At 38.2% G+C, this 288,358-nt stretch overlaps 2 protein-coding genes across 3 annotated transcripts; both read right to left on the bottom strand.

Moving 5' to 3' along the window:
- Positions 1 to 41,388: 41,388 nt before the first annotated feature.
- BMP5 (bone morphogenetic protein 5) lies at positions 41,389 to 100,347 on the bottom strand. 2 transcript variants are annotated; one of them, XM_013953270.2, is made up of 7 exons: positions 99,155 to 100,345; positions 76,107 to 76,299; positions 70,412 to 70,560; positions 59,658 to 59,855; positions 49,658 to 49,734; positions 48,045 to 48,155; positions 41,389 to 43,770 (listed from the first exon to the last, which is right to left on the bottom strand). In XM_013953270.2, exons 1-7 carry the CDS (start codon positions 99,636 to 99,638, stop codon positions 43,621 to 43,623), a joined length of 1,362 nt encoding a protein of 453 aa, XP_013808724.1. In that variant the 5' UTR covers positions 99,639 to 100,345; the 3' UTR covers positions 41,389 to 43,620. The 2 variants fall into 2 exon arrangements, with proteins under 2 accessions (XP_013808724.1, XP_013808725.1); XM_013953271.2 differs by lacking the exon at positions 41,389 to 43,770 and adding an exon at positions 43,814 to 43,948 and having other exon boundaries at positions 99,155 to 100,347.
- A 66,597-nt stretch (positions 100,348 to 166,944) lies between these two features.
- On the bottom strand, positions 166,945 to 286,761 carry COL21A1 (collagen type XXI alpha 1 chain). Its single transcript, XM_067294166.1, has 31 exons — positions 286,662 to 286,761; positions 279,801 to 279,941; positions 256,834 to 256,953; positions 254,872 to 255,423; positions 246,170 to 246,338; positions 245,825 to 246,041; positions 243,307 to 243,480; positions 240,462 to 240,539; positions 238,019 to 238,027; positions 236,404 to 236,487; positions 233,989 to 234,051; positions 224,258 to 224,311; positions 223,296 to 223,349; positions 220,116 to 220,169; positions 219,231 to 219,284; positions 218,324 to 218,377; positions 218,192 to 218,245; positions 215,668 to 215,721; positions 194,730 to 194,774; positions 194,382 to 194,435; positions 186,485 to 186,538; positions 185,114 to 185,167; positions 184,735 to 184,806; positions 180,275 to 180,310; positions 179,510 to 179,554; positions 177,346 to 177,378; positions 171,477 to 171,623; positions 171,325 to 171,379; positions 170,810 to 171,010; positions 169,123 to 169,200; positions 166,945 to 168,351 (listed from the first exon to the last, which is right to left on the bottom strand). Exons 3-31 carry the CDS (start codon positions 256,919 to 256,921, stop codon positions 168,164 to 168,166), a joined length of 2,874 nt encoding a protein of 957 aa, XP_067150267.1. The 5' UTR covers positions 256,922 to 256,953; positions 279,801 to 279,941; positions 286,662 to 286,761; the 3' UTR covers positions 166,945 to 168,163.
- Positions 286,762 to 288,358: the final 1,597 nt, after the last annotated feature.

Here is a 288,358-nt window from a genome sequence, read left to right as displayed (position 1 = left end):
TACTTTGCAAAATCATGGTGTGCAAGAGCTATTCCAGGATCCTTCTGTGGCACAAATAACAAACAATAAAAACAAGAGAAAATTCCGTTAGGCAGAAAGATAGGTTACCTAAATATTTCATTATGACTATATTTTGGGAAACAGAAGTCTTAACTTCTTACTCTGTGTTTAATTAACACTAATTAAGAAAAATAAATAAGTAACATTACGGGTTTGGATTTCTGGCTATTTACAGCATTCGCTCCTGTGAAGAAATTGTTGACATTCTCTGTCACTTTTAGTTCTAGTGAATTCTTTTGGGGCTGTCTTGATGTGCTTTCAATGGCTGATTTCACTTTTGCTAGTTTACTTGACACATTCAAACAAATTCAGTTTTACAATTGTTTGAAGTTTGTTATTTTGTTTACATTTGGTTGTACAAGCTGTTTAAGACAGATTCTACTGCTATTTAGCATTCCTACTGTCTCCTAAATATTGAATGATTCTCAAGATGTGATTTTGTGAAATAGTTTTACCAAAAATAATTTTATTTTTAATATTAAATATATTGCTGCAATGCACACGAAGGACATAAAATATACAAAATCATTAGGACTAAGAATGTATTAGTGTTAAATATTATCATTTTATTTATAATTTTGCACCTTTTAATTCTTTAGTAGCTTTAGTATGCATTCTTACTCACTGACCCTTCCTTTTGTCTTTATTGAAAACAAACTAACACATTCCTTTCCCCAAATCTCCTATCTTTCTGACCTCTTGATACACTGAAACTTTTTAAACTTTAAGAAGTTTTACAATGTGTTATATGACAGTTCCCATATAAAATCGTCCATGCCTTATCTTAAAAAAGAGTTTAGAAAACTCTCTATACATATATCCAGATATCCAGATAAGACACAGATATCCAAAAAGAACCTACAGACATGGTAAGAAGAATAGATTTCTAACAGATTCCTTCAGGCTGTGATTTTCAGTAACACATCAGGATTTTAGTGCTCATGTATATTTATTAGATCAGTGGTGTTAGAAATAATCAATATGTTTTCAGGGACACAAGACTTTCTGATCATCTGCTGCAAACTTCAAGCTAAGTACAGACTGATTATAACTCTTCTGAATTAGTTAATTATGTGACTCAGACAATTTGAATAAAGGAGGATGTTGGCAACAGGAAAGGTGACAAAGTTCTTAGCCCTTTAAGACAGAGACACATTTTTAGAGAAACATGTTCCCCTGAAGATTGTTGTTCAGGGACAAATCTAAAACTGTTCATTTTTTTCACATTTCAACTCTCATGTTTATACTGGGAATGTCAATTTACAAGATAATTATCAAAACAGAGATGCCTTGGGTTTACACATTCTATTCTGCCTATTACTGTCAACCACTGCTGTTGTTAGAGCACCTCCTTATTTTGTGCCAGGCTACTAAAAACAGTCTGTTTAATCCACACTGAAAGCCAAAACCAAGCCAATGGTTATGACAGGCCGACAGTTAAAGAACCCTTTCTAATGTATTCAGGATATCAAAATATCAGGTATGAGAAAAAAATTAATTTGGAAAGCAATATAGGCACAGCGCAGGCCAAGACTGATCTCTAGTTATTCCTCTGCACCCACCAGCTTGTACAGTTCATACTCCAATACAGTTTAACATATGTGTATTTAGCCAGTGTGAGTGATACTCTCTTGTTTGGGCAAATTCTGAAAAGAGCACTTTGATGAGGCTTAACCGCATCTGACTTGTAGGTGCTACCTCTGGAGATGGATTTCATAACATTCAGTCAAGAATCTGCATTCCTATACAATAAATTTTGAAAGTTATCTGCCTTAGGAGGGTATGGATAACATCAGCCTACCTGAGAATGAGGGACGCAGCCAAAGAAACTGCCCAGACTTCTGACCCTCTCATATCCTTCAGCTACTCTGCAAGAGGGATTCAGGTGCTGAAACTACCTAAAGCATCACCTAAAGCATCATGCTTGCCTCATAGGGTACAAACAGTTGGCCTGTTATTCAGATAAGAAGTGGTGGTAGTACCACTACCGTTTGCATAATATCCTAGTGCCTAGGGCATGCACCCAAGAAATGAAAGACCAAGGTTAATTTTCCACCTTAACCCGGGGGATTCAAATACTTATCTTTCTTCTCCCAGAAGGTAAAACCATGTATTGGCTGTTCTATTGAAGGTGCATCACTGGGCAGTCAGGAATACAAATTTTGGAATCAGAAGGAGGTCTAGTAGTTAAGATCCTCTATACATAAAAGCAAAAAGGTTTGCATTATTGCACTGATATTCTTTATATTAGCTAGAGAGGATAAAGAGACATAATCTTGATAGCAAGGACTGAAACGGATAGTTTATTACTAGATTATGTTGATGGATTAGGCTAGAGAAATATTCCTTAAATCAGTGTTCTGTTGCTAGTTAGTTCTTCTGTGTGACTATGCAATGAACTTGACAAATACAATCAACATTTTCATCTAGCATCATGAAGAGCTGTAACAGGAATTGCTGAATATATTCCAGTTAATTCTATTGATATGACCAAACAGAAAGTGTGAGATCATGTCAGACAAAGTTCTTGTCACTTTCAAATTATTAATACCTTTTGGCTTGTGACTGTCTATGCTAATTCTGTGGGAAACACTTTTGTTTAATTAAAGTTTGTAAAGATTCAAATAAAAATGAGTAAGTACATCAATTTGTAATGCATTCGGATAAAAATATCTATAAAGTTCAGAAATGAATCTGGCAATAAAATATTATCCTTTGAGTAACAAATTTAGCTTTTGGCTTCATGATCTTCTCAACACTTCTCTCAACCAGGCTCCTACAAAGTCCTCAAAATATGTGGAATGATATATTGTGTTCTGTTTAATCACTGAGCATGTGAATAGATGCAAGTTTTTTAGATGGAAAAAAGTGCTTAGAACTCAATTTTTATGGTCTAAACTTCCTTTATTCATGTCTAAGCAAATACAGACAGCCCCAACAGTATATATTCTCTTAGTAAAAGAGACTATAACCAAACTGATATTCTTCCCATTTATATAAGCATGTTTTTTTTTTTCTTTCCTGTTTTGGAATCTTCTTAACTAACATAACCCATCTGTGACAGCTGCTCATGATAAAAGCTCTCTAAAAGCTGCTCTACTTGAAAATATCATGTGCTGTATTTTTCTCTTTCACAACACTAAAAATTATTAGAAACAATTGACTGGGTTTTCAGTCTCCTGTTACTTTCTATTATTTAATTTTGTTCTATTATTTAATTTTCTTCTTGTATTCAATTACATTTCTTTATAATTATGATTGAAGGAATTCTTGACTGACTGGATCAGAATTCAGGATTCTTATATAAAGAAAATGTCAAATAAAGCAGGAAAATACCTCAGCGATTAGATTCATTACTCATGAATGACAATTCTAGAAAGAACAAAGGATCAAACAGGATTTTTTTAGCAGTTGACTGGGAAATCTATTAAGTAAATATTAGAGAAGTTCAAGAAAACCTTGTAAAGTAGACACAGCGCTAAAATATTACATATTAGGAAATAGAGAATGATGTATATTGTGATTAAGACTTTTTTAAAAATATCTAGGTATATTTTAAACTGATGCAAACTATATAGTATTTCCTGCATTTGTTTATATTTTATAAAATTAAGTTAATATTATAAACACTCAGAAGTTAGCAATGCCTTTCATTCTGGAATTTCCTAAATTGTGACTATCTGAATATGCAATCTGATTACAATTCTTTAATGTATGAAGAGGGTCTTGGGCTTTTTTAATAAAGGAAATTGAAAAAAGAAAAACAAAGAGAACAGAAACTCTATGTAACTGTCCTTTGATCTCCCAATACACCAGACAAAAATTCTTCCACTTGAACAAATGAAGTAACTTGATAACACATGTAGAGTGGTCTTCCTCTTTATTCATTATCACTAGAAGAGGGTAATTCACTTTGTTAGTGTTTGCTGACATCTGAGTTGATAGCAGGTGAGGAATGTTGGGTTCTGGACTGAAGAGGAATAGCTGTTAGGAAGATAGGACTTTTCTGCCTGCTGTGACCCCTTCCAGTCCATCAACTCTAAAGTGCCTTGGTTTTGGCCTCTTTACCAGTCTGACTAAATATGTGGCTACCATATATCCCCCCCCCCCTTTTTTTTTCCACACAGAATCTTTGTCCTGGAAAAACCTGAGTACACTGCCATCTGCATGGCTATCCAGATTTCTGGCTGTCTGGTATTATCACAGTAGTAGCTCTGGTTGAGCTATTGAATGTCCAGAAATACTGAATGAGTGGCTACTGCACATGTGCAGACCAACACAGTAAGTGTAGTGAATTCATATTACAACAGAGAGCGCCATCTCAGTACAGTGATTTTGGTCTATCACAAGCATAGCCTTTTACATTATGCATACATATATATTACACTGGCATTAGGCATGGATCCCAAGACTCATGGTTGGCTACCCACTGGGCTGGTAGATTCACCTTCTGTCCTGCAAGTTCCCTAGAACATCCCGCTCTTGCTGTCACCCTCCTGTCAACATCCTAGTCACATTGCTCCTAATCCTAATCACAGTCACAGTGTCACGTTCCTAAACATGATTTTCCTTGGTAACTAGTGCTTCTCTCATCAATGCCATGGCACTGTTAGGCACACAGCACATGCCAGGAACCATTCTTAATCAACAGTATAGCTCATAAATGAACCAATCCGTTGTTCAGTCAGTACAAAATAGTCTAGTCAGTCTGGCCAGTTTGCCTTCCTCCACTCTACACAGTCCTTCACTATCCCAGTAGTTGTTGCGTCCAAAGGCATTCCCACGTGCTTTTATGCCGCACACCTAATTAAGGGCCATGCTACAAAAACACAGCTTTAATGGACTGCAACATAGCCCTCAGTACTTCAGACACTTTGAATTGATACTCCCTCACACACACACACACACACACACACACACACACAAAAATAGTGAGGCTAACAGAGCACTTCACAAGACTCACAGGCAATGCAGGGTCAACTCTTATGTGCTATGAATGCAGCAAGGCCATGTCACTTGGGCTCAGAGCTAAAGGACGGTACCTGGCCCTGCTGCAGTAACATCAGTTTAGATCACTGAGAAGTAGCCACAGGAATAATCTCTTATCTGCAGTTATTGGATATCTGGTGACTGTGTGATGCCTGGTAAGGCATATCCTAAGGACTTGTAGGATAGATGTCATATTTGAAGTGTAGCATGGACACACCTGAGTTTCGACGGCAGTGCAGTCTAGACACTTTCAGTCGAGAGACACTAATGAGCAGCCTACAACCAGTTCTTGTTCTTTGATGTGGCTGCAGCAACAGCAAACTAAGTTGCAATTACAAGGCAGGCTGCAATTTCTGATATGTATGCCTTCAAAGCTGGCTTAACTCTCAGTCAGACTTGGGCACATTATCACTGAAAGCCCCATAGACTAGAGGCCACTGATATGCCAGCTGAATTGGCAGTAAGTCATCCCTGCTAGTGTGAAGGCATGAGGGATTTTCAAAGAAAAACTCACCAGAGAACTGTTTTTTTGTTTTGTTTTGTTTTAATGTGGGAACAGAATTGTATTGCTTGTAAAGAATGCATTGGTCTCCCTAACTTTCAGGGGACCACTAAAGAGATTTAGCTGAAATCTTCAAGTAAATAAATATATGCCCCATATGATCATTTGAATGTGAGGTGAGCTATTGGCTTGGAACATTTCAGCCCAAATGGTTAAATTTCAGCAACTGAAAACAAGATTTTATAGTGGAAAGTGTCAAGCAACTTGAAATAAACTGAGCTGCCAACGCTGCCTGTAATAAAGCTTCTGCACACGCACATATGCACACACACGTGCACTTCCTCAAAAACCTCGTATGTGCCCTCATGTCTACTTCTGGACAGAGACAGCAGAACTGGCAGGACATGGATGGGAAGACTACAGAATTACAAGAGCGAGCCTGAACTCTCTGGAGTCAGCCAGAAAAGGGAGCTGCAGAGCCCTGGCTGCAGTTGTCCACTGCAGACAGTGGCTCATAGGTCACAGGCATGCTGTGTGTGTTGGTGATAAACTCTAGAGATAGGAGTAATTAGAGCAACTTGTAGGTCATGTGTATGCAGACGTGACCAAAGGGCGACAGCACTGGCTGGCAGCCAGGTCTGCTAATGATGATTTGGCAGGTGGCACTCTTCCTTTCTAGTCAGCACTAAATCAACTCCACTTTAGTGTTCCCTGCCTGTATGAATAGCTGTCTAACAGGAAAAGATTCTCCCTGAGACAGGAGTCAAGAGATGCGCATGGCATTTCATTGCACCCCCTGACATCATTCCTGTTCGGCTGGCTGCCATAAAGAGTGGATAGAAACGTGGAATCTCCTTGTTAGGAGAGTGAAAATTGTGGGTGGCCTATTTAATGCCTATAGGAGTATGTGGTTATTAATGTGCCCTCTCAAACCAGAGGCAAACCACTAAAGCTGCATGTTAAGGGCTTTTAGGGGAGCTCCCATAGACTGATAGCTTCAAGGAATGCTTTACAATAAACATAGAACCCTAAGAAATAAACCAAATAATGACATATTATTAAAATTAAAAACATATTATTAGAAAAAGGTCTTTATGATAGTGTTTTGAGTATTTTTCAGGTTTCTTGGCTGCCACTTTCCTCCCTGCTGTTCCAGACTTTCCAACAAGCATTGTCACAGCTCTAGGCTTCAACAGCCCGTCATCTACTCTTCAGGTTCTTACAGCTTTTTTCTCCCATTAATAACTATGCTTAGAGCTGTTTAGTAGTATCCATTCTGTTTGCTTTTAATATAAAAAAGTAAGTTAAACTGGGCAAGCTTCTTTCTTGAAATGAATGAGGAGTGACAGCAATGAACACTGACATAGAAAGAGAAAATACCAGATATGTTCCTTTATTTCTATTGTGCAGACATTTTTTTCAGGCTTCCACTAATATTGCCTATTGCGAGCTTTTCTCTTTATGCTTTTCCAACCTTTCTGGTGATCTCACCTTCCTCACCATGCTGATTTTCAATACCATCATTGGTAGCCATGTAATGGAGGTCTACCATGAAAAAACAAGAAAAACAACTCTGGACAGGAGTAAGGATCCATGACTGAAAAAACAATTGTGGTCTGCTTTGGGGAGTTAAGGAGTGGATAGGTACTTGCTTGGGCTGTCTGAGAAATGTGTAGGTTCTACATACCTGAAATTAGGGTGAATAAACTCTATTTACCAGTGTTCACATTTGACTAGACCACAGTTGCTCTCCAAATGTTAATAAGCTAAGCAATAAGTAGGGTGGAGATCTTATTTTAAATTTGTCCTTATAAGCCATAAATGGATCAGGAGACTGTTCTAGTACTCTGGCACCTTGATAAATGGATAAAGAAGGAAAAGGACCGTCATGATATAAAGAATTGGAAGCAATTGGTATTGCATTTTAATCATCAGTAGGCAAAGCTGAAAAGAATAAGTATTTTCACATATTGTGTCCTAATTATAAAACAGGATGTCTTTTTTTGCTTTGGGTCTTTATATTCTAGGATCGTGACATAGTTAATTTTTTGGTCTCTCTGTAAAAGAAACTACAAAGAATCTTGCACAAGGGTCCTGAAACCATTTAAAACAGCAGCAAACAGCTAATTGATACTTAAGACATTGTTCTCATGAGGCTAACAGCTGTTCTCAGCTCTTATCTTTCTAGAAAAGAATGAAGATATTGCATTCACAGTGAGCATGTTCAGACATTAAATTTAACCTTAAGCTTAAGTGTCTTAAGCATTAACTCTGTAATATAATCAAAAGTGCTAGAAAAACATCTTGACAACATTTTTCCAGCTGTAGGAAGGTCCTTTTTTTTTCCCCCTGAAAAGTTCAGTTTCAGTCACCCAAAAACTGTACATCAATTCCACTGAATTTGCACAACAGTTTCATTCATGGTTTTTTTTCCATGTTAAATTTTTCAAAAAAACATCTAGTCATGATGTGAAGATCCTTCCTCTGCTCTTTTCATCTGGTAGCTCAGGGGTTAAAGTACTAATGTAGACAGTAGCTAATGAATTTTCCGGGTAAAAGGATTTTAAGCCCCATCTTTAAAGAGAAACTTAAAAGTTAGAAAGCCTTCTGAGAGGAAATGGGTAGACCCAGCTGCTTCTGTGGAAGCTATTCTATTTTACGTAAACACATTCCCACTAGAACAGGCACTGAAACGCAGGTGCCCACCACTTGGTTAGTAACTTAACTAGACCAGAGTTACTGCCTATCTCTGTCTCAATATTTTTAAGGGTAGGACTGAAAAGCACTCACTTCAGAAGAGTAATGTTTCCCAGGATTTATATTGCTGAGAATCAGCTCAGAGAAAACTGGCCCTGTTCCATGCTTTAGTGGATGCAGCTCCTCACCCTCCTGCCTTCCCTAGCCCAGCCCCAAGACTGCTGCTGCTATTGCCCTGCAGGACCAGAGCTTGGCCTTGGCAACTCATTTTCATTGTGCTCACACCTTATTTTCTGATTTGGAAATCATGGGTCTAAACTGTAGAACATTCATCTACAGGCAGAGGACCAAATTGGAATCTGTCTGATTCAGGGCACACATGTTGAAAGATGGTCGGGACAGTGTTAACCCTAGGTGTTTTTGAGGTATGTCCCTCTTTATCCCTTCTATGAACTTTCAAAATTTCCATTTTACAGTGCGTATTTAATTATTTGCCAAACTGGAGAGAGAAAGATTCTCTGTTTCTTGGTTCTCACTAACACTCAGCTGAGAGTTAGCAAATCTAGACACGCTTCACTCACAGAGTATTCAGTCACTCCTACAAAGTAGAACAATGTTAACAGAAATTGTTAAGAGTTTGGCCCTCTAACATAGTATACCTGCTTGTCTTGTGGACAGGACACTTCTGAGAGGCTGAAGATTTGGAAACTGAGGCAGTTCCACCACTACTTAATAGCTCTAGGCTGCTGGATATTAGACATATTTCCAATTTTCTTAATACTGTAGTTAGACTTCCCTATTCATCACTTTTCTTAAAGGTACCCAAAATATTTTATCGCACATGATATGAGATATTTTGACATGAAACATCATGTTTTGGCCAACAAAACTGAAAAACGTAGTTTTGATCATTCCATTCTTTTTCTTTTCTTCATCTAATTAAAATAAATCAACCATTAGCAATGACCTTCTCAGGACTGCCTTCTGGGTGTGCTGCAAAGCCACTCTTTCTGTTGGTAAGGAGGGGACTAAGAGATGGAGTGGCTCAGTATGAAATTTCTCATTAATAGGAATGTGGGAACATGGTTTTATTTCATTGCCTAATCACTGGAAGGTTTTCCTGTTGTTAACTTCCACCTTCCATGCTGTAGTTTCAACCTATTACTTTTTGATCTCTCCTTCATTGACAGAGAGATCAGATTTTTTTCTTCTTTGTTTATTTCAAGGTTTCCCATTAGGTACACTTCTTTAAGCTTAACACTTACAATTCATTCATTCTTTCCTGGTAGACCATACCTTCAAGATCTCAGACTACTCCCTCTGCTGTCCTTTGGACCTTTTTTATTTGAACTACATTTTTCCTGAATGTGATGCCCAAAGCTGGACAAAGTCAGACTTGATCAGAATGGAAGGATTATTTCACATGCCTCAAAGTCTATGCTTTCACATTATAAAAGTTTTCCTCTTGACACTTCAGAAACTTCTGAAACCTACTTGTCACTCTATAGTGAATTGAGTCTGGCTTATATAGGCCTTAAAGCCTTCTCCCCACTCCTACCCCAGCTTGCTGCAAACCACGAGAGGATTAATGATTAATTGAACACAGATGCTTTGACTTTTTCCTACACTGGATAATTCACTCTGTCACAACAACCATGAAATTAAAACAAAATAAAACAGTCATTAAGAAACCAGGTTATAGTATGGAATGGTCACTTAGAAGCAAGCAGTCCTTAGGTCAGTGACTAATTCAGCCAGCTTTTTAGACTTCCCCTTACCTAAACCACAACATCAAATTTCTTTATTAATGCAACATAATGTATCCAGGAAATCATCATCCAAAAATTTAGCATGCGGGTAGTGGGCTGTGCAAATAATTGACTTTTCTATATGACCACAGAACCAAAATATATAATATGATACAATTTTTATTTCCCCTCTCACTAATCAAAATGATGTTAATTAATTATTTCTTACAAATATTAGGAGTTTAAACAGGAGTTCATGGGGAGAGAAAAAGTGGTAGAGAGAGTTACCACACAATATTCTGCAACAAAAGGTTGAAAACACTCCAAGGAAAAAGCAGGCAGAGAGCTTGAATAGGACATCTACTAAGCAAATATCCAAGCTACTGCATTGTGTCCTAACTATGGGAGTGCTGGCAGTGGCAAAACGGGGTTATGAAGGGCACCTTAGACTTGCTGTGAACTGAACCCCAGGATTTAAAGCATTTGGAAATTTCAAATGAAAATGTCTCATTTACAAAATTTGTCTTTATTTTTCACTCAGTAGGAACAATTAAACAAAATACAAGTCCAATTTGCAACTGTTTCTGAATGACTTCAAAATGTATTTTAGAAAAGGATAGGAAGGGGTAAAGAGTTCCCTTACTGGAAGAAAAAAAAAATCATCCAACTTTAGTAGTTAGACAGTGTAAGCAAAGTATACGTCTGAGTCTCTATTCAAAGCAAAAGACTGAAAACAGAACTGTAAATTTATCATGACAGTGTAATAAAAATTTAGACAATATAAATCACTTTAAACTACTATAAATAGTGGCTTTTATTTAAGCTTACATGCAGATCAATTTTTCTTAGTATGGAAGGCAGGAGATTAAATATGTTCTGCCAAAAAAACAGGATTAAAAGATATAGTTGCATTGCGGGAAAGATGAGGGATGGTAGTGATTATTTTAGAGCTCCACCAAGCACCTTTGTCCAATTAGCCAAATGCTTTCTTTCTTAGAGCAGCTTGGAGGAGTCCAGAGCTGCTGGCTGGCCTGTAAAAGAGACATAACTACTGCTGCTGAAGATGGTTAATCTTTATTTTGTCTTAAATCTGATATTCTTTAGAGTGAGAGATAAATACTCATTCCAAAAAGCAGGATGCAGGTACAAGAACTGCATAAGAACAAAGTGATTTCACTTCATAAGAATTTTGAAAATGTGTCCTTTTGTTTCATAATTTTTCCTTCTCCCAGGTAGACATTAAGCTTGAGTCCTCATTCAGACAAAGGCTGGGTCTTCTCCCTGAGTGGTCCATTGCCCTGATTACTTCAACAATCTTACCCTAGATGTATATTTTTATTAATTTCCTATAACTTCTTACACGAGAGTTTAAATGAACTTAAATATTTTGCATATTCTGAAGAGATCTTCAGAATAATTCTTTTAGGATTTTTTTTTTTAAGCTGAGCTTCTTCAAATCACAAAGCCAAAAATTAGAGGGCTTAAGAATGTTGCATCTGAAGGTTATGGCTACATTAAAAGGTTCTGACAGGAAAGCCTTAAATAGTTATTAAACATTTTTTTTAAATAGACTAAAACTGAAAAATGATGATGTTAATAATGGTTAAATTTTCCCTCTCTTTCTTATCATATATGAGTCAAACTCTAAAGTTAAAATGTGGGTAGGCCATTCTCTAACTTTTCTATTAACAGAAATGCATGGTTATTTGTATACCCGAGAACACTTAGATGATCCCAGAGTCTCGTTGCTTTTTTGATTACATTAACTTCAGAGTACAAAGCCCACTGCAGGGGATGTCTCTTTAGCACTGGAATAATTAACACAGTGACAGCTGGACTGGTAGAACTGTTAGTATCAACATAATGAATCGGCCCAGGTATTTGCCTTCAGGGTCCTTAAGAGTTATCCATGCTGTGGTGACCTTACGGATTTCATGAATATGAATCTACCCATAGGGAAAACAGCCGCAGAGCACTGCAGTGTTTACCACTGCATAGCATGCTAGTAGTAGGGGCTTCACAAAGCAGATTAATAGATTCACAGACGAGATAGGATCATGGGCTCATTCAGTGTCTTGTTCTATTTAGCACAAGGCATTGAATTTCACCTAGTTACCATTTCTGCTGAGCCCACTAACATGTGTTTGACTAATGTAAGTCTTTCAGGAAGACATCCAGTCTCAGTTAGAAAGATATAAAATCCAAAACTTCCCTTTATTGGTTTGTTCCAGTTAAAACATCCTCCTGATTAAGGTGTGCCATTTCATTTCTAATCTGACTGTGTTTTCTTTCAAAGTTCAGTTGTTAATTCTTGCTATGTCTGCCTCTGCTTGGTTTAAGAGTTTGTATTTGTATCTGAAAAAATAATGGATTTTCAGTTCAATGGCCAAACTGAAAAACAGAAAACAATTTTTATTCAGTTCAAAACAGATCAAATTTATTTTAAGTTTTGCCATGAAACTATCAAACAAAAGGTTTGGATCAATTTGAAATGTTTAGGTTGGCTCTTTTATTTGATCTTTTTTCACTTAGGTCGATTTTTAAATTAAAATCTTATTTTCAAACAATGGAATAAACTTTAGCTTTAAAAGACCCCAAATTAGAAGCTTTTCAGCTTTTGGCTGAAACTATCTGCATTTGCTAGTCATTTCAATCATCATGAAAGTCCTGTTGTAGGTGAGTTTACAATGTCAAAATATTTCACAAGAAGCATTTACACACTGCAGTCAAGTCACCTCTCAATCTTCTTTTTGATAACCTAAGCAGATTGAGGGGCTTTAGACATTTTCTCCAGCTCTCTAATCATGTTGCAACCTTTCCAATTTCTAGACATACTATGCAAAATGCAAACACCAAAGATTTCCCTGCAGTCTTTAGTAACCATCTAATGTTCTGAAGAAAAATCTAGTGTTCAGAAGGAAAATCAGCTCCCTAAGGTGGCAGGAGAAAAGAATAAAAAAAATATTTGATGAGAAATACAAGGGGGGGAAAGATATGATCACACTGGAATTACTCTTCCTTTTAAGCTTAAGATGAGTATAGGTGATAGGAAGACAATGGCTATGTCAATTTTTAAAGCTTAGACAACAAAGCAGCATTTCTGCAAATAAGTTCAGAGTATCCTACAGGTCTCGTTGGAAGTGGTATGGAGGCTTATAGAAATTTAACCACATCAGAAGCCATTTTTACAGCATTGATTTCAGAAGGGTGGTGCCTCAGTCACAGAGAGGAGCTTATACTGAGTAGGAATAAGCAGAGTTTCTCCCAGGACCAAACTAATCTGGATGACAGTGGTCTAATTGATGGAGGAAAGGAAAGATGCAGAAATGTGAAGTTGTCCGTTCTGTCTGTCTGATCGAGCAGATCTCCTCAGATCTCTGTCTCCCTGTGGATTCGATTCAACACAAAGCGCATGCTGCCCTGGGGGCTCCATGTGCACTCAGTGGGATTACTTAATGGAAATGAAGGAGATGACCAGGAAATCACAATAGGGTGAAGCTACTGGCAGAGGAAGGAGGAAGGGTTTATCCTTCAGGCATACACTCAGTCAAGAAGCCTGCCATCAATCCCATCTCCTGTGGCTCCTTCAGAAAGTAGTTGTGCCACAGGCATGAAAGCAAAACCAGAAGACTCTGCCAAGCAAGAGTTCCAGGCATTAACGTCTCAACTTTTCTACCACTATAACTCCTCTACGTTGATCTTGCAGACAAGCATCCTCTCTGCTTGCCCTGGCCAACTCGGTGGCCAAGTTTGCCACCTCTGTTGTCAAACTTGTCTTGGTAATTCTTGTTTTGCTTTGCTTGATTGGTTCTGGCTACCTACCTTTAAAGCCATCTCTACACCCCTTTCTGGTTATCTTCTCCAGCACTCTCTTCTGCTACAAATCCCCAGAAAACAGCATGAAGTACATCGAAAAACCAGTTTGCCTTTATTGAACTGGGATGCTCTGGCAAGTGAAAAAAAAAGGCCACTAGAGAAGAGAAAATAAAAACACATGATTTCTATAGTTTCACTCTTTTGGAGGCATAGTAGGAATTGCCTGTATATTAAGAATAGGGTACTTAGACCATGACCCCACTACTGTGTCAATCACACAAGTTCACACGACTCTGTTCACTGTAGCAGACCATCTACACCAGAAATTTGCACTGGAGCACTTCCATGCAAGGAGAGGGAAAAGTATATCTGAGGCAGGACTAAAAGGAGCAACTCCAAGAGCAGCAGTCATTGGAGTGGAAACCCAACCCCGTTAAAGTCCATTAACTACAGTGGGGTCAGGATTTCACCCCAGCCTCTTTTTTCCTGCTTTAAGTGTGTGATTTGGCAGGGGAAAAGTTCAATTGAAGGCACACAATTAGACTAGACATAAAACAAAGAGGCAAGGAGGAAAAAAAAGCAACACAAAGGATTACTTTAAAGTTAGACCTCAGCCCCTTTAGCTTTACACAATGAAGGAAAGCACATAGGTTTCAACAGGATAAAAGCAGACTTTATTTTGTAAAGAGATCTCAGGATGAAACAAAGGACTGTAATTGTACCTCCTATCTGCAAATCTGAGGTGGTGAAGGAAAAGAAAGTGGGTGGATGGTTAACAAGAATAGCCTGAAACCGTGCTTTGTTAACAGAGTAAAATTAGCTTGCTGAGAACCTTTATTTTCCACATAACTTTTAACAAGAGCATTATTTTACATATCTCCATGGTAGAGAGCCCATTTACAAATTTGCAACAAGTAACCACTGAGCTCGAACTAATTTTTCCCTCTGTGTTCTGTTTCAGCCGCTTAATTAATGGCAATACATTTGAGTTGGCTTACTGGCACATCTATAGCTAATGGTCTGTCAGCATTTCCCTTCTACACATCTTGTGCACTTTCACGTTGGCCTGTTAGCAGCTTCTAAAAACACATTCTAGCCTGATGAAACTGGAAAAATGTTTGTAGGTAAGAATATAGCTTGTTTTTCAAAAAATCATTCATATGGCTATATTTGAAATACAGGATGAATCAACTAAAATGAAAACAGAGGAGTACCAAATTCAGATGTCCTTGACATATATTGGATTTTTGAAAATATGAAAAGCCACATTTGGGTCAGACCAAAGGTCCATCTACCTCAGTACCTGCCTGCAGCAAGACTTAGTAGCAGATGCTTCAGGGAAAAGTGATACCTCTCCCAAACCCCGCCATACCTCCCAGCTACTGGCATAAGATCATCCCCCACAGTTGCCATAAAAATGAGCTGAGATCTGTAATTTGTGCCTGATTTTTTTACAGTCACATTTTAGCAAACATATACTGTACTTGGCATCATAAAACCTGCTTCTTAGTACAGATGTATTATTAAATGACAGTTCATTCTGCTATTTCTACAAACCATCTGTGGTGGAGCACTGCTGATTACACAGGAACGTATTTTTATTCTTGCATGTTTGTGTTTGCATGGTGCTTAACACCACGGAAATGGTGTGGCCCGTCAGTGCTGCCATCCAGAAACATGCTTGGAACTGACCAGTCTATTTTAAAAATCTGGCAATTGTTTCCAGTTTCTTTTCTAACCTTTTCCGTGATCTTCAAGTCTTTGGTATTCCAATGGAACAAATGCAAGATACAGACTGTCCCCATCATTTGTTTCAAAACCTCATCAGTTTTTGGCTGAAAGTGTCCTCTACAACTCCACTCCTGAAATACAGATTTTCCGCTCATTTCTTAGGGCTTTTCTACCTTGCAGAGTGAATTTCATTATGACTTATGTCATGGCAGGTGTTCATCTCCCCTCACCTTCTTAATGCAGGAAGCATATGGGACATTACCCACAATAATAACCCCATGAATGTCTCTACCAGCAAAGATGACAGGAAAGCCAACTGGCCAGTTTGGAGTTCCCTTTCGTAAGAGAAATTCCATGAGAGTTCTGGGGCTCGTATAACAATAGCCTTATTCTGGAATATTTTCCTATATGAACTTCATGTTCAGGCTATGGGTTTGTGGAAAAGTTTTAAAAACTATAGGAAGAAGCTAATATTTCTGAATAACAACTGGAGAATGTGCAGGTTCAGACTGTGTTTCAAATTGTCTTGTTTCGGGGATTATTTTTTCAGACTCTTGATGTTATCTGAATGTATTTTTCTAGGGTTTCATTCTTCTTTTAATGTTTAAGTTCATTCAAATTTATTTAGCAGATCCATCTTTGGAGGAGGAAATCCCAACATTATTAAATTCAAAGACTCAAAGAAAGGAAGGTAGAAAAAATATATACTACCTGGAAAAATCAGTTGATTGATGCTGAAGGGCTCTCTAACCAATTTAAAATTAAGATTAATCTCAGTACATATAAAATATGGAAAATCATTTAAAAATTGCAACTTAAGAAAATATATTTTATTCTTGAAAAGTTTGATTTCTTCTGTTACAGCAAAGTGAATATATATTTGCACTCTGAAATATATATATATTTGACTCTTATTCTCCAAATAATTTCTTGCTAAAGTGTTCAGTAAACCTATAATAATACTTTTTAAACATTGTGTATCTAGCATTTTTTGTAATACAGGAGTTGCAATATACAAAGTACAAAATAAAACCAATCAAATAAACACTTAGCTACAGAATAGATATATTTTAAGGGTTTTATAGTGCTTCTTTTATCCCTGGAATATCTCCAGATAAATTTTTGCCCTTAATTTCCCTTTTTAATACAGCAGCTATTCTTTCTATTCCTTTTTTAGGGTTTTAGCCCAAACTGTGCTGCCCAGTTCAGACTGTGTGGTATTGTTTATAGTGTGCTCTCTGACTGGAATACAGCAATCGGTCTCCCATGTTAGTGGGAAATGCAGAATTTCTACCACTAAATGGAAATGCTGTTCTAAAGCATTCCTTGCTGGGCCAGATAATGCTATTGCATTGCATAGCACCAGATGAAATTTGGCCCACATGCATAGATTTTGCAAGGTTGGGATAAACTCCTATGGTAAAAACCAATCTATCTATTCCCTGAATCTCCTTCTAGCAAAGGTATAGTATTTGCCAGGCAAGCAATGAGCTAGCGCATGAGAACCAGAGTGTGAAAGCAACTATCTGTGTTCTCTTTTCTCCAGTGAAAGAGCAAAAATTAAAGACACAACATAAAAAGTAAATGATTAAGTTGAATATAAATGTAGATGTCTAAACAAAGGTGATAGCTGTTAACACAGCTGATAGTCAGAAACGAGGAGCTGGGGTAGACATATTGCAGCGGAAAGGGAGACCGTAAGACTCACTGCTAGGACCACGGTATCATGTGATGGGGAAGGCTGCACCACCAGGCAACACTCCACTTCAGCACTGAACTTACAGCCAATGAACTGGTGCAGAGGCTTACTTATATAAGGCTGCCTAAAACTCTTGCTAGTGCTAGATCCTGTGTTTTCAATTATATATAAGTTTTCCCTCTTAATAAATGTCCAGATTTTCTAAGAAAGATTTAAGTGCTCTCCTGGAGCAGGGCTCAAAATACATTTTTATTTCTGTGTTCGGAAAATTAATTTAAACCTCTGTGATCCAGTCTGATCATCTGGAGACAGAATCTTTTAAAAATCAGAGGTAAAAGGGCCTTTGTATATGGGTGAGGGAAACGGTAAACAAATGAAACATAGGGCTTCTTTAATTATACTTCTAAATAAGAAGCCCCAGCTTAGTGGTCAACCTCACAGCTCCAGTCCTCAACCCCTTCTTCCATCTCTGTTGGTACTTATTGTGAAGGTACTCAAGTAGCATATAAGCATATAAGCAGCATATAAATTCACCAGATGAATTCCACCATCTCTAATATTCAGTGGTCTTATTCCAGGCACACAAAACGCACAAAATCAGATTATCATCAAGATCTTCTGTAACAGTAAGGACTAAAACACTGATTGTTCACTTGAAGCTGGAAGCTACTATGATCTGCTAGTTAAATAGCATAACATTGAAACTAGTGTTAGGACTTGAATGGTGGGGACTTTTGATAAAGTCCTAAACATACCTCAAATTATAAGGGATTATCAAACCATCACACTGTCAGTGGTCTAACATGTTCTGTCACATAACTATTTCCCAGCCACTTACAAATACTGGTGAAACAAATACACAATATGTCAGAGGATTCTCCTCTAAGTCATTTATTAGGAGCTGGTTTATTTCCTGAAATGTGTGATGGTTTATGTCTCCCATCATTCTCATCTGTAATATTTAGGCTTTACTAGTCTAACTCTGGGGATTAGAAATATACTGGTAAATGTCCAGCCTTTTTTGGATCCTGTCTCAATGAGCTCTTGCAGCAATGAGTTTCACCAGCTAACCATGAATGGCATGAAGAAACATTTCCATATGTCACTTTTACTGCCAGGAAATCACTCTGTTTTTCATGCTCTCTTTCAGTCAGTTGATCTTTCTAATGAACAAGGTGATCCACCCAAATCTAGCAGCTGTGTCTTTCTGTGATTCACATGGTGATGAATGTGGTATTCCATGGAATTTTATACGGAGGCAGAAGCACACCCACCCTTTTAGCAGGCTGATACACAACACACATCATGGCTTTCTTTACAATCAAATTCTGCAACAACCTGTAGAACTAGTTTAAAGTTTGAAAGTGGATGAGTTAAGAGCCACAGGTATTTTAAAAGTAATTGTCCTTATTCCTTTGATGAACTTTGCCTGAAGGCTAATGACCATAAACATTCCTACATAATAGTAGTCTTCATTAACAGACCTTCCACAACTGTCTTTATGAAGGAAAAAAAATGTATGAGATCTGCCTGTGTTTGAATGGCTTGGAAGAAATACAAGATTTCTTCTTTTTTTCTTCTTTTTTCTTTCCTTCCTGTTTTTTGAGTGAAATGAATGTGATGATGCACTGGCTGCTAAGATTTTCTATTTAAAAACACCATGTGGTTAATACACTCTCCCCAGTGATATTATGAAACAATTACGTTTATGTGACACTAGGAAGTTACAAGGCTTGCAAAAAATATTAGGAACAAAAATTTTTTTTCAAAGTCTGTTGGATTCTAATGTTGCCACTGGCTTTTTTTTACTATCAAATTATTCGCTAAGGAGTTTATTCGCATTCTACAGATTTGCTGAAATTTACTGTGAAATCTGGCTTTGTCAGTAGTGTTGGCCATTTCAGTTGCTTTCCCCAGCTCTGGCCGGCTAATGTTATTAGTCTTTATTAAGTGACTTAAAATGTTTGGATTTTTATGAGCTTCTACCACAAGAAATATAACATAGGTAAAAACATAGAGTAAAGGTTCAGCTTGGAAAACATGACATACGTGGGAAGTGTCCATTTTGTACTTCAGAGGTGAACCATACATGAATTTATTCAACATGCTTTTGCATATACAGTGTTCACTGTGTGACCTTTTTGAAAGCTAAAGGTTAGATAAATTTTTCCAAAATACATCTTGAATGTTTTGTCCTTTTGTCATTACGGAACTTCTGAAGGAGAGAAATGGAGTGTCTTTTTTTTTCTTAGAAATAAATCTCTGTAGAATAGAAATTGATACAAAGCAATTATTGTTCAGATATTATTTATTTTTATTAAAAATAAATGCATTATAACATTCTGAAAATGGAAAAGGAAATGAAAAGGGACTGGAAAAGATTTGAACTCAATTTTAAACTTTCCACAGAAAAAGAGACATGAAGACAAAGTGCTACATTTACAGACTATACAAGACATATTAGAGGGATTTTTTAATGCATTGTGACAGTTATGCAGATTAACATTTTTTTTTAATTATTAATTAGTGGGAGTACAGACAACCGTTTCCCACTATTTATTACATTTGTAGTAGCTTTGCTACAGTGTCACAATTGTTGTCAGCAGAGGCAGAAAGCACATATGGCTGTTTCTCTCCCAGTGATACTACAGTACTTATTCTACCTGATATGACCTAGCGCTGCTGGATAGAAATTACCTCTGCATGCCTACAAACAACTTTTGATTTAACAATGATGCTTTCTTAGCAATTTGACGCTAAGGACTGCTGGCACCCAAATCTTTCAACACAGAAACTCTTTATCACTGAGGTAAATAAGCTAGCTATGGTTTCAGTAGCTGAAGCTCCTATCCAGTCAGCTTTTAATTATCTCAGTTCCATAATGATTGGTAATCTCGTCACTTTGAGCTTTATTATACCTGTTGCCCTTTCCTCCCTGAAAAAGAACCAGAGGTAGATCCTCCTCTTCCAAGCCTTTCTTACTACTACTTTCTTCACATTGTGGACCAATAGTTTTAACTATACATAAATGCTAAATGTATCTAAGTTCTGGAAGGATGCCTATATAATTATAAATAAATAAATAAATAAATAAGGCTTTATCACAGAATCACAGAATTGTTGATGTTGGAAGGGACCTCTGAAGATCATCTAGACCAACCTCCCTGCTCAAGAAGGACCAGCTAAAGTAGGTTGCCCAGGACCCTGTCCAGTCAGGTTTTGAATATCTCCAAGCACAGAGACTCCACAGACTCTCTGAGCAACCTGTTCCAGTGTTCAACCACCTTCACAGTGAAGAAGTGTTTTCTTACATTAAGACAGAATTTCCTGTGTTTCAGTTTGTGCCCATTGCCTCATGTCCTATCACTGTGTGCCACCAAGAAGGGCCTGGCTCCATCCTCTTTACACCTCCCTTTAGTATATATGCATTGAAAAGATCCCCTCTGAGCCTTTTCTTCTCCAGCCTAAACAATCCCAGCTCTCTCAGCCTTTCCTTATATGAGATGCTCCAGTCCCTTCATCATCTTTGTGACCCTTCTCTGGACTCACTCCAGTAGCTCAATATCTCTCCTGGACTGGGGAGCACAGCACTAGACCAGCACTCCAAGTGTGGCCTCACCAGGGCTGAATAGAGGGGAAGGAGCACCTCCCTCAGCCTTCTGAAAACCCTGTGCCTAATGCAGCCCAGGATGCCATTGGCCTTCTTGGCCACAGGGGCACATTCCTGGCTCATGGTCAACTTATTGTCCACCTGGACCTCCAGGTCCTCCACAGAGCTACTCTCCAGCAGGTCAGCTCCCAGCCTGTCCTGGTGCCTGGGGTTATTCTCCTCCCCAGGGGCAGGACTTGGCACTTGCCTACCCATTTCTCCAGCCTATCAAGGTCCCTCTGAATGGCAACACAACCGTCTATCAGCCACTCCTCACAGTTTTGTATCATCAGTGAACTTACTCAGGGTGCATTTGGTCCCATCCAGATCATTAACGAAGATGTTAAACAGTATTGGACCCATTATTGACCCTAGGGGACACTACTAGTTACTGGCCTCCAGCTGGGCTTCATGCCACTGAGCCCAGCAGTTCAGCCAGTAATGTTTGTATGTTAAATTAAGTGTAATCCATATAAAGACTTGGTAACCTGTACTTCATTGGCTGAAGTCGATTTTCCCTCAATGAATTCAAAGTTCACTTGCTATTTTAAGAGATTCGAGTAAGATTCTGTTCTGTGAGAGGGTGGTGATGTGTGGAAACAATGGGGTTTGGCTTACAACTGGAATTATCTGGAGAATTTCTGATTTTTGGCTGCACTTGCTTTTAGCAGATTAATCTATGCTGAGAGATTTACTGGAGCCTGCACAAAATTAGAAAACCAAATCAGCTTATGGTGGAAACTTCTCTACCATGTAGAAGCTTGCATTGTATTCTCTGGGCAATCCATCGCTACTTGCTTTCCTTGAACACCTGATGCTTGGATCATAGAATCAAAGCCATATGAGAAGAATGTATCTTTTGGTCCTTGGATGTTCTTTCCTGAAAATATGAAAGTTGAACAGTCAGACAAAGAAGGGAAAAGGTCTAGAACTTCTTTCTTTTCATTGTTTCTCCATAGCCTAACAATTATTCAAGAGATAGATGCCTTAATTTTAATATACATGGCAGTTATATGTTTCTGTTCTAAGAATAAGCCTGAATATTTGTGAATGAACTACTGTTATTAAAAGATTTTGCTACCTCTGTTTTTTTTTTGCTAAGCCTCCTCCAAACAGGCAACTGTCACTGGAATCTGTAATGAACATTTTCTATGTATTCAAAGCTCATTTATACTGATTTCACATCAATATAGCTCATTTTAGCTCATGAAGTTTTTCCATATTTAAACAGTACATATCTGAGCAGAATCAGACTAAGTAAAGAGAACTAAGGTCCTATTGATACTAGAATTCATAGTGTTTAAACAGAAGAGCTTTTATGCATATGTCAATATTACTGAAAAATATTTCATATCACAATGCTTAGTACATAAATCTTAGTTAAATCTTGGTTTGCTGTAAGGAATCTCAATGTTTCTTCCCATGTCAATTCTTCAGTTTCTTTCTCTCTGCTCACACAATTTGTATATTTGTGTTTTATACTGAAGAACTTATAACAGAGAAAAACTATTTGCATATGTTAGTCAAATTTAGGAACCAGAAACATGAGAAAGCTACTTCATGGATTTCTGGCCTGGTATCAGGAAACTGTGGAGAAGTAAACATTACATCTCATCTACCATGAGGTCATAGTACACTCAGCTATGAAAAGTCATTTTTAAACTACTACCTCCGTGGTTTTGGTGAAGGGGGTTCTCTTTAGTTCATACCTATGAATACCATAAACCCTAAGGATTCACTCTTATAGGAAGAAATCTGTGAGTTATTTTAGTCCAGGATTGGATGCTGTTGATAAATGCAGAGGTTTCTTTATTAAAAAGAAAGCTGTGCTGGGACAGGAGGAACAAGTTATTTGCACTGTAGCAAGAAATCCTCAGATCAAGCAGTTCTTTTCAAAGTGTGATTCTGGAATGTAACAGCTGCTCGAGATTCTGCTAACTTGCGGGAGATTCATGACTAGTAGATTAATTTGCTTTTCACCAATTATAATTTATCTTACATCAGGACTGCTTACATTTTCTCTGTCATCTGCATGCATTAGCACCAGGTTAATGTGCAAACCATGTACTAAATTATGTCCTGTATAAATCTTTCCTGCTAAATACCACAGTCCTTGTCCTTACTTCCTGAGAATAACCTTTGATCTTCACATCAACAACAAAAATAATTACCATCTTTGCCCAACCCAGGACAAGTCATTTCACTCCTAAATAGCTGCACAGCTGGAGACAGATGTGTACTTCTCCCCGGATAGACCCTAAAGGGTCTTCCATGAGGCTTTATATCATACTTGTCATTCGTTTATCAGTGTCCCAATGTTGTACACTGGAAATGTGTGTAAAACATTCTCAGAATTTCAAACAATAACAAATCAGAATGGGGGAGGGGAAAGAAAAGGCTGTAGGAAAAAATAGAAGTCTTCCAGCTGTGCAAACTTAAGTAGCTGTATTAGCAGAAAACGAATTCCAAAAGTTACATTATTACCATCTTCAGCAAAAGTTGGTTGAGGGAATGCATTAATGATTTACAAATCCAGTGCAATACTAATGAAAAAATGTTTAAAAACTTCCTTCAGCATGTACAAAGCCATCAAGACAGTGGTATTCTGTTCAGAGGAATAATGTAATTTTTTTCAGAAACCTGATTTTTTTTTACTATGTTGCAGAACACAAAGTACTTCTGTTTCCTTTTTTTCAGGAAAACAAGATTTTTTTCCTTTCAAGCATAAGTCTCAAAGTTTGATTCTATTTTTCCCTTAATTTTACTTTTATTTATATTTTAAGACAGAAGTATTTTCCCGTATTGGTTTCTTTTTTATTTCTTAATCATACGAGAAGAACTGGTTACGCTACATTAGAAAAGGGAATATTAAATGAGCAGTATGAATAAGGGAAATAAGGTATTTCCACTCATCTTTTTATGATATAATAAACAGAAAGAATTTAAAAGAGAACAACAATAGAAAAGTTAGATTAAAGAAATATGTTTTTACCATTAATCTGTGAAATTCAAGATTGCAAGCTTATCAGAATCAGGTATACAGCTACTGATAAACAACTTATTAGAGTTAAGTTTAATAAAGAAAGCAGTGTATTTTATATAAACCTTCAAAGTCAATGTAATGACCCAACTCATATTAGAGAGAATTTAAAAAACCCTGTGAGATTGGATATCATATTGATTTGATCCAATATGGTGAGTACAACTCAAAATGAAAAAGGAAGATGATGTGAGGCAGTCTGAATAATTAATCTCTTAAATACTTTTTTTTCTTTTAATTCAGAAATCAGTAGGGTTCAGTCAGAAAGTGTCAATCATCTCTAAATGAGATGGAGAGAAGAAAAAGAACTTAATTAGAGAACTCTTCCCTTTAGAGCTATTTACATTGTCATCAGTCTCCCTGGGTCTCTGCTGGAAGCATGGCCGGTCCTGAGCTGCTGCTCCTTTGTTCACCACAGCAATCTTTTTCACCGGAGAGCGGCACCTCTCTCAGCTCTCTTAATTTAAAATGTTAGGATGAAATTGAGTGGGGAGACAATCTGGAGGCCAAAAAGCAAAATGGCCTAATGTCAAACGGCCATGTTCACTTGAGTACTGTTGGTATATTCCACTGTTTGAGGCATCTGGCCAGACCTACAGCCTTCTCTGGCTGAAACAAAGATCTTATCTTTGCTGAATGCTCTTTTTAGTCCTGTAGGTATGTGTCTACCTCCTAGTGAATAAAATGAGCCAGGACTCACCCAGCTCCCTCTCTGGCTCTAAGGACAAATGGTTTGGCAAGGTACACATCCATGCAGCCCCATTTCCCCCAGGTAAGATGGCCTCATCCCTACTACCTATTGGGAACAGTCCCCCTAGCCAATATTATCCCCAGAAATGAGCCTAGACATGAAAGAGTGCCAGCTAGCATGAGCTAAAACTATGGCCAGAGAGAATATAATACAATACTAACAGTAACGGCAGTTTGGATATGGACAACAGGGCAGACATGGACAACAGGACAAGCGCATGCCCTGGCCTTGTTTAATTTATTAGTGTAGCCATAGCCAGAGTGGCTAGAATTGCCATCCTGATTCATGAGAAATGTTTCAAATATATAGATGAAGCAAACAGACAAACTTTTTGAGAGCACTTGCATGTCTGTTCTACATGGTCTTGCTATTTTATTGTTATAGACAGTTCTTGAGCACAGGAGTCACCAAAAAATTACTTTTCTTCAGTCTTGTGAAAACAATATTTCAACAGAGTAAAGCTAACATTACAAGACCAGGAGAAAAGTTATCGTACTTTTAAGCTATTTGCTGAAATACAGTTTTATAAGCAATTCCCTTTCTTTTTTTCAGTGAGATCTCCCAAAATAGTGAGCTGGGTCTGATGAAAATTAGATCAGCTACTATGTAAAGATCTCATATTACATTCGCCAGAGAAATGCAGTAAGCTCTCTTGGTCTACATCTTTTTAACATTTCTGTGAATGGGAGGCTTCACAGTGACCGCAGGGTTCAGAGTCCAGATTACATATCCTGAAGCAGCTGGGGAGTATCACATTCTATATTAAACATTTTTCAGCTAATATGGCAAGCAGTGATACTTTCAAAAGCTTCTAAGTGACTTAAAAGCGTAAGTCCCCTTTTCAGCTGGGCCTCTGGTCTGTGTATGGTATAGTCATCAAAAAGCAGAACACCACAACACCAATGGCTTATGCACCTCACTATCTCCAAGAATGCTCAGCCACAGTTGTCTGGTACTTAGGGAGAATTAGGTGCCATATCTGGCCCCCAGAAAGCTGAATGGAGGACTGAGTAAGCTAATGAGCACATGGTGATAAAGCAATTTTGGAAGATTTGCCAAAGTCTGTACTGCATGAAGAAGGCTCTGTATAGCTGGAATACGTTCCATGAATTCCTTTGCAAACTAATATTTTTGCAGTCTTAGGCACAAAACTTGGTATTGGCAATAAAAGCTAATGGCTAAAAGCATTCCCTTTAACCTGAAAAACTGAGTGTTACAGGCCAATATGTGGTAATTTGGCATTCAGAACGGCTTGAGGGGATTGGAGTGCATGTCTCCCACATGAGTTCTCCAGTAATTAAGGTATTGATCCTCATAATCATAAGTATATTTTCTTTTCTACAACAAGATTTAAGTACACCTCCAGAAGAAGAACAATTCTGTCAGGCAATACTAAGGCCACTTTATCCCAAAATAGCCTTTAGAATTGAAAGCTACCCTCTCTGACCCAAGAGACATCCCTGTAGATATCCACTTAATTCCTATATGGCTGAGAACAGGCTGCATGCCACGTACCTAGGAGAGCAGAAAGGAACCTCCAGGACTGTTTGTGCCTAGCTGTGTTGTCTTTCCAGCAGATATCGGGGTGGTTGAAGTCCCCCATGAGAACCAGGGCCTGGGATCGTGAGGCTACTTCCAGCTGTCTGTAGAAGGCCTCATCGACTTCCTCATCCTGATCAGGTGGCCTGTAGTAAACACCCACAACAGTGTCACCCATGCTAGCCTGCCCTTTAATCCTTACCCATAAGCTCTCGACTCGCTCTTCACCCACCCCTAGGCACAGCTCAATACATTCCAGTTGCTCTCTCACATAAAGAGCAACTCCACCACCTCGCTTTCCTGGCCTGTCTTTCCTAAAAAGCACATAGCCATCCATGACAGCACTCCAGTCATGCGAGCTATCCCACCATGTCTCTGTAATGGCAATGAGATCATGGCCCTGCGACCGCACACAGATCTCTAGTTCTTCCTGTTTGTTCCCCAAGCTGCGTGCATTGGTGTACAGGCATTTCAGGGAGGTGATCGAGCATGCAGGTTTCCCAGGAGGGGTAAAAGAGGGTCCTCCATAGCCACATCCCATGCGCACTTCCCTGGCTGCATTCACCTGCTGGAGGCATCCTGACTTGAGCAGTCTTTTGCCAACTACCCTGTCACTATAACTCTCCCCTTCCCCCATCTTTCCTAGTTTAAAGCCCTCCTTACCAGGTTGGCCAACCTGTTGGCAAAGACCCGCGTGCCCCGCCTCGTGAGGTGGATCCCATCTCTCGCCATCAGTTGTCGATCCACTACACTGACTTCAACATTTGGCCAGCATTGCTTTGAGCCCCGTCAGGGTGCTAAGAAAACAACTGCTTTTTTCTTTCGCGTTGATTTTCTTTTGGATTTGCATGCTGAAATGACTCATCACAAAGAGGGCCAAACAAACTCTGAAAGAGAGAGGTCAGGACTCTGGCATCCAACAGTTCAATGAGGTTATGCTTGCACACCAACCCTTTAAACCTGCCAATGAAACCGGTAGGATTGCCTGGGCTTTGCTTTAAGCATAAAGAGTTTAGCAATTTAGCAAGTGCTGCCAGTCCTTGAACTCCCAAGAGTAGGCATTTAAGCACTTTTAGGGAATTTCACTGGGAGAAATTAGACTTTAAGCAACTTCAGGATTAGATGATGCTTAAGTTCAGATTTTTTGGATCTACATTTGGACAAAGGTGATTTTTGTAGGAGTTAAACTGTGTGAATTCCTAAATCAGTTAAGTTTTCTAAGTCCGAGTATCACAGCTGCTTTTGAAAATGTGATGAAAGTTGCTAATTTGCCTAGATGTCTTTGAGAATTTTAGCCACTATGATTCTAAACCATTTAAAGATATACTGTAAATGCTTTAATAAAATTAGTGTTTTACAAGTGACTCCTGACTCCAGCTGCAGTATGGTACAAGATGATATTAACTAGTATCAGCTAGAGCTTCTTGGAAGATTGATTGTCATTATGGTTGTCATAATTTCTCTCAGAACAGTCTTTTTTGATAACTGTTATTAGTATACTGCTAGAAATATAGTCGTCACTTATAGTGGCTATTTTATTAGCTTATTTTCATACAACTTTGTTTCCAGTGTCTTAAGAGAGAAATTATAAAAACCTGGTCTGTAATGTTTTATTCCCTACAAGGCACTTTCATCCAAATCCTGGGTAGATTTCCCTCGCTTCCTCAGATCCTCCTGGAGCCCTGAGGAGTATTCAGCAGTCCCACCGGAGTCTGCCATTCTCATACTTTTGCCTACTTCTCCAAACCTTCATGGAAAAAGAGGTTTAAAGTGTAAGACAGCAGTTAAAGCACAAACACAGTAGCTGAAAAGATAGAAGCTCATCTTTATCTTATTTATCTACCATATCTTTGCGTGGACATCTGAGCCCTGAGAAGTGAGAAATACTCTAAATATCAGATAAAAAAAGAAAAAAGAAAAAAGAAAAAGAAAAAAAAAAAAGAAAAAGAAAAAAAAAAAAGTGATTCTACTTACTCTAAATCTATCTCAACAGCAGTAAAACAGAAAAAAACATAGGAGCCAGAGAGGGAACTATGCTAGGATGCTAATCACATTTCCATCATGTAATAAAATTGTTGTAAATGCTTTTTATCAAACAAGAAGAGTAAGTTTATAAATTATAGAAATTCAAGACTGTTTTCAGTTGCTAGTAGAACCCATGGGATTAAAATCTGAGCTTTTTTCTTCTCTCTATTATTTGTCATTGAGATGTATGCTGGCTGTTGGATAAATTCCATACCCAGGTTTCATTTCTGTGTGCACAGCACTGTCATTGTGTGCTGTGAGATGGGAAAGCTTCATTTTTCACTGCTGCAAATGAGAATGTCAACTCTTCAGGTGACGTCAATCAAATATAATAAAGCTACTTTAAAAAGCACCAGCTGCAGATCTAGTCCAAAGACTGAAATTTTAAGTTGTATGCAAGACACATCAGAGTAGAGTAACATATGATGATAACAAATAAACTGCCTAAGCACTATTGTTTTCATGCAAAGACACCACAGCCTCTTGACAATATGTGTTGTGACAGATATATGTGGACTGAACACCTGTGCTCAACAAACCCAAAATAAGAGCAAAATTTGTCTGAAGGAGGACATGAAAGCCCTAAACCACACGCTTCTTTCTGTACAGTCCTTTAGGGAGAAAGTTTATTGTACTCGGGAACACACTGTGCTGCATATAGTTTCTGGAAGAAGCCACAAATCAGGCAAGTACAGATTCACAGTCCACAGAGACCTATCTTTTTACAAGTGATTTTTACCTATCTTCCAGGAAATTCAGAAGGATAAATGCAAAATCTAGAGCTTCAGGCCATCACATTATGCTCTGGCCTTTCTAGTGGGATTCTGAGTCCGTAAACCAATTCATTGCACTCAACAATACTTTGCTCGTTTGAAATAGATTGAGTGAAAAAAAGGCTAAAAGGCATTTCAAAGAAAGCTGGTCTGTACCCCAACAGGAGGTTCTGTATATATACATGCAAATAAAGCACATGAACAATAAACATCACACTGAAAGGCACACAAATTTGCAAATAATCAGAAAATTGTGTACACTAACAAATGGATATCTAAAACCATTTTTCAACAATAGTGCGTGGAGAGGAGAATAAAAAGTAGTAGAGCAACTAGTGAGGCTGAGAAGGATAAAATTAGTAAAGGGAGAATTATCATGATTTAGAACTTGTAGCATATCATGGTTTAAAGTAATACAAATATAGAAGTAAATTTTCATTCTTGAACTGTGTACTGCCCAAAGAACACCTTAACTTTTTTTTACAAGGGTGAGCTTGAAGAGCAATTTGAAAGAAATGGGAGGGGAATTTGTGGATAAAATCATGGAGGACAGTGATTAGAAAAGGTACAGGGACATTAATATGAAAAGCAGGCAGACAGATAAGATTGCCTGCTGTTTGCCATCATAAGAGGTAGCATGAAGAGAGATGTGGTAATGAACAAGAAGAGACTGGCCAAAGAAAGAAATGTTCAAACAGGCCTTAGTGTGGAAGGGGACCATTTTTGATCATCAGGTCAACAAGGAAATGACCTGAGGGCAGCAGCCGGGGCAGATTTTGTGTTTGGAAGTGCTTAAATATCAAGGGGATAAGCATGATAGAATCACTAATGTAGATATACTGAATATACTCACTTGAATATACCAGTGTAATACACACACACACACACACACACATAAAAGATTTATATAAAATATATATATATATATATATATATATATATACACACACACACCAGTGTAAGCAGGGCTAGAGGATGGAAAGTTAAGGAGAAAGTTAAGAAGACAATGTTTCTGTGGGCATCTATGTTCTTCCTTAAGGGCATTTGGTCCCTCGGGGTGTTCTGAGTATACTAGTGGCTGTGCAAGAGAAGAAACAAGTATGTATAGCCAGAAATCAAAACAAGAACTAAACCCACCTGGGGATATCACCTCACCAGTATTTTAATTGAATGCACAGTCTTCTTGCTTCAAGCTATTTTAAGATAATTCTCTTTCTCATGACCCTTGTGATCTACAATTCCATCTACCTTTTTTTTTCATCTGAAAATAAATTCAGGGATGGGAACAATGAGTTTTTCTATCCAGCAAGTTCACCATAATTTTGGAGATCTGCTTCCAAAGTAAAAAATTGTAGATGGCACCAAGTGTGCTAAAATTGAAGCATAAAAAACAATCCTTTTGCTTCTAGTGATACTGAACAAATTTCCTAATGGAGGTATGCTGTAAAGAACATTACCATTACCACTTGTATTTCTCTCTGTGTTACAGAATCACAGAATGACAGAATGGTTGAGGTTGGAAGGGACCTCTGGAGATCATCTAGTCCAACCCCCCTGCTCAAGCAGGGTTATCTAGAGCACATTGCACAGGATCGCGTCCAGGCAGCTTTTGAATATCTCCAGAGAAGGAGACTCCACAACCTCTCTGGGCAACCTGTTCCAGTGCTTTGTCACCCTCAGAGTGAAGAAGTTTTTCCTCATGTTCAGATGGAACTGTCTGTGTTTCAGTTTGTGCCCGTTGCCTCGCATCCTGTTGCTGGTCACCACTGAAAAGAGTCTGGCTCCATCCTCCTGACACCCTCCCTTAAGATACTTGTACATGTTAATAAGATCTTGTATGGGAAAGTGCGGAAGAATGTCGAGGAGATAGGCGATGGAAGCTAGCCAGACTGTTCCATGGGAAAAGGAGCATCAACAGGACATGTTGACCCATAGCCATGTAGCTGGGCCTATGCCAGTGTGGTGTGCACCTGGGCTTTGACTCGAGACTAGCGACGAGCTCAGTGTGCCCACTGCGCATGTGTATAGTACACAAAAACCACGTACAGTGCCCCCCCGGCGTTCCTCACTGTGGACCGATGCTCAGCGGTGCCAGGGACTCTCCCGCTCCTTTATTGCCTCGATCGGGAAATCGCTGGGGAACCCCCGCTCAGACGCAGAGGTAATAAACGCTCAGCATCGACCTTAGTGTGCCTTGTGTTTGTGTATCTGTTCCTGCCGGGAGTCCAGGCATCGCCCCTGCCAGACCCTTACAGATCTCCTCTTAGCCTCCTCTTCTCTAGGCTAAACAGGCCAAGCTCTCTCAGCCTTGCCTCATAAGAGAGATGCTCCAGTCCCCTAATCATCTTTGTAGCCCTTCGCTGGACTTGCTCCAGTAGTGCCACATCCCTCTTGTACTGGGGAGCCCAGACCTGGACACAGTACTCCAGATATGGCCTCACCAGGGCTGAGTAGAGGGGGAGGATCACCTCCCTCCACCTGCTGGCAACACTCTTCCTGATGCAGCCCAGGATACCATTGACCTTCTTGGCCACAAGGGCACGTTGCTGGCTCATGGTCTACTTCTTGTCCACCAGGACCTCCAGGTCCTTCTCTGCAGAGCTGCTTTCCAGCAGGTCAACCCCCAACCTGTACTGGTGCATGGGGTTATTCCTCCCTAGGGGCAGGATCCTGCGCTTGCCTTTGTTGAACTTCATGAGGTTCCTCTCCACCCAGCTCTCCAGTCTGTTGGGGTCCCTCTGAATGGCAGCACAGCCCTCTGGTGTATCGGCCACTCCTCCCAGTTTTGTATCATCAGCAAACTTGCTGAGGGTGCACTCTGTCCCTTCATCCAGGTCTCTGATGAAGAAGTTGAACAAAACTGGACCCAGTACTGATCCCTGGGGGACACCGCTAGCTACAGGCCTCCAACTAGACTCTGCGCCACTGATCACAACCCTCTGAGCTCTGCCATTCAGCCAGTTCCCAATCCACCTCACTGTCCACTCATCTAGCCCACACTTCCTGAGCTTCCCTATGAGGATGTTATGGGAGACAGCTTCAAAAGCCTTGCTGAAGTCAAGGGAGACAACATCCACTGCTCTCCCCTCATCTACCCAGCCAGTCATTCCATCATAGAGGGCTATCAGATTGGTTAAGCATGATTTCCCCTTGGTGAATCCATGCTGACTACTCCTGATCTCCTTCTTTTCCTCCACATGCTTGGAGATGGCCTCCAGGATGAGCTGCTCCATCACCTTTCCAGGGATGCAGGTGAGGCTGACTGGTTTGTAGTTCCCTGGGTCCTCCTTCTTGCCCTTTTTGAAGACTGGAGTGACATTGGCTTTCTTCCAGTCTTCAGGCGCCTCTCCTGTTCTCCATGACCTTTCAAAGATGATGGAGAGTGGCCTAGCAATAACATCTGCCAGCTCCCTCAGCACTCATGTGTGCATCCCATCATGGCCCATGGATTTGTGGGTGTCAGGTTTGCTTAAATGATCTCTAACCCACTCCTCCTCCACCAAGGGAAAGTCTTCCTTTCTCCAGACTTTCTCTCTTGCCTCCAGGGTCTGGGGCTCCTGAGGGCTGGCCTGAGCAGTAAACACCGAAGCACAGAAGGCATTCAGTAACTCTGCCTTCTCTGCATCCTTCGTCACCAGGGCACCCACCCCATTCAGCAAAGGGCCCACATTTCCCCATGTCTTCCTTTTGCTACTGATGTATTTGAAGAAGCCCTTCTTGCTGTCCTTGACATCTCTTGCCAGATTTAATTCCAAACGGGCCTTAGCCTTCCTCGTCGCATCCCTGCATACTCTGACAACGTTCCTATATTCCTCCCAAGTGGCCTGTCCCCCTTTCCACTTTCTGTAGACTTCCTTCTTCTGGTTGAGTTTTGCCAGGAGCTCCTTGCTCATCCATGCAGGTCTCCTACCTCCTTTGTTTGACTTCCTACTCATAGGGATGCACCACTCTTGAGCCTGGAGGAAGTGATGTTTGAATATTAACCAGCTCTCTTGGACCCCCCTTCCTTCTAGGGCCCTAACCCATGGGATTCTTCCAAGTAGGTCCCTGAAGAGGCCAAAGTTTGCTCTCCTGAAGTCCAGGGTTGCAATCCTACTCAGTGCCCTGCTGCCTCCTCGCAGGATCCTGAACTCCACCATCTCGTGGTCACTGCAGCCAAGGTTGCCCCCGACCTTCACATCTTCCACCAGTCCTTCTTTGTTTGTTAGTACCAGGTCCAGCAGCACACCTCTCCTTGTTGGCTCCTCCACCACCTGTGTCAAGAAGTTGTCACCAATGCTCTGCAGGAACCTCCGGGACTGTTTGTGCCTAGCTGTGTTGTCTTTGTATTTGTCTTTGTTGTATTACAGATGAGAACTGAACAAGGTACCTAAGTCCTACTAAGCCAAACATATCTTTGAAAACTTTGACCTATCACAAAAAGAAGTATATAGTGGAGCAGAATTAGGAAACAAACTGGCAATATCTAATGCCAAGAACAGCTCTATTTCTGCTCTGCCTTACAGATTTGAATCTCTAAATGTGTCACAAATACTAGTTTATTTCAAAGTGCGTATTTTCACTTCTCTTTTATAATGCATGTAGACATGGAATTTGTTTTCCAAAGTTTCATATTGAATCAGTGACAGAAGCAAAGAGACAACCCAGAACTTCGGAGCCCTTCTCTCTCTCATAGAAGTGAAGCACAATATTCTGTTTATATGCCCTTGAAACTATACTTAAGTTGTAACAATAATTTATATAAAATGAACTGGATATTTGACTTCAAACAACAGTCCACAGACTTTCTAAAATTAATTGAGTAAATAGTTTTGATAGTCAGCAGCCAATCAGTACTGTTTTTTCTCTGCCATTCAGACAAAAATGAGAAGAAAGCAACCGTATATACTAGAACATATCCAAGAGTAAAAGTACATATGATATGAAAATTATACAAATGCAGAGACTGCTTTGCAAAAACAGCTCAGACCACTTTTATTGATCTAAAGGTTTACGTCTTTGTGCATACAAAGCAAAGATGAAATAAGGTCTCTTTATATTGTATTAAAACTTTACTAACTGGACTGTATTAATACTGTAATAGACTCTTGAAAATAGAAAATATCTGTAGAAAATCTTGACCTTGAGAGAGACTGAGAAGACAAGTGCTGTCAGTGGCTTCTATTCATACACAACTTAGCCAGCATCAAAAATATCAGTGGAACATTTTCTATTTTCATTTAATTCTCTCAGAGTTTTCATTGGAAATGTGTGTACATTTCAATATTAGGCTGCCAAAGTTGAGGAATTTTCAGCTCTGCACAAATGACTGTACTACTTAGTATCTGATTGAGTTAACCACTTCACCGCATCTTTGAAGCAATGCATGAAGCAGTGAAGCAGTCAACTTTTTGCAAAACTAGGATCCTCAGAGATGCAATGAACCAAAGATAAAAACAGTCAAAAGTACTCTTGACAGGAAGTTAGTCAGAAGATGGTGCTATTATAACAGAACTTCTAAGGCAGCAGAGACTATACATATACCAAAGCATACAAGACAGATGCAAGAGAAAGAAAAACCCAAGTGTTAATGAAAATTTGATTTCAGTGAGAATTGATGCTCAGCATCTTGTTGAACACAGCTTACAGAAATGGACTCACTGAAATGAAAGACTCTACGATTTTATGCCTTGGCTTGCTTACAATATTCACAGCAAAGAGGAAACACAGAAAAACATAAACTTAACAACATTGCCATTCACAGACCTTTGCAAACTCATATGGGTCTTATCAGCTCACCTCAGAGACCCACAGATGATCAAGAAGCAACATTTTATTGTATCTTACACCATTTAGTGTACTGCCATGTCAAAAGATAGGTTCCGATTGAAATGCTGCTGGTATTGCAAACAACTTGGAAATATGCAGTAACACGGTTGCATTGCCTCTGGGGCAGGATTAGCTCAAGTATCTACACAGAACTGGATTATGTCACATAGAATAACCTTAGAAACATTTTCTTGTCTCTTTCTAAGAGACAAAATGCAAGTTGCCCAACTTTCCATAAACAGAATACCAAATTTTCTGCAGGGTAAAAAGATTAAAGTATGACTGTGACTGAGAGAATTGGTGGGAAAATGAGCAAACAAGAATATAATTACCAAAACATCTGGGTGCATGTAAATGAGTGTGTTAATTACCTAGATATCAAAAGGGTGATTAAAAATACATGAAGTTGGAGTAATCCACAGGAAAGTTAATTGTAGTAATTGATATGATGAATGAGATGCCTTCTGCAAGCTTTGGGCAATCATGGAAACCAGAGAAAAAGGCAGAACTACTGAGCAAAGAACAACATAAGTGGGTTCTAATATGTGGCAGAGTTCTCAGCTGGTAGAAAAGCACAATATCATTTTTAATATCTAGAAAATAAAGAACATTTATCCAATGAAAATCAAACTGGGGACAGGTGTCTTTTTCATGATCCAGGTAAAGTAATGGAGGAGGTTACCACTCCTGTCTGTGCTTCAACACTCTCCCAAAGGAAGTTACCATATTTAGTAATCACCAATAGTGAAGCAATCTGTTTTAAAAAAATGCAAAGACCAACTTGATTAAGCAGCTTAATTAGCCTGATATTGCTTGAAGCACTCAAATTAACTGTTTTGCTTAAAGATTGAAAGTGTTAACCTGCTATAGTGCTTGGAGCAGGGCCAGGACAGAAGCCTTTTGTACTGCCATTGCTGCATGCAGAAGAGGACATCTGTCCTGATCTCAAATATACCCTCACTGTGTAAGACACAGTTACACCCAAGGCTTTCAGTGCATGTCAACACCTACAAACAGCTGCAAACTTATACAAAGCTGTTCTTCCTGCCCTGTGACTAAAGATTGAAAGGTAATAAATGTGTATTATATCATATATATAAATGTAATATATGGATCCAGTCTGATTCTTGCCTTGACCATTATTATTTGACTCATTTCTTATAGCCTTTTCAATAGCAGAGGTCAGTTAAGGGCAAAGATTCAGAAGAGTAAAGGTCTGGCAGAAAAACACTGTAGAAAGTATTTTGCAATACTACTCATTTATTTTAGAGTAAATCAGGACAAACACTATTGCTTCTAATGGAGTTTGTATTTACGTCATGGGAAAAACTAAGAGAATGGTAAAAGTCTGAGAGATGGTCAGCGGAAATGAGGTGTAACTTGACTGAAGATAGGGGTCAAATTCTTCCCTGCTAAAAATGAGCAAGCCTCTGTGAAAATGTCAGTAAGACTTCACTCAAAAGTCTCAGTAGAAATTTTAGCCAGCAATAGCATGGGAACTTCACAATGTCAAAAAAATGTCAATTTATTGAAACAAAGACATATCTTTAAGCACTTTTCTAATTAAATACAGGAATTTTCAGCAGAATCTACCATGCACCACTCTATTAGAAACTTCTCTTGTTTGTCAGCCTTGGATGCACTAAGATGCATGGTTCCTGGACAGCCCTGATGTCTGGACTGTGTCGGAGCAGGGAACCCTGCAGCTTCCAGGCTCCTTTCCCTGAATCTGGGAGCTTGCAGTCCCTGGGAGTGCTGGCTCCTTGTCAGAGTGAGGAGGCACCCTGCAGGCGCAGCTCCTGCCAGGCTGCCTGGCCTTGCCGCAAGGTATGGAAGCAGCCTCGCTTCCCTGCCCGAGGCAAATGCTTCCCCCGCCCTCGTTTGGACTCTGCAGATGAGTAATATTATATTAGATATATTTTTTTAACCTTTTAATGGAAGTTGTGGAATTTCCACTTTCAATTCCATTCTGAAATGTAAACATTTTTTTGCAGAATTTGAAGAATTTTAAGTCGTGACTTTCAGCTGATGCTTATTGTGGATAGGTGAGAGGAAAGAATAAAAGCATAGGATTTTTGTTATGAGGAGGATAAATCTGAAGATTAAGCAGTTAATTATTTTCTGGCATAAATAATGTTCTGATTACCTCACTGTCCAATATCGATAAACAGAAAGAATCAGAAATATGTTTATGAATATTTCAAGGCCACTGTTAATTATGGTGGATTTTGTATTGACATCAGTGTATCAGAGAATAAATATCTGGTCCTGGCATATAAATCCTGTGGTAAACAATGTAGATCCTGCTAATTAACAACTCATTAATTTTGACTAAATTAATAGATTTCAAAACATCAAATGTAAGCTAGCTCAGTATTTTGCTAAAAATTGTCTCCTTAATGGGCATCAAAGTTTTCTACCAGCTACATCCATCTTATTATTAAAGAAGAGACCAAATGTGATTTGTTTTGTTTCTTGCTAAATGAAACAAATACAATTCACAGGAAAGTTTCACTTTGCGCTTATCTACATATCTTTATCCACAAGACTTTATATTATGATAACAAACCAAGAAACTTCCCAAACACATGCGAAAATGAAATAAAAAGTGAGAAAAAAGATTTCTTTTAGCTTCACATCCCAATTAAACAAGTAACTGACTTGGCAGATCTTGTCTTTGTTCCATCCCTGCAGTACAGTCTAGGAAAGCACACTCCCTGTGGGAGTTGTTAGTCTTGAATAATAAAACAGATTACATGCCGAGAAGGCTGAAAAGAGTTGTTTCAGAGGTTAAGGGAGAAACACTAATTTTGAAAATGAATCCCAGTGGTGGATATATAATCGGCCCAAATAAAAGGGAACACACTTCCTTGTGGCAAGTTGATATATGATGGCTCAACAACCAAGAAAATAATCAGGCATGAAAAGCTTTGTTTTTCAATTAGAACTATTCAGGGAGTTTGTTGTATGTGCAATGTTTCTTCACCACGTCTTGTTTGACTTTTAGTCTCTATGCAATTGAGTAGCTCCAGGTTTGAGCCTGGATTTCTCCTTTGTGGGAGGACTTCTGAGAGACAGAGATGCCAGAAAAAGCCCCCTCAAAGTTTTCTCCTCAAAATTTCATCAAAGACCTTTCTCATTTTTACAAATGTTTCTGCTCACAAGTCTGTTGAAGACCCAGAGGAGACCAGGACAAGTTATACAGACATTCTGCTCCCATATCTCTGCTTCAATTTTATTCTCCAACAGAGCTGTTCCCTAGGAAATACGTTGCCGTCATATCTCCAGCCAACATCTGCCCTGAGATCTCCTGCTACAAAAATATTATCAGTCTTAACTCATTGCTAAACTTTCCACTGAGCAGGAAGAAAATGTGAGGAGAAAAAGTGAGGGATGTATCACTGACCTCAACTCTACTGGCGCAGATTGTTGAAAAGGTGCTCCGAGATCTGCTTCAAGGAGATCTTGGTTTGTTCCATAGGAGCAACATTAAAATATAACCACCCCCACATAGGAAAGGTGCAGTGTGCATCCTGGACATTTCCTGGTTTTATCAGCCACTGCTCAGATTTCAGCAAACAATCATGAAACTGCAAAACTACTTGGTAAATGCAAGGTATAGGTCCAGCTAAACCCCTAAGAATGCCTATAATCATTAAAAGACAAGAGCGACAGGAACGTGAAGTGTATATATCACTCCGCAAATGGTGTGAGGTAGTAGTTAGAGCACTGGGAGACAGGGGATCTGGTTGTCTCATGTATACTGCCTCTCTTCTGCTGTTATCTTAGGCAAGTCTCTCCACCTTTCTGTACCTGCAAAGTATCAATAATAATAATAACACTTATCTTTTTTATAAACCATTAACCTCCATTAATGCAATGACAATATCTTCATTCATATTAAAAATAATAATTGATGTACCCATCTGGAAGCAAAGAAGTGCAAGAACAGAGCACAAAGTTTTTAACTGGAAATACAGCAATCGTAAGAAGTATCTGTGCCATGTGTTGTAAATATGGAAAACAGAATACAAAAGGCTCACTTAAATCTTGTGAGATTCCTGATTCCTCATGTACCACGTTTGGTGCTGATTTATTGGAATTAAAATGGCAAGAAAACCTCTTGCTGTTTTTTCTTGGAGTTTTTAGTGTAGGTTTCTTTTGTTTTTAATCAGGCTCTTGCTCAAGCCATGTGAGTAAGAATTCAGTAACACATTGTAAATCACAGTTTGCAAGTCCTGTGACTGCAGATGAGATAGTAAAAGATAATGCTATATAATTCACATGTGGCTTATTTGTCATTCAAGCACCACATGTCAGATTCTCCCTGTGCACAATTGAATGTGTGAGCAGAAAAGTTAGTACAGATTGTAAAGAACATAATTTTAAAGTATTGGCTATTAGAATCCTTTTGTTTTTGCAAAAACAATTCAGAATCTTATACGAGTACAAACCTTGATTTCTTTTCTTAACCATCTTAAAAGTATATTGAGTCAAAGTCAATTTACCATCAAGCTGTTTCAAAAGAGGAGGTGGCAAAAAATGGAACAGAAGAAATTTCCAGTCAGCAATCCAGGCAATTTCTTCCAAATAAATAGTAGAGAAAATCATATGCCAAAATGGAAATGTCTAACATCAAGATAACAAATAGAACTTTTACAACAACATGACATTACTTTAAAGTTATCAGGGATTGTCATTTACTACGTGTGCTCAGACATGAAGGTCTATAGCACAGATGTTGTCCGGAGATCTCTTTATAGTCTTTGGAGAGAAATAGGTAAATTGCAGTCCAAAAGTGCAGTTTCTCTCTATTGACCCTAAAGGAAGTCTAAGTTCAGGTGTCTACAGTATAGATGTAATTCATAGCACTCTTGTATGTAGTGCTTAGTAAAATGAAGCCCCAAGTTGTCTGATACTTGAGTCCCATCATAAAAAAACCCTAAATACTGCATCATAGTTCTGTAGGTACTGGTATGAAAAATAAACAGCTGCAAAGTCCTGTGAAGCTACAAAGGGCATCAATTCTTATTTCTGAAGATATCTGAGCTCCTCATATGGCTCCATTATATAACCCACCTAGTCACTCAACACAAATGCAAATTTTTCTAAAAACCTAAACTAACCACTGAAGAAGGAAGGAATGATAGGGTTGGAAAGGATGTATTGTTCGGGATAAACTTTAAGTTATATATGAACAGAACATGGTGATCATCCTATTTGTCATCTATGCTAATGTTTGTCAGAGATATCTCTAGCTGAGTTTTGTAGTGATCAGATATACTCCTACATTGTCAGCTATCAGCAGTTTTATATGAATTTGATTTTTACCTTGATCTTGTATTAAAAAAAAAGGCTAACGCAATCGTAACAAGCAGGTTTTTGACTATCAGTGAGCCTCTCCCACGCCTATTCCCTAATTAATGACTTTTAAACCTTTGGCCAAATTCGGAAAAACTTGACAGAGGTCACAGTAAAACTTTGTGAAAATGGACATTCAGATAGAGGAGAGATGCATGTCAAGTAACCCAAGTGAACGAAAGGCTGCAATGTGGGTTCATAGTTTATCAATCACATCAGAGAACTTATAAATGTGCCAAGTTTCTGTCAGAGCTCACCTTCTCTTAAATATCAAAATTACACTCCGCAAACTATGTACTTTTAAAGGAAGACAAAATAATTGCTGCTGTAATACTATTCACTTTTGAACTCTGACTTCTGTTGAGTGTGTAGTCCAAAGCCATACAAGCGGTCACTGGTAGCATACTGTAATCATTGGATTTTGGCTGAGATTGTATAGCAATGGTGTTAACATTATCAGTAAGTTAAAGACTAAGAGGCTCTGACCCATAATGTGACACTAATTCTGTACAGAGCTTTTTCTTTTGTCTGTTTTTTGGATATTTAGACTTACCAGTGCCAGCACTCTTTCCAGTTGTTTAGGATGCAGGAAGCTTAAACAACTTTATAAAGAACAAAGTTCTGTCATATGTCCCAAATGATAATGTAGTGGAATGGTCCTAGTAATTAGCTATAAAAATATATAGTACAGCTTAATAGAATTTAATGTTATATAATTATATATTTACTTAATTCATACATATATATAAAAAATAACAGATTTGGGATAGAACCTAGCAAAAGAACAAAAAAGTACCTTACTAGGTACTATTGGAGAAGGGGACACCTGAACAAGTTTACATTAAAACACAATGGGAAATATATACACTTTTCTGGAGCATGCAGAGGGTGTGATGCCAACATCCTTCCTTTCAAACAAAGGAATGACCAGTTAGCAATTTAAGGAGAATTTTTTAAACTGTTTCTATTTTTCAGTGTGTTTTGACTGGAGTGTTAGTAGTTTGGAGACAGTAGATGGTACAACCAGCTGCAGCTTAAGAAGTAAAAAAATAAGTCATTTTGCAAAATGTCTGTATTAATAAACCGCAACAAAATCTATCCATAATTATTGGCAATCTCTTGCTTTTACCTTTAAAAGAATATATGAAGCTGGCATCATTTTATCATGTGGCTCAGAATCAAAATCACAGCAGAGCAAAATAGTATTACAGGTTTATTACGTCTTAAAATATAGAAATATATTCCAACAGCATATTTTAAAGAATAATGTAACAATAATCTTCAGTTTCTTATTCTTAAAATGGTACACCATTATTCAAAAATATATTACTTAATGTACCCAAAATTTAGTTTTCATCAAATTCTATTTAGAATAAATCGAGTTCGAAAAGCATATCCATCTACCTGATTTATACACAAACAAGTACATTTTTTGAAGACAGCCCTATGAAATTTAACTTTCATTATTTAAGTGTTTCAAAATGGTAATTCAATGGGAGACGTTATATTTTGAAACACACCATTGTACATGAACTGCAACTGCAACAGACATAGGTATGTAGGGAAAGTAAGCATAAAGTAGAAATGGAAGTATAAAATGGAACTGTAATATTAAGGAGAAAGAGCTCCAGAGACTGAAAGCAGAACTGTTAATTTTTCAAAAAACTGAGTGTATGAGTAGAAAAGATTTATGGTAGTACTCCAATAATAAGATAAAATAAATTAGTTTCGGCAAAAAAAACAGACATTTTCATACATACATGCATACACACACTCACACACGCACACACTTCCACTGATTTTATCAGTCTGTAATAATCTGAGTTTTTCTGAAATATACTTTAAATAGCCACTGAAATCAGAGTTTAAATGAATAGATTCTCTAAGATAGGAGAAATTGATATGGTCTATTCATTTTTTAACAACACTCTGAGAACTGTTTAAATATAACATTTTTAATCAAGCCAATTCATGATAAAAGCATATATTATAATTAATCACACAATAAAGAGGAAACGGAGTTTCTATTTTCCCATTTTCATAATACTAAAACAAGGGGTATCCAAAGATATTAAATGTGGTAAATTCAAAACAAGCATATGGGTTGTGGTGGTGAGAACGATTACTATCTGGAATTAAACTGTGCAATTCACAACCACAGGAGTTTATTGGAGGCCAAAAATTTAGGAGTATTTAAAAAATGATTATTTATATGGATTTGAGAATTTTCAAAGTGACAAAAGTTAATGCTAAGAGAAGAAAACATATTAAATCTTATGCTTCATGATTTTGGCCAATCTCTAAACGATAGAAAAGAATAGGGGGCCTAAAACAGGCTACAGATAATTACCCAACAGCTCCTTGGGAAAAGTGTTTTTCATTTTCCTCTGAGGACAGGCACCAGCAGAGACGAGATCCTGAGTCAGACAGGCCACAGGACTGTCCCTGTGCAGCAGCTGCTACATCCTTCTCCTTGCACAGTCAGAAAACATATTGGGAAGCAGGAGCTAAGCCTCTCCAAACACTGGTCTTCTGCATGATTTGGGTACATAGTCACTCACCTGTATAACGGGAGGGCTTGTGTGTTTGATTTTACCTTTTGCCGTTATTAAAAAATATTTGTCGCAGTAGTGCCATAGATAATAAACTGACCTGATTTGAGGTAAGAATGTTGTAGTTCAATTTTTAGTGTTAACATGGAAAGTTATAGATAGAGGCTGGAGTCTGTCTCCACAGAATTCCTGAAGCTTTGAGCCTTTTGCAAAGTCTACAACCCACAAGCCAAGAAATAACATACTCCTCCAGTTACACTGATCTTGTTAAAGAAAATAGTTAAAACAATTATGTGCAACCTTTTAACTTCTATTTTCTATCTACTATTTACTTAAACACTGTTAGACATTTCACTTTTTCTAATGGAGCAGAACTTCTAAAAGAAAAAATATGTTTAGCCAAGCAGTTTTGTATAGTTTTTTTTTTTTCTCCGTGCCTTTTTCTAAATAAATACCCCACCACAGTTTTCATTGGCACAATATGACCAAACATGTTTTAGCTCCTTTAACAATATAAAGCAGTTACAGAAGTTCTGGAGTTTCTCACTTCTTTAAAAAATCTATACAAAGGTTTTACTTTAAAATATCGAAATGAAATGAAGTAGGTTCCAGTATATTCAATTGAAAAATCATTTTTTGAAGTTCTACTGCATAGTAAGGTGACCCATAAAATAAATGGTTTTGAAATTTTGCTCATACAAAAGAAACTATATACTTTTAAATAAATAAAAGCTACTATATACATTATACTGTACATTTAAATGAGAGATGACATGAAATGGAATAAATTTAGGGTTGCCTTTTCATCAGCAACGCTCATAACTTGACTTTATTACAATTCTGAACAAAACCCTCTGCTTTAGATTATTATTTTTTTGTTCTAGTGGCAGCCACATGAACGCACCACCATATTCCTGTATTTTTTTAGAATAACATTGGAACTGTCATCAAAGTAGAGCACGGAGATTGCATTCAGTTTTGTTGGTGCACAGCATGGCTTTGGTACATGATCAGGGAACATCAAATGAACCTGAAAGACAGATAAATACATTGCTCATATATCAAACAGAGAGGTACAAGGATCAGGTCAGTGCAAAGCATGGCTATACAATTCAAAGAGTGCTGTGGTTACAGATTTTCTTTGGTTAGCAACTTTAAATCCCACCTTACCTCCAGAACTTTCCCCTGATTTCAGCCGAATGGGCAGACTTAAACAACAGCAGATGGAGAGATAAATTAGGTGGAACAGCCAAGATAGAAAGTTGGTTTTCAGATGAAATTTAGAAAAGCATCAGAATTGGGCTGCTCTTTAGGAAAACACTTAAACATATGGTTAGTACCATCTCTGTTCAGGACAACACTTAACATGAAGCCCACGCTGAAGTCCCTGGACTCAATAGGACTTCAGCATGTGCTAAATTGCCTTCCTGAGCAAGATTCTTCTCAGCATGGAGGAGCACACAAAGTTTGCTGTGGATAGCAAAGGCTTGTTCTGAAACACTAGTTTCAGCCTGTGAAACACTAAGATGTGGGTTTGCAGACAACATCAGTGTATTTTTCAGGTCTTATCTTGGGATCTCTGTATCCAATTCTACTTCCACTGAAGTCAAAATCAATTCATAAGGTGGGTGCCAGCTGGACAGAAGGTTTGGGGAAGGGGTTGAGACAGAGAAGGCTTTCTGTACACAAGGCTGGAATATATCAATGGAAGGTTAAAGAGAAAGAAAACAGTTTTGAACAGCATCCCAGAATGAACAAGATCTAGTGGAAATATCTGAAAATGGGGGAAATACAAGTTCTTTGTACTTTAAAGTTGGATGTAATAATATTCTACTCATGCTGAAGACTTGGAAACTGGGCAGGCCAGAAAGGAGGGAGTTGTAATAGACAGGGCAAGAGATTATTAAGGCATGGATGAAGACTTCAGCAGTAATAGCTTTCGTTTGTATGTTAAGTCTTTGTAAATCTGTTATAGCCATCTGTCTTGCAGTGATATAAACTCAGAGTCTTTGCCAGACAACAGAGAACAGTCTATCAGGAAACGATTTTTACATAAATGTTACCATGAGAAGGTCTTTTGAAATGAGCAATAATAAATCCTGAAGTAGCAGTTTAGTAAGGGTTTAGACACACATTTAAAAACAGTTTAACAAATGAATAGCAAAGCACTGAAGAATGATTGTGCCTTGCCTGAGCAGATGTTTGCCCTGCCATAACTTCTTGTCCCACCAGCCTCCGTCTCTCCAACTATGAGCTCCACAGCTCTGTGAATGTGCAGGCATCTCCGGTGTTAGACTTCCTAGCCTTTTTCACCGTACAGATAGCCAGGAATATCCTGGCCAGCCACAAGCTTTGGAAATGGGCTACTATGGTTCTCTCTCTCTCTCTCTGGGCTGCCTTTTCTCCACTAAGCTACGGTGAAGTCCACGCTTGAGAGCTCTGCTCTCTTTCAGGGGTCAGAGAGGCAAGACCCCCCCAGAGCAGTAGCTGAGCCAGGGCCAGGCTCTGCTGGCAGCACCAGCCCGAGGTGGCCACAGGGAGCCGTGGGAAGCAGTGCAGCGCTGTGCGTGGGTAGCATGGACCCTCCTGCTGGGGCACTCAGCCCAGGCACCAACCCTGGCGGGGGCCAAGCAGGAGGCACTTCATCATGGTGCTAACTGTCAGTGCTGAGACACTGGGATTAAACCTCTTTCATTAATTGTATTTCTAGTCCCTGTTGGTGCTGGGCGACTCAAGCCAGGGGGTGCTCTGAAAGGAGCATTCATGTGTTTAGTTACAAAGCCTCAGCAGAGGGAGCAGTAGCAAGAAGGAAGAGCTGGTGATGATCAGGTGTGGGGCAACAGCATCTCCAGTGACTACACTGCACAGTAAACACATCTGTTTCAGAAGAAAATGTGGCTTTGTCCTAACAATGGCAATACTGACAGGCAGGCCATGCTTTTAAATAGTATCTTTATTAAGGTGAGAATTTCAAAAGCCTGGAAGTCAGTGTGAGGCTGCCTGCTAATCCACAGACTGCAATCACCATGTGGTCGATTCCACTCCAATACTTTTCCAGAGGCTCACAGGAAGCAAGAGAGGAGAAGAAAATAATATCAACTCATTTAAACATGATCTATCTTGCATTTATATGCATCTATGTGTTCTATCTAAGTTCAGTATTATTTCTCCTGCAGAAAAAAAGGAGAGAGAGAGGTACTGGCCCAACATTTCTCCTATGCTTGTTACAAAAGAAAAAAAAAAATGAGTCAGTAAAGTTTGGAGGGGTACCAAGGAACAATCGCTTCCCAACCCAAAGAGTGGGCTTTTTTAGAATGGTGTAATCAGTATGGCTGGGAGATGATTACATTTGGGTTAGGGTGGGGTGTATGAATAATTGTTTCCCAAGCCATCCCCATGTGCACACCTTGTGTAAATCTGAATTTTATATAATTTAAACCAGAAAGCATTCAACTACTGTTATCTCATCTAATTTATGTGCAGTTAAAATTTAATTAGCCTCATGATTTTTTGGCTGCATAACTGAATGCATGTACAGTACATGCAGAGGGAGACACACAATTCCAAAAAGGCCATAAATAGGAGGGAAAATGTAAGTATCCAATTTAAAAAAAAAAGACATTCGACAGAAATTTGTTAACCATGGGAAATTAACAATTTTTGGAAAGGGTAGATGCACAAGTGAGAATAGCAGTGGACCACTTTTTATTTCACAGTCCATAACTGTAGGAGGGAACTCTAACCTAGGGATCTCACTGGTATTGGCAACTTTTCTGGGCAATGTTTACATAATGCTAAACTATTGCTTTGCTGACCTATTTCTTTTCATTTCATGGCTGCACATGTACTGTTCTTCATCATCTCATGGACACATTACTATATCCCTTGCTAACTAGCATTTGCTTTTTACCTGCACCTGAACCCCTTACTACAACTCTTCTGTTTATTCCCAACCTCTGACTTTTTCCCTTCTTTTTGTGAATCTTGCTGACTTGAACTCTGGGCTAGAGGAATAAAATGTTGCATCAGTGGCAGGACTTGTGGAAGGTGCATAAATGAGAAGCTGAATGGAAAGGAAAAGGTCTCAGGCCATGTGGTTTTTTAAAATATCCCTGTCATGTAGAAATACTTGGCAATTTTCACAGGCAAATTTTGTCTTCTGTTAGAAAGAATCAATGAAAACCAAGCTTTCTTTGTTTGGGTGAGTGGGAGGTGTTTATTTTTCCCCTGGGAGGGTAATAGCTGCACCCACTTCTGAAGCAGAACAGGTTTCTCAGGGTTTTTTGTCAAAAGCAAAGAAAAAGATCATCGTCAGAGACAGACTCATCAGCACGGTCTGGTGGTCAGGATACTTTCCTCATCACGAGCTTAAATCGGGGGGAGCCTTAAACCCATGTTTCTTTAGTCACAGTTGAGTGCCTTGACCTTTCTAGAAACTAATTAGGACTGGCAATCATTTCCGGTTCTGATTTCTTACTCCCACTCTCGTTCCTCTGTTTCTTAATTTGTCCTGTCTGTTCTTAATGATGTCCAGAGGCACTTCAGCTGGCATAGGTGGAAAATTATAACTAGATATCAGACTCAAAGCATTACACTTAGGCATATTCTAAGGGTCTTGGTTTCTGGAAGTGTGGTGCTTTCAGAACCATAACTGGACCTTTTGGGGGTAGAGGAGGCCTTGCCAGCTGATACAACTCAGCTCATCCTTTCGGCTGCCCCAGCTGATACAAAGACTAGCCTAAGAACTGGCAGAGGCAGAAAGCTGGCTGCAAATCTCCTCTTACATGTACCAGGCAGAGCAACAAATCCAAACACACTTGTTTATAAATTGCATTTGTTAGCCAGGCATGACTGAACACAGTGTCTCACATGCTAACACATCTGCTTGCAAGGCTTCACATTACATTACATTTTGAGCTTCTCTGCCAACAGCTGACAGCAAAGGTCTACAGAGTGGCCAAGTGTCAACATTTCTGGAAGGTATAGCACGTAGATGTTAACATGGAGCTGCAAAAAACTCTTGGAAATGGGGCCAGCGCCCTCCTTTGGTTCATGCCTACAAAATTCTTCAGTGGTATGACACAGTCTTTTCATGTATTATTGCATTTGAAATGAACAGGCCACTCTGGACAGTTCATCCACTATTCAGTGCAATCCTCAAAGCATGTCTTTGAAACGGGTTATCATTTACAGAAATATAATCAAAATCTAATAGTAGCAAACAGAGAGGAAGAGACAGACAGATCCTGTGCCAAGATGCTTGCAACTACAAAATAGACAACGATAACATAGGCAGAGGCATACCAGCGTCTGAACAATGGCATGGTTCGTTGCATTCATGTGGGCATTGAGTGGGAAAGAACACTCTCCATCGCAGTAAAACGCAGCATAGCCCTCCGGTGCAATAATCCAGTCCTAAAACAGAAAAACAAGTGAACGTACTCTTTTTTCTTTTTTTCTAGTTCAGAGAATTTAAAACTATATCAAACTAACTAAGACTTGTCCAAGGACAAAATGAACTCCATAATGTGGCATGTAAAGATACTTTTTTTGCCAAAAAAAGTATTTGATTTGTTCCTGCAAAACTCAAATGAAAATTAAGTTAAACTTACAAATCTGTGCTGAATGAGGCTGTAAGGGGAATTAAAGGTCCAAACATACTTTTCCTCTCTGATTGAAATTCCTGAGCACTTTTTGGTGCAACAAAAGTAATTAAAATGCATCCTCTTTCCTCAGCATATTCAATATCATTATTCCCATTATTGCATGAGACAAAAGGTTATAAGTAATTACCCATTGGAATTGTCACTGAAAGATGCATTTTGACTACTTCTAGCAATACAGACAGCATAGGAAAAAGATCACATGAGGGAAAATATTTTAAAATTTTAATGAAGGCTATATGTTTGGTTTGTTGAATTTCTTCTTTGCCAGGCAAAGGTAATGGAGCTGTGGTGGGAAGAAGGGGAAAGAACCAGGTACATATTCCATGGTTTCAGTTTCTTTTTATCTCACTTCATCCCAAATTTCACTAATCAAATATTGTACAAATACCTTTCGTTCTGCAACCAGAATTTTGAATTCTTCTATTATCTTGTGAAAAAAATCGATATTCTTTCCTCTATGGCCACCTTGAATTACCAAAGATCTGAGAGCCTTGCATCTCTAAGTTCTTACTGACATATGCAACATTTTAAGGTTACTGGTTGCTGATAGCCTTCTTGTTATTTCTTTGTAGACAAGTCCTTACTTTCTGGCAAAAAGAATCTCTTTTTTCTTTTCTTGATAATACACTACCTCTGTCCTTCTGATCTCTTACCACATATACCTTCTTTTTTGTTATTGTACAGCAGGATGAGTTTTTCCTACAACAGATTGATGCTAGGAATTATATGAGCTTAGCTATGGTTTTATCAAAATCACTGAACAGTAATCCAAGTGCTAGTTCCCTATAGACTCTAACCCAATGAAATCTTTCTGACCTGCTGTAGCTAGTGGTGAACCAGGGAAAATTCGGGTGCAAATTTCAAAAATTGTATTGCTTAGTATGAGGATTTTGGTTTCATTTACTTCAGATCTATTCAGATCTTGAGTAATGGTTTGGATTTATCTTAAGGTGAATGAATCCAGATCATAAACCCGTTAAAGCTGGGGAAAAGTTTGAGAGAGAAACAGCCAAAAAAATTAAACAGATATTGTTATCCCTGAGATCTGCAGACTGGAAAGGTGACTAGCTCTATAATTTGTCCTAAAGGATTGCGGAGTTTAACATGCCATTGCAAAACACACTTTAAGAATTTTTCTCTCATCAGTGAAATACCACATACCATGAGGAAATGTCCAACTATAACTGAGGGGAGAGTGTAAAATAAGTTTTCCTGATTAGAATTGATAGGAAACAGCATTTATAACCATACCTGCCATCCTAAGTCTCGGAAACTCACATAAAGTTCATGTTTCTTACATGCTTGCTTTTGCTCACTTGTATTATAATCTATAGGAAGAAAATAATAAAAAATTGTTTAGAAACATTGCTACAACTGACAGTATTTAGCTGTTTTTGAGCTCCTGACCAAACAGTACAACAGAAAGGAAGAAGCTTACTGTCATTTATATTCCTAGGGTTGTCATTCATATTCATAGGGTAGGTCTTAAATTCGGTGTAAACTTGGAAATTCAGAATCAGCGGTGTCAGCATGATATCATTTGTGTACACAGTGGAAATGATGCCTTCAGTATTAGGGGAAATAAGTCTGCATGACGTCCATTTTCTGGCTAGCTAAGTAACAACTTTGATAATATTGGCACAGGTAACCAAAGGAGGACGCTGAGAGCCCATCCCAAGGTATACTGAAGTCTTTTGTTTCTTGGCTCAGATTTAATTGCCAGGTAAAGAGAAGATAGCAGCCCAGTTCAAAAGATAAATTAAGAAATAAAATTGTCATGATACAACAAAACTTACAAAATTTGTTATTTAAACATCAGCACATTTTCATTTTCACCATATTTTCCTTCATTTTTTACCATATTTTCCAGAAATATTCATCAGCTAATGATTTTAATTGTTAATATTAATGTAAACGAGTAGAATAACAAATGCTTTTTAAAGGCCTAAATATTTCTGCACTGTCAGAGATTTGCCAGGATAGAAGGACACACAGAACCTTCCATACATGCTTGTCCAGGACAATCCTAATCCTTGAGAAAATGCAGTGCTCGTTCCTTACTACAACCTGCCCCAGAGTAATAGAAAGGGAAGGGAATGGGCTAATATCTTCATTGCATTAGCACCACCTGAGTTAGTTCAGGATGCTAGCTCTAATGATGCTGTCAGTGAGGCATGCGATGGAGCTAGGAGGACAGTCTGTCTCCTCTGGTTCCATTTAAAGAATGCTTAATGTGCCTTTTTTTGGACCAAAATATCCTTTCTGGCAAAAAAAACCCAACATTGGCTGAAATGTACAACAACAACAACAAGGACATACAAGAAAGACACCGAAAAAAATCAAATTTTCATTTTCAGGAATAGAAGGTTTTTTTAGAAATGTTTTTAACACAAAAAGACTGGAGCCTGGGAGGGAGGTGTCTTTTTAAAAATTCTTGGAATATTAAGAGAGAGGCTTTTTTGCATAAAATGAAAAAATAGTCATTTTCCAATATATCCTAGAATAATATGGAAAAGATTTCTGTTGACAGGAATAACTCCATGACATAGCTCCAGAACATAAGTTTCCTCCAGAACTTTTGCCTTTATCCTGCAAGGTTCCTTAGAGCTTGGTTCAATGAAATACTTATGTATATGTTTAGAAATACTAATGGTCCCATTAATTAAAGTTCATATTTAAGCACAATGAAATCATAGAAATGGAAGGCTGCAAAAGCTCTCAGTGCTAATTTAGTTCATCTTTCTGCTGTAAGATGGAATTGGTATATGTAGGCCATTGCTGACAGTTGCTTGCCTAATCTATATTTAAAAACCTCCAAGAAGGAAGTTTTACAGTGTCTGAGATAACCTGTTCTAGTGCTTCACTATCCCTGTAGAAAACCTTTCCAAATACCTAGCCTAAATGAGTTTTTCCACAAATTAGCCAATAACTTCTTGTCCTGCTTTCAGCAGGATAATTGATCTTTATTCTTTTCTAAAGCATTGTTTTTTGTCTTAAAAATATTGTTAGAATTTCCCACGATTCCCTAGCCTCCTGCTCCTTTGCCACTCTTACAACTTTTCTAAACTAAATAAGTTCCATTCTCTTGAGTGTCCTGATCTGTGATATCATCAGTTCCTTGGATTCTCTTTAGTTTGTTGACATCCTTTTGAAGTTGTGATGGCCAAGATTGAAGAGAGTACCAAGTAAAGTAAAATAATTATTTCCTATGGTTTAAGCAATATATCCCAGAATGGGAATTTTTCAGCAAAACCACACTGTCAAATAATCTACTACAAGCTTCAGATCTTTTTTTCAGGTACTGCTGTTAAGTTAACCTTAGCATTATGTTTTATTTACACATATCCATGAATAAAGAACTGGTTGGGGGTGTGAAGGTTGATGAGAGCTTTGGCTGCAGCAACCATGAGATGGTGGAGTTAAAGGTTCTGAGAGATGTGGGCAAGACCAACTACAGAATTACAGCCCCAGACTTCAGGAGAACATATTTCAGCTTGTTCAGAGATTTTCTTGATAGGGTTTCATGACAGGCTGGCCCCCAGGGCAAAGGAGGCCAGGAGAGCTGGCTGATCTTCCAGGAGAGCCTCCTTGAAGCACAAGATCAATCAATCCATTCTGATGTCCCAAGTTGTTGAACAGGTGTGGCACAAAGCCAGCACAGCTTTATAGAAAACTCCTGGCTGAGTTCAAATTCCAAAAGGAAGTACTCTAATGTGGAAGTGGGATGAGCTACACACAAGAAATATACAGGCATTGCCTGAGCATGCAGGGATGGAATGAGAAAAGCTAAAGCTCAGCTGGAGCTGAAACTGGTGAGGGATGAGAAGGGCAACAAGACAGGCTTCTACAGGTACATTGGCAGCAAAAGGGAAAGTAAGAAAAATGTGGGTCCATTGCTCAGCAGGGCTTGGGACCTCATAACAAATAACTCAGAAAAGGTTGAGGTACTCAGTGCCTTCTTTACCTTGTTTTTTACTGGCAAGATTTGCCCTCAGGACTCCCAAGTCCCTGGACCTAGAGACTGAAGCACTACCCCCAGTAAAGAAAATTGAGTTAGGAGCCATTTAAGCAAACTGAAGATACACAGGCCCATGAGAGCAGAAGGAATGCACCTGAGGGTGCGTAATGAGCTCACCAAAATGACTGTAAGGTCACTCCCTACCATTTTTAAATGTATGTGGTGCCTGGAGGTTGTTTCTGATGACTCAAAAATGGAAAATATCACACCCATCTTCAAGAGGGCAGTGAGTCTCACCTCAGTTTCTGGGAAGACTATGGAGCAAATCCTCCTGGAAGCCATATCCAGTCACATGAAGAACAAGAAGGTGTTTGGGAAGAGACAGCAGGGATTTATCAAGGAGCAACCGTGCCTAACTAACCTGAGTGTTTTCTGAGTTGAGATGACTAGCTCTGTGGATTTTGGGAGAGCAGTGGATGTTGTTCATTTTGCTTTTGATATGATTTCCCATAGTATTCTTATAGATAAATTGGTGAGATATGGTTTGGATATATAAACAATATAATGGGTGGGAAATTGGCTGGACTGTTGGTCTCAGAGGGTTGTGATCAATGGTACTAAGTCCAGCTGGCAGCCGGTTACTAGGGATGTCCCTCAGGAATCAGTACTGGAGCCAATACAGTTTAATGTCTTTGTTAACAACCTGTTCAGTGAAACAGGGTACACCCTCAATAAGTTCATAGAGGATGCCAGATCTAGGGAAGTGATCAGTCACCCAAATTACCAATAAAATGTTGGACTGAATCAGATCCAGAAGAGACTCAATGAGATACCATTCAAAACACCTGCCTAAATTTCACAATTATTGGCAAAATATTCTTTGAATATGACTTTTTTAACCAGCTGTGTACCCACTTTTTGATGAATGCACCTGGATCACAAAATATCTCTTGAGATTGCATCAAAAGCTGTACACAAGTCAAGATATACCATATGCATGTCTCCCTTGTGAGCTTAGCTACTCATTTGCAGTACTAAGTAATTTGTCCTAATATCACCATTGGTGCTGCAGTTAGGCTTACTAAGCTATAATACCCCTAATTCTCATTCCTTTTTAAAGATGGATACTACTTTCTTTCCTATGGTATCTTCCTGGTCCTTAATGAGCTGGCTCTCAATGACAGTTGTTAAGGGCTTGGTTCAGTTCTCCACATACAGTTACCTGTTGCCATCTCAGATACCGTCAGTTACCTCAGGACACGTAAGGCCAAAAGATATATCCAAACCCTATGCAAGTCCTGTGTCTTTCTGTAGTAGCCACTGGAAGCAAGTTAGGATACCCTAAGGATACCTAAATCACAGATTTTTCAAAAATCTGTATGCCTTTAATATAATCAAGAACTCAGTCATCCATTGTTCTGAATTGCCCATTAGAAGTAAGAAAGTAGAGGAGAGTAAAGGTCTTAGAAGCTAAAAAATTTCAACTGTTTCATCAATCACTTTCTACAAGCATCTGTATACTGATTTTGACTAATATGAATGCTCATAGGAGGTAAATATTGAGGTTTCCTGTTTCAGCTATTAACAGGAATTTTAAATTCAGTCACCCAGAATGCACATCATTTTGTAAATATCTTGCAAAATGTGACTGAAAAATGTGGGAAAGATGTGCATATGAGAAAGTAAGGAAAGTCACAGTCTTGTTTTAGATAGCACCCGAGCAGAAAAACAACTGAAAGCTGAAGATTGTTCTTTTTCAAGTTTTCCCTCAGTCATGATATTTTCAGAAGTTTTAACACCAGAAGTCCCTACAGCTAAAGGAGAAAGGCTGAATAATAAATATGTAAGTCATCACTTCAGATATATTCATTATCTTGATACTCTGAATTATCTGAATATAGATTAACCTGGGGTGGATGAGCAGTCACACCAGGATACCGGATACGATGGTCTGTGTTTTATGTGAAGACTTGTATCTGAACCATTTAACCCACACACCTACCTACGAAAAACATTAAATTCACACAAATCCATATTCCTTCCTTGAATTCTATCTTTCATATAGGACATATGTTGTGCGTAATGTAACATTAGATATAAGTATCAAGTGTGACATTTATAATAAGATCTGGTGCTGAGGATCCAATTTCACAAACTGCAGCTTCGAGGCCCATATGCTTATCCTATCAAGAATCAAAACCATAGGATATTGTGACTAACTAAATGTTCCTGAGCTATTCAGGGACTGCAATAAGGGTCCAAACCTTTATATAACAGAAAGAGCTATGGAAAGAGGGCAAGAAAATATATTTGTTCAGAAAATTTAACAAGGTATTTTGAGGGGAAGGGAAGTAAAGACATACGGACAGTTCTATATATACTATCTCAAAGTAGTGTTCTTAATTAATTAGTGTGACATCAACCAATAAAATGCAGGAAATACACAGTTAAGTATTGTTTTCTGTTCTTATCTCCCCACATTATGACCAAAAAATATGTAGCTTTGTTTTTGAGTTTCCTGGTATAAGTCACTATTCAGTATTTAAATGTGGATATCCTTTAGTGCCTAATTACATTGCAACTTTATCCAAAAGATAAAGTTCAAAATTAAAAAAAAAATGAAGCCAGCCTTTTTTTTTAAGGAAGAGTTATGTGGTGTACTTTGGGGAAGTACTTTTGTCAGTTTCTCCCCATGGAAGATCACAAGGACTGTGCCCATGTTCTGCGTGACTCTGGGGAAATAAGAAAGTGTCCTCTGCTTTGCCTCTTTTTGCACACTGGAGCATTTGGATAGAAACTGCACATTACCTTAGTAGTCATCAGTGTGTTCATCTGCAGATTTTAAAGAGTATTGTTGCAATAGTTATTAAAAGAAAAGCATCTTGAATCATTTACAGCATGAAAAGTCCCATTGTTGATCATTAATAGCACCCAAATAAAAGGAGTTTGTCTATTTGTGATGTGGGGACTGCTGGGGCAATGGCATGAAAGCCAAATTGTCACAGTGCAGGAGCTACTCCTCCAGGTAGTTTTGTTATGGAGGACATTGTTATGAGAGCCTGCAGTTACCTATCAGACTTCAGCTTTGCCATGAGAAATGGATACTGAGTCCAGTCTGCTGCTATCTTGCTGCCTCCATCAGACGTCACGTCCCTACTGTTGACATAACTGCACATGCAATTGCTTTTTAACCTAGTTTTGTTTTAACAGTAAGGTTCTCTTAAACCAGGATCTTTGTTGACAGAGATCTGGCATAGATCAATATATATAATTAAGTACCTCTGCAATTATGTAGATGGGGGGCAACCGTTACCTCCTGGAGGCAGTGGTGAAAAAGAGCGGAGAAGATTACTTCCTTACCTTGAATAGTGCCTCCTACCCCACAGCAACTCCCTCTCTTGCTCTCTTTCTCTTTCCCAACCCTAAGTGGCATGTCAAACTGAGTCCTAGGTATCAAAACTGAATGCTCTCCACTACATGGTTCCCCCTGAATACCTAAAGGCCAGATAAATGCAGTTAATAAATGGGAGCAAGTAGGAGTCCTTTCATGGACTCTCAAAGACAGAGCATTTAAAATTTAAATGGAAGTGAAGAAAAATAGAATAATACTTTAAATGGTAAAAGACATTAACATAGTTTATAATAGCAACATAAATTATCCCCATTTTAACTTTCAAGACAGAACATTATCAAACACTTATTCTTCAGGGTTCAGCTATTTGCCTGAAGAAGTCAGGAATAAATTTTGTTTCATAAAGCACTTTTCACTGGAGATGTTCTGATTTTGCCTGCTTTGCAACAGCTCTGGAGCAAGACTAGATACATAAATGAGGTTCACTAGTATTTTGAGATATACAGACAACTCTTCCCTAGGTAATTCCCATGCTAATGCAACTTTCTAGCATGTGCAGTTCACACCTGCCACCATAGTTAGGGCTAAGAAAGTTAAGGTTGGATTTTCCAAGGTTAAAGCAGCAGGGAGCTTGTATACAGCTTTCCTGCTATAATCATGTAGGCTTAACTAATTTGTTCAACTCTGATTTTCTTATGGGCTAGAAAGATGGGATTCAGTTTGAAATTAAGATATTTAAATTTAGGTATCTGCATGTAAGTGCTTACAGACATGCTAGAAGTCTAAACTCCCAATAGATTTGATGAAAATCAAGGCAATGCAGTCAAAGGAGACTGGGTAGCAATTCAGCTCAACCTAGTTAGCTGAACTGATCCCTAGACTTCATTGACATGTTTGACAAGATGCAGGATTCAGTTAACAGGGGATGTACATCTATCACCACTTCAGAAACTCTGGGATATTAGAAAATGTGTGGTTAGCAGATATGACACAGGAACTATGGTAGGCCTTTCTGAAATGACACTAGAACATCTCAAGTGAAACTAGACATCTGTGTGGGATCCCCTTAATTAAACCTTAGATCTTCACCGGCTGCCTACACAGCTAGACACCAGTACATACCCATTTTAATTTAGGTCTTCATGTCAGCCTAAAGCCTGTTTAATTGCCTCAGGTACTGCTGTCTCTTGGTTTGTTCTTGGTATGGCTTGTAGTTTGCTTTTCTAAATGCCTTTAATGAGCTTTATGTAAAGGAAGAGGGTGCCTAGACAAAATATAGTGAACTTTGAGATGCAATGAGGTAGGATATTTTTGCCTTAAACTTTTTAAATCACACTACTTCTAAAGGTGAAATGATATTCTTAATGAACAAAAATCTTAATTTTCACTTTATGTGTGATTCAGACAGAAACTACCCCATCACTGTGACCGTTAAGATCATTGACAAAGTGAAGACTTTATTAATAGGTTTAAAAACCATAGTGCAGCTCCTCATTCATCAAGATACAAGCTACTTTATCAGCTTTTAGATTAGCTTTCATAAAGAAAACAAAACAACAATCAAATAGTGGATATTGAAATAATTTGATGAAGTAGGCCATGAATTATTGACAAAAACCTTAATAAAATTGTGGAATTCTGTTATGGATGCAAAGAACATTTTTTAATTTTAAAATGTGCCTCTTAAAAAGTAGACACAGAAATAAAATACAGAGCTATTTGTATACTTAGTTTTTTTTTTCTATATTTCAGTTACATAATTCTCAAAATTAGTAGACGTTTTCTAGTAAATATGAAAAGTGTTTTTATGTTTTTTGTGCAGAGAGAATATTACTTACTCTGGAGGTAAGGGATTGTTTTTTGGAATTAAGGCAGTTGCACAGAGTACGACTGACTACATTTTAAGGAAAAAAAAAAAAAACACCACAAGAAAACCATCACAGTGTGTCATTCAGTCCAAAGCACTTTTATGAAAATAGGGAAGTGCATCTTATGATAGCAGTAAAATAGAAGAAACAATTTCTGCAGAACCAAAGCTGATCATACTGGAATTACACAAACAGCATATTCAATTCCTTTATCAAAATCAATGAATTTTAAGTCAATGTAAGCTAGAAAAGTTAACAGATATTAAGATATGAATTGCAAAATGCTCAGCCAATTTTTAACCTGTATTGTTTCCAAAAATCTGGATAAATTTAAACAGTTAATGAAGAGAGAATGCTTAGTCAATATCACTTTATAGATAATAAATCATAAAAAAATGCCTTTCTGCTATAAGGCATGTAATTTTTTTTATTTTACAAATACAAGTTTAAATTTTGCAGTTTGGGCCATCTTGTCTTATCTATTTATAATTGCTCACCTGTAATATTGATTTATGAGGGGTTAAAAGTTAATTGTGCAGATGAGGCATTTGTGGTACAGTCATACAGATTATCAGAGAACTTTACCCCAAAAATACAAGCAAAGGAACAGTTGTAAAAAAAGAATCCCAGTGCCTTAACAAACTTCAGGGGCTTTTCAAAAGCTGGAGTCCTCACAGGGAACACGTGCATCCCTCCAAGTCATCTACCTCAGAAATAACTCTAGTTTCAACAGAAACTAGAAAGATGAACTGTATTCTCCAAAGAGCACAGTATTTTTTCTACCTATATGTTGTATACACATAAAATTGAGCCCACTACTGAAGTGATAATAATCATTGCTGTGGATTAAAAACCTTTTTCTTTCTGTTAATATTTTAATACTCATTTTTAACTTAAAAGTGGTATTTTGTTCTAGTAGATCACCAAGTAAATCCTAAATAAATTTAGAAAGATAGGTTCAACCGATTTCTATGATTTCTTTAGCAACTCAAAAGCAGTTTGTACTTGTTATGGCTATAATTCATCCTTGTACAGAGGATCAGGGAAAAGCTTATGTATTACATTAGAGGGGTCTCTAATCTGCCATTTTTGAGGTTTTGAGTTGGATTTAAGCAATGCATAATGTTCATAATGGTACTCCACAAATAGATGAGTTCCACTCTGAGACCAAATTCTTTCTACAACAAGATACTAATTTCCTTGCTTATAAACATTCACTGAGCTTAAGAATAGTGTCTACACTGAGTTTTTGATACTCTGATACTAAATCTGCCATGCTTTTAGAAAGGTATATTTTCAGATCCTTGCATCCTATCCCCGAATAGTAGAAACATTTGTTCTAAAGTGAGAATATCTAGAAAGTGACAGTATCCCTCCAGCTGAAAGGAGCATTTCAGGAAAGAATTTGAGCAAAACATTCCAGGTTCCTAATGGAACTAGCATTTCCACATGCATTATTATAAGTACCTTTCTGGTCAATAAGGGATCAAATTCACTCCCATTCAGGGATACAGTGTGTATTTATACCAATGGGTGACAGCTGGTCTGTACTCATAAACTGTTTACACTTTCACAGACTGGTTAAGCTTCCTCATTTTCAATATTTTCTGTCTTATGTCTCAGCTTCTTTAGCTGGAAAACTGTTAAACAGAGTCCAAACACTGTCCCTTGCTAAGGGTTTCTAGTCAAGCAGTTGTCATGCAATTCTTCTGTCTACCTCCTTGTCACGCACAGCAGAGACCTCATGCCGTTGCCTACTCCAAAGGACTCACTTCAAACTCATATACAGTTTTTTCCAGAACTACATGGACATTTCACTGTCCAGGAGCCCACAACAGACGTAAGCTAACTGACTCACAGAGGTAGATGATGCTCAGGGCTCCAAACATAACGAACGAGGTCTAAGCTAGGCTTAGGGGCAGGTACAAATGGGGCAGGCTACCAGGAAGACCACAGTTTCTGACAATTAAGCTGATGAGCAGTGTCTTGTTAAGCAGTTGTGACTCCACCACAATTGAGCGGCTGCCTGTAACTCCTACAAACAGAAGCTAGTAAATCATGGCATCATCTTACCCCCAACACTTGGCATCCTAGAAGACTCCTGATGACTACTGGATTTGTTGCGGTTCTGATTTTTCCTTTTATTGCTGGCTGCCCGGACAGAACGGAAAAGCACTTCACTTGCCTTGAAGAATGCAACCATGAATGGTTGCTTTGACTGAGGCCCATGTCTTCCAACCAGGCCAGCAGATTTAACATTGATACTCCGACCTGTAAAGTAATGGAAACTGCAAGTTAAATTCATGAGATGAACTTCTGGTCTTCTTGAAGCCACAGTGGGAATTCTGCCACTGACTGAAGCCTGGCAAGGACTTTGCCCATAATCCTGAATTTATGTTATTAGGAATCTTAACCTAATTTTGTTGAACAGAACTTAGAAGACTGAAAATTCAACAATTTACAAAAGTTTCAACAGCCTTACAGGCAGTCTGCCATTGCATAAAATTGTGTCTCTGTACGCTGCATATCTTACTTGATACATGGATATTTTAATTCAATCTCATGTACGCATCTTTAGAACTGAAAAATAAATGAGACCCATTAAAGTCTATAGGCTATCAAAAGGATAATGCTATGTGGTCATCTAATCTTTGCATCACAAGAGTGTCAGGTGTGGAACCTTATATCCCCAAAGCAAATCGGTAGCAGAGAAGTGTAGATAATATACTTCTGCTTTAAAAAATAAATATTGTACAGTGTTATTCAAACACATGTTCATTCACTAGTAAAGGTATGAAGGCATTCAGTCGTTTGAGAGAAATCTATGACAGAGTTTGGAAAATTTACATTATTGACTCTGGTTCTGTTCCCAAGGGATGTGCATATTTCTTTAAAATATTTGTTCAGTCAGGCCTGTGTGGTAACCTCACTATATTATAGGATCTAAACCTTGCTAAAAGAAAAGAAAGCAAAACAAGTCACTGAAATGGCATCAGTGACATTTTAGCAAATAAACCCTTGCTCTTAACAGAATTTATTTTGGCAGCATAAACACTTTTGTGCGTACGTGTATTATGCAGAGCCCTTCAACTGTCAGAAAATGAGACAGTGTCATGTGAAACTGTGCAGCTGTGCTGGGTGGGGGACACAGAGGTCCTTTAACCAGGAAGGTATGGGCAGAGACACTGCGGGTGCACCACGAGCGCCGCGCAGCATCGCGCCGCTCGGGGAGTCTCCTGACCCAGGCTGGAAAAGTTTGTTACACAGACAACAAAGGAGCATCTGCCTCACAAATGTTTAATACCATTAACTCAATCCTCCTAAAAAAGAACTTGCAAATAATCATAGGAGTAAACCTTACAGAAATGAGCATATAGATTTCCTTTTCAAACACAAACCTACAGTGGCTGAATGCCAGAGCCTATATTTCTTAGAAAAACTCTATCACTGGCATAAATGAAAGAGGCAGTTTGATTTGTGGTTAAAGTAGTTTCCATTCTACTTCCACTGTAACAAATGTATTAATTCAGCTCAGACTTCCTCCTTCTGGCAGCCCTTTTGCAGTAAAAAGAGAAATTAGAAGTTCCAGCCAAATACCATACCTTGAACTGACCCACTTCAATACATAAACACTTTTACAACATGTTTATTCAGGTGTAGCACTTTAAATTGGTTTAAGATGTTTCCAGTGACAGAGAGCCCAGCAAAGGCAAGAGAAGAACTGAGAAAGTTAGCAGTTATGGAGCAAAGTAATTGGCAACATATTCTGAACAATTTTGATAATTACTTTTTTGACTGCAAGGGAAAAATATATTTGTTGAAGCTTCTGATTTCATTTTAAATGGCTTTTTAATCTTATGTTTCTTTAATTCTTCTTTTCATGTATTTATTTAAGTTTCTATTAAATAATTCAGTAACATTAATTTCTATATGTTCAAATTTCTATAGCAAGTCCGATATGAAAAACTGTACAGACTATTCTCTATTCATTGCGACATGGACAAACTAACCTCTTGCCACAAAGTTCCAAGTTTCCCCTCATTTCTAGAGGGAATATTTTTACTATTTTTCTTTATTTTTTGTTCCAATGACTTTCAGAATTTTAATTTTATCTGTAAAAGATCAATACCTTACCGGTGGACATTTTAAGAATACTATTAGATTTATATACTGAGGCTATAAAGATGTGTGCAGGTTCTCTGAATTTAAATCTAGGTTCTCTGAATTTACAATGGTAGATATTGTGTGCGAAGCAAAATATCCTTCAAACCAATGTGAACTCCCTTTAAAATAACTTTTAATATTATTAAGTTTCCTCTGGGTTTCCTTTAGACTTCAGCAATGAGATGACTATTAAGATTCCACAAGTTAAGGCTTACTTAGTTATTCAAGTTATAGAGATATACCATAAAAAATTAAGCCTGTAACCCACAGTCTCTTTATACACAGAATTAGTTTATGTGACTTTATTCCTTTATTTGCTTGATCTTTTAAACTGCCAACATAAGTTTTTAGGAACCTTTTTTTTTCAATTTCTGAATAGTCTAAGCACTGAAATCTGCTTCCAGTGAAGTCAACAGGAAAACTTTTATTGACTTCAGTGGGTTCATCATTAAACTTTTCTCTCACTCAGTTTATCATATACCTTAGATTAACTAACTTTCAGAAGATGAAGCAATCAAAATATACACTGCCCTTGAGACGCTATATTTCTTCTGAGGAGGATCTCTGAACTGTTTAGTTTGGAAATTCAAACCACATATGTTGTCTCCATTTTAGGTTGCTTCTGTGCAAAAGAAAGTTTGCATTTACAGAACTTCCATTATCCTTTACAACAAAAAAAGGGGGGAGGGGGCAGATTTCCTTCATACAAAGATCTCCAAGCTTTGCCCCTTGCTGAGCAGGAGGTATTGCAGTCTCCAGCCTTGGGGACGCCCCACACCTTTTGCCCCAGCTGCAGCTCCATCTGCGCACTATGGCCGTGGTGGGGAGCCCACAGCTCTCCTGCACTGCAGACTTCAGGCCACCCAAAGTAAGCGAAACCTCATCCTGACCTGGACTGGCCTTTGAAGCAGGAAGGGACCATGGGCCAAAGTCTAACATTTTCAGTAAGCATTTTGAAAACCTTTCTCTTGGCTTCAGTGAAAAGCGAAAATTCAAGTCTCTCCAGCATGCAGTTGTTCCACACTGAAGTGTTAGGGCAATATTTGCTAAAAGCAGCAGAGTGACTCAGGCTGACCTGCTTGACTGCACCATCCCTTCAGCGCTTCGCCCACGTGAAACGGGTGAAAACAAAACAGCAACGTGTAGCTCCCTGCCGCTCCTCAGCATCTCTGGACAAGAGCTGAATGTGGTCAAGCATTCAGAATAATTTGTTTGTTCTGATATTCCTATCACATCTTTAATCCTGAGGATTTCAAAGACCTTTCTTCAGACTGTAAACACGCACAGTATCAATACATTGCTCTCGGCACTAAAGTATAGTGCAAGCAACCAGCAGTCAGCTAGCACTCGCTTTGCTGAACCCAGCCACTGTAATCGCCCCCACACCTAACAAAAATAAATAAGCATAACAGATGGACTTACTCTGTACAGGGAGGATCCAGAGCCTTTGTATTCCTTGTATTCTGGCATGCACTTCTCAATCCCACTCAGATAATTTATTGTCTCTTCTCCATATTGACAGGTATATTTGGAGACTAAAGCCTGTATAAGGCATTGTGTTCCAAATCTGCTGAACTCCTTACTCTTTATTCATATAACTTTGAGTCTTTGGCAAGATGTATTTGTTTGACTTGGCATTTAAACTTATTTTTGGCTTTTATTCCATTTGATAGTAAAATGCCCTTAGCAGTTTGTACAAAAGGTTGTATGAAAGTGCTGGTTTGACTGTCTGAACTCAATGAATATTATCTGTCCTTTTACCTTCTCTCCCCTTATAATTAAGGAATGACTGCTTTGAAAATGACTATGCAGTTCAGCTCATAAAAAGGTACTGTCCCAAAAGTCCTGAAGATTTCATTCTTCTTTTATATTCACAGAATAGGATTAGCATTCAGGAACATAACTCTGGAGTTAGTCGCTATGTCACTACACCCAGTTTTCTGCTGTCACATGCAGCCATATCATACAATTACTTTCATGAACTGATCAAGTTCCATCTTAAAAATTCATTTTTCCCCCAGCTGCTCCGACTGGAAATGCAAGAGCATTTCAAGCATTGTATAACAACGTGTCTCAAAATCCTGACCTGGAGAGATCACTTCATTTTTCATGACATTCAGAATCATGTGATTTGTGACTTGGATCTTTCTCCCAGGCAGTATATATTTTATGTAAGGCACTGAGCAGACACTAATTTTGCAAGAGCTTTCAGCCACTATGCATCTTGGCCAGATGTACACTGGCAACGCAGGACAATGAATGATTCCAAGATCCATTATTTTGTCCTGAGTCATCGAACTGCAGCAAACCACTCATTTTGTTATGAAAAACAAGCACTTATTTACTTTCAGAAGTGTTCAACAAGCCACAAAACACATTTTACAGATTAACTAGTACTTTTGAGTCACAGTAGTTTTGTGGTAATAATTTTATATATTTGTAGAATTGAAAACTCTAGTGATGTTGAGAATTCATTTCTGGTTTGCTGAGAAAAACATTCTGATGCCACATCTATTGTTTCCTTCTTGTGGGGAATAATATCCTAAATGAGCATTGGGAAAGGCGTCTTGGAGAAAGACCCTGAGTGTGCAGGGTCCAATAACATCTAATTCTTGAGCAAAATTTCTCCTGAATCTCTGAGGCTAAAAGCTCGCAAGGTAACTTCAGAATTAGATAGAAACTTATGTGGTTTCTTATGCCTGAACAGTGCTCTTGAGAGCAATGGGACTTCACAGAAACAAAAGAATTGAGGTAGAGTTTGCCTATCAAAGACCAAAGGAAGATTTATTTAACAAAAAAGAAAAACTAATGACACAAATATGATGGATCCATCTATAAGGCGACCACAACACTCCAAGCTATATTCTCCTGTCTCTATTGCATAATTTACACAGACTGTTTTGCAAACTTTTCCTTTGTTGAACACATCTATCTATATGGATGTAATATATAGCTTCTGAAACAGCTTCACGTGTTTTGTTAACTCTTCTGCTCTCTGGAGACTTAAAGGAATTCTGAAAAAATGGGTGGTCTTGGATGGTCTATTCTACATTTCCTAGGCTTCACAGCTTTAGTCAAAACTAAAGATTCAGATTTTGTTTTTTAAATCGTTCCTTCTGTTGTTTTCATTCAGTTCAGTTGAATGAATTTGCATAGCTTTTTGTGCTGATTTTGATATTTATAAAGGTCTTGAAGGAAGCAAGTGGGATTATTTGTGAAAATGTTAGGAACCATGGTATGCTGTATAATGGGGCAGTACCATGCACGCTTAAACAAAAGTAAGATGTAATCATAAACAAATACAGCTTGTTAATTACTGGATTTATCCTTTGAGTTTAATATACTTAAACAGTGAATAGTTTGTGGGAGTCCTAGGCCTCTTCCACACAGTTAAAATGTGTTCAGCAAGACAATAAAACAGGGAGAGATTATATTAATTGGCCATCCATTGAAGAATAAAATGGATAAAAGCCTTCCAAATGAAACTAAGCACAAATGCCAATTATTGCTGCTAAAATACTGGTGCTTTGGAGCAGATGCATGTTTCATCTGCCTGGGGAGCAGGGCATGGAGTGAGAGCTGCACAGCCATACAGCCAGGACCAGTATGCACCAGCAGGCACTGGCAGCTGGAGGAGGTGCACGAGCCCATTGCACCTCCCTCACTCCTGTTAAGTGTGCCCTTACTAATGAAGGGTGTGTCCACATCACCTTTGACAAGCAGACACAGGAAAATGCTGACTCTGTTCTGACCCAGCTGGAAACAAGTGCTACACCTAGCTGAGTAAATTAAAGCATGCTCAGGAGTGTTCCCAGGCACTGGATCTGGATCATCATCACTGTTAGAGGAGAAGGAGGAGGCTCCCCGCATGCCTTTGGCCCTGGCTGGCTACCCGTTTCCCACAGTTCCCAGGCACCTCTCAGGACCTCGTGCTGCAGGATCTCTCCCAGTGGGCAGTTTGCATACAGTCACACTGTTTTGGAGACTGAGAGAGCCAGCTTTCTGGCTTGTTTCATACCAGTTGAGGTTAGTGCCCCACCATATTCCTGAGCATGCTTAATTTACTAGTATAACTTTGGCCAAAGTCAGCTCTGAACCAGAACTCATGTAGCTGTACTTAGACAGCGCCTGAGCCCAAGCTAATAAAACCTGCTGAGGGGCAGGATATATTAGCTCGGGTTCAGTGCTGTGCTAACATGGCTATATGGCTTCCAGATGGTGCAGAACTTAGGCAGAGCTATTGCCTGCCGAAGTCCATATATGTATATAAAATACATGCATACATATATATAATATGTATATATCCCAAATTCCCCCACTGTAAAGACACTAATCAAGGTAAAATCACTCCTGATATGTTATTTTGTAAATATGAGATCCACCAAGAGACTTAACTGAAAGAACTCAATGGCATCCTCCAGAGTACCTGAGAGCTACCTTGTTCTTATAACTTAGGTGCCAAGGTTGACTGGGGGCAACCTCAGAAGAAAACTGGTAACATTTAGTGCTGTGAAGGTGAGGCCAAGGCTGATATGAAAGGTTAGAGCATCATTACCAACTAGCTAAAAAAACCAAGGTGCTGCTACAGGATGTTATGGGTTGAAAGCAAGTCAGCCATCTGCAATATATACCCTGAAGAAGAAGGCGGGCATGCTGCCACGCTGAAAGCTTCGTAGGAGAAAAGGGTCTTGAAAGGCCTTGGCTGAGAGAAGGAGAGGGCAAAAAAGGGAAAGAGTGTGTCTCTTAGTGTCTCCCCACCATCACTGGAGAAGGACCTTGCCAATCCCTCTTGCATCATGTAGCAGTGGAGCCAAATCACCTTCCAGGGGACATGTGTAGGAGTGACCCCGAAGATGTGATGAACAGTGAACTGGCCTTTCCCAGGCTTCACTTGGATCAGGAAACCCATTTCTTTCAAGTTTCCCTTTGCGCTGAGGGGGGAAAAATACCTGAAGTAGAAGAGTCAGAGTTAGATGGCAGAGGATTCTTGTTGCCTGCCCACCTCAAAGAGCCAGAAAGCTCAAAGAAAGCCTGCCTCAGGACTACGTGGTAACAGAAATCACCTTAATCTGCTTGGGCTTGTCAAAGTTGCCATCAATTTCTTCCCCTGTGATGAGCAGGCAGAAGGAAAATAGCTAAGAGCCATAGTGATCCAGGAAAAGACATGGAGGCTGCTCAGGATGTCATATTGAGAGCTTTGTGTTTGGGATCTCTCCTATTCTGTGGATAATCAGAGTTAGACGTTTTTTCTCTCTCCCATTTTGAGTATACAGTACCAAGTTCTCTTCAGCATGAACGACATAAGCAGCCAAAATACTCTTGCAGCTTTCTATACACCTCCAGTTAAAATGATGTGCAAACTGTTGCTAACTTCCAATTATAAAAATGTTAAGTGTTAATACAAAGGTGCTGATTCACTGGAACATGTTTTAAGTCTTAAGAGACATATGGTATACATACAGGAAAAGTGTCACATGGAGCTTTTCAAATTGTTTGTGCATCTGCATTGATTTTATGCTACAGTCCATCTAACACCCTCACTTCCATCAGTGTGAAAATGATCACCCCTCATTTTAAACACCATAGAGAGTTTTGGTGTCAAAAGAAGGGAATCGTCCAAAGGGGGATGCAGCAGAATGTTGAGGAGCCATTAAAAAAGAGAATCAAAAAAATCTGATCCTTAATTTACCACAGCCCCGGGGAAACAGTGCATTATATGTTGACAGCTTCCATATGTCATGCAAACCTTTATTCTTACTGTTCAAAATAAAATGTCCCATTAAGAGAAAAAGTCTACATTTCATTCTAAAATGATGTGTGTGATACCAAATACTGTCTTAAAGAAAAAAGAAAACACATTCCAATGTCATGTGGCCTTTCGTACTTTTTCAGCATTTTCAAAGGGGGAAAAACACGAATTATAACAACCAGAGATTCTTCCAAAATTGTTTTTATCAAACTGTTATATTAAACAGTTACAAATTTTTTTATTCCTCATGTAGACATCATTATTATTTATGTGCCATCTTTAGGGAAAATAAAATTCCCATCTTCAGAGAAATAAAATTTCTTCACCAGAGAAATATATCTACACAAGTAATTGCCTAAAAGGACACTGAAGGATAACTATAAGAAAGATTACTATTGATGCTAATGGTAACAATATAGTGGCATTCCAGAATCTCAGTAATTACTGGTGTCCCATTTTAAAGATGCTATATGAATAAATCTAAAAAAGTTACTATGTGTCTACAGACTTTATTTTCCAGGGGCCCAGTGCAGCATCTGAATAAGTCAAATGCGAACTCTCCGACTTAACAGAATTCTATTTTGTTGCAATAGAGTTGAATGGATCACGTCTTACTATAGAAATCCCATTGGTTCCTGGGGCAGAACCAGTCCTGCACTCCCCATAACTCAATGGCCAGCTGAAGGCATGAAGAAATGTCCTTCAGAATTGTATGGCCTAAAGTTTGCTTAAGCCAATGGAACGTTTTTCAATTGATTTGAATTAATCTCTGAACTTTCATAGAAAAATGATTGGAGGAAAGGTGGGTGGGGTTCTCTGGGTTATAAACAGGATCCACTACATACTGAGTCATGTATAAAAATTCATGTTCCATCTGTACACAAACATGTCATTCAACTGCTGGTGTTTCTAATAGCTTCCAGAAGTAACAGCAACCCAATAAAAATAATCAAAGCCTTAAGAGCAAAATTGTAAGAGCCTGAAAGGATGATTTTCCTTATACTAAGCTGAAGTGGCATAGCACAGCTCTTCACTATAGTTTTGAAAAGTGTAACCCCTAAAATGGCACTCATCTTTTATGAATAAACTGAAAAGGAAACAGAAACTGAGAAAAGAGGGGAATTCCCTCCTCACTAGAGCAACTACCTTGAGAAATTCAAATAAGCGAGGTGCAGAAGGTAAAGCTGTCTGTGGCTTTGGAATTTATGGAAGAAAATTATCTATCACCTTCCTGATTTTAGGAATAAGACAGGGGAAATATTTACATAAAACAGCTCTTTTACAATTTCTTCAGTGTATTAATCTAAAGGTTTCCTTCTACCCATACAAACTTTCCTGCTGTTTACTGAACCAATATAATTTCAAGGCTAGAACCAACAAATTGCTACGACTATTTCTAGTTCCAGGGTTTCTTAATGAATGCCTTTCATGACTATTTAATTTTCGAGAATTCTTGTATTTGAACCTCCTGGAAAAAAAGGCAGGGATGGAGTTTATGCTGGAGCCAGAAAACTGGATGGATGCCAGCCCACCTAATTTGGATGCCTGATGGAGGTGTCACCTCCCCAGGATTGTGAGGGCTGAAGACTGCCCAGTGCAGCAGTCCACCAAACAGAGCCGCTTCCTCTGCAGCCTGGCTCAGATGAGGGACCGCTGATGACCAGCTGAATATAGCAATAAGGTGCTCTGCTCCACACTGGTTTCTTCCTTTTGCACTGACTCTGTCGGGGCTGCATGGGCAATATTAGGTGAAACCGTCCCCCCGGGTTGAAGCCTGCCAACATCTTTTCTCAAAACAATGCCTCTCAGAGGCCATGGAGGCCATGGCAGTTTTTACATAACTCCCCAGCACTTGCTGAAAAAGTACGAGCAGCTTTGTTCACAGCCCAGTGGAGCCCGAGGGGGAATTCAGATCAAAAACAATGAGAAAACGTAGCCAGAATAAAGCAAGAATAAAAAAATATATATTAATCCTTACATCAGGATTTCTTCTGCTACTCATTAACATTATGTCAGCTAAGATTTAGATTAACTGGCATCATAGATGCCCTGACCTTTGACATAAAAAGCTTTTTGACAAGAAAGAGCTAAATCTAAAAGTTTGCTTGTAAAGTAGTGTGGATTAAGTGAACCATCCCAGAAAAAACAGTATATAATTCTCTTTTTATTAGTTTCTAAAGAAGTCTAAGTAATGGACAATTCTTCTAAAAATATTATTTTGCATCAAGATACATTTTCACTTTTTAATGAACAGGATAACTGTGAATACTGTTATACTCTAGTCATTTTAAACTAAAAAAAAACCTATGAATCTGATTAATTTGATAGTATCCTTTCCTATTTTCAGCTAATGAAAATTTTCAAGATTTCAAATTTTTGACCCATTGCAAGATAAAAAAGCTTTGAAATTAAATTTTTTTCAAAGGATAGAAAATAGTTTCCACATTACACCATTCTTAACCTTTCTCCAAGATCAGTACCAGTGATTACAAGGTAACTTCTGAACTGTCCAGAGGTTTCTTTATGCTTTTCTCCACAGTCCAGCCCAGAAACATCTTTAGAAACTTTATAAAACAAAAATTCCACAAATCTGCTTGAGTTTCCTGAATATATGTATTTAATCATCAGTGGAAGAACCTTAATATGAAAATTTAATTTTTATATAAGAGCTTTTACCCCAAACTTCATTTAATTTAACTTGATTCAATATAGTTTTATAATTGCCAAATTCTACAGAATTGAGAATATCAAAAAGTATGCTGGCTAGGGCTATGGCAGGATAAGACTATGTTCTTCTCTTCTAAACTCTCAGTGAATTGTCACCCTTTGGAGTTAAAATACACTCTGTCCAGAAAAGGTTCACAGAAACACACCACGAGAGCATATACAGAGTTATGATCTATAGTTGTCTTACCATCCCCAGTTTCAGCGCAGAGTTGCAAGCCCAGATTGTTCTGTGGATTAATCACCCAGTGATTGCTGGTCACAGTAATGTCAAATACAAACCAGCCCACATCAGAAGCCTGAGCCTTTCTTGTGTCTAACAGGAACAAGTCTGCATCCCTAAGTTAAGGAAAATAGAGAGTTAGGGCATTCAAATATTATCATTTTTTTGTCCTTAACTTTCTGGCTGACAATAGCTTCCTCAAGTCCAAATGCATAATCCTTTGACATATCCTCATATGACGCAGTACAGCATATGCTGTACTTAACAAAATTGTTAAGTATAATACAGGTATTTCTCCTTAGAGGCCTTTCTGAAATGGGTCTCGGCACATGAAAACTATAGTTCTGAGAAATCTGAAAAATCTAGCTTGCTGACATACATACACAAAATGAATAATCAAGATTGTTCATAAAAGACTCATCTTTCAGCACTAGAATGTCTCTGGAAGATTAACTTTTATAAACTGTACAGTGAAAAAGATAAAAAAGTCAAAATCACATTCCAGTTTCAACTGAAACTGAAAGGCAAAGCATCACTAAAAAATATGTTATTAATAACATATGACAGCAGCTGTATCATATGAAAAAACATTAATATATGACAGTTTAGACAGTTTCATGTTAGTAGATATGTTTAGAAAATAAGTCTATATAGCAAAGTAGAAATTATATACCTATTCAAAGACATACTTACATTTTAACCCTCAGTTTCCTGGTATATTCTGAAATTTGTTCCCATGAAACTTTCCAGTAATTCAGAAGGACTACTCAAGGAAGTTAGTATAATTGTGTTACTAATGTTTTGCATGGATCATTTCTTTGTTCTGTTTTCACATATCTCCTGACACAATTAGTTCCAGAACCACATCTATATTACAAATAATGTCCTTCAATGACCATACTAAAAACAAGTTATTTAACTCTCATTATCATTTTACCCTCCTCCTACAAAGCAGCATGCATTATTAAAAATTGTTTTCACCATTTAACCTTCTTAACTGAAATCTACAGCTACAGAAACTTATTTATTTTCTGCCATAATGAAAACACTAGTATACCAGAAGACATTTTATTCTATATTTTGACTGTCTGTGTCAACTAAAGATAGGCTTGGCTTATACAAACCTTGGAATGGTACCATTACCTTACAGACAGCATGAATATATATTTAAGGAGGTAAAACAGACAGAGATAATAGTCTTTCTGTACAATAAATGAAGTTAAAATTATGGTGGTCTTGTCATTGCAGTCTAATGCTGCTTAATCACAATGACATGACAGGTAATTACTTACTAACTAGTTTAAATGCACCTAAAAGTTCTTATACTGAAAAAACCCTTGTGTAGCTCTTGAAATTGTGATTGTTCAACGCTCAATAAATAAGACCAAAAGAACTGAGAGAAGCATACATTTACTTAAGTGTGAGAAGCATCAGGTTGAAGAGCACAGCAATGATGAAGGGATCGTATTTTATGTTTTTTTCTTTTTCTATGAAAATCGAAAGAGCTTTCTTTCAATTTTCCTTTTTTTCTTCTGTTGAACTATAATCTTCTGCTGGGATCTTATCACTGCTATTCTAGCAGAACTGTGTTAATGACCACACAAGGAGAAAACATACCTTCTCGCTCTGGAGCTAACATGAAAACAGTCCTACAATTCTAACAAGCCTGACCTGCTATGCTAGCACTGAACAAATTAACAATGTACCACAAGCTCATAAATGGTACTTTCTGGAGTCTTAAAGGCCAATTTTTTTCTCTAATAAGCAGTTTTATCAGAACTTTAAAACTGAAAGGTTTCATTCTGAATGGGACAGTATGTTTAAGATGGCTATTTGTAAATATTTCTTGCATTGTTCAGTAAATTTAATAGAAAACTATAAAATTGTTTGGAATATAAACTTTTACAATATTACAACGCTATAAGTTCACATTTGACTTTTGTGTGAGAATACATAATTATTTTATTAAATAGATTCATTCAGGTCTACACTCAGCTTGGAATGAATAAAGTATCCCCAGAAGAACTATGCCTCTTACGCCAAACTAGAATAGGGCACTATTAATGGGTACAGTTCTGAAATCCTTATAAAGCACAAATTTCTCCTTAGAATCTTTCCTCAGTGTGACTTTATCATTCCATACTGCAGCAGAAACACGCACCCAGCTATCTTTGACATTGATATATCAGTCATCTTCTCTACATTCCTAGACTCAAACAGGTAGATTGGTCTCAACTATTACCATTGCAAATGAACCAAATATTAATTAATAAACAGAAAATTAGAACTGATTCTCAAGAACAGGCAGAGGAATAGAAAAGAATTCTCTAGATGAATGAAATTATTTAGCCCATGTAATGTACTACATAGACTGAAAATATCTGTCAGGAAAAAAACCATCTTTTTTCACAATTCATTATAAACATAGGGTGAAAACCCGACCCCTCACAAGTGAGTGATTGCTCTGGGATCAGTATTCCACCATTAGCTGATGTCATTCACTGAAATTTGTGAATGCATTTTGTGACATTTTTAATTTCAAAATTCTCCTTTATTTTGTGAAAAGCAAAACCTATCACACCTAAAATGAAAAACAGCTGCAAATTTTGGCTCTAATTTTTAAAAATATTTCTATTTAAAAAATAGCCTACAACATATATTAAAAAAATAAAGCATTATGTTGTAAATAGCCTGAAATACAACAGTGAACACATTCAGGCAGAATACAGCTGATTGGCTTTACCTTTATGGAGGCTGTTTGAGCTTAGTGATCTCAGGCTGGTCCCAAAGGGCCAGTTGTCTACAACAGAAATGCTACCACGGTCAAGAATTTCAGCAAAGAGGCTATGGGCAGAATGTCTGAGAAGCTCCAGGTCTCCCGGGTCATTTCACACAGAATTTAAGAAAGTAAAGATGGAATAAACCACCTACATGTTCCTTGAAACCTAGCAAAGTTTTAGACCAGATCAAATCGTGGTTACTATGTAATAGACCATCCCCATAATGCTGCTTCACCTCTTGCCTCCTTCCAGAAAGCTGCTTTAGCATCTTAATGCCACTTGAGGATTCCCTAATGTGGGAAGAATCCTTGAGGTTTAGATAAATTAGTGGCTAACTGCCACCAGATCTTGAACAAGGATTTGGCCTTTTGGAGTACATTACTTTCGTCATGAGAAAAGATCAGGGTAGGAGTACATTGGCAGGGCTATGTAGGAAAGTTTGCCTTGCCATTGGCTGTGCTTTACACATTTCCGTAGAATAAATAGAAAACTTCAATCTGAAACACTGTCATTTCAGCAAACTCCAAGTGAATTCAATGCACACTCTTAAGTGGCCATACTGCCACAGAGACAGAAAAATGTCTGGGATTACAAAGTAATCCTTAGTCTGCAACTCAAAAGCCATAAACCCTGAACACTACTGGTCTAAAAGCATAGCAGAAGTGCATTCCAGGTTGCAGAACTCTAGCAGACACCCAAATTTCCTGTTAAAAGTAAGGGTCTGAGAGCAGGGTGGAACTGAGTGGTTTTGCTGTGGTATCATGCTAGTAGGGTGCGTGGAGCATTCTGTTACAGCTTCTGCAGCTTCTGAAAAAATTTCACTTAAAATCTCATATACATATGTAGGACAAACCTGAGGCAACAAGTCAAGAATAATGTTAATGAGGTCTGAGCCCCAAAGCAAAAGTTGTAACATTATTGCAAACACCAATGACAAAATATTCTTGGGAGCTCATCTGTCTGGAGGCATCACGAAGCAGCTGGGAAACCAGCAAAATGTTCCTTGTGTTAAATATGAATAGTACAGAGCTTGTGGTCTTCTCCCATCTCATCCCTCTGAGACATTTGTCTCTACATACTCCACATATGAGGAGAGGCTGGCAAGATCACCAGCAGCAAGTAAACACTTGACTGTTAGTCTAAGCCTGAGTTTCTTCAGACATACTGGTGAAAAACAAATTGGTGGAACTACACTGTTGCATATGCCCCTTTCCAGCATCATGGTTCAGTTAGAGGACAGGGGGCTTTTATGTTTATAAATGGAAATTAGTACTTTTACTATCCTAGAAATTTGCAGATAGGACATTGAAAGAAATCAGTAGAATTCTTCACTGGTTCACCATCACAGTTGTCACTCTAACATAGCCAGATACTATTAAAGTTTGATCTTGTTTCAGAGTAGCTAGCACTTTTGCCTTCCTTAAAAGAAAACAGAAGTCACTTGTTGGGAAAAAATAAAAACAAAAAGAAGCACAAAACAGATTAGAAAGCTAACCTTACCCACTAATTCCTAAAAAAAACCTTTTGAGTTTACAGAACTTACATCACCCTAACCTTGACTTGTGCCCTTAAATAGATACATTCTCTTCCTCCCTGTTTTCTTCCTTCTTCCAAGAAGTTTCTTTTAGGACATATGTCAACAGCACTTTTGCAAGCCAAACACAGAGGAAAACAATTTCTGCACTGTGAACCTAAGAAAGCAGAAGGTATTCTGGAAGGATAAATTCATTCCCTCTTGTTGATTCTGCTCCACTTGATATAAAATACCTAACTGTTTATTGGGCCAGAAAGAAAAAAGCCATAACAATTTTATATGTTTATATGCTCAGGGTTCTCACCTGGAAGGTAAAAGCTCAAGTCTTTGTGAGCAGAAAAGGGATTCGAACTCTGGCCTGGACTTTGAGCTAACTGGTGATCAGGTCTCCAGAATGCTCTGCAAGTTTAGGCCACCATTTTCTTTGCTTTGGTTAAACATGCCCAGAATGGAAATGTGTTATCTGTTCCATCATGAGGGAGAGTTTTCATTTTTCTCAAAACAAAACTATTTTTTTTACCTTTGCTGAGAAAAGAAATACAACAATTTTATTTCAAAATGTTCAACAATCCAGCCACAAAACCAAAAATTTTGAAGTATATAGCTTTTTTCAGAAGTGCCTTGGAATTGCTAACAGTTTTTAGTGGGACTTTCAGATATTGAGCTACTTTGCCTGGTCTAATCTGGTAATTTAGTCAGGTTTTGCACAGTCTTGGAAATATGACACATAGAGTGTTCTGCAAACTTAGAATCAGAGATTTGTTCATGTGTAATGTCATATTTGTTTTAATATTCAGTTTTGGTAAGCAGCATGTGTTAAGTGTGCATATATCATCTTAAAGTGAGTGCATGACTTGATCTGTTCAGTTACATTCTGTAGAATATTAAAATGCATATGCACAAAAGCGATGCTCCTTCAAAAGTAAGCAAAGTTGAATAATTTATCTGCCTTTAAGGAGCTAAACGGATCTTGGCTTGTAGTACCTCTGTGTCAGCAAACGGTGTCTTTCCCAATTCCAGACACATACTGTGCATGTGATTCCACCATTTGCGCTTTGAGAAACTAATCCTCACCCCTCTTTGCGTGCAGCAATAGAGAGTTGTACAGGCAGATTATTTGGTCAGATTCGATATGTAACTCTCCATAACACCAGAGCAAATTGCATTGAAGATGTTTTATTCTCACTCAGTATTTGTTGTTGTTGCCTAGGAATTAATACCACACAAGCTACGCTGACAGCAATAATTCCTTGCAGAGAGTACATTTATGATCAGTTATGTTCTCTCCAATTAAGATAGAAACATAAGACATTATTCAAAATGTAACACGTGCGCACAAACAAGGTACCTGTTTGGGTATTCCTTGATGATCTGATATATGCTAATCTGAATTGTTTCATTCCCAAATCGGCTGTTGCTTCGGTCTTTATAAATCCGGAATTCAGCTGCTGTCACTGCTTCTCCATGTGGGATTTGAGTAAGGTCAAATCGAAATTCCTTGTAGTGCCTCCGCTGATGAGAAAAGTCCTTGTCTCTTTCAACTGTTAGAAGAGTTGAATTTAAATTAGAGAGGTGGAATGAATACACATTTTCTATGATTAATGGAGCATTCCCCGTGCTTAGAAATAAACAAACAGAACAATACAAAACTGTGCAAATCATAAAACCACAAGTCCAGACATACTTCCAGTTAAAGGAAATTCCACAAGCCAAGTGTCTTTGGTTCAAAAGGAAAAACCCTCAGTGGCTTTTATAAAAATTCCAGAAGTCAGAGTGGAAAGAATATCCAAAAAAAGCTGAAAGAGGGCATGTTGTTAAAGTAGCTAGAAATATGGGCAAACCAAAATCTGTGAAAGGATTTAGGACTTGAGTTTAGTCATAAGTGCAGCAGCAATAATGTGAGAGACACAGATGACTCTGGAAAACATTGTTGCAGGTAATAACTGGACAGATGGGAGGAAGGCTGATCACTTCCACTTAACGTAATAAATTCTGAAGTGGTGCTAAAGTGCAGTACAACTACCACACATTTATGAAGTGGTTACATCATATAAATTAACACATTGTGATCGAATGGCATAAGGGTCCTCCTGCCAGCAGTGAGAAGAAGGGAACGGTGAAGGAGGGCTGAGTGGTGCTGGCAGCCAGGCTGCGGGTGAAGTAGCACTCCTCAGTCCTCCCAGAAATGCAGTGGGGCTGCAGTGGCAGCTTCCAGTGTTTCTGATACTGCCACAGTTTCCAAAAGAAAAGCCAGTGCCCTCTTTGCTTACTCAGGGTTGCAGAGAATTTTAAAGAGGAGGAGAGAGACTTGTAGTTGATTTGAATTTACAGCTGATTTGGGGATAATTCAGCTATCAGCTGCAGTTCTGATCCAGAATTAGGAATGACTTTCTTAACAGAATAAGTGTTTTAATGTGGCAAGAAAACCTACAGGCCACGATAATGACTGATGATCAGCTTATGGAATTAATATTTCAGATTTTACAGACATGGAAAGGAAAATGATCTGTAGTTTTCATTCCCACAGAGTACAACGTATTTTTGACCTCTGAACAAGGTAGTGCTCTACGCCTTGCAGCATTTCAGAAGCTCTTCCATCTTCCTTATGATACAGGTGTTTTGGTTCATTGAGGATGGACAAAGCCTAAAACATTCATACCTGGGATTCAGTTTAGATGACCAGCTAAACACTCATGACTGTACCCAGCTCCACTAAACAATCCCCCCACTAAACTCCCCTCATTTACTCAGCTTTAGTATTGATATTCCTCAGATCTAGGAGAGGAACAGTGTTATTCTGAAAAAGCACACATCTAGATTACAAAATATTACATACAGCAATTCTGTAAATAATAAAATATTATTACAATATATATATATATATTTATACTTATATGCACATGCATATATGTACATCCACACATATTTTAAATAGATATAAAATAATATGTTTTGTATACGTGTGTGTGTGTGTGTGTGTGTGTGTGTTTGTATTATTATAATATGTGTGTAGGATTACAAAAGAGGAATATATTAGAAGAAACAACGATGTTTTGGGAGGGCCATAAAAGGATATAGTTATGGACACATGTAAATGAGAGCTATTGATGCAGAAGTATTTTACATTATTTTCAGAGATGTATTTAAGCCACCAGTGGCCTTATATTTAGTCCTCCAGAGTAAGCTTCCTTTTCATGATTTCAAAAATACAAAACATTGTTGTTTTCATTAGTGTAATTCTTTAAAATGTACAAATCTGTGTTGCCGTAAGAACCGCAGAAAATAAAATATATAGGCTATAAGAACACTTTGTCTTTACTTCAGTGAAAATGAAGTTTCTCTTGGCTGACAAAAGGAAAATTGTCTGTTAACTGTGAGGTTTACTTGCCTCAAATGCATATTTAGCTTACATGGGTTTGCCATCTAACACTATGTAGAAAAAGTAAAGCAGAAAAGATGCAGAAGCATGTAAACTGCCTGTTCTGTATCTGAAGACGAATGGGCTGCTACCGAAGAGAAACAGGATACCGTCTATTTAGCAGCTCCATTGCTAGGTTTTAAATTGGGAAGTATATACAGAAATCAAACTGGAGGTTTGGGGTTCATTTGCTTTTTTTTAAGTACATGTAAAGCCTTTCATTTCTGAGAGAACCTGGCAAGGATTAGCATATGCAAATGCAGTGATGTGGTGAGGATCTTTCTAGAATAAAGATCTAATTGCAAGTTTCTAATATTATAACAGAATTTCTAAACTATAGTGGAACAGATACAACAATAATCTTCAAACGTAAAATATATTAAAAATAGAATTAAAGTAGCAATCATTTCTGATACTCTTTGGTTAATATTTATTCAACAACTACTTACCATCATTTATGAGTGATTAAGCACTACACACTATGAGTAAGCATTAGAGAATTAGACTCTAAATGAAGATTTTAAATGTCAGTGTTCCTATGTTGTTTTGTTTTTATTTGGGTTTGAGGTTTTCTTTAGCCTAGTTTCTTACAAGTACATTCAAATTAATAACACTAGTTTGGAAACAGTAATTCTCTCCATATATGTTACAGTTTGGACACAAAAATCTACAATACACTCTGATAACGTTGATAGTTTTCTCTCAGGACCACTCATGACTGCTGAAGAATACTGATAGCAATTTCCCCTGGAGTGCAAAATTAATTAATATGGCTAATACAGATATTACTTATCTATGTTCCCGTGTATACCTAAGGAAAAGACAGCACTGCCATCTGAAAAGGATGCAGTCAGCCACTATTTCAAAATTTCCTTAGGCCTAGACTTGCTAGGACAGAATTTACAGGTAAGTTATGATTTCAGAGTAATAACAGATTATACAAATGAAAGGTTGAATAAAACAGCCAATCCAAACTGTGAAAAACCTTGAGTCCAAGGAAGTCCCACTGTCCACAATGAAGCCAGAAAGTCAAACTGTAAATTTCTGTAGGCCAATGTACAAACCATAAAAAACAAATTTGGACAGGTTAAAGTTTTGCATTATATAGTAGACTGAAAAAAAAGCAGTCGTTATGATGTTGTAATATTGTCTAATGACTAGAATGAGAGGTTTAAGTCGTAAAAGCAAAGAGAAACATTATTTAATGAAATTAAGTATTTTAATACTGAGGATAATACACAAGTCTAGATCACTTCTACATTAGCCAGGGACGAATAATTGCCTTGTCAGGGGAGACCGAGTGTTTAGTCAGGATATCTCTCAGGTCCTTTGTTCTGCTGAAATGGCACAAATTGCTGTGGGGTACTATGTCTCAAATATCTTTATTTCCCATGCAAGAGCTTTTCAGCAGTGACAACCTGTAAAATACAGATTAAGACTTTTAATTCCATTAATTTTTAATTTAATATATTTTTTATTTAATTTTTCCATATTGTTCTCATGTCATCCCAACATTACTGATTTCATCTGCCAAAATGCATCTATTTCTGGGTTTGATCACAGCATCTATAAATGCATATTGCATTAATAAATGCATGACTAGAAAATGAGGAAGTACTTTTTAAGCCATTGGAGGAATATAGTTTTTCTAATTAAAAAATAGCTAGAATATCAGGGCCAATAGAATATCAGTGCTGATTACATGAAAGTTCATTTGCTCTCACTGACCAGGATTCTTAGCATCAACTCAAAAATACCACCTGAAGCTCGTATATTCAGCACTATGGTTACATCAGTCAAATCACAGCTTAGGGCAACATCACAAATACTGCTTGTGTAAGATAACAAAGAATAATTTTTACACCCATGTGGCTCACTGATGAAATATTCATACATTTACACAAAGCATATTTATAAGAAGAGAGAAGACAAATTTATACCATAGAGATACTTTAGAAAAACGGTCATCACTGATATCGAAAGAAAATATTTGTATAAATGAATCTGAGAACTGCACAAATTTTTGTTAACAAAAAGTATGGTCTTCTGGAAAAAATAAAAAGCACCTATATGGATGGGCAGTGTAATAAGCAATCAACATATTACGGATTCAGCTATAAGTGTCTAACTGTTGATAGAGCTTAAAAATTATAATGTAAGAAGTGTCAGCAACAACTTTATGCCATAGTGCACAAGTGACTATTGTACATGCTCTTTCATTAGTGACTAGTTTCCCACTGCCATGTGTTTGGCCTTTCCCAAAGATGTTGGTATGTTGTGACCTGGGTGGAAAGTGAAAGCTGCTTTGTCAAACTAGGGATCAAATCAAAGCTATGTTGTAACAGGTTGATTTTGCAGTGTGAGATCCCGACTGGACGCACACATAGTGAAGCCTCACTAACCAACTTAATGTCACTATTTAACTACTAAATATACACGCCAAGGCAAAACCAAGGGTCTTACAGGCCATGTGACTGTCAGGGGCCATTTACACTAATCTCACTGAATTTCACTGTTTGACTCTGAATTCTTTGCATAAGCACTAAGTAAACCAGGCAGTTTTAATCACTTCAAGGTGATAAAGGTTGCAGTAAGCTGATACACTACAAATGACACTCGTTTACATCTTGAATATAATGAAATGATAGTTTATCTACAGTGAACACTTGTAGTTATCTGACAAAAACAGGTCAAAGGTTCCAGGCGTTTTCTCCTGAAATTACTCAGTGCTGCCTCTAATGACTGATAATTGAAAGCAGAGGCTGGAAATATCAAATGTGGTAGGTGACAGATAAGCAACAGATTAATGCAAGTACTCTGTTACAGGACACTAAAAGGTCAGAGGCTCTAGGAATTAGCAATTGTGCTACTGTGAAAAGACAGACATCAAATAGCTATTTACTTCATTCTTGCTCTTCTCTCCAAAATTCAAATTCTAGAAACTTATTCTCTCTTCCACGAGTAGACTATTTAAAGGGGTAACACACTTAGCAAAATATGGCAATAGGGTGTGTAGGCAGCACAAAAGACGTGATCCTAGAGCTGAGTGAAAGCTTAAAAAAACTTTGCTAGATGTAAATATCTTAATGAAATGCCTCTGAGAGAAGTTAAGAAGCACATTAGGCTGAACATCATTCACACTCTGCGGAGCAAATACTTAAGGAGAGTATATAACAGATTTAAAAAGGTATTTTTTTCTGCCAATGGCCTTTGAGTAGGGACTACAGTCCTTCTAAAAGAGGTTTTAAGTAAGTAAGTTGAAAGGACTTTTTTAAGTACAACTATTGTAAAAATTATTTTACGGAAGTGATTATTACAAAAAAGTATCAAAGAATGTAAATACTGGTCTAAGAGCTTTACTAGTATAAGATTTAATCTGTTCTATGGAATTGAAAGAACCCTGATCTGGACTCTGAAAATCTACTTCAAGTTAGACATTGAGATTCATGAAAATAGTCACCTGTCCTCAGAAGAATGTTTCAGACACCAGAGTTATCTGCCTGATACGGTCAATAGAGAGACTCTTCCGTTTGCTGAGGGTCAACTGTCTCCAGCCAGCCAGGAAGAAGAACAGACGAGTATATCTGCATTTCCTCTTTAGTCAGCTGAAGTCCCAGGGACCAGAAATGGGACATAGCCCTTTCTCAGCCAATGGGCATTTCAATCTGTATCAGCTACTTTCTATGACTATATCCTAAGTGCCAGGATATTGAGTAGCCTGGTAGAGGGACATCCTGGGCCACTTCACAGAAGAAATGGGGTCAAAATGAGAATAAAATAAGTTTCTGTTCCCACATCTGACTTTTTATTCATCTGATATTAGGCATCTATTGAATAATCATTATTCAGCTGAGTGTCCTACACTACAAAGCTTCAGAGTCATATGTCATATGCCAACTTGTTCATTCTCCTTCCGGTACAAAGTCTTCTGCACATCTTTCTGCACTGAGACCCATTTTCAGCAGCAGAACGGGGGAGGGCTGGTGCCCCCGCTCATATTCTGTAGCCAGTTGTAAGAGAAAGTGGGTGATATAGACTTCATATCCCTCTCCTTTCCCTCCCCACCTCCCTCCCCAGCCTGAGAAGGGAACTAAAACCACATCCCCCCTTTCCTCAGTAAGGAATTAGGCCATGAAAGGGGTTCATGGAGATGGCATCATTACCACCTGGTTTCTGCAGGAAAATACGTTGTGTATTCTGTGATGTCTTAGGCATGTTCAGAATTTACCTCCTGAACTAAGGTCTTTTGGGACTGATCAAAGTGGATCAGTACATATTCAAGGCTCAAGTTCAGGCATATTAGGAGCCCTTAGGTCAAAAAGGTTGGCACTGGTTGAAATTGGGGGCCCCACAATTATCTGTCTTCCCAAATTACGTCCCACTCAGAACATCTGAAACATCAAACTCATTGTCAGAATCTTACTCCAAATTCTGACCCCCTCCAACTGAGGCAAAACCATTTCCATAATCAATGAGAGCTTGATTAAGGAGGAGGAGTCTCTAGAAACTTTACCTTTTTCATTGCAACACTTCTGTTTCTTAAAAACTGCAGTATTGCAGTACTGTATATTTAAGTTATTCTGTATATATTAATATTAGAATGGTTGTATTAAAAATAATTATAGATTTACAAATGTGGTTCTGAAAGAGCGATGTAAATAGCTTTTACATAATTTTTTTTTTATTAAAACACAAATCAGAAAACTTGGTAGCTCACATTTTGAAGCAAGTCACTGCTGTAAGTTCAGAGTTATTTCACTAAAGTATTTATTTTCAGTCAGTTACTGACATCAATGAGCAATATTTGGCTATTTTGTTCAACTAAGTTAGGCACAGCTTTAAAATTGTCTGATGAAATACTATGCAGTTACTGGCAGTTTCAATACATGAAAAATCATCTCTTGTTTATTGAATACAGACTTAGTAGAATATCCCCTCCATAGTTACACAGAATTACTGAAATGTATGTATTGCAAAGTTATTCAAGGCAAGACAAAATCAAAGAAAAAATTTCAGTGAGTGCAACAGGTTCTAGAGCAAGAGTAAAAAGAAAAACCACAATTAAAAAGAATAATAATACATCATCTGGACTTTTTTCAAACACACATTAGTTTTCATTCTTTACCTTCCATAGAAGGAAGGTACTTCAATATCCCATACTTTATAACAAAATTAAGTTAGAATATTCAAGGATCTTACCCAAGCAATTTATTATTACATTGTTACAAAGCTCAATTAGTAGTTAAAAGTGTTCAGCAGTCACCCTTAGCAGGAACAGTATGACTGTGCCTACCAACAGCTTTTATAAGCACGGACCTGAGGAAATGCTCAGACCAGAGAGGCTTGACTGAGCACTGTTCTCAGGCATAATCTGCCAGATGTTCCGCCCATAATGAGACTACTTATCATGCCTTCCTGTTACCTTACACTGTCTAAAATATCATGGGACAAAATGTATGTTTTAATGAAATTGCTGGTCGCATGATTCATATGTGAATGGTTTTACTGAAATGTTCATTGGTAAACTTGTTATTCATTCAATCTACTCCTCTCTGTGTCTTCCAAGTCAAATGCAATTGCCTGACATGTCAAAACAAGTGCTACACTGCAGCTGCTCCAATAATTAAATGCTGGAAAGCTTCAGTTGGTGATACTGAAGGAACGGAAAAGCAGCACCCTGCCTTTCCTATGTTAGTTTGATCCTGGCCAATGTAACAGTAGGAATAAGTAACCAGAATAAAGAGCCTGGCTGATTCCTGCTGTAGCAGGGTTTTGGAAGTGAACAGAACTATGAGATTGTAGGTCTGAGTGTTATCACAGTCCTAATATCAAAGGTAGTTGATAGTCTTTTCTCAAAGTCTAATTTTTTTTCTAGCTTCTACTGTATAATGAGCTTCGGCCTCTTGAATGCAAAACTTTCACTTCAGATGTTCAGCTGTAGCACAAAGCACAACAAAAGATATACTTCATATACGGCATTTTTGAATCCTGCTTATAGTAGCAGGAAGAATCTCAGTTGAATCCACTTCCTTAAATTAAAACAGTTTAAAATTCAGCTAGTCACTGCTTCTAGGAGTAACAAAGGAACTTCACACTTATTTTGTACTGTGAGTAGGTCATAATATGTGCCATAGGAGGGAAGTATCATAACCAATGATCTGGGAGCAGGTGATGAAGAAGAGATTGTTTGGAGTTTGTTATTTTGAAAGTAATAAGTCAGGACTCTGTGATTTCTTCATGGTTTTAAGTTACACTGTGTTGCAGAGGCACAATCACAAATACCTTTGTTAAAAATGCCTATCCACTAGATTTTTGGTCATATTCAGTTTCATCAGTGAAAAATATATCTTTACTTGAATAAATAGACTAGATTAGAATAAAGATCACTGTACTAGGTAGTTCTGGGCTAATGAATAGATAAATTAACTAATCCTTACACCTCACGACTGAAGCTATTAATTTGCATTTTCACTGATGTCTCCTTCACTGGGACTTTGACATACCCAGTACATTTTGACACTATCTGTTAATAGTCTTCCATTTTTTCTGATATTTCATTTTGTTTTTCTCTAATCACAAATTGTCACAAAGAAAACTAACAATTATTCCCAGGTTTCTGACTGCATGTGAAAGTCAGGATATCAGATCAACACAACCTCAAGGTTAACAAATGACAGAAAAAAAAACCCTCTTGGGTTCAGCTGCAACTGAATAGGAACAAAAGTTATACCTCTGGAATCCAATGGTCAGAAAATAGGTGTAAGTTATAACTGTTTTGACACTGTAAAAGTATACAGATGGAACATAACTTCTGAGAAGGGTGAAAGGGTATATATCATCATAGGGCAAATGACAGGGGAGTAAAAGCTAAACATTAAAGCACATTCTATCTTCCCACATCTTCTTAGCTCCTTCTTATGTTAACCCTCTACTCACTTCCACCAAATGGTGGCAAGTTACTCTACCATTTACCATTTACACACGTTGTCTAATAATCTCCATCCATTTCCCACAGTAAAATTTGTCTGAAAAGCTTCCATAGAAGGTTTTTTTACCACATATCTAACTGGATATGGCTGGGTATGCACTGTTTTCTGTTTAACTTGTACTCGTATTGGAGTATTTTAGTGTTACCCATACTACACTCACTTCAGATTTATAAGCGTATAACACATTACAATAAACTGTATTTGATTGAAGTATGAAAGCTGTTCCAGAATATATACAACAACATATCTTTCAGAGACCTGAGACTAAGTAGGCAATTATTAGTACCCTGCTGCATTTTCTTTTCCAAATGTTTAACACTGACCAAACATTCAATTAAATCAGTCCAGCTGTAACAACGATGGGGAAGAAAACCCTCAAGAACATCTCATTCAGAGAACAGAAAAATTCTTACGATATACAATAATTTAAAATTTGTTTTTATACACTACATTTTATATAGGATATTATATAAACACATTTACAAAAATACTGATCTAAGGCCACATTCTTTGCTGATATGGCAGTATGGTTCCACTTAATTAAGAGTTCCTCAAATGTATACTTTGTGAGCACAAGTGTATACTGGGCTAATCGTTATATTAACCAAATCATCACCTTAAAGATTAAAAATACAAAGATACTTATATTTTTAGCCCTTATTTTGAAGGCGTGCACTATGCATACTTGCTGTTGGCCAACAACATACCACCTGCCTGGGTGACCCTAAGCAGTGGGGAAGGGGAGCAGAGTTGGGGGCAGAGGCAGGGCAGTGGCAGGAGCAGCGGGGCCCTCCCAGACCTCGTGCCTGGGTGCAAACGGGAGCAGAAGGAAGCAGGGCCAGGGCAGTGGGCAGTCGTGGTGAGGAGGGGCACTTTCAGGAGGCAGGTTTTAACAGCCAATCTGGGAGCTGGCTGTGATTTTAACAGCTTGTTATATTGATTCAAGCAGAATCGTCTCTTCTGCAGCTCTGGTACTCTGGATTCTGATCAGGATTTATTCACCACAAGGAGAGAATATTTCACCCATATATAATACCATACTGAATGAGTCTCCTCACCAGGAAGCAACAAACACATGGATTTTTTTTTTTCCTGAAAGGAACTTAAATTAAATCTTACCCAGGTTAACGAATGCTTCAACCCTCTTTCAGTGCAGAAACTTACTAACTGATAGTGAATTAAAAGTCTTCTGTGTTGGCCACCCAGCATTATCCATGCGCTACCAGAGGAAAAAAAAACAGTCTTCTCAAAAAAATATTTGTGCCATGGAAGACCTCAGATTAGCTCTAAGTAACACAAAAATGGGTGGTGATCCCTCACAATAGGCAAATTCCTGTTACTTTGGACAGATTGGGGGAGAGAGGCACAGGAGTGTCAAAATAACATAAAGAGGATGAAAATAATATCCAAAGTAGAAAGAAGAAACATAATACTTGCCACAGAAACGTACATCCAGCAATTGTCCTAAGATCATCACCCCACTTCAAAAAAAAGAGTAGCAAAGGTTGATGGAAATGACTACGGCAAGAGCCCCCTTCTCTGTGATGCTCGCACCAGTCCTGTGTTTGCACTGTTGTTCTACCGAGAACTGCATTTCTCATGGGCACATAGATACAATGTTTCATAGGAATATCACTTTAGTTCCTGGCCAGATTACTTACACACAGAATATCCATGCTTCTTGTAGACGCATCTATCGATATAACAGATTTCTGAAACAGCAAAGATGACTTCCTGAAGCTCCACTACTAATAACTGAGCTAAAGTGTCTCAGACAAAATTTGAGTGTCTTTTTCAGCAGAGGGTAAAGACAAGCAGGGAGTGGGACTGTGGCCACTAACACTGTACTTTTAATTCACATGCAATTTCTTAAGTACAGCACTATTAAGAATATTTGGCAATTATTTTACAGTGTGTGATCAGCCTTTGCAGCTGTTTACACTAAACCTTTGTCTCTACTAGGGCTAGAAGTGACTGCTGCCCTGTTCTTAGGTGACAGGCCTGGTTTTCTTTACAAAGCAACTCAGAACTATCTGTTGCCCATTCCCAAAATAGAAAGTGTCACAGTCTCTTTTTTGGGGGGCTTTCTTTCACTCCCATTTTGACCAGAGCATGCTCCAGGGCACACTTCAGGCAAGCCTAAAGGCAAACTGGAGCAGCAAGGTTTAATGGAGGCCACAGCACATCTCACTGGCCCAAAGTGATGTGACATTAATAAAATGTTAATAAAAGAAGCTTCCATCTTGTATTGCAGCAGGTGGCAGTCTTAACGCAAGATGAACAGGCCTGGACTTTTTTTCATAATTTATTCTATGTCTATGGAGCCAAGTTTTCAGTTCATGCATGTGCCTGTTTCATTCATTTGAATCCCCTGATGGACCCCTTGTAGCTTAGGTCTCCCCTGTACACACCACCTCCAAGCACATCCTAGTGAGCATAGCCTTTGTATTCACCCATTTTGAATGCTTGCATGCCATAGTGGACCACAACTGCAGGGAAACCAAAATGGTGAAAATATATTGTTAATCTTAGTGACATCAGTCCCTACATTCTGACACAGTGAATTGCAACATGAATTCGATATCCTTTGTATTCATTCCATAGCATAAACTGTATCTGAATTTTTCATTTATATATATATATATATATAAAATCTATCATCTCTTCTACATGTGATCTCATTATGATATCCAGCCCACTAAACATGATTATTAATTCCATATTTTAAGAAGAAATAAAGAAATATATATATATATATATATATATTACTCTCTGAAGAGTCAGGTGGTTAAATCTCAAGAGCTAAGAAATGACATTCAGAAAGGAGAATACCAAGGAGTCAAAGAAAGAACATTATTCTGAAATGACACCTAATATCAAACTGCTTTGATAAACATTACTATGTTGTTTCACAATCCACATACTTCTTAAAACTCTGAAAAATAAAACAGCCCTCCTTGAAAGTCATCATATTTAATTGTGTGGTTTCTGTTATACTTAGATTGGTAAAAACTGCAGAAGATTCAAACATGATCTTCTGATCACCTTACTATGATAATCAGCAAATTCTGTATTTTATTTTTAATCATACATGCTTATAACCTAAATCAACATGTAAAAAGATATAACTATGTAAATGCAATTGTATATAGCTAAACTGTAGGTTTAGCCTTTGCTGCCTCAAAGACTTAGTACAGATTTCAAGCTTCTGCAATAATGCTGTTCACTTCACAGTGACATTCATGGGCAGTACTGTATCAGACTAGAGTCTTACAGCACAGCGCCAAGTACCTTGTCTTTTCTATCTAGAATATGACTAATGCTGGATGATAGACCTTTTACAGTAATGTCATAGTTATGGGTGTTTTACTATCACAAACCTACTTAATTCTCCATGGCACTTCATTCTCCAATAAGTCTCATTATCTGTGTTCTGATAAAATAAAATTGAAGATGTTTTCTTCCATCCTGCGATTCTAGCCTTGAGACTAGATCGTCACCTGGTATTCATCAGCACTGCTCTGTTGACATCAGTGGAGCTGCCTTATTTACATAAGGCAAGGAAATTATATATATATATATATTTTTTATACAAAATAAAAAGGGATATGATGCTGTATAACCACCTCCCTTTTAATTGATTGCTTCTATTCCTTTTTTTTTTCTTTCATTTTAGGAAAACAAGTTTAATCAAACTTATTTGCAAACATTGCCGAGTGAGCTGTCGAACAACAACAACAGAGAAAACTTATATATATCGTCTTTAGAAAGAAGAGAAGCAATATGGGCAACCCAATGTGCTTCAAAAGCCACTAACGATATGAAAAACATTATAAAATATGAAGTGTTTGAAGTTGCCTTCTGAGCATTTAGGATGCCTACTTTGAAGAACTACATTTGTTTCCGGATGTTGATTTGTTTTTATTTTTATTTTTCTGCAACTACAGGGGATAAATGCTGCTTTTTAATGAAAGCTTAGATGTTCCCATAAATCATCAACTCCTAGAAAATCTCATACCAAATATTATGCAACTCTCAGTAAGCTCATGGGAACCGGCAATTCTAGGGAAGAAACATAAGGAACTCTGAAGTTTTGGAAAACCACAGGGAGATCACTTGTGGTGACAGAGGCTCATCATCGTATGTGAACTTCAGCCCTTGCAATGCTGTTGGTAGGCCTCTCACTCCTTCCTTGATGTCTTTAGAGAAAGCTCTGAGCTTTTTTTCAGAGAGAAGATGCCCTTGACAGAACAAAGAAAATGGTATGATTTTATTTTCAGAAATACCAAGGATCATAAATGGAAGAGGAGGAGTTTAAGGATCTAATTTTGCAGTCAACTGAGCAAAGAACAACTCTTATTGAGCTAACTAGGAGATTACTCAGCACCTCATACCACTGAATTCTGTTGCTGTTTTAGCGTTCAGCTCTTTGGAGCAGATCCATAAACTCTCCTCCTTATTTCAAAATGTTACGACAGGATGTAATTAAGTACAATTAACAAGGAGGTCAAACGGTCATCTGATAAACATTGGTCCAAACAGGCAGCTTGGAAAGGTCGGGGCTGCTCAAGCCACATAGTATTGATGGCAAAGAATATTATGATTTAAGGGGGAAAAAATCCGAATGACTAAAACTGAAGAGATTTACATGCTTTCTATATTACACAGACAAAGATGTGCTCACGTGCTGATACGCATGCACACATGCTGCAGAGAGACACAGTTCTGTACTTTGGGAACAAGGGCTAAACCAATCACATAGTATCTCTTCATTGCAACAGGACTCAAATTTGAATTTTGATGCATGAATTCCAGTACTTTTTTTTCTTTTTCATTATTTTGCACAGCTTGTCTGTCTCAAGGACAGTAAATAAACTTGTTGACCCAGGTTTATAGAAGCCTTTTAAAAATAATGCTGGAGATCACCAGGAGAAAATGCAAGGTCCTAAAAGGCTCTCAGGAGCTAGATCTTTTACAGGACACACTGCTGGAGGAAGAAGAGGCCACAAGGGAAGAAAGCTGTTCTAGTACTCCGCAAGGACAAAGGAAAAAGCCCCCCCCCCAATGGAGGAGAGCACAAGAGGTGAAATGAACACACAGGTATTTGCCCATCCTCTTTTTACAGACTGAGAAACTGAGGCATATTGGTTTCATTTTTATCTGAGTCTCTTTAGGTTTTTCCTTTTTAGTGCCTTAGACTTTTCATACACTGACTTTCAGGTATAAGCTGCACTGGGACTGTGACAGACTCACTGCAAGACCTTTGCACAGCATTTCACGCATGGTACAGCGAGATTACCTGCTCAGGAGCAGCAGATTAAACTTCTGAATCACTAACATGTTAGGACTTGTAGTCATCGACAGATACCCCAGCTGAAGCAACCTTGGAGACAATGTTCCCAAAGGACAGGATAGGACAGCAGCACAACCTTCCTGTTGTATCTTGGCTTTCATAAATTACCATAAAGACTACAGCTGTCATGGTGCATTCGTGGTTTTATCATCCACCCCACTATTCATTTACTCTTTTGCTCTCTTAGCCAGCTTTTTTTGCAAAATATACCAGGAGCATGCCATGGCTCTAGGCACCAGGTGCAATGAGGTGCCTTTCACCCACTGCTCCAAGACCAAATTCACAAATCATTTAGCGTCCCTGCTTATTCTTCTCATTTTGTTAGCACAAAAATTAGCACATCTACCTCCAAAATTGATGCTAGTAATAAATCACTCTTCCATTTCATCAAAGTCCAACACAACATCTTTTTGAAATTATTTTGCAGTGCCTTATAATTGAATGTTCTACCTATTTTCCCCCTTACTTTTTAAAAAGAGGATATTTTAAATTAACATACTTAGAAAAATTATTATCAGTTTCTAATAACTGTACTAGATCATGGTTACAACTTTTCCAGATAATATAAATATAGCTTTATTAGTATGACTATAAGAATTAGGACAACAAAAACTTCCTTTGATAGATGTGATCTACACAGAGATTTTAGAGACCAAGTTCTCATGGGGCCTGAATGGATAATATTGCTGAATCTGTAGAAGGTAAACCTATTTATTAGAAATTTCACCACATCAAATTCCTATCAGTCTTTCTCCTAAGGCCTTCCTCAGCCTCCAAAAGGAGTGGTCAGATGGAATTTTCCTTCTGCAAAGCCACTGGTTGTCAACTATGGATATATAGTATTTACTATCACCAGCTCTCCTGACCGGCTTTCTTGGCTCTGACCCATTAATAATTGCTGCCTCCATTTGCCCTGAATTACACTGGGAAGAAAGTATTGCCACACTCTGGTAAAGTACTGTACATGCCATTGAATTACAATAGTGGCTGATAAAGTCAAGTTCTCAATTTATTGCACTGGAGGAGTTGCCCAAGAAGAGTAAAACGTAGATTCACCTTTTGGAGGATCTCTCAGTAGTAGTAGCCCCTGGAAAGTTTCTGAGTGGAGAACTGAACTGTAAAACCTCTCATTTTCTACTTGGTTTATAGTCATTTTTTGTATAGAAACAAATCTATAATTCAGTAGAAAACACAAACCAGCTCCTGTGTACCCCACCCACCAACTTAAATAATCTAGTTGTCAGGGTTGACAAGTTCTGCCTGCTGTAGCACTTCTGTGTTTTATAGGAAATTTTAACCAGGGGTGTTATTTTAAGAGATGAGCAAATGGGGAAACCCCATGGCCTAGTCAATAAAATATGAACTTTAGGTGCAATGGAGCATTCATAAATGTGACTCAGAACAAGGGGATTCATTGTTTCTCCCGACCCCTTTTAGCTGCTCCTCTGATCTCAGCCTCTCTGTGTGCGTCATGGCAGCCCTCATCCTTTAACCTGTGGTTTTTAAAAGCTAGCTTCTACATTATTTATGGCCATAAATGTTAGTAGCCCGTCTGTGTACTCCCCGCACGCACATTCAGTGGGTGGTGGGGGGCTGCATTTTATTTTGCAGGAATGAAATGTTTGCCCAGGGAACCAAGTGGTTGGGGAGGTTGAAGCAGTTGCTCTCCTGTGAGGGACTGTGAAGAAAACTGCTCCCTTCACCTGCAAGGCCTTCAAGGAAAACAATCCCAAACGCAGACTCATTTTATTTTTCTCTTAAACTTACTTATCTAACTTTATCTTGTTCTCTCATTTTCTCTTGCGTTCCCCCTTTCTGTCTGCATACGCCTTCTCCTCCCTACCATCATAAACTCCCTCCTATGTCCCCCCGCTCTTGTAATTTTATTGAGCTGGGAAATGCTCTCAGGGTTACAACACCATGCTCCACATCAGGCTCAGAGGAACAGGACTAACACCAGTGCCTGCCCAGTGCAATCTTGCTGTGCATCTCTGTGCTGGCCCTTTCCTGTCCTCACCAGGTCCACATCCAGCCCGCAGGCTGGCAGTTGCCCATGGAGAAGAGGGCACCCTTTCAGGTAAGTCCTGGACTGTGCTTTGCCATTTTTCTCTCATTCCTTTTCTAATTCCCTCTCTGGCCATCTCCTGCGTTCGCTCCTATTCTCACCACTTTTCTTCCTCTAATCCCTTCTGCAGCCAAATGACATTGACACAAAATTAAAGTTCAGTGACCCTGCCTGGGCTGAGGGGGCTGGAGACAAGGAAAAGGACAAGCGGGAGAGGATGGGGAAAAGTGTGGGAAATAATTATAAAGTCTGGTAGCAGGCAAAGCTCTCCTGAAGCCCTGGGGAGCCTTTCTTTAGCTGGAGGCTGCAATTGGCACTTCATAAACTGTTCATTCTCAGCTATGTGAAAACACCAGATGACACCTAGAATGATCAGACTATAATCAATCAATTTTCTGCGGAAACACTATTAGTCTGTGGGCCTGTGAAAGCAAGCTCAAAGGAACTGCCATGGCTAAAAAGAGAAGAAAAAGGAACTGCCTGCGTCATAATTACCTCCATCACTCAGGCAGTCAGTAGGCAGGTAGCCATGGTAAAATTCTTTACATAATTTAGCATTCAGAGAAAATAATAATGGAAGCAATAAATGTAGGAGACCCCATATGTGCCAAAGTTGTCCTGTTATCTAAAAAATAAGCTGTGGTTTAGGAACAGAACCAGTTGAATCTCCATGTAGTTCATGGCGGGCTTATTCCTCCCCTAATATCCTCCGCACAGAGTAAGGCTCCATGAACCCTTCTCTTTCCCTTTCATAGCCAGCCAGAGTCACTGTGAGATTGTGTTTTCCTGGGAAAATATGTTCTGTACAATACATACAATCCGCACAACCCCACCCAAAGTCTGTGTTTAGTCTGGAAAGCAGCACACTCTAAAGAAGAAGCAGAACTGGGTCAGCCATTCTTCCCAATGGGAAAAATATTAATAATAATACATATTTGTATATACACACACACACACACATTATATGTGTATATATATATATATATATATGTATATATATATAGCTTTTCACCATGCACATCTAACCATCTGCTAAATCAGTTTCTCTTCAGTTATCTACAATTTCTTTCAAATCTGTCGGCAAGGAAAGTCAGACAGTTTTTTATCCTAGTTAATGGAGAGCTTGACATTTTTTTGGCAAAATTGACAGTTATAAAAACATTATTTTGTTAGATGATATTTATGGAACACACACAAACCTGTTTAGAGGTAGAGCTATATAGTTCATAAAGTTCATGTAACATGAGAGATTTCAAAGGAAATGTAAAATATTTTGCTATAAAACAAGAAATGTAGTGTAATTCCAAAAAGGAATATGGAGAAAATTTCATGCTTGAAATAAAAAACAAATCCTAACAACCTGTTCTGTCATTACACAAAAATGGTTAAAACTGCCTAATGAATTGTTAAGATTGGGTGAGGACTTTTAGGAAATGTTAGCCCATGAGTCAAGCTCTTTTGTTCTGGAAATAAATAACCTATTTTTTAAGAAGCTGTCTTAGCATTTAATTTGCACATAGAAAATGATTTCATTATTAATATGTATTTCTAATGCCTGATTGGGTACCTAGCATACCTAGGTCACAACAAAATGTTTCCGCTCACTGACTAGGTAACTAAAATATTATAAAGGGAAAAAAATCTTAGGATCTCAAGATGCCAGTAAGGTGTAAGATGAAGATGCACTTGATCTGATTTAATATTAAATAAAAGAGTGAAAAATACCATTGTATTGACTTTGGGTTGCCAAATCTTCATAAATGTTTTCTCATTTTTTCTCGATATTGATCCAATTCCACAAATAAAGACAGGCGATCTATTTGTTATTTATAAGTTTTTTCTCTCTGATAGCATCCCTCTGTCTAACACAAGATAATAGCACTATTTCCATCACTTCAATTAAGACTGTGTCAATATTTTCATTAGAAGTCAGCATTTTATGGGCTAAAACTGTACCATAGCCAAAGAATTCGCTAACTTAAGGTTAAAATTAAGACAGCAACATCTGAAACTGGGTGGAAAAGAAAGAAAGAAAGAAAGAAAGAAAGAAAGAAAAAGAAAAAAAGTGTGGTCATTTCAAAGCTTTAAATGAATGGAGAAGCTAATGATTCTGAGGCCTTTTTGCATGTATACTTCAAAAACAGCTCCACTTGCACAATTCCTGACATTTTATAGCTTAGCACTCCATATCCCTCGCTGGTGATATGTTAGCTGTGAGTAGGAGGCTGTAGAAACTGAATTATTTTAAGAAACTAGCTACTATATACGCTCAAGGTCTAAAGGCAGTTAGGAATCCTTTATTTTTCTTATGCAACAAAAATATATTTGCACAAGTATTCAGTATGGATTGACACACAATAGGTATCTTAAAAGAGTTCTGCAAAAGTTGTTCTCTACCACATGAGCATTCTCAGATGAAGACAGTGGGCTGTAAACATTGCAGAATTATGTGTTTTGTTTGTGACTTGTGTTTTAAAGAAAAACATAATCTTCAAAACAGTGTACAAACTTGGGGTGGACAATCTGGAGAAATATGAACTGCCTTCTCTGCCTCAAACAGGCAAAATTTCCTTTGATTTCAGGGTCTGATTTAATAACAGATCAGAGTGGGTGTGGTTTGAGAATTATTTCAATTAAGATTGCAGAATCTATTCCAAAAAGCCCTGAAGAAGAAAAGGTGACTTTTCATGGTGCACTGGATATTTTAAAAATCTTCATAATATCATATCCTTCTTCAAATTAGCATGTGCAGGTCAAAAACATAAATTTTATAATGACCTTGAGATTTTTAAAATTAATTTTATGTTAAGAAAGAAAAACATAACTGAAAAACACAAAACTTTTATATTTTTCACCTCTATCATATAAAGAGGTCAGATCAATTCATAGGAAAATATGGAGAAAGAAAACAGAGTTGCTTAGCAAATGCAGGAATCTGTTTAGATAAATATTTACAGATGTGTTGTAAACAAATGAAAGTACTGAACATTTGAATTGCATGTGAAGGAATTCTTAAATACAGTAAACTTAATGATCGCTTTGATGGTACATGGAAAATTCATTCCTAGAAATGTTTAAATGCAATTGTCAAAAGTCTCACTGTTCCTCCAAGTTTTGGTCATATATACATCTTTTATTCAATCCCACTCTTCTGGTGAGAGGTGAAGAGTGGGAACGCTAACATTTATCTTCGCAAAGTCCTTCCCCAGCTATGTTCCGAGTGAGCAGGAAAGCGAATAGGACTACATGAGTGCTCTGTGTCTGTTCTCTGAGGAACAGGGTATCCTATATATGTCATTTGGGGAAATCAGTCAAAAAGAAGATGCCAGAACTCTAAACAGGCAGTGATTTGCAACCCTATAATAAAATATAACAACAAGATAAAAAAACACCCAGTGAGGAAAACAGAGTCCTGAACTTGTAGGTGATATAATCAGATCTTTGAAAACCCCAGTGTATTTAGTGGAGGATTTATTCTTTGACTGCTGGACCAACCCCAGTTAACTCTTCTGTTACAATCATCAGTATTTATGGAGAGCTGCCAATGCTCAGAGTCTTATACAATACAGAGGACAAGACATAGTCTCTGTCTTGTTGTATCATTCAAGAAAGAAAGAGCTGGAAATTGTGGCATAAATTCCAGTATAAAGAGCAGGTGTTTACAATTTTAACTTCAGGAGAAGTAAATGCAGTCTTGTTTTTCTCCCTGGTTGCTTGACAGACTTATAATTACAATTCCCTTGATAGTGTTTTCTAAATTTGTTTTTGAAAGTGAGGTATTTGCACCACTGAGAGGTTGATTTCTATTGAAATTAGCATATAAGTTTCAATTTTTATTCTTTAATAAAAATTATTTGTCTTTGCCTATTTTTTTACTCTAATTTTCAGTCTGATTCAGTTTTATTTTCTGAGGGTCATGCTTAGTAATTCTTATCAAATATCTCAGATACACATCTTGTTTTAATATATATGTCTTAAATTTTATAACTGAAGATACAGAAGATTCAATTTAAAATATCATGATGATTAATAAAGCTTTATAATTGCACCTTATGTAATTAATGGTGTGCAAGTTCGAACATGGTGAATACTATTTCCAGAGCAGATTAATTTGCTGCAAGTTGACTGATGCTTCAATTCTAAAACCAGTTGAGTTATTACTGTGCTGCATCAGCATTTATTGATTTTAGGGTATGGTGTTAACATTCACTTATCACTGCATATTTTTCCCCCTTGTACATTAAAAGAGCTTGCCCTCATCTGTCATGATCTTATATTGTATAAATCATATAAAAGGGTTACCTGTTTCCATAATTTATTTCATTATGATGTTAATTATACTGAAACATAGGATTGTTTAATAAAAATGTTGAAGCTAATCTGTATTAGTCATCAATATTTGTTATGAATGTTACATGGCAGAATGTGTGAGAGGCCACAATAACCAACATGTATGGAAGAGCATTTGAAGTGATTTAGAGTTTAGCCTCACTTAGAGCTAAGATACATTTTAAATTTACAGAAGATAAACAAAACCTGGTATTTATGTGGTATTTTTTAAGTTAATTGTGTCGATTAACTATAATCACTAGAAAAATAAAATACCTGATCCCCAGTTTACATTTAGAAATGTAAGGTGAAAGATGCGCTCTGACTTCCTAAAAATACTTTGTTAAGGGAACATTGACTTCCCAACAAAATGAGACAAATATCAAAAAGTCTCTGGTCAAGGTAAGACACTCAGTTGAAACTCGCATTCTTCCCGAAAGGAGTTTTGCCTAGGAAAGTGCAGCAGGATCAGGCTAGCACATATGTGACATTGATCCTTCAAAGACTTATACACACGCACTGTAAGAAGTTCTCTTGAAATCAAGGATGTTTCTTGAAATTAAAGTCTAGGTCCCATGCAAACAGTCGTCAGTGCCACTGATGAAATGGTCTGTGACATATGTACTGAGGGTTTGTCTGAGGATACATGAGGAAATTCTTTGTGGGATCAGGGCCTTGGCTAATGCTTAGGAGATCAGAGCATTTCCTATTTTCCTTTATAACATTGCCATTTTAAATTCAGCTGACTCCAGACTCTGGGTGAATTGAGTCATACAACTGATAACTTTAAAGTAATACACAGATAATATCAAACATTTTTTTAAGGATGAGGAACACATTTTTTAAAAATAGGGATTTCATTTTCTTCTAGTCTTCTATTTCAGGAGTAAGAGCAATAAGCACATATATTTAGAGTTGTGGGCAGATGTTACTCATATGGAAAAAGACCTCAAAATTGAACACCTTCTAATCTGCCAAATAATTAATGAAATGTAATTTTATTATTATGACAACTAAACTCTAGAGTGTCATTTTCCTACAAAATCTAGTTGCTGAGAAGTTTAGTGATTGGAAACATTTTTAATCCTGCTGCAGGGATTACAGACCTGGTAGACATTAAAGGTTTAAAATGTGTATGATAATCTGAAGGCATTTCAGAACATGTGCCATTGTTTAAAAAGTTTCTACAGAAAGTATTATCCCGGAAAGCAAGACTTTATCACATTTTGTACGAGCTTACTGAGAAACTTCAAGTTTTCAATTCAATCTCTTGCTATTCAGGTGAAAAAAATTTTAGATAGTCTTATGAGCCTTGCAGCATTTGAAATACTTATAAAAATAGTAAATACATTTAATGAAATATTTGCAGCGTTCTTAATTAGATTTAAGTTACCTTCTATTAAAGAAATCAGTAACTGCTTTTTTAACCACAACCTAACTGGTAAGCATGTTTACATTCACAAGCTAATATAGTTTAGTTTTATCAGTTTTTCATATCTGAATTGATATCATTTTCAAAAACATTCTTTGCCTGCATGTTTCTGGTGTTTAATACTCTATTTGTTATTTAATGTATTTATGACACAGAAAATTAGAATCAACGCAGACTCTGGGCACCATGGCAATTTAATAAAACAGTCTGTGGTTATTAAATAGAAATAACAAAGAAACAGCAACAGATTATTTAAAATCCAGCCATCCAGCTGAAAAGATAATAAAAATTTGACTTACCAAGAGAAAAAAAAGAAACCTAAATGACCTAAGAAGTCCTCTTTTTTCAGAAATGGCTTAAATTTTCCCTTTTCATAACATTCTAGTCTTTAAAATATTAACAACTGATATTTGCTCATGTCTAAGCTTTAAACAAAACAGTGCAGGAAATAACCTAGCAATAGGCTTAAGTGTTTGATTTTTTTGAGATTTAAAAAAATAAGGAGTTAGTTGGCCTAAGGCTAGAATTTTCATTACATCAATGAAAAAAAGAAAACAGAAGCCAGCAGAGGGGAGTTATAGAAACTGACTTTATATAAATAGTGAGAAAAATCTTTTTCCATGGCCACCTACAACGTAGCTACTTTACTGTTAGTACAACTTTTCTTTCACTAGTGGCGCAGCTACCAGGGCCCAATCCTGCTGGTTTAGAGCAGGCTAAGGTCCAGCTGAGAGATTTGCCTCTGCAAGGACTTCAAGATCAGGCTAACAGTTTGTCAGACAGAGCAGAAACAAAAAATTTTAGACGTACCTAAATTGACAAAGCTCATGACCATGTCAGCATCATTCAGAAAGTTGGTGTCGTGCAGGCTGGCTAAGGGAGGATTCTGCGTGCTCAGGGGGGTCATGCGAGACAATTGTATCCTCCGCGAATATCCATTCAGAGAGGCAGGGTATCCTTTCCGTATTCCTCTGCTCTCCCCTGCCATTGATCCCTTTAGTGAATACTCCAGCTCCTCAGTCTCCTCTTCATTTGTCATGGCATTATACAGGTCCAGCATGAAGAGGGGTGCAGAAGAAGCCTGCTTTCCTGGTGAAAATGGTCTGGGTCTGTGAGGTAGACCCAGGATAGAGAGAATCTCTCTCTGAATCTCCCTTCGCTCATGGTTCCGCAGCCTCCTGTAAATAAAACTCGAATGGACATGATTGTCTCCTAACCCTCCCTGTGCGTGACCCACCAGAGCCCAGCAATTCCAGAGCAAGCCCACGAAAGCTTTGAACGCAGTTAGGTTCATCTTTGAAAAGGAAAAAGAACAACAACAACAACAACAACAACAACAACAACAAAAAATCGTTCTCCTACTTGTTCTGAGTTCCTATGAGGTCTGCTTGCCCAGTGGCTGAAAAACAAAATTTACCTATTCTTCATGTCAGTGTCATCTCTAAACGTAACATCTTTGGTGATTTCTCTTCCCCCCCACCCTGTTTAAATATTATGGAATGTGTCAGGTTGCAGTTATTTCTAAGAAAGCTGAAATTCAGACTTCCAATTTTCCACTGTTGTTATCGTTTTTTCTGCACTTATGGAGCAGAAGACCAGTATTTTGTCAGCTGACCTAGACATTCCTATATAAACCTTAGATAACCAGGTCTTTGTTGGGGAGCTGTATTAGCAAGAGCTGTTCTTCTGACACATTGTAGTTCCCAGAGTTATCTTCCCTTGTTATTCTGAGTTCTTCGTACACCTTGCGCTCTTTCCAAGATAAAATCCTGAGTCACAGATTTGTCTTGATCTGTACCTTGGTGGTGCAACATACATTTGTCCAGCAGCCTGGTGATAACTTTAACATCTTTTGAATCGCTTTAGTGTGAAGTAATTCTAAAGCATGTACTAATCAAATTAATGTGTTGCCATGAATTTACTTGAAAAAAAAAAAAAAAAAACCTTCTGTAAATCCATTCAACCCTTTGCAGCTTCTTAACTGTTATTTCCAACTCTAGCAGGCACAAATATAACAGCTCTCTTCAAGAGAGATCTAAAGACTAATGTAAGCACAACTCTGCTGGGAAAGAAGAGGCTTCTCATTGTAATTTGAAACGGGTATAGCAAAAAAGTCCTTAACCCTTCTGTTGCCAGACAAAGCTTTAAGCTCCCCCACCTACCAATTTACAGTAACAAACCTAAGTTGGCTATCGACTGCAATTTTCCTGACAGCTTCCAGAATATCCAAACAATCAATTTTAACTTTAACAATTTTAGGATATATAGCTAAAGTCATAGCGTAATGTGGAAGATCCTATGAGTCTATAGTTAATAAACTTGAATATGAAACTCTCATAACAAACTAAAAAAGCATCTCATTAATTCAAGAAATGTTTATATTTTAGGTAAGTTTAGGAAATACAGGTGACCTTTTCCTCTGTAGGAAATTTGGTCAGTTAGCCTCAATTTACTCTTTTCTGAAAATGCTGGGAATGCAATCTGAAAGAAAATAAATTTATTCAGCAGGCAAGACTTCAAATTGTGCATAGCCAATGGTATAATTACAGTTATAGTCACAACTTTCATAAACTGTAATTTGCAATGATAATTTATTCAAAATACATTTTGACTCATAAATCACCACACTACATTTCTCAGTAAATATCAAAAGCTAAGATTTAATCCCAGAACCTATTATTAACTGGAGAGAGAAACCTCTTAACTCAAGGAATAAGAAATATTAAATAGATTTTGTTTTTTAACTGCTATGTATGAAATTAAGGTTCAGCTAAGAATTTTACGATAGCCAGCAACTTGTGTTTTTCCTCTCACTTAAAACAAAATCATAATGCTAAATTTCATATTGCTCATATTATCTGCTGTTATTTTTCTAACTCCTATAATTTGCCTTAAGTCTTGTGGAGACTTTCTTTTGATGAAGGAGAGAAAATATGAACAAAAAAAGTTAACAAAATATGTGACGTTAAGGAAAGAAACAGGTATATAAAACGCATCCCATCAGGTTTTCCCTTACATGACTAGCACCTACTCAGCAAATCACAGTACTTGAGTAAACTTGGGAGTGTGACAGCAAGTATAATCACACCCTAAGAAGCCAGGAACAATTTATCTAGTATATGAAGTACAAACGAGTTTTTCTCATATATTGTGAGTCCTATTCTACATTTACAGTCTTGTTCTGCTATCACTAAAATATAGCTAATTGTCTCTCATAAATCAACATGCATAATAGACAGTGCTTCTACCAAGAAAGGAGTAGACCTGCTGAATTAACACTAAAATTAGTTAAGATTAGTTAGCAAAAGACCTGTTATTCTCAGTGGAGGAACAATATGCTTTCTTTTTTTACTGAGTTTTTCCCCTCTAAATCCATTTGAAAACTATTATTTCCTGTTTTTGTTTTGCTTTCAATTGTCCTGCTCAAACAGTTGCAATGATATATGAGAGCTTACTATCCATATGTCTTTTTTGAATTAGGCCATCGTGTATTTTGTAAGCAGGGTTTTTTTTCTCTTTTCCAGCAATATATTTCCTTTTTTCCCTAAGCATTCATAAAAGCCAGTGGATTGATTGCTCAGAGGATTTAAGTCCTCAGCCCATCGGTACATCCAGCAATAGAAACTTCCTATATTATCGCACTAGAGTGTCTGGAGTCCACATTTAGATAATCTTTTCCAGTTTAAAAAGCCAAAAATGCCCTCAGTTTTCAGGGTGCATTTCTGTTGTAAACATCTTTCTAGACACAAACAGAGTAAGAAAACATATAAGCTAGTAATCACACATTTGAGGAAAACAGCTCCTATCATTTTCAGACGAAGCCACAACCAAACGTGTAACCTAAATACAAAAGATTTATATTTTAGTAATCAAACTAGTTTAGCCAAACTGAGCCACCAGGCATCCTTGACTGGAACCTCTAAAATAAAAGCCTTTAACTGTTTTTCATCAATATAAATACAATGATGTCCTTTTGTAATAAACCTCTGTTCTATAAACAACCACTTTTAATGTGGAGATCTTATAAACGTAAGATATAGCCAGCTCTAAAAATGAAAGCCTTTGCTAAAGAAATTAAAGGAGTCTATGGTAGCTGATAGGTCCCACTTCATATTTCCAATAGGTAAATTAACTTCTAAAGGAAAATATGATATACAATGTAAGCATGTCAAGATATTTTATTTGATAATATATAAAAATACACGGGTACAGATATCTGGATTTAGTTTAGGTTTGGGTTCAGTTTCAAAGTCACCTTAGATCTAGGTTTCTGGTTTTACAACAAAAAATATTCAGAGTTGTTTGCATAATACTGAAACTTGAAAGAAATGGCATGTTCGTACTGCTTTTAGTGCAGTCAAATCCAAATAACAGTTAAGGTCAGTATAAAATGCTGACCCAGAATCAAAACCAGGGATTTGAATAAGATGACCCAGAGATTCCAGTTTTACCCTGCATCTAAAACTGAAATTCTGGGGTAGAAAATACACACGCAGCTTGACCTGCTTTCTTCCCTAGATGGTCAACCTGTAAGCAACATAGAAAATCACCTGACCAGTCCTTACCCTGTCATTAGAAAAGAAAACTAAAATGACTCCACGAGTGAGCTCACGTTAGGGATAGATAGCTGATAGAGGAGCATGTAACCCGCGGAGCATCTGGAGCCTGGGGTCCCTGCGGCAGGAGCGCAGTGCCACCCATGCAGGCACTGCTGGAAGCAGGCAGGAGGAAGCAGTTGCACGAATGTCTTAAACAGTGTGGCATATACATATATGATGAGTGAATTCAGAGCTTACAGCAGTCGCACTACCCTAGGCAATACTAGGGTCAATACTGTAAGGAAAATAATGAAACCTGGGAATCAGGATCTCGCCAATCTCTGATTCCAACAGATTGTAACACTACAACCAGGAAAAATCCATAATTATCCAGCAGACCACAGCAATCACAGCAGGTGTGATTGTTTTGATGGGCACTGCCCACTACTCCAAAATAAAATCAGCAAATGGCTACTGAAGGTAGCAGTCCACTGGATCCTCAGTATCACAGTAACCGTGGGTGATTTGCCCTAACAATGGTTCTCTGTAGCTGTTTGCCACATACAAACTAGAAGAAAATGCACACTCACTCCGAGACATTTACAGTCTAAATCTGATACCTACAAATGCAGGCTGAATGATTCTGCTAGCTCTTTCCGCCTTAACGACCAGCAAAATCTGGCATTCAGATCAATATTATACATAAACAGATGACCCAGCATTAAAAATGTGTAAGGTTGTTGTTGCAAGAAGTACATGGAGAAAGAGACTTCTATGAAAAGGTTTCATGAAAGAAGGAAAATCTTTAGGGGTTAAAACTAGACATTCCCCAGTAAAAAGAAAGCAAGTCTTCCATTCTCTTCCTGGGACAGGAACATTGCACAGACACCACAGTTATGTGTAGTTGTTATACTACCACTATCTAAACTGTATTTACAATGGTATAGCCAACAGGAGGTATACATATGAGTATTCACACATATTATACCTACGTGCATTTGTTCCAAATTAACAAAATACATAGGCATATTTCACTCAGTTACTTTCTAGTTTAATTGAGTGGATGTTGTGTGAAAATTGTATTCCTACTTCCTACACGTGTAGAAGAGATACAAACATATCCTTCTGTATCAATGAAAGCTAAGTCTCCTAATGCAAGGGGAATTCCATTTGTAATAGAAACAATGTAAAAACTGGTAAAAATAGCTGAAGAAATAGGCAGCTGGAGACATATATTGATTATGGTATTTTTAAATGCAACATATCTATGTAAACCCCTTTTATTCAGAATAATCTCATGACATATGCTAATTATTGTATGAAAGACAGGAATGATTTCACATGCAGAAACACTACCATTTCCGGAATAGAAAATATTTTCAATGTTATCTCTTTATTAAACTTTATAGCAGGATGGAAAGGTAGCTGTGCTGAATTCTCCTCAACCACAGGGGAATTTTAGGATAACCATTGGGGTTTTACCCAATATCCATACTCTTTACACATATTCCTGGGGATCATTAAGCATTATATATAGAAAGCACTTCTGTTTTATGTTCCAGGCAGAAGAATGCATTGCAAAATAATATCCGCTATGTAGAAGTGTTCAATACGCAGATTATAGTGCTATTTATTCAGCTACCAACCAGCTTCCCGTAGCACAAGAGTTTTTCATTCAGAATTTCAAAAGTTCAGGCAAAATCACAAATCAGCCTAGGAGGTAAGTCATCAGGAATTTATAGACGGCATTTAATAGAACACTTTGTTTTAAATTTACAGAAAGACCTCCAGCTTCAAGTATAATCATCTGTGAAGTTTGTTCTGTTCATAGTACATGCACAACATTGTAAAGCTATCAGCACAGAATAGTCTGCAGCATTAAAAATATACTCTTCTTTAAGAAAGTGGGGAAAAATAATTTTGTTATGTGCCTAAAGACTTTTTTTAACCTATTGTGTTCAAGGACTAGAAAAAAAAAAAAGCTTGTTTCACACATACTCTTTAGAAAACACGAACCACAAAATATACAATTAATAATATAAGCCAGCATCAGAGTGCTGTCATTTGCATAATTTTCAAACCTAGAGAGCTCCCAGAAATCCCCTTTGGTTTACAATAAGCCTCTAATTAGTTAAAAAAAAAAAAAAAAAAAAGAGGAACTGCACTGAGGCAAATACAAAACACTTGGACGAGAGCAACATTTGTAAGCAGCAAAGCGTAGCACTTTTTCAGGAGCTTATTCTTGGCTGAGCTCATAGCAGGGTTTTACCGTGCCCCAGTTGCACACTGGTACCTGCTAGTCTCATTGCTCCCTGGCTGCAGTGTTTCCACAGGCACTTTCTGCCGTGCCAGTGCTGTCCCCAGTGCTCTCTCAGCGAACCTCTTCTAGCTCTTGCTGGCTGCCTCTCGGTTTTCAAATACAAATGTGTATAAAACTTTGTTCATAAACTGATGCCCTCTAAGTAGCTGCATTGCAGTATTGTTTGTTTCTTGAAATACTCTGCCTATCTGAATCCGGGATTTGCTTCTTCCCGTGAGCATTTTTTCACTAAATTCTATAGCTGTGACTTTAGCACCTCTACTGGAAATTGTAGGATACAGCAGTCTCTCAATCTCCTTTTGTAAATCACAGTTTTGTTTTTATACTTTTTTCCCTTGGCTTGTTTTATATGCCCTCTCCCTCTCTTTCCTATACTTCTTCCCATTACGTCTCTCCTTTTAGTCTGCTGCTTGAAAGTGCTGCCTCTGCTCCCACATGGCCTTTCTTTTCAGCTTTTTAACCTTTAAACCTTTGCCCCCCTACCATCTCCATTTTCTTTTACCCCTTTCCTGCCCTTCATATTTCTTCTTTCCCTCCCCACATATCCGTAGACAGATGTTATTTTCTTCTTTTAAAATGACTTCCTTTGTTTAGCAATGTTTCCCCTTTTGTAAGAGATCAGCTGGCCTCTCAGGCAGTAAAAGAGGAGCTGCTGCTCCAGTACTTTCAATTAAATGAGTACTGCCATGAATCATGCAGTCCTTGAGAGACCAGTCATCTCTCACTGTTCAAAGAGGATTGCAAAAGAAAAGGATGTGCACAGGCCCATTGTAAGACCGTGCGTACCCTAAAATCTTTGGTACATGCTGACTGCTCTTTCTACATAGATTTCTTTGGGCATGGTCATCCATCAGGGAAGCAGTCCAGATCCAGCTAAGGAACTGGCAATGACTCAACAGCAAAATGCTGTAAAGTCTTTGCCACAACAGCATTTTCAGGAAAATAGACAACTCAGAGTCAAATAAGAGTCAGCAATACCACACCAGGTATTTTTTGAATTTTCCAGTAACATTAGAAAAGGATATTCTGCTGGCCCACCATTTTACTGCTAGTTCAATCAAAAAGGACATTGTTTGTATCCTTTGTGTATATACTAAACTGTCATCACAAGAACCAAAAGCAGACAGGAGCTGAGCTGCATTGTGACGAGCAAGTGTGTGAACACCTCATGCGAATCTGTAAAGTCTCCAGTATTGGGTCTATTGAACCAGGCAAAACACAAAAGCAATGTGGCGGCAATGACCATAACACAAGTCAAAGAAAGTGCTCACAGTAAAATAATGATTTCCTCAATTTCTATCATTAGACTGTATGCCCTTCTAGCACATAATGATTTTATCTTGCAAAATATTTACAACTTGCCACAGGTGATAAAATTCATTTAATCAACAATAGGTAATAATTGCTAAAATTTACTACTACAAACAGTGTAGTTCAAGCCAGAATTTGTTAAGCTGGCAAAGCAAAGGAATAAAGTCAAAAGTCAGTCTACACTGCTGGCCTGGAAAAGCCACTTGTTCCCCTCAGTGCTTTGTTACTACAGCTGAGAAAAACTGAAAAAATGGGGAAAGCATTTATCTACTTTGCACTTAAATCTGTATATTGAAGTTGAAGGATTGCTTTAGCTTGCTAACCTTTCCTTCATGCAGGCAGAGTTCTGAAAACAGGATCTGCCTGATGTTTAATAGAATAAATCATGTTCCTCATGAAACAGGCACAGGCAAGAAGAGCATAACTTACATCACAAGCTTTGTATCTGAAATTGCACCATAGTCTAAACATGGTATACACAAATAGACCTTCATTTCTGCTTCATTTCTGCACAACCTTTGTTGCTCCTTCCTTAGCATTAAGATCTTTAATTTGGAATAAATGATATTTCCTGAAAGAATTCTAGTTAAATCATGTAAATTATAAGACAACTACAGATGCAGACTGAGACTGCAGAACAATCTTTTCCTTTGGGAAGTGGTTTCATAACGCTATTTTCATGGTTTTTGCTATTTGTGATTCAGCACTACTCATCAAAAAATGTATCTGTCTCTCTAGAAACTTGGCCTTGAAACATAAAAATAACCTGAGTTTTGTTTATTCAGAGCTCAAATTAGGATTATACACAGGGAACGTCATTGACTTAATTTGTTGTTACATCTATAATGCTCAGCAGGTATAGTTTACTGCAGCATAGCCCAAGGACAGAGGTGTACCTTCTCATGGTCATTTTTCAGAGCAGATGCCCGATATTTTATATGCTCATTTTCTCTTATCATCCTTCAGTGATAAAATGTGCACAGGGACAAATTACTGAGAACTTTCTATGGGATAGTAAAATGTGACTTCTGGACAAATATTCTCCTCATCCTCCCGGGAGCACCTGGAGAACAAACAGAGACGAGGGTCTGCCACAAAAGCTCCAGCCTCAACTCCCTTCTCGTGAGACCCATGAGATGATGCCCCTTGGGGCTTCTGCCTCATCTTCCTCCACCACAGGCTGTCCCTTGGAGCTTCTGCTTCGTCTTCCTCCACCACGGGAAGGTGCTGCTGGCTTCTGCCAAGGTTAGACTCAAGGTAGCTAGCTGTGCCATCTTCCTGGCATATTGTTGCATGTCAAGCATATCTAAGATACCTGGTTATAAACCAGGCATCTATAGGCACATATAAGATACCTAGTATGCACAGCTAGGCCGTGCATTTCAATGGACAGAGAGTATAACTAGAAGACAGAAACAATTTACAGTGATTTCTTCTGTGGCCCAGGATTAACAAATCTCTATTCATTCTCATTTCTCCTTTGAAATTCAATGTTAGTCATACTTCATACTTCACCTCTTCTGTAAAGAATCATGAAGTTTGTTTTCATGTATTCATGGATCTTCAAAGAACTAAAATCTTCTACTTCCAAGCAATGAAGGATATTCTTAATGCAGATGAAAAAAGAAACTGTTTATATTAAACGATGGCTAGAAAGCTTCAAAACCATAAAAGTTCTGGTTTGTTTAGTGCTCTTCTAAAAAACATAAAGATGACCAAACAGATTATTTGTATTAAAAAAAGAAAAAAAACTTTTTGGTCCAAGAACTTCTTTGCCAAGTTTCAGTCTAAAATTATTTTTTATGGCTAAGTTATAAATTGCTTAAAAATGGGGTTTATAATGGAAATGGTGACAGACTTAACTATGGCAGCACTAGCAGGCGCCAGCATAATTACAGTCTTCTCAAGACATAACTTATTACAGGCTACTCAGCAGAGCCAGTATTTTGTATTTTAATTAAGAAACCTGGATTTTGTTTGTAATAATTGACTGTTATGCTGCCCCTCTTGCCAGGATACTCTTGTAAAATAGCCTCTTGCCTCTAGTAGTCTTTCTTTGTTAAATATTTTAAATAAATTTTATATTGTTGACTGGAAGATTGCACGCATTTTATTATTAACTGTCTTTTGGTGACTTCAATTGTTCTATAATTTTTTTAATGGAGATTTTTGTTCCTCTTATCTGTGACCAGAAAAGGTTTACATTCAAGGTCTCCGAGAAGTATAAAGCTATGTTATGTGTGTTATCTGCCTTACTCTATTACCACACAGACCTTAAATAGGAAAGTAAGTTCTTTGGCTGTACTCTGTTTATAAAGGCATTAGGCTTCCTTTAATGCACTGGACAAGTACATATGGATTCTGCTACCAAGTGAGACAGAAACACAGAGAACTTCTCTACACTGCTTTGAAAAGCGTATCTCAGTAGGTTCTGCCATGTGTTGTCTCAGTTGAGATGAATTTCAGTTTTCTACAGAGAATTTCAGCTCCTTGATATTAAACAATATTTTCTGCATGCATACAATGCCTTTTGTAGTATGTCTTTGGAGCAAAATCACAGTAGTTTGAAAAGCATCAGATATAAGGCATGTTTTACTGTGATATGCCTGAAAAAATGCATGCAGTAGCAATAGCTGTTCCTTGACAATGTTGCATGGAATGCTGCCACCTTTTGGTGCTGCACACTACGTACATGGCGCTGACACTGCAACCACCCGAAAATACCACTCAGCTCTAAACTGTTTTCCATTCCATCAGTAACAGTTTATGTTATAAATATGCTCTGTAATTTTTCAGACTTTACATTTGTTTCTTGATTTATTTTCATTTAGCTTAATGTTGCTGGAGTGTGTATCTTTCCAGAACCAACGACTACAAGAGGCACATAAATGTTGTGTATCTAATTTGGCTAGGAAAACCAATAGTGGAATTTACACAGATTCAGATGGACATTGACACACACAAACTTAAGCAGGTAAAAACAGCACATGTCTAATTTAAGATTCTGCATCATAAAACCAGACAGATACATAGACAATGTGAGATCAGTATAAGTGCTTAACATTTAAAACTGAAAAACAAAACAGTCCAGGACTAGAACAATATATATCCCAATTTATTTTTTCTATGCCTGGCTTACACTGGGTACAGCCAAGACTGGGCTAAAAATATTGCTCACAGCTCCTTTATTCTCTCAGTTTGGCCTCAGAGTGACGCTATTCTAACAAACACTTTTTAGTCATTTTGCTCCAGGGACTACCCACCAGCTGGGGAAATTACCAAAGTTAATTATGTCACTTCCTTTCTTGTCTCCAGCACACTCCCAGGCTAAGAACAGCGATAAAGGAGTCAGCTTTACCAGCAGATCTCTCCCTGCTCCCTCCTACAGAAGTTTCTCTCACGCCAAGAGGACCTTCAACAAGTCTTTGCTGCCTTTGTATCTTCCAAGCGGAGCACAGGGAAAAGAGCACAGGAGACAATCTCCTACCACATACTTTGAAAAAATATTAGCAGGGAAATAATTATATGGTCTTGTGATTTGCTTTTGTGTCCTGAAACAGCTAACAGTATTACATTACCAAAGAGCTATAATTATGGCCAAACAGCTGAATGAAAATGGAAATACAATATTTGTTTTTATTTTGTGTCCTTGGAGCACAAATGCAAAGCAGAGAAGGAAGGCATACACAGCAAGAAAATTGGTAGAAAATGCACAGAAATTATAGCATAAGCCTTTCTCAAATATCTATATTTGAGGTATCAGATACCTCAAATGTCCCTCTTCATCAGCTGTTCATTAGGTAGCATTTATTTCAATTGCATGGGGAAAAAATAGGCTGGAAAATTTGCTTCAGTGATAAGTTGTCCTCAGTCAGAAATACTGGAGAACAAGCAATAACCCATGGGATGTCTGGAAAGATTAGAGTCTGCCTACTTCTAGCCAGGTTTCCAATGAGATACCAAAGAACAGCAACATCCAAATGATCCAGTGGTGGATTCTCTTCTGGGATGCAAACTCACACTCTGCTTTTATTCGGGAGAAGGAGAGAGGCTTTTAAGGTGAGCTGTAGAGCATGGAAGTGACTCACAGTTCAGCAAGTTCCAGCGAGCTGATGCAATGTGAGTGAAAGAGCACCCTAGGTCTGGGCAGCCGGCCGGGGGGAGGAGAGACGCCAAGGAGTCGAGCAGGACCAGCCGCCCGAGCAGGAAGTGGAGATGAGGGCAAGGAAATAGGATGGAGTGCATCCGTGGGGAGTTAGAAAAGCCAGTAGATTTGAAAATTGATCATGAAGAATGATTGCATTAAGTGCTACTGTAGGTTCAGTTCCACACATTTTTTTCCCCCTTGGATATATGCTAAAACGTCTCTTTATTTGAGTCCCCAAATATGGCTCAAGTAATATTTCATCACTCACATTACAACAAAAAGGCTGTGTGTGACAGACAATGAAAAAGAAAGAAAACACTAACCTCATCATCTGACTCCCTTATACAAACTGACGGGACTGATTGCTTTGGCATCATGTTTATCAATTCCACATTTTTTTTGGTTTTGGGGGCTTGTTTTAGTTCTCACAAAAGGATGCCTACAAAGGTGAAAGTAGAAACCAATAGAGTCCATCTCCTAGGAGAACGTATTTGACTACAGCATTTTGTTTTTTTCTGATGTAGAAGGGAAGTGAACAAGGTCTTTTGAAAACTGTAAGCAAAAAGTGTGAAAAAAAAGATGCCTTTCAGAAACCAAAAATTTACAAAAAAGAAGGGGTAGAAGAAAAAGAAAATAGAAGACAAGATAATTCTAAGTCATCTATGGTCAAGAGAGCTGTAACACATACAAAGTCCTTGAAAACCAAAAGCTTTTCATCTTGAAGTGTCTGGTAATGTGAACTTGAGTTATTGCCAAGATTTAGTCTGCTCAAGAAGAGAAGAGAGATAACCAAAAATACTCTGGGAAGTGATTGGTAGAAATCAGAATAAGGTATCAGTGTGACAAGAATGATATGCAAAGGGGAAACCAATGAAACTAAACCTCTGCCACCAGATATCAATGACAGAAAAAATATAATAAGTAGAATAAAATATTAAGGGTGTCTATTAGAAATAAAATGCTATTTTTAAAGAAACAGCACTTTCTATACAAAACGTACAAGACCTAAGAGCAAAAGCTTCACTCTGTTTACCTATTAGGAAACCTTTTCCATCTCATGTCATTGTATAAATAAAAGGGTCATTAAATCTGAGAGCTCAACAGGAGCTGAGCAACAAGATTATGTAGTATTATTAGCTATTATAAGTCCGTGTTCAGGTCCTGCAGTAATCGTCCATTTGTTCTCCAAATGAAACGCAGAACATGACTGCTTCTCAGCTGGAATTGTTATGGTGACTTCTGTCATAACAGTGGAATGATACAAAATGTTGGCCAAATCATGCAGGCTTTAGGCAGGCAGTGCACCTAATTAAGTCAGTGGGAGATTTTTCCTTCAGGCAAACTGTGGAAACTGGCCTGCTTTCTTTATTCAGGCACAGATCAGGATTCCTATCTTTTTTTTTGTACTGCACTGGAGGATGGTTTGAACACTGTCTGGCTGTTTAATGTGCTAACGATCCACAACGTACCTACTTTGTCCTGTATAGGGAGGGTTTGCCCTGAGCAGGATTTGAAGATGTGTTGTTTCAGTGTGCTAGATAACTCATCCTAGCCAGCAGTAAAATGTACTCTGGCCCGGTTCCAGCAAAGCACTTAATCATATGCTTATCAGTTAAAAGGATGGCTTAAATACTTCAAATTACAAACACGCTTTGATACCTTGTTGCATCACACCCAGAATGTTTGCACCATTACCCAGGATTAATATTAAACAAAGACTGAAAGAGATGAAATGGGAAAGCAAGGTTTATAGTGAATTGAAATTCCAAACACTACAACATACAACTCATATTTTGATCTTGCTAATACTTTTCAAATGGTTTATACAACCACCTGTTTAACAGATGAGATCACTGATTAGAAACTTAGAAGTGTCAGATCTTCAGAGTTTTTTTTATCTTGTTTTTAAGTCATCCAAACTCATTCCACTTATATTCAAGATTAGTGTCATCAGTATTTCAGCTTTCTGAGCTGCATAATAAGAATGTCATAAAGTCTTTTCTATTCCTAACACCATTTCTCTTACTTGCTATTGATGACACAGTATTTAAAAAATCAGAAACTCTTGCAGCTGCATACCGTAGCCCCAGCTGTGCGTGGGTGATGAACCACGTGAGGTGATGGACTGTGCTACTGATCATATTAGAGTCTGGCACATTTTTCCTTTTGCAACAGCATGCACCTTTTGCCTTCTGAACCACAGGCGTGTCCTATTGTATGCAATGACCTGCCTCTAACAAACTAATACTGGAAGCCACAGAAAGTTTTGTACTATGAATAGTAAAGAAATGAGTAATTGGTATAAATGATATAAAATAAGCTGATTTTTAGTTACTGTATTGCTTGATAAAAGGTAATAAATGGTAATAAAATCAATTCCAGTTAACTTCAGGCATCAAGGTTCAAAAGACAATGACTACAGACAGCTCCACTTGCATAAATGCAAACGCAGACAAGAAATAATGATAAATACTTGGAAAACTACTTCAAATGGGAGAGAATCAGAAGTCTGATAGAAGCAAGAGTGGGAAAGCAATGAAGGAAAAGACTCCAAGGCCTCCTAAATGAAAATCCAAGATATCAGTGGATAGAAAGTTTTCCACTGTAACCCATGAAAATACCAGGACCAGGTAAATAATTCTTCAGTACAAGTTTTTCAGGTGGAAAAAACAAAGTTGATATTTTGGGCCAAATTTTTGCAGTTACTATCACTTTGTAAATATGTCATCTTTATATTAGAAACTGATACTTTTTGTACACCCTTGAAATAAGTTTGCTTGTAAAAGCAAGCCCAATAGTCACTTTTAGTGGTAGTATAAGGCTGATAACAATGAGAGTGAGTTCACTCCCATGCTTAGTAGACATTTATCAAAACTGAAAGAAAAATAACCTAGAGTAAAAGCAAAGACACCCAAACACAAACTTAATTAAGCCAGTAAATGACAAATGAAAAAACAGCAGTTGGCTTTTCCATGACATTTATATCTGAGAATGAAGTTAGCACATATACCATCATTTACATTTCTTATTACACCTCCCATTTACAGCAATTTGAAATACCTGTCATTTTACTTATATTATTATTAGCTAAATGAAATAATCTATACCCATTGTCCATTATTATAAATCTCTTCTCATTTCACATGGAGGTGGCTTAAACAACTTGAAATTGATCTCTGTTCTGTTATTTTTCTTCCTAACTTCATCATTACAATACCAGATTTTGTTTCACAGAAACAATCCAGTTCCCTGTTGGTGACTACTGTGAAACTTAATAGTGCAAATGGTAATGCCCACTGCTTGATAATCTGGAGAAAATGTTATTTTCTTCATTAGACCAACATATGTCTTGAGGTGACCTGGAATCTTATCCATCTTGCCTGACTATATGCATGAATGAGGCACCAAATTAGGATTGCTGTAATCCTAGGCTCTACATAGTCAAAAGAGAGAAATGACTATACGTATTTCATATCTTAGGCCCCCTCACATTTCTCAGATAGTTATAATCCTCTAGAATTCCCTGATTTATAATTCTACTAAAAGGACAGTACCACTCTCCAAATGCTCTTTAGCTTTTTCTGCTTAACAGGAGATAGACATGTGAATGACTGTATAAAAAAATTGTGCGTGGATTTTTATAACATGATTCTTACACAAATATAGAGGAAAGGGAACTAAAGACTGAAATATAACAAGTCCACTATCTGCAGTACTAGGAAGCATCCATCTATCTGATTTTGTCCAATACATCTAGAGGCCAGTTTCAATAGAGCTGTGGCATTTATTCTGCACAGTTCAAAAATCTATCCTTACCAAATGCATACCTCTTAGTTAAAATAACTGTTGTAAACTAACAAACTGGGGATTTCTAGAAAACAGGATAATACTGAAAACTGAAAATCTGTCATAAAAGTCACTGACATGTTAATGAAATTCATGGAAGAAATTATTTGCTAAATATTTCAGTGAACTGTACAACCAAATGTATACTTCAAATAGCTAAAATCTATAAATAATGGATTTTAAATCTGTCAGACTATGGATTGAATATATTATATGATAACTATTATTCAGTCACTCTGATAAATTTTCTTAAACAACCTTACTTGCTGGTTTATGCCAGAATAATATATGGCAAAAGCAGAGGGTTTCCTTAGTGTTTGGTTTTGTATAAAAACAGAATTAACTTTTTGGAGAAATGCAGATTTACTATCAAAGAGACAGCTGTATGACAATCTTGATGGAGAAGCTGGTCATACTTTGGGCAAATTTAATAAAGAAATAAATCAAATATTAAAATAATTCTCTGAGGAAACTTACTTCATTTTAGGGGAGAAATAAATGTTCACCAGTAACCATAGTGAGTTCTTATTATTGCCATTGTTTTTATAAGTTGTTTCCATGACTTTTTTTACTTTTGGGCTAGATTGGACTTAAAACACAACAGATGGCTACAATTATGTGTCTGTAACTTTTTTTTTTAGAATAACTAAACAGAGCACAATAAAATAAACAGGCATATATTCCAAAGAGACTCACACAGTTTAAGAGAGCTATACAAGGTTATTAAAAAAAAAAAAAAGACTTTCTGTACAATAGGAGTAAGGCATAAATGAGAGATTAGTTTCACAAATGTGCTGTATTTATTAAGTACATGATTCATTCCTATAATCTGATTTCTTCAATTAGAAATTTTAGGAGCACTGATTAAAATGAAAGTACATAATTGTGTAATTATTTGGGGTCCAAGTGTGCATTGTTTTCATCTGCAAAGCTTCCATTGGATTTTGTCACAGTAAGTAGTGCTAGCTTGGGCTTTTAATTTGTTAGAGTAATTTTTTAATTAGTACAGTTTAATTGTGATTGTTATTATCTAGAATCAGTGTTAAAGAAGACTTTGCATCAACTGCCATTTAGAAAAAAAAGCTATTTAATGATCTCATGGTACTTCAATTTCTGTATCAGTGGTTTTAGTAAAGGACAAAAAGAGATTTCAAAAAGGAGAAGAAAAAAGAGGAGTGGAAAGGAAGAGCATCCTCTTAAATAATGCCACACTAAATCCACAAAACTCAGTGTGAGCTGGACTTTGTTATGTCTTTAAACCATCTGACTTTGTTACTTAACATGGATTATTTTAACACAGGTAATTTTAAGAGTCTAAATGGCCTCAGCCTTTGTTAAAAAAAAAAAAAGTGTACCTCTGACATGGAATATCAGTTTTATTGTTGAACTTTCTAGCTTCATGTTTTGCTGTTTGATTTTTTTAAATGAGGCTATTCACTATATTCCTCTTCCATAACTTTGCAAGTTATTAAGGCATTTATAATTACATATTTTAGAGGCCTTTAGAAGTTACTCAAGACTTCAAGTATTTTTAGCAATGTGTTGGTCATGTTCTGCAGGGCTAACTCAGCAAGCAAAAGTCAATAGCTTGGGACCAAGGCAGTCTGCTCCTTTCTCGTCACAGGCTACTAAGTCCAATCCATAGAGCAGAATCACCCAGTTCTGCTGCCAGTCCATGACAGTGGCAGAAACTGTTTTATCTGAATTAGTACAATCCATTCAGTGACTACATGGCAATACCTGCAAGATTCATGTGTTAAGCTGAGGCTATGCAACCTAAAATCTACAGTTTTGCCCTCATTTTGCCATATACTCCAGCTAAACTTCACAGCCTGTCCACAATGGACACATGCAGAGTAGGAGAAACTTAGACACCCACTCTGAAGCACCCATGCGATGTGCATGTGGCCTTTCATCCCTCTATGGATGGAAGACATAACTTCCCCAATAATATTCCTACGGGTGGATGGAGCCATTATGGTGCAAAGTCTTAGTTTCTACAGGTTTTTGGAACTCTATCCTCATCCCTGAGCACATTTAACACATTTCCAAAACCATTCATTAAGCTTTGAGTAGATCACACTGGAGAAAGTTTATGGCACGATGGTGGCAGCGGACTAAAGAAAACAAGCTCATCTATGGTAAATTGTCTCCTTACCTCACAAAATATGAAAGCAATTTCATTGGTTTGGTCCTGTTGACTCAGTGGTTCCGATCAATCTTGCCGTCTTTTGTTTGTCATCCCTGCTACACAGAGTTCCCACAGGAAAGGTTACTTTTCGCATTGAAAAGTGAAACTTCACACTACTCATCAAATGCAAAGAGAATTTTAAAAGCAAGAAATTATCTAAGCTGTGAAAGCAAAGGTGACAAGCACAAGAAACTTATTAGAAAGCATAATAAAAGCAAGATAAATCACAATACACAAGCAAGACATCCAGTTCAGCAAAGCACTCCAGCACATGCTAACCTTTAAACACATGCTGAAATTCACTGAAGCCAATTCATCTTAAGTATTTTATTGGATCCAGGATAAGTTGTGGTATACAGTAAGTAATAAAAAAGGCCAACAGACACATCTTATTTTTCAAGATTTATTTCCATGAATTTACTAAAACTCTATATAGAAAACCTGGTAGTTTTGCCTTCATGGTGTCCTCAACTTTCAGCTTATGATATCAGGCTCACATTTGCTGGAGCACTCTAATTTTAGCTAGAGTGAAATGCTTAGTAAATCTAAACAGAGACACTTAATTCAGTCTGGCGATATGCATTCAAAAGTGTCGGGGAAAACTGGAAAACAAAATTACTGTATTACTGACAGTTGTTTCTGAAATGCCATGGAAAAATACAGAGAATGAAGGAAAGCAGTGCTGTTCAATACCAGCTAGACAAAGACTGAGATGGGCCCTGAGTAAGCTTAATCACCAATAAACACTGGAACTTATAATTTGATTGACATATTGTGAGCACAGTTTGTAGAAAAGGCTTTAAGGATATTCACATACACTGTACAAAGTCATTTTCTACATTCAGTATTCTCTGAATTATGAAGAAGTATTGCTTTTGCTTAATTTGGTTCATTTTCAATTTAATACTGATTTGCAATGTAAGGAACATGTTTTGCTCTTGTCTTCAATAGTTCCTTTAAAGTCATCTTTTCATTTTAACTCTGGCTAGTTAAATGTTTCCTAAGAATCTTTATGAGTAGTTGAGGACTACACAAAAAAAACAGAGGACACCACATGAAAAGGAAAACTCAAGTCCAATTCCTTCAAATCAAATTCCATTAGCTTCTGTTGAAGTCATGAACTCACCACTTTCTTCACAAGAATAAAGCTGCCAGTCTCGAACTCAGTCTCCAAGAGTTTGATTTTATAAGATCTGATGAAGGATGAAATGGTTAGGCCTTAAATTTGTTTAATAGGTAGAGATATATGACCACCCCAAAATGTAAATGGGAATTGCCAGGTTGGTACAAAGAGTTTGAGTTCAAATTTGCAGAGCTATTTACGTGGGACTTCTCTCTCCTACAAGAATCTGATGGGGGAGTTTTCTACAACTTGCTCAAACACTTCAGGGAAAGGAGATTAGTTTGGCTTTAATTTAACCAGCTAAATTGAGTGTTATTACTGGAAACAGCTCTAAGCTTTTCAATTCCCCTAATGAGGTCCAAACTTCTATGGATGCTATCACCTGAGACTACTGTAATATTTTATTTGGATTTAAATCTTCAACTTGGCAGCACTGCTGCGTCTCTGTGGACACCTCTCATTTTAGTTTTATATTCTCCCAGGTGGTTGATTACTTATCCCTGTAACAGGATTCCTTTTCATATCAAGGAAGGCTCTGACCTCCATTGCAGGATTGTGTTGAAACCTTAGCAGACAAAGGATGTTGTTTTTGCTATCAAGGCCAAATAATCCATAAGATTTGATTTATTTGACAGATTTTTCAAGCCACCTTAATTTTCTGAGTTTCTTTGATTCTTAATGTTATTTGGAACAAATCTCTTCTGCTAACATGAAAGCAAACTAAGAGCCAAGACTTTTATGGGAGACAGGAAACGTACATTTAAAGGAGTGCTGTGTTATCTTTTACAGCAACAACAAAGGGAATATAGGCAAATATACTACCAAATGACATAGTCGATTTTTTAACTGGTCTCAAGCGTAAGCCTTCTTGCAATATTTGTATAGTATCAGCGAGAGGCAGTAAAACCTGCTTACAACCACAACCACAAAGCAAAATCCGCAACTGCCCTTACTTTTAGTCAGAAACTATCAAATCTGCACAGAACTCTAGCTGGTCTCAGATCAGCTAGAAATGTCACAGGAAGAAACTATTTCATAGAAGAAACTATTGACTTTCCATTAGTTAACATCATACTCTGTTTAATGTTTAGCAATAGCAAAGTACAGTTATCCAGATTTATCTAAGCAATCAACTACCTTTCTTTTTCATATTAAAAACAAAACAAAACAAAAAGTTTTTCATACACAAGAAAAGATATTTCTAGAACATGATACCATTGTGTGTGACAGACCCCACTGGAACAGTTCCCTGAAACAAATGGTGTGGGGAGAATATGCATTATACCGTCTGGAGAATTTTCTTTCAATTTTGAAATGAAAAATGTTTATTTAGCCTAATTGGTCTCTATGAACTGTTGAGGACAAGCTGATTTCTATAGTGCTACTAGGATATTGGTATAGCAGTTGTTTCTTAAGATATATGATTTGTGAACTAGTATATTTGAAAACTCTAGCTAAGAAGACACGGATGACAGAATTTAAGAAATATAATTAATGCATAACACACGGTTTCTACAAAAGAAAATACAACTCAGTTAAAACAAGGGAAACAAGTTTGACAATATTTATATTGCCTGCCTAATGAAATGATGAAGAAAGGAGGGTGCAAAATAAAAAGGAGGGTGTAAAAACCTCCGGGCAAACTAAAGGGGATCTCTAATAAGTGGGAAAATATTTTGCTTATATCTGCACATCATATCAGTAGTTTAAAATAATACAATGGACTTCCTCAAACTGAACAGTAGAAAGAAGGATGGTGTTCCACAGGGTGTCCTTTGAAAAGCCATTTGCGATCTATTGTTCCTCATATAAGGTAAGAATTTAGAATTACTGCAGTAGCATTAGGATAGTTTTCTCAGGCCTTATGCTACAAGACATGGTTCTTGCTAAAATATATTCTCCTTCCTTAGGCTTATGACAAGCCGCATAGAAAAAAGCTTAGAACAGAGTTAAATTTCAACAGTGTATTTCTGTTCTGTTTTTTGGTAGCTTTTCTTTTATCACAATGAATCTTTAACCCTTTCTCTTAATAGAATAAAAGAGACTTATTCTGTTCTTAAATAATTTTGGTAGTTTAGAAATACTTAAGGAGCAGTGGATTGTTATTTGAGGTGAACTAGGGTACTCCATGCATCCCAAGCAAATTGCTTTCCTCAGGACCTGAGGGACAGGGTTTGCACCAAGCTGCAAGAGCTGCCCTGGGGACAGTGCCTGATGCCAAAAGCACGGCGGTGCCTTCACGTGCTGTTAGGAAGTGCCCTTGCTCAAGCCATGAACAGTGTGGGAAGCGGGAGGTGTTATAACCTCCTCCTTTTCCCGCCTCTGGCCGCAGTCGGCAGGCTGGCATGCACTCGCCTGTTCGGTGCCGTGTACACGAGCGACCCTGACGCGCGCGAGCCGTGATGGAGGGCAGCATTCTCGCCCGTGCCGTGGGGATCCTGTGTGCTCTGGCTGCTCAGCGCAGGACAGCACGCAACGATTAAGCATGCTTTCTGGAGACGGCTGCTACTAAAAATGAGGGACACTATACTGTATATGCACAGGGAGTGATTTTGCAAAAGCCTGTAACAGATTTTCCCATGAGCAGCAAAGGTCACGTTCTCATTCTGAGTTGCCTTTTCTTCCCCATTCCTCCTCAGCTCAATTTCAAATGTCAACTTCAGAGCATCAGACAGCAAGAGTCAGTCAAAGAACAGATCCCAGATTTTTTTTTTTTTTAAACATGGAACAAATAACTCATTTTCCCTAGGCTTTCTTGGAAATGGCTGAACCTTCTCAGCCAAAAATTTCCAAAAAGTTCAGTCTGAGGCAGAGCCAGGATATAAAATACTAGCCTGAAGTGTTACTGTTTAGAAAATCTTAAGGAACTGAAAAGTGGCTCTTGGAACTGACAATATTAAAAGCACGGGTGATTCTATTAGTCTCTATAATATACAGTTTACATAATATCTGGAAAATATTTCAAGTCACAGGACAAGTTAACTAAGTATAAGCTAATTAAAGCAACCTAACCGAGCTCCAAGTTTATTCCATCTGGAAACTTTCTACCAATATTTAGCAGTTCATCTGTTTTGTGGCTATAGAGTGATAGGATAGGTTTTGCTGGAGTTAAGGTCTTTGACACATTTTTGCTTTCCACTGAATGTTTCAGAATATATTATATCACCTTCAGCCTGAGAGGTAGTGGGTTTTTTTGATGCTTCAAACCTGCAAGATGTTACTGAAACTAAACCTGCATGGAAAACATCCACAGAAAACAACGGCCTTAGCGATTGCAGCATTTGTCCGATGGTCAGAGAAGCACCTAGTGAAAAATATTTCAGAAAATAGATACGTATTTACATACTTGTGTGTATGCTAGAGAGAGGGTGACTTCTATGTATGTAGCACTGCAGACTTACTGCAGTGATGACCCAGTGAAAGCCCCACCTGCTGCCCGCACACCGCTCTAAGAAGAGCTGGCGAAACACAGACTCCTGCTTTCTCACAGCGCTGTACCAAAGCCACAGCAAAGTGAACAGCAATGAAAGTGCTAGTGAAAACAATGACCGGGTAAAACATTTGCCATATGGCAGCTCAATACACTATCTAATGTAAAAAGTTTAACACGCATAGAATGTATTACATATATAGTCTCAAAACAAGACATATATTATAATAGAAACACTTAAAATAATAGCATTTGTGTCAGTTTAATTGCATCTTCTTTTGACTGATAGATTTTTGTATGTATATATTTCTCATTGATGTTTCTATAACCCATTTACAATTTCAATGTCACATAAATGCAAGAGAATAACGTAGTCAAGCCTTTAAGAGTTAACTTTGAATATCTATTTGCGATAATTCAGAGAGAGTGGGCTTATATACTCAAAGGAAACTGGCTAACGTATGACCAGATATAGCCTGAAGAAATGAAAACTCTGGAGTTGTGGGTCAAAAGCAGTATTTAAATCCAGCAAGTTTAACTTTCGTATAAAGAGCTCAGGAATAACCTGGTGCAAAGTGTCTTCTGCCATCTAGTGGACAAAATATCTCACAGGCTCTCTTCCTGTAAGCTTGTTCCACACAGATAAACTTGCTTTGAGAACTAGAAGGTAAGAAATACTTGTACTCATTGAAAAGCAATTGCAGTTGTTATGTGGTTAGTAACAAAACAGGCCCTTTTCTGAAATCTCTGTAATATAAGTATTTCTTTAGTAGGATTTGCATTAATATTTGTTTCTATAAGTTAAGACTTTAAACCTTGAACATGTTTAATTCCCTAACTTAATCTCTTGGAGCACCTCAGGATGTTCTTAAAGTTAAATATATGATTCCAAACTGTCCGTCCTAAGAAGCAGTATATTATTTACAGATACAGTCACAGTCTTGATCTTGAAGCGTGCCAGGGAAACCTGAAAAGCTGTGCTGTCCACTTCTGTTGGAGGAAAATGACAAGAATACAGACTGCTCTTGCAACTTTCCTTTACATTCCCACAGCCAAGCCATAAAGCAAATTACATCTTAAATCCACAGAGACTTTCCACACAGAAGCACCAACTACTAGATTCAAGAGCCTTGAATTCAGCAGAGAAGAGGTTGTTCTGGTCCACATCTGAATATGAAAATCACAATTCAGGCCCACCTGAACTGGATATTTTATCCTCTGTGTGCCACTGGCTCTAGCTAGACATTATCACTCTGAAACCTTCACTGACCTCAGGATTACAGGCCAGTGCCAAATTCTGACCACAAGGACCCACTTTCAGAATCAAGGTTAAAGTGACCGCAGGCATCACAATAATGACCATTAGGAAAGGGCTTGCTTTCTAGAAGAGCTGAATTTGTCCGGGTTTTTAAATCAGTAGTTTTTTATAATATTAAAGGTCAGCAGGAAAGGAAATAATACATCCTCCATTGGAAGATTATTTACAACAGCAAAAAACTTAATACTAGAATAAGTTTAACCATGCATTTGTTTGTTGCATTATTTGTTTTCCCTCCCCTGGGAGCCCTAGTAACTGAAGGCATCAGGAAAATATTTATTTACTGTTATTGTCTGGCTCAAAACCAACTTTTTTCAAGGGACATAATGGTCTAAACATTTGTACTAAATCTAGGTAAACAAATGTCAAAAAAAAAAAAAAAACTTCACTGAGCTCATTTGTATTTGGTGAGAAAACACCTGTTTGTCTTGCATTTGAAGGCAGTAATCCTGTCTTCTCCTCATTCTTTTACCTGTCTGAACTCTCTTGGCCTGCTCACTCTGGGGTGAACTCTCTCTAACCCTGAAATAGAGATAACAGAGACACCTGAAATGGTCGTTTCCAAACTTTATGTCCCCGTATTTGCCACAGCCGCTCCTTCCACGAGCAGCCGTGTTTCAGATGGCTGCCGGGGCCGGTGTCAGGCAGACTGCCTGGGGGCACACCAGAAGAGACCCGGCGTGATCATCCTGCTGCTGAAAGCTTGCAGCTAACTTCCAAATGAGCATTAGCCAGCTGCCCTGCATGTCAAATCCACAAACGGATAGCAGAGCTGAAACACATTGTTTTATTTATATATACATATATATATGTTTGCATTGACTCAGGTTTCAGAGCTGCTGTCTTCTCCAGCCACTTGGAAAGGTACACAGTCCACTATGGAGCTTTTGAAGCAATTTACTGTTACTGTCATTTACAGACGTAACATTATAGAAAACACCCAATTCATTAGTGGAGCTCAAACTTACAGGCCTGTTCAGAGCATACTTACAGCCAAAGGTCAGCACAGAAATATTTGGGAGATTCATCTGGCATGCGAATACCTGCTACAGCTGGTACAGCTCATGCTTGATTCAGAGCAGAAACTGAACTGCCGATCCTCCACATCCACAGTGAGCATTTACTACTATTTGCTATTTTTCACTGGCTGAAAAACTAGACATTAGCTACCTTAGCAGCTGGCCTGAATTAGAATTTAACTTCAGAAGAAGAAATATAGATGAGGAGACATCTAGATCTGGCACAAGCACAGCAGATTAAGATCAGCATTGTAATATTAAAATTCCTTAAAAATATAGACCAAGATGAATTTACAGCTAACTCTACTAGGGAAACAGAAAAAAGAATTAGAAATTTAGCACTAAGGATGCAAAAGAGATCAGTATTCTTTTCTTTTTAATAGTATCAGACTCATGAGGAATTTTGTTTGGTTCAAAATTTAAATACAAATGAACTGAACTACCTTGCTGTTCTGATTACAAATCATTTGACAGAGAAGCATAAATAGACACTATTCACATAAGGAAGTGCATAGATTAGAACATGTAGGAAAATAGAAAAAAAAAGACTAAAAAGAATAAAAATCTAGTTTATTCCAGGATCTGGAAGTTTTTCCCATTTATGAAACAAGTTTCTCTATGAACACATCGTTTAAACTTTCTGTGCCTTTGAGAGTCCATTTGTTAAGTGAAGATGTTGTAACCACCTCTGCTATGTTGCAGAGCTTCGTTAGATAAGACTTGTAAAGGGTGTTAAAACTAGTCAACAAAAAAAAGGTAGAAACAGAAATTAAGACGTCATGACTTCAAGCCTTAGACTCCATCCCAGATAAAAAGGCAGTTCAGTGAGAAAACAAAATACATCAGAGTTTATCTCTTGATTAACTCACCATGTTTGTATAGTTATATCAGAAAAATGCAGAGTGCAGTCTTATTTAAAAATTCTAGTGTGGTCAGAGAATTAAAGATTGTGTTGCAAATCATTCTGATGAGGAAGCAGAAAGAAAGGTCTGTACTTAATCTTAAATTTGACTTCTTTTTTTCTTGATTCTTTTGCCTAACCAAACAGCTTGAGCTTTTTCTTACTTACATTTATAATTAAACTACTCCTGAATTTATAGCATGGTATTTTCTAGTTTTCTTCTCTCACCAGCAATCAGGTGCACAGCATAGTTTAACAGGGATAAGATAAAGCTGTCTGAGTGAGATGGAGATGTAGGGAGTCTTGCTTCTTTCATTGCATTCTTTCCTTAGGAGGTGCAAATATCCACTGTCTTCCCACGCTTGTGCAACCACATCCTCACACACAGCAAGGACTAGCTTCCCTTGAAGTATTAATTACCCCAAAACAGAATGTAGAAAAATCAAAGCAACCCTAGTTGCCTGCAGGATGTGCCAAAGTATTTCTCTATCCTGAAAATTTTTGTCTTCTTAAGGGTCAGCGTTCTGCTATGAGTTTCAGCCTGATTGCAATGAGCAACTTCAGGAAGAAAAATGATACGAGTTTTAAAATGGGGTTCCTTCTAAATTTACTTTAGATAATAAACTTTTGAAAGGGACTGCAAAAGCTATTTTCTAGCTTTTTATTTGTGTGATGCTTGGTTTGGCACATGTGTAATAAATAGTAATAGCTGTGGTAATAGTGTAGACTGACCTTAAAGATCCACAGGAATCATACTGAACAAAATAGTTGGGCATAACAGTATTTTTAATTACATTCTCTTTTTAATTATCATTTAATCAAACAAATGTCTTTTATAATACTGCCCACATCCTCTTAAGCAATCAGTGAATTTTTTTATATATAACCTTACCAAAAAGGTCACAACAAAAGTAAGCCATTAAGTTATCAGAGATAAGCCTGGAAGTAATTATGTAAAGCCAAACAAATCCTGACAGATAAATTAAACAAATCAGAGTTCATTGTTAGAAGGACCAGAGCCTGACCCAGTAACCTTGTGTGTTTGTTCCTCAGACTCCATGAGGAGAGAAAAAGAGGTCCTCAAGAACCCTAGATAAGAAAGATTAGTATTAAACATGTTTATACCATGGCAGTCTTTCATGACCAAGGAGAATTGGACCTATTGTACTAGACACTGTAAAGGCACAAAGCAGCAAGGATACCACGATTGTCAGGAATGCCAGTCACTTTACCAATTTACCTAGAATTTACCTACACCAGAAATCATTTGTTAAAAAAAAAATAAAAGGGCACTTTTTAAAACCTCATCATCGTCATTTAAAATTCTTTACACAAAAACATAGAACTGATCCTGAAATTAAGTTTGAAACAGAGACTCCATGCCATCTCTCTTCAGATTGAATGTAACTGTTTGCAGGGAGTGAAGGGCCTGGGTTTTTTGTGTTTCTTGTTTTTAAGACACTTCAGACTTTTGCTTGTACCACAGAATAAAACAGGCAGTATGCAGACCTTCCATTTTTTTTCAGATTGCCCATATCTCTAGCAGGAAAACCATTGTGTGATGCCTACCATATGATAAATGTAACATTTGAGGAACCAGTTTTACCAGATTTCATAATACCATGATTGACCATGATCAAACTTTACAGAAGATCCAAGATACATTCTAAAGAGCTAATACAAACTCAGAGTTGCTGACACTATCAAGACACCAAATGAATCTAATTATCCCAAATCTGCAGTTAACCGTACTTTTTTGGACACAGACGAAACTTAATAAAACTCAATATTAGGGATCAAATCTTTAGTTAACTTAAATGAGTGAAACATCCTCTAAAATCTACAAAATCTGGACTGACGATCTGCCCCTCTATTTTTAAACTTCCCTGTGCACAAGGTACAATGAGTAGCGATACTACACCTTAGTGCAATGCCTGCCCTATTAATAGAAACACAGTTTATTTTCGTGGGATTATGCTCACTTTGCTCTCTTAGCTTAGAGATAAACCAAAAGATAAATTTCAGTCACACAGGGGTCCAGTAGCTCTTAAATGTAACTAGTCTCTGTGACAGTTAAAGTATATTATTTCCATTGCATAAAATCACAAGTGTTCAGAAAACCTTTATGACATGCATTGGCAATAATTGGCATTGAAAGGTGACCTCAGCTGGAGGTTTGACTTCCTTGAGGTCAGCAAGTTGATTCCAGGAAGTTAATTTCAGCTGGTGGAAGATATTCTGCTCAAGGACATTACACTTCAAATAGTAAAGACAAAGGACTTCAAAATTCTGTACACCAGATGGCAATGTATTCTTAAAAATGGCTGAAGGAACTGTTTCATGGAGATCATTAGATCTTTGCTGCTTAATTCTGAGTAATTTATCTTTAGGACTACTGACTGATTACTTTATCATTGGAAATGGGACCAACACAGACCTTCATTTCAACAAGGTAGAATTTTAATACTTTTTAAGGAGTAATGTTGGGGCTGGCCATATTTCTAGATGTAGTATACTCTGATCACTTAAGGTGAGAATTCAGATTTATATGAGCAATTCTAAGTACTTTTTTATCTGAGAATTTCTAAAACCATCTAACAAAAAAGGACACTCACAACAAAGAGCTACACTAAAATAGCATTAATGTTCAGCTGAAAGTCAGTAAATCTATAGGGATCTGCCTGCCTACATTAAACTTTGTACTGAACCTTGTCTTCTCTAAAAAATAGTCAAAGAAAAGTGCTTGGCAATGTGTAAGAGAAGAAGGGGTCAAGGTGTATGTGAAACCCTGTCTTCTCCAATGTAGAAACAAGATTCCTGAATGCATTTCTTAGGTCTTGCTCATCAGCAGTCATATAGGTAACAGCTAAGCCACACTGTCATAAGCTCTGCATGGTCAGCTCTGTATTTTAAAATCTTAGAAATAGAGGCTTAAGCCTAAAAGCCATATTACAAGTATTTAGCTTACCGCCATAATAGTTAAACCTGTTTCTCACAGAAACTTCTTTCTTCAGCCCTGGGCGGTGAATTGTTTTTAGCCTTGTTGTGCCACTTGAGAAGAAAATTGAAATGAGTCTTCAGATTTAGCAATCAGAACTACACTCTTCTTCTTCAAAAAAAAAAAAAATCCAAAGAAAAATTCAAACAAACGCTTGTTCCAGCAACTGATACTTCACCATCTCCAGACACAAACATTCCCGCACAGTTCATGTGATCTTTATCTCTAAGTAGCAGGGACTTGCTCATCATCAGATATTCAGTGCAGATCCGAGTTCTCTTCAAGATCTTGATCAGGTCTCAGCTTTCTGCAGCGGTGGCTGGGAGACTTCCTACTGTCTCTTCAAAGGTCCCAACTTAGTCACCAGCTAGAAGCCAATGTTGATCCTGCTTATCACAACAGCATTGTCTCAGTGCAATCTCAGGTTCCTGTCTTTCACCACCTTTTACTGTTCCACCCACCTAGACCGCAGCCCTCTTGCCTCAGATGTGGAGATTCTCCCATATCGGAGTCTTATTCAAGGGGAAAACAGAATTTCTGCCTTTTCTTCAGGGGACCACTGCTCAAAGCATCTCGTGTCTGAGGTTTTTATCCTGACTTGTAGCACACACCACACTTTGAAGAATTGCAGGTCTCATCTTCTTCCTATTTTCTCCTACAACAAGTATGAGAAGCTTTTATGGCCATTCCTGCTTTCTGAGGATTCATTGCTCCCTTGTTATTTCAGTTCCACCTAAAAATACACTTTTTATACAAAAGTGCCCTTGCAGGACAAAATGTCCAAAAATTCTTTGTGCATTTAGGAATGCAATGGAAAATTGTCAGCTACATTTATTTGTCCTTACTTCAGAAATGAAATCATGGGCTTGTGTTTGAAGTTAGGAGCAGGGCTGTAGTCTATGGAATGCGATAGGAAAGGCTCCCTTGGAGGCTGTCTAAAGATTTTAAGTGAGAGGAATTTCCTTCTGAAACTGCTTTTCTAGTAATCAATGTCCTTTTATATTCAGGAATGTATAGTAACCTTTTTTCCAAAGTCGGAGAGAAACATGTATAACCCAAAAGTTGGTGGTCATGACTGTGGGGGGGAGGGAGGAAAAGAATTTTATTTCAGGTAGTTAATAGTGCAGGCAACTGTGAACCATTCATTCACTGGGAATATGACAGAATGAACAACCCCAAGGAAAAAGCAATTCAGAAGACTAAAATCTTAGTGGCGGCAGAGTGCTCAGCTTTAAGTAATTATCTTGAAAAAGTCTAAATATATAAAAGACACACTGTATCAGTAACTGATAACTTGAAATGTTTTTGATTTGGTGGCTGACCTCCTCCCTCGAGCAGGAAGTACAGAGCATGCATACACTGCCTGGTTTGGCTCACTCCCTGTTTTGTTGCTGGGTTTTGTTCTCCTGGTTGCCCATGCTGCTCACATGCTCTGTTGTCTCTGACATGACCTTGAAAAACTGAACACATTGAACAACTAAACCCTCTCACTCCTCGGGCTTCAAACCAATCAGCCCAGAGACTGCTACAACAGATTGCACAGGCAGGACCTCAGCTGCTCTTTCTTTCTGTTTCAAATAGCTCTAGGTCACAAGAAACTGTATTCTTCAGCAAACAAAATATGAGCCAAAACAAAAAAAATCTACTCAGAATGATGAGGTACCCTTCAAAATACAATCAGGTACCCTGCAAAATATAATCATTTTGAGAAGAACCTAATTCAGGGACTGAATATGCCCATAGGGAACTCATGTTCCCTTCAGAAGTGCACCAGTCTAGGAGGAATAACCAGGAACCATTATGGAGGTCATGACGCTCCTCTCTCAAGTCATGACATGTCTATAGGAGCAACAGGTTACACATGAATTAATACATAACTTTTAAAATGAAAAAGCTATGCACAAAGATAGCCACTATTTAAGAAAACAAGGAAAACCCTATACTTTGAAAAGCATGTTTATTTTCTTCCATTTTTAGCATAAATATCAACAAACATGAAGTTTTTTGCCTACTGTGTTTCTGCCTCAAAATAGCATTATCAGTTACTCAAAAACGGGGCTCAAAGTGAGCCATAGCAAATGCTGTCTCAGTTTTGCTGCTGGAAGAGCTGATTCTACCTGCTTAGTTGAGCTAATAAACAAAAAAAATGTGGGTTTCACTGGTTAGGAATTATGTCCTACAAATATTATTGTAAAAATGCATTTAATAAATAAATTCTATGTGCCTGGACAGTGGAAATAACATCATCTTTTCAGCTAGTGTATACATATGTTCTCCATATGGCTAGAAGTTTTAAGCTTGTCTTGAACACTTACAAATATTCTCCAATAAATTCCCTGTGTTATTCACCCTTCTCACTCCTTCTAATACAGGAACTCCTTGATTTCTATTTAAAAATGAAATATTTTTAAAGTGTCAGTTATACACATAATCCCCTCTGTGCTGTACATTTAAAAGGTTTTGGATACAATTTTGACTTCAGATATGTAATCACAACTCCAGCTAACTTCAAGGGGAGTTCAGCTTCTGTTCTGACAGAAGAACTAGTTCCACTGTTTGTAGATTTGTTTTTAATAGGACAATGTGCTTTGCAATATTTATTTATCATCTAGGTCATTTTTCAAGCAGAGAAATAAACATCTACTAACAGAACTTGAAAAAACAAGGTACATGCAGTAAACTTTGCGTAGAAATTCACTGTAAGTCCACTGCTTGTGAAGGACATACAAAAAGTTTAAGTCAAAGAAAATAAGGCTGTGAATATTAATAACGCAACTCCAACTGCTTTGTCCTTATATACTTGTATCAGTGCAAAATTAAATTTAACCAGCTATACAAAATAGTGGAAGAGTCCAAACAGATGATATTTTCCTACCTGTAACATTTACCTTTTTTCATCTCGTCCTAACAAGCATAACTATTGGAACAGGTATATCAAGATGAAAATATTGTATATCACAGAATATATTTTGGCTATACCTACTTTTGCAGTTATAGGAGTGACATTCCTGACAGAGTCTTAACCTAACCCACTCATTACAGTCCAACCACAAAAACAGGGAGCTTAACTAAGGCTGCAAAGCCTGGCTGGGAACTTGCCTAAATACAGGCAGCTAGTCAACGTGGGGATCTCCATGGTGCCTAGGCTGTTACCAGTGCTGAAGCCAACTAGTCTAAGCAAGCTCAGCTGTGTCTACATAGCTGGGTTGACCCTTTAATTGCACGAGAATTTTTAATACAGTGAACATCTATTTTAAAAGTACCATGGAATAACTGAAGAAATTGCTGAAAGAAATTCAGACAGCTAAGGCTGGCAGGTTTGTAACTGCTACAGCATATCTCCTCTCTGAATTTCACTCTTTATTCTAAGGCCTCCTCCACTTAGCTCTGCTCGGTGAGGAGGCTCTGCCAGTAGCAAAATACTCTGGCAAATAAACCTGTGGGCCCCCCTTTTTTAAAGTGTTTCCTGGCTTAGGGGACCTACGTTTGTAAATACCAAACACAAAGAGTATCATGAAGTAGCCTGGTTTTCAGAAATTTTGTGCTTTTACCCTCTCCTCCTGCCCCTGCAACTTAACCCCTTTTAAGGATCTTCAACTGGACATGAAAAATTATTAGTCACTCTTGAAAATATGGGTCTTTTGTATTCACAAATGGAGGCTTCAGAGAAGCAACATGTACCCTTGAGAATCTGCCTATATCTTCGTTTTAGAGCAGATTAGAGGGACACTGGTAATTGGTGTTTGTACCAGAGCCATTACCATCACCTGTAATTTACCTCAGCTTATTGTGATCAGATACAGTCTGTAAAAAGAGAAACATTATGTTATTAAAATACATGATTTTAACACCAAAAATCAAATTATTTACCATGAGGTAAATAAACAGACTTACATGGGCAATGCCAATTCTGGAAAATGATACTCAGTAATTTCCTTTTAGATCAATGCAACTCTTCCTAACTAAGTAACAAGGCTTGATTTAATATTTATTTCAGAAATCAGACATTCAAGAATAATGATGCAAATATATTTAACATTTTAAAAGCCTGTTACTTCCCTGATAAATTTTAGGAAATGATTTGAGGACTGTAATGTTTCACATGGTGAGTTTTTGTTTATCTATCATGACTCCTCTGTCAGCTGCATTACAAATTTACAGAAAAAATTTGTAAGCACATTCTAGTCCCTCTGGTGGAAGCCAGTCTGTAAACAGTGACTTTACTGCTGAATGTTTTACCAACAAGAAAACTGCTATGCTCCTATGAAGCAAAAGAGGGGGGGGAAAAAACCCTGAAAGTGATTTTGCATGTGAAATTAAAGTCAAATGGTACTGACTGAAGTTATTGCACTCTGACCTCCTAAGTTTGCATAATCATGGCACTAGGTTTAAGTGCTGGAAATACATCTAGAATAAAGTGAAATTCCTTGTTAACTGAATCCTGCAGTTCCTATGAATGCTGCAATTTCCCTCTCTTGTTCCTCCAGTATTCTGAATTCCCACAGCACCTACAAAAGAGTCCACCACACTTCCCTGGAACCAGACCTGCAGGGAAAAATCTCACCTTCACCAAGCAAAACAAAGCTATTTTCTCAAAGTTAACATCTGTATGCAGCTAACAGAGACAATCAGACACCTCCAAATGAAAATTCAGAACAGGAGTGATGAATTACTTTCTATAGTAGTGACTCTCCCTTTCCATCGATTATACACTGATTTCACAAACCTATCCTTCTCACTTTGGCAGAGGAGTCGGATTTCATTTATTCAAAATCCCTCTTTGAATACCTTCTTTTCTCTTACTGTTTCCTATACAGGGGAGACTAGCCGGCTAACATAGGTATCTGAGTTAGGTACCTAGATTTGACAGTATGGAGTAACCCACATATTCCCTGAAAAAAAGGCATTTTAATAATACAGACTATATCTGTTGCATTTTCATGGCCTCAACTCAATGCAGTTTCACTGGTTACTGATACTGTGACACTCTTTGTCAACCACCATGTACAGCAATAGTTTTGCCTTTACAAGTAAAAGAAGACATTTCTATGGTAACCTTTTGTCTTTATTTAGTTTTAAATATGTGTTCAATTTAATGAACAGTGAAAGAGGAGATCACGTTATAATGCAGTTAAATATGTCTCCATAAAAAATTTATTTTAGTTAGTCTTCAAAATTCAGGTAAAAAAATGACCTTGATCTACTTCTACGATAGCAATAAGTCTTGAATCTTTCTGTAAAAAACATATAGGATTGCTCTGAAAATGTAAGCTCAATGCACAGTCAATTTGATATAATACCAAATTAACGCACTTCGCTACAAAAAAAGAGAAAGAAAGAAAAAAAAGAGAGAACCTGTATGTGCCCTAATCGTCTTTTGGGACACTGCTGACAAGAATAAGAGGATCTAGATGATCAAAATTTTTTCCTACCTTTCAGGCACTAGTTTCTTTATTAATATTGGGTTAAAACTCCCTTTATCTGTATTTCGTTACATAAGCCAGAAGCTCCGCTTTCATAAGTTCTAAGCAATCATAATTCCAATTAAATCAGTATATCTGGAAAAGATTTTATTACCAAATAAACCATGTTTACTAACAAAAATTTTGATCATGATGCTTGGGGGCACATCTGATAACTACGTCAAGAGACACCAGTGTTTGGTACATAGTATATAAAATGTACATTGTTAAACATAGATCAATAGAAGCTTACACCTAGCCATGTATGGTAAACTTCAGTTTATATTTCAGTTCATTTGCAAAGTAAGAGTAAGAGCCTTCAATAAACACTTGTCCACTTTGTTAAACATCAGCAATAAATGATATAGCAGTGCAGCTTCTATTTAAGTGTATAATGTTCTTACATATAGCTTCATGACAGAACAAAGTCAAATGAACTCGGGGCCACTACACAGTTCTCCTTTCTCCCCTCACTCTTCTCACTGATGTCTACATATAACCACATTGGCCTACTGCTGGGAACACCTATTGCCTGGGGTGTGATTGCTTCCTAGAGTAGTAAAGAAATCAGTGTTATCGCTCAACAGAGAACACACTTTGCCTGTAACAAGTATTTAAGAACCAGCAAAAGGAAGCACTTTTTCAAGCAACACATAATTACATTTTGGAACTCTTTGCCATAGGATGTTGTTAAGGCCAAAAGCATAAATGGAGTTAAAAAGAGACTAGACAAATTCATGGAGAAAAGGTCCACCACTGGCTATTAAAATATCACGGTCCAGATGCTGCCTCTAGCTCAGGAAATCCCTAAGCCATTGATTGTCAAAAGCTGTGGAGAGAGGAAGAAACGTATATCAGTGACTCAGAAGATAAGGCTCAGTATTGATGAGTTATTCTTTAGTCTGGATACTTAAGAAAAAAAAGAAAAATCAGTCTTATATGGTAGTATTGTCAGTCCTACCCACTAACTATTGACCACCTGGGATGATTTTAACAAAATTTGGCAAAAATAGAGAGGTCTCATGAAGTTTGTGGAAATAGGCATCTCAACAGAAGACAGAATTTTTAATGTTCAAAAGCTGTGGCATCAGTTCAGCTTTTATTAAATATCAGCACAAGACAAATATATAGGAGATCCAACTGCCCTGAAACTTTGTTCACAGAGCTACTCAGTGTTATAATTTATAAATATTACATAACCTATTAAAAATAATTGCAACAGAATGAAGCTGTAGCAAAGCATATAAATAATATTTAACACTCATTGCAGACTTAGGATCACATAAAAACCATAAATAAGCCAAAGCCCAGAGTCAATCCAGCTGTCCGAATGCAGACAATATACAAAGTAAAATAAAGCAAGGAGAAAAACCACCCTTAAAAACAATAAGGAACAAAGTTGTTTACATTTCATAGTGAAAATGTACATTTTGCATTACCATTCATTCCCAATCACTTGTCATAAAGTCACATCTGCACCAAATGTTCTACTCCCTCTCTTTGAACTCCTTTGAAATGTTTCCTTGGTCTTTTTAAAGGAGTGTAAAAATAGACTCAGACAACTAATTCAAGATCTGTTTTGTTTCTTGCCAAGATTTCATTCCAGATTATTAAGAGGGCCTCAAAATTTAGCTAAACAAAATAATTGTGTTGGAAAAAAATTAGTGATTCATTTGAAAAAAATATGCTTCTTGGCAAAAAGAAAGGAAACTAATAGGAGACAAAGGCAATAACTGAAGTACTTCCTTATAGAAATAAGCATGCATAAATGTCAACACAGATTCCTTATAGTCAGCACACATGATGTGAAACTGTATTAACTCTGTGCGCTGTGCAATGTATTTATACATGGCAGACCATTATGGACAAAACTGTTTGAAAACGTCTATGTTGGTTCATGACTTAACCTTTTTCCCGCAGAACATCTTCATGGCATTTCTAAGAGAGCTGGAGAGTCTGTAAAAGATAGAAATAAAAATCTATCTTGTTAGAAGTTATTGTCCATTGGGGAAACTCTACACCTGAATACAAAGTGTGAGTATAGAAAGACTACAATGCTTGGCTGGAAAACAAACATGCCTATGGGGTGGCTTTTTGGATTGACTCTGGCTTCAGTATATTTGTTTCTTCATCTAAAAACTTCTAGCCAGTAATAGCCCCAAACCACAATTTCATCTTTTAATATTACATCAGAAGTGTTTTATAAACTGCCCAACTTAAAGTATGTTACAAACTGAAATAAATCAATGAGAAAGGCAGTCCATATGTTTAAGTGCAAAGGCTCAGAACAGTCTAGGGAAAATGAAGAGTGGATAATTGTTTCTAACATATCATTTACATCTTGTGAGCTGTTCCCAGTCGGCCACAGGAAAGTCTGCACTTATTCATGGCTCTGGACACAGTGAGGTGAAGAGTCTGGATACTAATCCAGTAAAAAATTCAGGAGACAGAGAAAACTGAGACTTGCTTTAAGGTAGGGGTTTCTTTTTCTTTTTTCTTTCTTTCTTTCCTTTCTTTCTTTCCTTTCTTTCTTTCTTTTTCTTTCTTTCTTTCTTTCTTTTTTTCTTTTTTTAAACAAAGTAATGAAAATAATGGCATCCACAATAGTCCATGTCATACTATCTATTTGTCTGTAGAACTGAAACTGTTTAAGGAAAATAACTATTCCAGTGACTGGAAGGGTTACCAACAGTATTGCTGGTTCTGCACAAGACAGACAGCTGTATACGTGCATTCGAACCAGCTCCCAAGCATTTCTGTAGCTGTAAAACTTTTATCCCTGCCTGATTCAGTTAGAACGAGATGCTTGATCAAACCTTGGGTCCATTCACTCCTTAATATTCAGCAATGATGGTACTTAGAAGAAACCACACATATGTCACTAACATGAATATCTGCCAAGATACTCCCATATCATTTTACATTGATTTCAAAAGAACTTCCACTTAAGGTAAAATCTCATCAATTTCTAGTCCTCCAGCAATCATATTATTGCCTGATGTAAGCCCATTGGAGTCTACTGGACTCTTTCCAACCACTTTAATATGTCTGGGGATCAAATATATCAACTGAACTGACTCGGCAGTAATGTTAGGGCAGATTGCCTAAGACTCCAGATGAGCTTCGCTTCAGTTTCCCACAACTCTTCTCCCTGAACAGCTCTCTGATTAGGAAATAGCAACAGCTATTCTCAGTTGACTTTGGATAAGGCAATAAGGCTGTGACTACTGTATGTATACAGTCTGTAAGTTGCAGGTTTCCTTTTGATAAGTGTTGGAAAGATATGAGCTTCATTATCTCCCAAAGGCTCATGTTAAGAGTAGACATGAAGACACAGGAATAAAAAATATAAGTCAGAAAGTAAACATGTTTTACCTGACTCTGTTTCTCAAGATATCTCTAAAATAAAACATCTTCATTCTTTTCAGTAACACAAAGGGTTTAATTCACTCATCCTCACACAGGCATCTAGTGCCATTTGAGATATGCAAAAGTCATTACATGGCTTTGGAAGTAGAAGAGTATTCTTCATTTTGGATTAAATAATGTGTTTAAGATAATCAAATTCTGAATTACAAAAAAGAACAAATGTAAGAGTAAAAAGTGTAAGTAAGTAATTACTAATAGGTTATACATAAATAAATACATAATACATAAATAGGCAAATCTCAAGATAAATACCATTAATATAATCCTGACAATTTCAGAGAAATATGCTGGAGAAAAATTAAAGTACAGGCCACCAGTACTTTCCAGCCTATTACTACTGAATCTGAAACACAATGTCTGTTTCCCACAGTGGGGATGAATCTTGTAAACTGTATCTAGAGGCTAAGACATTTCTGTAGAGGCTAGGATATTTCTCTCACTGCTGGGCTTACCTGTCCAAGTCTTAAATTTTATCCAGATCATCTCTGTGTTCACATAAAAGAGCAGATCAGGTGATGCCTTCAACTATTACAGTACCTTTTATTTCCACCTTCAAGAAGTCTTGCAGTTAATCACTGAGGACCCAACAGAGGCAAAGATAATTTGTGTATGTAAAGTTTGGGTATGTACAAGTTGGGTATGTACATGTACAATTTGGGTATGAATATGTCAATAATAAGGTAAAGTCATCTCCTCTGATGGAAAAAAATGTAAATTACAAAATTTTTCAGCACAGTGGGATTCCATACAAATATTCAAGCCTACATATTTCTGTAGGCATCTAAACATCCCTTCCAAAGTTTGGCCTAATAATAATAAATGCCTTGGAAATTTACATGTCTAAAAGTTTATGCCCCTTTAGAAAGGAAATGATTACATTAAAAATATTTTGATGGTTCATTTCAACTACTTTTGTAGTTTGCATCCCAAAGAGTGACTTAAAAAAAATTACAGAATATTGATTGAAAGCAAGCTAAAAATTATCCCAAATCCTTGAAATCTAGTTTGTAAGATATTTTCAAAGAAACAGATCTTTCATCCTCTCAGTTTAAACTGAGAGCCTTTTATTATCAGATATTCACTGTAATCATCCTTGCAACAACAACTGATCAACATTAATTTTACAAAATTACTAAGTAAATATTGCATAATGCAATACTTCTGAGAAAACAACGTTTTTCTGGCAACTTACAAGGCAAACTAAGAGATAAAGCTTGCATAAAAAATATTTCTCAAGAAATTTCTGTTGTGTCATTTTAAACCTGTTTCTGAATCAAATTATGCTAAGTCAAGGGGCCCAGATCTTGCAAACGGACTTAAATTGGCAGAAAAGTATTAAATTATCAGATACCTCCATACTACCTTTATAACTCTCTGTGTGTCCTTTGGCGTCTTCCGTCTACACTAGAAGCATCTTTTGGAGTAACCTGGTCCCAGCTCCACAGGTCCTTGTGTCTGCTTACGTCCAAGCTTCTCCGTCTTAGTCACACTAGGCACATCATGCACTTTTACACGGGTTGCCTTTTAGACACTGGGGGTTTGTTTTTCACTTCAGGAGCTCCCAGGCTGAGGTCAAAACCCTCAGTAGGAAATCATCCTGCAACATACCCATAGGTGCCAACACCAGGGGCTTTTGCAATTGCAAACCCTCCCTCAGATCTAGGCCTACTGTCAAATTGTCCAGGTCTTTGGCTGGTCTATGCGACCTCTCTCTGAGCCAGAAACATTTTAACATATAACAAGTAAACCATTCCAAATGTTATGTGTGAGAGAACTACATGTTCCACTCCAAAAGAGATCCCACAAGTTTTCTAGCATGTGCACAGTGTAGATAATGTAGGAAAGAGGATGACAGAGATTCATACTGACAGGGTAGATGTACAATATGTATGTTTGCCCATATAGACACAGAAGAATTTAAGATAACAGTGTGGTCCTATTAGAACATAATCTCAGTTTTCCAGAAGATTACTGTACTGCTGTGGATCCCTGAACCTTTTTAATTTTATAATGCAGAATGGAACTTTTGCTCTTTGCTTCACAGAAGTAAGAAAAGGCAGTTAATTTAGTACCTTTTGTTAAGCATTTCTTTCATTTTTTTCCATGAGCATATGCATTCATTGGCTTCAGATTCCAGTTGTATAGAGTGTAATATAGATCCACTCATATGGGGTACAAAACTAGAAATAAAAGTCGGACAAATCCACCAAATTTTGGCTGAATCAAAGTAAGTTTTAAATAAATGTTGTCCCAAACTATAAATTAGTCTAATATTTGAACAAAGTCCAGTTTCCAGAGTACTTAAAACTTGGCCCTAACTCGATGGAACAAGATCAAGAATCACCAAAAGATTGGCAAAAACCTGGGGAACCTGGCCTGAATATATAATAAAAGCCAAAGCCCAGAGAGGTTTACATTTACAAGTTGTCAGTGTTACTTACCTTAATGTCACTGAAAGAGTGACTGCCACCTCACATGCTTACTTTCTTTCATTATAAATTGTATCCACCTGAAAAATGTTAATGAAAAAGGGTCATTGAATGTTGCCATATAATATGTTTAAACATAATAGGGTAAAAGCATCAGAGTGATAAAACAGGTTTTGTTGCAGTTATGATTATTTTGATTAAGAAAGAGAGTGACATGTTTGGAATATAAGAAAACACAAAACATCTGGAATTTAAATTACTTCTCCGTGCAAAACACTTAATATAATTTCTAGTTGTATCAGTTCACAAAGCTCCTTGTGCACATGGCTGTGACAGCCTCAGACACAGACTCTAATGCCTCAGGCAGCTGTTTGCTGCAAATCAGGTGACTCAGACATCTTTGTTGTGTGACACAAGGCAGCTGGACACAGAAAGCTCATTTTCTGTGGGCACGAATTCTGCTAACCAGGTAGTTACATCAATAACCTATTAATATTAATAAGCATTTTGGCCTCTTCAGGAACCTACTTGGAGGAATCCCATGGGTTAGGGCCCTAGAAGGAAGGGGAGTCCAAGAAAGCTGGTTAATATTCAAGCATCACTTCCACCAAGCTCAAGATTGGTGCATCCCTATGAGTAGGAAGTCAAGCAAAGGGGACAGGAGACCTGCATGGATGAGCAAGGAGCTCCTGGCAAAACTCAACCAGAAGAAGGAAGTCTACAGAAAGTGGAAAGGGGAACAGACCACTTGGGAGGAATATAGGAACATTGTCAGAGTATGCAGGGATGCGACGAGGAAGGCTAAGGCCCGTTTGGAATTAAATCTGGCAAAAGATGTCAAGGACAACAAGAAGGGCTTCTTCAAATACATCAGTAGCAAGAGGAAGACATGGGGAAATGTGGGCCCTTTGCTGAATGGGGTGGGTGCCCTGGTGACGAAGGATGCAGAGAAGGCAGAGTTACTGAATGCCTTCTTTGCTTCAGTCTTTACTGCTCAGGCCAGCCCTCAGGAACCCCAGACCCTGGAGGCAAGAGAGAAAGTCTGGAGAAAGGAAGACTTTCCCTTGGTGAAGGAGGATTGGGTTAGAGATCATTTAAGCAAACCTGACACCCACAAATCCATGGACCCTGATGGGATGCACCCACAAGTGCTGAGGGAGCTGGCAGATGTTATTGCTAGGCTACTCTCCATCATCTTTGAAAGGTCATGGAGAACAGGAGAGGTGCCTGAAGACTGGAAGAAAGCCAATGTCACTCCAGTCTTCCAAAAGGGCAAGAAGGAGGACGCAGGGAACTACAGGCCAGTCAGCCTCACCTCCATCCCTGGAAAGGTGATGGAGCAGCTCATCCTGGAGGCCATCTCCAAGCATGTGGAGGACAAGAAGGAGATCAGGAGTAGTCAGCATGGCTTCACCAAGGGGAAATCATGCTTAACCAATCTGATAGCCTTCTATGATGGAATGACTGGCTGGGTGGAGGAGGGGAGAGCAGTGGATGTTGTCTCCCTTGACTTCAGCAAGGCTTTTGACACTGTCTCCCATAAAATCCTCATAGACAAGCTCAGGAAGTGTGGGCTGGATGAGTGGACAGTGAGGTCGATTGGGAACTGGCTGAATGGCAGAGCTCAGAGGGTTGTGATCAGCGGCGCAGAGTCTAGTTGGAGGCCTGTAGCTAGCGGTGTCCCCCAGGGGTCAGTACTGGGTCCAGTCTTGTTCAACTTATTCATCAATGACCTGGATGAAGGGACAGAGTGCACCCTCAAGCAAGTTTGCTGACGATACAAAACTGGGAGGAGTAGCTGATACACCAGAGGGCTGTGCTGCCGTTCAGAGGGACCCCAATAGACTGGAGAGCTGGGTGGAGAGGAACCTCATGAAGTTCAACAAAGGAAAGTGCAGGGTCCTGCACCTAGGGAGGAATAACCCCAGGCACCAGTACAGGTTGGGAGCTGACCTGCTGGAAAGCAGCTCTGCGGAGAAGGACCTGGGAGTGCTGGTGGACACCAAGTTAAGCATGAGGCAGCAATGTGCCCTTGTGGCCAAGAAGGCCAATGGTCTCCTGGGGTGCATCAGGAAGAGTGTTGCCAGCAGGTGGAGGGAGGTGATCCTCCCTCTCTACTCAGCCCTGGTGAGGCCACATCTGGAGTACTGCGTCCAGTTCTGGGCTCCCCAGTACAAGAGGGATGTGGCACTACTGGAGCAAGTCCAGCGAAGGGCTACAAAGATGATTAGGGGACTAGAACGTCTCTCCTATGAGGAAAGGCTGAGAGAGCTGGGCCTGTTCAGCCTGGAGAAGAGAAGGCTGAGAGGGGATCTTATCAATGTGTACAAGTATCTGAAGGGAGGGTGTCAAGAGGATGGAGCCAGACTTTTTTCAGTGGTTCCCAGCGACAGGACGCGAGGCAACGGGCACAAACTGAAACACAGACGCTTCCATCTGAACCTGAGGAAAAACTTTTTCACTGTGAGGGTGACAGAGCACTGGCACAGGTTGCCCAGAGAGGTTGTGGAGTCTCCTTCTCTGGAGATATTCAAAACCCGCCTGGACGCGATCCTGTGCAATGTGCTCTAGGTGACCCTGCTTGAGCGGGGGGGTTGGACCAGATGATCTCCAGAGGTCCCTTCCAACCTCAGCCATTCTGTGATTCTGTGAGACAGATCATGAAGACATAGTGTACATATAGTAGTGGCTGTCTAGAATATCTAGCAATTAAATTGCACTTTTTAATTCTTAGATCAAAAATAATCTCATAGATAAGTACACCAATATTATACTGAGAGGTGGACAAATTAAAGCTCATAGAATAATTCCAGAGTGATAATTCAACTAGAGTCTCTGAAGTTATAAGCCACGCACTAGCCACAGGATTTGCCTGGTAAGGAATATTGAGAAAGACATACATATAAACAAGGACTTATTTTAAGATAATTCAGCAGCCAGAAGGACTGGACTGGTCAGAAGCACTGCTAAGTTAGAAAAGGAATGGAGTCACAGTCATTTTAGGAGGGCTTCTTACCATCAAGAGTACCATAACCTTCTCCTTTTCATTGTTATTTACATATCCTTGCACATTTTTGCAACAAAGCTGATCAAAGACACAGAATCATTTTAATGCAAGGAGAAATCACATAGATTTTTCAGTTTGGGCAGAGAGAACAAAGGGGAGATACGATAGAGGTCTGCATAAAACATGAAATATGTGGAGAAGCACTATTTACTGTTTTTCTTAGTATAAGAATCAGGGAATAGTCAATTTATTTACCAGGAAGAAAATTTAAACCAAACAAAGGAAATCATTTTTCACACATAATTAAATCTCATGCAAAATTAAATTGTGGAACTCATTATCTCAGGATGTTGTGAAAGTCAAGAGTCCAAAAGTTCAAAAAGGTATTAAATACACTCCATGGAGAGTAGATCCATCAGAGGCTACTTAACATGATAGTCCCGATACAACCTACAGTTCAGGAAATCCTTACAACCACTGATTGTCAGAAATGAAGTTATGCCAGGGAAAAGAGCAGAGTAAGCATACTCTTACTTATAACAAATACATATTAAGCATCTGTTACTGGTCACTGCAAGGCACAAAAAAAGAGGTATGATGGATGCTTGATATGATTCAATATGGCAGCACTTTTGTTCCTTCCTGCTTGTTATTTATGTGAATGAAAAGTAAATACTGAGTGACTTAGAAAATACTGCCATTCTGATTTGGTAGAATCTTAAAAAAATGAATTGGATAAATGACCATACGAGGTGCATAGTAATAATCAGGTGCTCCCCAGGAGCACTGTGACCAAAATAGTGAAGAATTCCAGTTTTAACCTTGATTAAGAATTCAAGAGGAAAAAAATACATTCCTTTTGTGCTCCTTGAAAGCAGCCTGAATAAGACACATTTTGGCTAATCTCTCTATTTCTCTCCCTAATTCTACATGCTCCTCCTCTGAAAGTATTATATGTATTTCTCACTGTAGTAGTATGAATTTGACAAGTTATCAATATCACTATATATTGCATCATTCAAATAATTTTGTTTAAAGTCAAGTTTTCCCCAAAGAGCACTACGACATTTATGAAAGGCTGAAGCATGCTGAAGAAAGCCAAAAATTTGAAGAAAGACTTTGCCACATATTGCCATTTCTGCAGAGAATGTTCTAACTGCAAATCAGTATATTTATAATTACACGTATAAAAGAAACAGGACAAGTGAACTTATAGCACATCATGTCAAAGTATGGCCCAAGGCTATAATAATGTGTCTTAGTAAGGAAGTTTCCAGTTCTTCTTACCATGTTTACAGAAAGAAGTGTCATATTTTAACATTAGGCAGAAAAGTAAGTTTCCATAGGCAATGACCACAGCAACAAGGAACAAGATGCATTTTGGTAGCCAACACATGTGGTAGTTCTATTAGCTCAGAGTTTTCAAGTAAGAATCCCCATAGATCAGCTGCACACAGAAGCTACTCAATTTTGTGTCAGCTACATGTACTTTTTTCCAACTCAACAAACTGCACAAATAATTTGGCTAGATATTAGATGGTTCCTGGCAATTTTAAGTGTTTGGAAGAACATATGTTAAGTAACTTTCTAGTTTGCTTTTCTGTTAATGTATTTGAACAATTAAAACAAAAAAGAGGAAAAAAAGTGAAGATTTGAATATGCTATGATAAAATAACCTTCAGTGTGATAACTAATAACCAGTTCTGACAGGTAAGATTATTTCTAAGTTTGGACGACTTGGATGACCATAATGGTGTTCAGAGACCACCTTTTGATCTCAATAGCTTTATGACATTCCCTCTTGTTCCTCAGGGTTGACTTAAAGTATTCTATGACTATACTGCACCTACTGTGTAAATTCTTGCAAATTAGGTAGGAGTTGCTTTGGTTAATAAATTGAGATATCAAAAAAAAAATCAAAGCTTTATGCTGCTGTGTCACTAGCAGATAATTTTCCTATTAGGATACTAGCTATTACTTTGGACCACAGTAGCTATTAGCTTCAGACAGGAACAAAACTGAGCACAGTCTGCCCCACGCACTTTTTTTTGAGGCCCTGATCTGAGGGCAGCAAAACTAAAGCATAAGGGAAAAATCTGCACAGAATTCAGTGCAACCAAGAGCATAACTGGTTCAACCAACATCAAACATGAGCACGTTCCAAATGAGTTTGTACAAGCTCATAAAATACAGATGTTTTTAACAGATCACATACCCCAAGGCCGTTTTGATGCACATTTTGTAGAGGAATGTGTGGTGTGTATGAAACCCTTCTAGTTTATTTATTACTTGCCCAGGGCTAGGCTCAGTCTAGCCCTTCCTATTTTCCTCTTCTCTCCCCTCCCTCAAAAATACCACAGCTAGAAAATTAGATTTGTGTGAAGAAACTGTGCCTTCCAGTAATGCAAAAGGTAAATAAATGGAGGCTTTCTGAATCTATCATCTCTATTACTTCTGTTTTGACTGGTGCACTGGAGATGGGTGGCTTTGCAACAAACAATAACTCAGCTTTTCTGTTCCTATCCTTTTCTCTTGCTCCTGAGAATCTTTCATGCTTTGGATTCTGTTCCCTTCTTCATCATGCCTTTAACATAGTCAGTATTGCAGTCTCTCCACGAAACAACAGCAATCTTTAAAACAATCTATAAATATATGTGTACAGTGAATTAATAGAAAATAATCGTTTCTGCCATCACATGAAATAGGAAGCACTGTCCATAGTTTAAGAGGCCTAATAAAACTGCTGATCTGATGGATGTGACCTTAAGCAACTTGATCTAACTTCAAAGTTGGATTTAACTTTCAAAGTTGGCTCTGCTTTGAGCAGGGGATTAGACCAGATGACTTCCAGAGGTCCCTTCCAACCTAAATTATTCTATGTTTCTATGTCCTGCAAAGAAAGTTTGGCTACTAACATTCAATCACAACAACTCTCAAAGGAGACACTCATTCATAAAAACCACTTATTTGTATGCATTTCTGTAATCACCATCTTGCAGTAGCATACTATCTAAGCTGCAGAGAGCATTTCCCTTTCTATAACCACCTAAAGAAAAGCATGGAACAGAGGAAAGTGAAGAGGGAGCTGTGGAGGAGGTTCATGTCAGAGTTAAAGAAAAGACAATGAAGATCGCAAGAATACGCAGGGATAAAAATGATGCATCCATAATATTTCATCACAGTCATTACCTCATTAGATCTTCTTCCACTACTTCTGTGAAAGCAGTATGTAAACAGGGACCCCGGATCCCAATAAATATAAGCATGTTCTGGTCAGGATTTTTTAAAGACTGGTCTCACATCCCCTGAAAGCCAGAAAGGTAAGGGGGAAGGAGGGGAAAGAAGAAAGTCCATTCATTACAAGAGTTACTTTTTAGTCGAACTTTTCAAGAACAAAGGAAGCAAGCAGGCTGGAATAAATATATATTTGGGTGAAGCAGAAGGAGACCTGAAAGTATGAAGGCTTTAGGTTGTCTAGGGGGACCTGAAGCAGCTCCATCAAAAGAGAGGGAATGGAGCTGCTCCTTCAGTGGAGACACTGTTCTCTAGCCCTCAGAATCCAGCAGCCAAGGCCAATAACTGATTACCATCTCAGTGACCAGCAAGGAATCTACCCAACAAATAAAAAAAAAAGAAAGAAAAAAGCCACAAACCCTAATGATTCATAAATATAATGTATAAGCACCACTTCAAAGGAGAAACAAAGGGCACTGTTTCAGGGACTCAGCACTGAGGAAGCTGCAAGAATGCATTTGCTGACCTTTGAAATGTCAGAGAGTGCCAATGCAAAGGGCCCTAAAACCATAAAAGTTGCCAGTGCTTATCTGAATCACAGACTACTCAATCATACTGCTAACCCACATAGGCACTAATAATTCTTCCAGGATTAAAAGTGAGCAGATCAGAAATGACTAAAGCCACAGACTCAGATTATATTCTCCTCAACCCTTTCACATGTAGGAAAAAGCCAGATGATGACTGACCTCTCTTGGATAATATGATATATACACATGCCTCAGGGACAGGAGGACAAAAGAAAAGCAGACAGCAGAGGAAAGAGAAAATGTAGTATGACTATATACATACCTGTTCCTACAGGACTTTGACTTCCTTATCTATGCTGCAAAGAGACTGCTAACTAGACATTGTGACACTCAAAAAGATAGGAAAGAGGCTTTTTGGATTCAGTCATCCTAAACTCCTGAAGAAATTACAGTCAGTGAGGACTAGTGATTAAGATGGTATGAGAATCAGGAGAAAAAGGTCACATGTCAAGCTGCTGAACACCTTACATGGCTTCATACTAAAGCATGAAGTGCTAGCAAAATCTGGAAGCCTTCATACCATCCAAATTATGACTTGATTGGAATAACAGAGATGTACTGGAAATAACTTTCACAAAGATTTAGTTTGTTCAGACATTATTAACAGTAGGAAGATGATCTAGGTGTTACCTGTAAATTGTGGGTATATATAATCATGTAAGATTTAGGACAGAGGGAAACATAGATCACACATCTGGTAAGGACAATAGTGTAGACATCCAAAACAGGAATAGATGGACAAGTCTTTCTGTGGGCATCTGTCGCGAAAGGAGTGATGCACTTCACTCGTAAGAGGGAAGCAGCAGTACGTTTATTGCAGTAAAACAGCGACTTAACAAAGTTCAATCGTAAATAATAACAATTTAATGAGGTTCATTTGGCAAGGTTCACTCAGTTATTTACTGCATGAATGACAGGGTCAGATGCATGTGCAACAGAGACCCTCCCATTGAGTCACGAGGTTCAGACTGGACCCCCTTGCTTTCTAAACTCCTTCGGAGAGGAGCCTAGGTGCGGCTGGATCCAGTCCTAGTTCCAGACTTGGTCAACGGTTTATGTCTAAGGGATTATGTGCGCAATTAGTCAGAGATATAACTCAGCAAAGTTTTGTGAAGTTCACAAAAGTTCAGCATGCTATTAATCACTTACTGAGAATCTGTCGTGGGTAAGGAATCTCTCAACCTCGAGGAGTAACCTTGAGAGGTGTCCCTGCTCAAGAGGAGGTTCTGCAGTGCAGCCCGCTGCCATGCAGGAGAGCTCAATGGGCTCTGGGCTGCCCCCTATTTATGGGGGGGAGATGATTGACTCATAGTCATATTTGCATACTAGATGGGCCTTAGTTGGTGCATACTCAACTAGCCCCTACATATGTGCTGTTTACAGGGAGGTCAGGTTGAGGGGGAGAGAGCACACCGCAGGGGGGAAAGGAGCACACCATCACAGCAACTAATGTAAACATCCAAAGCACAAGAGGTGGTACTAATGGGAACTCTAACTAATAGAGGTAGGAAATGAACACTACTTCTATACTCGTAAATTAATGGGTTAGTAACTTTCCCAGGCACCAAAGTCAATTGGTACAGACTTGCCTGTATCTAACCTGACAAACTCTCTTAGCATCTAAAACTTGGTGGCTGTCTGCAAACAGCTTACTGAGAATGGTCGCTGGAGTGTTCCCACTCCAGACTGTGCCTGGAAATGGTTTGGGAGAACATCAGTCATCATGCCAAAGAGTTTTCTAACAATTCACTGATACAAGAACATTCACTGGCAGTGTTTCACTTTCTAGCATAGACTCAGCCAGAAAGTGGGATTCATCTGGCCCATTTTTAGTATGCCTCCAATGGAGATGCTACTTTGAACATAATAACCCTTAGTATTCAGTAGAAAACAGGTACTTTTAGAAAGGATTTAATTTGTCCTAATTTGGACATTTACTTTGAGATGAGAAAAAATCACAGCCAATTTCTCTCTCCTGACTATGGATTACAAGTTCAGATACAAATGTCTGTATGTTTATGTCTACATATGATCAGATGAATTCCACACAGAGGGTTCAGGAAACTATTGAAGTGAAATGATAACAGTTCTTGGACGGGAAAGAAATAACTGTTCTGTTATACTGGGTTCTTAAAACAGGCAGAAATGAGCCCAGTATGAAAAAGCAGGAAAGCAACTATGGTTAAGGTGACCGTGAAGTTACAAAGCCATTATTCACTGTATTAATTCCAAACTATTCCTGCAACTTAGCAGCATCATTTTGAATTGCAGTCATGTTTTCCCTGACCTCTCCCAGGCAGCTGTCCCTTGTAAGTGTGTCATTCTCTAATGCCACATACGGGTCATATATGAAATTGTAGAACAGCAGGAGCCACAGAGAGGCTGATTTCTGCTCACTGATATGCCTTCCCACCTTGAGAGCAGCTACAATGTCTTTCTGCCTATAGGTCTCCATACTGTTGTGTATCCACCTCACAGTCAACCATGCTTCCTAACTTGTTTATGACAATTCCATGTGGTGAAGACTAAAAGCCTACAAAAGTCAAGTTATGTCACAAATGTTACTTCATCTAGTTCCCTAACTCTATAATCTCACATTCTATATTAATTTATCTAAACATTCACTGACCTGTCTCCCATCATGTCTCATATTCTCATTAGCATTAAATTTTAAATAGTTAACATTAATAAGAATGTTGTTAAAGCATTTAGTTTTAGCGGAACCTTCTATTGACTTGTTTTCTTTTTTTGTCTCTTGATGGTATTCAGTCAGCTTCACCTTTCTAATTTTTACATCTGCATGCTTATGCCTCACACTTATGTCCTTTCTTTAAAGCAAAGAAATATGCTTCTCCCTGCATTCAGTAGGATTGCTTCAGTTTTCCAACCACTGGAAACTTTATGTTTCTTATATTTCCTTTTTTCCATATTTCTATATTTCCATTTTTCCTCTGAGTCAGAATAACTGTCAGGCATATCTTCAAAGCACAGAGAAAACTCATTATATTTAGAGATAAAACTGACATGCTTTAAATATATCATTAAGGGTTTTTTATGCTACACATTGAAATGCAGGACAAATATGAAGGATTTATTGTTTAAACATTCTATAAGACATTCATAATGTATTAGACTTGGATGATAACATTAAAATATCATAGTACATGTGGAGCATGTAACACAGAAGTTTCAAAGTACTCCATGGAGAAAAATCTTGTTTACTATTTTCATGCTGAGAACTACAATAATTCCAACAAGTGTATATAATTTGAAGTATGATTTGGGGAAGAAATAAAACAAAATATGGAATTTCAAGCAAAGCAAGATATGGCTACTTGACTGCCAAAATCTAGTCAGAAAATCATAAAGGGAAAAATAACTATGAAGTTTCCTGAGTAATTCATATTATCAAAATCAAAACGCAGCTACAGAAAAAAATATAACAATCACTGTGTACATTCAGGATCCTTGTAAAAGGAGAAAGGCCCTCTCTTCCCTCAGATCTACTTCAATTTAACTTTACTAAGGGGAGCCATTTAAAATGATGACTCATTAAAGAAAACTTAAAACAAATGGCTAGAAAGGTTTGCAGGCACACTGGAGGCATTCTAAACAGCAAGTTAGGATCTTAGCTTCAATCCTAAATGAGACGAAGGAAAGAAAAACTATGAGTATAGTTAAATAGCAGAAAAGAAAAATATTTAAAGTAAGAAAAAAATAATTTAAATAATTAAATTAACATCCAACCAAGGGGAAATATAACAACACCGTAAATATAAAACCATAGTAAGACAGCCAAAAATCATTGATAAGTATGCAGATAAGGATGATCATTACAATACAGTATGCCTGATTTTTCAAAGCCTCTCAGCAAAATCTCTTACTAAGCTAAAGATCAGAAACAACCATGCATGAAGAGAAAAACTATTTTAGTAGATTAATAAATGGTTAAAAGACAGATAGCTAGACAAAAATAAATAAATACAAAGAGATAGGAAGGATTCACTCTGGGGTCATTACCGCTTCACCTATTCAGAAATGATCTGGAAAACAAGGTAAAAAATGAGTTGCCAAGTTCACAGTTGACACAGATGCATTCAGGATCATCAAATCTGAAAACTACTGAATACAGGTATAAAAAGGTTCTCACTAGAAGGAGTTACCAGGCAGTTAGACTGCCTGAAGATGAAAGTCCAGTAAGTGAAAAGTAATGTATGTGTGCATCTGTGTGTGTTGGGGGAGGATCCTAAACACAGATATATAAAGATGTGTCTGAACTTGCTATTACACCCGAAAGATCTCATAATCACTTTGGATATATTTGTGAAAACATTAACTCAAAGCTCAGCCACAGTCAAAAAGTCATATATGATTTTGAATTATTAAAATAAAAATAAAAAACAAACCAGAAAGCATCATAATGCCACTGCATCATGTCACGCCATCATGCCTTTCAGGACATAATACAACTAGAAAAAGTTCAAGGAAGGGGGAAATGAGCATGATATGGGAAGGCTCCCGTACAGAAGGCCATTAAGTAGATTAGGACCTGAAAAAGAGATATTTGAGGAAGGATATGATAGAGATCTACAAAATTGTGAACAGCATGGAAAAGCTGAGTAACCAAAGTTTAACTCACAGATTTTAGAAAAGATACATTCAGTGCGGAACTCACATCCAGTTTGGAAGAAGTATGGAAATTGGGTGATGGATTGAAACAGTTGGGAGGGAAATTGGGCACAAGTAAAACACTCTTTGCAGTTTCCATAACAGAAACAATGCATCCCATATTCAGAGGGAAAAAAAAGAAAGAAAAGAAAGCCAACCCAATCAGCTTTTTCATTTAATGTAGATTCTTTCTCATAATTAAATTCTAACACTTATTCATACAATTTCTCTGCTAGTTTTTATACTCCATTATTTAACAGAAGTTTTGGCTGAAGCAGAGAATAAGACTTTGGTCCTTCTGACTGCCTTTTTTAATACCTTCCATTTTTAGAAACATAGACATTTTATTTGTTTGATTGCAGTGGTTTTATCTGTGTTGTTATTTTTTCCTTTTCTTTCATATCTTTTTTCTCTAAAGGCTTTGACTTTTCAGGAATGAAAGAGTACACACGGTTATGAACCAAAGGAAACATAACAACTCAATAGCACTTAAGGATGGAATTGTAGTCAAGGAAAATTTTATGGGAGAACAATTATAAACTTCAGGGTGGAGGTTTTTGTGTTTATGTGTAGCATAATTTAGATCCTTTGGGCGCAGGCCCAGGGCTGGAAGAGGCCAAACCCACGACAGAGCTCATTGGATGGTTCATTCGAAACCTGCGATCCTCAAATCCCTCTTCCCCAGACAGCCACTGCCTCATTCAGAAAGCAACTCAACTTCATTGGTGTCTCACCTCTTTCTTCGAAGTTACCCAAGCCTTTAGAGAACATCTATACAGCTTTTTCAAAGTTGATTGCATGCCTGAATTGAAGCCCTACCTTCTCTGTTTCTGCATGGGTATACGAGGACAGGTTTTGGCACAAAACAGCCAAAACAGGAGTGGAGACCAGTCTCAGTGCCCCACGCCTGGCCCAGCCGGCCAAACGCCTATGTGTCTTGGGATGACATGCCGCTCTCAGGGCTCCCGGCTTTGCCCGAGGAGAGTGGGGGGCAGAGACATCCCCAACCGCATGTGCAGCAAGGTTGCAATCTGGGTGTTTCAGAGGATGATATGAGCATATGGGGCCAGGCCTGAAGACCTCAGCAGGCTCCAAGCTATGGGATAATAGTCTGAGAGGACCTGCCTGGGACCCTTGGGCCACAGACAGAGCTGAGAAACTCAGCACATGGCTTATTTCTGCGCCAGGCAGGACTCCTGAACTAGGTTTTCCACTGTGTAAATCCTCCCCTCAGCCTCTGTTCAGACACATCCTTGAGTCAGACCTTCATAAACGCCTTCAAAATACAACAACCCATCCCTAAAACTCCTGCAGCAGTATCCATCGCAGCCCAGCTGGTAGGGGAAGTAGGAAAGAGATTCAATCATCTCAGCTTGAAGACATTCAAATTTCCTGACTCTCAGAAAAGTGCCCTCAACATCAGCCTAAAGACTATCCAGGAGTGCCATCACCCCTTCTTGTTTAACCTGTGCTACCCTGTAAAGCAGACGTTTGCTCCAGGGTGGGAGCTCAACACAGTAGTCTGAACTATAAGACATTTTACTGCGATTACTGGAGCCTAGTGTCTCTTCAAAACCTGTATCTGTAGTCAATGAGCATTAAATTTGTGCAAACTGTGCAGGGGTAGGATTTCCACTTTCCCCCCCACACGTTTTGGGTCAGTGCCCTGTTCCCCTGGCTGCAAGGTACTTCTCTCTCGCCTCCTCCTTCTTCCAGCCCAGTCAAACCCTTCAGTCTAGTGTGGGAATCAATCAAACACTCTCCCCTCTATTGCGGATGAGTGCTTTCAAAATTAGCCCATTTTATATGACAGGGATAATACTACCATCTTGGTATGTATTAAGAGAAAACTTTTATGTGCGTAACCTCACCTATGGCCTAGAGGACAGATATTTTGTTCTCGTCAGCGCCAAATAAGGTGCCTCCGGGCAGAATCCAAGTCGGCTTCCTTCCAAAACCTCTCCCTCTCAGCTTGTGCCGAACAGCTATTTACTAGCTCAGGAAATCAAAGTACTTCATCCAGGGCTCTGAAGTCATCTTTAGAGGCCAACGGCTATACCGCAACTGGCTTAATTCCCTTCCATCCCTTCAACCACTTCATTTCGGCTCCCTGAGCTTCATACACAGAGTTTCAGGGTTGCATGGTAAGCCCGTCTGCTGGGCAATTTTCACATCCTGGAGGAGCTGTTTAGCTGAACGCACAGTGTCAGTGATGGGGGGACTTTCAAGCCTTGTCTCCAGCCAGCCTGGAAGGATCCTTCTTCAAATTAAATATCTTTTTCAATATCTTTTTCAAATTAACACTGACCCCTTGTAGCACCTGATTTATTAATTAGGGACTGAGTCTTATACACTAACTCACAGCATGAAAAAATTAATTCTTATCTGAAAGAAGTAGGAAATTTTTTCTAGCTCTGTATCTTCTTCTAATTTGAATAGAATTAGTAAGAAAAATCAGGATCAAGGAAAGCAAGTCCCTTCAGACATGGAATTTACCTTTTACTTAATGAACAGCCATTTGTTGTAATGAGGAACCCTGGAACTGCAATATTCCTTCAGTTGCAACTCTGGGAACACCTAAAGCTCTGTTGTTTCTGAATAGCTCTTAACATATGCATTTCCTCTCCAAATTCTGGGTTAATTTTTAATATGAAAGAATACACTCAGTCATAAATGTCCTCTTGTTTCTCCCTAATTAGGATTTTATTTATTTAAACAGTAAGGTAAGTAAGTAAACAGTAAGTAAGTAAGTAATCTTTCAACGAACCTGACTTTGCATGCATAGATCCAGATGCAATCTTGTGCTAAATGATCTTTCAAATGAAGATCTGTTAAAAAAAGAACTAGATCACTGGCAGCTTTATGCATGTTTACCCTGAATGTATATTCTTTAGAGCTAAATGAATATTGTCAAACTACTCGGAAATGTTTGCACTTGAATTTAATCAGTTGCATCTGTTTTCTCTTTCTGAATGAAAAGAATACTTGGACAAAGCACAGACATAAGAGACTGACATCTATGCAGGAGGGACTTTTGACTTTCTTAAGGAGCTTGAGAAATGAATTTCATGACAGAGAGCATTATTCACTAGGAACATTCACAGAAAAGTGAATGTTCAATTAAAAAAGTGGAAGCTGAACTATTCATTCACTACCTTGAGCATAGGAAGGCAGAGACAGAGAGAAGAGGTCCAGCTCTATAGCTAAAAACAGAATTTGGAGACAATGCATACAAGTGCTCCTCATGGCATCAAAGCCTCTTGAGAGAAAGATGTATTTTGTTTGAACACATTTTTAAACAAAATATCAGGTTTTATCTCAGGAAGGAATTTCTCCCACAGTCAGATAGGTAGTGACCACTCATGGGAGAAGGGGAAAGAACTTGCCTCTCCATTGCATGGAAAATTGCTCACTAGAAAGTTCCTTCTAGATTTATCTAGAAATGTCATCAACCTAATTTGTGGCTACTTCTGAGACCTAAATCACTGGCAACATTTTTCCTATCCATCATTGTTTATACTATGCCTGTTGACCTTTAACAGTCGGCCTAAGGTTTTGTGTTAGGAAACATTTTGCTTCTGGTGAAGTGGGACAACCAAAAGACAGTGTCAAAATAGTGTGCAAATTGCTACATTGGGTCTTTTTCCTTTGTCTTAGGAATGCTGCAGTAAAGGAAACTCACTCTTTCAGCTTCAAATACCTTATCAAAGACTGATGTCAGTAATTTAGGGACTAAATTATTCACATAAAAACAAAATGATTGCTATCAGACACCCCACGTAGTTCTAACCTGCTCTTTTCAACCTTTTTGTTTCTTAGTTGTGTCTTTCATGGTGTTAGTTTTCTCTAGAAATTAGCGGGTAAATATGATAAGTAGTAAAAGAAGGGTAAAGGTAGATTCATTCCCAAAACTTATTGTTTCTTCTGTGTTCTTCAATTTCAATAATTGTTTCAGAAACCTTGGCCTGAGCCCAGTGATTTTTTGCAGTTTGTTTGACGAATTTGAAGCTTTTTCTTTACCACTGAAATCCTGTTATATTGGTTTACAAGAAATATGACTGCGATTGGTCTTTCCTCAGAAAAATTCAAACAACTTTGTCCTAGTTGGTGTCTCAAAGCAGTGCACAAAATTTGAGGAAAATGGTAAGGGTTTACACTTTAACAGTTAGCATATGAGTCTATGAGGCCAGCACCTTGTGTTCTGACCACAATTATTTTCTTTGTAAATGCTGGAAGCATTTGGAAATAGTCCTTTCAGTTGCGGAATTATTTATTTTTCTATTAGTGATCTCACTGATGTCTATAATGACTAAAAAGTTTTTTTTTTCCTTGAGAAAAAAACCTGGGATTTAGCTGCACTGTCTAAATTGGTATTTTGAAAGAAAAAAATCTTTTCATACAAAATTGGATGTCCGAGTTATATCTGTAATTAAACATTTTTATATAAAGAAAGGCCCATACAGGGGTAGAATATAATTTGTTAATGAAGAACACATGCTAATCTTATCCTGGCACAGACATAAGTTTGATAAAAACTGAAACACAGACGCTTCCATCTGAACCTGAGGAAAAACTTTTTCACTGTGAGGGTGACAGAGCACTGGCACAGGTTGCCCAGAGAGGTTGTGGAGTCTCCTTCTCTGGAGATATTCAAAACCCACCTGGATGCAATCCTGTGCAATGTGCTCTAGGTGACCCTGCTTGAGCAGGGGGGTTGGACTAGATGATCTCCAGAGGTCCCTTCCAACCTCAACCATTCTGTGATTCTGTGAAAGTTGTTGTTAAACACTAATTCCTACGTACAGCTCCTGACAATATTTATTCCACCACTTAGAAGGCTGTGAACAAGTAAAGTATTTAAACATGTCTAGTTTGAAGCCCACAGGTACTGCTAGGTCTGATAGCCCCAAGGAGTTTATTCATCTGCCTGCAATACACATGGTTCACTAATTCAGTGATCCAATAGAAACATAATAATGAAAATAAGAAATGGAAGTATTTTCTGAGGACTAACGTATCTGATAGCTCAGTTAGGACACTGTACCTTTAAAGCAGCTTTTCCAGTTTTCCTCCATAATCATACCATATAAAATATTTATCAAGAAATGCATTATTTTTAATTTATCTTGGCTTTTTATTCATTCACTGTTTTTAATGCAAATTCTCCCTTTTGTGTGTGTACAAGTCAGTAGTTACCACACTGTAGCATTTCAAAGTCAGCTCTTCTGTATGGTCTTGCTTTATTAACCAGAATTATCTTCTTAAATATTTTAGAGATGTTTTTCATTTCACTTAAAAATATGTAATTGTCTCCTTCCTTTTATACTCTAATGCTTACAAAAGACTACTTTCTCAATTTAACGTGCTTGTGTGTCCTTTAAAGTTGTCCTGCCTCACCCCTGTTAATTTGTTTATGCATATATTTACATTTCTTGGTTATGTTTATAGCAATGGCTTACATGTCATGTTTATTTTCATTTGAAAAAAAGAATGATAAAGAATACCTACTATTCTGACTAACAAAACTTCACCTAGACACTTGTATCCAGAAACTTTTACTATAGCTGTATGCACAAAAACAAGAGGACCCAAAATTAGAAGCCTGTGTTAACTTTTGTTAAAAACAGTGCAAGTTTTTGTGTTGTTTTTTTTTTTTTAATTCCCCAGCATTAAAATATGGCCTACTGTAGTTGAGAGGGCAGAAAAAAGCATACTGCCTCTTGTAACTTGACGCTAACTGGAAGAAATCGAATTACTAGAGCAAAATACAAAAACGCACTCAAATAAAACGAAAAACAAGAGGTTCTATATACAAGTTTCCAATGTAATTTCATTTTGTTCCAACCAGTACAGTAACTTAAACATGGCACAGAGGCAACTTTGGAGATGATCTAGTGTAATATTGTGTATGGAATTTTGAATACTTGAATAGCACATGCTTTGGCTTCTTGAAAAATAAAAATCAATCATTTTACATTAAACTAACTGTATCTGTGTTCTTCCTACATCTGTGCTTTCTTGGTGAGATGTCACTTATATCCAGACTTTTTAAGTCTCTCAAATCAAATTCAGAGAAGAGTTCAAATTAGTGCAAACTATAGAGAAATGATCACAAGCAATTACATTTCTGCAACATACCCAGTTACAGCTTCTCAGGCACATACTGGCTGTGATTTAGGTATCTGCAAGGCAAAAACTTGTCTATGCCGCCATGACAGAGCATGCAGAGTGGTGAATATAGTCAGTGGAGCCTGGAGAGCATTTCAGCTTTCCATGAATAGGATGTCAAGGGTGGGATTCAGATATTTAAGCATAGGAGCCTAATGCCCATATCTGGCAAGTATGAGAGAAGTATGACCGACCTCTGGGAGACCAAGACCTCCTTGATCAGCAGCTACATGGCAGACAAGATACACTAGGGCATCTCATATGTCATTCATATTGACATTGTATGGGGGCAACTGAACTGAGGCCCAGGTGGTCAGTGACTATATATAGAGCTGTGGCATCTAGCCCATGTGTAGACAGCTGTATGTATACACCTAAATTAGATGTCTTGCACTGAATCTCACCTCTCTTACTGTGTTTTCTCCTAGCCTACTGGAAATGGACTTTACCAATCATTCTCAAAGTGCTTTAAGAAAATCCATCATATTCCAGCTGCAGTGGAAGTGATTGATAATTCAAACAGGCAAAGTATCCGCATTGCATCAAAAAGCCTAGTCCCCCAACATGTTATAAGTTTTCCTGATCTTCCAGCCTGGCTCCTAACCGGAGGTGGTTGCAGGGAAGAGGAGCGGAGGCAGCCCTTCAGGCACACAGGTGCAGCCAAAGCAGGGAAGGGTCTGTGCTTTTCCTCGCAGACCCGTACGTCTTATACTAATTCTCCCTCTGAAATACAAGCGTACAATCTTTAGGTTTTCCACCCAATTACCAACATGAAATTTCTTTCCCTTTCATTTTGTGTTCTGTATTTTGCTTTCTGAATCTAAATAGATGTGAAAGACCTCCTGGATGCTCCACATGCAGAACTGCAAGAGAGAAGAGACAAGTGACCAAGAGAAGAGAGAGCAGCTGACCCCAGTTGTAACACATATGTAAGTAGAGAAATCCTCCTTTTAACTTTGAATTTCTCCCATAGTCTTCAGATAAGTGACTCCAGAATGACCTTGAAGAATCTCTGCAATAAAAAATAGTGGAGTTAAATATTTCCCTGCTATTATATGCAGATGGAAAATGAGCATATGAGCTTGTCTGAAACCAAAACACACAAGCAGGTGTCTTTCCTTTGATGAACCAACATGGCAAACCAGATCACTGACCATCGGGGGTATGCTGGAACACCTCGCATAGCCATAAAAGAATTCCCATTAGTACACTTACTATAAAAAATGAATTTCCATTTGTCAACACCCAGTGCCCTTTGGGCACTTTAACAGATGACAATTTGTTTAAACATTTGTTTTAAACATTTATATGAAGGAACATTTTGTTATGTATATATAAAGTTCTGCGGAATCCAAATATTTTTACTAGAAATTGAAATTTCACTCCATCCAAACACAGTATTTCTTTACTTGGCATATAGGCCCAACAGATGGAGTAAATATGAGACATTGCTTTAATGCTGAGAAAAGGTTCCTGTCAATTTTGAAGAGTTTGGGACTGGTGTTAAGATTTTCCTGTTTGACCTGCTTGAAATTAATGGCACTTAAATACATACATACATTGGATAAACTTTAAAGAAATAAATGTTCATGTCATCTTTACTGATGTATGCCACAGCACTGTTCAGACAAGTAATGAAAGTTTTCTCCTTCCCAGGCATTTTCATATCAGAATTAATTACTGAGCTCAACTTACACAGTCCTCTCCCCTGGGAACTCTGCTCAGGTTATCTGTCATTCCCACAGTAATAACCTTTTTTTGGAGTAGCTCAATACAGCATGAGAAAAGGAATAACAAACCCATCATCTCTCAGATAATCAGTATTATATGTAAGGAATCTGCATTATCAGAAACAAAAGCATTTTAGTAAATTCCTAAAGATTTGTTTAAAACCAGTAGAACTTAAATACAGAATTGTGTAGGAAATGTTCTTAATTTCACAGAAATGTAATATTTCAAAATTAAATTGTTTCATTTTCAGGTTGAATTTAAGAGTTTATGAATTGAAAGTGCCCTCCTCAGCCTCATCAGTACGCCAGGACCTGCACGAATTGGCACGGAAAACCAAAGACAACCCTGCAACCCTGCACTGACTGAATATGCTCAGTGATTTCCACAGCCCAGCTGAGAACTCAGTTCTCATACAGCTGAGAGTTGGTCGCTTGTTCTCACACACGCAGGAACAACCACTCTTCACTTAACTGGTGACTAACTTCCCATTCAGATTCCATTTTGACCAGAGGGTTTTTTGTTTGTTTGTTTTGAAAAAGCAAAGAAAAGCATTATCTGTTGAGAATACCTGCCTACCTCTGCTAGGCATTTACTTTGGTACAGCCCAGTTAACAAATATTAGTAGAAGAAATTCTACACATATGAACCCAAATTTAGAAGTTCTGGAGAGAACCAGTAGAAGTATTTGTACACAGAGCCACAGAATTTACTCAAACAGCTACAGGGAATTAGCAGGAGGATGACATCTACTCCTGGGTTTGCTCCAGATGTCTGCCTGTCTCTAGTGGGTGCTTATCACAAGAACAGTTATACATGAGTAGGTAGAAGTTGCCACAGGCTCTTCTCTCCAACATCCTTCAGAGACAAAGCTATACTAATTCTCCCCTTGCCTTCCATTGCAGTTCACCTGTGGGCAGATTATACCCCTCTGCTTGTGCAGTAACATTGTCCTTTGACTTAAGTAGTTCTTCCTCCTCCCTCCTCAGTATTTACCCTGATCATTTTTATAGAGAGGAACCACAGCCCTTTGCACAGTCTGTTCTGATACACTAGATAGGCAAGCCAAAGTCTTTAGAACTGAAGGGCAAAAGACACTGTTACATCCTCTGATGTCCTATATATTGCAATCCATTAAATTGCACCTAGCAATGTCAGCTAGGTCTGACAGCAATGTCTGTAGTCAGCTCTATAACTCACTTAATGAGAGAAATATTCAGCCTCAATCTTTATGCAGTAAAGGGTTTGAGCCTGACATTTGCTGTATGCACAATGTAGGAGCATAAGAAGTTGAGTGCAAACAGGCAGAAAGTTTATTTCAGCTACCAGACTCTCCCAGCCTGAGTAACAGCTTCAGAGTGGAAGAAAAAATGGTGCTGTCACAAAGAAAGATTTTGTGTATCAATATGTCAGAGCTTCTTCCCACCACGGCAGCTAAGGGTGCCCTACCATGTTGGGTAGGTGAGCCCTTCTGCTAGTAAATCTGTGCAAGATCTGCTGTCCTTTCCATGCAGACCTCTACTCTACCTCAGACACAACTCAGCAATCAGAAGAGGGAGAGGGAGAGACATTGTTAGCGGCAGCAGTATATGCGCACAGCTCTCAACAGCCAGGTGACAATTCCTGTGCCACTTCCGCTAACTCAGGCCCCAAGGGAACACTTGGATTTTGCACCTCCTGTTCATAGGAGCGTTCCAAGCACCTCACGAGAGACTGAAGAAGGAAGACGTGGATAGAAGCACACAAAGACAGCAAAGAGTAGCATAGCAGAAAATTTATGAAAAAACAGTGAATGGACAAGTTGCAACATGTGTTAAAGCAGACATGCCATAGCTGCAAGCTGGGCGAGGAGAGCAAAAGAAAAGGGAGAGAAAAAGACGTCAAAATCATGAAACTTCTATGGAAGAGTACACCATAGAGATACCATCTGGCCTTTAAATGCTATCAAGCAAAAAAAATCCCAAACCCAAAATACAGACTGGATCTCTATTTTCTTAGAAATCACCAGGTAGCAGCCAGCACTATATAAAATTTATAATCTGAATAGAATTTTTCTCTCTCATTTTACCAGCATTGTACCTACTGCCTTCTGCTCTGCTCAAAATCTAAAAGATTCACGTCTGAAAGAGCTGGCACAGGTAACAGCTCCTTTCTGTCTTTTGTCACATCGGTACCTGTTCTCTAATCATCCTCCTATGTCACTGCACTCTAGTGGCACATGTAACTAGGAGTGGAGGTGAGAAGACTCCAGTTATTTTCTCTCCAGTTGACTGGTCAACATAACACACATTTCTACATTAAGTATTTTGTTCCTGGCAAAGTGACTGCACAACACTCCCACATATATGGAGTCTGGGTCTGTTCCTGCTATAGAAAGAATACTCATACAAAGTCCAGAGATGGAAAAATAGCCACCATTCATTAGCTGATATTTATTTTTCTGTTAGATTACAGTCAGATGCTGTACGGTCAACTAGTTCATTAACAATTCAGGATCAAACCTGAATGTTGATTTCCCAGAGAGAATGTTATGCACAAGTCCAGCTCAAAAGTATCTATCTGCATTCTTGTCACAGAGCCATTTTTGTTCTCAAACTCCCCTTTTATAACCTAAAATGCTTAGTCCTAGCACCTACTTACCGAGTTACTTCTGTGTTTTTCCACTGCAGTCAGGAACTCAGTTCAGCTGCATTAAATTTAGCAGTAACACCCCTCAGCCTGCTGGGAATTAATCTCTTATGATTCATACCACTTACAGGCTTTACTAAGGGCTCCATTTAGCAATGCATAGGAGCAGAGTTTCCCCTGTAGTAGCCACAACTTCACAACCATATTACAAATTCCCTTATCAAATATAGCTCCAAGATTTGTCTTGTCAGTTGATTATCAAGTATATGTTAAATATTGGCTTACTCACTCTTGATCCAGGTTTTAAAAAAAGTGATCTTACAGTGGTCAGGGCTGTGCCGTCACTTTCTTAACCAGTAAAACATATCATAATGTACCAATAGTGAGTTACTATCAAAGTAATATTCTAAGGTTTCTCAAGCTTTTGCCAGCATGCACATAATGTGAAATAATCCTTAAAGCAATGATGTATTTGTCAGTAAATAAATGTATATGGTATTAACCTACTTCTATCTTGAGCATGATAAAATCTGAGTAAGCTGCTGGCTGCTTGATTTCATGGGTATAACAGAAACTTTGGTATAGAGAAAGGATGAAAGTATTGGGGATTTTATAAATGTCAGTTCAGCCCCTTCCTCATGAAGGTAATCTAACCTAGTTCCCCAGCTCAAATAGCTTTGTATTTTCAGTACAAGATTTATGGGATCCTAAACCCACAGAGCCAGATTTTTTTCCTCAGTTCTAGGTTTTGGGTTTTATTCTAAGAAATATTGTAAAAAGACTTACTGAGTATACAAAAAAATCTTTTTTAACTTTTATAACACAAACACTGTTTGAGTGTTAGCAGTTGCTTGCCAATTTCCAGAGGGGAAGTTAGATAACAGCAGGCTGGGACAGATGTTATGATCTCTTGTGCTTACACCAGAACTTTAGCCCTGGCTGTCAGAGATCCCTGATGCTCACCAATGACACATTTGTCTTGAGCTTGCACCTCTGGGAGGTCTGTCACTTCGTATCAAGTGGGTGTTATTTCCATAGTGCATTTTCCCATTATTTTTTTGTAGGGGACAGGGAGAAGCATAATTCATTCAAAACATATGTTATATTAGAACGGAGGAGTGAAGCGAGCAACCATTTCCTTTTCCTTCATTTGATATCCAGGCTACTGTATTTCTCATGCTGTTTTTTTCTTCAGGATATCTCTTGTCCACACTGGAGGTAGCAAGCAAAATCCCTTCTCAGGTCAGTACGAGATTCACATGCCTTGAGGAATCTTTCCTACTTACACTACAGCTTCTTTTTTCCATGTCTTAGGGTAGCATTGTATTTTTCAACACTTCAAAACAATTATTTTGGTTGAAACACAGTTTCTAAGCAGTATCTCCTTTTTTTGCATACTATTTCATACATGATTACAATGTGTCACAGAGCTGCCAAGGATTTTTTTCATACTTTACACAAGAGAAAACTGAAAACAGCAAATGGAACACTCTCCAGAATTTACGAGCTTCTAACACAGAGAGAGACTTTTTACAGGCAATATGGACATATGATGCCTAACAGTCACATGGATAAATCTTCTGATGAATTCACACCTACCTTTTCCTTAAGTGGAAGAATACTATGTACTTTTATCAGTGACAGGAGGAAATGGTGTCAAAAAGCATCAGGAAACCAACACAGAACACTTACATATTTCTATAAGCCTGTGGCAGACAACCAAGGAACCTCCGACCCGTCAATATACCTTCTGGAGAGCTAGTCGAGTGGCCAGACACCGCTTCTGGAAAAACAGCTTCTAATGCTTGCATCTTTTGCCAAGAAAGGAAAGAATAGCACAGAATAATATAATATACTGGCACATCACCAAAATATTTCTTTGTTACTAAAAGCACTTTTTGCAAACACAGTAAACACTGGGAGGGGGAAAATACTTCTAAAGGAAAACTCAGGTATCACATAGTAATGATTTGCCTACTGTAAAAAATGGATTTGGATTCTCTAGTATGTATAGAACAGATAGTTACCTGGCATCCTCTATGAGGAAATATTGTCTATTAACACTATGCTTTGGTTTATCCTCTACGTTTACAGGTGTATCCTCTATGTTTTCCACCTACAAGAAAATATTATCATCTCTTTTCACAGGGACTTGATTCAGTCAGTGTGAACTAAAAAAGACAGATCCAATACACCACCAAGCCAGTCAGATGCACCAATAGAAATTTCTTATTATTGAGGGTTTTTTGAGAAATGAGATGATTCTCAGCTCCTCCTCTATGGGGCTAAGCAACCTTGAATTATATTGGCTACACCTGAAGCTGATGATAACTGGGCTCTGAAGCAGTAGTAGGGCTGTGATAGTTCAGTTGTTACAGCAGAGTTGACTTTATTCTTTTTCTTTTTTTTTTACTTATTTAATTGGAAGACCATAATGTCTTTCAGCTAAGCAAAGAAGAACAGAGAACCATATATATATACACACACACACATATATACACATATACATATATATACACACACTCTATATATATATGGTATATATATGTATATGGTGTGTGTGTGTATACACATATATGTATACTTTGTGTGTGTGTGCGCATGTGTGTAGATATATATACACACACACCAAATAAATCCTGCACGTGTGGAAGCCATATATGACATCTGATCTTTTACTAAATAATACATACATATATATATAAAAACACACAGCACTCCATATTTACTTACTCCAAACTTCCCTAAGAAGATCATGACTCTCAGAGGTACAGAGTAAATGGCTGAGCTCTGTACACCACTAAACTTTCACTAAGAAATTCAGCTCCAATACTAATACTTTGCAATTCTGCATCTTTATGTCCAAGTACATACCTCACTATCTAAGACGCAATAGCAATCAACCACTGTAGTGTATAAATTTTAAATGCATTTTACAAACACAGAGATATGAAGAGTTGAAGTCCTTTTCAAAACTTACTATAGTGAATTGTAGTTTTACTGACACCAACAGGCATTAGATCAACCATGGATTTTTTAACTCAAGGTCACGCAACAAGCTGCTACTAAAAAAAGTCCAGAAATTCTTTTAGCATCTTTTCCTCTGCTTAAAAATTAGCCCAAGCTCTAGTTTTAAAGACTGTCAGGAGAGTAAGTAAATGTCAGTTAACAGAGTTTCTCATAAATGCTTCCAGACAATATCTGGCACATAGTGACATGATTTACAGTAGTATTTTTTTATTCACAGCTTCTCACTGCAGATCAACACTGTAGAACCTCATATAGTTTGTATGAACAGTAAACACGAGTATCTCTTCTGTGGATCATTCATCTGATAATACTCAAGTTTATAGCATTTGTTTAACCTCTTACTTTAGAAGTAGTTGAAGATCTAGGAAAATATTCATAATCTCAGCTAAAAGATCCAATCAAGATATGATTTTGAACATACCTACATTTTATTCTATCATCCCAGTAAGTCAAATGAAGTCAGAAAGTGAAAGGATGTGAACTCAGCCAAATACTGGCTTGATAAAATCTTATATGGAACAATAGTCTAAATCACAGGTTATTAGACTATAATGTATGCATCTCAATGGGATGCAAGATACTAACAGTTTCTGGCTATTTGATCATACAGGACTAGGTTTTCAAAGCATTTTTCTTCATTAAAAGAACCCACATTGTTATCCGCTTTCAAAAAAGCACCTGAACAGGTTAGTTAGCACTTCCTTTGAAAAATTCCAGCTTGTCAAAAACAAACCTTTTCTGAAGAAATGTGAAAGGTTCAGCAAACTCAAATTCAGAGCATACCAGGTCAAAGATATAGAAAGACTGAAGCTCAAAGCATCCAACAGCTCAGCAGCTAAGGCAATCAAATAGATTCAGGTTCAAATCTACTCCTGTTGCAGATAAAGGGTTTGAAAGTGACTTTTCTACATTCAGTGAAGCCTCTTAATCATTAAGTTTACAAAGTCAGTCTTTCTGAGTACCTTATTATACAAAGTGAAATAGCTGCAACATGAGATATTATTTTAAAGCTGTACCTAAGATTTATGCAGCGCTGTACAGAAATCTGCTAGTTCTGAATTGGCTGTCCTACCTACCAGAAGGAGCACAGGTGAAGTAAAAGTCTCTCTTTTTATTAATACAGACAAAAAAGTAAAAGATACAGTTTTCCAATTAAGGGAACAATAAAATGAATAAGAAAGTAAGGTAAATGGGAATATTCAAAGGTGTATCAAATGGGATAGGTAAATAGTGGATTGTTTCCAGAACTGGTCTTTGGCTTGATAGCATTATTTTCCGTAGTGACCTTGACACAAAAATGTAGGAGCATGCTAATGAAGGCTGGATCATGAGGATCAGAATACAGGAACAATTAGTTTAGAGTTAGAACAGCAAAAAAAGCTCTGAAATGTAGTGGTACAAGGTGCAAGCTCATGCACTTAAGAACTAATAAGCTTATCTACTTTGAGTAGAGGTCCCTTCCAACCTGAATTACCCTTAGCTTAGTTCATCAGCTAGAAAAAGCAGAAGAGAAAATAGAACTGGGTAAAACTAGTTAATCACAGAATACCTACATGGCTTTTGTATAACTTGCCCCCAAAATTAAGAAAATGTGAAGTAGAACAGAGCTAGATATTTTGAGTATGTATCAGTGCCAATGAGGTGCACATAAGCCCTTACCTAGAATTATGGTTATAATTGCTAAAACGACTCGTTCACAAAAGACATGAAGCAGAGAGCTGTGAGGATGATACGGAGGGTGGGCAGCCTTTCAAGCAGGTGGAGAAAAAAGAGTTTTGCTTGCTGAGAGGAAGCAGAGTTTTGCTAGCACAGGTCAGCAAAATGCTGACAAGGAACACAGGGACTTTCTGAAAGATGTCAAAAGAAAAGTTACTCAAGTCAAAGGCAACATTAGCATGAGAATAAAGGTATATAAAGTGGCCATCAATAGAGGCAAACTGGAAATTACAGGAAAAGCCTCAGTCAGAATAAGAGTTTTGAAGCAACCCTCCAAAAGGACCAATGGGGTGACTGCAACGCCACTACTTTTACAAAACAAAATCATAACCTAAGCTACCAAGAAATTGGATTGGCTAGATGAATCAAGACATTTTTCCCGGTCAAATGCACTATGTTAAAATTTTGATTCCTCTTGATGAAACTGAAGTGTTCGGATATAGAAGGAAAATTTTTCTCCCACACAAATGCATAAAAGTGAAATATTCTGAAACTTTCAAAATTTTCCCCAGTTTTCTGATGTGGAAGAATGTGTATGTGTTGCTTTAAATCACAATGAAAGTAAGTATTGGGATTTTCTACCAGTCAGGAATTCTGGCTTTCTGCTGCTGGTGTTCCCTGCAGTCGGGTGTCCTTCTGACTTGCTCTTTTTTTGTTTCTGCTTCCCCCCACAACACCTCCCAAAAGATGTGGCCTGCCAGTCACAATGCCATACATTTTCTTGGAAAAGGTGCCTTAAACATTGACTTAAACTAGCATACAATGTGGAGAGGATCTAGAAAAGTGCAGGGGTCTGATTCCTCACTGATGCAGCGCTCAGAAAATAAATGCCCTGAGACTGGACAGATTGAATATGATGTTTTTAGATTCCAGTTTCCACAAATTCAAACAATACTTGTTCACACAAGCAACATCCTGCCAGCGTAGTGGATGCTGAGCAACACTGAATAATTTGAGTGACTTACTTGGGAGAGAAAATTTCATGCATAACTTCATTTCTCGGGTTTTTACTTCATACATTCAGACAATGGGTATCTTCCAAGGATCATCTCACAGGTTTTCAAACTAGCTTTAGGGGACAGTCATGTTTGCACTCTGCTGGGCTTCCTGGTATGGCAGAGGCTCAGTTTGGCGAGGGGCAGCGCTCACTGGGACCCTCCCTGGTGGGACACAGCAGGCAGGGGCTGCCAGGGCTGGCCCCAGATCCGGCATCGCACTTCGCCCTGCCCTTCCTCGGGGAAGGACACCAAATAAAAAACCCAGCGGCGAGGTGGAAATACCCCTCAGGTGGAAATGCCCCTCCAGGAGGCACTCTTCTATGCTATACGCAACACGGGCAACTTCCGATTGCTCATCTAGCTACCACCAGTTCTGTACAAAATTTTATTTTTCCTTGAATGTCAAGCATATTACCAATCTCTGATAGTATGACAACAGAAAAACACCACATTAGAAAAAGCCACTTATAAAGCTTTGGTTAAGTTCAATACAGGATTCTGCATTAATTTAAGAAAAGGATTTCAGACCCTAATGGGAACTGTGCCTTTGCTCTTTATGTCAAAGCAAGCAATACACCTTATTAGCAAAGCATACAATGAAAATTACACATAGCTCACTTAAAATGAACAAGGAAACAGCATAACAAACAATACAGCTAGTTAGCCAGCAGTTAGACCTTTCTTCTTGTAAACCTGCTTCTTCTATGCAACAACTGTAGTCCTTGGGAAGAAACTGTAAAGGGTATACAACTTAATCCATAATTATGCAAAACTGTTTCATTTTGGTTGTACAAACATTTTTTTTATTTTTGTCAAATTATAGGTCCAAGCCAGGTATACCAGTTAAAAAAAATGCAATTTTCACATAAGCCAAATCACCCACATGGGACCCTTTTGTAGTTAAAAGTATCATCTTCTGTAAAATCCTAGCCCTGCTTGAATCAGTAGGAGTTCTACCCTTGCATTTAACCTTGATTTTAAACTAGGAGTTGCATAGCAAGATAGGTGATATTACTTCCATAACAAGTCCCAATATTCCTTTTTCTTAATCTATAAAAACCTCATATATGCTTTCGCTAATGGAACACTTTGAGCTAAGACATGTGAAATGTACACAAGCCAGTGAGATTCACACACATATGAAGTAAAAGCCAGCCACATTCTTTCAAATCAAATACTGTGTAGGTAGGCTGCATGTGAAAAATTTCACAGTAATTTACACCTGACCAATAACTATTAATGCCTAATCCTGCTCCCATTGGAGTCAGCAGAAGTTTTGTAAAGGACTTCAGTAGTAGCAGGAGTATGATAGGGCACTTAAATAGCAAACACCAAATATTACAGTTAATTTTATTCCTGTTAAAACTGATCTCTCTTTAAAAACACTTGAGATTCCATCAATGAAAGCTACAAAAAATTACTGGAGTTTCTTTTAAAAAGGAATGTATAACCTTTGGGATTCTTATTAATTTATAATATCAGAGGTACTTTTGTTCCTGTTTATGGGATTATTGCTGGTCACCTTCCTGAGACTTTAAAGACCATAAAAGACAAGCACCATACCTATTCTCTAATGTATCATATCACAAATTAATAATTTGGTCCCTTTCTAAATGGATCTCTTCCCACAATGACACTAAAACACAGTGATGGATCACAGATTCCAGGTGGTCCAACCGGCCCCGGCATTCCAGGACTGCCACGATCTCCGTCTTTACCCGGCTGTCCACGTTCTCCAGGACGTCCTTCCTTGCTCATACCTGGGGGACCTTCAGGACCTTAACAACACACATGCAATAAACAAATGCCTTACTGAAGATATATTAAAATGAAAACAAGGGCAAATACAGACCCACAAAACCCCTGCTCTTTGGTGAAGAGCAGTATCCAGACAAAGAAAACTTCATTCCGTGAAAAAGACACTTCCTGTCACAAAGTGTTTATATGTTCATATTATTAACATGTTATCTGACCAAGATTTTAAATAAAAAAGCATGGAGAAGACTTTAAATAAAACTATCTTTTAAAAGGCAGTATAAAAATCTGCTTTCGTACACTGTTTAGACTTTGTCATTTAATCTGAAACCCCAGCGCATGAATCAAAGTCCTCTGATTTCCATTCATTCTTCAGCTTTGGATCAGGCCCTAACATCTCTTACGAACACTCAGCTTTGTATTCTGCAAGAACACACTGCTGTTAGGAAGAGCACTTGCCTTCACTGAGCAATGGTTAGAAGTCACATGACTATATCAGGGCTCGGTTTTCAAATCAAACAGATACTGCTTTGTCAAAGAGTACTTGATCCAGTCTACCAAGAAATAGGAACCTCTAGTGCCAATCTTTAGAAGACCTACCTTACACATTAAATAATATTCTACAGCAATTTAAAAGACAGACAAGAGTCAGGCATTAAGCATTAAAATGTACAGGGTAATTAAGATGTTTAAAAACTATTTCAGTCTTTCCAAATTATATTAATAATTTTTATAAAATACACTTTTTAAATTATTCTTATGCACTAAATCTGCACAGCTGAACCAACCCTCACCTGGAGGACCAGGGGGACCTTGGATCCCAGGAACTCCAATTCCTTGACTGCCTTTTACTCCATTTTTTCCTGGCGGGCCTGTGGATTAGCAAACACATGCATATCTTTGCACACTAAGAATATTTTTGTTTGAGAAATTCAGAAGTCAGCATTTGAGAACAGTTATTGAATAAAAAATGTAAGAGTTCAAAAGCAAATCATGGGATATAAAATAAGCGTTTCCTCATAATCTGTAGAGTGTAACAGGCTTCTTAACTATCCTCATTTCTACTAAATTAAGAGTCAGTCAGTGTAGCACCTGTTAAGGAGATAGACACTGCGTAGTGAGGAAATAGATGATGGGGAATTAAGAAATTTTTTTGTTAAGTGTCTTTGGCTTTTCATTGGCAGAATTTTTAAGAAACGCAGCATTGTAGAGTTTTTAAGAAGCATGAAGGAAGTGTAAGATATTCACCACAGCCCCCGTGAAATACTGACTACAGAGACAATCTTCCCAAGTGTACAGCTGGATTAAAATCTCCACCAAAGAAGAAATGTCAAGGGAAGCAAAATCTGTGCTCTTTCACACTAGTGCAACCCAATGAATTCAGTTTCTTTATAGAAACAGACATCTGTGTTTCCATCTCTTACAGAGTAGCCAGAAAGATTAATCAGTATCGGTTCCAGAAGAAAACTGCACATTGTCCTTCTGGGGATGAAATTATGCAAGCACTACAGATAAATCATCATCATGCCCAGAGTGAATTTGACATTCTGGGTCACAGTTAGTAAGCCACAAAGTGAGTATTTACCAACCCTATGCCTGTCTACCTGTGGTACATTACTAGCTAGCAATATTTCATACAGATTTCCCAATTATTTTGATGCTATAGGAAACACAGTGGCCGCTGGGGCCACATTTACCAAATTATGGACATTACTTGTTGTCTTTGTACAGTTCCAGACTGCATATGCATACTTAACTATAAGTTGCAAATAAACCCACAGAAATAAGTGGGAACGCTCATATGGCTGAGTTACCTAAAAACATTAATACTAGTTTGGTCATTGCTAATATTATTAAAAAGAAACCAGAAAGTTTAAGAAAAGCATAAAGAAAGGAGTAAAAAGCCTTGTGAAATGAAAGGAAAAAAAGGAGAAAACCCCAGGAAATCAGGCTAGCATTTGCTAGAAGTTAAGATATGGAAGAGTACAGAGAAAAATCAGAGGAGTATAAGGGTGTCACATGCCATAATACCAGCCTATAGGGTAGCAGGCAGTAAATGACTGGTGAATATCTGTCATTTTAAAGTCCTTTAAAATAGCAGAAACAAGTAAGTTTAGGGGGAAAAAACACTAGAAAACATGGAAATGCATTTAAATCCATGCCTAAATAACCTGTTTGATCAAAAAAAAATTAAATGCTGTTAAAAACATCTACATAAGACTATAGAGAAAACAGAAAACTCTGTAGGAAGATCAACACAAAGTTTAACTATAGCAGAACTAAACACTAGTTATCTTGCCGCACTGTTGTGTTTTCTCCACTCCCGGCATGCATTCTTCATAGGCAGTGACACATTTACATTGCACCATGCCCTCAGGTCCCTGCTGTGATCCATTCCCAGCCATTCCCTTACCCCATCCTGCTGTCCCCCCATGCAAAGCCGGAAGCAAGAACCGGCACTGTGACTCGAGCATGCAGTACCTCTCGTCCCACGAGCGCCAGGGCGACCTGGAATGCCTGTCAGACCTGGAACACCGTCATTTCCTGGCAAACCAGGAAACCCTCGTGGGCCTTCTGGGCCTCTCGGACCTGGCGGCCCTGGAAGTCCCGGGGAAGCGCTTTGGGACTGGCAGTGATTGCAGTTCTGCAGCCTCCCGCTCTGCAGGATGGCAGGCAACTGGGCTGGGAGAACCCAAACAAAAACTGCTTAGAGCCTTGTGACATTGAAACACTACGGCTGTGCACACGAAAATACAAAAGTATCACCCCCCAACCACTACAACAGAAACGGCTTCCTCTAAATAGAGAGGATAATCCCCTTAGGAAACAAAATGGCTATGGAGCTGTGGCACAGAAATATATATCTACAGATATATATACATCAGTGATAAATCAGCACTACTGATCTTACTTTCACGAAAGCATCTTGATAATTATCAGGAAGCCTCTTTAGCACTTTAAATTAGAAAGATCCATAAAGAATCTCTGGAACTCACTTCTTAGTACATCTGAACACACCTGCCGAATAAATTCTTCTGAAAATTCTCGTGCCTGAGTTGAACAGAGAAGTGTTATAAAATCAGAAAGTATGCATTTGTTTGGGGGGGTTTAGGTGCTGAAAATGGTAAGTCTGAGGTCCAATACATACAGGTTTTCCATCTGATCCAGGTGGTCCCGGGGGCCCTCTGTCTCCTGGCTGACCTCTGAGACCAGGAGGTCCAACCAAGCCCTGGATACCGGATTCTCCTTTTTGTCCATTGATGCCTCGAATGCCTGGATCTCCTTTCTCACCTTTCTGAAATCAAAACCAACAAAAAGTCAATCATGTCTTTCACAGGTCATTTGGAAGCCATGTAGCACCAAGCAAAGGCATTCTAAGAAAATCTCCATTGATAATCTTCATAAAATGAATATGATCAAGCTGTCATTGAAAATTAACTTGACACTGAATAGTAGACCTATTTCACTAACATGTATTGAAGCCTTAACAACTATTTCAGATACAAATATTTGCCAAATATATCTAGAAATAAATTCTAAATATCTAGAAATAAATCTAGAAAAAAATTACCATCATGGATAATTTTTTTAATCTTTAAATACCTAAATTTCAATCTTAAACAGATCTATTTTGCTTATTAATTAATATAAAACAAAAAAAGCCTTCCTTATTCATATATGGAAGAAAAGGTTTTATTCACTTTTTCATGATAAATTATCTAAGTCATTCCAGTACATTAAAAACCTTCTTAGAAGGCTGGAAAAATTACAAGTGAAATTCTGGCTCCATTGAAATCCTTGGCAAATTTCCCATTTACTATAATAGTCAAGAGACAAATAATCACAGAATCACAGAATCACTGAGGTTGGAAGGGACCTCTGGAGATCATCTAGTCCAACCCCCCTGCTCAAGCAGGGTCACCTAGAGCACATCGCACAGGATTGCATCCAGGCGGGTTTTGAATATCTCCAGAGAAGGAGACTCCACAACCTCTCTGGGCAACCTGTGCCAGGGCTCTGTCACCCTCACAGTGAAAAAGTTTTTCCTCATGTTCAGATGGAACTGCCTGTGTTTCAGTTTGTGCCCGTTGCCTCGCGTCCTGTTGCTGGGCACCACTGAAAAGAGTCTGGTCCCATCCTCTTGACACCCTCCCTTCAGACACTTGTACACATTGATAAGATCTCCTCTCAGCCTTCTCTTCTCCAAGCTAAACAGGCCAAGCTCTCTCAGCCTTTCCTCATAAGAGAGATGCTCCAGTCCCCTAATCATCTCCGTAGCCCTTCGCTGGACTTGCTCCAGTAGTGCCACATCCCTCTTGCACTGGGGAGCCCAGAACTGGACGCAGTACTCCAGATGTGGCCTCACCAGGGCTGAGTAGAGAGGGAGGATCACCTCCCTCCACCCACTGGCAACACTCTTCCTGATGCACCCCAGGATACCATTGGCCTTCTTGGCCACAAGGGCACATTGCTGCCTCATGCTTAACTTGGTGTCCACCAGCATTCCCAGGTCCTTCTCCGCAGAGCTGCTTTCCAGCAGGTCAACCCCCAACCTGTACTGGTGCCTGGGGTTATTCCTCCCTAGGTGCAGGACCCTGCACTTTCCTTTGTTGAACTTCATGAGGTTCCTCTCCGCCCACCTCTCCAGCCTGTCCAGGTCTCTCTGAATGGCAGCACAGCCCTCTGGGGTATCGGCCACTCCTCCCAGTTTTGTATCATCAGCAAACTTGCTGAGGGTGCACTCTGTCCCTTCATCCAGGTCAGAATAGAGAAAAGTAAAAATTCATTTGATTTCAATTAATTTTTTTTTCTTCTGACTTCAGTTACTCTCCATATGATTGATAACAACTGCAGTCCATTTGATTTGCTGGAAAAGGTTAAAATAATGCTGGAAAACATTTTGACATACCTTCATTAAAGGAATGATTCTTCAATGTATGGAATTACCTACTGTAACAGTTGATGTGGAACTCTTTCCCTAACTTGGAGTCAACAAAACTTCAGTACAATGCAATTTGGTACATGCCCAAGGTTAAAGTTAGTATACTATCTTTGATCCCTGATGAGTTTTTTTTCCTTACATTTTTGCACAGCTTCTGCATAGTGTTATCAGCAACTTTAATATGTTCTTTTATCCTTTCCAACTATTTTAGATGGAACTATGGAAACAAGGATCACTGTACATGACAAAGAAAACTTATTGGAGCAAATAATACAAGCTTAAGAAGCACTCAGGCACATATTCTTCACAGACTTACTCTGTTAAATTATGCAATTTATATTACATTATACCATTCTATCTAGTACTATCAAAATTCTTGACATCAGAAAAATATATGGTTCATTCAAAGCTTTCTGGAGGCTCTGAATTAATAAAATGCCCAGAGTTCTCCTAATGAATTATTATAGAGTAGCCAGCTTCAAATCCAGTATCTGCTTACTCAGTTTTATGCAGAAATGTTTAGATGGTTTTTATCTCAAAACTGTGACATTGTAACTGATACCTACATGAGGGAAAAAAAGAAAACACTTAACATTGTACCTGGCACCACAAAAGGACCACGGTTTGTTCAGGTTAAGTGAGCTCTTCCACTAAGTCATTTAGTTTTGCTGTAAATGAATCACAGAATCACAGAATCACTGAATCACTGAGGTTGGAAGGGACCTCTGGAGATCATCTAGTCCAACCCCCCTGCTCAAGCAGGGTCACCTAGAGCATACTGCACAGGATTGCATCCAGGCGCATTTTGAATATCTCCAGAGAAGGAGACTCCACCACCTCTCGGGGCAACCTGTTCCAGTGCTGTCACCCTCACAGTGAAAAAGTTTTTCCTCATGTTAAGATGGAAGTGTCTGTGTTTCAGTTTGTGCTCATTGCCTCGCGTCCTGTCGCTCGGCACCACTGAAAAGAGTCTGGCCCCATCCTCTCGACACCCTCCCTTCAGATACTTGTACACATTGATAAGATCTCCTCTCAGCCTTCTCTTCTCCAAGCTAAACAGGCCAAGCTCTCTCAGCCTTTCCTCATAAGAGAGATGCTCCAGTCCCCTAATCATCTTTGTGGCCCTTCGCTGGACTTGCTCCAGTAGTGCCACATCCCTCTTGTACTGGGGAGCCCAGAACTGGACGCAGTACTCCAGATGGGGCCTCACCAGGGCTGAGTAGAGGGGGAGAATCACCTCCCTCGACCTGCTGGCAACACTCTTTCTGATGCAGCCCAGGATACCATTGGCCTTCTTGGCCACAAGGGCACATTGCTGCCTCATACTTAACTTGGTGTCCACCAGCACTCCCAGGTCCTTCTCAGCAGAGCTGCTTTCCAGCAGGTCAACCCCCAACCTGTACTGGTGCCTGGGGTTATTCCTCCCCAGGTGCAGGACCCTGCACTGAAATTTTAAGCCAGTGGGGCAGTGCAACCCTACTCTGAAAAGCCATCAAACAAAAACATATTCAAGTGACTGGTTTTCCATGCTTTTTAAAAATTAATTTATTACAAGTTTTTCTTTTTCTTTTTGCTTCCACTATCTTACAGGACCCACACAGCAAAAACTATATATGCACAAAAGATACCACTAAAACAAGACAGCCACTTTTTCTTCTTAAAAAAAACAAGAGAAATGAAAAAAACATGACAGACGTTAGTCAAATGATGAAGAATACTGCTGGAAAGATGCTCCAGCACTAAGATGCCATGCACAACCTGAACAGCAGTCTGTACACTCTTCCCATTACAGAAGTTGTGCACTAATTCAGAACTGTCTTTTTCCAACATTGTAATCATATTTTACTTTCTTGATACTGTCAGCTTGAACATAGTAGTCATGGGGACTTGGTATTCTTAGTTACATAGGATAAATTTGTAATTGTTCATTTCTGTTACATGATTACAAATGTTTTGTCCTTTAACAGCCATTTTAGCAATCCTCACAGGGTCTGAAAGGCTAGGAGATAAGGTATGGAGCTTAGCAGAAGTTGCACGGGTTGGGATCTGAAAATCACATTGATTATATAGATTTCCAACTATGTATTTATGTGATTATTTCTAGAATTCATAGGTGAACATTTGGGCCAAGAAAATATTTCTAGTAATTAAAAGTTATTTGTTTTTACTTTAATTATGTTTAGAGCTACAGACTAAGTTTACATATAGACATCTGACTTGCAAGTTGATTTATTTGGAATTAAATGTTAAAAAGGCTAGAAAGTATTAAGAATCAGGGCAATATTGGGACAATGGCACCTACTGTAGAAAAATATTACAGGCAAGAGGCCAGTATATTAAAAAAAAATAACATCGGGACAAAACACTGGAATCATCAGCACAACTGCCTGCAGAACTTGCCAAAAAGCAAATGAAACAGCTGAGGGAACATTTTCTGCAGAATATCTCGGTCTTTTAATGGTCAGCCACATCCTGTGTGTGGCCTTGTTTGTCGACCCTATTTATTGGCAAAGAAAAATCAAAAAAACAGAAAAGACTTCAGTAACTGCTGAGAGTTACATATTGAAGAAACTTTTTATTAAGGAGTTTGAGTGTAACAAATGACAACATATTTTATAAAAATTAGAAAATAAAGTCATTTTATGGATATGATGAGTAAGCACATGACGTGTAAGCATTTAGTAAGAATATTATTAATAGGATTTTTCAGGAGAAATATATTATTATGATGATTTAAATTTAGAGGGATTAGTTTGATGATGTAAAAGTAATCTTTAAGCAATTTTGGCTATAATTAGTAAGGCACCTTAGCCAAACTGTAGTTTTAAGTATTCAGTCGAACCCTAGAAGCCTATAGGACAATTCACAAAGTTAAATGCATAAAAAGATTTAATTATTTATCTGAACTGAGCTTCCAAAAGAATATGCTCCGTTACTGACATGCAACAATACGTTACAAAAAACAGAAAATAACTGAACATAGAAATCTCTAAATAAAGTTGAAGCAGAATGATACTAATGGGACAGTGTGCACCCTGATCTCACTTATATTGGAATGAATAAAAAATAACTAACAAAGTCAATCATTTAAATTCCAGTATTTTAAACAACATGCAGCATGAAGATCAAAAGGTCTGACCATAAATATATAAAATATAAAGCTGGGCCTTATAGAAGTCTCCCAGAGATCAAACAGATGTAGGTTCTGACAGCCCAAGAAGGACCCTCCAGATGTGCTTCCCCTTATATGTAACCCCTCAAGTTTCATGCTGAGTTGAGTATAAACCTAATAATAGAGAGCAAGAATCCTGCCTGGGATTTTCTTAGCCACTCTCACAGGACAGAATCCTCTAAAAAAAGATGCTTGTAAAGGCTTCACTATATTCCTTTTTATTACCTATGAAATAAAGCCACACAATGAAAGCTTCTGGTCAAGATTAAAACACACAGATAAATAGTTCAGCTGTGGAAATCCTTCCCGCAGGCTTTTCCGGAAGCTGAAAGTGCAGTATATCAGCATAGTTCAAAAGGAATTAGACAAGCTCATGAATGACATTAAACGCAATGTTTTGGATCTATCCTCTAGCTTAAATGCCCCTCCACTGTTGACTGCCAAAAACAGTGACGGTATACAAGAGGAAGGATCTTCTTTAGGTGTCCTGATTCTTATATTTGTATCCTAAGCTGTATTGGCTGCTCCTGAAGGGCAGATATTGGACTAGATGGACCATTTTGATCAAATATTCAGTATTCTTCTATGAATTATTTCATATTTTCAATGAACTTAGAGCCTCTAGATTTTTTTTTCTTCAATTATTTAGTTTCTTCAGCCAGCAACTTCTCTTTTTTATTTTTTTAAAGGCAATGCTTGGCTTTAAAATTCTTTTTTTAATCTTGCATTTCATAAACAACATGTACTTTGTCTCTTTTTAAGTATTACTTCTTTCTCTGTTCTGATATTTCTTAATTCATTTCTCTTCTCTTACTTGGAGTACAGAAATAAGACTATGAACATGCACTTTACAGATTACATAATTTGCAGAAACAATTTTGTGATTACACACAAAGTACATACCTCCCCTTGTTCTCCACGCAATCCTTTTGCTCCCTTTAGAAAGTAACACAAAAAAGAGATATTAACAAAGCAAGTTGAACCAAATTATTTTGGAATAAAAATATAATATTTTTGTCCTTTGTTTTTAAAAATTAATCACAAACATTAATTTTAATAGTTCTGTGATTTCTATTTCTACAAAAAAGCAAATTGTATATAAGGATTAAAAATATATATCATAGTGAGTTAAACACTTTAGTAATACCTTTAACATCATACACTAAAGGATAACTTGGGAATATATCATACATATTATAAACTATATATTATATTAATGTACAAGTGCAAAGACAAAACGTTATTAACTCAACAAAACACAAAAGAAATAAAATTTTGTGGTCTACCTAAAGGAGACTCTGGATTCTATTTGTTTAATACTGTCTTACTAGACAGAAATCAAGCTCAGAGCCTTTGAAATACAGACGTAGTTGGTACACCAGAGGTTGCATTTTGGCAAAGAGTTCCAGTGTCCTTTCTGCCACCTGCTTCAATGGAGTCATCAATCTTTCAGTTCCACAGCAAGATGGCAGCTCAGCTCAGGCTTTTTTCACTTTTCTGATGGACTCTTATGGACAAAGGAATCTGCATTATATCTTTGAGAAGTTCTGAAGCTTCTGGAAACCTGGGGAAGGACCTACATACAGCACTGTCTACCAAAACTATCTGAATGATTGATTTTTTTGGTTGCTGGCCAAAATAGGTAAGTGTGGGAAAACAGTTTTAGACTAAACCCATATTATTTTTTCAGCTTTCTCAAAAAAGCAAGAAATAACAATTCAGGTTGTAACAGTCTATCTGAAAAAAAGGTGCTCTTTCACTATCATTTTATTTTACTTTATAATTAAAAAATGCATATGCAAATGCATGTGCAAATATGCATATGCAAATATGTCCATTATTCTCAAAATGAAATAACAAAAAGTTTAATTTGTAAAATGTTAGAGTAGGATGTTACATTTGGTTAAAAAAAATTGTTGGCCTTTTAAACTTTTTTTTCCCCCAAAATTTCTGCTCAGCTTTACTACAAGACTTCTGTTAAGATACCTACCCCTGAGAGTGATAAAACCATGCTAACATGCAATGCAGATGTTCTGCCCCTGCTTCACTGGAATTAGCTCCTCCTGTCTAGACAGGCAGCTGTATCAACGTCGTAATTCTGAAAAGCGCAACTGCGACTTCCTTCCAAATCTAGTTTTAGCTATGTACTTCTAATAAATACTTTTCTGTTTAGACATGACATAGATTATGTAGTTCACAAGTATTTATAAATACTAACAGTTATTTTCTGTGGTGTAACAGCATAGCCAACTATGACACAATCAAAATGCATTGGCCTAGATTTAAAAGAAAGAGAAACAACTGGATCTCTCTGCTTTGCAGCTGAAACAGGAAACATCTGTAATTTGTGAGCACACAATATGTCAGCAATGACTCCCACTATACTACAGGAAGTAAAGAAGTGCATAAAACTGTAGCAGGATACACGCAAAATCTTAACACGTTAAGCATCACTCATAACCTTTTCACAAAAGCCATTATGCACTGTTAGGTATTTTATGTTTGTAAATTTGTAATTTTTTCATGAAAATTTTCCACCATGATGGATTTAATTAAATAATACAGGAAGATGTACTTTCATTCTCTTTCTCAAGACATAATCTCCCACAATCACAGAATCACCTCGGTCAGAAGAGACCTCCGAGGTTCATGCTCCTGCTTGGGGCAGATCCTGTTAGAGCAGGCTGCTCCGGGTCATCTCCAGCCAGGCTTTGAGTGTCTCCAAGGACGGAGACTCCTCAGCCTCTCTGGACAGCCGGCTCCAGTGTTTGACCCCTCTCACAGCAAAATGTTTTCCCTTGCCTCAAGCTGGAATTTCCTGCGTTCCAACTCGTGTCCGTTTCCTCTTGTCCTGCCACTAAGCGCCTCTGAGAAGAGCGTGGCTCCATCTTCTCTACACACCTGCTGCATTTGTTATTTTTAAATTATTGTTTTATTCAGATAAATAAAGACTTATGTTAAATATATTTCATCTGATGCAAAGAACTATCCATGTTGATGGAAGCAATCTTATGAAACAAATATAAATTGTGGCTCTCTTGAGCTGAGATCATTATTTTAACAGTACCTGCAAGCCTGAGATTCCTTGTCTTCCTTTCTCTCCTTTTTGTCCCTTCAGAAAAGAAACACATCATCTTAAAATATACATTTACTTGGGAGAAATAATTAACCTATCAAAAATAATACAAAGATGTAAATCCTAAAATCTCATCCTAAACCGAGCTCAATCAATCTAAATACTTATTCTTCAAGAGTTCAGAATAGCACCTGTGCTGGCAAGATACAGTTTCTTCCCTGAACACACAGGAAACAGTTTAGCAACTGAGCAGTGACATGATACTCTCCTTTTCTTGTAGGTATGACAGTGGCTTTTAGATAACAAGACAGATAATTTTAGAATATTTAAATTTTGGAATAATTAGATAACATCAGATAATTTTCAAGTATTTTAAAATATTTAGATAATCCCACTGGTTACAATGTCACAGGTAGGCAGAGGCAGGGTGGTGTTACTTGGGTTACGAGGGCTTATAGGTCCTCCCGTGACTGCGGGAGGCCGGCAGCCTGAGGCCAGGCCAGCCCCAGGATGGTCCCGGGTGGCCGCGCGACCCACAGCCAGAGCCCGCCCCAGTGTGGGGGCCGCGCACGGGCTGCCCCGGTGCAGGCAGCAGGCTCACCCCCAGGCAGATGCACCGAGCAAGGGCACAGCGCTGCCACCCGTCTTCAACCACACCTTCCATCCAGCTTCATTTTTAAATTTCTCTTGAATCCACTCTTAACACATATTAATAGTGTTGGCAAATGATTTTGATTAGAAACAAAGCTGATATACCTGGATACCACTTTCACCTTGGCTTCCTTTGTCCCCCTGTAAAATATTAGAAGAAAAGTCTCTACTGTAACATGATTCATCTCACAGACATGTTGTCTCTGCTCTAATTTAATTCAGTAAATACAAGAGAAGTATCTAATAGCCTTTACTTATGCTGAATGAAAATAAATTACTTTATCCCTGTGTACACAAACACTGAAGAAAGTACTGAGCATCATAATAAGAAGGAAATCTGTTACACAGAGAACCAGTGATATTCATATATCAAGTTAAAATTAAAAATACAACATAATAAGGTGGCAAATCCAGTCGGTGTTCATCCAGTGATTGTATGAGAGTAGACAAGACACAGGGAGGAAGGGAAGAAGTTTTTGACGGATTAAATTTAGTTTGGATGTAAACCACTAAGTATGCTTGCCTTAAACAGAGAACAGTGTATAAATACTTTCTGTTACATTTATTACAAGCCCATTAAATGTGTAACTTATACATGACACAGCAAAGAAAAAAAAACAAGACTTTTTTAAACCAGAAAAAATATTTATATTTATATTTAATCAAAACTGCGCAACGACTAAGTTTCATTTTCACCCGTTCTTTTTTACTTTGGTAGAGATTTTTATTCCACTGAAATCTTACTGGGGTGAATAGCAATAGAACGGTGCAAATGGTACTTAAAAGTCAGGCATCCAGGTTTATCTAGTTGTCTGAATACTATTTAATTGTCCATGGAGAGAAAAAGGCAACTCTTGAAAACAATTCATCCCAATTAATAAAAGAGCCGTAAAATATAGATACTTCCAGAAGGTGCCTATCTCTCGTTATTACTGAGAAGGAAGCTTAAAGTTATAGGAGGTGACTCATGACCTAACTTTGACTCTGCTAACAGACATGAATCAAAATGTTGGGCTTAAAAAACAGCAAACCATGAAACAAAAGATGGATCCATGGGGGCCATGCAAAATTGTTCTTCATAAAGAAAAGAAGCTGGGTGGAGGTTTTGTTTTGTCAGTTATCTAGTAAGAGACAAATATGTGTGTATGTGGTTTGTTTTTTGTTCTTTTTTAAGAGATAATATTTAGTTAAATGCTAAACAGTAGCAGAGAGGAGATTTTGGCCATGGCAAATAGTTTCCTGATCAAAAATCCCTCAAGATAGGAAGGTATTTATGCCAGCTGTATTTGGGTGTATTGTACTTGAATATAAAATATTTTGTTTGGTTTCAAGTTTTAAAATAAATTATAACTGAAGGGCTTCACTTTTATTGTCAGATGCCCAAACTGTACTTTTTGAGAGGTTGTCATACTTATGAGTTGTAACTTCAGTTAACCTGCAATACATATCCTGACTTGTTTCTCTGTATATAATGAATGTTTTTTGCAAAACAGACTTACCATCCTCAGTTTAAAATTTAAAGATGATCCATACAAAATCTCCCTTCTTAAAATCAGTATTACTGCTTTGGTACATATGCCCTACCTGACCCTTAGATATTGAAACTGAGCATATGTTGATAATGAAACTAATTAAACTATTGTTATGATGCTGGCTCAACTCCCATTACCCTTACATTGGTTTCAGTGCATTGTGAGAGACTTAAGCCAGGAAGTCTTTGTCCTTATATGCTCTAGAAATCTCTGCCTCAAAAATTGTCAAAAGAATAATTTCTCCACATTTCACCTTGGAAAAGGGAACTCAGGTTGAGACACCGTCACCTAAATTTGGATTATTCTCTAGCTTCCCCTGACTGTAGTGACCAGGGACTTGCTTCAGTTGGCTTAGCATAGGCACACAGCGCTATTTAAGATGCTCCAGGCAACCTAAGGCATCCCCGTATGCATCTAGTGACATTTGAAATGCTCTAGCCTAATATATCCATACACAGCTGGCACATATGGCAGAGGACATCTGGTAGACCTGTGCCCTTCTGGAGCAGAAGCTAAAGTCTAGCAGAACACCTCCGTGTGAGACTTTCCACAAAACCTCAAATACAACACCACCCTTCTAACTTACTGCTTGGCTCGCCCTGCTTCTTTCTATAGTAAAGTAACTGATTCAACTCGATTTCTGTAATGCCTATCACATGAAGGTCTTCACCTTCAAAAGGTGGTCCTCTATACTTCTGGTGTTTCTACACAGGCGTGTTATCATTTTTATTTTTGAGTAACTGCTTATTACTATCTGACACCTTACCTGAGCTTCCTTTGCTTTTACAGGACTTCCTGCTTATCCTGAAATATGTAATTTGAATATATAATGGAGAAATCTTTGCCCTAGTTGATACTCCATTAGTCCCCAGAAAACACTGCTAAGCTTCTAACACAAGTGTCAGATACATGACCCAAACACACCTAATTTACTTTTATATAAATATTTCTACAAGCTTAAAGGTATAATTTGGGCTGATAACAAATACAGCAACATTTTTAACCTTGATAGCATGTTGCTTGAATAAATATCTAGCTTGAAAGGTTTCAGGTAGAGCTTGTTAATTATAATAAACTACATCCTAAGGAAACAAATCTGTTACATGACATCCAATCCAAAGACACAGTATAACAGTAAAAGAAGCCTCATATTCATATGCGCCAGTTAAGGAACACATTTTTACAAAAATTTTCTTTGGCCAATTTGTAATGTTTTCCCATAGAAATACAATGAAATACAGAAAGTAATAGCAGTACTCATTATCTTGGTAAACAATGAAACATTTAATTTTCAGGATACGCATATTGTTCCATGAAAGTTGTCCAGAATAAAAAAAATTTAAAACAAACACGTAATGAATACAAATCAGAACTTCAGTTACAATCAGAATTAATAGATTTTCAGCAATAGAATTATTTTGACTTAAATCAATTTTAAACCACTAGCGCTGCAAAGTCTTCAACACTGGAATTCTCTCCCCAAATCATGTTATTGAAGATCATAGGGAACATTTTTTCCCATTTGTTTCAAAAAAACATGTAGTATTTCCTTCCCATAAATTTGCCTAAGAGCGTATGGAAAGGATAAATTCCTGAACTCTCTCTATTTCTTGGTTGAGTTATATAGAACAAAGGTGCCACCCCTGAAATAACATCATCTAGAAAATGCAGTTTTGTTAAATTCTGATAAAAATCTTTGTAGTTGCCCACAGGACATAGCGAATAATGATTTTCAATTACTTCTAATTTTCAGCTTCTTAAATCCCATTCTGTAACTACCATGCAGCTGATTTTTCCTCAAGAGAAATATTTCACACTCTAATGAGTTCTGTGAGCTACAGTAAGAGACAAAAAAGTTAGTATTTGAAAACCAGATTTATTCGAGGCCCTTTTTAGCTCCCAGTCAAACTAAAAGTACTGCCTTATTGGCTGACACAAAACTGGAAAGTTTCAACAACACATCTTGTAGAAGAAAACTTCAAAGGAAAGCACTTAATGTAATATTAATTATATCTTTAAATTATGCAAATTTCAAAAAAAACCCCAAAGATCTACATTGCCTATAATCTTGTCAACAAGACACTCCTTAAAGACATGTGATTGTCATAAAATCCTACATATGTACGCTTTAAAAATGAGTGACTATTACAAAATTCAAGCATCAATACTAAATTTTGTAATGTGTTCACAAAACAGTTCTTCAGCACTGAAGAATTTCAGTATAACCACGTCTCTAAAACTGCTTGATAGATACAATGCTGCGCCCAGAGACTGTGAGATCCTGAAGGCAAGATCTCTGCAAGAACTCAACATGCAAGAGGAAAAAACACAAGTTCTTATTTGAAAAGAAGATCCAGTTTCCAACATTGACCACAGAAGTGCAATCCATCTCACCTAATTTTTGCCATCTAAAATTTCAACATTTAATTTACCTAATTGTCTAGGCTTCTTCTACAGTCAAAGGGGATAGTTAAGCACTTCCATATGCATCCCATCCTAAGAAAGGCATATAATACCGATGTGAATGAATGACCCCCTGAGAAGCTCAGACTCCCTCAACTAAATATGGAGAGAACCTGGACTACTTGGTAAGATCAGATATCTAACTCTTAGTGGCTAAGGCTAACTGAGATGAATCTGTCCCAGCTGCCTACAGTTAATTGCTCCAGTTCTTAGGGGATCTCCACAAAAGACTTTGTAGAATAGACTTTGTATATATAGTACTTGCTATAAGAAGATATAATACAAAGTAAATCATAGAACATACTATTATATACTATAACTCATAATGAAAAGTCCATTAATACCTACTTCGTAACATTTTATTTTAACAGTTTCTCCCTTTTGATCATTCTCTCCTCTCTAGGAAGAGTGATTGGTTTTCTAGAGAACAAACCTTCCAAAATTTACCAACTATTGTCCTATAATAATGCTGTATTAAAGAAAAGGTTTTCCTTTAATAATGATCACTTATAGGAAAAGCATTTCCAATAAAAGCTGTAATTAATGTAAAACTAGAAAAAAACTGCTTACCTTTATACCTTGTGTGCCAGGGATACCTGGGTAGCCTGGTTCTCCTGGAGCACCTGATCCTCCTAGTTCTCCCTGAGTAATACAATAGCTCCATAAATATCAATGATATGTTGTTGTATTGATAAATACATGTATTGCATGTTTTTCAAGATCACTTGATACGTTTTGGCTATGATATTCTGAAATTCTATAACTTAGGGTGACGAAAATGTCTGGAGAACTTGGGAAGGGATGCCGAATACAGACAAGCTGATTAACGCCACAAAAGACGCTCCTAATCCTTAATATTCAAGTACATATGCATTGTAACTAAGAAGTAAATCATGGAAAAGTAAATCAATCTCTCCTTTAACTACAGTATTTCCAGATTCATATTTACCTTGGCTCCTGATAATCCTGGTTTCCCCTGTATTCCAGGTTCACCTTTATCACCCTATAAAACAACATAAGAGTACAGCTGATGCATCGGTATGTTTTGTCACGTGCAGTATGAACAGCAAACATAAACAGACACTGCTGGGAAATCTGCTTTTAAAAATAGTCAAGGCAGTGACCAGAAGGCTTAAGTTCTGTCCTCGTTCTGCAAACCTGAAGTTTCAGCCCTCTTTCAGGAAAGGCATACTGGTGACAAAATAGATCTGCCTGCCTCTGCTCACCTGTCCCTTCCCATTTTCCTTGCCCAGTCATACCATATTTGTGTATACTGACTTAACATTTCCATCATCTTATTTAATAAAACTCTCAAAATCCTTGGACTTGTCTGAGCCAAAGTATGTTTATATTTTGCTTTTTATTGAAGCCTATAGAACTTGCCATGTATTTAGCATGAGGTTTTCATTAAAATCTAAGAATTATGGATTACTTTTTGATACTTTTCTGTAAGAATGAGAGTTTTGGGGGGGAACACAGCTTATATTCTGAATGAGAGATAAATACATCTCTTTTGTACAAATGAAAGCATTTTTCTCAAATGAAAACAAAACTAATTTTGGGGGGTTATTTCATAGGTGTTCAGTCTTCTTGACAAGGGCAAAATGTTGTTGCCTTTAAATAGTGTTACCTTCAGCATGCAATTTTAAATAAGTATGTACTTTGGATATAAAATAATGTACGTGGAAATGGAGCTAGATGTAGATACAAAGTTTGGGAAATGGAATCTATATTCATAAATATTCTCCAGGACATACAGTTCAGGACTTACTAGCCAAAACTCATCTCGGATTAAATTAAAAGGTTGCACTAACAGATAAGGATTTATAGTACCTATTTTAGTTTCTGAGAGCATGGGTCAAATTAATTCTTGCTGTAGCTGCAGTGCAATCAATTGTGTTACATCTGAAATACATTTGGCTCCCTGGATGGAAAAAGCAGCACATAACTTTATTTAACACAATTAAAATATAAATAAATGTAACACAGGCCGAAAGTTCTGATGTATACTGAGAACTATCTGGCTCCTAGCACGGGAGAACATTTTCCAGGACTGTGCAGCTCAAACAAAATCTCACGACCATTTCTGGAAGAGTTCCAAACCTCATGAGATGACAGGCACCATTCGCTAAGCTATATTAAGGTCTCTTGAGCATAGATACCGAACTATCGTATAAGGTAATATATGGAAAACCACATAGTTACTTTCCAATATTCAATATATTGAACAATTAGCTGCAAAACTCAAGAGTTCTGTCATTTTGTCATCGATAAAGCAGTCATTTATCAAAGTCACAATCAAAACAGCACAAATGCTCACCTTAGACCCAGGAGCTCCAGGTAGACCAAATGAGCCTTCTGGTCCCATCAAACCCTATTTATTTTTGAAAAGGCAGAGACATTTCTAAAACAAGCTATAGGAACAACGGTTTTATTACAGTGTAAAAATATTATTTATCATATATATTTCTATAATGAAATAAATGGATAGGAAATACAATCTTGCACAGTAGATTAGTTAGGCCTTCTGTGGCCAAAGGAAGTGTTACTACACAATGGAAGAAAAAACAATTTTTAGTAGGTTCTTAGCTATAATCGAAAGTGACACAAGAAAGAGTGTCTTAGTTTCCATTTAGGGTTCTCCAAAACAATGGAAGTATAACTGCTATTTCAGGACTCGCTTGCTTCTTTCTGACAGTGTGTCCCTCAGAGTTGTGATGCCTTCACTCCATCTCCAAACTCTGGGGAGACTGAGAGACAGCAGTTAACTTTGGGGGCACACCTTCACTTCTTCTGCAGAGCCTTCAGGATTGAGCCACTCATTCATGAATCCACCAGCTTCTGCCATTTCAGATCGTGACACTTCAGCACACGTGCACAGGCAGAGCATTGCCACAGACAAGTTCCTTGGACTCCTCTGACGGGCATGTGTTGATAAAGGCATGTTTAGCCATCTTTGGTCCATACACAAACTAAGAACTAAAGCATATTAAACCATCAAATACCTTGGTTTCTCCTTTTTTCTGTTTAAAGTTACTCTCAAGTATACTTTAGGAAAGAAGTCTTATTTTGAAATCATACTTTCCAAGGAGGAATTTCCGTTTTTATTATTTTCCACATCTGTTGTTAATATACGTCTCCCTCACCACTTCATCTCACTTCTTTTGACTCTAGAACTCCATGTGTCAACAAAAACAATGTATTATTATTGTTTTATTTGGACGTGCATATATAGTCTGAAATACAATCTACTAGTAAAGTTTACATAATAAGATACAGCCTAAAATACAAGCATACAGAAAGTCAAACATCTAAATAAGGCCATGAAATCTAATTTGTTAGAGATTAAGTTTTATCAGTGCTTCTAATTGTTAGTATTTCCAAGAACCACTGTTATTTTTATTATTTAACCTAATCTCTGCTTTCATATATATAAAAACAACCACTCTCCATTCAGTACTAAATGTTAGGAACTATTCAGAATATATTGTCAATGACATTATCCCAGATCTTCTTCAAAAGTTATGTATGATCAAAAATAAATGACTACAGTAATTTGCTACAGAGATTGTAACTCACTTTTGCCAAAAAAATTTCAATGCTTTTGCTAAGACTGAAAGGATGACTTTGTTTTTGCAAAAACAAAGAAAAAAAATTCAAAATATTTGGAATATGAAGTAATTCATTGTACCAGGGTTTTAATAAACATTTCATCAATTTTCTAGTATTTCACCTGTGAGGCAACACAGATAACTCAGACTTCTTTCTTGCTGTATTGCAAGAAATTATGGGAGACCAAAACTTTTGCTTTCCGTCAATAAACATAGCAACTTGCTCTTTGGGCCACAGAAACAGGGCTGTGAGTCCACAGAATAAAAGGTATCAATCACCAGAGCAAAACTCAAGTAACTTTCCTGCTAATTGTCCTGAGGGTCAGACTTTTCCCAGTCAGCCAGTTACAAATGAAAACTCTCCTATTAAACCTCAATTTCTCTATTATAGCTAATAATATTATATGTGGCATCATTTCAAGCACTTTTCTGAACTTCAAAGGTTAGATCTGCTTGTTCTCACTTATCTCAAAAATCAGTCATCTTATCAAAGATGATGCAATTACTCTAGTATAATTTATTCTTTCGTAAACCAAAGGTTTACTATACCCTATTCCATTTCTTTCATAGTTTTGGAGTAGGAATTATCCATTCCCCTCCAGCTGGAGTGAGGTATCCGAGTTCTACTTCCACCTATAGCTTAAGAGACAGTGTCGTCCCATTAGCCATTTGCTTGCAGCTTATGTTCAGCAGCACCTTTGCTACAGAAAACATAAGAAAATATTCATTTGCTTTTGGAGCCTAGTGTCGATTGTTTTTGAGACCTGTCTTGATTTACTTGCATACCAGTCCTGCTTTTGCACTTTTTCTCTTTTTATTTGTATAACAAAATAAGCTTTTATTAATTTTTACTTCACTGTGGGGTTTAATTCAGCTTGGCTATCAAACAACTATTTAATCAACCTTCATGTTACGTATTGACCTCCTCACTTCTAAAATATAGCTTTTTTGTGTGATCTTCCTTCTGTGAAAATCCTTTTGATATTATTATTCTTTTCTCTTCAGACTCCTCTTCTGTGCTCATGTGCACATTACCCAGTAGGGAAAAGCAGGCTCAGGTTTGGGGAGAGAGAGTGTGGAAGAGATGAGAAATGAAACTAGCGGATTTCTAGCTTCTTTCACATTACTAGCTCAGTGGGGCCCTGTGTTTCAAGTCATGTAACACACTGTTGAGAGCCTACCCCCTAGCGATGCCACACTAGAAGACTACATACGCCTACCTTGTGCCTGCATCAGTCCCTGGATTACAGATGTGGTTAAAGACTCATCACAAATATCCCATGTTCATTTAAACATTCATACATTTTATTTGTACAATGGGCAAAAACTGCATGTATATATATGTGCGTATATATATATATATATTTTAATCAGACTGGGTATATGTATATGCCCTCACTGACCTACAAATGCATACTGGAGAAGGCAAATCAGAAAATAGGCTTAGTATAACTAAAGGCCAGGCATACATCTGCAGGAAAGGGAGAAACAAAACGCAATTGTCCTGACTTCCTTTCTTCACTTTAATTACGAGGCCATATTTAATGCATTTCATTTAAAAATTACAGGAAGACGGCCACATGGAATCAGCATGCTGCAAAAAGAAAACTCTCTCATGCAATATAGGAAAAGCTTGAGAACATAATTTGAAAACTATGGCATACGAAATTAAGAGAGAAGAGTATGTCCTGAACAAAAATAAATAAAAATTAAAGGACATAAAACATAGTGTTACCTCCCCATTTTCCAGGGCTGTCACTATTTATGCATCAGATAAAATAACAAATTACTGAAGCTGGCAACATAATAGGGATAATTATTACTGAAGAAGAACTTGTTACTGAAGAATTTCCCCAAAGTATTAATAGCGCATCCACAAGCTTTCCATCTGTTTTTTCTGGAACCGACATAGTCAGTGTGACTAATACAAGGAAAATCCCACTACCTTTTCTGGTTGAAATTCCCTAATGCCATAAAAAGTATTCACATATTCCATGCATCGATTTCCTACTTATTTTATCAGGTAACAAAAGATGCATTAAAATGAGCTGATAGGAAACATTAATAAATTATTTCAAGTGTATTACAGAACCAGATGTTATTTATCTACAGCAAATATGAAGTTGAATGGTAGGTGAATTATTGAATAAATAGATACCCTTTGGGATCCCACAAGGTTCTATTATATTGCAGTCTCACCTTGAGTATTTTGTTCAGCTGTGCTCAGAAAGAAATGCAGAAAATTTTTTCACTGATAGGCAATAAAAATGATCAGAGGCACAGGTGAGAGACCAAATGTGCATCTGTTAACGATTAGAGAATGCTTATACTAAAGATTTGGTGGAAAGGTAGAGAGAAATGTCATGCTTTGAATTGTTCCCCTCTCAGGTAATGTTTCTTCCACGAGTGATCTAGACAATTGCAATAACTGGTTCTTGAGGAAATGTATTCTTTCCAGAGGAGGTCTACAGATGGCAGAAAAAGTCCTTTAAGATCACAAGCATACTTGCTTTATACAAACCGGATTTTGATAGCTGTCATGCAGTGCTCATGTCTATCGTAGAGTTGGGAAAGGAAGAGCTGCTAGGTGGATTCAGGGTAGCTGAATGTTGTGAAGAAAATTCAAAATGTTTTGGATGATAGAGTAGCCCAGAATTTGTAAAACACAAAAGTAGTTTCAACTTTCTCTCCATCCAGGACTGCATTGGTTTTAATTAATCATGTATTTTATTAAGGAACTGCAAGCACGAGAAAAGAAGTGAGCTCTTCAAGACAGTTATAGACATTCATATGCCTGCATACAACCTGCGTTACCTGGAAACTAGAGACAAATTTTTTTTAACCCAGCATTATTCATAGAATTAGTTCAGGGCTCTTTCCTTTGTCTGTGGTTATCCACAGAGATACGGGACAAAGCACAAATCACACCCTTAATTCTTCTGAATCTTCTGAATGAAAACCAATAACACAAAGTGAAAAATGAAGAAGAAAAAAAGAAATAGGAAAGTAGATAAGATCTGTGGACTTCACAATTTTGAAACATCTATTTACCACTTAATAACCTCTTCAGCTTCTCCAGTGATAGTCCACATAGTCTTTTGGATGCCACAAGACTGCAAGCAATACTCAACATAATCAGAGTTTCCTAAAGGAAAGATTTAAGAGTCCTTTACAGAAAAAATGATCTCAGCATCTTTCTAACAAATGCAAAATGGATGCGAAAAGGACACCTCAAAAAATGGTAACAGATGAGGTTTAATTTTGATGGAATAGATTTTCATTGCTGGACAGACACACAGCAAGCCTTGGTGCACAGGGTGTGTAATGATTCCTCCCCTTTGGCAGTGTGATCAACCTGACTGGTTATAAACAAAGTTTAAGGCCTGATTCAAGTGAAATTCAGGTACAAGCTTAAACAGAAATTTGGGATGGGTCTGAAAATATATTCTCTCTGAAAAATAAAGTTATGATGCCATTCAGCCTTGAAGATCTCAAGCTCATCAACCTTCTGAGTGAAGGTAGAGGCAACCTTCACAGCAAAATAAAGAGAGAACAAATGGTCAGTGAAAAACAAGAAGTCTTCTTGCAGTGGACATAACACGCTAAGAAATCAAAGATCCACTCAGCAGATAGTCAGCTAGATAATCCTACATGAAACAGTAAAATCCTATGAAATTTGGGACAGAAAAAAATATAGACACACTCTCAGGAAGAGGGCAATGGGAGTGACACTCACTAAAAGGACTTTAACTGAACTGATGGACATAATCAAACCTTCAACACTAAGATATAATCAAAAATAGCAAGGATAGAGGGGACTCAGATTCAGATAAGCCTCAGGACAAGAACATACTCCATTTAGCCAGGTTGCCATATACTGCTCTCAGCTCTAGAAATAAGAACCATCCAGCATCCAAGTGTCATGAAACTGGGATTTTCCCTGAACCCTTCATTGTCAGGTCTGCTGGGTGTGAGAAGGGCATGGGACTCCTTATCAACAAACTCAGAAAATCCAGAAACTAAAACTGTCTTCACTGGCTAGGTGCAGGCAAGAGCTGGCAAGCTGCATCTAACTTTGACTTTTGGTGTTCCTTGGACAACAATGGCAATATGGAAAAGGCATATAACATTATGTCCCTCTGTAACATCTACTCTATAATTCCAGAACTCTGTAAAACAGATTATTCTTCCAATTGAAAGCAAAAGATGCAAAACTTTGGAAAAACCCCACTTGTAAAAATGACACCAAGAGCAAATTTCTCACTCTTAATTCAATATTTGGGAGTAAAATTGTCTGACACCCTGTTCAAGACTCATTAATGACTCAGATTTCTGACAAAACAGTATCAAAGGTCAGTAGCTTTCCAACACAGAAAAAAAAATTATTACTTTGCCTGGGGATGGAAAGCATCATGTTTTCAGTACCCATTAGCTTATGATAAATCCTTGACCTGACACAGGAAGACCAAACAACCCCCTCTCATTCCCCTCAAGCTCTGAATTCCAATATATTAATGTATATTCTTTTTTCTCTGGAGAAAAAGATTTCTGGTTTCAGGTACCCTTGGCAGGCGTTCCATTTTAGGAGGGAAGCATGCACCACTAACTATCTGGATGGAGAGCAGAATGAAGTAGCATATGTGTATAGACACCCTGAGGAACCTTCCAGCACTGCAGTATATAAATGACCCTTAGGCTAATAGTAGTCTTCATACTCAGATGGCTAATTTGGGAAAGCAATAGTGTAGATCCCTAATCAGAGAGTCCACAAATAGTCTGACATGCAGCCACACATAGTTATACGAGCCTGCACAGACCAAGATGGTCAGACATACGTGTTGCTGACCTCCATCAGAGCAAGGACACTTTCTCTAGGTGGGCAAATGATGCAGCGGGATACAAGCCCAAATAATTCTGAGTTCAGCTCTGCCATCATGGACTCTAGAAGATGGTAACATTAACTAGGATTTTAGAGTGATTCAGCAAGAAAGCCAGAGGATCTGAAGGCCCACAGTGAGATCCTTGGCATCCTATTTCTTCAGGGTTTCTCTCACCCACCAAAATGATGGATGAGCTATGGGAAGAAGCCTGGTAAACACCACTGGAAGCGCTGAGAGCAGAAACAAAAGGACTCTGAACTGAGATTATTCTTGTCCTGCAAAGAAGGGTAGATACTGACAGTAAGATGGCTTTAGCAGTATGACAGTAGGCATCCTGATGATTAAGAAATGCAAATGAGTCCCCTTTCAGAGAGCCATTCACTGTCCTGTATTTGACCTTGCAGATATAAGCATGGATTTCTTTATGATTAGAATAAGCCTCTCCGTGTCTTCCACTTCAACACTGGAAAGCAGCCATAGAGAATCTTTCTTCTTTTGGAATGGAGGTAATCCGGCCTGACGGCTCATGAGAGCAAAAGAAAACTCACTACTGATGAAGCATCTTCATATGGAAAGATCTTGAAAGGAGATGAGGTAGGTAAATTAGGAGACAGCAAAGTTATGAAAATGAATGAGACAATCTCTGTTAATGATCTCCAAAATCCAAGAATCTATAGTAATGTTCTCTCACCTGCTGCCAAAATAGCAAGAGGCTTAAGGTGAGAGCAAGGGCAGCAGAGAGAACAGTTTACACCTTTCACCCAAAATTTCCAAACTTCAAAGTTGCCACTGAGCTAACAACCAACATTTGCCATAGACTTGTCATCTGTTATTGATAGAAGAAATACAGTGGCTTCTAAGCATAGCTTCCCTATTCAGGGATAAAAAGGTCAGTGCCATTTGTACCTACAAAGCAGACATCCACTTCTAAACTGCTCAGTCTCTTCTTCCTTTTCATATGCTTATTCTTAAGGATTTTTCTGAAGCTCTGTCCAGAGTATTTTCCCCTTGCTGCTATTTAAGTCTCTCCAATTAGACCAGTTAATTTATTTTACTGCTTCCTTTGATTTATCCTACCATTTCAGATAGACTGAATGACTATTGTTCCAAGATTATTTTTTGCAAAATGCTTTACAAGTTTATGTGTTTATATGTTAGCTATGTGTTAATATTTTAGCTTATGTGTTTACATGTTAGACTCTAATTTATCAAAACAATGCTGTTAAAGTATTTATAGGAATCTGATATTTCTTGTCAGTTTAGCCATTAGAAAACTGATCACCATCCTTACCAAAATGAAAATCACAGATACAGTCGGACTCTACCTCCAATTCATTTTCCAGTCTAAATATGTTATATCTTATAGTTTCCCATGTTGTCATATTTATCCAGTAGTAACACCACAAAAATACTGAAATTTCCCAACTAAATATTTTCACTGTAATACCTTCCTGGCTTCCTGAGCAAATGAAGTCGCACATTCAGTCTGGACTGAGCGTGCACAATCCTGTTACATGCACGACATATACATTGAGTCTCAAGACAAGGCAAGAAAACACGTATCTTTTTCCCATTGTTGTCACACATCAGAATATTTGCACATATCAGTGAGCTTTGAATTAAGAAATACTACCTTATTTTTCCCACTGACAAGATTCTGTATCCTGAATACAATGACTTAAAATTATTTGTAGTTCCTGATCATAATAATACCAATATTACTTACAGTTTCCCCTGGAGATCCTTTTGCTCCTGGTTGCCCGGGTGGTCCAATTTCACCCTGTAATTTTTCACATAAATGCAATACTGTATAATTAATATATGTACAGTTTGTTGAAATACCCTTTAGTTATGCAGACTTGTTTAACTAGGATTATTTTTCAAAGTGTTAGAAGATTAACTTTGTTTTTTTTTTAAATCATGCACTCCTGGAATCACAGAAGTAAGACTAAATGAGAGATTTTTCAAACATTGCCACTATGAAAACTCTCCTTTCAGGGCAAACAGAGTCCATAGTTTGGAAACAGTACATATATACACAGGTTGTAATTGAGTTTTGAACTATTACTAATACCTTTTGTCCTTTTGCTCCTTGATTTCCAGGTATTCCAGGAATTCCCTGAGGAAGGGAAAAAGAAAACCTTTTAAATAGATAGAATAGTTTCTCCAGAAAATAATATATATAAAAAAACCTTATAAATTTAACATTTGTGATTAGGGTTCAAAAATAGACAGGAAATAGAAAATTTAGAAAAATATATAAGAAAAAGGTTTCAGCTGCAAACATGCAAACCATTTCACCCAAGGATACAGTGAAACCATGATATGGAGCACCTGCCCAGTGCCTTCCTGCCAGGGCTCCGAGCCTGCAGGTGGGCAGCTCATGACACCCTGGTTACCCACCACAGGCTGCAGCACTGTGCTGAACATCCTGACCAACACAGGGGAAGACATGGCTTCTCATTAACCGTAAGATTTCCCATTGCAGAAACTACAGGCCAAGTTTGGCATCATCGAAGTCTTAAATAAGCAAGCTGGTTTTTACAGCTATCATAATATGTCTACACAGTCAGTATTTTGCGCTAATGGGTACTGTAATTTCATTCAAAATTTCTTTTGCAATATCATTACTTGTAGCTAGCTTCCTAAAATGACTATAAATCTTCACTTCATGCTACAAAACATAGCGTTTCCTATAGACAGGAATATCTTAGAGCATGTCTCCTTCCAGCAAATGTCCTGGTAAATAGGACACTGGAGTTGATGAGTGTTGAGGGAGCTGGCAGATGTCATTGCTAAGCCACTCTCCATCATCTTTGAAAGGTCATGGAGAACAGGAGAGGTGCCTGAAGACTGGAAGAAAGCCAATGTCACCCCAGTCTTCAAAAAGGGCAAGAAGGAGGACCCAGGGAACTACAGGCCAGTCAGCCTCACCTGCATCCCTGGAAAGGTGATGGAGCAGCTCATCCTGGAGGCCATCTCCAAGCATGTGGAGGACAAGAAGGAGATCAGGAGTAGTCAGCATGGCTTCACCAAGGGGAAATCATGCTTAACCAATCTGATAGCCTTCTATGATGGAATGACTGGCTGGGTGGAGGAGGGGAGAGCAGTGGATGTTGTCTCCCTTGACTTCAGCAAGGCTTTTGACACTGTCTCCCATAAAATCATCATAGACAAGCTCAGGAAGTGTGGGCTGGATGAGTGGACAGTGAGGTGGATTGGGAACTGGCTGAATGGCAGAGCTCAGAGGGTTGTGATCAGCGGCGCAGAGTCTAGTTGGAGGCCTGTAGCTAGCGGTGTCCCCCAGGGGTCAGTACTGGGTCCAGTCTTGTTCAACTTATTCATCAATGACCTGGATGAAGGGACAGAGTGCACCCTCAGCAAGTTTGCTGATGATACAAAACTGGGAGGAGTGGCTGATACACCAGAGGGCTGTGCTGCCGTTCAGAGGGACCCCAATAGACTGGAGAGCTGGGTGGAGAGGAACCTCCTGAAGTTCAACAAAGGAAAGTGCAGGGTCCTGCACCTAGGGAGGAATAACCCCAGGCACCAGTACAGGTTGGGAGCTGACCTGCTGGAAAGCAGCTCTGCGGAGAAGGACCTGGGAATGCTGGTGGACAACAAGTTAACCATAAGGCAGCAATGTGCCCTTGTGGCCAAGAAGGCCAATGGTATCCTGGGGTGCATCAGAAAGTGTGTTGCCAGCAGGTGGAGGGAGGTGATCCTCCCCCTCTACTCAGCCCTGGTGAGGCCACATCTGGAGTACTGCGTCCAGTTCTGGGCTCCCCAGTGCAAGAGGGATGTGGCACTACTGGAGCAAGTCCAGCGAAGGGCTACGGAGATGATTAGGGGACTGGAGCATCTCTTATGAGGCAAGGCTGAGAGAGCTGGTCCTGTTTAGCTTGGAGAAGAGAAGGCTGAGAGGAGATCTTATCAATGTGTACAAGTGTCTGAAGGGAGGGTGTCGAGAGGATGGGACCAGACTCTTTTCAGTGGTGCCCAGCAACAGGACGCGAGGCAATGGGCACAAACTGAAACACAGGCAGTTCCATCTGAACATGAGGAAAAACTTTTTCACTGTGAGGGTGACAGAGCACTGGCACAGGTTGCCCAGAGAGGTTGTGGAGTCTCCTTCTCTGGAGATATTCAAAACCCGCCTGGATGCAATCCTGTGCAATGTGCTCTAGGTGACCCTGCTTGAGCAGGGGGGTTGGACTAGATGATCTCCAGAGGTCCCTTCCAACCTCAACCATTCTGTGATTCTGTGTGATTCTGTGACCAAGCACAACAAATCCTATTTTCCCATCTACGATGGGATATGATGCTTGCTCACAGAACACAAGAGATGGCTATTATCATGTGTGATGTGTGCTAGCTTCCACCTTCATGAATACTTGGAGATTCCTATTATTTACTCAGTGTCAAGCTCATTTAACCCTGCAGTATACCTCACACTGTTTGCCTGTAGTGGTAATTTAAATGAATATAATTCAGCTTTTGAAACAAAACTCCATGTATACTTAAAACAGTAGACTAAACTCAGTTAATCTAATTTTTCTCTCAGCTAAACCTATCTGTTGAACGGATATTGTTCTTACTTGTACCATCTTTAATCTGCAGTAAGTCCATTGTAGAATTTGGTGTATTGACTTTACATTTTACTCTAATATTTAAATATGCTGCAGTGAAAATGATAAGAGGATTGTTCTAGACATCACTGAAAAAAGGCATTTTATGAAAAAAAAAAAATCAACGTGAATGCACCAGATAGGAATAACATGACAGTTATTTCTGTAAAAATTACATTTGTGCAACACTGGCTTGGAAAGGTAGCACAGTTATTTTGCAGTTTACACCTGCCTTCCAGATCCTAATGACTCCATCAGAAAGAAACAGTGTGGTGGCCAACAGCCCATGACTCAGCAATGGTATCCTGTGGATTTCACAAGTCATCGAAATTCCAATTCTTCATTGAAAGACAAGATCAGAGGACATAATACAATCAATCAACTGGAAAAAAGGCCTTGTTCTATGACTTTCACTCACATTGTGTAAAAAGTCTTCTCACTAAACTACTGTTCTTTTGTCCAAACCCATCTTGGATCTTTTGCACAAATACAGATATAAAAAGTGGGGCATATTTATCACCACATTTAGGATATTCCAGACCTCTTCTTGAGTTCTCAGTATAATTATTCAATAGCTAATTTCTGTAACTGTAAAATATAAAACTAAAATATAAATGTCTATAATTGTAATACAAAACTGTGAATTTCATATATGCTGACAAAAATCTCCCAGTAGTCAGCAACCCTTTTTACTGAAGGGATGTACCAACACTTTCTGTGGTTACATTTCTGTGCTATCTTCAGGGCAGAGAGAAAAGCACTCCACATATACAACACAAAGAATGATTTATGATCATATAAGCATGCCAAAAAGAAAAAATACAATGTCTTGCGGAGCTGTGTTGAACTTTCTTTCCTAAAAGGAATCACTGATACAACACATTTAACTTTATCTTTGTATCAATGGCAAAGAAGGATAAAATTCGAAGAACAGTAAAACTAAGCCATAATTTCTTTCTTTCTTTTTTTTTGATTGATTGATTCTGCATAACTGAAGTGCACAGAATTTAGGCTCTTATTTCAGTGGGAGCAGGTCCAGACCCTTAAAATTCTTGTATAGCTCACTGGCATTCACTCAGGTAAGAATGAATCTAATGCTTACATTAATCTGAGTGATTCCCAGAGTACATGGGGTGGAGATTTTCACAGTTATTCACCAGATGTCATTTGGAAGGAGAATGAAGTGGCTAATTTGATCATAAAAAAAGTTTTTTCCTCATGAGAGTTACTTTCCTGTATAGCTTCCACAGTTCAGCAATTGTAAAGACTAATTTCTGTAGGATCAAGTCCAACATGACTAAAAAATTAAATTAAATTTCCTTCTCAATATCTATTCCCAATCTATTACTTCCTTACACATGGCATAACACTTGGTCATGCCAATTAGAACTACCTGCACTTTACTAAAGGAGAAGGTTAAAAAGTAGTTTAGCTATCCTGAGTTTCTTTCCTAACTTCTAGGTTAAAAGTCAAACCAAGTTTTGGAAATGTATTAGAAACCTTGTTCCCAAACAGAGGTTTCACATGCAGTACAAGTCTTCAGAATCTAAGCAGTTTTTTTTCCATCATGAGTAATAAAACACTTTTCACAGGAAGTTATGTTTGTTAGGGTGACATAACACTAACTGAGCCATCAAAGAAACCTTACTATAATTATCAAAAGATGTATTCTTATTTTAAAGCATGAGCTGAAACAATTACTTTTACTCCATTTATAAAACAAAAATGTAATTTTTGTGAAGTGTATATTGTAACTAAAATTATCACAAATGCCTGTCTTTAATCAAAACTTAATATGAAACAGAACCATCGTGCAATTTTTCTGCCATTAAGGGAAACACAATGTTTGGAGCTACTACAAATGGGAAAACTGCCACCCACTGGGAATAACAGAATAAATGCTATGGAATAATTCATGATTCACTGGCTCAGGAAAATAATTGTCTTTGGGGATGTCCCTTGCAAAACTATCAGGCAACATTTTGTTCATATGAAATAAAAAAAGGGGACGGCAATTCTAGATTCTCTCTTCTTCCTCTTTTCAGAAAGCTTATTTTAAATGGTTCATATTTATTATATATGCAGTTATAATATCAATAAAACACAGCATTGTATTTGTAACCAGAATAGCTAAAAATCAAAGAATCTACTGCACTTTAATGATTTCTGTCCTTCCACATAAGTTAGACCATATCACCCCCCTGAATCGGTTAATTTGTTCCCCTTCTTCTTCTACACCAAATTTCATGTAAGGTTTATTCACCACTTTTCCATTTTTTAAAAAATTATGTTTATTGCAAGCCTGACTACTGCCTTAGCTTTTCTAGTAACATCAGTCTGACCTTCTCAATTAACTTTATTTCCTTTAAATACCTTCCTCTTTTCTCTGAAATTTTCTCTTAAATGGGAAGTCTTCCTTTACACCTACAACAACTTGTAAAATTATGAATTATTTTAACCTTAACCAGCAAGTGATATAATCTCACAAAATTTAAAGCCCACAAGATAATCTAGCAATGGGCGAGTCATACATTTAAAAGTGTGGATATTCATAGGTTTCTAAACGGCAGCCCTATCACCCGCAGCTGACGTCGTGCCTAGGAATCACGTGATCACGTACCAGTTAGCCCAGCAGCTAACCAAGATTCTCGAATTATTCAGACACCTCTGTCCTACCCGTCCTTTACTCGGCCTCCTTTGCCCGTTCAACCGCCCGCTTCCGCCTTCCACGCGGTGTTTCACCGGGCGTACCTGCCCGCCTGGCAGCTGCCCCAGAGCTCGGCGCAGCCCTTGGGGGCCCACACGTACCCACTGCAGGGACCTAAAGTGACACCTGAATGTCACAGCGGTAACCAAAATGGCCGCTTCTGTCTTTAAAAAAAGATGTTGGGCCACCGTAAGTAGTGTCATATGCGCCAGCTGCCCTGCGACACCTCAGATGGCCCCAGGGCCATCGTGTAGGCAACCAAGTCCCACACCTTGACGCTGCGCTCACTGGAGCAAGTCACCTCTTCTTTTTCCCTTGTGTGCAATTGCCTGGCACAGCAGGTCAGAGAGCAAAAATCTCCAGACAAAGTCTTCGCGTCGGCTAGAATCACAAGACGTGTGACTGTAACCCAGGGCATGCGAAGGGAGAAGGAGCTCTGGCTGCGCTGGACATGTGGGAGGCAGCACCACTCACCCACGGGTCACACAACTGCGCCGCCAAACGCAGCTTGCCTCAGTATGCGCCTAAGTCCCCTGTCGCAGCCCTCCTCGGCAGCTCTTCATCCCCTCCACAGCCGGGAAGGTAGAATACCCAAAAGCACAAACTTGTCTCCAGTAAGGTTATGAGCCTCAATAGTGACACATGTACAATTCAGTATAAATATTCAATTTTATCCCAGCTTTAGCGATTTAAATAAATCTTCCATTCTTTGATAATACCTGGCAGATATAATGGATTTAACTGTAAAAGGAACGTGGTTTCACAGTCCCTGGAAAATCTTTCTGTAGCTTTCATTAATCACAAAGTGTCTATTTTTGTTTTAGGATGATATTAAACAGCTGGATTTTTTTCCATGCTGTTTTACAATAAATCCATTAAGTAAGTTGCCTGAAGCCTTATGTTTTCAAATCAACTAGATGTAAGCATTTTTACTTAAGGCACAAGCTACATTTCTCAAAATATTTTCCCCCACTTTTTCTAGCCAGTATTATAAATTATTTATATCTCCCCCTATGCTTAACAATATGTTCATGAGCAGTAGAAGAAACCATGCATAAAGACTTCTTCTGGAACAAAACAAAAAATATTTTACTCCCAAAATGGATATTTATTAGCCTATTAAGTTCTTTATTTTCTCTTACTCCATTTAATATCCCCCCTCTTTTCAGTACCTGATAGTACTTTACTCTTTGCTACTGGCATACTAGCCCTGGTAGGGAAAGTGGAAATTTCTAGACTACAGCTAACAAATTAGCTATCATAAAACTCTATCTCTGGAAGATGAAAAATCATAGACAAGTTTCCAAAAGCTTTTCTGTTATGAGTAAGCTGTTTTGCAATCAACTCCCCAAGGAGATTGAGGCAGCATTAGCACAATTCTCTTTAAGGACCTTATTTTCTTATGGCAGGTAAACAAAACTGTACCCTTGTAGCATACTGCCTTAAACAGGCTCTCATTGAATACAGTACATCTGGACTTACTTTGTAATGTGACAGACATTTGATAAATAAGGTGTAGCACAAACCACTACAGGATAGTTTTTCAAACCATCCATTCTTCTTTCAACATCAACACAAAAATGCCTGAAATAATACCATTTTTCTCTGTTCAAAATGATCATGATTTTAAAAGTTAGGATAAAAAAATTACCTCCTGTTTAAATTATGAGACCTCCTGGAAAATGAAAAATTACTAAAATTAAGCATAGCCCCTCCATTTTTGAGGTTATTCTTTGGAGGAAAAAAAACCACCTCCTTCTCTACTACTATTACTGAATATTGCTAAATATTATGGTTTTATTTTATGGTTAAAGACAGTATCTGCTTTCATAGTTTATTTTTATGAGAATGTTCTGCAAAGTTATTTTTTAGTGACTCTACTTGTTTAAATTACATCCATTTCCACACACAGATCCCTTAACAATGTTTAGAGACTTTTGTTTGAAGAGGGTCACATTCTAGTCAGCTGCCCATTTACACAACAAAAATGAGAGCTGTAGTCCGCACAAGCCTCACAGCATAATCCCAGCAAGGCAATAAGACATTGTAATCAGAGGCTCAGGCTATAAAGCCCCCAGGCTTTCCATGAAGGTTGCCAGAAAGATGCTAATTTTGACCCTATTCTTTTTTCAACAGTGTTATTGTTAGTCAGGGTCAGCCGAGGTATTAGGCTTAAAACAGATGAAAGACATGATTACTGTTAAAAAGATGACTTCTACTGTGTACGAGTTCCCTGAACGATGTTCAGTTAAATTGCTCCTTCCACTCTGAAAAATCTGCAGTTCTGATTTTGCAAAGACACTAACGGACATTACATGAATTATAGCAACACAACAAGATTCAAAAAAGATACCTATCTACCCAGACATTCCTATGATCCCTTTAAGCATAATATTTAAGTGCCTGAAAAATATGACTGTTCATGCATTACTGTTCTTTACTTGAACAAACACTCTTGATTCTACATGAGAGATCTAGCAGTATGGAAAAAAAGTATAAGTGATATTTTGGATAAAAATGCAACAACAGTCCAGGTATTTTTGAAAAGATTACAGCAAATCTTTGATAATCCTAATGGAACAAAAGATAAAATCAATGTGGATAATGGATAAATGGATACTCTCCTACTGTGGAGAGCAGTAAAATAAATATAAAAGAAATCTGATGAAGTTGCATCTGCTACTACTGACTAGTTGGAATAGATGACACAGAAAAATGGGCTAAATACAAAGAAGCATTCCCACAGACACAATGAGTATCCACTGGACTAACAGCTTTAAATAAAATGCAGGAAAGGAGAAAGCATATGGAATATCTCCACAGTTATAAGATCAGAGTTTTCAAACACTTCTTTTGGCAAATCAGTTATTAAAAAACGCTAATGTTTTAAATGTGGAACACAGTGGCCACTGTTGCATTGCCAACAACGCAGGACTTGGAAACTGTATAGTTGGAAAGCTGGAAATATTAATAGAAAATGAAAACTGTGTATGTTTTGCCACAAGGTGAAACTGGTGTCTTGTCAAATCTTTGTGGATTCGCACCTGGCCAGACAAAGCCCAAGGCCCCGACCCCACCAGTGACACCATGGTGTTCACCCCATGACCGAAAGCTGGGCACCAGACTTAAGGACCAGGCAAACCAATGACCTCCCTTTTCTCCAAGAAGCTGAGACCCTGACCCATGTGTCACATGCACATACATGGATATTTAAGCAGCTGTATGCAGTGTCCACAGCTCTCAGCCATCTAAGACGCAAGAACTGCAATGCTGTTCACACAGCTCACATCGATGTGGAAGAACGCAATTTTTGGCCACCTCCCCTCTCCCATAGTAAGGGGCCACCCAGTGAAATCAGCAGGGAGCAGGGAGTTTGCTGAAGAACAAATCATGCATTTTTTCCACATGGTGCATACAGTGAAACTTCTTGTCACAGGATGTGGCAAAAGGAAACAATAAGAATGATTTCCAAAAAAGACTGTAAAATTACTACTGGCCCATTGCTGGCTTTTAAGCAGGATGATCCAGCAAGTACTTTTGGCTAAGGAAGTCCCTAACCTCTGACAAACAGAAACTGGCAGTAAATATGCAGGAAAAAATAATTTTCTATATACTCCTATCCATTGTCAGAGAAAGAATTCCGTGATAATTCCTGTAGTTTGACTCTACTTGGCAGTTCTTCTCTGTGTTTAAGTTGTAGCTAACAAAAGTTGGTGCAGAAAGTTTAAATCCTTCTAGATGGCAAGGAGGGAAAATCATACCTTGACTCACATAGTAATCACTACGACAAAATCTAATTACAAAGAGTAATTGCTAAAGCAAAAAGGAAGTCATTCAATGAGAGGCAGATTCTTTCTTAAACGGTTTAATATTTCTGTACTACATTACATCATTCTTGGTCTTATGGGACTCTTCATTCTTGGATTTATGGGACCCAATAACCTTGTTTTTGCTGATCATGTAGTATCAGTACTCGCATTAGATCTTATTCCATATTGGTCCAAAGTGAGTAAAAGATGTCAAAATCCAAAAGTCTTTTTTTTTTTTCCAGCTTGACCTAAGAACAGTATCCCATACACACTGCATTCCCTGTGCTTCAATAGCCCAGAGCACTATTTGGTTTGTGAAATGTCATCTTTTCAGAACAATAGTTAAGCACAAATACATGATATTTTAAAATTATCTATCTGAAAAGAAACAAATGCTGGTCATAACATATGCCTCAATGAAGCTTTCCAGTACAACGACATATGGTACAAATGAAAAACGACATATTTTTATCAGGTTTTTGCAATTTGTGGAAAAGAGGCCTTCTACCATTGAAGTATTTTAATCTTGCCAGAAGTTTTTAATTAAACCTTACAAATGAATTTAAATTCACGTCAATGAAAGATTGTCTAGGTTTTTTTGTTACATTTTGGATGAAAAGCTACCCTGTATTCAGACAAGACTTTCCATAGCTTCCATAGCTGCAGTTCACTGGAATTTTGACATGTAAAAATTACAAAAATGAAAACACCGCTGCACCAAATTTCCCCACATTTGCTAGTACAGTATCTACTGGTTTTAGCACATATTTTTTACAACAAAAATAAGCAGCTTCCCAGCTGTACATCCCAAAAGAAAGGCAGGATGATTATTCTAGATGCTGGAGCTGCAAAGCAAAGAGCTCTACCACTAACAGTAGCCAGACTGGAAGGAGTTAAGGGAGATAAACACCAAAGAAAAGGTGGAGACACAAGACAGAGGAAAGAAACAACATATCGATTTGGGGTTTTAAGCTCCTTGGGGACAGGGACTGTATTCATTGTTTCCCAAATAATGTTGAATGAATTGATTACACTTCAAAAATAATTCTTATCACCCTCTTTCCACTATACAACTTTGTTTCCATCGATTTCAATAGCAAGAATATTGAGTAAATGCAATACTAAGGTAAGTTTCTCTTTCTGGTGAAAGAATTTGTTAGAATCACAAATACGATAGTTCTCCCTTATTTAAATTCACTATATCTTTTACTATATCTACTATATAGCATGCAATCATTTATCTTGGGCAACTGGCATGTCCCTAATTCAGCATAGTGCACTAGACTAGCACACTTGTGTCTTCTCAAATCAGAGTATACTTAGAAACAGAAAAATTATTTGTGTTTGATTTGCAAAAGTGCTAAGTCTACATGTAAAAGTATCAAATTGTACATAAAAAGAAATTTCACTGCATAGAGTAAGCTCCTAAAGCATTATCCGTGATTCAGTGGAATTACCACATTCAGTTTAGAAAACCTGGTTTGATTACTGAATTCATACACCATAAATGGGGAAAAAAGGACACAAACACTTTGCTTTTATACACCATAAATGATAATCTTAGAACTAAGGCTTTATTGTCTGACAAATATTTAAAGATTCAAAACATTTCCTTTTTGCAAAGCATTTCAACATTTTTAAAACAATGTTGAAAAATCCAGGTCTATCTTGATCTCCTATGCAATTCATCTTCTGACTCCTGGCAAAGATGAAAGACCACAGTGAGCACAGTGTACAGTGACTTGCTGCTTACAACAGGCACATATTCATTACATATTCATGCAATTTACAGTCTAACATATATGACACTCTTCCTCAAATTTGTAGCAGTGATTGAACAGAGTTGCTGAGTAAAAGTCATGAACACACCTGCTTTGCATTACAGGTGAAAGCATTGCATAAGTGTCATTCTTAATTTACTTTATAAGATTATAAATATGTTCTATGTTTTATATTTTTGCATAAAATCTACTGTGTAGATAGTAACAATAAATATTGTTTATTGTTATTGTTTATTGCTACTAAAATATTTTTATTCTATCAGCATATGCTATAATCTGAGATATTTCATACTCTACATCTGAAATATGTGAGAGTGGAAACTTAGTATACATAAATACCTAGATAACAAAGTTAGCATTGCAGCAAAATATTTAAATATAAAGAGAAAAAAAAAATTGACATTTCACTTACTTGTAATTCCTCAGCCACAATCCAAGAATGAGACATTTACTCACTGATTGTCAATTTTTTTCTTCTTTACAAAAGAACTTTTTTCCTTTCTTCCTTTCTTTCCCAATGAACTGCAAAAGTGCTACTCTAATGACTTGAAATATTTTGTCGTACTATATATTTGGTTAAAAGGAGATGCACATAAGACTAAATCAGGCCAAAATCATATGATGGCACTGCCACCCAATCAGGAATGTTCACTGCTTTGGCTGTCATAAATTCATTCAAATTCACAGGTACTTCACTATTTATTTATGTGCTGCCAATCTTCCAAATGCTGTTTTATTTTTCTGATTCTAGGCATAATGCTTCTGTTGAGGAATATACAAAATCCATTTTGTTAAATATGCCATTTCCAATGCGCTATCTAAATTATTGGATGATTTGATAGAAGTGTTCCTTAAAACCTCAACTTCCTTGAAAACTGTGAGAGTTAACAAGAAAACTCTAAGGTGAAAATACTGGAGAGATGTTGCTGTTACAAGATTAATCAGCACATGTGAAATACTGTTTACTGGAAGTATAAACACCAGCTTTCCTGGTATTAAAGTGGGAGGCATCAGCCCAATACACAACGTTGCAAACAGCAGTCCAAATACTCTTGTCAAGCATCTCCTGCTTCAGAACAACCCTTCATGGATGAAATTACCAAATAAGTTCAGGAATCCTGTAACTATTATTATTGACATCAGTTGGATCAAAAAGAATGCAAAACTGAGTTCTTTTTAAAATATCACACATCAAACAAAGTGAATGTTAATCACTTTAGGCATATCTATTTTATACCAGGTTTATTATGTTACTTTCAAGATCTTTAGCGGTTATTCTCCTACTGTGGTCAATAAACCCATTTTGTCTGGAAAACGTTAGATCAGATTAAATCAGATTAAATGCTTAAGCAAACACATAATTTAATATTCTTAAAGGAAAAATAAAGAATGATTAAAGAACTTCTGAACTTTCTAACTTGAATCAGAGATACCCAGACAGAGCTGAAATAGATTTCCCCCCACACACACAAATTATATGGCTATAATTTTTGAATCTTAAGCAGTTCAGAAACCAAACACATTTTAAAATGAGATTTGGGAGTTAAGAAAGTTCTGACAGAAAATACAGAGTCTATTTACAGTTGTATGGATCTCTGCATTCAGCTCCCCAAAAATCTCTATTTAATTAAACTCCAGTAACTTTTTAGAACACTTTTTTTTTTTTCCAGCTGAAGCAGTAATATGTTGGCTAATATACTTAAAATGTACCTGTTCATCATTTGCTTAAAATAACATAAAATAACTCATCAGAAATGCTTTCAAATTATAATCAGTGGTGGTAAACTGACGCTTTTCCACTTCAGAGAAAAACACTGTCAATCAAATTGTACAGCTATAATTTCCAAATGCTGACAAACAATCTCTTACGAAGGCACACAGAAATATCAGTACTAGGAAAATCTAGTTTCTGATATTCAGGAAAAAACATAGCGTTTTTTGTGAGCCTGTGTATATTACAGTCACTACAAATGATAAGAAGGTATCCAGTCTCCTAAATGGGCAAATATTTAAATGGGAAAACATTTATATGGATGTCTGAGTCATACTACTACAAAAGGGGATATGTGATGCATTACTGTGTACGTCCATCCTGCCAAGGTGATTCACTCTTAGTTTCATGCCAGATCTCTAAGCCCCATTTCAGCCAAGCTGCGTACGTGACAGCTGAACACTGAAGCTCCAGTGTGAAGTGACAAGGATCATTCCCTCAGTGGGAAAAAACACATATGGTACAACGTCTGCCACAGCTCATACATATGCCAGTCAAAACACTTGACCTGGGAATCAAAGCTCACTTTCTAGTGCAAGCAAACTAATAGATATAATCTCAGGGTTAAAGTCTTTACATGAAATTTTCCAATTAACACCCAAAATTATTTTAATGCATAGAATAAATTTCACTCTTCAGATCCAAGAGTTTGTGTTTTTTATGCATAAACAGGACTAGGTCATTGGAATCACTAATGGAGTACAAACAAATAAGCATTACCTGTATTTTTGTGCTTAGTAGATACATACTGCACATTTTAACACAAATGTACCTTAAACTGTTTATTGAAGGACATGTTTTCTTAAGAATTGCAAAATCACTCTGTTTTAACAGATTTTTTAACTTATAAAAGATTAATAAATTATTAAGAGACATTTTAACAAGTGGCTAATATCTATTCATTGTAATAAGTTCAGCAAGTCAATAGGGAGATTTTTAATTGCTACAACATACTTGGCTGTGCTTGTATCTATCACTATGCTTATAAACCAGCTGCAGTGGAGGAGGAATGCTGGTATGTAACCTCTACCAGCACATGAATTAGTAAGAAAAGCACTAGCATATCCATAAAAAGGTCAGTACAGTGTACAAGCATAAAACAGACCACTCAAGTACTGCTTATAGCTATTTATAGCATATGCCATTCATGTCCATAATAGGCTTACAACAACTACAGCTCTTTAGTAGTCCCTCTCAACTTTTCAGAAATTGCCTCTGTGAACACTGTACTTATAAAATAGTCTTTAATAAATGTCAGTAGGGTATGCCACCTTTTCTCCACTTCATTTTCCAGAATAAGTTAGCTGATTTGAAATGTTACTAACTGCAAAATTCCAAAAAAATAACACATCCTAAGTCTTTGTAAGCAAAATAAAAATAAAAAGATAGTTTATAATTACAGAACATGAATATAATTAATCTAATTGCATGCTCTATGAAGACATAAATTTAAAAATCAGAAATGATAAGAAAGAGACAGAAAGTGAGAATTAGATGGCAGAGAACTGTTTGACTTTACAACTTTAAATGCAGGCATTATTTTCCAAGTTGCATTAGGTCAGTAGGTCCAAGCCTATTACAACATTTGTTGTGGCCCCTGTCCAGACTGAACTCAAGGGAAATCTTTCCATTGACTTCAAAAGGCTTCGGATCAGCAGCTATGTTGTCATGTTTTACATAATTTTTGTCAACTGGGAATAATAGAGTAGTTGAGACTAGTCTGCCTGAAGTTCCAGAAGTCTTTAATCACCTGTTTCTTTACAGTGTCATTCTCAAATTTATCTTCTTAATAGCAATTAATTCTGCAGACAATGTAGTATGGAATGAATTTAATTAAAATAACTTGTCAGGCAGAATGGTGAAGATGAGCTATGTTGCAAGTTAAGTATTTTAAAAATATATACACCTAAAGTGAACTTAAAAGTAATAATTGAGGGGAAAAATCTGCATTCAGTCTAAAAAATGTAGTTAAGCTTATAGCAATTACTGTGTAATTAAAGAAAGATTACTGAAATTATTGTGTTGTCAAAGCTGTCATCACCCCCTTTCTCAAGCGGTAACAAAAACTAACAACATGTGTTATAGTAGCTTCAGCAATCAGAAAGTCATCAGAACTCTCACAGTTCAAGGAAAAATGACAGAGACTGATTTTTTTATTTTTTTTTTATTTTTTTATTTTTTTGGTGGGGGGAGGCTAAGCAAATAGGATTCTGGAGGAAAGTAAGATGGTTGAGAGGAAGAGATAAACAAGACCAGAAAAGCATTCCTGCTTCTGAAAAGACTACTCTTATCTAAAGAAGAAATCAATAAACAATCATCAAAAAATTAATTCAGCTAACCAAACCTACCTGTAAACAAATAATGAGGTATGGCATGTGCTTACTAAAGTCTTAAGAGATATGTCAGCTGTTTATATCAAAAAAAAAAAAAAAAAAACTGAAGAAACACTTCATTTTATATAAAAAAATATTTACAGGTCAAAGACAAATTTTTCAACAAATAAATCAGATATTCTTTTTGCATACCAAACTTCACACCTTTAGGGCATGATCTGCAGAACAAATACTGGTCCTTCTTGCTTCCCTCATGACTGCACTGTTAGCACCTTTGAAAAGTAGGCACCAGTGTTCAGAGGTCAGCAGCTACTACTGAAGCATCTCAGGCTAGCGGAAAGGCATGAAAATTAGACTTGAAGCTAAGAATTTTGACTGACTGAAACCAATCAACTTGCTGAGTCTCCCATGCAAGCTGATCACTTTTTTCTTAAGGACTTCCTGGAAGTCATTTCTTCTAAACACATTATTTTTAAAGTGAGCACTATTTTATAGCGAGCCCATTTGAGGAAATATAAAACTTTATGGAATATTTAGTACTCTGTGAAATATTTCCAAGAGGAGTATTAAATCTCACACAAGGCATGATCTTTTGAGCGCTAACACTTAATCCAACAGGATTTTTAATAGTTAATCTTCCGTTGAGAGAATAGAAATGGAAGTTCAACAATAATCAGACTAGGTGCATTAGTCGAAATAAGCTAGGTCACACTTTCAGATAAAAGATTTTTGTCACAAGGCCTATTGCATACATACATACTATAGAGTTTTCAAGTTTGTTTCCAACTGCAGGGTCAGAAGTATTTCATAACTCACACTATATAAACACAGATATAAAATATAAGTGTTGAATTAACGATACCTTAATGATAACTAAAACTGGTACAAAAGGCTATAGTATCATATCAATATAGAGCGCATCAAGCAAAGGATATCATAGTGATCACTGAAAAGCAGGTATGTGCATACAAGCAGTGCAAATATTTCGCTTCCACTTATCTCACATAGTAGTCATCATCCTTTTCAGTCGGCATTAAAGCCAAGTGAATAATCATTGAAATATTGAGTAACTAGTGCTTCTTTATTTGTCAATGAGAAAGATAGGACTGACAAAGTATTCACACATGATGCAACTCTCTCAAATATAGTCATTATCAGAAACAACTCGGCAAATAATTTTGGTGATTATGACCACTAAAAGTACAAAATTAGAACTATTTTATTAAAGATGAATTGAACAGTACCCTTCTTTCTCAACAGCCTAGTATATCTTTAAGACTCTGCTGTCTATTGCTATAATTAATCTATATAGTTAATATCTCATAAAAGGTATTATTTTCTACACAGAATTCCTTTCATATTTTCATTGAGATACTGCATAGTGTTAGGTATTTCTCTCCTCAGGTTTATTCATTAGAATATATGCAGGGGTAGAAGCACAACAGGATGCAACTGAAGTGAAAGAAAATTTGTTTCAGCAGGTAAATATATGCAGGTTATTATTTTTCAGAAGTTCCTCAATCCTCAAAATATTTGCTCATTTATGTTCAAGTGAATTCAAGAAATGACCATCAGTGATATAATTTCTGCACAGCTGTGCCTAAGAAGAAGAAAGTTAGCCCATTAGAATCAGCTACCTGTACTTTTTAATAAGTAAATTTTATTATTTCCTGCTATTACTATCAGACTGGTAGGCATCTGTTCTGAGAACAAGATCTCTTAGGATTGTCAGTACACTGATAACAATTGCTAGCAATTCTGTGGTTTGTATTTGTTTTTTCATAGTCTCCTATGCAAAGAAAGACAAGCGAGGCAAGACTAAACATAAAAAAGACCCCATTTAATGAGGCATCTTGCCTCACGAAGGTGTTACACTACAAGGGTCCTACTAAAGAGAATTTGATGGTAGGGAAGAGATGTGAAAACCTGTACAGTAAGGGTGAGGGGGCAATATTATGTGGCACACAGAAGAAAGAAAATATCTTTTGTTCTGCATACTACCACAGAGCTAAGTCAGGAATGTTCCTTTCTCAGTCCCCATTTCTATTAATCTCAGTATGGATATAGATGCAGTAGAATTATACTTAACTTTAGATGTGGCTTCAAAATACACTGGCTACCTGGCTATATGATTTTATATGTCATATTTAAAAGATTTCTGCTCTATGAAGAAAATACAGTCACTTCTGTGATGTGAGCATTTCCATATCATTAGTGTATCTTGAATAAGTGACTTAGAAAGAATTCTGCTACTGTGCCCCAGCATAAATCACACATTTGCTTGATCTTAGAAAATGATTAAAAATCAACCTAGATCTGGCCCACCTAATAGTTATCAGAAACCATCAAGAGACAAATGAAGAGTATAGGTGTAACAGCAGGAGTCAGGTCAGAAGCTGTGAGCTGAGTTACACTGCCATCACTGTGACAAGCAGGAGGCCACATCTGAGGCCCTGCGATGTGACCTAAATATAAAGTGCAAACTCTACCATTTTTAAGTGTTTGCAGCTGTATTTCTGAAAAATATGATTTTTGGAGAGTAAACTTCAACAGTTGCAAATGCTCAGACCTACTACTTGTGGCAGAACAGTATAGGCTAGGCGCAGACAAGGACTATAAATATCATGCCAAAGGTGCTCAGAAGCACTCGGCTCAGAGCTCCCTTTGGCAGAACCGCTAACATGAGGAGCAAAGTTGTCTAACTCTGCTTCCACTGAAATCAAACTCTGACAAGACTCTCGCTACCTACATTAAAAAGGAGAATCAGGCTAAAGTTAAGCCCAAATATATTTTGACTTTTTTTTTTTTTACCCTTTAGACAGCTGGCCCCTTTCTAATAAGGCTGTTATTTGCATTAGAAAAGCTCCAAAAAATGTATTTATCCAAACAGTACATCATTAGTAAGATATACAGCTAGCCGTCAATGACTGAAGTGACAATACGACTGCACTTGGAGCATGGCCTATTTTCATCATTAGTAAACTGAGCCTGATTACTAGCTTTACTAAACGCAATGTCAATATTCTGTCCATGCTGTCAAATGTTTTTCTGACCTAAAGTGGGCAGGAAAAAGAGGATGGCCTGCCTAACTTAAGTTCCAGCTAGGAAAACAACCACATCACTTGGAATTCTTTACTTAGCTTTACAACCTACTTTTTCCTGCTCATAAATTTGGTGATTAATAAGAGTAATAATACACCAGAAAGTATGTTGTCCAGAAAATAACCACACTCAGAGGCTGAAGGCAATGTGAGTTCAGTTCAGCTGCATGCTGCATCCTCGACAGTTGTCTCTTAATTGCTGTCTCATGATGCATTCATTTTGCAACCATGCTGCTCAGTTATTTGCTACAGCAAAAAGGATAGTAAGATTGCTATTTTTAAAAAGGCCAACTTGAAGAATTAGGTGATGTCTAACACTCATGTGGCTGAAGGGAAGAAATAAAGACTGTTTGCATGTTTTTGTGGGCAGAGGTATCCATGCAACTTGCTGAGGAGCCCCAGGTCCCAACTGCAGCTGGCTGTCAGTGGTACGGAGCCACGCTGGTCCAACAGCATCATCCAAGGTCTGTCTCCAGCTTTTGCAGCCTGTTTGGCTATCACAGGTGAGGTGCATCAGAGATTAGACCCTCTCTCCCACCCCAGTGCCCTAACCACCAGGGTACCCCACTGGAGAAGATCACACTGAATATCCATTGAGACATCATGGTGCCAAAAGAGGGGCAGAGAGGAAGCACCTACACGTTCTCCATCAGAGACATGTGGAGGAACAACAGCAACAACAGAGCAGCAAGTGGCACAAGGCATCCCTCACAGCCCCCACAACAGCACAAAGAAATACTTCTCAGTTCTGCTAGAGACTTCTCCCCTTGACTTGCCAGCCTATTACATACTTCTTACCGTAACGGCCCACGTCCCACTGCATGAAGGCCAACTACCCCCTCCTTGGAGAGAGGGGCCGCAAATCCCAGCGGCTCAGGCTGAGGCAGGCTTTCATTTCCCACGGCCCAAGCACGGCTGCACACAGATGTCCCTGCTCCTCCTCTGGGCTATAATAGATGGGGCACACATTGCACACACAATCTGGTGCTATGCCAGCAAGGGAAGCAGAGGATCAGGTACGACTAGGTGTCTAACTTCTCCTACTGGTTACCTCTAAGCATGCAGACTTTCCGCTCTTCAAAAGAACTTCCACCGATTATAAATGAAGCATATACAGTACAATCTGCCTTGCCCTTTTAGTATTATGTAAATCTTTTGTAGATTTTTATGTATTGAAAGTTTTTCCCTATATTATTTTATGGTTATTTTAAATGTCCCTGTAGTGTTTTTAACATCTTAAATCTGCCACTTCATTTCTCTTCAGAACAGAAGGATGAGATATAAACAATGAATTTACATTTTTGTTTAAAGTGTTGTATTATTAAGCATTTATATTAATTTTAAATCAAAATATATTTCTTTAGTAGATAAAACTCAGACTTAAATAAAGCTGTCAGATCAAAAAAGCACTGTTGAAGCATTAAATATTTAGTATATTCTAGCTTAAAAATGCCTTCTGCTTCCTATTTATTAAACTAATTAAATTAATTTTTAAAAGTTAGCTATGATTAACAATTTTTCTAAAAATGAAAAGGGACAAGACTAGACAATGTAAAAGAACATACGTCTTGCTACTGTCTTAACAAATTTGTAAAAAGCAGTATACTATAAAACTTTCACTTACATTTTATTGCTTTTAATTAACATTCGCTTGCAGTTTTTATTACATGTGAAGATACTGTAGACTGTAAAAGGTTAATACATCTTAGCAGGTCACATGGTTATTTGGGGCATAAAAGAAGAAAAAACAAACACAAGTGTGGAATTATGTGTATTCTTCACTTAAGCCAGCCGAGTGGGAAGGAAGTCTCTTAGGAATAATTGCCCAGTGTTTTGCAGTCTATTCACAGTGTTCTTATGAGGTTTTGGTGAATAAATAAATAATCTAAAGGAAAGAGCTTGAGCATACTTCAGTTTGGATTGTTACTTCCATCTCCAAGCCAGCAGAACACTCTACCAGGTTTCAGTACCATATAATACATACTGCCTTTCATAAGGTGTTACATTCAGTACTCCAAAAGTTTCTGAATTAATTTAAAAGTTTCTGCATCTTCTCATCTTACAATTAGAAAATGTAATTCATCTGGAAGGCAGGGGTTCACCAACTGAGCTCGATTTACCATTCATGGTCTACAGAACAATTACTGGTGGTTTGAAGACAGCTGGCTCTTTCTCAGCGCTCCAAGCTTTCAGCTGTTTCTACAGATATCTTGGCTCCTCTGCCTAAAGCAAAGCCTGGTGGCCTGAAAGAAGAGCTGGAAACAAAGAGGACACAGCCTAGCTACCACATTAAAAAAAAAGATGTAAAAGGAGCTGCCCTAAAGAGTTGTCCAAGCACGAGCAGAGAAGCAATGCCTTGGGAAACAAGCAAAACAAAAATGCTAGCAGCATTTTCACCAGGTGAGCAAGAGGAGAGAGAAGACTCAGACAACATGGAGAGTGTAACAAGATGCAAGGAAGCAAATGACCAAGAAAACTGGACAATGGGGAAAAAAAGGTGGTAGACTATGAAGAAAACAAACTTAAAAAGTACCATTAGCAAGTTAGTAAAAAGACATATCCCATATTGCAGAAAGGAGAATTAAAAATACCCAGAAGAAGGCAACAATGGGATAATTTTATACTATATATGAAAAGTGGTGCGTAACAGGAATATATTTGAGAATCTTTTCTTATAAGGCACCTTTGACTTTAAACACTTCTTGCATTCTTTTACTAAATCGAAATTTAAAGACAAATATCAGAAAATAAAAGCACTTTTACAAAAAAGACACAGCAATCAATTCAAAATCAGAATGGGTGAAACATGAAGCGCGGCATCCATTAACAACAACAACAACAAAAAAAGTATGTAAGGGTATGTCAGCAATTTAATCACTTACAGGGTCTCCCCGATGTCCTTCTAGGCCTGGAGATCCAGGCTGTCCAACTTCTCCCTTTAAAATGAAAAATACTGTTAAATATGGTATTTGAAAAAAAAAAAACCCTTCCTTTCCATAAAAAAAATAATTCAAATGGTAAATTATTATTTTAAAATAATCTAATTAAAATGTAGAACAAATACACATGTTAAAGGCTTCATCAAAAAGTTTCTTGAAAACAGCTTGAAACACAGTAAGTTGTGTCAATTCAAAATTCCCTCAAGTGGTGTCCAACAGAAAGCTGTTAAACAGTTTGCAAAATCAGATCAGAGAGAGATTATTTTCTTTTGAAATTTGAGAAGAGTTGAATCAGAAAGTCAATTACTGGTTGAAGGACAAATTACACTAATAAAATGACAATTTTTTAAAGAAAAGTGTGGCAACTGCAAATGGAAAATTATAGATTTTAATTCTGTTGGGAAATGAATCAAACTTTACTCTTTGAAATGATAATAAATGGGAACAAAATGATTATAAAAGGATTAAGAACACTTCTGCCTCTCAAAATTTTGGCATTTTGATCAAAAATGTATATGTGAGAGAAAAAAACCCTACATAATTCCTAAAATCAAGCCCAGAGATTCGGTTTTCAGACAAGGTTTTAACAAATCTGTTTATAACATATATTATTCTCAACTACCTAGGTTGTCCAAACTGTTAAACTAGTTTAAAACCATCATTACCAGAAAAATATCAGAAATTCATGGTTATATAGTAAAACAAACAGTGCTTCAGTACTGGTCTATGATCATCCACAGGCCTATGCTTACTGCCAAGTGTTTTATGTGCTTAGTTTTGCCCCATGCCAACTTTTCCCCTTCCAAGAAATGTCCAGGCATAGGACATTTGATGCACAGCGTAAGCCAGGCACTGATCTCTAAAGGCCATGTGAATGAGGCCACCTTATTTTGGAGAGAAGGAAAGGAGAGGGACGGATTTCATCTGTAGAAGTCAGGTTGTACTACCCACCATCAGGGCCAATGTGTTGGGGTTTTTTATTTATTAATATAGATGTAGCCTATGACACATACTGTCTATTGTTCTAATTGTCAGTACAACTAACAGTCTGAAAACTATTTCAAAACACTTCAGAACTACAGTAGTACGGGACATGATCAAGTCATTATGTCCTTACTCAAAATACGTACATTGTCAAAAAAATTCGGAAACGCTGGAAAATAATTCTGGAAATAAAGTACATTAGGCGAATGCACAGATGAATTAATACATATAATAATCTGGTAATAATTAACTTAAAATTACAAAACTGGACATGAAGTCACAATGGGTAGCATCTGGGTTTCAAGCCATGCTTTTTTCCCACATTTTTTCCCAGAACAAATATTGTGAGAGAACAGGAAAGCTCCAGCAGAAATTTCCTTCAAAGACAGCCTGTTTGTTACTGCTTTGAATTTGATTACAACAGACCCAGAATGAAGCAATGTTTTATAGCAAGCAGATGTTAAATTCAAGCTGACAAAATGTTTGAATGGAGAATACGGCTTCTGTTAACTATTATATTCGAAAATGAATGAAAAGTAATGAGCATGGCATATTTCTGTACTTCTGTATTTAAATTAAGAAAATAGTCAAGAAAAAATCTTTTAGTTTGAATGTACATGGACTCACGCAGCTAATAGACTGAATTAACTCTATATTGTTTAAAAGGTTAAAAATAGATTAACATACCCTCCAAATTCATGCTTTATCAATGTAATACTTCACCAATGATAGTTAACAGTGTCATTATTGTAATAATTAAGGAGAGCATCTAATATCTAATTATTATATTATTATGTTATTATAGATCTAATATCTAATTATTTTTTCTTCTTCCATTAGTACCAGAAAAGGATTTCTCCTCCCACTTACCAGAGATATCTGCATACACACACACACACACACACACACACACACACACACATATATAACATGAAAATGGAGCAGGATTCATTTGAAATAAAGATGTTTAGGTGACATGTAGGTGACCAGGCTCCCATAACAGCCTACAGTAGCTTAGCCAAGACAATCTGTGGACCCTTAATTCAGCTGCTTAGCCAGGAGCTCAATTCATTTCCCACACACAGGCATTTGGTCATATTTGAGATACACAAGGTTGGCCTCCAGCTCCCACTCCAGAAAGGCACTGGCCTTCCGTAGCACTTTTGTCATATTCAGCAGCCCCTTTAGGATGCTTTGGATGCTCTAAGGCATCTCAAATGGCACTTGATACCTGTATGTAGGCAACTATGCTGGGCCCTATGAGTCTTCTTCATACGAGCTGAATTGCTCTCCAGACTCCACTGACTTTAAAGGGGACATAGGTAGCTGCTATGCCCATAGACACAGTAGAATTTGGGTGTTTCAAACTTCTCTGATTTCCGTCCTCAGTGTACAATGTATTCCAGATTTGAAATGGAATTTATTATTCTGAGCGTATTAAAGAATGTATGTTAAATTGTCTTCACTTGACATATTTACATACCTTGAAACCAGGACTCCCCGGTAATCCATCTTTCCCACTTCTGCCAGGGTCTCCCTGTGGCAATAGTTAGCAGTCATCAGTAGATGAATTAATAAACTAAAATTAAAGGCAAACTGTCTTTACAGAACTTACAGATCGCCCAGGCATTCCTGGAAATCCTGCATCACCTTTCTCTCCTTTTGAACCCTGAAAAATATAACAAACCAAAAGCAAATACTATTAAATGTTTATGTTGCAAATTCAGCATACTTAGTCAATAATTCATATATGTTATTTCCTTGTTTTGGAAGTTTATGAAAGAGATGTTTTGTTCCTTACACAGACAGTAGTCTATTAATAATTATCATCTGTTACTGAAATGTAAATATCCTCTCAGATATAGAAATGTGACCACAGACACTCTTTCAAATTGCTTAAAACTCTAGACCAATAAAAACATGAAGAAAGCATAAGGATGGGTAAAAACAGAAGTTACATATTGGACAACCAAAATATTCTCTCTATATATAATATAAATATGCAGGCACACATTGCTTTATGTGTCATTTTTAATGATATATAAAACAATGTATTTTTTCTATTATGCTATCATTTTCACTACATTCATATATTTCCTCTCCTTTCCCTCCCCTTCTACCTTTCCCTCTCTCCCTCTTCTTCGTTATACAGTGCATGTACATTGCTATATATTTAAAAAGTTCAGACTTTTTTGCAACATAATTATTCCATGTTTACAAGATACTTATTCAAGGCATAGACATATTTGTAAACAAAAATATATTTATAAGCAATTTATATTAAAAGGAATTATATAGATACATTGACAGATGGAAGAAAAAACTTTTCAAGATATCTGAATAAGCAGAGCATGGGAGTCTAGTATTACTAACGAGACAAAAATATATGCATTCACTTCAGTGGAAGTTTTTCTGAGTTAGGACTGCAGAATCAAATTCTTGATGAATAAAATCTATTATAAAATATGAACGATGTCAATAAAATGTTGTCACTTTGTTTTCTAATTATTTTTTTTACTTGCCTTTTTGCCATATATTCCCGGTACTCCTTGATCTCCTTTAGGACCCCTTTCTCCCTAAAAAAAATAATATGTGTGAATAAGTTATTCTAAAAATAGAACTATTTATATGCATATATATGAAGAAAAAACACATAGCAGACATAAAATTAAGTGGGCAAAGAGCTCCATTTCGTATTATAAAAATATGCTCAAGACAGTAAATGCACCTCTTGAATTTTCCAAGCTCTCCTAAGGGAGGAGCCCAGAATGTCCAATACCACTGGTAAGACAATCAATAGCTTAATGCTTTTATTTTCAAAGAAAGATGGGCACGAGGCACTTTGAATGTCTCACCACTTCATATAGGTAGGTACCTAAATTAAAATTTAGCTCTTTGAAAAGTGCTCTACTCTTCTGAAGATCTTGTCTGAAATGTTTAAAATAGAAATTAGAAGAGCAAAAGACAGCATTGATCAGTTTCTGAGGAACACGTATGTGAGAGGAATTCATTGGGTTAGACCAAAACAATCGTTCCAAATACTGTCACTCAAACTGAGTGACTTCAAGAAAATTATATAATTAATCATTTTATGATTTTGATACATTATTTGCGATGAAGAAGGTTTCATGGGGTATTAAAAACAAAGTTCAAAGTAATTCATATAGAAACTCACAGAACAGGACAAAAATGAAAAAAATGGCAATTTCCATTGTTTGATAGGTATTTAATCAAGGTCCATGACCTGTATCACCTTTCAATTTCAATGCAGTGTCGATCTATTTATGTACTACAGCAAATACACTGACATTATATGGTATATAAACTTATTCAATTTTTTATTAAACTACAGAGAAAGGCCAGATATATGAACACCATAGCACAAAGTTATGTTATTTAATTTCAACCTTTGGTGCTGGCATCCCATGTAATCCAGGAAAACCAGGAAGTCCACGGTCACCCTAAAATAGCAAGCATATTTGAAAATTTTATATCTAAAATAACAGTAATATACTAAAATAACATTCATAATCCAAATATTCAACAAATAGTGGAAAGACAATAAGTGTCAGCATATCGGCTATGTAACATTGGTAAGCTGACTGATGAGAGCTTGTTGGTCTTCAGATAAGTTGCAATGCACAAAAGAAAAAAAACCCAGTCATTATATATCAGTATTTTTTAAATAAGTTTTACTGTAATCTCTCATTAAGGCTTATGGAGGTTCCAAAATAGAAACCTAGCTCTTTCAAAATTTCTGCACATTTCTCAATTCTGTTCTGAAAGGTTTAACTTAGGAAGAATTTTAAGTAAAATCAATTGAGCAGTAAATTAGATAAGCTTGACAGATCTTTTGAGGGTAGTTATCAAAGAGCTTCCATAAAATAGGCACCTGTTCTTTCACATTCCTGTATCAGTTAAATTGTGTTAAATTGAATTTGCCAAACCTCTACATTTATTTATTTTAATTAAAAGTCTTTCACTATCCCCATCCATCAGCTCAGCAGTGATTGCAGTGCTGCATGGAAACGTACAACTTATTTGGTTTCTAACATTCAGCAATCTCAAACATGCCATGGTGAGTCCTTGCTTTATTTCCACAAATAGGATTTCAAGATACTCTTCCATGGATAGGTGCAGGACTGTTTAGCAGCTCATATGGCTACTGCAAGCTCAAAACTAAAATTATATAATCTACATTTGCATATAAACTACACTTATCTAATTATAAGAAGGCTCTAACCAACCCATTTATACATTATGTTTCAAAAATCAATACTTTCCAGCTTTATAACGGCTTTTAGGATTTGTGACAACTCTACCATCCATTCCTCATTCCTGAAGAGCAAGGAAATTCCCTAAGACCAGGATGGCTTTGCTTCTACCTCTTCCTGAAAATATCACAGGCCTACTGACCTTATCAAATTTCTCACCAGCTTACTCTGGACGAGTAATGTATTCAATATTAAGATATTAAGTACTTCTCTAAAAATTAAACAAAATAAAACCAAAATAAATTGATTAAACAACTTCAGGCACTTTGATAAATGAGTTCTCATTTCAGATGAAGAAAGAATTCACTTTGTAAAAGCAGCTGGCAATTGAAAACACAAACCAAAAAATGAGTCCATTCCTTTTGGGAAACTTCCCAAAAGCTATTAAAAATTAACAGAGCTATTAAAATAGCTCTGTTTATAATATTGCTCTTTCTATTGTCCTCACAACTGTCAGATGTCAGGAATCCTAAAGCTTTTGCTATTGGTACTGGAGATATTTATCTGATGATTTGTCTTCAAACTCCCTTAAGCTATTATAACAGAAAGCTAAATTATAACTTGGCACTACCTGACTTGAAAAAATAAAAGCAAGATAACTTGCTTTTTTCAGTAAATTGAATCTATTTCATGAGGACACAGAGCCAGTCACCAAATCATTTTGGCCAATCACAACGGTTTCTCTCTGTTAATATCTGCTAACTTTATATTGGGCGATAGTTTTCAATTTGCTTAATGTCTTTCAAACATAAGAAAAGAATATTAAGCTATGCTCAGGATTTTGTTTTATATAGTATTTCAAGCTTGGGGCCAAAGGGCAACAGATAAAACCTCTCAGCAGTATTTATCAAAACCATTCATGCCTAAGCATATTTGAAGGTCTGTCACACATTCACAGGAGACAGGAACATGACCACAGAAATGACAGCTTGTCAGCTAATGCTATGAGACGTATCTCTCAACAAGTAAGTACTGAAAATAGGCAATACAAATGGAATGCAATTCAAAAAAGTCAGCAAAGTTTATTTATAAACTCATCATGCTTCCATTGCTCCTTATTGCAAGAAGAATGGAGCCCCGATTTCTACTTGTGAGTGGTGATTTAATTATTGGATAGACTGAAACACTTGGCAATGGAAATAGTTTTAAATTAGTTGCTATAGAAATTTTACAAGTAATGGGATGAAATTTAGAAAAATTAGGGTCAATCATCAGGAAAAAAATTCTAATGGCAAGACGTACTTTACAGTGGAAGAAGTTTTCTAAAAACGCGGTGGAAGCCCCATTTTTTGGCACATTTTAAACAAGGCTGGACTAAACATTAGGAAATATTCTATCTGTCAAAACCCTGCATTGACAGAAGAATAGTGGTTTTCTTCATCATTGATATCTTACTCTCTGCACATGGCCCAGTACTGACTGATCAATTAGATTAACATAAGATCCCTAAAGCACCAGAACACATAAGCACATTTTTCAGCTTTAATCATGCATTTGAGAATTGTGCTGAACAGTGAGGAATTTAAGGACCTGCTTTTAGAGTTAGGAACTTCAGAGGAAGGAAATTCTACAGTAAAATTTGGTTGGAAAACAAGTGCTCATTTTACAAAGAACAAACAAAAAACAAGCTTGTATCAAAATGAACTTTAAACTTTTCTAAATATACTTTCCAGAGGGTGAAAGTGTAAGAGAGCATGAGAGACGAGTGGGCACAGATATTCACATATCAAGGAGATCTGCCAATAGCCAGTGGCTAGTTTATTCACTGTGTATATGCGAGATCCAGATTCAAGTTTATCCTGATTACCAGAAGGGACTTATATATGAGCTTCCACATCTGTCTTCCACAAGAATTTTTCCACAGAACACTCTGGTTTCAATTAGTCAGTATTTCCTGATAAAAAATGCAATCCAAAAATTCTTACCTAGCTCATCTGGATGCCCATTAATGAGAAAAAGGGTAAAAAGAGATAGAAAGTAACCATTCTGACAGATGTCTGTATCATGCTTCCAGGTACCCATATTTAGATATGCTTTCTAAATATAAATTATTCAGTGCAATAAAGGTGTTACTGGCAGTGCTAAAGCCTATATAAACTTTATTAAATAAAGCAGACCACATTCAGAATTGAAATAACATTCTAAATTTAGAATTCTTATACCCTCTTTATTACCTTTTTAGTAAACAACTTTCACAGAAGCTTCATGTGGAAATATTGAGACTATTAATCGTACCAACCAAAAATGATAAGAATAAAATCTGTTTTTTTCTTTTCCTTTCCTTTCTTTCTTTCTTTCTTTATTTTTTATTACCTTAGCCCCATCTGTCCCTGGCTCTCCCTTGATACCTGGTAAGCCACGTGGTCCCTAAGAGAGAAAACATGAAAAACAGCTTCGAATACTAATACACTTTGACAAGGAATGAGACCACAAATGTAAGTATATGACACAGAGACTGATGTGTCCTTGTCTGATCACAACATTTTTGTAGCTGGATACAAAAGCAGAACCAGGCATAAAATGTATACAGGATGTATAAGGCATGCTGTTATAACCCATGACTGGGGAACACCAAAGCATTTCTTTGCTCTGAGGACCATACTGGGAAAGAAGGAGGTCACACAGTCTCCACTAATCCAGAGATGTCCCTTTCCTTTCAAATGTCCATCAGACAGTCTTCACATATATGAGGTTGCAGGCCAGCCCTTAGCCCCAGCATGTTCTCAGATCTTTACTTCAACACATTAATTAGTCCATGACTATTCAGCCATACTGGATCATGCCACATAGAAGATACAGCAAAATTTTGCATTAACTGTCCCAAGAAAGGCTAATAAATTGATACTATGAAGAAAGCAAAAAAAAAAAAAAAAAAGTTCATGTCAGGCAATCTGGGCTTTATCTGAAATGTTCCTTTGAACCAGGGAATTGTAGGTAATTCGTCACCATGACACAGCATCAGATCATGGTTATCAATTCAACGAAAAACAGAAGGAACTACTGCTTAGCTTCTCGATCAGGATGAAAATGCCCATGCCCAGTCCTGCTCACACGAGCCTTGGCTAGCAATGATTTGATTTCTCCATCTCATCAGAAGCCAAGGCCATGGGAGCACAAAAGCAATTCATCCAAGCGTGGCCCCTGATGTCGTGCCATCCCTGGAGCCCTGCTCATCCTCCACACCTCAACTCTCAGTGACGAACAGTGGAAATAAGGAGCGAGGTCACAGGATTTGCCTCACATTTCCAGACTCTAGGAATGAAACAGGAACTTACTTGAACACCTGGAGTTCCTGGGATACCTGGATTTCCTGCTGATCCTTGATATCCCTAACAAAAGGAAATGAAGACCTGTAACTTTTCATAACTTATATTCACAAATTTCCAACACCTATTTAAGGAAAACAACAATCCTCGTAGTTATTAGAGAACTTTTGTCATACCCCGTCATTTTAGGGCACAAAATTTCAAAAACTGCTATCACAATCTTACATTTGAGATTTAGATTTCAGCTGTCTGAAGCTTTCATCTCTGCATCCGAAATCTGCAGCCTCCACACTTTATGCAAAGTGGTTTTTTTAGGCAATAAGAAAAATCTGTTACTTTAGAATTGTTACATGAGAATGTAACAAATGTATTGTTTTATCCACCATTGTAAGAAAAGAACAAATTGACCCACATACTTTTTTCTTCTGTCTCCACAAAAATAGCTAAAGAATGCCAGGGCTTTTAAAGGCTTATTTCTAGGTACAGGAATAAGCTTTAACAAACAACGTATGTTCTAATACATTATGCAGCTAGTTTTATAATATCTCTAAATAATAAAAATTCCATTCTGAATACCAAGAACTTAGCTATGAACTTAAAGGTATGTAACAGGTTATACAAGTAAAAAAATAATTTGAATAACTGGAGCTAGGAAAAGAAACAAATAATTCACGAGTTAAGGAGAGAATTTCAGGAACCCTTTACCAGAAATCAGCATTGGCAGAACAAGAGAACCTTGACAGAACCCAAAATATCTGCCCGAGCTGGTTTTGTAGATTGCATACAACTAGCATTCATCTTTGCAGTGAGCAAAGATGGCCATTTTTCTATGCAAAATTAGCAGTCTTTTAGAGGAACACTTTAATACAGGGAGGTAACTGAAGGATAGGGTGGGGTTACCTAACTCCATCAAAACACATGTAATTCCAATGGGCAAAATGAGCTACAAAGAGGGGTTCTTGTGAAAAGATGCAAAACAAGAAAAGGAATTGTCCCCACAAAAAATCCCTACAAAATTCTGAGGCTATTTGGCTCAGACCCATCAACAGGCAGCTCAAACTAAATGGAAACTTTATTTCATTGATAAATCCCATAAAATGGACTATCCAATTTCAGGAATCCGAAAATTTGATATTGATTTGATCTGAAAGAATAAAGAATCCCATTTTTAAATGAATTTTCAGTCTTAAAAACAAAAAAAAGTACAAAATTTAATGGGAGATTTCCACACTAGTACAAGGAAATAACAGTACCATTTTATAAGGAATGCAACTTGTATGTCTGATTTGTTCTTTCTATCAGACCTGTTCGGGAATAATAAACAGACCTAAAATTATTTGCTGGGTTAGATACAAGACAGTGATTGCCATGCCCTCTTCCCAAAAGACGTCCGAGCAGATGCCCGAAGAGCCAGCTGGTGGTGTTTAGCATAGAAGTAAACAGAATTCTAGGTCTCTGTCATACAGGGATCCTATACCAAGCATTTCACTTTTAGTGCCCAAGGCAGTTCTAGCAAAATCAGCTTTAGCTGAAAATGCAGTAGCATTCCCAGCTTGCTTATAAGCTTCCTGGGTAGTTGAAAACAATTTACCAAGCCAAAAATGCCTTTAAAAGTTGTCCTTTTTTTCTGCTCCAAAAAAAGCAAAAAGTTCATACAACTTCCTGTAGGATATAGGCCTATATAAATAAAATTTTATTTCACATTTTAGATTTCTGAAATGCAATTTCCCTTCCTTTTCCTTCTCACTGAGCAGCAGCAGAAAGAGAGAAGGATAATTTCCTGGATGAACGGAATTTCAGAATTCAACAGATGACTGGAGGATGGCAGAAGAACTTTTGGGTTACAAAACTGTATATTTAGCTCAGAGCTAGATCTTGTAATGTGATTTCAGAGCAAATCAAACACATTGTCAGTGTGCTTGTGAAACGCAAAGCTGGAACAGAGAAGATTCAAAAGGAAATTCACTGAAATTTCAGAAAATGAGAATCAACATCTGACAGAAATAACCTGTTTTGACAAACTGAAAACACCTTTTATAAATTCTGACAATCCACTTCCATAAAAACTTATCACTTCTTTGTATGATTACTCCTTTGACAGATTATCAAACAGGAGCAGCATGTTACTTTATTACTATCCATTTGCATAGCTTCCTTCTGTTCCCGTACATTAACCTTAATTACACGCTTAGCCATCACCCACTTGATTTAAAAATACTTACATCCTAAATGACAATAGTCTTTTGCAGTACAGATTGCCAGCCTATATGCTAAAGTCTATTCTTTTTCTTTACAGTAAAGTCAGATTATGTCCTCTTTCCTTAACCTCAGAGGCCTCAGCAGAAGTAGGTACATGACAGATCCCTCCATGACCAGCTGTGCCATAGCAAACATTTTACGTAAAAGGGACAGAAGCGGAACTTCCCTCTTCATTTGACACAGAGACAGTTTGGGATTGTAGATTCACTTTCAGATAAGGTGAAATCATTAAATTTGTCACGAAATAACTTTTTTATTTTTATTTGGGCTTGATTTTCCCTCCTAAACTCATCAGACGGACATACAAATGGTGTGAAAGTATTATAGCTAACGCTGATATTCAGTTCTGGATCCAGCTGCCTACATTCTAGACACATAGACACCTATGCAGGGTTAGAAGATACTGGCACAAAATATGCAGGAGGCACTCACCTGTCTGAAGCAGCAGCTGGAGGCAAGACAGAGCACCCTACAGCATATAAAATGACACTAGATGCCTACATTTAGGCAACTGAATCCCACCCCTTTTGGGATATATTAGTTAAGTATCTGTTGACTAATATAGGAACTTGGATACCCAGCGCCCGTGTACACATGTAAACACTAAATGTAGGTGTCGTAAACTGAATCCCACCTGTAATGTCTCATAATGTCAACAATAAACAACAAGACACTGAGATGCTTAGGTTTGTACCAGATGGCCAGGTATTAAAAAATTAGAGACAAAATTTAAAGTAATTTGGATATTTGAATAAAATGACAATAATTTACACATAACTGAAAAAATTGTAAGGATTATTTAGGCCAAAGAAATTATATAAAGAGCACAGACAACTTAGCAATACTGACATAACCAGGGAAATAGGAGCGTAGTTGGAAAACTGAAGTTAGGGGAAAAAACTCAGCAAGAAGGACATATGATAAGTAATAATTCCAAAGAACTTTTAGGTGCAATAGTAGATTAAATCTCAGAAGTATATCTTCTTTGCCCCTGCATGGCTAAAGGATGAAATTCAGACAGCATTCAAGGGTGCATCAAATCAGAGAAATACAAAAGAAAAACAGAGGAGGTCCTAATACGGCAGTGCTGGTTGCTCTGCACACTTCCTTACTGAAAAGCTGTTGGATTCACTGACCAAAACACACAAATGATCCAGGACAACAACAGGACTATTTGGGCAAGACTTAGGAGAAAAAAGTAAACAAACTGAATTTGGCTAGGAAATAACCAAGGATCAACAGTAACAGTCTAAAGATATTTAAAGACTGTAAACACCAAGTAAACAGAACTATTTAGGGTGATGTAACTAAGCATAATGGAATTCAACTGTGAAAGAAAATTTTCACTTGATGTTAGGAAAACATCCTGCCAGAGAGGTCTACTGACTTAAACTGTGCAACAGTCTCTTGTGGAAAACGCTTAGTACATTTAAAACACAACTATCTACAGTGTAAGAAGAGAAGCTTTTCATCCCTTTTTATAAAATACATTATATCTTCAAGGTGAAAAAGTCTTATAGTTATTCACCATATACCCATAACTCAAATTCACAGTCATGGTATGACCTTAATCCTCACGGGCAATATTCCTACAGCAAATAAAATTATTCCTGTGAGGCAACAGAAATGTTAGGACGTATCTATGTATTTGAATTAAGTGTTTTAGCCTTTGTCTGAGAAACTGTTTATCGTCTGATCTCTTTGCCTTTGGTCCTGCTTCCTTCTTCTCTCAAGGAGTTTCTTCTCTCCTCTCTCCCCCCAAAAACCCTCCCTAACGCTTTTCTATGCTTGTAGTCATCTGTCTACTGCTCTTCTTTTTTCCTGTGCCTCTGGACACACTGAAAAGCCAGCTGGTCCTCTCTTTGGACCATGTGCCTTCCTCGTTTCTCCAGGGTTTTCTTAAACTTTACAGTTCCGCTGGTAACTCAGGAGACCAAACGACATGTCATCTCCTTTCTCCTCCCTCTCTTACATAGCAAGGGCCCAGTAATAGGACTTCTCATGTTCATCTACTTCTGGAGGCTACCAGGACTGTATCTGCAACGAAGACCCTACACCTACATGTATTAAAACATGAAAATGAAGGGCAGATTCAGCATTGGATCACAAAGCTAACTAAATGCAGTTTTTATCCTCCCACTTTAATGTGGGGGGGACTCCTGACCAAAGATTTGCTATCACATGAACATTATTCTGGGAGTAGTACAGAAAATAGTTGCCCACTGCCCTGGGGTTTCTTGGCCTGTTTAACTCTTCGCTTTTATTACACCTCCTTCCATTGACCATTCCCTTATGGGCCAAGGCTTTCATAGCTCAGGTCTACCAGCACCGTGCTTTCACTGAGCCTGACCTAGTGTGATAAACATCTGCATGGGTTCAAAAAACACACAGAAGAAAAATCCCATCAAGATTATTAAGCACAAGGCCATGAAGTATGGCTTCAAAAGCTTTTCCCAGAATAGAGAGTACCATTTTACAGTTGCATTATCAACTGTGCTTGTGAAAGTTTCCTGAGAAATGTGGCTGCAGAGTTTTTATCAACTTAAATCCCCACATAGATCATCCAATGGCCACAGGTAGTGTACATGTGAAACTATTACCCATTTTTCTTTCAAGAGCACTGTTAAAATGACTGGCCATTATACAAAGTTCATGATAAAAGATTCAATCTTCATTCAGTCAACAAATACGAATAAACTCTAGGTAGTACAGCTATAAAAGTATTCTATATTTAAAAAAAAAGAAATATTGAAATAACCCAAAATTATTTTATTATGTGAGACTTTTAATATGTTACGAACTGTCCATCTGGATATATCAGTAAAGTCAGTCTCCCCAGATTATTTTAAACTATTTATTGCTTACAGACACTGTAAAGACAAGGCAAATAGTTCTAAACTTTCATGAACTAGACGGTATACTGGAAAATTCCCCAGATTTGTCAGCCACGTGGTTCAAAACTGACAAATATTTTTGTTCAAAGTTCAAAACCGACAAATATTTTTCATTTCTTTCAACAAACTGATAACCTATCACCTTTATTAACCACAAGCGATTGCTGCACTCTCTTTTCTTTTTTTTCTCCTAAGCTAGAGTTTTTCCTCTGTATGTCTAAAGTATCCTTTGGAATAAAAAATGGCTCTGTAACCACACACAGTGAGGCCGCTGAGTATTCTCCAGGCCAGTAAACACTCCAGCTGCTTCATTCTGATGAATAATGCCCATTAAAATAAGGTCCAAATGAGATCCAAATACTATTTTTACCCTCATCCTTATTTACCAGTGCTATTTCTGCTGACAAAACAATTTAATCATTTCAGGTCAAGACTGCCATTTTTGACTAAGAGGAAATGTATTTTTATTAGTTATTAAACTTCTAATTTCTATACTTTTCTCCAGTTATTTCAAGAGATCCTTTGTGTATATATCAGAGCATGTAAAATAAACAGAGCTAGTGATTAAAGCAAAAAAAAAAGCCTAAAACCAAAACTATTTTTTTTTAATTTAAGAAATGTATGACTTTGAGTCATGTTTTTATTCATTTTCCCCAAATATTACAGCAAACGATTTTACTCAGGGAACAAGTAAAACAAGGAGAACAATTATTTTATGGTAATATTGAACATATTCATGGGAATTGGTTTGAATTTTTCCAGACTAAAACTAACTTTAAGTGTTAAAACCATCTAGTCAGCCCATGATCAATAAACTATTTTTATTATTATTTTTTGCTTTAAAAAATCAATTATATATAGTAATACAAATGCATGCCTAAAACCTTTCTCAATGAGAGAAGCATTTTCTTGAGCAGTTATCCTGTTCAAAGAAAATGAATACCAGATAGGCAAACTGGAGTAAGTTTAGAGAAGAACATAAAAATGTGTTTGAGAACAGAAAAGACTGACTTTCCAGGAAAAGCTTTTCATGCAAAAGCCACTTGATCAAACAACACTGACCACAGACAGCAGCTACCTATAAGCCTGTAGTGCTGTCTGAATTGATAGCTTGCTTTTCAGGGTTCCCCAAGGGGATATAGCTAAAGAGATTCAAAGGAGTGAAGTTATCTCAAACAAGGAAAATCACTGACAGCATAGATAAAGTGTAAGTAGTATTAGCAACAACAAAAAAAAAGAAAAAAAAAAGGAAAAGAAAAAGAAAACTCAGAGAGAAAAAGACAGAGAGAGGGATCTGTTTTCCTACACAGTGTATGTAAAGGGTCTCCCATCATTCCTGGCTAAAAGCTAGACTGGAAAGCAGTCAAGAGTCTACTGTAAGGAACAATAATATACTGGCCAGAGCTGCAGATGATCTAATAGGCTTGCAATTATCTCCTTACAAAGAACAAGTGCAAAAAGCCATATTTGATTTTTCAAAAAGATAAGTCAGTTCATAAAACTAAAGGATTTAACTGCAATCCTTTCAAACAACATTAACTTCTGAACAGCAAAATTTAACCTCTAACTTTAATCTTTCAGTTTCTCCATTAGCAGGGCGTGTTGATTCAGTTCTAATTGCCTGAGATACTTTTGTTAATCTTTTCCATGTTCACAGAATGCCCATCTTTGCACATTATGACTCATTTGCAGGGGAAAAAAAACCCACACAACTGCCAGATTACAAAGCTACAGAAAGACTACAGAGTCAATTTATTTCTCCTCTGTGATTCATGGCGTTATAAATTTTAGTGCTTATGGGGAGATGTGTGGCATTGAAGTGGAAATCTGTTTTCACAAAAGTATGAAAAAGTCATGACAGATTCCTTCTAAAACAATTCTGACTGTATCTTACTGGACACTTTGAAAACAGAGTCTTTATCTCTTCTTTAAGAAAAGGAATGGAAACTGACACTTCTCTACAAATATCCAGGCGATTCTGGCTTCAGCAAAGGCTACACAATATCATTTTATTTTTCAGAGCATCAGAGTTACCTAGGTTAAACATAGTTCTGCTACACTTATCCACAGTGCAGCTCCACTTGCAGCATTTCTCATGGTTGAGCTGTGATGCACAGAGTCTCCCACGGAAGTGCTGGCCGAGGCGCTTTGTATACCTCCCTCTGCACAGAAGAACTGTACTGCTCCTCTGAAGTTCAAGTGCTATCAATAAACAACTGAATAAAAATGTTATTCTGATTGGATCACACTTTCCTAGCCCTTTTCCTGCTTTAAAATCCACGTTTTCATGATGGTCAGAACATAGTATTTTATAGCACTGGCAAACTCAATTCAAAGACTGCTATCTCTATTTCTGGTTCCAAAAAACTTTCAAAACAATGGCCATCAAAATCTGATTGACACAGAAGCAAAAGAGTAAAAATTCTGAGACCAGACATTTTAGAGACTGGAGAAAGAATTATATATCATAGGACAATAATAGCCAGGTCTCAATTCACCAAGCCCTATCTTTTAAAAGAGTAATTTTCTTTTTTTTAGAAATAACTAAATTCCCTGTTTTCAGTTGCTAATTTTTTCCCCTCATCCAAACTCTGCTTTCAAAAGGAACCACCACAGTTAGATCAACCATCTGCTGTCCATAAGAAAGGGCCAAAATGTAACTAAGCAACAAAATAAAAGAAATGTGAACATTTTATAACGTGCAGCATGGAGCTTTCTCTTTCTAACTGACAATATTTATTACCCTTCCAAGTAAGTATCAATCTCACTGTTTCCATCTTTAGCTGACATAGAAACAGAATGTATTAAAAATTCTTAACAAAAACAGAATGTTAGGTGTTTTTATTAAGTTATCAAAATTGACAGGTAGTGCCTCTTTAGCAAGAGTAACATGCTGCAGGCACTACTAACATTGATAAGCAAGCCCAGATTTGGGAAAGACCCATGATTAGTTACAATATCCTCATCAATCTTTCCGCAGGACATAACAATTACTAAAACAGAGAACTAAGTTGAAAGGCCCAGTCTAGCTTTTTGCTGCCCTTCTCTGAAGTTTGTCCAGTTTGTCAAGCATGATAAAACAGCCCAAAATAAGTGAACCCTGCTAAGTCTCACCAAAACCCATCGAATGTTAGTTCCCCCATCCATTATCCAACGTCTCTTGCCTAATGGATTTTGTCTTCTCTGCACGCACCCACTTAAATAAACTTTTTAGTGTTTTGGGTCATCTTGTGCAGGTTCCTCTTACAAAGCGAGGACAGAGCATCCCTAGATAATGATTCATCATGACCAAAGACTAGACATACGCAGTTACTTGCTTATACTGTATATTTCATTTTTTTAGCTATCTAAAGTTGGGTAAGATAAAAACATTCTAGGGACTCAAGCATACGATTTACTCCTCAAAATAAGAACAAAAAGGCTACAATAAATTAACAGTTTGTAGTATGCGCATGCGCTTTTCTTTCCCTATTTTTGGTACCCACGTGCCCAGCAGAGAAATTGTACTCTTTTCAGAAGCAGAGTTTGAATGCTCCCAACTGTTTTTCACTGTCTTTTTCTTTTTTTTTTTTTTTTTTTTTTTTTTTTAATAAAATGACACAGCCTAGTAAGTAGTAAGCCACATCAGGGGCCACATTGCTGTAACAGAAACATCGATGGTGAAGTGTCTGAGCCGTTGGCCTGCCTTCTTTCAGCACGCCCGAAGCGCACACGCAGCTCTGCTTTGGCAACGCAGAGGCTGCAGGCTGTTAACCCAGCCTTGCCCAGCAGAGGAGCCTGCGTGTCAACAGCTTAGCGGCTTCCAGGTAGATCCGAAGATCTAATATATTTTTAAATGAAAATGTACACTATTCTTATATATGTATTTAATTATAATTTTATCACAATAAAAAAATGTTAGTCACAAAGACCAATCTCGCCATTGCCAAATTTGTCATTTTTATTTTAGGGACATCTGTTATTCATCTACTTTCAGTCTTTACCATTCATACGAATGCAATGCTAGTTTAAAAAGTAAAATCTAGGGTGAGAGAAAAATACAGACATTTTTATGACATATGTTTTAACACATAATGTGTAGAACTGAAAATATTTGTATGTTTAACATTGTATATGTATATCTACATATTTTTATTGATTATTGCTATAGGACTCAGACCAAAAGAAATTAAATGAACCAAGCCTAAACATGAGGTGCAATCCCTAAAACAAAATAGACAGGATTTTTCCTGTCCTAAACAGCTTCCTAAATCAAAAAATCTAAGCAGTAAAGATTGCAAGTCAGAAGGTGATAACTTAACTGCTGCGAAATGACGCAAAGACCAACAGGAGCACTCATACTCTGTTTTCTGCTTTACAACAGTGCCTAAACTCATGCTATCATATTTATAATATTTTAATTGAAATAAAGATATTGTTATTAACACATTCATAGACTCGTTACATTTAGATGGAGCGTAAACAACATTCACAGTTTCATAGAATGGCAACAAAATCATCTGAATTTGAGATTCTGATATGAATAATACATGTCTTTCCTCCTGTTAGTTTACATTTACAATATATGACTAAGTTTTTAGTACTCACAGGCTTACCATCTGGACCAGGCTGTCCAGGATAACCATGATTTCCGGGCTGCCCGGGGTCACCCTATAGGGATATAATATGTTAACACACAAAGGATACAAAAAAGCAGTTTAACATTAGCACAGTCTAACCTTAATCCTAATCCTAATACAAACAGTGGCTGCAAAACCAGATACCTGCCACTGTTGCTACAGCAAAAAGCAACTGATCTTGCAACCCCTGCCTGGGAAAATCCTCCCTCACTCTTTGCGCAGGATGTGGAGACGTGGGCCCACGTGCAAGGTCACCTTGCAGATCAAGCCCTTTATCTCACATGCTTTCAAGCTTTTTAGCACCCTCAACAAGAAAAGTAAAAACACTTTTCATCAAATAGATGAAAAATTCTATATTAAAACCCTGTTACTCTAGCACTGCACAAAACTTCCATCTCTTTATCAAAGATGTGGCTGAGTCTAGTTCTTACAGCCAAACACTGGGAAAGCAAAAGTTGGGATTAAAACCTGTTAATAACAAACTCCTCTCCACATATTTATTGTTGTTTAAAAAAAAAGTATTGCTTTGTAATTCTTATAAGAAGGTCTTTGCAATTCTGTGATTAGCCTTTGTTATGACCACACCAAAGAAAAACAAAACTCAGTTCCCCAGACATCATGTTTATGACAAGAACATAACTTCTGACTCAATATATCCTCTTAGTGTATTTATGTCCTCTTTGTTTATTTTACCAGAGGACTTGATTTGAGCCCAACAAAATCCAATAAGACTTGACTTATAAAAGCCTTTTACTTCTACAGGAGCTTTAAACCTGTTCTTCAGCCTGACCCATTACCAGGCTCTCAGCTCCGTTACAGCTTCAGAATTGCCACAGACAGGGAGGACACGAGAAGGGAAACACCAGGCTGGCTTTCGGGGTGACTATGAAAAACATCTTTTCACATACAAATCACAGATGTGTTATGATGAATGAAATGGGAAAGTATATAGAATATGTCTCTTTACAAAACTCACAAAGCAAAAGCAGTTATCATTTGCTAAATTAACAGTAAGTTATCTAGAATTATAAATGTCCAAATTAGGGAGTCCAGCTTTGATATGAGTGAAACTAAATTTGCTTTTAAATACCCAGTATCTAAACTATGCAGTGTTATAGCCTGTGATTTAAAAAAGTTAGTTTTAAAAAAAAAATTACTTGTATTTTTAAATTGCTTTAATTGAATTAATTTTATTGTACTGCATTAATATTACAAACACACAAATTATGTTTAAATGTATAAGGTTGCAAAGTCCATTATACAGAAGTTAAGATATTCTGTAACTAAGACAACCTATGCAATCTTAAATTGGCTTCTTTTTCACTCTTTCTGCAGTCTTTTAACTTAGGGACTATCTTGTCACCTGTCTTATTCAGTTAGCCCAAAACAAATATCATACTGCAATGCAATTGAAAGACTGCTTATTAAGCAGGTATCTAATTTAAATTGTATAGATCACCTTAATTCTGACACTTCCTAACCTTTCATGCTATACAGGGTGGGGCTGTAGAAAATTTTTTATAAGTATTTTCTTCTCCCTCCCTCTTTTTTCTCTAATGTGCTAAAGAAGAAAAAAAAGGTTAAAAAAATCCATTACATGAAATAATAATGATCTCCATCATTTGGTTTCCAATTCCCTGATCAGAGAGACTTTTATCATTATAGCATAAAGCCCTTTAACTTGAGGTAGCTGCAGCATAACTGTTAAACATTATATTACTAAATTGTTTGTTTGGGGTTTTTTTGGTAAACATTTGCTTAATGAAGGATAAGCAGTTGGGGTTTTCCTGTCAGTTTTTACAAGGCATGCTAGTAATTGTGGACAGCACTGCTTAGCATAAATACTGGCGAAGGTACTATGGCAAAATACTAAGGATTTGAGTGAGCCACATTCGAGATCTGAGACCCAAGTCTAGTCCTTGTTTTAGGCTTCTAATCCTTCACCAACACTGAAGGGAGGTCATAAAAATCAGATCGGCCCACGGTGGAATTCTCTCAGTAAGCATTTATTCTATTATTAAACAAAGAAGAAAAGATCTCCATTAAAAGACTGACTAATTTATTAGCAAACCATTTCATTATCAAGCAAACACTGCAAGATCATTTGCTGAATAATTACACAGAAACACAATTTTACATTGTATAAATGTAATGAGATTACATTAACGAGCAGTTTCTTGAAAAGTTAAAAGATGCATTAGTGTTATCATGTGGCACCAAAACCTGGCCTTTAAGGATACTAACCACTATTCTGCTCCACTGCATTTAACGGAGGCAGAAGTAGTCCCCTCATTTTTTAACCCACATGACCACAGTTGTCAACATAACAACTTGAGCAATAATAAAAGCACTATATGTTTAATAAGAAAGACTGGAAGCTTACTTTGGGGCCTGGAGGTCCTTGCTTTCCTGGCGGGCATATGCAGGGGGCAGGCGTTGAGCCTACGTCACTAGGACCATTCATGCACTACCAAGAGCGAGACCAACCATCAATACACATGCCAAAAATGTTCAACAAATACAATATTATACCAGGCTGATCTTCCTTAGGTTGCACAGGTCATGGTTTTCATGCATTTGTTCTGCTGGAACTTCTGCTTATCTGAATATCATCCCCCAACAAATTTGCATGCACGAATTCATCACTTTACCCAGAAGAAAAATAAATAAATAAATAAACTCTACTGGGTTGATTTCTGAAACGGGCTTTGCTCTTCCACAAATATTTTGTCAAATACTTTGACAGTTTTCAATCTGCTAACATGCAAAACCATTCTTCTAAACTAATGGATAGTCATCATTTGTAGGGTGATCAATAATTCAAATATCACTATTTAAAACTTAAAAAAAGAACCTAATAATCGTTACTCTGAGCAAACTGACCACAACTGATAGTGAGATTAGCATGTCATCATGCGGAACAAGTCTGAAAAGAACTCAGAGTCCAGGTGTCCCACCTCCTGGACGAGTGTCCAACCACCAAGCTACTTGAGAAACAAGGGGCATGGCTGCTACTCCCATGCATTCCCATCAGCCCCTAACCCCGGCCCAGGAGCTGCCTCTCCTCCAAAGAGCATTAGCTGACTTGACTCCAGACTGTGCTCCCTAGCAAACAGTGGTAGCAATAAACCTTGGCACACTGTGTCACTCTCTACAGAATTTTTTTTTTTTTTGAGGGATCTACTTCCCTCCATGGACATCACAAGAAACCTAAGTGTTTTACCAAGGTCTGTGGGTATGGAGGGGGAGTGCAGAGGAGAAAACTACTAAGGGCAGGGGACTGAAGTCCCTTTGCCCAGGGTCAGGCACCCAAAATTTAGGTGCATCTGGACTGAATTTATATGCCACAGTTGGATTCACTGAATCTTCTTTCACACAGTGAGTGCTTAGAGCTATGTGAAGGCAGAAATTCAAGAATCCAGGGTGTGGAGGAGCAGATTTTGTACTTATTATCAAATTCACTTTCTATAACATTTTACTCAGATTTTCTATAATAATGCAGATATTTTACAATCTTCTCTGAATGCAATGCTTTCTCAGGGTCAAATGAGCGTTCAAAATACAAATTCACGTTTTCTTTGCAACAGCACCAAGCATGAGTGGAGTTACCAGAGTGGCTAAGGGAATTATTATATTAAGCCTTCATATTAGCTCCCATTCAGGGAGCTCCCATTCACATGATGCAAGAACAGCTACTCGACTGTGCATATCCCCATTCACTTTGCAACAGCATCCAGCCCTGCAAATAAGAGCAATTGAATTGAACTGGGGAGAAAAAAAAAAAAGGCCATTTATTCTAACAAACATGGGTTTCTTCAGAAAGCTGGTTTTGAATTTGTCTATTAACTTGCATTCAATTAATGGAATTCTAGTATTTTTAAGTTTAGCAAACCTCTGTCCATTTTTCAAAATAGAGCATATGTTCCCTATAATAATAAGTTTATGTAAAGTCAAATACTACCTTAAACTGAGTTTGAGCAGGTTAGGATTGAGCCTACCTCTCCATTCTGAAACAAGAAGAAACATAGTTTAAGAGTATAGCGATATTTGTAATAAATAAAATCCATTCATTTGCAAATGCTACCAAAATCACTCATAAATTTGGGGCTGTAACTATCAAGCAATTATAACTCAAAATTTCACACTTTCTCAAATGTATGTGCAGTTGCTATCAAAGCCAATGCATTTTAGTATCATTTAAGGGTTTTTCAACAGGGGCCACCAGCAGCAATTTTACAAGGAAATGACAAAACTAAAATTAAAAATGAATGATGTAAGTACTTATACACTGTAGTTTAGATTTGTGTCAAGATTTTTGCCAGGAGTAATTCCTCATTAAAAAAAATCCTCTGATTATTCATTCATGTCCAAGAATGTACCATAACATGACAAGACAGAAAGGATGTAAAAAACTTAAATATAAGAAATGTACCATAATATTACAAAACTTTCTGATCTCAGCCTGAATCCAGCATCCAGGAACATACATGTCAACATAGAGGCAAGGCTGGCTTTTTCCTCACTTGCTTTCCTGTGTGATTGCATAAGACTCTGCTATAAACTGAAGCGAGGTTTCTGGTATATGCAATATCGTAGAACAATGTGTCCCCAAATATTTCGGCACGCCAACCTTGAAATTGTCTTACTTAATCATTTAGTAACCACCATTACCTGCACCGTGTACAGGAGGTTTCTGATGCAAACAGTCACCATGGATTTCATACACAGCCAGTGGAAAGAGACAGGTTCCTCTATATTCAATCTACATCTTAGGCAGCCTCTAGCAATTATTTTCCTCCATTGTTTGTACAGGGAGCTTAAAATGACTCTGCACCCAGGTACCCCAGGTAGCAGGGATGAATTCAGGCCACAATTAGCACATACAGGCCTTGCTTAGTTTCAAAACTCTGACACAAACACAGTCCAACAGAATATAACCACAAGCCATATATACCTTGCTGTTTCATCACCTCCTCAGAGAACATCCACCATATTTATTTTCACAAGGAGTCCAGAATTTTCATGGGTGAAGTCCAAATTTAATTTATAACAGCAAGTGAAACTGAGCTGACAAAATCAACCTTTTTGCTCTGACTTCTTGCCAAAATGCAGAGAATGCAAAATGATGGGGTTTTGAGTGTTTACTTTCTATACCCCCAAAATTTTTTTCATTTGTTTTCTTTCCATATCCTACTCATATTTTGTAAAGAGCAGAGATATGTGGGGCAGTTAAATAGCCGAAGACTACGTTTACTTCAGGAAGTAAAGCTAACATTATACTGCATTCCTGCACCCATCAGTTCCTGACACACACAGTCAGATTTCACGACAGCTAACAGTCTAGCCATGTACTTGCTGCTTAAGTTTGAAAAGAAGTAGGTCTTAATAGGGGTGCTATACTGTATGGGGGCTATTATTATAGACAAACTGGCCCTCATTAAACAGAAACAAGACAGACTGGCTCTGGATCTATGTAAGAGTTGGGCAAAGAAGGAACTATCTGGATGTTGAAGACTCACAAGTTCTGCTGTCAAGCTGGCAAAATCATCCTAATACTAGACCACATCAAAACATGCAAAGTATGGTTTTACATACTAAGACACCGGTGTCTGATTATCTTTAGCTCCGTTCTTTCCAGACACCACATAAAGGATGGCATTTTCAAGGCAACTGTAAATATAAAACAATCCTTTGCTTGTATTTTGAAAAGGGAGTTGGATGCTTTTGAAAATCTGTTCACATGTGTTTTACATTTCATTGCATAATTAACTCTAAATAAAAAGGCAAGGAGAGGGCCAAAGCAGCCCCTTAAGCTTCCTAATTATGCATGAGCTGGACTGGATTTCAGTTTTGTATTATCCAAAACATACTTCATGAAGTCTTGGCATCATTTCAGCCAAGGGGAGTTTTAACACAGACTTCAGCATAGGTACTTATAATAGGAAAACGTAATTTAAAAGATAGTTCTGTTGGTTACATTAAAAAAAAAATCTGAGATTAAATGACCTCCTGATGAGTATCAATACACTGCTGAGTATATTAGATAAATTAAATAATATTTAAAGTACTTTATCTTGTTATAACCTAGTTGTTTTATTGATTCATAAAGTTTGAAGTCCTGAATTTGTGATGTAAGATTCTGAAATTCTTCTATACTGCTGTCAAATTTGCACCATCAAATATCTACATTTACATTAAAGCCTGTTATGCTACCTATGTCAGGAAAAAAAATTATTTAAAAATATGTTTGTGCAAAAAGAAGGCTGAGAACAGACAAGTTCTATGTCATTTGAATGACGCTGCATAGGTAACAAGCATTTGTTTGCAGCAGCTGAATCAATGGAGTGTTATGTATTTTAAGACTTTGTTATTAAGTTAGCTTTAAACAGTGATTTAGAAAAAAAGCCAAGTAATCCTCAAAAGTTCATCTATCATACTCACAAATCCTGGGATCTCACAGACTGTTTCTCGGTTATTTTGCTCTGGGTCACAGTAGATTCGCAGTTTTTGTAAATCAAACTATAATTCAAAACATAAAAGACTTTTTTAATAAAGTGTTAAAAGTCTAACATTAAGTAAATTTAAACTATACCCTTCTTAAATTATGTCACCCTCAGGCATAAAAAAATGAACAAGAAATTACAAAGCAACAGAAGCTGGAAGCTCTCTGAGTCTAGTACACTTAACAAGCAATTAAAGAGGTAGAAGAATTTTTACTCATGCTACTCACAATGCTTCATACGTGCAAGAAATTACATGGCCTGTAACAAAATTATTTAAAAGAAAATAATCGATCCAAGATTTTGTTTTCTGAAATAATGAAATTACTGCCCCTAATCCTTGAAAATAAATCAAATCATGCACAACACAAATAACACTGGCTGCCAATATCATTAGGGGACAGTTACAACCCCACAGGCAAAACCTAAATACCTAAATAGTCCTGGGAAGATGTCTCTACACCAAGCAGTCTGCACTGGATGTAAGGTTAGTAAGTTTTGATGAAACAACAAAAAACATCCCTGATGCTTGAAAGGATCTGGCCTAGAGTTCAGATGTAAAACATAAAATTTTGAAAAGCAGCCAATAAAAACTTTGGCACCAGGTTAGTAAAAGTTGTGCCATTCTGGTCTGTCACTGTACACCAGAAAAATGAAACTCTGCTCAAGTCAACTTTTCTAGTTAAGACTATCACAACTGAGAGGAGAAGAAAGCCCAGTCATTCTTATGGGAAATCATGGGACGTGAGCTTGACTAGTGGAGGGAGTGAGGGGAAGGCACAGCATGTGCAGTCTGCTAATACCAGCCATCCCAGGAATGCATGTTTTCAAATTTAAAATGCCTTAGCTACAATTCACAAAATTTAAGTACGTGTATAAGTTTATCATCACTATACTGGAAAGCACTTAAGCCTGCAAGATCCTGACTACTTGGAGAACACTTGCAAATTATCACTGGAAAACATCTGATCCAGAGCACATGAAGACAAGTGAAAATTCACCAGTTTCTGAAGAAATTTTTTATTTTTTCTTTTCTTTACTGCAAATTGGTTTCTCTAGTTTATTGTGAAATCTGACTCTTGTATCATTCTTTGTATCCAACCACAACTTGTTTCTTTGTTAATGGATTTCAAAATACCTTGTCACTGAAAGGTGTTACGCAGATTCATTAAAATATTTCTCTATAATAATAGTTTAAATAGATATATTTTGGCAAAGTTTGACTGTTAATGGCTTATAGCATGTGTCACAGAGTCTGAGAAACTGCAGAAAGAAAATACCTTTTTTAGATTATAGAAATCATCCGGAAATATAAAATTGCTCCCTGATGTAGATTTTCTACTTTTCTTCCAGCCCACTACCAGAAGTGGATCTTTCGCAATTCTACATTCCTAAAATGTTTTCATTTTTATTTTAGATAAAATGTCTTAGTAATAACATTCCTTAACTGAGAAACAGAATTAATGGGAATCTAAAAAAGTCCCATTTCTGCAGCTGAGAGGAAAAAAAAAACAAACAAGAAACACCACCAACAAAAAACAGCCTAAAACCCTAGAATGCACAAAGCTATTAAAATGCAGCAAATGGGATAATTCTGCACTGACAAAAAGAATATATGAGATGATTCATTATAATTCTGAAACCTCTACTTGCCTTGAAACAAATACCTAAAGGTCTACCAGAAATCTGCAACAATAATAATTAATTATTTGCTACAAAGAGGTATTTTAGTGTACTAATTACATTTCTACCAGGCATGCTGAGTCACAGAAAGAGCGTGTCATTCAAGCTCTCTGTGCATGTTTTTAGAACATGATAATAATAGATCTGAAGCCTGGCTACAAATAAGCAAAATGCAGGAGTAACTGACTAAAGGCAGCTGAAGAGAGTTAATGAAAATGATGAAAAACATATTAATTTAATGGCAGCAGTAAGCATTAAGAAATTAAACAGTAGAGTATGAAAAAAGCATAGCTTTCAAAACGCCTAAAAATAATGCCTATTTAAGTAATTCAGTATTTCTCAGTATTGCCTCCGTGACTCTCAGTCTAATTAGTAATGTCATTACTACATTGCTATAAATAAATCATAAGAAATTAAAACAAAGAAATAATCTATTTAGCAAATGTCTGGAATGCTGTCAGTGTTATAGTCTTTATCACTTGCATTGACCCAAACAGCCTGAAGTTTTTACCAACTTTTCAGTGGCTGCATACAGCCGAAGGCAAAAGGAGTTTAAGGAGCTGCGGAACAGATGAGAATCTGTGTACAGCATTTGCAGGGTCTCTTGCAGCACTGCAGACTCACACAGGGCCAGCTGGCACACCAAATATTTGCAGTATGACAGAAACTGAATTTATATGCTTCATTTATATGCTTCATACTTTCTTGACAGCCAGTGATGAGACAGAAGCTTCTTGAAAATGTTGCTCTCTCGCTCTTGTGCCAGCATAACTGCTACACTGATGCAAGGAAATGACGTTCAAGTGTCAAGCACAGAGCAGATCCCCTGCTTTGAGATACTACTCGCCAAATTTAGGGGGCCACATGGCATGAAATTATTGATGCAGCAAAAACTGACATCCCCTGAACTTAGTGAGACCAGTTAAGCACTCCACTCCTCCCGACAATTCCTGTTTTTTGGAGAAAGATACTTTCTTCCTTTCCCATTAATTACTAAAATGTTATATATTCAGTGTCCAAGGCTCCAATGGAAATGTTAGCCTGCAGCAGAATTTCTGAATTAGTCTGATAATGAAATTACTGTGTTTACAATGTATGCTTACCTGTACAGTTTCCTCCTTCCCAGAATACTTTCCAATTTGCGTTAGGCCACTGATGTAAATACCTAAAACAGGATGTAATGGCTCTGTTTCAATTTCTTGGTCATCTATATACAAAGTTACAAACTCTTCTGTCACTAAGAGACGAATTTGATGCCAGCCTTCATCAAACAATGTCTAAAAAAAGTGAAGAAAACAGAAATGCTTGAAACAAAATGTCTTCAGTTTAAACTACTGTAAAACTTCATTTCAAGTCTTAATCTGCCTTAGAGATGATCAATGATTCTGGCTTTGCCATGCAAAAAAAAATTTAACCGTATAGGCAAAATAAGTATTAGTCAAGTAATTCTGTAATTGAGAATATGATATTTGCTAATAACTAGTCACTATTCCAGGATTTTTTTTTAACTAGCATAGATTTTTCAGCCTATGATCCTGAACATGTTGAAACCTATGTTTGTTTTTCAGCAGTGGTATAGTGTTTCATGCACTTTAGACCTTCAATCACAGTGAAAAAGAAGTGTTACTTGAAAATCTTTCTACCTAATCTGTTATGAAAAAAATCTTAAAGTAGTCATGATATTAGCAGAAAGAATCACAAATACTACAATGAAAAAAATCAAGTATCACATTCATCTCACAGAACTTGAGCTATTTAAAGGTTTAAGATTTGGTCTAAACAAATAGCCTATAGGTAACAGAGAGTGAGGGATACCTTTAGAGAAATATTCATCTCATCTACCTTAGAAATGAAATTCAGCATGGAAAGAAATGCCATCTTCTTGAACCTATCCATTAATTAAAAAAAAAAAAAATCTAGCTATTGAGCCCTGATGCTTATCTTTTATATAGCTAAATTTAATTGAGATTAATCCCACACTAGGTTGGTATACCTAAGAGCTGAAACATTCACCTTCCAGTACATTTTATATTTTTGTCACCTTTTGTAGGCATAATCAGAAATTAATCTCACTTCCCTTACTAGTTAGTACACACCCCCAGATAATATCTCTGCCTCTGTTATTTTTATTCGTAGACTGGGATTTTATGTATTTACAATAGCCCTCATTACAAGGTAAAAATAAACAGCAAACCAGAACATAAAACATTTCCATTTTCTTGAGTAGATGTGATAAATAATCATAAATGTTTGACAAAGAGGTTCATTAAAGCATCAGTGACATTCACAATGTGTTTAGAGGAATGCAGCCCTAAAAAGGGCAAAGAATTATTTTTCTTCTCAATAATAGTAAATCCAAGCATGAAGAAACAGGACAGAAAAAAATGAAAAGTTGTTTTTGCAGGCTGAATTTCATGGATACGTGGTACTGCAGGAATAAAATTGATTTTTCGCTTTGGCCGCCAAAAACAGTGAAACAATTTCAGACCGACTTGAAACCAAAATTTCTCATAATTTCCAGGAAATCAAATTAAACACTTTGCCTCTTCCAAAAAAAAAAAAATTTTTTTCACTTAAAGAATTTTAAAGGCAGAGGAAATTTGGAAAGAAAAAGTAAAATTCCCCATTTGTTAACAGAAGAAGGAAATACCCCCTCTACCTAAAGCCTAGTAATTAAGACCTTCTCTAGGACAGCTAAGGAGTTGTATTTAAAACTCCTTCAGCCTGATGTGAAGGATTCAAAGCCAGGCCACCACTTCCCAGAAAACTAGAAACCGCTTGAGACACTAAGTATTCTAGGGGTAAATTTTTCTCATGCTTTTTTTGTTGAAGTGTGCCTCTTACTTCACTTTAAAAATACTCCCTAAGGTAGGAAGGAGAAATTCCAGGCGCTGTATTCCTGTGCTGCTGTATTCCCATGCTGCTGCTACAAATACAAGAGTAGAGACATTCATTCTCCTCCCCTCTGTGTCTGTCCCATAAGTGAGATAACCTTTCTTACAGAGTTGATTACTTCACTGAAAATTCCTGAAAAAAGATAGAAAGGGAACTTTCAGATTACACTCTGAGAAAACAAAAATGGTTTGGGCAAACAAGGGAATCCCTCCATCAGTGGAGATGGGCTGAGAAAAATAACTAGCTGAAAGGAATTTCTATTCAATAGAGAACTGAACAAACCCAGACCAAACTCTTGTAAGCTGCTAACTTCTCTTCTAAAGAAGAAAGTGACTTCTTTCATTATGTATTTTTTTCCTTTTATATATTTTTAAGGAATTTAGAAGTTTAATAAAAACTCTCTAAAAATGGAATATTCTGATTCACATTTTCTGGTCTCTGTATCAAAGGCAGAACATACTTTTCAGCTAATGCATATGTTGAGAACTGAGCTGTGTGCAAACATTTCTAGGTCATCTTCACAAGCACGTGCTGGAAACTGCTGAATAGAAAGGACCTGCAAGCATTTACATGGATGAACTCTGCAGACACTCGGGAAAAATGGATAAAATACCCAGCATCTATTTTTAAATGCCTAAGCAGCCAAGCACGAGATCATACATTTTTAAAAAACACAAAGGAAAAACATGTACAAGTATTCCGGCAGGATGTTGACCTATTCCTTACCTTCACACGAGGTGCAGCAAAAGTAATAACCTGTGTTCCATTTATTAAACTTGTTGTTGTGAATGACAGTTTTCTCTCTTCTCCATTAATAGTGACTGCTATCTGTGGTCTCTTATCCAGACTTAGAATTCTCCACAAATCCCACGTCTTTTTTACTTTAAATCTTTGAGTGGAAACAAATACATATGATGGAGGCAGACCTTCTGGAAACACATTCCTAAGGGAGAAGGTAGGGGGAAAAAAAGACCACAGATGCACATTTTTACAAATCTTTAAAAAAGTCTGTCATACTTTACACAACAAAAATGTTACTAAATTCAGAACTGTATTTATAAAGTTAAATACCTTGTCAATTCTGACAGGTCAACACGTGAGGTTATTTCATAAGCTTTTGCATTAGTAGTTGATATTTGAATTCTCTTTTTAACCTTTTTCTTCACACCTAATCCTAGCAGAATGTCAAATCCTTTTTCATCTCGAGCTGCCACTGGAATTCTTGTTGGACATACAGACTCTGCAAAGTAATAAATGCAAGTGTAGTTCAAAATATAATTAAAACTTTCAAAAAAGTAACCCCCACATGCCTACTTTTTTGTAGCTGACTTTTAAGAAAGAACTGCCAGTTAAGAACAGCAAAAGAGAAGGGATATGCAGAATCCTTAAGAAATATGAAGCGAGAATATTGAGATGTTGTGGTTTTCTGCAATTAGATTCACATACTACTTTGAATTGTGGCTAACTGTAGTAAAAAGTATTACAATATAAAATATGGGCTTGAATTTCTGAACACGCATGGTCTCAAAATGCTACAAAACTAGAGCTGTTAATTTCCTTGATGCACTAATAATTTGGCTTAATTTAGCCTCCCAACTATGAAATCAGTCTGAAAGCGGAAAAAGATAAAATTATTTACAACTTTTTTCTCATCTTCTTTCACTCAAGATGGACTCTAAACTATTTTGTCTATTATATTGTAATCCACTTGAAGCTATCCACACTGGACAAATATCGTGTGATGTATTTTCTGTGGAAAGTAAAGTTGGCTGAATGTTATCTCTGTTTAATTCTTTTTACACAAAAACAATACTCGGCAGCAGACCTAAATTCCTTCCAAAAAAAAAAAAGGGGCGAAAGAGAATGAAACTTAATGCTAAAGGCAACGTTATATTACAGTAATAAATCAACAAAAAGAAAGCAAACAACTTCTCATTTTGTTAAAATTATGTAAACTATTTACAGTAAATACATTTCCACCATTCATTTTCCACTGTTTCTACAGAAAAGTCTCAGCTCAGAGAGAGGACGAGGTTAGGAATACATCCAAAGAAGGGGTGGAGAGTTCTCTCATCTCCATGCGGACCAGCCATGGGCTGGAAAACTCACATTTCAGTGCCAGGGAATTGTCCAGGACAGTCTAGACTGGCTCCTCTGTATCAAATGTGCAACACTGCCCCTCTTCCCTCTCCAGCCAAGCCAGCGACAGTCAGACAGGATACCCCAGCTCTGAGAAAACTCGGCTAAGGGTTCGCCCAAACTGTCCATGGTGTGAACGGGCAGTCCATCCCCAGGGGACATGTCACAGGTACTTGGGGCAGCAGCAAGAAGCTTCTGCCCCTGATAAAAGAAACTCCAACCTTTTTGGACTCCAGCTTCTTATGGACATACAAGGTGAGAAGTGTGCCACAAATACACACTGTCCATATATATTAATGGAGATACACTGAGCTTAGAGCCATTACACATGTAAAGTGTAGGAAGCAGGAAGATAAAAATCTTTAATCTTATTTTTGGAACCTGCTTTTGAGAAACAGATTGCCTTCCCCTTGCTCTTCACTTAGGGTTTTCTTTTCCTCCCCTCAAAAAGTGTCATCTGACTCCCCAATTAAAAAGATATTGCAAATCACCTGTCTGGTTCTACAAGAAAAGAACTGCAAGAACTTGCCCTGTCTACATTATGGAAAATAAAATATCTACCTTCTGAATGCTACAAATAAATAAGAAAATACAAAGTTCAATGTAACTTTTCCTCTTACTCATATCAAAATGCAGTTGCTGTCAGCATACTTCTGATATTAAGTAATAATGATAATACTTTATTTTTTCAGGTTTCTTTAATGTAAATGATAAAAGGCACATGCAACAATATCAGAAGAATATCTTCTAAATTCATTTATTTCAAAGCTCAGTAATGGTCATGTTACCATTAAGATGGATTAAAGACACTTATGCACATTGAAAGTCAAGGTAAGAATCTCTCTTCAGTTACAGTGTTAGAAATTCAGTGTAACATCAAAAAATAAATGCAGAAATAGGATCACTCGATGTGAGAGGGGCATTATTCTGGATTAATGCTGAAATAACTATTCCAACCGAATACAAATAATCATGAGTAAAATTATACATTAAGAAACTCTTCTTTATTTCAAAGGGCACATTGAGGAATTACATAAAAAAATTCAGCATAAGGTAGATCATCTTTGGGGCTCCTGGACCATCTTCTGGCAGGACTATCTGGTAATAAATATCTGAGCCATCATACAGGATGCAGAAGTCAGTGACAAAATTAAGAACTGGCTTCCACTGGAAATAGGGTTAAGTCTCCAGTCAACATTATCTGTCACAGCAAATCTCTACATTGAACATCTTGTTTCTTTTTAGTATTTTTACATAGGTTTTTTTATACTTTATTTTTCCTTCTGGAATTCTGATAAGAAATCCCTTTATCTAATGCAAATTAACTTTTCTCAAAATCTTCTTCATACACTTCCTTCTGAGTCCTACACTGACTATTGCTTTTAAACGTATTCCTGACATACAACTTTCTCTATATTTTGACTAGAGAATATTAATGCTATAGAAACCTTAGACAGCAAGAATAAAAAAATCTTAAATATTTGGGGACTCTTCTAGCCACTTTACTCTTTCAGACACCACTGTCTTCTCTTCACAGGCTAACCAGCTTTTTTTCATGCTGCCATACCCTAAAATGAACAACAGCGTTCCCAAAAGACAAGCGACGGCCCTCCATCTGCAAGGCGTTCCACATCAGTACTAGTTGCTACATGAGTCATCAAATCTCAGCCCTCTTTTTCCAAAATGGAATATTCCCACTATGCTCTTATATGTATCACAGAATCACAGAATGGTTGAGGTTGGAAGGGACCTCTGGAGATCATCTAGTCCAACCCCCCTGCTCAAGCAGGGTCACCTAGAGCACATTGCACAGGATTGCATCCAGGCAGGTTTTGAATATCTCCAGAGAAGGAGACTCCACAACCTCTCTGGGCAACCTGTGCCAGTGCTCTGTCACCCTCACAGTGAAAAAGTTTTTCCTCATGTTCAGATGGAACTGCCTGTGTTTCAGTTTGTGCCCATTGCCTCGCGTCCTGTTGCTGGGCACCACTGAAAAGAGTCTGGTCCCATCCTCTCGACACCCTCCCTTCAGACACTTGTACACATTGATAAGATCTCCTCTCAGCCTTCTCTTCTCCAAGCTAAACAGGACCAGCTCTCTCAGCCTTGCCTCATAAGAGATGCTCCAGTCCCCTAATCATCTCCGTAGCCCTTCGCTGGACTTGCTCCAGTAGTGCCACATCCCTCTTGCACTGGGGAGCCCAGAACTGGACGCAGTACTCCAGATGGGGCCTCACCAGGGCTGAGTAGAGGGGGAGGATCACCTCCCTCCACCTGCTGGCAACACACTTTCTGATGCACCCCAGGATACCATTGGCCTTCTTGGCCACAAGGGCACATTGCTGCCTTATGGTTAACTTGTTGTCCACCAGCATTCCCAGGTCCTTCTCCGCAGAGCTGCTTTCCAGCAGGTCAGCTCCCAACCTGTACTGGTGCCTGGGGTTATTCCTCCCTAGGTGCAGGACCCTGCACTTTCCTTTGTTGAACTTCATGAGGTTCCTCTCCACCCAGCTCTCCAGTCTATTGGGGTCCCTCTGAACGGCAGCACAGCCCTCTGGTGTATCAGCCACTCCTCCCAGTTTTGTATCGTCAGCAAACTTGCTGAGGGTGCACTCTGTCCCTTCATCCAGGTCATTGATGAATAAGTTGAACAAGACTGGACCCAGTACTGACCCCTGGGGGACACCGCTAGCTACAGGCCTCCAACTAGACTCTGCGCCGCTGATCACAACCCTCTGAGCTCTGCCATTCAGCCAGTTCCCAATCCACCTCACTGTCCACTCATCCAGCCCACACTTCCTGAGCTTGTCTATGAGGATTTTATGGGAGACAGTGTCAAAAGCCTTGCTGAAGTCAAGGGAGACAACATCCACTGCTCTCCCCTCCTCCACCCAGCCAGTCATTCCATCATAGAAGGCTATCAGATTGGTTAAGCATGATTTCCCCTTGGTGAAGCCATGCTGACTACTCCTGATCTCCTTCTTGTCCTCCACATGCTTGGAGATGGCCTCCAGGATGAGCTGCTCCATCACCTTTCCAGGGATGCAGGTGAGGCTGACTGGCCTGTAGTTCCCTGGGTCCTCCTTCTTGCCCTTTTTGAAGACTGGGGTGACATTGGCTTTCTTCCAGTCTTCAGGCACCTCTCCTGTCCTCCATGACCTTTCAAAGATGATGGAGAGTGGCTTAGCAATGACATCTGCCAGCTCCCTCAGCACTCGTGGGTGCATCCCATCAGGGCCCATGGATTTGTGGGTGTCAGGTTTACTTAAATGATCTCTAACCCAATCCTCCTTCACCAAGGGAAAGTCTTCCTTTCTCCAGACTTTCTCTCTTGCCTCCAGGATCTGGGGTTCCTGAGGGCTGGCCTGAGCAGTAAACACTGAAGCAAAGAAGGCATTCAGTAACTCTGCCTTCTCTGCATCCTTCGTCACCAGGGCACCCACCCCATTCAGCAAAGGGCCCACATTTCCCCATGTCTTCCTTTTGCTACTGATGTATTTGGAGAAGCCCTTCTTGCTGTCCTTGACATCTCTTGCCAGATTTAATTCCAAACGGGCCTTAGCCTTCCTCGTCACATCCCTGCATACTCTGACAACATTCCTATATTCCTCCCAAGTGGCCTGTCCCCCTTTCCACTTTCTGTAGACTTCCTTCTTCTGGTTGAGTTTTGCCAGGAGCTCCTTGCTCATCCATGCAGGTCTCCTACCTCCTTTGCTTGACTTCCTACTCATAGGGATGCACCGCTCTTGAGCCTGGAGGAAGTGATGTTTGAATATTAACCAGCTCTCTTGGACCCCCCTTCCTTCTAGGGCCCTCACCCATGGGATTCCTCCAAGCAGGTCCCTGAAGAGGCTAAAGTTTGCTCTCCTGAAGTCCAGTGTTGCGATCCTACTTATTGCCCTGCCTCCTCCTCGCAGGATCCTGAACTCCACCATCTCATGGTCACTGCAGCCAAGGCTGCCTCCAGCCTTCACATCTCCAACCAGTCCTTCTTTGTTTGCTAGTACGAGGTCCAGCAGCACACCTCTCCTTGTTGGCTCCTCCACCACCTGTGTCAAGAAGTTGTCACCAATGCTCTGCAGGAACCTCCAGGATTGTTTGTGCCTAGCTGTGTTGTCTTTCCAGCAGATATCGGGGTGGTTGAAGTCCCCCAGGAGAACCAGGGCCTGGGATCGTGAGGCTACTTCCAGCTGTCTGTAGAAGGCCTCATCGACTTCCTCTTCCTGATCAGGTGGCCTGTAGTAAACACCCACAACAGTGTCACCCATGCTAGCCTGCCCTTTAATCCTTACCCATAAGCTCTTGACTCGCTCTTCATCCACCCCTAGGCACAGCTCAATACATTCCAGTTGCTCTCTCACATAAAGAGCAACTCCACCACCTCGCTTTCCTGACCTGTCTTTCCTAAAAAGCACGTAGCCATCCATGACAGCACTCCAGTCATGCGAGCTATCCCACCACGTCTCTGTAATGGCAATGAGACCATGGCCCTATGACTGCACACACATCTCTAGTTCTTCCTGTTTATTCCCCATGCTGCGTGCATTGGTGTACAGGCACTTCAGAGAGGTGATCGAGCATGCAGGTTTCCCAGGAGGGATACAAGAGGATCCTCCACAGCCACATCCCAGGCGCACTTCCCTGGCTGCATTCACCTGCTGGAGGCATCCCAACTTGAGCTGTCTTTTGCCAGCTACCCTGGCACTGTAACTCTCCCCTTCCCCCATCTTTCCTAGTTTAAAGCCCTCCTTACCAGGTTGGCCAACCTGTTGGCAAAGACCCGCGTGCTCCGCTTAGTGAGGTGGACCCCGTCTCTCCCCAGCAGTTGTCAGTTTTCAAACAGGGTCCCACGGTCATAGAAACCAAAACCCTGTTGCCAACACCAGTGGCGCAGCCAGTCGTTAACTTGGAAAGTCTGTCTCCTCCTCCTCTCATCCATCCCCCTCACTGGCAGGATTGAGGAGAAGATGACCTGGGCTCCCAGACCTTTGACCACCATCCCCAGAACTCTGAAATCCTGCTTGATGGTTTCCAATTTGCCTGTGGTATCATTAGTGCCCACTTGGAAGAGCAGCAGAGGGTAGTAGTCCAAAGCACAGACAAGCCTTGGCAGTCTTTCCATGACATCTCTCACACGAGCCCCCGGCAGGCAACAAACCTCTCTAGACATGAGGTCTGGTCGGCAGATTGGTGCCTCCGTCCCCTGTAGCAGGGAGTCCCCCACAACAATCACCCACCGCTTCTTCCGGGCGTTCCGGCAGGGCACAGGGTCTGTTGTCCCAGGTACTTCCCTGGCAGCCATGCCCATCTCCTCCTCATCCTGGAGGGCACTAAACCTGTTCTTCAGCTGCAAGTCTTTGGGAGGAGTAGGAGCCTTTCTCCTCCCACGAGCAGTGACCAGTTTCCAGCCTTCTTCTATGATGTTATGATGTACCGTTTCACACGGCACAGAGCCCTCTGGCAACTCCACTGCTGCAGGGGGTTGGGACTCCCGAAGCTGCACAGTCTCCGAGAATACCCTGTCTATCTCTTGCTCTGCTTCTCAGATGCTGCACAGCCTACTGACCTCCTCCCGTAACTCCCTTACCTGACGACACAACTCGCCAACAGCAGCACACCTCCTGCAGGAGAGCTGACTGCCAGCCCAGGCCTCCCGGAGAGGCCCCAAGCACTCCCTGCAGCCTGACACCTGTAGAGCTGCATCTGCTGTCAGAGGGTCTGTCTGGGTCCCAGCCTCTGACACAGCAACTCCCACAGCCACTGGGGAATGTGCTCTGCGGCGTGTCACGATCATACTTGAGGAAGCACACACCACAGGGAACAGAAACGAAGGTACCTTCGCGCGCCCTTCTGCACAAACTGCTGCATCTGTTCGCTGCGCTCTGGGAGCGCTAGGCCTGGCTCTTATACAGGCCTCTCCCTAGCACCGGCTAAGAGGGTGCTTGACCCGCCCTAATCAAGGGCCACCGGGATCAAAGGCCCCAACTCCCTCTGGTCAGGGTATGTTAATTAAATTACAAACTTAAAAAAAACAAAGAGTAAAGGCTAGCATTTTTTTTAAACACTAAGTCAAGCATGACCAAGACACAATTACAAGACCTTCAGAAGTTTAATATGGTCGATCATAGTCAATTCACTGGTGCTTAGTCCTTATGGAACTTCCTCTCCCGAGTCAAAATGAAACTTAACGATGTGTATAAAATAATCCACCACTCAGATAGAAAAATTCCAGCTTATTAGTCTTTGAATTCACCTGTTAAAGACATTGTAGTTAGAAACACAGCTGCCAATTGGCTCTGACTGCTCTTTGCGAGAGGCATCTCAAAATGCGAACACTAGGAAATTTTGCAGGGCATGAGGGAATGGAAGCCAAGGGTCACTTAACATAAAACAGTAAGTACACTTAAAAAAAATAAAAAGAAACACTATTTTGTATATGCCATCAACCTTCACAGTTTATTGCTGGAAGAGTTGAGTCAAATACTGCAGCTGAATTTTAAAGGATTCTTGTTAACTTTATCCTGAAAGCAAGAAATCCATCTTGATGAAATATAATGTCACTTCTTCTAAACTTTTTTTAAAGAAATTATTGTGTTTATTTTGGGAAATTTCTCCCTGTGTGAGATATTTTTAAAGAACTTAACTGCATTTAGCTGATTTCATTTTTGGATTGGCTTCACCTTACTCTATCAGCTACAAGGAATTATTATGATTTTTAAGTGTATCAAGAAATAAACACTATTAACCTCAACATCAACATCACCATATTTTTTCGATGAAATCCATGCTCGAAGTGAGAATAAATGAAAACTACTTTTCACTCCTTCAAGCACAGAAACATGGTACAACTGAAATATGACTTGCATCAATTCTTGATAATAAAACAGGTACAAGATAACACTGATCCGTACATATTCACCATATAACAGAGTCCTTCTGAGTGATGTATTTGCTAAGCTTTTTTTTAAGATAGGAAAGTCATTGCTTTACAAAGTTATCAAAAAATTCAATGCAGTAATGCTGTTAGCATTCTAAAACTAAAAAGTCAAGTTTACAATGTTGGTCTTGGCTAATTCTTCGATAAAATTCTTCCAAAGAAGATCATAACAGCTTGTTACAATTCCAGGCACTTTTCCCAGGAGTCTCTCTTCTGGGTTTTTCAATACATACTAGCAGAAGAACTGCTGTGTATAATGATAGGTTATCCTCCCAGTTGTCAAGAAGAAATGATAAATTGTGTTTTACTGTGGATGATTATCAGCTGTACCTGGGAAAAGTGCTAAAGTAAGCCCTATATTCTCAGCACTATGAGAACTGCTCAACTGCTTCAAGTTTCTAAACTTTATTAATATAAAAAAATTGGGATTTAGGACAAACTTCCACATACTGAAATTAAACGCATACTGTGTTAACATACCATATCTTTCCCAAATATACCTCTTTGTTTAACACAGAAACTAACATTCTGGGGCGGGATTCCCACAAAGATGATCAAAATCAAGATGTGATCATAGTAAAACTTACCAAGTGCTTTAGGTTACATTAACCAACAGATCTGCTTGTGAAATAAAGAAATATGGGTGCAGAACTACATGCTGTAAACTTTCTAAAACATTTTATGATCATTTACTTACCTTCACAGAGTTTCTGCTTTATAACTTCTTTAATTCTTGATATTGCAATGTAATCTTCAACATAGAATACGTAAGTTGATGAAGGCTTGTTGGCGATAGCTTTAAGTTCATCCTCCTCAATTTCTGAGCCAACGCCAATAGCAAACAAAGTGATTTTATTTTTCCTTGCTTCTGCTGCTACATCTTTGACTTCATCTTGAGATTTTCCATCAGTGAGAACAACTGCTATTTTTGTTAAAAATCTTGAAGATTTTGCAAAAAGATGGTCATAGGCAAACTGAATAGCTCTTCCTGTTTTTGTATTTCCTCCTAAGTAATGTATGGATTCCATTTCCCTGATTAGATTTTCAGTGGATTCATGACTTCCTAGAGGAATTTCGAGTACAGGGTAATCACTGTACTGAACAACTCCAACTTGAATAAACTTCGGCCCTATGTCAAAATTTCGCGTAATATTGACAAGCCATCTTTTGATTATTTCAAAGTTTTCTGGACCAACACTGTAAGAGCCATCTAAGATAAACACTAAATCTGCTGGAGCAGTTCTGCAACCTAAAAAACACAAATAAAACCACTATTTTAATGAACTCATCCATTGCAGGAAATTGTTTTTCAAATCAATTACTGATTGCGTTAGAGTCCTTATCTACAAATACATTGTACATCCCACTTAAAAAAAAAAAAAAAAATCCAAGTTTATCAGTAAAAAAAAGATTGTTTTACTAAGCCACACAGCTTCAACTCAGTATCTGAAAACCATGCCATTTTCTGTTTTTTACATTATCACCAGCAACAACTATGAAAAAAACTGGAATTCCATGCTTTAACTGGCAATTACATTTCATGCAAGCAGCAGGGAGGAATACATTTTTGTTTTTTCCATATCTCTATTTGTCTGCAGAGGTGATAAACACAAAACCTGTTTTTGTTAGCAAACCAGGCACACTGAGGAGGAAGGCCATAATCTGAATGATCCAGTATTCAGCAGTAATATTCACTCCTACAAATATATTTTAATGGACTTCCAACACTGCTACACTGTACATACAGAACTAGTTATTATAAAGTCATGAATTTCAGCTGAATGTTGCTGGTAGCATATTCTGGTTTTAGTAGAAGAAAAATGCTCAGTGAATGAGCTCAATAGCCAAAATATAAGATCATGTAATTACTTCACAAATACAATGCACCCTCCTTAGAAAGGACTGCATGGTGACCTAGACATGGATTCAGCTCACCTAACTGCCACCACCTAAAAATGGAGTTTTTAGACTAAATTGCCAACTACAGCCAATGGACTAACACAAGCAGTTCTACAGGACAGTCCCTTCCACCTCATATGCACATCCTTGGATGGAGGGAATACCTCTCCAGAGGTGCAAGTCATTGACTCTAAAAGAAGCGTAGATAACTGGCATGCGTGCTGCCTGTGAGACAGCCACCAACAGGAGAGGTTAATGTGCCAGTGAGATGGCCACCAACAGGAAAGCTTAATTTTGACCCAATGGCACAGGGGGTCACAGGTTTGGCTGTGTACTGCTGTATGTTCAGTTTTGTTACAGGCTGCAGCTCTGCAACAGAAAGAAGAGCTCTGCTTTGTCCTGACTTCCTTGCTTACACTTAAGCTATTCAAAACACGTTACTTCTGAAGAAAAAACAATGTAAGTAATAAAGACACAACTTTAAATCAAGACTGGAGTTTTACAGTTCCATCTGTGCCCTTGGACATTTCCACAAGAATACTATCAGGTCAGTCTTCTAAAAAAATAAAGATATTCTCTTCCTAAATGAGAAATAAGATATTGAAGTTGCTTCTGCATTATAGCATTTTCACCAGGACAATTATACTGCAAAAAAATTAACCAGAGAAAGCAGTATACATGTGGACCTGAAAATGGACATTATAAATTCAAAGTATGCTTTTAAATTACCCTTATCCAAAATATAAACATTAAGACTTACTGGCTCTTGTTTCACCATCTTCGGCTGAGATGTAATCATGAAGTAGAAGAATTAAGAGTGTCTGAAAAAGGGTTACGATCTGTGCCATGTGTAATGTATTTTCAGAGTCTTGAGATTAAACTAGAAGGGGAACAAACAAAAAGAAAATGCAGTGCCATTACATTACCAGCAAAATCCAAACTTCCAGGTTTTAAAACAGAGGGCATGAAGAACAGCTTTGAATCAAATCCAGCCCTGCCTGGATGCAAGAGCAGACATAAGGCTAGCCTGCAACGCAACACAGACACAAAAAACGTCAGTCAGGCACGTAAGTCCAAAATTGAGATTTTTAACTCTCGCACTCAACAGTGTCTCCGTGGGAGCTGTTCCAGTGCGAGAAGTCTCGGTTTTCCCCACGCACATGCCTACGTTTTTCCTGCTAGCCATGCACGTGCGGAGGTTACATTCCCACTCATACCCACAGTCACCCAACCGCTAACCCACCACCACCCAATTCCCGCTCCTATTCCAAAATTCGGCAAGCATTTCTAAATCAGGCACTGATGGGGAGATGTTACCGCAGTCTCAACCCACTCAACTGCTTCCTTCAGGCCAAGGAGTCTGGGACCGGAGCTGGGAGCATCACCAGGAGCCCGGCTTGCATGGCGCCCAACACAGTGCCAAGCCCCTTCCAGCGCGCCTAGTTCCACCACCGTGTCCCATACCATCCCGGGTGCCAGGCCCACACATAAATCATGCACCTCTTAAATTTCAAATTTTTTGCTCTGTTTATGGTATCTCCTTTGCTATCATGGTCTCTGTCTGTGAATTATATCCCCAATAGGGGACCAGAGCAAATAAACAGTTTTGATCTCATGACAATGTCATAAATATTATTTGAACAAATTTTCTAGGACTCAGCCATATTTATAACTTATCCCATATTTAGTGCATAAAAAATAGAATCATCATGGAAAGAGACGCATTTCTGGAGTATTTTATTAGAGATCAATTCATTTCAAGACTCAAAAGAGGAAAAAAAATACACTGAATCTCTTTTGTATTATGTCTTCTCATCCTTCAAGGCAAAATGCCATTTTTCTGACTACATTTCATCCTCAGTTACAAAATATGAACACCCTGACAGACAAAGGGAAAATTTACTGCTGGGCTGATTAAGTGCATTTCTATTAAACTATGAGAGGTGGTGTACATTCATGTAAGCTGTAGATTTGGTCCATCAGATGCCATGAATATAACAGAGGACAGAATTTAAGACTAACTGGCATATATCTTTGCATATTTTAATAGAAACTTTTTCCCCATTAAGTTACTCAGTTTGCACTTGGAACAACATTGTCTTTGTGCTGTTTAGTAACTGGCCAGGCAACTTACTCCTTTCAAATTCTGCCACATTTATGGACAAATCTTTAAACCATGAAAAAAAAAAAAAAAAAAAAACTTAAATTCAGGGCCAGCTAAGGGCCAATTCATTGCACCATCGCCTTCAGTTTTATTGATTTAAGTATCTTACATCTGGCCAAAAGACTTCAAACATTTCTCTTCTCAGCCTCAGCTGTGTCAGTCATGTCTTTATCTATTACAGTCATGTCAGTCATGTCTTTATCTATTACAGTCATGTCAGTCATGTCTTTATCTATTACATGTTAGTTTATCACTAACATTCTTGCATTCTTTTTCAGCCTATTTCCTACAATTGAAAAGCCTTCCTTGAATAAGGCCGTGACTCTTTCCCCTTTCATATCTTTTTATTCTAGTCATAAACCTTTACTTATACCCACATCAAACAGATCTACATACTCACCCAAAAGGTTGAAAATAAGTGAAAATATTTACTTAATAATAAAATAAAAAGTCAGTGTATGGGAGGTGGGGGGTGAAAGTTGTGTGTATTTGCCCTTTTTTGCATTGCTAGCCTTTAATTTTGAACTCTTCAGGATAGGCAAGTTGTCTACCACATTACCAGTAATAAGGCACCGGTGGACGTTCTAAAACTTCCAAAACGCTAGAAAATACTGTTCTCTAAAAATAGGCATGCTCTGAGTTTTGTTTTTGGCATATTTCAAGTGCCTCTTAGGAGAAGAAACAGGTAAATGGAAATAAGTAACCGTTTTCTTTCTCAAGAGCAGTCAAGGGAGTAACGTGAAAAGAATGCCATGTATTTGCTATAACACAGGGAACAGGCATCCAGCACTTTGCCGGCAAGCTGTTATCTGTAACAACGTTCAAAAGCAATTAAACATAAACCCTTACTCCTAAAGATATAATAAGTTAATAATAAGCAGAGCAGTAGTAATTTCAAAATTGGGTAAATTCCTGGTAGATTCTTGATCTGTATTTGCCAAATAGAAGATGTGCCAGAAAAGCATTACTTTGGCTTTTCAGTCAGCTTTTTGTGCTCTTCCAACCGCTTAGAAAGTCATTCCATTAAGACAAGAAAATTCCCCACAAAGAACCTCAGACCTGTTTTCAAGTTCCAGGATATGCTACTACTAACTAATGTAACTGAGAAAATATTAATAATGAAAAAAACTAACTATTATGTTACGGAATATCTCCTTCAGACTGTCTCAGACCATACTTTGTTGCTCATATTACCTTATGAACGGTTGAGAAACCAGCTGAAGGACTTTGGGGTCTATGGAATAGGACGTAAGACATACTGTTCCAAAATAAAAACAAGGATACTACACAGATACTGGGATGACAATTTCATTCAAGTGGATTACATAGTAATTTCCTGTCCCAGATATCTGAGAAAAAGATCTGTTTGCACTATGAACTTAAGTGTTTAAATAGTAGGCATGTAAGGTTTAATACATAAGAAAATCTTACTTACAGTAGAAGTGCATAATTTACATTGATCATTTCAGAGATGATGGTTTGTAAGATTCATAATTTTAAAATCACTTTTGGTCTTTTCTGTGGCAAGACATAAGTGTTTACTTAAGGGTAAAATACATCTCTCATGAGGACAAGTTGAATGATATCAAAAAAAGAACATATAAAATGAAATCTATGTGGGTATTTGAATGGCAGGTAACCAAAGAACCACGACTGCATTCTTTGAGAATATCAGAAAGGTATTAGTCTACCAGTGAATAAAAGATAGATTGCTGTAGCATTAAAAGGCAAGTTGGTAAATACCAGAAAATACAATGCTGGCCCCAAAGAGACATAAAATTCTATAGATTTCCCTTTCCTCCCCCCGCCAAAAAAGAATATGGACATGGAATAGTTGTGAAAAGAGGACTGAGGAAAATAGCAATACAATAATTAATTTTTGGTGTATTTCATTTCTGGGGTTGTCTAAACGGTTATTTAAATAAATTCCATAAAATGTGTGTAAAAGGAAAAGGATATTACAAAATAAAAAGAACTTAAGTGACTTCACTGCATCAGTCATCACTAAAAAGAATACAGTGACTGCTAATGCTAATATTTCATCTGTTTTTGAAAACAGAACTGACTGAGAGACCCAAAGCGAAGGAGTCGAACTCTACCGACAGTTTCCAAACAGCAGAAACACGTCTCGGCTGGGTTGCGTTCACCACGAGTTCTGAAGACAACAGACCCCGAGGAGAGCGCGCCAAAGCCGCAGGAGGGCTGCAACGACACCGTCCTTGCGGCCCACAACCCCGATGTGCCTTGTGCCACGATAAGGCATTTTGGGCCCCGCAGGGACGCAGGAGGCTGCTCCCCGGTGCAGCTTTCATTTTAAGCCCCCCTGCAGAGGCCATTCATGCCTTCCTGTCGCTGCAGTAGCCCTTCCCAGGGAGCTAGGGAGCCCGGCTTGGGAGCCGGGGGGAAAGAGCACATCACAATCACAGAAAATTGGAGACCGGGGATGTTACCGGGGAACGAAAAGTAAGGAATGAAAACGCATGGAGATTTTGTGGAAAAGAGCGGATCTGCTGGAGTGGGTGGTGTGTGCTGCTCGTGCACCCTGCAGAAACGCGTTGTCCTTCCATTTTTTCCCATGCTCTGCCCTCTTTCTGGCTTTTCTAACTTATTTGCAAACCGTTAGTTTTGCTGTTTTTTCTTTCTAAACCATGAGCAACCATTAATGGCACAGCCCTCCTATGTCTCCACTGGTCAACTCTCATCAAGTTGCCTTAAAGCTCTGTGAAACGAACAGCTTTGGCAAAAAGCCCCAAAGGAAAAAGGTGGCAAACACGAACAAGTTCCTCGCCGCAGGTGGCCCGCTGCTCTCATCAGAGAGGACTTGTGTTCACCGAGCTGCAGCGCCCGCCCAGGACAGGCGCATCCAAACTTGTTCCTGCCAACTGGTAAAAGAAATACTACTAGGAATACGTGCAGGAGCTAACAGGCACTGCTGTAGGGGCGCACGGGAGGGAATTACATATAGGGCACGCATAATATGTCCTTCACTTCTCGCAGGGAAGAAGTTTCCATTCTCAACTAATATTTCTAAATGGCCTTAGAGTGACTGCTATAGCAACCTTCAGTAAAAACCTTTAATCTCAAAAGACATTAACGTAGTTAAACTATTACATTAGAACAAGATTTCTCTTGGCGAAAACCATGCTCCAACTTGTATTTCTTCAGAAAAAGTCAGTGAAATAGTTAGGAGACCAGGCCTATCTGAGTTTCTGAATTAATTTGTATTCCCTCAATGAATCATTTTTTTCCATCTATTTGTGAGAGTGCTTCTGTATTTCATTTACAACAAAAGCTGAAAAATATGAGATATTAAACTTGAGAAGCTCATTATAACTATGAAGCCAAATAACTATTCAGCTGTCCAAACTGGACCTGCTAATAGAAACCAAAATTAAAGGGATAAACTCAAGACTTAAGCAACCACCCAGGAATTATACAGTTTGCAATTTATTATAAAGAGAATAATTATATAGCACGGATGTTTGAATGGTCTAAAGAGATGCCAAACTGACAACTCTGGAGACAACTCTGGAGACACATCTCTGTGTCTTCTCTACCTAGTAGTTAGAGCACAGGCGACAGAAGTGTACTTGACATTGCTTACAGAAAATACTTGCCAAGGTGCCTCAGTACTACCACAGAGAGGCCACCATTAATATCAGCCTGGGACCTCTCCATTGGCTTTGCCAGAAGACAAAATTCATCACTGCTGATCATATCCTTTCTCTCCCCACAGTTTCTAAGACAAACAGAGAAGTCAGCCTCTGCGGTGATCTGCGGAAGTACCCTCTGCTTCACTCTCTGCCCTCAAAAACTCGGCCGAGAAGTCAGGCTCCTCGCACCGACTTTCTGCTGCTGGAGCTGTTGAGCGGTGCCAGCTCCCCGACACGCTACAGGAGCACAAGGAGGGTTAATATGTCCCAGCACTGAACAGGCAGAGGTACATGGGATTCATTTTTTCTCCTTATATCTGCAGGGAGTCAAGCAGCAGCCAGGTAAATCTCAGCATTTTATGCTATAGCTATAAGAAAAATACATCATCAGAAAAGAATATTTAAAAAACATTTTTAGTCCCTGTCTTTTTACAGATTATTTGTCCATGAGTAGTTTGTGGTTTTACCAAATGTAATCAGGAAACGTATTCACCAAATTGCTTTCCCACCTCTTACTTATACCAAACCAATTTTAGTATATGAAAGCTCATGAAAGAGAAATTTGCACAGGGTTACTAAATACACAGAAGTGGTATCTAGCTCACGAAAAGGGTTATGGACTGGGAGAGTATTTGTAGAGAAGCATCATAGGTGCTTAGCCTGTTATTAAACCTTTTCCTAGACATCCCCTATCTTCCAGCCCCCATCTTCCAGCACCCAGGGGACAGTGTACCCTGCCCAGAGGCTTTGTAATCCTGGCGATGCACAGGGTGGCTGGAGACAGCCTTTGGCTATCTCCCAGCTCCACAAAACAGCTAAATTTAAAGCAGCCAGGACCTATCAGGCATTAATTGAGATAAGATACTGGGTTGGGTGGACCTTTAGTCTGACTCAGCATGGCCACTCTTCCATTCTTAACTGTATGCTTTTTATCTCATTATTTCACATGCCACTTTGACAGCAAAAGGGAAGTTTAGAGTGAGTGGAAATGGTCCCCTGGGCTAAAATGGCCTGTCTTGCTCAGAGGGATCCTCGAAGAGCTTACGTAAAAGCCTCTGCTCTAAGGCCCCGAAATGAGGAGTTGTACAGTATCCAGATATTTTTTCTGAGTATCTTTGAGACTATAATTTGCATTGAAAGCCAGGCAAGTCTCTGTGTATCTCAGAGTAAAGAGAGCTGCTAAGCACCAGGCCCTTGATTCATGACCCACAGGGCAGCAGTACAAGGCCCTGTTCTCCACCAAAGCAGAGCTAGCAGACTACTGTTTCTCTCATCACCAAGGGGAGGAGAGAAAGAGGATCACATAGAGCTTGCTCACACCAGCCAATACGCTGTGAATACGTGGTCAGAGACAGGTACGTTAGAGTCTTTCCAATGCACATTCAGTCTTTGTCAGGTATAGGAGGAAACTTCACTGAGATTTGGAAATTCATGACATATTGACCCATCACCACACTTTATCATTTCAGGCAGCTTAAACAACTGGACGGCTCCTGCAATATCTTCCTCAATGTATTTTTGGGCGCTGCAAGTCTGCTGTGCTGGAGCACTAGCAAGGTCACCCAACACCTCAGACCAGGAAGGAGATTGAACTCAAGTCTCCTACACAGTGGACATCTGGCACAGTGGACATCTGGTAGAGCTGCTAATGCAGCAAATAGCCGCTACTGCATTTTGAATTAATTAAGACATGGCAAAAGCATGCAACTCCCAAAACAGTATTGCTACACAAAAGTGCCTAGGGGTTGAAATGACAACAGTGTCTCCTTTACACATGCACAGCAAAAGAACTTCACATCCAGATTAAGTTTTCAGTAGGAAATTTAGGTGCCTAAGCAGCTTGGGCAGTATTTCCATTTTGCATTTAAGATGCTGAAAAGCAGCATCTTTCATGTCTCAAAAGGGAGTCTACTGATACAGTCCTTCCACACCCAGCTTTCCAGTGCCCAGATAAGTATATCACTTTACTCTTCTTAGAAACACTTTCTGAAGAAACTTTCCATTTAGAGCAACTTGGAATCTTCCAGAATCAAAAATATTTGCTCTTCAGTGAAGTTTTGCCATTATCCAAAAACTGGGAAATGGACAGAGACAGAGAGATTCCCTTTCTCTGAAAACTCTGGCTTCTCTTTGCTATATAAAGATTTCTTGCTCAAGAACTACATGGAAGGGTGCCAAAGGAGGAGGTCATTTCTTCTTTCCTCCTTATTGCTAGCTACTGCCTAAGAAGGAACCTGGGAAGGGTATGATTTTAACCTTTTCCAGCATTCCAAAAAAACATCTAGACTAAAGGTTATGTATATTGTCTCGTTGTCCAAGTATAAATTAACACTCCTCTCATATTACATCACTGTATAAACATCTCTTAATTCAGCTAGGGATTGTTAGATTTGGCCTATAAAGGAACAAATATTAAAACGTTACAGCAATAACGATTGAAAAGGCATACTGGAGATTCTTTGCATTTCCATTACTTAGGCAATAATATAGAAACCGTAAAGCAAGGGAAAAGCAACTCTAGATATCCTGATTTATATGCATTAAATAATGTGGAAAAGTAATGCAATATTGCATCACCTTCTTCTTATATTCCATCTCTTTGTCTTCAAAATTACTGGGTCTTACAAATAAAATATTGGGACAATTTATATTTATCTATTTATTCATATTTCTACCTAATACTACAAGTCCTAAGCATTCAAAAAAGTCTCCTTCAAGTCCATTACTTTTAACAACAAAGACATTTGAATCTGTATTTATTTCCACTTGGATTTCAGTCCCATTCTACATTCATGTTTTCCAGATATTGTTCCTCTTTATTTTTTTGGTGGGCACAACTGATGAGGTTATACTTGCAATCATTAAAAAGAATAACAGCATTTCCCCAAAAGGGTAAGACTGTGAAGTCATCATCATTTAATTTAGGCTTGGTTTACACATAAGTAAATGTATAAAAATGCATGCCTGTACATAAATAGATAAAATGTCCCACAGTAAAAAGTACATTAGCATTCCCCATACCATTTCTTCCTATGTTGCAACGAGCTATTTTGATAGAATCACCAGTATAGTTACATTCATAATAGGAGTGCTCTACAACATTAAACATATGATTACAGGGTATGTTTAGGTAAGTTTTACTACAAGGAGGCAAGAAAGAGAATTATGTGTTTAAGGTACACATACTGTGAGTCTTCTTTCATCTTTTATAGTAGTTGCTACTAGTGCAACAAGAATGAAAAGTAGCTGTAAAATGGTTCTGCTCTGGCTAGGCAGCATCTATACTTATTTACGTATGTGCACATGGCTATACAGAGGATGCACTTAAGAGTCTGCAGTGAGAGAGATTTTACACAGCTAGAGAGATTCTATTCCCTTACCTTGGAATCAAGCTGATATTACCCACACTCCCTACAATAAACAGGATAATAGGGATTTCTTTTGCTCCCTTCCTCCTCCACCTCCTTTGCTGTCTTTTCCTTTTACAACAGCTGCAAAGGGTAGAGGGTTTCACCTCCCTCCTTCCATCACGACATTCAGTTGGCCCAAACACCTAAACGCCACCCCTAACAACTCCAATAAACGTTTGATAAAGCCCCAAAGCCTACCTGACAAACACACTGGAAGAACAGAGACCACCTGGCAGAGCCGGAGAAGCTCACTAACGGCGAAGCAAGGAGACAAGGGAAAAGGGCTGCGGCCGCCAAGCGATTGGGTGCGTCAAACACACGCAGCCGAAGCAACGAGAGCGGCGCTGCGACAGCTGCTGTTGCTGCCCCACATGGGACACCTCCTCAAGGGCCAGGTCTCTCCTGCCTGCGGCAGTAACATCGCATCTCCTCACGCATTAATCGCGTTTAGCACCGCATACATTTCTGGGGCGCCCCAAGCGTGCACTAGCGGAATCTCTTCCCCCCACTCAGCCGCTAGCTCAGATTCTTCCCCCAAAGCACTACTAAAGGCACCAACAACTTCATGTTTATGTTTGACATTTCATCCACTCGTGCTGCAGCCATAGTTTAAATCTCTCCTTAAAACTGTTTGATTTAATGGTCCAAAAAGGAATTGCCTAAACTACTAACAAAACAAACCATTTAGATCTTCACCCTGAAAGACATTTAACGGATAGGTAAGAAAAAACAAACAGTGGACAGTAGTTTAAGTGAAAATATTTTGCAAGATAATTACAATTTCCACTGTTAGTAGTACTCAGCGTACACAAAAGAAACCCACAGAAATTAATACTACATGGTAAGTTTACACTCCAGATTTACAGCTTTGATATAATTGCTGCATAATATATTATTCATTAAATAAAGGATGTAATAGAGGATAAAGGATTATAAAGGATAATAAATGATGTATTAATGACTAAATAAAGGAGCAGAGAGGATTAAAGAAATTATCAAACTTTCTTCAGATTTCAGAAAGAAGGTTTTACACCAACGGGTTCTTCAGTACAAAAAGTGTATTTCTCATTAAGTTGGGTTTGAATATCACAAATGCACAGCACAAGAGAATAGGTGAGCCAATATATTTCATTAGAAACTAATGGTGTACATCAAAGACCAATGTAAGCAGCTAATATTAATTTTAAACCAAGCAAAAAATACATATTTCTGAAACCAAAGAATGCTCTTGAGTGGAATGAGTTGTTTATCTTTCATCTGATTCAGGAAAGCACAACAAACCCACAGACTCCTCCAGTCTCCTCCAGCAGAGAAAGCTTGTACTCGTGCTCCAACCTCTGAAGTCCCAGACAGCCTGTTTTTAAGCCCAGTTTATTCTGGCACTTTGCAGTTTCTTGGATTTGTTCCCACTCCAAGATGATGCTGTGCCAGGTGATGGTAATTAGTTATTATGGGTTGAAGAAAAAAGCAGCCTTACCACAGCATGTTAGTTGTGTGACTGATACATATGAATGACTGGAAAACAGTATAGGATGGGCAACTTATGTAATCAGCCACAGTTGGCCGTTCAGCGTTCTGGCTGCAACAAATGAATTGCAGGTCTCCCTGGAAACCATGATTTCATCCCGTCTGTGAAAAGCCCAAGATGTTATTTCGCTCTTTATCAAGAAACTTGAGATTCCACAGAATTTTCCCTCCATGGCCTGCTCCAAGGAAAACAAAACAGCTAATCAATAGGATAAAATCTGACACTCAAATTGTACAGTTGCAACTAAGCTAGCTTATGATAACACGATTCTGAGTAACAAACATTCAAACTTACTCCTTCTACTGGAAATCCTGTATTTGCAATGTTAAGCACATATATGTGTGTGTGTGTGTATATATACACACAAATATAAATATGTTTGTACGTGTGTGCATATTTATTTATTAAACAAATATAAAATGGAAAACAATTGAATCCAAATGACTACCTGGAGCAAAAGTTTGGGAGACCATTTTGTCTGCACTCAGGAATGTAAACCTTAACTGGGCCAAAAACAATTCTTGGTAAACAGAAGGAAAACAGTCACTGGGGACATTGTGTAATGATTGGAAATCATAAATAATTCAGCAGTGAAAACACTATAGAAATTGGCTGAAGTCTGAGAGAAACAACAAATGTTGACAGAGACATAAAGAAGGAGACATTAACTGAACCAATGCAAGTAAGACCTTCTAATGCAACTTAAAGTGTCTGTTAGGACCACGCCTTGCTGACAAGACACGCGCAGGACTGCTCACCCACTGCCACCCTGCTCTCAAACAACGCCCTCAGGAAAGCAAGCCAGCAGGGCATTCAGAAACACTGTCATTGCCACCAAAATCAGCTAGGTCCTGACATGCCAAATATGCATTCCCTCCATCAGCTCTTCACTCATCTCTTTTTCGTTCCCCAACATTTATTTTCTTTCCCTATTATTTTTGCTCTCTACTTTTAAAAAAGGTAGGGCTAGGTAGGGCTGGTTTAGCTAAGACAACATCATTTGCAGCATGATGACTGCAACATTTTTTGTGAAATAAGAAAGCAGCAGGAAAAAAATGCACACATCAGGTGATTTAACGTAAGTTTGCTATGTCAGGGAAAAAAAAAAGTCTATGAGCTTTGTCTGTCTCTTGAAAGTAAGAGTCAGCATCAGAAACAGAAGCTGTTTCTTCTGTTTTCCTATCTTTCTCTTCTCCTGTGCATGTCTTGTTTATCCCTCAGGGAGGTTTGGACTCCAACGCCAGGAACAACAGCTCAAGGCCTTTACAGTTATTCACTGTCTTTTTCCACAAATGACAGTTCTCACTTCTGTTCTGTGTCATCTGAAATAGTGTCAAATGCTGGAGTGATAAGGATGATGACACAGTACCTTGCTTTAGCTGAAGATTTCAAACCTTTACCTGAAATCTTACCCCTTTCAATTTTTTTAACTGTCTTCCCTCTTTTTCCCTCATTTCTGGAAGTATTCAATAAAAGGCGAACCAGATTTGTATTTTAATAGCAATCCCCTGCCACGGGAAAAAGCAGGCCAAAGTCTCTGTTCAGTCTGTCCAATCTGTTCCAACTGTCCAAAACTGATTTTCTTATTTCATGTTATACAGTAAAAGTTGCTGTTAACACCTTTGACTTTCTTGCATCTTCATTCCATTGAAGTTACTACAACAGCCTTTAGACTATATATAAAAACAACATGAAGCTGACTTGCCTTTAAAACATGTAATTGTATCTTAACATTATGACAATGATATATAAGCTCACTGACATTAAACGAAAAAGAATCATAAGAGGTAAACAGGTAAGAAGGATTTTAGGTTTTCCAATCCTATGATGTTTAAACCATAGGGTTTTGTTGTTTTTTTTTACAAAGTCTTATTTTTAGTGAAAATAATGACAAGTCATTCAAAGGAGACTGTGACTGCTGAAGGAATGGAAATGACAGTAGTGGATTCTAGAAGAATTTAGCACTTGAACAAGCGAAATCCTTGGAAGAACTTCAGCTGTTTTCAGTGGAGCTGAATCAGACCCTTAGCATTTTAAACATTGTTTTTTGAGGGAAAAAATCAGAAATTTAGCATGTTCATGTTCAAAAGTGAAAACATCTTTATGGCATAAATATTTACTGTTTCAAGCATATCCAAAATGTGGTGTTTTGAGAAGCTCAGGCAGTTTCAGAATTGATAAGATCCTCAACAAAGATTAAAATCATCCAAGATTTAAAAGCATGGCTGCTTTTCACCTACAAGAAGGCTAAAGACCACCTAATGAGTATTTGAGCTCACTTTCTCTCAGATGTGGTGAATCTTACATCTATTATCAGAAGACAATTATTTTGAATACATTTACAAAGTATAAAACTCCTTCCTGGTCCTCTCCATATGTTTGTCCTTCAGTTCTTCAAGGAACTAAAGATGCAATAGCTGCAGAGTTCACTAAATATACAGGCCATTCACACCAGAAAGTTTCTGCAGAGGTGTACGCTGTGGGGAAAGGCCACTGCCACCCAGCAGTACGCAACGGGTGTTTCTGCATAGTCCGGTCCCCCAAAATTCTTGTGTATTTCATTTTGCTTTCAGCTTTGCTTCACACAGGCGAAGAGCATTAAGAAAAAAAAAAAAAAGTAAGCCAGTACATAGCATGCAAACCTCTTCATGGATGTTGTAAATCACCTTCTGACATAGCCAAAACACCAGTACTTCCCAAGCCCCAGACAGGCAGTGGGGCCAAGCACCTGAACAAGAAGCTACTTTAAGTTGTACATAAAAGCACAAATACTCAGAAGTACTGTTTCAATATCTATACAGTAAAGTGAAAGTTGATCTGATTTGCCAAAGCCATTATGTGTGATCTTGCAAAGAGCAAGGATCATCCAGGATATTTTTGTCATCTGGTCTGACCCCTGTATGCATAGGCTATAAAATGTTAACAAGAAGCTGGGTTAAACTGCATTCTTTAGAAAAGTATCTAATCTAATTTTAATGACTCAAGAGATGGCAAATATTTCCCCCCTAATCTTTGCTACGGTTTAATCACTCTCACTTTCAGGAAACTGCATCTTATTTCAAAGTTGAATGCGTCTGAGTTTCCAGCCACTGTTTATGCCTTTCTCAGCAAAACTCAAAGGTTCCCCCTCTTCTTTTCTACCTGTAAGTATCTATACATAATCCAAGCCATCACACAGTCCTGTCTTTCACGTACTAAACAACTTCACCCTCTTAAGACTCATATTGCTACGCTTGTTTTCCAAATTCCTTCTCCTTTCTGTGACTTTCCTTTGAACTCTATTTCTGACATACCATTTTTGAGATGTGGACATAGAACAGAGCACAATATTCTAGTATCCTTGTTATTATAAGATTGTTTCCCTGTTTCTGCTCAGAAGTCTGTGCTTCACACATCCAAACATATTGGTCTACTTTGCCACAGTAATGTAGTAACAGTGCGTTTTGAGGTGGTCATCTACTGAATAGTGGTAGACCAAAATTATCTCCGAAGTAACCTAAAAGAAATAAATCTATGACAAATTCAGGGTGATCTCGAAAGCATTGCCATTCACAGGCATCTCAGCACAGAGCAGCAACTTCATGTAACAGAGGGAAATGACAGGAACGCAAGGTGTCTGGGAGGGCTCCACAAGGTTCCTGGGGCTCTGGGGAGGCTGTAGCAGATGAGTGCAATCCTGGCAGCGGGCAATATTGTCCTAGGGGCTCTGGGAGACTAAATGGGAAAGATGAGTAAAATCAGGGTCTCTTCCTCTCTCTCTCACCCCCAATCTTGCTAGCTAAATGCGGAAAAAGATAAGGGGAGATTTTAGTGCTGTCTGCAGCTACCTACAGGGAAGGTCTCACAGAGCTGCACAGTGGGAGGGCGAGAGGAAACCAACATGTGCTGGAACAGAAAAATTCCACCTTGATACGAGGGAACAATTTTCTGTCATGAGAACGGTCAAATACCAGAAGAGGCTACGAAATCTCCATGCTTAGAGCTACTCAAACCTTGACCGAGCAAGGCCTAAAACAACCCACTGTACTTGGATCTGCTCTGAGCAGGGTGCTGGAGGAGCTTACCTCCAGAGGTCCCTTCCAAACTCCAAGACCGTGATTCTGTGAGCCTTCTCCAGACTCCCCTCCCACTCCGCTGCAGGGTACAACTTTCAGGGCACACAGGCCCTCCCCTCCTGCTGGCACACCCCTCTCTTCTCCAAGCAGTTTGCTTTTCTGAACTATTTTCTTTCTGGGAAGGAGCAGAACAGGCTTGTGCAGACAAGAGGAGTGTGATGGAAGGCAGACAGGAGGAAGAGATGGGCGTGAACGAAGGCAGGGCAGTGAGCCCCCCTTGCCCTCCTGCTGCCCCAAAGGGCAGAATGGGGCTTTAGGGGCAACCACTGCTGCCCCTCGCATTTTCTCCTCTTGGCAATACCAACAGCAAAGAGCTGAGCAACCAGGAGGCAAAGGTCTGGGTGTTCAAGGGACACCCCACGCTAGAACAGCTAATCCTTACCTCCCCATCACACGTAAAATACGCAGCCAGACACCTGCACAAGATGCCTACCAAATGTTTTCTAGTTTAAAGCCACCAATGATAAAACAGATTTTCCTCTTTTCTAACACTTCACAGAGAGATGCTTAAGAAGTAACTCATCTTGTGTTCAAAGGCAATACGGGCCTCTGTAGCAGATGTCCACCAGCTCCTCAGCTTTAAACATTGAAAACAACTCTTAATTGCCCATGATTCTTTAATGAGCAATGGTGTTTTACCACATTTCATAAACAACAAAAAAAGAAGAGTTGGAGTTATTAAGGGGGTCAGCATTAGTAATTACATGTTAAAAATGTTCCTTACATGTCCTTTTGTACTTGAATTTTCACGTGATACTTTGCAGCTGGATACATAGCTCCATATCTGTATCACAACTGCCTAGTTATCATTTTAACGTGAGCTATATATATCCCCAGCTGGGCTAGAGAGCAATTCTCCCCCTACTAAGCTAGCATAACCATAATTAATCCTCTCTCAGTATTAAGTGGTCCCCACACTCTGTAATATTGCTCTAACCCTTTACTTCCAGTATCACTCCCTTCTCTTTTCTCTCACTCCAGAGAAACTATGCTACTGGCCACTTGTTTCACCTTCAGACATTCATTAGTCAGCTGGGTTTTATAACAGGAGTGCTTCTCCAAAGCACCAGGGTACTGTGAGGAGACCCACCAGCAAGTCTAGGAGGTGCAACTACTACAACCGCCAGGGCCACGCAAGTTTGTTATATGCTTGGAAGTTCTCAGCAATCTGAATGTCCAAACCACAGGGAATTCTTCCTCCGCCACTACAGCCAGCTCCTTGCAAGCTGGCGCTGCAAGAACAGAGTATTCCTGGGCACGCGGGGCTGGAGGCAGCACCCTGTTCCATCTCGCCAGGTGCCAGCACACGGAAAGAGAGCAGACTCTCTCCTCCCACTCTGTGCCTATGAAGAAATCTTCACATATGGGCCAGAGTCTCCTCTAGGCACCAGGGATGAGATTTGCTACTGTGTTCAGCAGGGATCCCAGAGAGTCACAAACTGGCTTCGTTTGCATACCTCACAGGTCTCCACCAGGGAACCAGAGGAAAGAGGACAGGTTTTTTTCCTCTTTTGAGCAATAATTGAATGCAATGTTAACCATGTTACCTCAAAATATCTGCAACATTGTACCTAGTACAGTATTACAGCCTATTCAATAAGCACCTGAGAACTTGCCCACCCTGCTGCCTTCATCCCACTCCATTTGCACCTTTTCTGTTCAAAGGCACAAACAGTTCCACCCTTTGTCTCTCTTTGGCATTAAGGAAATCAGGATTTGTTAATAAGAAAGTTGCATTTCATATAGGCATATCGTGTTTCTGAATCACCCAGCTCAGCTCAAATTGGCAACAGGCTAATTAAACAAATGGCCATTAGAATTTAGAGCAGTTTAGGCACCCCTTTTCTTTCAGAAGCTTTCTCTGGAAGTACCTTGGGAGTTCCTGTGACCTTCTGCAAAGTCCTTGCTAAAATTATTGCATGAAGTATAATAGAAAGGAAGTTACAGTTATCTCTTTCAGAATCATGGGAATAAACTTTTTTGTCTATACTATTGGAGAAGACTTATCCCCAGAGCTCCTACTAGTACTTCTGAACAACATTCTCTAGTCTTTAGGATTCTTTAGGAATTCTTTTAGGAAGATATCCTCTGGTTTTCTAAATGAATTTCCAGCCTCCCCCTGCTTCATTTCATATCACACAAAATTGACCCATATGTAACTAACAAGGTCCTTTTATCAGCAAAATATAAATGCTCCCAGAAAAGTGTAGCTTTCTGAATTTTTGCCATACAGTGGCTATTCCAACAATGTCATATAGGTCTTCAGCCCAATGTCCATTTTCAAACAATTTTATGTTAATACCATACAGCTAACTGCCCACTAAACCTGGCTAAACAAGATGGTATTTCTTAGTACTAGCATAATTTAATATTTAGCTGAGATGCACAGTATTGTGCATTCATTTTCCAACTTTGGAAATCTACACTGAGAAGAGAAGAAAGGAAGAAGGAAGAAGGAGTCTCCTGCCTTTGTACTACATTTGCTTTCCTAACTAATTTAGGCAACTACTTCTGATGCCTACACACATAAAGCAGTCCAGATCAGAAGCTAATACAATACATTGCTGAGTCATCTGATAACTGTTTTAAATTAGATTTTAATTAACTTAAATGTCCTCAGTCAAACAGTTTATGAGAGACTGAATTCTCTGTCACTGCATAAGAGCTCCTAGCATACTGAATGAGGATATTCTAACCCTATTAAATTGTACAAACAGCATGCCTCACTGCTTATACTTTATCATGTTTTAGCCCAAGGGCAAAAGTGGGAAATCTAGACATATTTTTTAAAACACTTTATTGCAGATGAATTTTTTCAGATTAATCACACATCTCAAAATGCACAAAACACATGCAACTTCTTTTCTGTAGAGTCCATTAAGTAATGTTTACTGTCACCAATGTAAGTTCCAAAAAAAAGAATAAAAGAATACAGCACACTTGCTAGGACCTATTACAAGGTGCTTACACTGCATACTGATGCTATTGGAGAGACATGAACAAATTACAGGTCATACTTTCTTGCATAAAAGGTGTATAACACACTTTTCAGAGAGATCCCCACAACTTAAAAAAGCAGTTTTTATATTGTCAGATTCTAATATATGGTTTTCCAAAAAGGTGAAAGGAATACAGTATGTTATTCATGCCAGAAATCTGACATTTTTAAAGATGCCAAATGCATTTTCAGAGTTTATTCAAGTTCAGAAGAGCTTTTTATATTTTTTAAATGTCAAGCTACTGCTCTTAGAAAAAAGGGTAGATTCGTTTGGGGGGGGGGGGAAGAAGAATTTATCTGTAGGGGAGAATTCTAATGTATTCTGTGTTCCCACCGCTATCCAAGAAGGCAAACTCCTGAGCATCCCAAACAGTTACAACTGTTTCCAACATTGATTCTGGCACTTGAAACTGGGGATTATACAGTTGAACAAAAACACAGTGCATGCAGTCTTAGTGACCTCATATAAAGAAGGCTTGTGGCAATAAATTGATCTGTCAAATGTCAGTTCTAATTTGTGTTTCTAACAGTAAATAAAAAGTCATGGTTAAAAGCATTATTAGCACAAAATCTTCAGAGCATGGTGTTCCACAGCCTCCCTCTTGGGAGTGATCCATCTAAATTAAATCCAATCCTTAGCTTTCTGCAGAAATTCCTAAGAGTTTGGCCATTTACCACAGAAATGACCAAAGATCGTGGAGGTAATGATAGCAGAGTTTTACCTCCTTGTCCCTGTTAATTAAATACTCGGTGCAAAGTATTCACTTCCAAGAGGAGGGGCTGCAAGTGCCTTTCCATGGTGCAAAGCAGAACCTCCAGATTAATCAGAGTTTAGCACCTACACTCCACCTATGTTATTAAACATTAAAAAAAAATCATGATTTGTTTTATATTTACGCACGTTACCCACAAAATGCAAATTCATTTCATGGTGTTATTAGAAAGTATTATTAGCTTTTAAATTGTGGGATTCATAAACTGTTAAAAGTATAATAACCCAGCAGCATGAACAACCATTGAACAGACAGAGGACAAGGCAAAAAGCACAACAAAAGTTCATAGCCAACTTACCCAACAGACAGCAATAAATAATTTACATTAGCTGACATGGACAAATTGAGATCAACATGGATCCAGGCAAAGGCAGAGTTTCTAAACTGTGTAATGCTCTTTGTTGAATAAACTTCACAGACAAAGTTTTAGTAGACTTAATTAACAAGAATTAAAAAGACAATTTCAGAAATGCATTGAAGTATTACTTCTATATTACAGTTCCCTAATACTCTTGTGGTAAAAACAAGGGACAACTACTAGGCTTTGAGGCTCCTGTACCAGAAGCAACCTCCCAGGGGACACAGGGTTGCCTGGAGGGAGGCACACGGCCCCCCGTGCTGGGCCTGGGCTCTTGTCTGTCAGTGCAGCAGAGCATCACTAGTGAAAGTCAGAGACACTTCCCACTTCTGCCAAGAGCCTCCTTGGACAGGGAAACCCCAAAGAAGCTACTGAGTCTGCTAATTTTCAAAGCGGTATGAACAATGCATTCATATCTTTTACTTTCACAACTTTGCTTCTAATCCTGCAATGCCCCACGTTTGCCTTTACCCTTGATAAATCACACTTTTCAACCATCTTTCATCTTCGTCTAGTAAGCACAATATCTACCATAGCAGACAAATGTACAGTTTACTTCATTCCTATGGAAACGACAAACTCTTACACTGAGTAATATAGCTTTCTTTCAGAGGTCTATCACCCAAAATGAATTAGAGCCCTCTAGAGTTGGTGCATGGTTGTACATGCTGCAAGGACCGCTTCAGGAACTGAAAATGTTGATACCTATATTTATGGCTATCCACAGTGGCAAAATGGGCTTGAAACACACAATACCTCCCATAATTACACCATGCCTCACATTTCTCCCATCCCATTCCACCTCTAAATATCCAGAAGCTCATGATTTAAGCATTTACCACAAATCTAAAGGTACAATTCAAACTGCTTCAGACTGAGGAAGGAACTAAACCCAGGTCTTCCTTATTCTGTCTAATGCTCGAACCACATGACATAAAGAATAAAAAAAATTTTTATTCATGGAGCTTGTTCCAAGAACACATTTTAAAAATTCTTGCTGGATCAGGATCCACAGGTGAGACAGAGGAATTTCTACCTTGTAAATCTTTCTAGGAATCAGGCTTATGTTAGGTACCTTCTGTGCTATACAGCTCTGGGCATGCCTAGCATCAGACATGTAGGTGTGCAGGAATTTTTATTGACTGAAACTTGGGCATAATGACTTCAGTTACCTCTGGGGTTGGGTAGAAGCAAATCAAGAGTCTCTATGGCATTTAAATATTGAATATAAGCACCTAAAGTAGAAGTTAAATATCTAAGTCCTTAAGCCTTTGAGGAATCAGACAAGAAGACTCATTTGCTGTAACTGAGGGCAGCCTTCTCTAAATAAGCCAGAACATACAGTTACACAGAATACAGATGATGTGCAGTAGATTCTTTGCTTCAAAACACAGAAGTAAAATTTAATTTTTTACCATTTGCTGAAGTTGCATTTCCAAAAATACTGATTTCAGTGTTCTCTCCATCTCAGTTGTTCCAATAGTTTCTGTGTTTCCATGTGTCCCATAGAAACTTGGTAGTCAATTTCTTAATACTGTGACTTGGCAAATGTTATCCATTTACCCTCAGCTGCAACACTGCTGTGCTTCCCCACTGCCTGCCCACACACATGACCAATTTTTAGAAGCTAGTATAATCCTTCACCCAAAGCACTTCACTGGTTTTAATTCTTGACAGATTTTGATGGTTCATTCATTACCACCAGTCAACAGTTATGTTACCCTACCTGCACCGAAGTGTATAGAAGAGGTTGTAAAGAAATTAATACTAAATAAGCGATGGGAAAATTCCTTTTCAGTACAGTTCAATCGTTATATTGTAAGGTATGTTCAACCCTGTAAAATAAAAATGCAAAACGAACATATAGTATTTACCCACAAGTCATAAAACTAGCAGCTGTGGGTTTAGACCAAACCAGCCATTGTATAGGCATATAGTATCTCTCTTTCAAATTAAAATGACTGGATGAGTCCTGTTCTCACTCAAAAAAAAGATTAATTAATGGTGAACTCAACAGATCTTAACGTCTGCAACTGGACTGGAATTTGTTACATTCCAGCCTAAATGATTCCAAAGGGAAAGGGACTTCCCCCTACATTACATGCTACAACTTTAAATTTTAAGTAATGGCTATTCTATTTCAAGTTATAGAATGTTTTGCAATGCTCTTACCTCCACCTAGTATTTCCTCCCATGTTAAAGAAACAACTACAGTTCAAGAAGTATTCTTTGATATTCTATTTCCCACCAATTTTAATAATATATTTAAAAAATAAAAAACTATTGTAATAATTAATACTATGAGAATACTAACTTAATACATTACGGCACATTTTATAGAAGCCTATCTGCCAGTGCACAAGTTATAGTATTTGGAGGTACTGTAGGAGTGCAATAGTTATGCACCCGGTCTGTGAATTCTGCATGTCCTGCACAATAAGCTAATTCATTTCATAAGTTTCACTATTACTTCAGAATGACTTGGTACAAAAATACGTCTTCTCCCTCAAAAAAAAAAGTCTAAGGAATCTCGGATGTATAGCACCTATTTCCAGAGATGGTATGTAGTACATCATAAATGCTCTTTCACTTTGAGAAATTGATCCGCTGCTTAACTAAAATGGTTTATCTTGCTTCTGAGATTTATTTCAAGATGTGTGATTGTATTCTCTGTTCATATATGGTCTGCATAATTCATCACGATTCACGATTAATTTGCAAGTAACAGAATTAGCTACAATAACTAGCAACTACATCATGATCCATAACCTCTGCTTTATATTTTAGATCTTTAAAATCAAATGCTATAATGAATGTTTTGTGATGAACTTGTTAAAGATGAACTCTATAAACTTACACTTTTAAGTATCTAGGCACATGGTTGCCAGTTCTCAGATAGTATTGACAGTACTAGCAGATGAAAAAAACCACATACTCAAACACAGAAACAATTCCCTTTCAGCCAATACCAGACATTATAAAATACACTTTTGTTACAGTGAAAATCCATGCAAAACATGAACCAGTGAAAATATGGACGCAAATAGGATTAAAATATATCTGCCTCAGGAAAAAGGTGTCATAATGTCTATGTCACAAAAGACTGTTTCATAATAATTAATAATATTTTCTATGGTATCAAAATATTATCTACTTCTTGGCCTATTCATTTTCAAAAGAAAAAGGCTGCCTTCTGTTTACTCAAACAAGAAAGTAAGTTAAGGATTTAAAGTGATTATATATTTTCTTCAGGAGTCAAACATCAATGTTTGAGTTCTGCAATGGAGTTTTGAGGATGAAATCACCATATAAGAGAATTTTCAAACCTTTTTCATTTCTGAGCAAGATGTCATTGCATATGTTTGCTGATGAGGGCAGCTCAGCTTTTCAAATGCATTCTATAAATATATGTACCATATAGATTGCATATGTATACTTCTGCACGAGTAGAAGATATATATTACTGTTTCTATTTAAAAAACAGCTAGAATGAACCAGGAAATGAATCCAAAACTGCATGTGGTCAAAGTCTTGAGGAGCAGAGAGAATCAGATTTTCTGCAAGTACCAAAGCTTCTGCAAGAAAAACCTTTGGTATTGGACAGCTCCCAGAATACTTCTGTTGAATGCCTTTTTCTTGCTTCTGTCAGGTATCATAAAAGCATAAACTATGCATTGACTACAGTGATTACTTAAAGTACACGGGCATAAAAAAAGAAAAATTTCTCCTTTGCTAGAAACACCTCTTTTGAGGACTGATAGCTTATTTAAATTCAGGACAGAAAAGAAAATAAGAGATAAAATAAATGGAATGCCTTTATTCTTTAGGAAATAAAAACTATGTTTTTTCCCTGATATAGGTTGTCTTCCTAGAAGACAAACATGTGCTTCTGAAAATTAGGTGCAGCTGTCCACTCTTTCGAGCTCCTTAATGAAATGCTCTGCATCGCAGCTTCCCACTCCTTTTGGCAAAAGTCATCTAGGCTGATTTCAGCTGAGTCATGAGCACACCATGACCATGTGGGCCTCTCTGCGCAGCAAATGGACTTAATCACAGGGACATACAATTACATTCCTTTCTTCTCATTGCAAATTCATCAGGGAATAACAACTATAAAACTCTATTGTCTAGTCTTAAAAAAAAACCCAAAAAACTATTATTTCTACTCAACAAATTTTCCTTCCCCTCCCCGACACCATTTTTCTTCACAGTAGTAAAAAGGCAAAACTCCTTTATCTTCTATTATATTGCAGGACTATATTTTTCACAGTTTAATAGATTGCCAACATTTGGAAACATTTTATCATCAGTGATTTCTCATGGTTTCTGCAACTTCCTTCTACACAGGACCTGAAGGATTGATTTTACTTTTCGAGGATAGTACGAGTCTCCTGCAGGTCTTTAACTGACATATTTTATTTCCCAATTCTTCTTTTTCTGTCAACTTACAGCCAGAGCTATACAAAAGCTATTTTCTTTATTTGGTTTATTTGTTTAGGGTTGCCATTTGATCCTCACTTTCTCTGTGAGTGACAGAATTTCTGAGGTACAAAGAGGACTCCTTCTCAGTAGGTGAAAGTGTTAGTGTCCTGTCAGTAAGTAAGATAATTAGGTTTTATGTCTCTGAAAATTTCCCTACACATATTAATACCTTTTATTTTTGGAATTCCGCCTAAAGTTTCCTTTCTTTAAGTTGCAATGAAATAGGTAGCTCCTTTCTTTACATACCAATAGCTCCAGTTTTCTTGGCACTACTTTTCTTCATTGCTCTATCTCCTGAGTTGATGATGAATCTCACGGTATCTCTCAGATGTTCTCCTTTCATTTCTCACTTTCACCTGCCCAGTTCTGCTTCCGTCCTAACGAAAACTTGAAAAAAAGTGTGATAATTATGTAGATACTGGTCCACTTGGCAAGGAACTGGGTGCCTTTGCTTCCCAAAATGCTGACATTCACTTCAGTTCAGCTTATATTCTGTCAAGAGTAACTTGCTTTATCTTTCAATCATGTGTTATCAAGGCCAAGATTTTAAGAACTGGAGACTCCCACGTCCATCTCTGATAGGCAATCCTCTGACTGAATGGAAGTTCAACTTTATATAACTTTCCCCTGGATTTTTGATTTGGACATAAATCCTAATCTGGGAGAGGCACTCCCCACAGAGTGCTTTTTGTTCTGAAACACTTCCTGCAGCTGAGGAAGAAATGCATGCATGACCCTAATGGTCCACTCTCATTTTGTCTAACTTGAAGTCATATTTAGTATTTTGAAGAATTCACCCACTTGCTATTGCACAGGTGTGCCTCCTCTTCTCTACATTTGACACTGTAGCTACACTGAAACTGTTTATTTCCTCTGCTGCCTTTTTTTTAACTGGGAATATGTTTCTATCTTCTCTACTTGCAATGAGGAAAGGGGAAATAGTGGGAAACCAGGGTCAGATCCCAAGTGCAATTAAGTATGAACATGCTGAACTGGTAGAAGAGAGCTGCAATTAAAGAAAGAAACATTTATGTAAACAGCCTTGCTTAGATTTCTTTCAAATGGAGTCTATCCAGGCCAGAGCTCCAAGGGAGCCGCTCAGAAGATCCCAGGGCAGCTGTGTTTAAAAGACTCAAAAAAAGAAATGATTAAATTTGGGACACTCAAGGCAGTAGGTAATTTACTAATTGTACTATAATTTGAACCTTTTAAGTGTTTGAGAAAAACAATTAAAGTACCACTTCTACACCTGCCTTCAAAGGCACACATTACCCTATTAGCCTACACTAATCATGGTGGGATCGGGTGGTCCCTCCCTGTCAGCTCTCCTGCCAGCACAGCAAAAATTCACACAGGCTTGCACTTCAGTGAGGGAAGGGTTACGCTGTAAGATTTTAATCTGAGCTCAAGAATTTGATATTTTAATAAAATCCTACTGTTGTTAAAACTATGAAATGTTATCTTGACCTCTCCATGCCAGATACTGCCGGCTGTTTTGGAATTAAGGAACTAATGAAGTGAAAATTGCAGTATCTACTGAGATCAACAGAAGCACAAAGTATTCCTGGTAACAAAGACTTGCCAAGTATCTGCTCAGGATGGAGCTCACAGGTACTTCTGCTATTATAGCAATTGCAGCATTCCTCTTCTCTTACATATGCCTTCAAATCACCTTTATACATGTGCTCAAAAAATACAAGGCAAAAATGCTGCAACAGTTATGACTAAAGATAAAACTTTTGGAAATCATCAACTCTACTTCATGAAGAAAGTACAGATTGTTATAAAATATTTTGGAAAATACAAGAAGGTATGCTTTAAAAATTGTTGGCTTACTCTCAAATTAGAGCTCAGGGTTTTTTTCAAGTTTCTGTTGATGTAGGTAGGATATAAATGAGTTCAGGTAAGTTGGAACACGTTTTGTCATCTCCATAGCTACATAGGTTTACAGAAAAGAAAGGGGAGAAGACTTACAAGATAATTTGGATAATGCAATCAACACTGTATATTTGAAAAGCTGGAAAAAATATAAAAAAGACAGAGCTTTGGGCATAGTAAATGATCTTTAAAACAATACACAAATGTTCTAAGTTAAGCAAATATCAGTGCTAATGCGCACTCCAACCACAAAACTTGGGACACTCTTCATTCCAGCTACTGAATCTCCCCCTTTCAAAGACAGCTTGGATAAATATGTATTTCTAGCATGTTCCACAGATAAATCATTTCAAAAATCCAAAAAGTCAAGTTTTGTTACACCAGGAAATATGCAGTATGCTACAGGCCCTTCAGCTATGGATATTCCATGTTTGGATAGACACACTCAGAGCCATCCCAGAAAATCTTAACTTCCAAACTAAAACATACAAAACCCCAAGGACCACTTCTTTGTTCAGGGTCTTCTGTAGCCATACACAGACCTGCACACAGATAAGGAAGTAGTCCACTACAATTGGCAGACTTTACCTATGCTGAAGAAGACAAGGACAGGAGATTGACATCACACACCACTGATTAGCATCTCCTATTTACACAGTCCCCAACCACCCGGCTACCACCACTGAAGAGAGATCAGTGCGCCCGGGGCAGCTGCAGGAACTGCCATACCCCTCTCCCGCACGTCTCTCCCACGTCACTCAGGGCAGCAAGAAAAGCAAATCTTCCTCTTGCAGGTTACTGAAGTGCTGTCTTTGCCCCTGCATAGTCCCGTTACCTTTCTTCATACCTCCTTTTACTACCTTCCCCATAGCCAGAATGAGTGACAGTCAGACCCAGCCCTTTTCCCAAAGCTTAGGAGGGGCAGGAGAGTTCGTAGGGGCCAGAGGAGAGGGAAGGAAAACTGATAGCTTGAGAAAAGGTGGATGGCTGCAGAGGTGACAAGAGGGACCTGCAATGTGGGGCAGCAGGGGAGAAGAAGATGAGGAAAGCTGGTCTGGATGAAAAGTGTGAAGGAACAAGAGAGATCCTGCTGTCACACAAAGCTCCCCCAGACCCTCTGTCCTGAAAACGTACCAAGTCCTCCTAATGCCTCTGTCCCCTCTCAGCTCCCAGAAGACCCCTGTCCCGCCAGTCCCACACTTACATCCCAGTGACCCTTCCAGCCGCTTTCCAAGCCCTCCTGCCCTGGCACGGCAGCGATTTCTCCCAGCCCATCTTTGTCTTCCCCTTCCATCTCCAGAGCCCACTCATGTTGACACATCAACATTTATTTCTGTCCACATTGCTGAGAAACCTTCAGCTCCTCCATCTTTGTTATTAGCACAGTGTTTCCTGCCTCAAACAAGAACTTCTAACCAAGCTACTGGAACTAATCATGGGAGAGAAAAAAATCTTGGAATATAAAAGTCTGAATTATAACACGGTCTTAAAATACTAATGCACAAGGAGGAAATTTAGATTTCCTATGTGCTAATGCAGTACTCTTTAAAGCATTACTTTGAACTGACAGAGAATTCAAGGAAAATTTAAATCTCTCGCTGGCATGGATGATAGTTTTATTTTTCACCACATCAGGCTCAAACAAACTTCCCTGCAATTTGTGCATGTTTTTAGTTATAGAGAATGCATCCCATTCCAATGTCCATCTGTTTTACTTAGAGCAGCTATTAACTTCTCTCTGCTTAAATCCTGTTTTATTACAGCACAAAACACACCGATAAAAAGATCAGTCACTTGATCCAACATTGAAATTATTTAAATCACATAAAATTCCAAAAGGCTGACATGTATTTACTTTGTACTCTTATTTCTATTCATACTATTATTCAGTACCATCAACACTGCTCATTTCCCTGGTTTAAATCTGCTATTAGTCACCAATAGTGTGCCTGACATCTACCCTGGAAAGCTAAATCAATCAGCGCTGCTTTAAAACAATGTCTGTGCAGATTAATGGGAACTTAGAAAGAAAAATTTCTTTTGTGACTCTCACAGTACCATAGAAATTAGAGAGGGGAAAAAACCTGTTAGGGCATTTTGTCCATGCTTCCTGCCAGTGTAAGTCTTCTCCTACCCTGCATTGCTTTTTTCCAGGGTCAGACCTCTTCTCAGTGAAGCTACACAGAAGCCTACCAGTGCTCAAGCCTATTTTCCCAGTCATGGACAAAGGCAGGAAATAAATGCCAAGCTTTGATTTTTTTTTACTTAACAAAGCAATATTGTCCCAGTGTAACAATCTCCTTAGCAATTTTCTGCCTATCCTAAATTTTACTCAGGACCGGTGGAGATGGCTGCTTACAAACAGGCGCTGGTTGGCAAAGCCCTCTGCAATGCAAAGGGCGACGCACAGCCAGTGCTACCGCCCGTGGTGGATACCATCACGTGGGGAGGGCAGTGTGCGGGATTTGCACCGGCAGAGGACGCAGAGAGCGGCACAACCTGCACACCACAGCATGGGCAAGCCAAGGACACACTGGGAAGCACCAGGCACTGAACCACAGGTCCATTACAAAAAGCGGGTCTAGAGGCCTCATTATTTTGTGTAACGGGTGAAGATAAACTCTCCAGAATTACGCTTTGTGATGCACGCCCCAGGGCAGATGGCAAACCTTGCTGTCCAGGCTCTGTAGGCTCACCCTTCCCACAGTATTTGGATACTGTGCTCATGGACAGATTTCATTTTCAATTCACAATTTATGTCAGTGAAGCTTCAAATGTGTCAGCACCCTGACAGCCCCCCAGCCCTGCCTGGCCCCAGACCCAGCCCCAACCCATGGGTGCCCACCCAGCCCCAGCTCCAGCGTTGTCCCTGCAGTGGTGCCTGACGCCCCCAGGGCCAGTGCTGCCCCAGCTCCCTGCTCCCTCGGGTTGGGGGGACAGGCCCTGGTGGCCAGACCCGGCCTGGCCTGTCCCTGCCGGCAGCCCTGACACCACCAGCCCTGGGAGCCCCCAGCCCTCACAGCACCCTGACACAACATGCACAGGTATAGTGAAAAGCAATCAAAGAGAGACCCTCTACATAATGGGGGTAAAGGGAAAAAAAACAGCCACAGAAGTCTCATTCCAGCTAGCTATTTCCATAATTACTTAGTGAAGTTGCTTCTGAAGCACCCACTTAGAGACACTGTTGGAAAAGAAGTATTGACCTGGGCAAAAAATGTGTTTAATCCAGTAGGATAAACTATACTTTTCAAAGTAAGTTTGAGAACTGAAATATAAGAGCAATAAGTTGACAATGATCATAGCCAAGCAGAGGTAAGTTAAACCCTAGTAGTCAAGTTTTGCCAGACACAACACCTGAATCATACCTGCATTACTGTGGACCACAAAAGAGCAACGTGATAGTTTTGTAAACTGTACTTTTGAATTTAGCTCAAATTTCTTAACGTTTACCAAGAAGACAATTTACTGGTTATGATGGTATCAAACCAAGATATTCTTTAACTGATCATCCGCCTTCACGGATCATTCTGAGACTTCCACTGTGAATGCAGTTTGAGAAGAAGAAAAAAACCCACAAAATCTAGTATAAAAGTTAGGTAATGAAATACAATACATGGAAGACTGAGCAGTATTTACATTATAAAGCTGCCTCTCTGAAATACATGACAGTTATCAAGAGCCCGAGTTCATAGGCTGGCCTTCTGGTAGCCTCCACAGCCCAGGGAGTCCAAGGGACCAGGAGGGGTCACATAGGCTCTCTCACAACCAACGCACACAGTCACCTTTGCCTTAAGCATTTCTGGCAAATGATAGTTACATTCTGTTCTTAAAAGGCTCCAACGATGGAAATTGCTACCTAGACAATCAATTCCAAAGCTTAATTACTCATACAGTTAAAGAGGACTTTTCCTAATGTTTAATCTAATCTCTTGTGTTGCAGTTTAGTATGCTGTTTCTTGCTGCATCTCCAGTGGAAACGGAGAATATTTTATTTCCCTCCATTCTGCTGCAACCAATTACATATTTGAAGATTGTTATCACATCTCTCATCACTCTTTGTACCCCTAGACTATAAAAATCCAGTTCTTTCACTCTTTCTTATGTTTTCTAGCCCTCTGACCACCTTTGTTACTCTCCTCCTGACTCTGCCTAATTGGCTAAAAGTCGCTGGAACTGTGGTGCCCAAAATCACATGCAGCACTGATGCCAGATACAGACCCTGAGGTCATAACTAGCACTAGATGACATCACACATCTTCTGTTATACTCCTGTTATATATCCCACAGTGATGTTTGTCTTAATTTTTTATCTATACATATCTATGCATATAGATATAGTATATGCATATAGTATGCATACACTATCCATGAATATATATGTATAAAAAAAATTGTGTGGATTTTTTACTGACTCCTGTTCAGTTTGTGGTCATAACTTTTTCACCTTATTTTTAATAAGTCATGTCCTATCAGAGTCTTCATTCACAGAAACTATGTTTCATAAGGAATTTAGGCAATTTTTCAGTGTGCTTCAAATATATATTTTAAAACCATTTTTTCATTCAGTATTATATGTTTGAATATATACTTTGAGAGACACATACTAAGCACCACCCCAATCAAAAATGTTTGGAGAAAACTTCCAAGTAAACTTATTAAGTAAGTCTAACAAACCCTAAAACACAATGTCTCTCAGTGTCCTGAAAGCTGAAAGGCTTTGAGATCAACCAGTTCATTGTTTTCCAGTTTCTGAAATCCTTCAGTCAGAGAGCAAATCCCTTCAACATGGTGAGTACTATGTACATCTAAGCAATACATAACTAAATAATAGTAATCAGAAGTGGCCCACAGAGCAAATCTTTCTTTCCAGGTAGTTTGCAGAACTACAGAAACAAGTATAATTGCAGTTACTATGAACATTTCTATTTTACTCATTACTGTAATGTCTGAGTTGCCGTGCTGTGGGCTAGCTATCAAAGAAGGTATGCCACATATACACAAAGTCGGTAACTCATTTCACCCATGGTGCCAGAAGAAAGCAGATTTTCATATGTTATAGAAGGATGTAATGTAACATAAACCATTTCACCTTGTGCCAATAAAATGAGCCAGGATTTCAAGCCAGCGGGATCTGCGTGCACACGCAGGAACCGTATTGCACAAAAGCACACCGGTGGCCCACTGCGCTTCCAGCTCGCTGCCGACGAGAAGGTCAGAGCGACTTACCGTCGGCGCTGACACATGTCACGATGAGAGACGGACCCCTGCAGACCGCCACGGCTCTGTCCCCGCCGGGGCTCCCGCGGGGCAGACCGGCCGCCCGGGCAGCGGCCGCGGCCCCGACGGCTGCACCTGCCGGGCCCCGCGGCCGCCCGCCCGCCCGCCTCCGCCGCGCCCGGCCCCCGCGGCCCCTCCGCCCGCCCCGCCGGCGCCCGAGCGGCCTCGCCCGGCCCCGGCCCCGGCCCCGGCCCAGCTCCGGCCGCGCCGAGCGCAGCGCAGCGCGGGCCGAAGCCACGCCGGGGCCCCGCGGCCGCCCCCCGGGGCTCCCGCCCGGCCCGGCCCCGCGCCGCTCACCTGCCGACCCGCCAGCCCAGCCCAGCCCAGCCCTCCGTCGGCCGCGGCGCCCTTCCCGCCCGGGGCTGCAGCTCGCTGCGGCGCCGCTCTGCCCCTCCGCCTCGGCGGCGCCCCGGCCCCGCGCCGCCCGCGGGGCCCGCCCCGCCCCGCCGCGGCCCTGGGCCCGGCCCGCCCGCCCGCGGGGGGCGCCCCCCGCCCCGCCCCGCCGCGGCCCCGGGCCCGGCCCGGCCCGGCCCGGCCCGGCCCGGCCCCGCGCCGCCCGCCCCGCCGCGGCCCCGGGCCCGGCCCGGCCCGCCCACCCGCGGGGGGCGCCCCCCGCGCCGCTCCGCCCCCGCGGCAGGGAGCAGCCGCGCAAGGGCGTCCCGGCGCGTCTCCTGCGCTCGGCCGCGCGGCCCTCTGGTATAGCAGCGCAGGCTGGTGGCGTGGGGCACCTCGGTGCTGAGGCGCCCTTCGTTTCCAAGATGCGCTGTTTGGGGAGTTTATGCGTGGTTTGCGGATTATATATTATTTGGCGCCTCACCTCTTGTTGGGGCCCTTGCGGTGCTTCAGAACAATAATCTATATGAGATATAGAGCATGGAACTAACACTGTTTAGGATTAATTGCTTAGCACAACTTGCTTAGCATTAGTAGCTAAATTTGCTGAAGCCTTAGGCCTCAGGCTATAGCCACTGCTACGTGCTTTGAAGTAGTTTTACCAAGGACACTGGTGCAGCTGGGAATGATACATCCTGAGAAAGTACAGATAAGCTAGCAGAAGCCAGTGGGAACCAAGGTTAAGGGCTAGACAGCTTTGCTAAACAAGCAGCAAGGTACAAGGCATGACCGCTGCGTGCGTGATCGGTGCAATGATTGGCTACCTGTGACATAATCTGTATGAACCACAAATCAAGGGCCAGAGCGCCGAATACCTGTACTTATAAAATGGGCAAATTGCTGAATAAAGATGGAATTGAACCTGCATTCTGTGAATGCGTATGATTCATTCCCGTCACTCCCGCGGACCGCGACAACCTCTCCCATTACCCACGTGGTTTGAAACTTTCTGAAGTGAAGCTGCCCTACAGACCAAGAAGGAACCACCACGTTGTCCTTTCATCAGCACCCAGATAACCACTACCTACACCAGAGCTCAGGTGCAGCAGCCCTTTTCCTGTTTCTGTTCGTGCCACTTCTAGACAAGTGTTGGCACTAGTTACCCAAAGGGCCTCTTGCTTCCCTGGTGCTTCAGATAACACGCACAAGAAGGCATTGCAAGGGAATAATAGACTAAATCCTGCAACTGCAAGGCAATGCCCAGATGGACACCTTGAATAAATTCTTGCCCATCCTCCTGCACTTCTTTTTCC

Source organism: Apteryx mantelli, chromosome 3 (assembly GCF_036417845.1).
Source record: "Apteryx mantelli isolate bAptMan1 chromosome 3, bAptMan1.hap1, whole genome shotgun sequence".
In the NCBI taxonomy this organism is placed as follows: Eukaryota; Metazoa; Chordata; class Aves; order Apterygiformes; family Apterygidae; genus Apteryx; species Apteryx mantelli.
The sequence above is the reverse complement of the archived record's forward strand: the minus strand, read 5'-3'. Positions and strand labels throughout refer to the sequence as shown.

What these genes read in the sequence shown, in the direction of transcription:
- COL21A1 (XM_067294166.1), bottom strand. Translation starts at nt 256,921, where the DNA reads ATGGCACAGATCGTAACCCTTTTTCAGACACTCTTAATTCTTCTACTT. An exon ending in AGATGGTGAAACAAGAGCCA is followed by an intron (nt 255,424 to 256,833) that starts GTAAGTCTTAAT and finishes TGTGTTTTTTAG; the next exon opens with GTTGCAGAACTGCTCCAGCA. An exon ending in AAGGAATCTCAGGCTTGCAG is followed by an intron (nt 177,379 to 179,509) that starts GTACTGTTAAAA and finishes TACTTTCTAAAG; the next exon opens with GGAGCAAAAGGATTGCGTGG.
- BMP5 (XM_013953270.2), bottom strand. Translation starts at nt 99,638, where the DNA reads ATGAACCTAACTGCGTTCAAAGCTTTCGTGGGCTTGCTCTGGAATTGC. An exon ending in ATCAAGGAATACCCAAACAG is followed by an intron (nt 70,561 to 76,106) that starts GTACCTTGTTTG and finishes TCCTTAACTTAG; the next exon opens with GGATGCAGACTTGTTCCTGT. An exon ending in TCCGAGACTTAGGATGGCAG is followed by an intron (nt 48,156 to 49,657) that starts GTATGGTTATAA and finishes TTTCTGTTTTAG; the next exon opens with GACTGGATTATTGCACCGGA.